Source organism: Ricinus communis, chromosome 1, assembly GCF_019578655.1.
Source record: "Ricinus communis isolate WT05 ecotype wild-type chromosome 1, ASM1957865v1, whole genome shotgun sequence".
NCBI classification, from domain to species: Eukaryota; Viridiplantae; Streptophyta; class Magnoliopsida; order Malpighiales; family Euphorbiaceae; genus Ricinus; species Ricinus communis.
The window spans coordinates 3,252,514-3,507,470 of record NC_063256.1 but is presented as its reverse complement, the minus strand read 5'-3'; the positions used below and the strand labels follow the sequence as shown (position 1 = coordinate 3,507,470).

The 254,957-nt window shown below is 33.7% G+C and overlaps 46 protein-coding genes, 3 non-coding genes and 1 pseudogene across 98 annotated transcripts; 27 read left to right on the top strand and 23 right to left on the bottom strand.

Annotated features, from left to right (window-relative positions):
- Positions 1–2,352: 2,352 nt before the first annotated feature.
- Positions 2,353–7,508, bottom strand: LOC8264733 (beta-glucosidase 40). Of its 2 annotated transcripts, none has more exons than XM_025160127.2 (13): positions 6,730–7,508; positions 5,170–5,236; positions 4,862–4,920; positions 4,697–4,772; positions 4,452–4,523; positions 4,211–4,298; positions 3,870–4,125; positions 3,660–3,775; positions 3,339–3,562; positions 3,226–3,257; positions 3,081–3,114; positions 2,773–2,881; positions 2,353–2,676 (listed from the first exon to the last, which is right to left on the bottom strand). In XM_025160127.2, the coding sequence occupies exons 1-13, from the start codon at positions 6,865–6,867 to the stop codon at positions 2,502–2,504; spliced, it is 1,446 nt and encodes a 481-aa protein (XP_025015895.1). In that variant the 5' UTR covers positions 6,868–7,508; the 3' UTR covers positions 2,353–2,501. The 2 variants fall into 2 exon arrangements, with proteins under 2 accessions (XP_025015895.1, XP_002512097.1); XM_002512051.4 differs by having other exon boundaries at positions 3,012–3,114; positions 6,730–7,501.
- Positions 7,509–11,058: 3,550 nt separating this feature from the next.
- On the top strand, positions 11,059–15,081 carry LOC8264732 (COBW domain-containing protein 1). 4 transcript variants are annotated; one of them, XM_015728913.3, is made up of 9 exons: positions 11,059–11,270; positions 11,373–11,590; positions 11,703–11,817; positions 12,392–12,481; positions 12,816–12,986; positions 13,079–13,198; positions 14,077–14,187; positions 14,479–14,560; positions 14,678–15,081. In XM_015728913.3, exons 1-9 carry the CDS (start codon positions 11,145–11,147, stop codon positions 14,737–14,739), a joined length of 1,095 nt encoding a protein of 364 aa, XP_015584399.1. In that variant the 5' UTR covers positions 11,059–11,144; the 3' UTR covers positions 14,740–15,081. The 4 variants fall into 4 exon arrangements, with proteins under 4 accessions (XP_015584399.1, XP_015584396.1, XP_048227881.1 ...); XM_015728910.3 differs by having other exon boundaries at positions 11,700–11,817; XM_048371924.1 differs by lacking the exon at positions 12,392–12,481.
- A 478-nt stretch (positions 15,082–15,559) lies between these two features.
- On the top strand, positions 15,560–17,445 carry LOC8264731 (protein KTI12 homolog). Its single transcript, XM_002512049.4, has 2 exons — positions 15,560–15,956; positions 16,356–17,445. The coding sequence occupies exon 2, from the start codon at positions 16,406–16,408 to the stop codon at positions 17,312–17,314; it is 909 nt and encodes a 302-aa protein (XP_002512095.1). The 5' UTR covers positions 15,560–15,956; positions 16,356–16,405; the 3' UTR covers positions 17,315–17,445.
- Positions 17,446–18,914: 1,469 nt separating this feature from the next.
- Positions 18,915–26,253, top strand: LOC8289165 (probable methyltransferase PMT5). Of its 2 annotated transcripts, none has more exons than XM_015729060.3 (10): positions 18,915–19,369; positions 19,765–20,693; positions 20,825–20,960; positions 21,154–21,394; positions 22,788–23,013; positions 23,183–23,343; positions 23,689–23,992; positions 24,599–24,731; positions 25,073–25,278; positions 25,942–26,253. In XM_015729060.3, the coding sequence occupies exons 2-9, from the start codon at positions 20,182–20,184 to the stop codon at positions 25,220–25,222; spliced, it is 1,863 nt and encodes a 620-aa protein (XP_015584546.2). In that variant the 5' UTR covers positions 18,915–19,369; positions 19,765–20,181; the 3' UTR covers positions 25,223–25,278; positions 25,942–26,253. The 2 variants fall into 2 exon arrangements, with proteins under 2 accessions (XP_015584546.2, XP_048234857.1); XM_048378900.1 differs by lacking the exon at positions 18,915–19,369 and adding an exon at positions 19,381–19,650.
- An 854-nt stretch (positions 26,254–27,107) lies between these two features.
- Positions 27,108–28,886, bottom strand: LOC107262427 (putative pentatricopeptide repeat-containing protein At1g26500). The gene has a single exon (XM_015728211.3). The coding sequence runs from the start codon at positions 28,717–28,719 to the stop codon at positions 27,199–27,201; it is 1,521 nt and encodes a 506-aa protein (XP_015583697.2). The 5' UTR covers positions 28,720–28,886; the 3' UTR covers positions 27,108–27,198.
- TRNAA-UGC lies at positions 28,811–28,883 on the bottom strand. The gene has a single exon. It is a non-coding gene; the product is annotated as a tRNA-Ala (tRNA).
- Positions 28,887–30,582: 1,696 nt separating the features above from the next.
- LOC8264729 (14-3-3-like protein GF14 iota) lies at positions 30,583–33,704 on the top strand. Its single transcript, XM_002512047.4, has 7 exons — positions 30,583–30,842; positions 31,524–31,830; positions 32,249–32,336; positions 32,562–32,671; positions 32,765–32,913; positions 33,256–33,305; positions 33,386–33,704. The coding sequence occupies exons 1-7, from the start codon at positions 30,770–30,772 to the stop codon at positions 33,395–33,397; spliced, it is 789 nt and encodes a 262-aa protein (XP_002512093.1). The 5' UTR covers positions 30,583–30,769; the 3' UTR covers positions 33,398–33,704.
- A 2,230-nt stretch (positions 33,705–35,934) lies between these two features.
- LOC8264728 lies at positions 35,935–38,007 on the bottom strand. 2 transcript variants are annotated; one of them, XM_002512046.3, is made up of 5 exons: positions 37,755–38,007; positions 37,555–37,627; positions 37,006–37,057; positions 36,845–36,914; positions 35,935–36,322 (listed from the first exon to the last, which is right to left on the bottom strand). In XM_002512046.3, the coding sequence occupies exons 1-5, from the start codon at positions 37,863–37,865 to the stop codon at positions 36,239–36,241; spliced, it is 390 nt and encodes a 129-aa protein (XP_002512092.1). In that variant the 5' UTR covers positions 37,866–38,007; the 3' UTR covers positions 35,935–36,238. The 2 variants fall into 2 exon arrangements, with proteins under 2 accessions (XP_002512092.1, XP_025015696.2); XM_025159928.2 differs by lacking the exon at positions 35,935–36,322 and adding an exon at positions 36,329–36,583.
- Positions 38,008–38,717: 710 nt separating this feature from the next.
- Positions 38,718–44,257, top strand: LOC8264727 (triose phosphate/phosphate translocator, chloroplastic). Its single transcript, XM_002512045.4, is given in 13 exon segments — positions 38,718–39,397; positions 39,502–39,576; positions 39,852–39,917; positions 40,035–40,113; positions 40,207–40,265; positions 40,267–40,316; positions 41,160–41,255; positions 41,442–41,554; positions 42,141–42,218; positions 42,320–42,436; positions 42,926–43,025; positions 43,399–43,499; positions 43,941–44,257. Coding segments are annotated over 13 exon segments (1,212 nt in total). The 5' UTR covers positions 38,718–39,146; the 3' UTR covers positions 43,968–44,257.
- Positions 44,258–44,445: 188 nt separating this feature from the next.
- On the bottom strand, positions 44,446–48,548 carry LOC8264726 (pentatricopeptide repeat-containing protein At1g26460, mitochondrial). The gene is made up of 7 exons (XM_002512044.4): positions 47,806–48,548; positions 47,466–47,688; positions 46,885–47,367; positions 46,065–46,271; positions 45,406–45,543; positions 45,104–45,292; positions 44,446–44,883 (listed from the first exon to the last, which is right to left on the bottom strand). The coding sequence occupies exons 1-6, from the start codon at positions 48,423–48,425 to the stop codon at positions 45,104–45,106; spliced, it is 1,860 nt and encodes a 619-aa protein (XP_002512090.2). The 5' UTR covers positions 48,426–48,548; the 3' UTR covers positions 44,446–44,883.
- Positions 48,549–53,969: 5,421 nt separating this feature from the next.
- Positions 53,970–56,346, top strand: LOC8264725 (PLASMODESMATA CALLOSE-BINDING PROTEIN 3). Its single transcript, XM_002512043.4, has 4 exons — positions 53,970–54,287; positions 54,537–54,779; positions 54,894–54,930; positions 55,703–56,346. Exons 1-4 carry the CDS (start codon positions 54,236–54,238, stop codon positions 55,965–55,967), a joined length of 597 nt encoding a protein of 198 aa, XP_002512089.2. The 5' UTR covers positions 53,970–54,235; the 3' UTR covers positions 55,968–56,346.
- Positions 56,347–57,127: 781 nt separating this feature from the next.
- On the bottom strand, positions 57,128–61,525 carry LOC8264723 (uncharacterized hydrolase YugF). The gene is made up of 10 exons (XM_002512041.4): positions 61,204–61,525; positions 61,028–61,128; positions 60,877–60,974; positions 60,736–60,785; positions 60,272–60,367; positions 60,090–60,179; positions 59,286–59,378; positions 59,012–59,107; positions 58,476–58,541; positions 57,128–58,343 (listed from the first exon to the last, which is right to left on the bottom strand). The coding sequence occupies exons 1-10, from the start codon at positions 61,375–61,377 to the stop codon at positions 58,185–58,187; spliced, it is 1,023 nt and encodes a 340-aa protein (XP_002512087.1). The 5' UTR covers positions 61,378–61,525; the 3' UTR covers positions 57,128–58,184.
- Positions 61,526–64,186: 2,661 nt separating this feature from the next.
- LOC8264722 (erlin-2-B) lies at positions 64,187–68,542 on the top strand. The gene is made up of 9 exons (XM_002512040.4): positions 64,187–64,478; positions 64,723–64,843; positions 64,933–65,000; positions 65,087–65,146; positions 65,242–65,400; positions 65,855–66,001; positions 67,608–67,822; positions 67,937–68,045; positions 68,134–68,542. The coding sequence occupies exons 1-9, from the start codon at positions 64,353–64,355 to the stop codon at positions 68,224–68,226; spliced, it is 1,098 nt and encodes a 365-aa protein (XP_002512086.2). The 5' UTR covers positions 64,187–64,352; the 3' UTR covers positions 68,227–68,542.
- Positions 68,543–69,540: 998 nt separating this feature from the next.
- Positions 69,541–72,568, top strand: LOC8264721 (ureide permease 1). 7 transcript variants are annotated; one of them, XM_025160129.2, is made up of 8 exons: positions 69,541–69,666; positions 69,771–69,999; positions 70,341–70,649; positions 70,799–70,937; positions 71,010–71,168; positions 71,500–71,597; positions 71,765–72,139; positions 72,240–72,568. In XM_025160129.2, the coding sequence occupies exons 2-8, from the start codon at positions 69,997–69,999 to the stop codon at positions 72,390–72,392; spliced, it is 1,236 nt and encodes a 411-aa protein (XP_025015897.2). In that variant the 5' UTR covers positions 69,541–69,666; positions 69,771–69,996; the 3' UTR covers positions 72,393–72,568. The 7 variants fall into 7 exon arrangements, with proteins under 7 accessions (XP_025015897.2, XP_048226401.1, XP_025015898.2 ...); XM_048370444.1 differs by having other exon boundaries at positions 69,542–69,666; positions 69,771–69,890; XM_025160130.2 differs by having other exon boundaries at positions 69,550–69,666; positions 69,804–69,999.
- A 371-nt stretch (positions 72,569–72,939) lies between these two features.
- LOC125369598 (transcription elongation factor SPT6 homolog) lies at positions 72,940–73,946 on the bottom strand. The gene is made up of 3 exons (XM_048372475.1): positions 73,890–73,946; positions 73,405–73,423; positions 72,940–73,304 (listed from the first exon to the last, which is right to left on the bottom strand). The coding sequence occupies exons 1-3, from the start codon at positions 73,944–73,946 to the stop codon at positions 72,940–72,942; spliced, it is 441 nt and encodes a 146-aa protein (XP_048228432.1).
- Positions 73,947–75,232: 1,286 nt separating this feature from the next.
- Positions 75,233–79,276, bottom strand: LOC8264719 (membrin-11). 5 transcript variants are annotated; one of them, XM_048375801.1, is made up of 6 exons: positions 79,051–79,276; positions 77,966–78,021; positions 76,541–76,816; positions 76,334–76,454; positions 76,106–76,255; positions 75,233–75,540 (listed from the first exon to the last, which is right to left on the bottom strand). In XM_048375801.1, the coding sequence occupies exons 3-6, from the start codon at positions 76,792–76,794 to the stop codon at positions 75,379–75,381; spliced, it is 687 nt and encodes a 228-aa protein (XP_048231758.1). In that variant the 5' UTR covers positions 76,795–76,816; positions 77,966–78,021; positions 79,051–79,276; the 3' UTR covers positions 75,233–75,378. The 5 variants fall into 5 exon arrangements, with proteins under 5 accessions (XP_048231758.1, XP_048231756.1, XP_048231749.1 ...); XM_048375799.1 differs by having other exon boundaries at positions 79,077–79,276; XM_048375792.1 differs by having other exon boundaries at positions 76,541–76,813; positions 79,051–79,275.
- Positions 79,277–80,565: 1,289 nt separating this feature from the next.
- Positions 80,566–84,200, top strand: LOC8264717 (ureide permease 1). 4 transcript variants are annotated; one of them, XM_025160102.2, is made up of 8 exons: positions 80,566–81,089; positions 81,700–81,994; positions 82,146–82,284; positions 82,370–82,544; positions 82,766–82,809; positions 82,923–83,020; positions 83,131–83,505; positions 83,696–84,200. In XM_025160102.2, the coding sequence occupies exons 2-8, from the start codon at positions 81,758–81,760 to the stop codon at positions 83,726–83,728; spliced, it is 1,101 nt and encodes a 366-aa protein (XP_025015870.1). In that variant the 5' UTR covers positions 80,566–81,089; positions 81,700–81,757; the 3' UTR covers positions 83,729–84,200. The 4 variants fall into 4 exon arrangements, with proteins under 4 accessions (XP_025015870.1, XP_002512081.1, XP_048231739.1 ...); XM_002512035.4 differs by having other exon boundaries at positions 80,576–81,089; positions 83,713–84,200; XM_048375782.1 differs by lacking the exon at positions 81,700–81,994 and having other exon boundaries at positions 80,578–81,089; positions 83,713–84,200.
- Positions 84,201–84,881: 681 nt separating this feature from the next.
- LOC8289166 (protein root UVB sensitive 3) lies at positions 84,882–89,010 on the bottom strand. Of its 2 annotated transcripts, XM_002512034.4 has the most exons (15): positions 88,749–89,010; positions 88,610–88,667; positions 88,446–88,505; positions 88,313–88,351; positions 88,128–88,190; positions 87,917–87,973; positions 87,641–87,704; positions 87,375–87,458; positions 87,058–87,140; positions 86,840–86,969; positions 86,293–86,385; positions 86,062–86,200; positions 85,804–85,841; positions 85,523–85,710; positions 84,882–85,341 (listed from the first exon to the last, which is right to left on the bottom strand). In XM_002512034.4, exons 1-15 carry the CDS (start codon positions 88,853–88,855, stop codon positions 85,243–85,245), a joined length of 1,302 nt encoding a protein of 433 aa, XP_002512080.2. In that variant the 5' UTR covers positions 88,856–89,010; the 3' UTR covers positions 84,882–85,242. The 2 variants fall into 2 exon arrangements, with proteins under 2 accessions (XP_002512080.2, XP_025015187.1); XM_025159419.2 differs by lacking the exons at positions 84,882–85,341; positions 85,523–85,710; positions 85,804–85,841 and having other exon boundaries at positions 86,079–86,183.
- Positions 89,011–89,013: 3 nt separating this feature from the next.
- On the bottom strand, positions 89,014–89,087 carry TRNAN-GUU. The gene has a single exon. It is a non-coding gene; the product is annotated as a tRNA-Asn (tRNA).
- Positions 89,027–91,396, top strand: LOC8264715 (pentatricopeptide repeat-containing protein At1g69290). The gene has a single exon (XM_002512033.4). The coding sequence runs from the start codon at positions 89,191–89,193 to the stop codon at positions 91,141–91,143; it is 1,953 nt and encodes a 650-aa protein (XP_002512079.2). The 5' UTR covers positions 89,027–89,190; the 3' UTR covers positions 91,144–91,396.
- A 792-nt stretch (positions 91,397–92,188) lies between these two features.
- Positions 92,189–93,874, top strand: LOC8264714 (wall-associated receptor kinase-like 1). 2 transcript variants are annotated; one of them, XM_015729002.3, is made up of 3 exons: positions 92,189–93,094; positions 93,215–93,271; positions 93,557–93,874. In XM_015729002.3, exons 1-3 carry the CDS (start codon positions 92,281–92,283, stop codon positions 93,589–93,591), a joined length of 906 nt encoding a protein of 301 aa, XP_015584488.1. In that variant the 5' UTR covers positions 92,189–92,280; the 3' UTR covers positions 93,592–93,874. The 2 variants fall into 2 exon arrangements, with proteins under 2 accessions (XP_015584488.1, XP_048226445.1); XM_048370488.1 differs by lacking the exon at positions 93,215–93,271.
- A 376-nt stretch (positions 93,875–94,250) lies between these two features.
- On the top strand, positions 94,251–99,649 carry LOC8264713 (probable inactive purple acid phosphatase 1). Of its 4 annotated transcripts, none has more exons than XM_015729054.3 (13): positions 94,251–94,420; positions 94,866–95,057; positions 95,310–95,401; positions 95,551–95,623; positions 95,714–95,836; positions 95,935–96,027; positions 96,296–96,425; positions 96,842–96,923; positions 97,371–97,503; positions 97,873–98,078; positions 98,163–98,288; positions 98,763–99,072; positions 99,206–99,649. In XM_015729054.3, exons 2-13 carry the CDS (start codon positions 94,884–94,886, stop codon positions 99,509–99,511), a joined length of 1,848 nt encoding a protein of 615 aa, XP_015584540.1. In that variant the 5' UTR covers positions 94,251–94,420; positions 94,866–94,883; the 3' UTR covers positions 99,512–99,649. The 4 variants fall into 4 exon arrangements, with proteins under 4 accessions (XP_015584540.1, XP_025015747.1, XP_015584539.1 ...); XM_025159979.2 differs by having other exon boundaries at positions 94,251–94,623; positions 94,872–95,057; XM_015729053.2 differs by having other exon boundaries at positions 94,251–94,623.
- A 769-nt stretch (positions 99,650–100,418) lies between these two features.
- LOC8264712 lies at positions 100,419–100,928 on the top strand (the record flags this gene model as incomplete). Its single annotated transcript, XM_002512030.2, has 1 exon — positions 100,419–100,928. A coding segment is annotated over one exon (510 nt), but the record flags the coding sequence as incomplete, so codon positions are not given.
- Positions 100,929–101,277: 349 nt separating this feature from the next.
- Positions 101,278–103,104, top strand: LOC8264711. Of its 2 annotated transcripts, none has more exons than XM_015728566.3 (3): positions 101,278–102,186; positions 102,336–102,703; positions 102,797–103,104. In XM_015728566.3, exons 1-3 carry the CDS (start codon positions 101,589–101,591, stop codon positions 103,034–103,036), a joined length of 1,206 nt encoding a protein of 401 aa, XP_015584052.2. In that variant the 5' UTR covers positions 101,278–101,588; the 3' UTR covers positions 103,037–103,104. The 2 variants fall into 2 exon arrangements, with proteins under 2 accessions (XP_015584052.2, XP_002512075.2); XM_002512029.4 differs by having other exon boundaries at positions 101,284–102,186; positions 102,294–102,703.
- Positions 103,105–103,192: 88 nt separating this feature from the next.
- LOC125370859 lies at positions 103,193–105,572 on the bottom strand (annotated as a pseudogene).
- Positions 105,573–105,791: 219 nt separating this feature from the next.
- On the top strand, positions 105,792–108,291 carry LOC112537242 (putative F-box protein At2g02030). 2 transcript variants are annotated; one of them, XM_048379270.1, is made up of 2 exons: positions 105,792–106,085; positions 107,989–108,291. In XM_048379270.1, the coding sequence occupies exons 1-2, from the start codon at positions 105,877–105,879 to the stop codon at positions 108,050–108,052; spliced, it is 273 nt and encodes a 90-aa protein (XP_048235227.1). In that variant the 5' UTR covers positions 105,792–105,876; the 3' UTR covers positions 108,053–108,291. The 2 variants fall into 2 exon arrangements, with proteins under 2 accessions (XP_048235227.1, XP_048235221.1); XM_048379264.1 differs by lacking the exon at positions 105,792–106,085 and adding an exon at positions 106,197–107,016 and having other exon boundaries at positions 107,989–108,073.
- A 711-nt stretch (positions 108,292–109,002) lies between these two features.
- Positions 109,003–111,010, bottom strand: LOC125369082 (DEAD-box ATP-dependent RNA helicase 35-like). The gene has a single exon (XM_048370496.1). It carries the CDS (start codon positions 110,713–110,715, stop codon positions 109,153–109,155), a length of 1,563 nt encoding a protein of 520 aa, XP_048226453.1. The 5' UTR covers positions 110,716–111,010; the 3' UTR covers positions 109,003–109,152.
- Positions 111,011–111,921: 911 nt separating this feature from the next.
- LOC8264709 (magnesium transporter MRS2-5) lies at positions 111,922–116,382 on the bottom strand. Of its 3 annotated transcripts, none has more exons than XM_015729051.3 (7): positions 115,577–116,382; positions 114,874–115,478; positions 114,295–114,365; positions 113,359–113,487; positions 112,926–113,270; positions 112,564–112,611; positions 111,922–112,444 (listed from the first exon to the last, which is right to left on the bottom strand). In XM_015729051.3, exons 2-7 carry the CDS (start codon positions 115,310–115,312, stop codon positions 112,214–112,216), a joined length of 1,263 nt encoding a protein of 420 aa, XP_015584537.1. In that variant the 5' UTR covers positions 115,313–115,478; positions 115,577–116,382; the 3' UTR covers positions 111,922–112,213. The 3 variants fall into 3 exon arrangements, with proteins under 3 accessions (XP_015584537.1, XP_015584536.1, XP_048234073.1); XM_015729050.3 differs by having other exon boundaries at positions 116,036–116,382; XM_048378116.1 differs by having other exon boundaries at positions 116,106–116,382.
- A 980-nt stretch (positions 116,383–117,362) lies between these two features.
- Positions 117,363–120,277, top strand: LOC8264708. 3 transcript variants are annotated; one of them, XM_015729047.3, is made up of 3 exons: positions 117,363–117,618; positions 117,740–118,784; positions 119,602–120,277. In XM_015729047.3, exons 2-3 carry the CDS (start codon positions 117,745–117,747, stop codon positions 119,981–119,983), a joined length of 1,422 nt encoding a protein of 473 aa, XP_015584533.2. In that variant the 5' UTR covers positions 117,363–117,618; positions 117,740–117,744; the 3' UTR covers positions 119,984–120,277. The 3 variants fall into 3 exon arrangements, with proteins under 3 accessions (XP_015584533.2, XP_015584532.2, XP_015584534.2); XM_015729046.3 differs by having other exon boundaries at positions 117,363–117,626; XM_015729048.3 differs by having other exon boundaries at positions 117,363–117,635.
- A 651-nt stretch (positions 120,278–120,928) lies between these two features.
- Positions 120,929–124,688, top strand: LOC8264707 (LRR receptor-like serine/threonine-protein kinase RPK2). The gene is made up of 2 exons (XM_015729055.3): positions 120,929–123,285; positions 123,361–124,688. Exons 1-2 carry the CDS (start codon positions 121,179–121,181, stop codon positions 124,479–124,481), a joined length of 3,228 nt encoding a protein of 1,075 aa, XP_015584541.2. The 5' UTR covers positions 120,929–121,178; the 3' UTR covers positions 124,482–124,688.
- Positions 124,689–126,446: 1,758 nt separating this feature from the next.
- LOC8264706 (ninja-family protein AFP2) lies at positions 126,447–130,488 on the bottom strand. Of its 2 annotated transcripts, none has more exons than XM_015729080.3 (2): positions 129,449–130,488; positions 126,447–127,030 (listed from the first exon to the last, which is right to left on the bottom strand). In XM_015729080.3, exons 1-2 carry the CDS (start codon positions 130,086–130,088, stop codon positions 126,618–126,620), a joined length of 1,053 nt encoding a protein of 350 aa, XP_015584566.1. In that variant the 5' UTR covers positions 130,089–130,488; the 3' UTR covers positions 126,447–126,617. The 2 variants fall into 2 exon arrangements, with proteins under 2 accessions (XP_015584566.1, XP_002512070.1); XM_002512024.4 differs by having other exon boundaries at positions 129,434–130,483.
- A 4,310-nt stretch (positions 130,489–134,798) lies between these two features.
- LOC8289180 (nuclear transport factor 2) lies at positions 134,799–138,903 on the bottom strand. Its single transcript, XM_015729092.3, has 9 exons — positions 138,661–138,903; positions 137,644–137,837; positions 136,921–137,215; positions 136,572–136,846; positions 136,336–136,492; positions 136,113–136,234; positions 135,954–136,019; positions 135,473–135,524; positions 134,799–135,273 (listed from the first exon to the last, which is right to left on the bottom strand). The coding sequence occupies exons 2-9, from the start codon at positions 137,833–137,835 to the stop codon at positions 135,011–135,013; spliced, it is 1,422 nt and encodes a 473-aa protein (XP_015584578.2). The 5' UTR covers positions 137,836–137,837; positions 138,661–138,903; the 3' UTR covers positions 134,799–135,010.
- Positions 138,904–141,028: 2,125 nt separating this feature from the next.
- TRNAT-CGU lies at positions 141,029–141,100 on the bottom strand. The gene has a single exon. It is a non-coding gene; the product is annotated as a tRNA-Thr (tRNA).
- A 73-nt stretch (positions 141,101–141,173) lies between these two features.
- On the top strand, positions 141,174–147,034 carry LOC8264704 (asparagine synthetase domain-containing protein 1). 4 transcript variants are annotated; one of them, XM_048371041.1, is made up of 13 exons: positions 141,189–141,671; positions 141,763–141,953; positions 142,037–142,172; positions 142,629–142,838; positions 143,059–143,156; positions 143,622–143,736; positions 144,372–144,477; positions 144,957–145,050; positions 145,427–145,623; positions 145,876–145,975; positions 146,055–146,171; positions 146,350–146,406; positions 146,626–147,034. In XM_048371041.1, exons 1-13 carry the CDS (start codon positions 141,338–141,340, stop codon positions 146,725–146,727), a joined length of 1,857 nt encoding a protein of 618 aa, XP_048226998.1. In that variant the 5' UTR covers positions 141,189–141,337; the 3' UTR covers positions 146,728–147,034. The 4 variants fall into 4 exon arrangements, 1 of the variants encoding a protein (XP_048226998.1); XR_007214816.1 differs by lacking the exon at positions 146,626–147,034 and having other exon boundaries at positions 141,180–141,671; positions 146,052–146,171; positions 146,350–146,371; XR_007214827.1 differs by lacking the exons at positions 146,350–146,406; positions 146,626–147,034 and having other exon boundaries at positions 141,174–141,671; positions 145,427–145,637; positions 146,052–146,170.
- A 221-nt stretch (positions 147,035–147,255) lies between these two features.
- Positions 147,256–154,464, top strand: LOC8264703 (pre-mRNA-splicing factor ATP-dependent RNA helicase DEAH10). Of its 2 annotated transcripts, none has more exons than XM_015729087.3 (12): positions 147,256–147,778; positions 147,876–148,003; positions 148,124–148,340; positions 148,782–149,199; positions 149,490–149,693; positions 150,330–150,490; positions 150,984–151,169; positions 151,836–152,067; positions 152,587–152,801; positions 152,976–153,110; positions 153,285–153,476; positions 153,827–154,464. In XM_015729087.3, the coding sequence occupies exons 1-11, from the start codon at positions 147,711–147,713 to the stop codon at positions 153,466–153,468; spliced, it is 2,148 nt and encodes a 715-aa protein (XP_015584573.1). In that variant the 5' UTR covers positions 147,256–147,710; the 3' UTR covers positions 153,469–153,476; positions 153,827–154,464. The 2 variants fall into 2 exon arrangements, with proteins under 2 accessions (XP_015584573.1, XP_015584572.1); XM_015729086.3 differs by having other exon boundaries at positions 147,257–147,778; positions 153,824–154,464.
- Positions 154,465–155,143: 679 nt separating this feature from the next.
- On the top strand, positions 155,144–158,499 carry LOC8264702 (putative methylesterase 11, chloroplastic). The gene is made up of 5 exons (XM_002512020.3): positions 155,144–156,143; positions 156,764–157,000; positions 157,162–157,305; positions 157,742–157,879; positions 158,004–158,499. Exons 1-5 carry the CDS (start codon positions 155,754–155,756, stop codon positions 158,286–158,288), a joined length of 1,194 nt encoding a protein of 397 aa, XP_002512066.1. The 5' UTR covers positions 155,144–155,753; the 3' UTR covers positions 158,289–158,499.
- A 3,313-nt stretch (positions 158,500–161,812) lies between these two features.
- Positions 161,813–164,202, top strand: LOC8264701 (protein SPIRAL1-like 1). 2 transcript variants are annotated; one of them, XM_002512019.4, is made up of 3 exons: positions 161,813–161,975; positions 162,735–162,998; positions 163,864–164,202. In XM_002512019.4, the coding sequence occupies exons 2-3, from the start codon at positions 162,738–162,740 to the stop codon at positions 163,942–163,944; spliced, it is 342 nt and encodes a 113-aa protein (XP_002512065.2). In that variant the 5' UTR covers positions 161,813–161,975; positions 162,735–162,737; the 3' UTR covers positions 163,945–164,202. The 2 variants fall into 2 exon arrangements, with proteins under 2 accessions (XP_002512065.2, XP_048234804.1); XM_048378847.1 differs by lacking the exon at positions 161,813–161,975 and adding an exon at positions 162,015–162,037.
- Positions 164,203–164,854: 652 nt separating this feature from the next.
- LOC107262687 (ubiquinone biosynthesis protein COQ4 homolog, mitochondrial) lies at positions 164,855–167,467 on the bottom strand. Of its 3 annotated transcripts, none has more exons than XM_048378831.1 (3): positions 167,139–167,467; positions 166,503–166,708; positions 164,855–165,495 (listed from the first exon to the last, which is right to left on the bottom strand). In XM_048378831.1, the coding sequence occupies exons 1-3, from the start codon at positions 167,203–167,205 to the stop codon at positions 164,989–164,991; spliced, it is 780 nt and encodes a 259-aa protein (XP_048234788.1). In that variant the 5' UTR covers positions 167,206–167,467; the 3' UTR covers positions 164,855–164,988. The 3 variants fall into 3 exon arrangements, with proteins under 3 accessions (XP_048234788.1, XP_048234797.1, XP_048234793.1); XM_048378840.1 differs by lacking the exon at positions 167,139–167,467 and adding an exon at positions 166,962–167,092; XM_048378836.1 differs by lacking the exon at positions 167,139–167,467 and adding an exon at positions 166,844–166,981.
- Positions 167,468–167,820: 353 nt separating this feature from the next.
- On the top strand, positions 167,821–178,560 carry LOC8264699 (serine/threonine-protein kinase 4). Its single transcript, XM_048378820.1, has 18 exons — positions 167,821–167,835; positions 168,141–168,229; positions 168,310–168,426; positions 168,583–168,690; positions 169,076–169,166; positions 170,078–170,130; positions 170,969–171,031; positions 172,488–172,532; positions 173,121–173,156; positions 174,223–174,278; positions 174,399–174,480; positions 175,194–175,316; positions 175,414–175,528; positions 176,653–176,806; positions 177,002–177,224; positions 177,706–177,900; positions 177,977–178,062; positions 178,151–178,560. Exons 3-18 carry the CDS (start codon positions 168,355–168,357, stop codon positions 178,248–178,250), a joined length of 1,602 nt encoding a protein of 533 aa, XP_048234777.1. The 5' UTR covers positions 167,821–167,835; positions 168,141–168,229; positions 168,310–168,354; the 3' UTR covers positions 178,251–178,560.
- A 284-nt stretch (positions 178,561–178,844) lies between these two features.
- Positions 178,845–187,166, top strand: LOC107262383. Of its 2 annotated transcripts, none has more exons than XM_048378824.1 (6): positions 178,845–179,241; positions 179,333–179,397; positions 179,500–179,675; positions 179,980–180,088; positions 180,187–180,465; positions 186,914–187,166. In XM_048378824.1, the coding sequence occupies exons 1-6, from the start codon at positions 178,974–178,976 to the stop codon at positions 186,983–186,985; spliced, it is 969 nt and encodes a 322-aa protein (XP_048234781.1). In that variant the 5' UTR covers positions 178,845–178,973; the 3' UTR covers positions 186,986–187,166. The 2 variants fall into 2 exon arrangements, with proteins under 2 accessions (XP_048234781.1, XP_015583332.2); XM_015727846.3 differs by lacking the exon at positions 186,914–187,166 and adding an exon at positions 185,779–185,844 and having other exon boundaries at positions 178,846–179,241.
- Positions 187,167–190,663: 3,497 nt separating this feature from the next.
- LOC8264698 (probable 6-phosphogluconolactonase 1) lies at positions 190,664–194,840 on the top strand. 2 transcript variants are annotated; one of them, XM_015728811.3, is made up of 4 exons: positions 190,664–190,814; positions 191,709–191,882; positions 191,980–192,115; positions 193,875–194,840. In XM_015728811.3, exons 1-4 carry the CDS (start codon positions 190,699–190,701, stop codon positions 194,364–194,366), a joined length of 918 nt encoding a protein of 305 aa, XP_015584297.3. In that variant the 5' UTR covers positions 190,664–190,698; the 3' UTR covers positions 194,367–194,840. The 2 variants fall into 2 exon arrangements, with proteins under 2 accessions (XP_015584297.3, XP_002512062.2); XM_002512016.4 differs by lacking the exon at positions 190,664–190,814 and adding an exon at positions 190,896–191,031.
- Positions 194,841–195,690: 850 nt separating this feature from the next.
- On the bottom strand, positions 195,691–199,841 carry LOC8264697 (fructokinase-like 2, chloroplastic). The gene is made up of 5 exons (XM_015728808.3): positions 199,496–199,841; positions 198,872–199,206; positions 197,970–198,613; positions 197,035–197,506; positions 195,691–196,113 (listed from the first exon to the last, which is right to left on the bottom strand). The coding sequence occupies exons 1-5, from the start codon at positions 199,534–199,536 to the stop codon at positions 195,878–195,880; spliced, it is 1,728 nt and encodes a 575-aa protein (XP_015584294.1). The 5' UTR covers positions 199,537–199,841; the 3' UTR covers positions 195,691–195,877.
- Positions 199,842–200,413: 572 nt separating this feature from the next.
- Positions 200,414–202,851, bottom strand: LOC8264696 (peptidyl-prolyl cis-trans isomerase E). The gene is made up of 2 exons (XM_002512014.4): positions 202,454–202,851; positions 200,414–200,860 (listed from the first exon to the last, which is right to left on the bottom strand). Exons 1-2 carry the CDS (start codon positions 202,764–202,766, stop codon positions 200,643–200,645), a joined length of 531 nt encoding a protein of 176 aa, XP_002512060.1. The 5' UTR covers positions 202,767–202,851; the 3' UTR covers positions 200,414–200,642.
- Positions 202,852–203,060: 209 nt separating this feature from the next.
- LOC8264695 (cytochrome b5) lies at positions 203,061–206,324 on the bottom strand. The gene is made up of 3 exons (XM_002512013.3): positions 205,958–206,324; positions 203,714–203,780; positions 203,061–203,607 (listed from the first exon to the last, which is right to left on the bottom strand). The coding sequence occupies exons 1-3, from the start codon at positions 206,042–206,044 to the stop codon at positions 203,357–203,359; spliced, it is 405 nt and encodes a 134-aa protein (XP_002512059.2). The 5' UTR covers positions 206,045–206,324; the 3' UTR covers positions 203,061–203,356.
- Positions 206,325–207,000: 676 nt separating this feature from the next.
- LOC8264612 (PI-PLC X domain-containing protein At5g67130) lies at positions 207,001–209,465 on the top strand. Its single transcript, XM_048370489.1, has 7 exons — positions 207,001–207,232; positions 207,329–207,451; positions 208,082–208,219; positions 208,328–208,426; positions 208,514–208,817; positions 208,914–209,134; positions 209,262–209,465. Exons 1-7 carry the CDS (start codon positions 207,137–207,139, stop codon positions 209,463–209,465), a joined length of 1,185 nt encoding a protein of 394 aa, XP_048226446.1. The 5' UTR covers positions 207,001–207,136.
- Positions 209,466–212,397: 2,932 nt separating this feature from the next.
- On the top strand, positions 212,398–215,058 carry LOC8264611 (probable UDP-arabinopyranose mutase 1). Its single transcript, XM_002512011.3, has 4 exons — positions 212,398–212,786; positions 213,675–213,925; positions 214,027–214,195; positions 214,486–215,058. The coding sequence occupies exons 1-4, from the start codon at positions 212,460–212,462 to the stop codon at positions 214,828–214,830; spliced, it is 1,092 nt and encodes a 363-aa protein (XP_002512057.1). The 5' UTR covers positions 212,398–212,459; the 3' UTR covers positions 214,831–215,058.
- A 511-nt stretch (positions 215,059–215,569) lies between these two features.
- Positions 215,570–227,783, bottom strand: LOC8264610. Of its 4 annotated transcripts, XR_007216673.1 has the most exons (15): positions 227,441–227,782; positions 226,321–226,428; positions 226,100–226,234; positions 224,800–225,375; positions 224,326–224,584; positions 223,393–224,157; positions 222,209–223,083; positions 222,004–222,089; positions 221,695–221,913; positions 220,992–221,120; positions 219,851–220,207; positions 219,316–219,431; positions 216,534–216,602; positions 216,360–216,456; positions 215,570–216,098 (listed from the first exon to the last, which is right to left on the bottom strand). XR_007216673.1 is itself a non-coding variant. In XM_048376869.1 (14 exons), exons 1-14 carry the CDS (start codon positions 227,762–227,764, stop codon positions 216,416–216,418), a joined length of 4,032 nt encoding a protein of 1,343 aa, XP_048232826.1. In that variant the 5' UTR covers positions 227,765–227,783; the 3' UTR covers positions 216,198–216,415. The 4 variants fall into 4 exon arrangements, 3 of the variants coding, with proteins under 3 accessions (XP_048232826.1, XP_048232815.1, XP_048232822.1); XM_048376869.1 differs by lacking the exon at positions 215,570–216,098 and having other exon boundaries at positions 216,198–216,456; positions 222,004–222,062; positions 227,441–227,783; XM_048376858.1 differs by lacking the exon at positions 215,570–216,098 and having other exon boundaries at positions 216,198–216,456.
- A 4,293-nt stretch (positions 227,784–232,076) lies between these two features.
- On the top strand, positions 232,077–234,277 carry LOC8264609 (protein CRABS CLAW). 2 transcript variants are annotated; one of them, XM_048379962.1, is made up of 7 exons: positions 232,077–232,540; positions 232,919–233,047; positions 233,286–233,382; positions 233,475–233,523; positions 233,652–233,727; positions 233,854–233,913; positions 234,028–234,277. In XM_048379962.1, exons 1-7 carry the CDS (start codon positions 232,448–232,450, stop codon positions 234,058–234,060), a joined length of 537 nt encoding a protein of 178 aa, XP_048235919.1. In that variant the 5' UTR covers positions 232,077–232,447; the 3' UTR covers positions 234,061–234,277. The 2 variants fall into 2 exon arrangements, with proteins under 2 accessions (XP_048235919.1, XP_048235923.1); XM_048379966.1 differs by having other exon boundaries at positions 232,080–232,540; positions 234,047–234,277.
- A 2,730-nt stretch (positions 234,278–237,007) lies between these two features.
- On the bottom strand, positions 237,008–242,476 carry LOC8264608 (squamosa promoter-binding-like protein 6). Of its 6 annotated transcripts, none has more exons than XM_015729065.3 (5): positions 242,048–242,476; positions 240,325–240,996; positions 239,659–239,795; positions 237,885–238,646; positions 237,008–237,520 (listed from the first exon to the last, which is right to left on the bottom strand). In XM_015729065.3, exons 2-4 carry the CDS (start codon positions 240,975–240,977, stop codon positions 237,895–237,897), a joined length of 1,542 nt encoding a protein of 513 aa, XP_015584551.2. In that variant the 5' UTR covers positions 240,978–240,996; positions 242,048–242,476; the 3' UTR covers positions 237,008–237,520; positions 237,885–237,894. The 6 variants fall into 6 exon arrangements, with proteins under 6 accessions (XP_015584551.2, XP_015584550.2, XP_002512054.2 ...); XM_015729064.3 differs by lacking the exon at positions 242,048–242,476 and adding an exon at positions 241,826–242,021; XM_002512008.4 differs by lacking the exon at positions 242,048–242,476 and adding an exon at positions 241,826–242,018 and having other exon boundaries at positions 237,885–238,643.
- Positions 242,477–250,208: 7,732 nt separating this feature from the next.
- Positions 250,209–251,617, bottom strand: LOC8264607 (protein BIG GRAIN 1-like E). Its single transcript, XM_002512007.4, has one exon. It carries the CDS (start codon positions 251,446–251,448, stop codon positions 250,474–250,476), a length of 975 nt encoding a protein of 324 aa, XP_002512053.2. The 5' UTR covers positions 251,449–251,617; the 3' UTR covers positions 250,209–250,473.
- Between the last annotated feature and the right edge of the window lie 3,340 nt (positions 251,618–254,957).

Sequence of the window (254,957 nt, the reverse complement as noted above, 5' to 3'; positions counted from 1 at the left end):
TATTTAACTTTCAATGTGTATGTTTTCATCGAATAATGGATTAATGATATTTTTATATTTAAATTCATCAAAATTATGTAAATTTCTATATATGGTTAAACTTGTAGAAATAATTCTGATAAAGATTTTTAGAGAGAATATGATAATTGGAAATCATCGAAGTCATGTATATGATTTTCTGTTATTTTAGAAAGTTTAATAAGTCAAAAAGAAGATTCATAGTATGAGACAAAAGAAACATGGCCAAATTTATTCAATTTGTTTATTGTAATATAGTAATTTTGGTTGATTCAAAATTTAAATTGCTTTGCTTCAATAAAAATAAATGAGTTTACAAAAATTAATAATAATAATAATAATAAAATAATGACCACGGTGATAATAATAATAATAATAATATGAACTTTTGCAAAACCAATACATACAGCAACAATCCAATTCTATATAATAAAAAGAAACACATACAGCAACAATCATGAAGTGGCAAATGATGTATTTAAAAGACGGAAAAAAGGTAAAAAGTGGCATGTGTTCGCTTCTAACTAGTATACAAATAAATAATCAACAATTATGAATTTGAGTCAATTCCCGTTCTGTTAACAAATAAAACAATAAATTTAATATAACATTTAAATTAAAAGTATAAATTTTAAATTTGAATTTTCTTTTATGCATTAAATAAATTATCATTTTTCATAATAAAAATAAAATATTAGTTATTTTAATATTTATCATCTCAACCTTTCAATTTTTAATTAATAAATTTAAAACATTTATATATATAGCTCCCAAGTTTTATGGTTTTAATTTAAGTAAAGTAGAAGTTGAAAGAACTTTAGCTGAATAAATTAATAAGAATATCTTGGTAAATGGGAGGATTATTTAATAACCCATTTCAAGTTTTCAGTTGGGCGAGGTGCTTTCCTTGCTTTGTATTGAATTAAACAAGCACATGCATCCTCCATCCATGGTTAATTATTGTTAGGTTAAATTAAGAAATGCTTGAATCAGAATGATGGTGGCATTTGGCATAAAGAAGAAACGTTTTTATATTATATATTGAGAACATTCGAATATGGAGAATAAATGAACATGTAAGACACTACTAATTAATTCCTTTATTCATTATAAGGTCAATTAATATTAAATGGAAAGGTGGCAAAAAAAATTAAAAAACGAGCATAAATTAATTAGGTGAAGGGACCCACTTGAGATCTAAAGCCATTGCTGCTGCTGCTGCAGTTGTTGGGTTTGGTGATTCAAGAATCAAGAGTAGTGATTACGTTATGTGAAAATATGGATCTTCTCTTTTCTTTTCTTTTCTTTTTCTAGAAGTAGCAGCAACAGAAACACTATGGTTAGTGATTGCTGTGACCACATCTGATTCAAGCACAACGTATTTTTTGCTGTAACCTTCCTTGTAATATGCCATAGAGGTGTCTTGAATCAGAAGTCTTCTCTATCTCCTTCCTGTTACAGTGGATATGGTAACCAAACAAATTTTACTAAGTATTTTACCTGATTTTTCTGGAGATCAAATGAGTCTATTCTATCCCATCTGCTGGGCCAATTTGAACTTTTAAGATTTCTGAAGTTCTCTCTATTTGTGAACAAGCAATAATTCAGTTCCACCAGGTCTGAAACGCATGCATTTTGTTTTTTTGAATCCCTTATTAATAATATTTAGTATTAGTATTTCAATATTTGGGTTTTGATCATTAAATGTAGAAGGAGCTTGTGGCTATAAAGATCTTATGCAACAAGGATATTGCCTAAAAACACCAGCCTTGAGCACAGCTCTTTTCCATGAATGGCTAAGGGGCGGTGCCCGCTATGGACAATGCCACAAGCCCACAACTCCACCAGATGGTGCGAGAACAGCAACATCAATGCCCCTGTTACAAGCCTGATCACAACTGATGCAACCCTCCTCCGAAGTTCGTAATTAGAAAAAAATTTCAGTATAGAGCTGGCAGTGTGCCTGTCAAACGTGGCCTTAGTCCATTGCATTAAGCAAGGAGGCATTAAGTTGAAATCAAGGGTAATCCTTATTGGATACTTGTTTTTGGTATACAATGTTGGAAAACTGGTGAGAGAGGAGATTCATGTTAAGATCAAGGGTTCAAGAACAGATGACCCGAAATTGGAGCAAAACCTAGCAAAGTCCAAAGACACTATTAGCAGGGCAAAATAAGCTAGTCATTTCAAGTGAGTACTAGTGTTGGTATAAAATGGTGCACTCTGATGATGCAGCACCTTCTAATTGACAACTTGGTGATTTCTTTGACGGCAAGCAATTTCATTTATTTAGATTGGTAATGAGGGTTCCTGCTCGTGTTAATCATGAGGATATAAGCTAATCATCGTGTGCATATTTGAATTTAATATAATAATATGATTTTTCTGTGCCACAGTCAACGTTTTTAATTCCGACCTATGTAAATAAAATATATTTAAATTATTCATCTGCATATCTGTGTGCTTGGCTACTTTGTCAACATTTAAGAAGATGTTAAGAAATTCTTGAACCATTTTACAGAATCTTTAGGGTATCTCTTGAGCTTGTCCTTGTAATCCACAAAGTAGAGACCAAATCTTGAAGTATATCCAGCTGCCCACTCCCAATTATCCAGTAAAGACCATACAAAATACCCTTTAACATTGCATCCATCTTCTCTGCAATAGCCAAAAGAAAGTAATATGAGATGCAATGGTGGTTGCTTCAACATATCTAGTAGAATGCATGTGCATTAGTGAAAAATCTAGTCCTACTTGATAGAAGCTAGCAAGTTAGTTAGATAGTCATTGTGATATTTGATCCTTTTCTCATCCTTTAAAGCATCTTTAACTGGCTTAAGGAGGTCATTGGGGTCATCCATCCCTGCAAAGACCAGAAGTAAAAGAAAGAGGAGCTAGTAATTAGAGATTATCAATTGCAGATTAATGGGATCATTAGTGTTTAAGGTGAAAGCTAATAAAGATATTCTACTTCATGGGTTTTAAAGGAATACCATTTTCTGTTATAACGATTGGAATGTTTCCATACTTATTCTTGATGTAATTCATTAAGCTTCTCATACCTTCAGGAACTATGTACAACCACACAGAGTTTGCCTGCAATTTCAGCCAAGTGAACCTTTTTAGTAGTCAGTAAGAACTAAACTTTTTGCAGTCCAAGTGTTAAGAATCTACACAAGACTAGCTCAACTTCGATGAGTTACATACCCTGTCTCCAATAGGTTTCAGACCTTTAAATGCTGTAAAGAAGAACACGCTAAGTTATCCAATAAAGTACACAAACGAAAATGAAAAATCTTTGGCTTCTCAGTTAATCTTACGAAGAGTTGTGGCGCCAGAGTCTGCTAGGGAATCATTAAGGATTTTGTTAATTGGGCCACCTGAACTTTCTGATGCATAATATGTAGTATAGTGATTAATTCCCACAAAATCCAAAGACCCTTTAACAAGGGCAACCTCTGGTTTGGAAAACTTTGGCAGTCGATCTCCAACTCTACTTCTTATTGAACTTGGATAATCCCCAAATATCAACGGTTCAATGAACCTGAAGATAAAACAGAAGAAAAGGAAACAATAACTCACAAGTATATTTCTTCAGCAAATACTACTTTCTCACGACATGCCAGAATGACAATACTTACCAGCCTAGCTGAAAGTCTTGTGCTCTTTGAGTTGCCTCTATGTCTTTTGTTGAGTTGCTTGCCGGAATAAACCACATAACATCGAGTGATATACCAACGGATCCCCTTTGTGTTGCCTGAAAAACTCTTGTGTTAGGATCAATTGGTGTTGTTAATTACATAAGCAATTAGTCCTTTTCAACACAATGTATAAAATAAAATAAAAATTACCTTGTATTTTTTCCTGTAAATATCTACCACAGTTCCATGAGTAAGTAGTACATTGTGAGCAACAATGTAAGGCTCGGTTGCAGAGTTTCCAGCCGTGCAGAGGAGGTGGAGAAGGATGGAGCATCGTCCTGGAGCCTGGAGACCAACATCGTATCCTTGAATGGTAAATGTATGAGGCTCGTTGAAAGTGATCCAGTGCTTCACTCTATCACCAAATTCTCTAAAGCAAGTCTCAGCGAATATCGCAAAATCCTTTCTGTAAATGACTCGGGTCATTCCAACAGAAACATAAAAAGATAAATTGATACAAAAATGTTGATAAGATTAGGAAGTCTTTTTACATGATCTGGGGGCTGAGCCATCCTTTGTATCTATCATCCAGGGCTTGAGGAAGGTCCCAATGATATAAGGTGACATAAGGCTCAATTCCTGCATATATCGTTTCCAGTAAGTATTTATTTTTCTGCATAAGCACGGATCTAAGCATAGGCAATTTCTAGCTGCTATGAACTTGTTTTCTTTATTAGCTATTAATTGTTATGAACGGGCAGCAGATTCTGATAGTTTGAACAAAAAGGGTACCTGCAGCAAGTAAAGCATTGATGAGATTGTTATAATGATCAACTCCTGGCTGATTTATCGCGCCGGTGCCATCTGAAGAGAAACATAAAACGTTATGCTTCTGTGATGCAAGATTATTTATGACTCGCAACTCAAAAATCAAAGAACAAGTAATTGGTTTGTGGTAGGTCAGCTCTACATGACTGGAACTCTTGTCACTATTTGATGTCACTTGGTAGGACTATTACTATTTGCGACGAACTTACTAGGATAAATTCGAGGCCAGGAAATTGAAAATCTGTAGGCATCCATGCCCATATCCTTCATAAGCTGAATATCCTCCTGTTTGCATGAATCACAGAGTCAAGTACTTCTGAGTGTAGCTTTGCTCAAGTATTCATAATTTAAGGAACTGGCAAAAGAAAACATACAGCAAACCGGTGGTATTGATCGACTGCCACATCAGCATTACTGAAATCCAGTATCTTGCCTGCAGGACAATGTAACTTGATCATGTAATCATATATGAAAATGTCGAGTTCACCATTTATCTAATTACCATATGAATGATAGAAAGGCATAAACAAAGTCAAATATGTTTAAAATGGATTAGTCATTGCACAAATTACAAATTGACTGACGGCCATTTAGAAGATACACTATAGAGAAGAAGGCATTATTAATTGTGTCTTGTAACAGTTCGCAAATTTGAATCAACAAGTTAACGAAGAATTTATACCGAAGGAATGTGAGAATGTGTCCCAAACACTTGGTCCTCTTCCATCCTCTTTCACTGCTCCTTCATACTGCAGTCAAAGTTATTTTATGAACAAAATAAATCATTAAAAGGAAAAAGGCGCTGTTCACAGTCTAATATTTGATAGAGTGATTCTATATAATTCACCAAACATTTGTCACAATTTTTATTTATTTAATATCACATATAGTATTTTTATAAAACTATCTGTTAATTTTAAAATATTATTATTAGACATAAATTTAGTATTATGATCAGAAATTATAATCGGACCGTACAAAAAACAAAAGTAATAAAGACGATGAGAATCTTCCAGCATTTAATTTTATCAGAATTGCTGTTACTGTCGACTTATTAATTTCTATTTAGGAGAAGACTCAGACTCTTGAGTCAATAAGGCATCATAATTAGTGAAAATGTGCGGTGCCAGCACGCAAGCACTGTATGAACATGCATTAAAGAAAAAGTAAAAAGTCTATTCTTTTTTCCTTCTAGTGCTGCCTGTCTCTATTTTAGAAATTTCCAAATGGCCACCACCACCACTAACCCACCATGCACTTTCATCATTATAAACATTTCTCAAGTCAAACTCAGAGTAAACGAAAGCAAACAGAAAAATTCTGTTGCATTTTTATTTTGGTAACTGGGTACGTGGGTAGGATATTAAAAGTCTTACATGCATTCTTATATTTCATCATTAATCCATTGAAGTTTATTTAATTCTGAATCGTTTCTGTTAAGATTTATATGCACACACTATATGCATAAATTTAAATTATAAATGGGATGAACTTTTATGAAATTCTAGACTCGCTTAAGTGGTCTAAATCTGTCCATCTTGCTATATTTTTAATGGTTAGAGACTGTTCAAAGTGGTGAACCCGAAATGACAGGATCAAAATTTGAACGCACCATAGTTTGTTGACAAAGTTGCTAATCAAAAGGGTGAAGATAATTATTTTCTTTAGCTTATATGACAAACATGGTACTTGTATACACACTTAAAAATTGGAAAAATAAAATGTACATATGTAGAGAAACAAAACTTTAGAAGTGTATAGCTCGTGCAAAAATATTCAATATATATTATGACAATCTTTAGGACGTCAGTTTGTTGTTGGTAATTGTGTTTGTGTTTGTGTGCAGTCCATTAATCATAAACGATAAGGAGAGCACTGAAAGGCAAGACTTTAAGATCACGTGAAAATGGTAACCCCTTAAAAGGGGAAGTCTTGAGCATGAGCATGTACGACAAACCATCAAGGCCAACTTGTAACTTGTTAGCCAATCAGCACAAACATTGAATAACAGATTTATCATCACACATATCATTGGCCTCGATTGCCTTTTCTCTTTTTTTTTTTTTTTTTTTATGTGTTAAAAGATTAAAATTATCACAAACAAGAATCATAAGATATGGCACTGGGCTAGTAACTCAGTAGTCCAGTGCAGATTAAACATGACATTTTTGCAGATCAGAAGATGCTTTTGTTTGTTTTGCTGGTACTACGTCAATAATGGAGAAATTACAGTAAAACTAACCTGAAAAGCAGAAGAAGCAGTTCCGAAGACAAAACCTTTAGGAAAACTTGCTCTGTTAATCTGTTGTGACAAGCATGACTGGATCTCAAGAACCAACACTATCACTAGTATCACCAAAGCCTCATTGCCTCTTCTCATCTTGTCCTATATCTATCTCTCTATACAGAGAATTACTCGGTTGCAGAGAGCAAATAGAGAAATTGGCTGCTTTTAAATCAGCAATTTGACAAAGACAGATTTGAATTTTCCAAGGAGAAAAAAGAGCACCTGATTGGGATATATCAAGAATAATAGAAAACTGTGTAGGAACTTGTAGGGTAAGACTGGTTTTGATTTATATGGAGAGCGACTAATTGTTAACTATATCATTATATTGATATGTAATGTGAAATGGGTTGTTACAAAATGATGATGGGTGGTGGCAGGAAGTGGCTGAAGACGGTGGTGGTGGTGGGATTGGGTTGGGTTGGGGGAGTGGATGCTGTTAGCCAATGAAACTCAAAAGTCTCTAGGTTCACACAGGGTTTGATACACAAAACGTTTTATGAGGGCCTCTTCTTATATGGAGATTAGATTGGGTTCAGATTTTGAGGTTGCTTTTCTTGTGCCATTACCAAAATTCTTTCTTTTTGTAAAATGCTGAGTTGTTGTGGGATTTTCCAATTGTGAGTTGTGTTTTTCTCCGGTTACTTGGCTTCTTCGATTGACGTAGTACTTACTGCTCTTTCATTGGCCGGCGACTTTTCTTTTCTTAAATTCTTGCCGGTTTATCCCACTCGCCATTACAGAACGTGGTATTGTTCCAAATTTCCTATGCAGCGAGGTAGTGTTGGGAATTGTTGCGAACCTTTTAGTTTTTTTCTTTTTATATATATTTTTAATTAAATATACGATGAAATGAAATTCCATTAAATGATAATAAAAATAAAATATAAAATGAGAGAATAATTCTAAAGTACATTTACGAAGGATCAATTGAGCAATTTTTACATAATTTATGAATCTAAGTTAAATTATTGATTTTAAAAGATAATTATAGTTAATACCTATAAATTTTAGAAAATTTATCAAGCTTAATAAAATTTTAAGATTTTAAAATTATTTATAAAAGATGAAATATTTTTAAATTAACCATAAATGAAAGACTGTTAAAACATTTTTATATTCTAACACTATCATGCTAAATAGATCTATTCACTGATTTTAAATAATTACAGGGTCATCAAAGTAAGCTTAAAATATTTAAACTTAAATATAGATTTTAAAACCTAGCATGTGTAAAATATATAAAATTAATATATTTTCAATCACAAGTCAAGTTTGAATAAAAAAAATTAAATTTGAGTAACCAAATTGAATTATAATTGGATATTAAACCATTCTCAGTCTAGTTTTTTAATATATATATTTTAAGATTTAATATTTCAAACTTATTTTCACCTTAAAAGATAAATATTTAATTTGTATTGCTAATTTATTATATATAAACAACCCACCTAATATAATTAGAATATATCGATATTGCTATAATTATGAGTTTTTTATATTTATAATGGAGGATTTATTATCTTTTTGTTGTGCTAGGTAAGTTGTTAAATAAGCAATTACTTTATATGCATGTACATTGTATTCTATAAAATTATATATTTATTTCATTTATAGTTGTAAACTTATATTTTTCTTATGATATCTTATAAATATATATTTTTGTGAATTTTAAAATATTGTACCTAAAATAAATTTTTAATAATTTTATGTATTTATTAAATAAAAATTATAAATTTTAAATTAAACTTATATAAAATATTTTAATATGTAATTTTTATATAAAATCATATACTAAAAAATGTTTATATAAATTTCTCTTAAAAGAAAGTTTTCTATGCAAATTAACCTAGAATTTTATAAGTTTTGTTCAATAAATATATAAAGATATTAGAAAGTTATTGTAAGTATGACTCTCTAGAATTTACCAATTATTTTATATACACAATTCTGATTTAATACTTCTCACCATTAAAAATAAAATAAAAAATTGCTTATTAAATTTATAGATTGTGAATATTGAATCAAACATAATCACAAAGAAAATTAAATCATCAATGTGTTGATTTTATATTTAACTTAAACAATGAAATCTTATAAAATTTATGAAGTCTATATTTAATGGATTTAAATGAAGTCTAAAATAATTAGGTGTCATTTTATATTTTAAATAATTTAAACATACATTGTTATTTGATCAACATATTGTAAAGTTTACTATGTTATAGTTTTTGAAAAAGAACATTATTAAAAGTTAAGAGATATAAATACTTCATCCTATAATAAAATTCATAGAATAAACTTAAATGGGCTCAAATTTGTTTGTAATAATTACTTTATCAAATACATATCACAAAAGGGTCTTTACAATGGGAAAAAAGAAAAGAAAAGAAAATAAAAAAGAGCGCGTGGGTCTTTGCGCTTAAGGTTTGAGGGGTATACACACAACAGTGGCTCTGGCCCACCAAAAGCCTCCAGCGTCCTTACTTTAAGGGTCCATCTATACAGCGTCGTCTTACATACTGTTATACCATAGCCAATCATGGAAATTTCTTGGCAATGTTTTCTTTTCTTTTCCCTCTTGATTTTTTTTTTTTTTTTATTTTAATAAAAGACCTGTTATAAAGTCGCTCTATATCTGTCCAGTCATGGTAATTTAGTTCTTGGAAGAAAGAAAGAAAAAATCTCTTTTTCACGGTGCAATTCGTAAGTAAAGATGGTTTTCAAGCTTTAGACAATTTTTAAGTTCATTTTCAAAAGGGTCGAGTTAAAATGTCATTTCTGGTGGCGATTCTTGCGAAAACTGGGGGCATGTGGATGATTTTCTTGTGATACAGTAGCGATTAAATGAACAAGAAAACAATGATAAACTTGGCATATCCTGATAACAAAATAAATATATACATCTTCATGTCGCCACTTCATTTCTAGTTGACTTATGGCTGATCCATTTTCATTTCATCTCGTTATTTCTATTTTCTGCATTTAAATATTACCATCCACATACATATACACATTTATCTACAGTATAACGATATAACATCATAAATTTATTTATAAATAATGCGATACTTGTATCTATTTAAAAAAAAAAATTAATTATAACTAGAATCAACATAAGATATACATTTCTAATTAGATTAAATACGAAAGTGCAAAGTTCATTTTTATTTTTGACTTGGAATCATATAAGATATTAATTATAAGCACAAGTATTAATAATCAATGTGTTTGATTAGGTGTGAATGTGGAATTATTGTGCAAAGAAAAAAGAAAGAGAAAAGGGTTTGCATATAAATAAATACGAAGAAAAATATTAACTTCATTGTCAGCCAAAAAGTCATTATCGTTCTGCATGTGTTGTTTTTAACGATCTATGTCAATATTTGTCATCAATTTCTAGTATGCAGTCGTAGTTTTTGATTCCTTTTTCTCTTGATTATATATATATATATATATTTAATTTCATGTCTAAAAAAGAAGGCAAGTAACTATTATCTATTAATAATTATTATTATTATCCAAAAAGAACGGTATAAAGACATCTAATAGTTTATTATTCCTTTACTTGGTGTGAACGAAATAATACTTTCTTAATCATGGAACCTAACAGCTATATACATCTTTAAATTTAGGGTTTCCTAATAATAAAGAAGTAAGTAAAGCAAATCCAGTTTATCTCGTATATAAAATTGAGAAATAGTCAGGGTTTGTTCTTCTTCTTGTGTTTGTGTTTGCACTAATTGATTATATTTTATTACTGAAAAAGCAAAATTTAGAACATATCTTCACAAGCAAAATATTGGCTAAACTTGCACGTAAAAGTTAGGAAACAAGACAAGACAAGAAAGGAGGGCAGCTCATCCATTGATTAAAGTATTTCTAAGTGATAAGTGCAGTTGGAATTATGGTCACGTGGATAAACAATTTATCAAAAGCAAATGGATTACTAATAAGAAAATATAAATCTTTTGGACAGAAAAAATATGAACCTGGATCCAAGAGGAAAACACGATGACGTCAATACGACACCGTTCTATAAAAATAAAATATTTGAAATTAAATTCAAATGTAAAAGCTGAAAACATTATATTTTTTTATTGAAATAATATTTTCTAATCCAAAAATTTAATTATTTTATTTTGTAATTTAAAGATTTAATTAAAATTTTATAATAAAAATTTAATTATTTTGTGTTATTTAATTTAAAAATTTAATTGTTTCGATTTCGAATTTAAGAATTTAACTGAAGTGTTGAGGTTATCCTTAACTTATTTTTAAATATTAAATATTTAGAAACTTCAAAGTTATACTGTAATAGGGTGCACTGGTAGCTGCTGCGCAAATTAGAAGGAAGATACTAGTTGAAAATGGAGAATGAAGAGGACCCACCAGTCGCAGTTGAAATCGCATCCGAGTCAGAACGACCCCCGACGGATGACGTCTCGGTTGGCGTTACCGTTATCACTGGATATCTCGGTGCTGGCAAATCCACTGTAAAAACCCCTACTCAACGCTTATTTGATTTAAATGGATAGCGTTTTGATTTTGTGCCCTAGTTGCCAACTCATAGTTGGGTTTTTTGTTTTATGTTATAGCTTGTTAACCATATCTTGAATTCACAACACGGAAAGAGAATTGCTGTGATATTGAATGAGTTCGGTGAAGAGATAGGAGTAGAGAGAGCAATGATAAATGAAGGAGAAGGAGGTGCTCTTGTTGAAGAATGGGTTGAGCTAGCAAATGGGTGTATTTGTTGCACTGTTAAACATAGTTTGGTTCAAGCACTTGAGCAACTTGTACAAATGAAGGAAAGGTGTGTGCTTATTGTTGTCTTTCTTTCTTCTTTTTTTTCAAAAAACAAAACTTTTAGAGCCAATTTAAATGTCAGATAGTGATATATGAATTACTTGTCTTGTTTTTAGTAGACTTGATCATATTATAATTGAGACCACTGGATTAGCGAATCCTGCTCCTCTTGCATCTGTTCTTTGGTTGGATGATCAGCTGGAATCAACTGTCAAGCTTGATTCTATAGTCACTGTAAGTCCTGTTATTGCTTGTTTTGATTTTTCTTTTCCAGCTTTCCAGTTACGCAAATTGTTGAGCAGAAGTAATTTTTATTGTATTTTAATCTAAAACTAAGACTTGATAAGATGGAATACAAGATATGAAAGCTTGAGATTATAGTGTGCAGTCTACAAATTACTACTACATCATGTCTTTCACTTTGCTTTTATTCTTCTTCCATCTTTGGTGGCAATCTGTTAATTGGAATTTCAATAACAAGTATATGGTGAACATTTTCAGTTAATCTGGATGCTTATGTTGTGTTTGTTTCTTTGAAAGAACATTGAGAAAAAATGCGACTGCGAAAATGGGAGAGAAGTAAATTAAAATGCTAAAGTTTTCCTCTCATTCTCTCCACAAACCAACAGCAGCACTATTGTTATGTTGGGTCTTACAGGATACCTTGTATCAGGATGAGGTGTCAACATCCATCTTAATGTCTTCTTTGCCCATAAACTATGAAACTTGGAGTTGTTTTGTATTATAATAAGTTACTATTATTTTTTCCCCATTCATGCCTATCTTTAGCAAGTTTCTGCTCACACAGGTTGTAGATGCCAAAAATCTTCCTTTCCAGCTCAACAACCATCGCAGCTCAACTTCATTCCCTGAAGCATTTCTTCAAATTGCATTTGCGGTAATTCCTTCATGACTAAGTGATATGGATGGCGGAATTAGTTATAAGAAAATTTATTTTCCTGAGAGTTCTGAAGTTTAACCCTTTACAGAAACCTTTAGAACATAAAGTAGTTTCATAACCGAGGCTTAGCTGAGTTTGGTGAGTTTAGTCTGTTTGTATATATATGTATCTATGTATTTATGCTTTATATAATCCAATATAGTTTATAATCATACTTTTTACCAAAAAATTGTTTGCTTCCTTTTCCATTTGATGTTTTTCATATTGGATAATGTGAACACTAGCCTTTCCATGGACTTATTATTTTGTTTTTTTTTTTTTTTTCATGTAGGATGTTGTCATTCTTAACAAAGTTGATTTGGTTTCTTCAGAGGGTCCTGAGGCCTTGGAGGAATTGGAGAAGGAAATACATAACATTAACTCCCTTGCCAATATCATTCATTCTGTTCGGTGTCATGTTGACTTGTCAAAGATATTAAACTGCCAAGCATATGATGCTACTGTAAGTTGCGGAAGACATCACAAATTTAGCATCACTATATCTTTTAGAATTATTTGAATGGATCTTGAGGTTCTCCGTTCTTGGCTTTTTAGCATCACTCTCATTTGGAAACATTGTTGGAAGAAAGCAAGTCACTATCTACAAGGGATATTCATGATGGTGGTGTGCGAACTGTTTGCATTTGTGAGTCACAGCAGGTTGATCTTGATAAGGTAGTCATTGGATTTGAATGATTGTCATTATACTCAATCTTCTTAATGGTTTTGCTACTAATGGTCTTCCAATGTGGAAATGTGTTTTAATTCATCTCACACATATGATTTCAGACTTATTTGATTGTCTAGCACCAGTTGTTCAGCTGGTGTTCTTTTCCTTTCTTTATCTACCTTTCCATTCTCCATTGGGCCAATATTTTCATATTTACGATCATGAATCTGACAAGTCTTAAAATCTTATGTTGGTTTTTCTTTCTGCTAAAGTATGGCAATATAGTAAATCTTGAAACAAGATTTGCATGACTGAACCTTATGCTTTTGCAGTTACTTGATTTAACAATGCAAATGCCTTTTGTTTTCTTTCTTTCTTTCATTTCTTTCCATTTTGTCTTAAAAGAACATCAGGGTGAAACTTGATTTTGGCTGATACAAGTTGTTGAATTCTGTATATTTTTGTATTTTTCAATCCCTTTCTTTTTGGAGTTGCCTGCATGGTTCCTGGACATGCAAGTATTCCTAAAGTTCAACAGTTCTATCATAAATACCAATTGCTGATCTTTTCTGTAAAATCTTGAAATTGGTATCAACACAAGAAAGCAGTTGAATTTGAATATATGTAAATTGCTATTTACTTGCACGGCCGATATTCTGGAGGCTCGGTGGGAGAGACAAAATTTGTTGTCACCAGAAGTTGTGCGATCAACATTCAAAGTGTTCAGGGTCAATTATCTGATGAGATAACCCTGACAACCACATTAATACTTAACATATGGCTCTGTAATTCAATATCATGGTTATGTTCCTTTTGTTAATTTCCATTATTTTGTTGAATGCCTTTCCTTTTTTGATAATTCATGATATTTCAATTATCACAGGTTCGTTTATGGCTTGAGGAGATCTTATGGGATAAGAAAGATGACATGGATGTTTATCGTTGCAAAGGGGTTTTAAAGGTGCAGAACTCTGATGAACTACATACTCTGCAGGTAATATTTGAAACAGAATTTTCAGCAGGTTTTTTTATTATCATGAGAAACTTACTAATGTGATGTTAGGGCATCAGATAAATAGAGGTTTTGGATTTGCCATTCTACTTTAATGCTTTCTTTGTCATTTTCTATCGGGACCTTCAAATTTTAAGCACTAAATCAGTAATAACAGCATGAATTTGGTAGTCTACTAGTAGGAAATTAATTGTGTGCATTAGGAAAAGATTAAACATTTTGATGGTTATATGTTCACATCTGCAAATAATCTGTTATCAAATATTCCGGCAGGCTGTCAGGGAGATATATGATATTGTCCCAGCTCGGAAATGGAAAGGATCCGAAAATCCAATGAACAAGATAGTTTTTATTGGTAATGTTCTTCTTACACAACTTTATAGTTATACTGGGTGAAATTGTTTAATAAACTAGTTAGAAAGTAGTTGTTTGTTTATTTATGTGTTGCTTACCTTCTGTAAATATTTTGCAGGACATAATCTGAATGAGAATGTTCTTATTGATTCCTTTAGAGGTTGTGCAGTAACAACTTAGATTTTGCCATCTTTGAAAAGACTGTTGCGGAACTAGATTACAAGGTTTGTGCAGATCAAAATCTTAGAGCTGCATTGATTTTAGAAATACTTTACCCGTTTAAGCTAGAACTTTCTCCATTAGATGACTTCTACAGTATACAGTGGGGCTTCGAGAATATGATGGGAACACTCCAAACCTTTGGTGCAACTTGATTTGTAAACCTTTTTTTTATTACGAAACAAAAATTTCAACTCAATTAGGAATTATTAATCCCTTAAGTTGGTCATTATCTTCTTATGAACGATACCTTATATACACTAGTGCTTGACTGATGTATGTACTTTCTCTTTTTCTTTTTAACCCTAATTCTATCTCATGCAAAGATTAAACAATAATTAATTTCTTTTATATTTTTAAGTACATTTTATTTTAGTGCTACCATCATGCGGTAGGTCATTGTAATGTGTTTGGTATAAATAAAATTTTATAAAACTTATTTTAAAATTCAATGAATATCGCTCGAACCTTTTTAAGGCCAAGTTATTGTATGAAATAAAACCTGCGACTGCGTTCCTCAATTATATTTTAAAATTCAATAGTTATCAATTATAAACAGAATAAGAAAAAGAGAAATTGATAGGGAAAGAAATGTATTTAATTAAAATGAAGAATAAGTAAAAAAAAAAAAAGAAAACGAAATTATATGATTATTGCCATTATTTTTATTTATAATGCATATTTTTATCTTTAAAAAAGTATTTATGACTGAAAAACCAGAATTGTCCATCTCCCAAGTAAGAATCAAACTTGAGACTCCTCGCGACTTCATCATTCTCAAAAAGAAGACAAGACGCACTCGAAATTTTGCTTCCTTTAACCTGAGTGAAACTGGGTTGGGCCGAACAAGGCCTATGGAAACCGGATCATAGAAGCAGGTAACTTTCTTTTTAGAAAAAAAAAAAAAAAAACTAAAGAAGAAGAAGATCGGTGGTGGCAACCCTAGACCAGAATTTCTTCATTGCTTTTCCAGCAGCTTTGTCTGTAATTTGTTAACAACTTGGACTCCGCATCTTTCATATTTTTCTGTCTTTCCTCTCCCTCTTTTTCCCTTTCTTTTTTCTCTGCCTTTTTCGTAATTGACACGGTCCTTTCACATATTGCGCATTGAGCAGAATACAATTGCTCTCTCACATTAAAAGCTTAAGCTTAGGCATCACTCACGACTGCTCTATCAAGTAAGTAATTATTGGATAAACAGATTTTACCTTACAATTTGTTTAATCCTCTTCCTTTATTATTAGGGTTTATTTGCTTCTTGTTAAATGTTGCCGTAATAAACATCTGCATCGAATTTGTTTCATTTTTTATCCAAGTGTCCTATTGTATTGAAAGGACTAAGATTTTAGATGGATATGATATCGATAGATTTCAAAGAAGAAAAAAATAAACGTAAAACGTGATGTAAATAAGGAAATGATTGTTTCATTATTAAGATTCTCAGTTAGTTTGCTGATTGACTTGTAGCAAAATGTGAAATCATAGATATTTGGATAGGAGTAGATAATGTAAAAACTTACAGTTTCAGTAGAGTTCAAGAATCCTTGTTAATGCAGTTTTCTCATGTTTGAAATCAGTAAACAGTCTTTTGGAAGGAGAGAATCTCTGTGCTTTAGCACAATACAAAATGGCTTTGGTTGTAATCTGTGGCCAACCCTGCAGTGGGAAGTCTTTGGCTGCAGTTTGCTTAGCCAAAGCACTCAAAGAATCAGACTCTAAATTAACCACTAGGATCATTGATGAAGCTTCATTCCATCTTGATCGTAACCAAAGTTATGCCAATATGCCTGCCGAGAAAAACTTAAGAGGAGTACTGAGATCTGAAGTTGATAGATCTGTATCGAGAGACAGTATAATCATAGTTGATTCTTTGAATAGCATCAAGGGGTATAGGTATGAGCTTTGGTGTTTGGCTCGTGCTGCAGGAATAAGATATTGTGTGCTATTCTGTGATGTGCAAGAAACTCAATGTCGAAAATGGAATGAACAGCGCAGAGAGAAGGAAGAGGGCGCATATGACGATGCTATATTCGAAGACTTGGTGAGAAGGTTTGAGAGGCCGGATAAAAGAAATCGATGGGATTCCCCATTGTTTGAATTACGGCCTTCTGAAGATGGAATTGAGAAATGTTCTGCTGCGATTTTAGATGCTGTTTCATACCTGACAAAAACAGTAGACTCCAAAACTCGGGACGTCAGGATTTTACAGCCAACCATTGCTACACAAAATACACGTTTTTCAGAGGCAAATTCTCTGTATGAGTTGGACAGGGCAACCCAAGAGGTGATCAATGTCATTGTGGAAGCACAGTCCCAGGCAGTTGGAGGCCCACTAAATGTTATTTCTCTTGGTCAGGATTTACCGACTCTCAGCACTTCAAGATCAGTTGGGTTGCCAGAGCTCCGAAGACTCCGGCGAACTTTCATTAAGTTGACAGGCCAAACAAGCTTAAGTGGACGACCCCCACCTTCAGATGCAGACAGTGCAAAGAGGATGTTTGTGGATTACTTGAATAGGGAATTAGGTACTGCTTAAAAGAGAAGTGATATTGTACTATATGTTTGTTACTGCCTGCTAGCATTTTTGGAGGAATCTCTAAAATATTCAATTTTTAAGATATTGTGCTAACTGACATGAATAAAAGGACTTGCATTTTGTGTGATTTATCACCGTGTTTTATCTAATCAACATGGTATTTATGGAAGCCGAGCTCATGGCAAACTATTTGCCTTGTTTCTTTTGAGCCATTTTGAGCTTGTAACATGTGGTAGGTCTTGAATTTTTCACCACGGCTGGCCCCCTTTTCAATAAATGTTTTCAGTTGCAAAGTCGTAATCCTGTCCGAGCCAAGTTGTCGACTGCTTCAAAAAAATTAAAAAAAAAAACTTTAGATTTCATTCATGAATTTCGAGAGAGATGCAATTGTATTTGTTATCTCTTTTTGCTGTTGGTCACTCTTATATGAACAGATCATGATTTGGAAGAGTTAGTTATGGCAGTTGTTTTTGCTCATAAAGCAATTGGTACCAATTGCTTGCTTCTGAAATAATTAAACTAATCACTCATAATAGTTCCTGAATTGGTGGTGATAATAATATATTAACTAGTAACCTGTACGCATTGGCTTGACTAGCTGTCCTGAAAAGTGTCCGAGAGTACAGGGGTGACAATTGGGTGGGGCCTGAAGTTGCTGGTAACAGGTTTGTTATTCATGTGCTGCCGTTGGGCCAGCTATTACTCTGTTGTGTTCAACAAAATCTTCATCTTCATTCTTCTGCAAAATCCTCAAGAGTTTTTCACGCTAATTCAACCACTTATTTTTGAATAGTTACTCAGGATCTGCTTGTCAAATATTTCACTTAGCTTCACTTTACATGCTGTAACTTGTAACTCTACATCTTGAAGCCCTGAAGGGTTATGCTCTTATGCATCAGCTCGCAATTGTCGTGCATCATTTTATAATTCTCAATTGTCAAAGCATACAATTCAATCCTGAAATTATCAAATATCTATAAACGACTCATTGAATTGAAATCTAACTAAATATTAAACATCTGTAAATTTCAATCTATTGCAGTTGATATGTCATTTCAGTATCATATAATATATTAATTAGTGCTGGAAGAGCCAAATCTGAAGTAAACAGATCCGCTGCCAATTACCACTACTTGGCTACAAAAATCAAACCAAACCAATTGACATAAATTAAGGGCAAAACCACACCAACCGCATTAAAATAAAAAAGAAGGTTGTGGGTCAAATTTAATGGTTTGTAGCTATCCTCCGGAGTAGCGTAGTGGAACAAGTTTGGCAATAAAATAAGCAAACGACTTCAAATAAAACATAGAAGTTATGATGTGACACACTTTTGACAGGTTCATACATGGGGGCAATCTCCAATTGGCACCACCATTTAAAAAAGCCTCCGCTCATTAAAAACCCAATTATCAAATAATCTCCATGTGCATACCATAATCAAACACGTTTGTTAATTATAGAATCAACTCTTAACATTAAAACACTCCTCATCTCCTCTTTTTAGGAAAAAAAAAGAAGAAGAAGAGAGATTAAATCAAAAGAAATAGGCATTCGACATATCATTTGAAAAACTAAAACAATATTTAAACGTCATTCAGCACTGTGTATGCATGTTTGTTTGTTTGTTTGTTTGTATATTAAATAAAAAAAGTAGCAGAGCGTAGGCGTATGTATTTGATAAAGCAAACAAAAAGTATAAAAAGGGCAAAATATTCTCTGCATTAATTAAATTGAGCTGATTATTATTATTATTGTGAGACTCAGTTTTTCAGGAAAAAAAAAAAGAAGAAGAGAAGAACAGAGAGGATTAATGATGTGGGGCTGTGTAAATGTAGGAGGCTTTAGATCTGATATATTATTATCAGCTCTATAGCCTAAGCAGTTATCGGCAACTGCACGCACACTCACATCTTAAAAGACTAAAAGAACAAACAATATACCCCGATATAGTTGGACACTCACCTAAAATAGTTTCTCTCTCCCTCTCCTTTCCTTTCACCTTTTCTCTTACTCCACCTTTGAATCTCTACCAAAAAACAAAAACAAAAACTGGTAATCTTTTTTACCTCCAAAAACCCTAATCTCTTTCCTTTTCTGTTCTCGGAATGTGCGTTCGTGTATTTTGTTAGCATAATGTCTCTGTTTCTTGTAATGCTTTTGATCTGATCTCTGTTTCGAGATCTGGTGTAGTGATGGAAATAGACGGTTATTTGCATTTGATTTCCTGTCATTCTCTCTTTTTCTCTTTCCTTGTTGTTTGTAATGCGGGCTGATGAAGTAAAAAGGAAAAGGAGAATTTGGAATTCTCATTGCAGTTGCATTTTTCTTTTTCAGTTAGTAAATTGCCAAACAGACCGTTACAGACTTCAAAATTTTTGTCATATTGATTCTGTATTTTTCTTTTTCTTTTTTGGTTCTTTTGACCTTTTTTTTTTGTCTGTTTGCAGGTTGATCTGATTGGTGACTTACTGGAGACTGCTGGTTTGGCTTAGCTTTTACTCAATTGTGTTCAATTATTTGTTTTATAAGACAGTGAAGCCTAATTGGCAATTACAATTCCCTAATATTGTTGAATTGTGTGGATCTTTATTCTCGTTTCGTCACAAGGATTTAAATTCAGGTGCTGTTACGTACCGAACCTGAGTTGAGATCTCGGGGGTTTCGGATGATGCAAGTGTGTTTGTCAGTAACGATCTTGCGGTGAAAGATCTCCAGGAGATTTGTTTTCAATGTTTGTAGGAATTGTCCGGATTCATGGTAACATATATAGAAGTTTATATGTTATGATAGGTTATGGTTTTCGCAGTTCTTGGAGATTTGAGTTAACATCAGTTATTTAGCGGATTCTGAAACTCAATTTGGATATGAGAAGCCCTTGGTTCAATAAACTCTCTCTCATTTTGGGCCCTAGACCACCCTTTAGTTGGTTGCTGTTGTGTCTTATTTGTCTGCTTGCAGTAATTGCGATCTTAGGATCCACTTCTTCTAGTGCATTTGATTCTGCGACTAACACTCCGGTGCCTGATATTTATTCAAATTATAGAAGATTAAAGGAGCAAGCTGCGGTTGATTATTTGGAGCTTAGAACTCTCTCACTGGGAGCTACTCGTCAGAAAGAGTTGGGACTTTGTGGCAGAGAAATAGAACATTATGTGCCTTGTTACAATGTTTCAGCAAATTTATTGGCTGGGTTTAAAGATGGAGAGGAGTTTGATCGGCATTGTGAAATGTCAAGACCAACATACCGGTGTTTGGTTCGCCCTCCAAAGGACTATAAAATCCCCTTAAGGTGGCCAGCCGGTAGAGATGTGATATGGAGTGGAAATGTGAAGCTTACCAAAGACCAATTTCTTTCATCCGGAAGCATGACCAAAAGGTGATTCTGTTATTTCTTTTAAATGTGATCTCAGTCAGTATTGAGCTGCTCTTTTCAAGTTATAAGTTGTTTAATATCTTGTTTTATTTTTCCTTTTGGTGGGTTTTTCCTTTTGGATGAAAAACGTATAGGTTGATGTTACTGGAGGAGAATCAAATTGCTTTTCACTCGGAGGATGGACTGATCTTTGATGGTGTCAAAGATTATTCTCGCCAGATTGCAGAGATGATAGGTTTAGGAAGTGACTCTGAATTCGTTCAAGCTGGTGTAAGTCTTCTTGGCATTTAATGTTTACAATTCTTGTTCTCTCACAGTATAATTTGGTGTGTTCTATAATCTCATGGTAAAGTTAATGACCACAATAACCAAAATGTGATATGGAATTCCTTTTTACCTTTTTAAATGGAAATACGCGTTATATTACTGCCTGTTTAAAGTTTTCATTCACTTTTGGTTACAGGTCCAAACAGTACTAGATATTGGTTGTGGCTTTGGTAGCTTTGGAGCTCATTTAGTGTCTCTGAACTTAATGGCTGTTTGTATTGCTGCTTATGAGGCAACTGGCAGCCAAGTTCAACTGGCCCTTGAGAGAGGTCTGCCAGCAATGATTGGCAATTTCAAATCTCGACAGCTTCCTTATCCATCATTGTCGTTTGACATGGTTCATTGTGCTCAGTGTGGTATTATTTGGGATGAAAAAGGTACTTCTAGGGCCCTTTTGATTGACCTTTTATCTGCTAGTTATTAGACGGGTAGAATTTTGTTTGATGCAAAAGTATTAAAAACCTAGGCTGTAGTTTGATTTCTGCTTTGTTGATTTCTATTGCTTTTTAGGTAATTGTTTTTTTGTTTATCTCTTACTTCTGTATTATTATTATTTAAGATGTTGGTTCCTTTGAGTTTACTGAGATATTGCATAATGTTCATTGGAAAGTGACATCTGTATGGAATTTCTTAATACTTCTGACTTCTACTTGAGTTTAGTCTTGCATTTCTCTTTAAACCTCCTGAACAAAACTGCTAGGTAATAAGAATGTAGAAAATTGAAATTGATTTAGCCTTTGTCTATTATGAATTTTAATAATGCTAGAAATGGATGAGACAATAAATTTTGTCCTTTTGTGGGAGTGTGTAATTGGCATAGTTTCAGTAAGAGTGTTCAAGCCTGATAATAATAATACTAGAGGAAGTGTATAATGTGCATTGTATACTGATCTATCATATACATGTATATTTCGGAGGGCAAGACTTGCCTTTCTTTTATTTTCGAACTATTCCTTGACTTTGATAAATTGAAGTGTCACATTGTCAATGTATGTCCTAATATCCTTGCCAACTTGGGTGCTTAAACATATGGTAAAGAGCTAAGGTAACTATAACTAACCACAAATTTGAGTGTCCGTGCTGTGAAATTGTATCTGTACTAGGTATTATTATGTTCTTATACTTCCAAAATATATCTTCAAAATGACGTTTGAATTTCAGTACTATATGTTGCCTTTTGGGCTCTCTTAGACACACCGTGCATGTTTATCAAATGTGAGGACATGCTTTCTTGTTGCATTAAGGAATCTGCTGTAAGAAAATGTTTTGCACAGCTTTTCTGACACATATTTTGAACAATGCATAACATAAAAATGCTTGCATCACCTAAACCAATTAGTGAATGGTAGAAATGGCAAAAGGGAAACTTGATGGTTACTTATAAATGTAGCCATGATATAGACTATCCTACTTCTTAAGGAATTGTCATGTCGAGAATGTGTATTATTCTTACCTCACATTTTATATGCTTCCTATGAAGCCTTTCTTCCCCTTCTCAGATAATATATGAGAGAAAGTAAATAATGAAAGATAAAACTCAAAGGAAAAAGGTAAAAGTAAATTATGCATGTCTAAGCCAATTGAATTGCTAAATAGTATTCAAAGTATGTGCAAAATAACCATGAAGATTTAATGCAGTATAGAAGACTGTCATTTGGAGATATTTCTTTTATATTTTTTTCAGTTTTCTAATTTGGTAAATGGAAGGGTAACACTTGGTTTCTTGAAAATTACATGGCTTGACTTTCTAACATTAGTTTGATAATGCAGATGGTATGTTCCTCATTGAAGTTGATCGGGTGCTCAAGCCTGGAGGTTACTTTGTTTTGACTTCACCAATGAGAAAACCACATGGAAGCTCATTGAACATGAAGAAGAGGAGCACAGTGGAGCTAATAGAAGATTTAACTGAAAAAATATGCTGGAGTCTTCTAGCTCAGCAGGATGAGACTTTCATCTGGCAGAAAACTGTGGATATCCACTGCTACAAATCTCGGTGCGGATGTTAATCATAATGGGTCTTTCCTAAATTGTCTAAATTTATGAGGCAGCTTTCAACTTTATCTAAAAGGCTTGAATTTATAGAGCTTCCATTTCTTCGAGTTATAAATATGCAGGCAAAAATCATACTAATGTTCTCTCTCTCTCTTCCTTCTTTACTGTAGTAAGCTGGATGCGCCAGCTCTTTGCAATGAGGGGCATGACACTCCAATATATTATCAACCCCTTGTCACATGTATTAGTGGGACCACCAGCAAACGCTGGATCCCCATTCAGAACAAGTCCTCAGGTTTCCAGTTGAGTCCAGATGAGCTTCAAGTTCATGGCAAGTATTGTTTCAAAATACACTTATCTCATCTTTATTGTATGTACAAATTATCTCTTTTATTTGTTTATTTTCTTCCAGTGCAACTTCTTGTCCTTTATTTCATTGCATTAATGAGATTGAAAAAGTTTACCCAGTTACTGTTCCTACTATAGTGGCATAGGGTAGTGAATTTAGAGAAAGTTCTATTTTTGAGGCTGGAAATGTGCTTTCTCTAGACTTGAACACACTCTATAGTCTTGTACTTGCAAGCCTACATTTACATGATATCTTCAGCTTATTTTTTTTAAATAAAGGTACTTTATGTAGCTGTTCTTGGTTGTTGATTCAGTTTTAGCCTTGCAGGTGTTCAGCCTGAAGATTTCTTTGAAGACTTGCAAGTTTGGAGATCAGCTCTAAGAAACTATTGGTCTTTGCTTACACCCTTAATTTTCTCTGACCATCCTAAGAGGCCAGGGGATGAAGATCCATTACCTCCTTATAACATGATACGGAACGTGATGGACATGAATGCTCATTATGGGGGTCTAAATACAGCATTTCTGGAGGAAAGGAAATCAGTGTGGGTGATGAATGTTGTACCTGTTCGGGCTCATAATACACTTCCTCTCATTCTTGACCGAGGTTTTGCTGGTGTTTTGCATGATTGGTATGTTGTCATTTGGCATTTAGAAACTTGATTTAGCTTAAAATGATCTATAAAATTTGTCATCACCACTATCCTAGATATCTCGAAACCTGACTTTATAATTTGCATGCTTATCACTTTGACTCCTCAATAAGACTCGGGCACTTTCACAAATCAAATATTTTGTTATAACTGGTCTATCTATTTGGTGTCGATCTTTATAGATGTGTTAGAAGCTTTGTTGCCTAATCAAGCAATATCATTATTTATGAATCTGAAACCAAGACCTCAAGAAAGATACAATATTAAACATCAGATTGTTGTATGTAATCTGTATAGGGTTTTTAAAACTTTACCTTAGTAAAATTTCTGAAGTCTTTGGACCTTATAATTTCCTTTTACATTGGAGTTTCAAATCAAAGATTTGTGAACTTGTATGATGACTTGTGAGATTAATCAAGCTTTCAATTGTCAGCTTCTGGCCTAGGATCGATCTCTGGTCATATTTTCTTTTTCTCCAAAATTTTATTTGTGCTCCTGTTTTGAGGAACAAGTTACTCTATTGTATTTTTGGGAAATATATTCTCTGCTAAAGTTGCTGAAATAATGTTATTTTATCTGTTGCAGGTGTGAGCCCTTCCCCACATACCCTCGAACCTATGACATGCTTCATGCAAACGGGCTTCTTTCGCATCTCAGTTCAGAGAGGTGCAGCATGATGGACCTACTATTAGAAATGGATCGGATACTGCGACCTGAGGTACTTCTTATTATTTTTCTGGTATTTTCTCATTGCCTATGCTTGAACGATTTGTACAGTCTCCTATAAGGAGCACTCTTTTCTACTTAGTGACTGTCCCTCACATCTTCGAGTTGCTTATGCTCCAATTGTATATCCTACATTCTCTGGCGCTCTTTTATTTTTCTAGATCAATGATTACTTAATTTTCTTACCTATTTAAAATCAAGAAAGTGGTCTTTTTGTTGTGAATTGTTGCCATTGCTCACTTTGTATTCAGCAGTGATCACCTTTCTTCTTTCATGACCCTACAGTAAATTACTTCCTATTCAGCTTGTTCACATAAATAGACTGTTTGGCAGGGATGGGTTGTTCTTTCTGATAAATTGGGAGCTATCGAGATGGCACGGGCCTTTGCTACACAGATACACTGGGAAGCAAGAGTGATCGACTTACAGAATGGTAGTGACCAGCGGCTACTTGTTTGTCAGAAACCTTTTGTGAAAAAATGATTCTTTAGCATCGGGGGTTTTCACCACCATGGAAGTATACAATCTTTTTAGCTCCGGTAAGTCCTAAATATCTGTCTGGGAATTCTAAAAGTTTAACCTTTTGGTAAGGATTTGTTATTTAATATTCTTGTAAGGATGCAGTGAAAGTAATAAATTATTTTTCTTTAATTGCAAGTCTTAGTTAAGTTGAGCAATAATTATAGTTTGCATTTCTCAGCAATAATTGTAGTTTGCATTTGTTTTTTTGACCTCCTCCTAGTAATCAGCACTTACTTTTCTTAAGATGTATTGGATACTTTTCTTTTACTATTTGTTGGTTAAGTTGCTTATCTGTTATTTTCTGCTATTGACACCATGGAAGCACCTAAAGCAGTTTTAGCTGCAGTGTAATGTTTCATGGAATGTTGAACATGGGTTGCATGCGGGGAACTGAACTTATGACACCCGAGTTTGTGCTGCATATAGGAAACAATTCAGTAGTCACACATATGACATGACATAAACTTGAGTTGTTCAATGACTTAAAACCTCTAACTTGAGTAGGAATAGCCGCCAATCAGCAGTCAAGATTCTAACAAAAAACCAATTTCTATAGGTGCTATGAGATTTATTTGTGACATTTGATGAATGCTTTATTGAATACTAGCTTATGTTCTGGAAATTTCATAACAAAAAGATAGCTGTATCTTGAAGTTGACGAGTGTGCTTGTTATTGCCAGGGTATGATCTTTCTGATAGCATCACCATGTGACTTGTGTTCCACAACTAAACCCAGGGAAAGCAAAAACTGTAGAGTAAAAGGGAGGCTGGCCGCAGAAGTAGCCTTGGCAGCATGCAATTTTTTTGTCAAAGCATTTGTAGTAATTCATTCATCATTTTTTCTTTTTGCAAATTCTTTGACCGGTAATCTCTTTCTCTTATCTGTTTCTTTTTTCTTTTTTATATATCAGACACTGTCTCTGTACTGGACAATTACTGTTTTCAAGAGACAACTGACAGGCCACGAAATGATAGTTATACATTATATTCTCTGTCGGGTTGTACTTGAAATTCTAAACTTGCATTTCTTTTGGTGAGAGGCTGGAAGTGAAAGGCTGTAATCAATTTTGTTGTTTTAGCTGTACTTGTGCGAAAATCAGGTCTAAGGTTTTCTAGTAAATGTGTTTATAAAGAGTGAAATCTGAAATATGCTGCTGGAGAGAAGTCTCAAAAACATGAATAGATTTGAAATCTTATATGTTTTGTTTATGTTTCTATTTGATTTCCTTCTCATCTTTTGGAGGAGATTTGCATTCTCAGTTTTTTCTCTTCTACATCCATAGTTGTTTCCGCATGGGAAAGCAATGAAAGCTAAAGGTAAGATCTCTCTCTCATATAGTGAGTGAAGGTCAGGATTTTGATCTTTCACTCTACAGTTACAGAATTACTACTTCAGATCGAACAATAAATTTTGTACTTGTAGAATATATAACTTTAGGAGTATATGTTTGGTTGGGAGGTTAAAGAAGGCCAATCATTAAGAGGTTAAGACTTAATTTTTAAAGGTTTAATTGTTAAAGGAGTTACTTCCTCATAGTTTATTTTTCTTAATTCCTGAAAATAAAAGAAAAGAATGTAAATTTTGTATTTCAATATTAATTGTTTTAAATTATTTTTAATTTATTAATGAATGATTTTTTTCATTTCTTTTTTCTAAGAGTATTTATATTAATTATATTTAAGCACAATATATTAATTATTACTCATTTTATATTATCATATAAGGTTATTATACTTGTAATTATTAAATTTTTTATTTTTGCTTCTGTAACTATTAATTTATTTTTACACTCCATTCTAGACGCATTTCTATAACAGAAAGGAAATTAAAAAGAAAAAAAGAAACTGAAAATAAACTTTGAGCACAAAAAGGAGGATTTATCATAATGATGCATATTTTTTACTTTTGCCATTTTTAGTATGGCTCGTTTTATATTCTATGCCTTTCTCTCTAAACTGATAGTTTCAACTGTTCTGTTTCTCCTCCTCTCTCTAGTAGCCATCTTCTCTCCATATCTCTCTAATATATCCGCCAAATCCATCATCCCAGCCTCCCTCAATTTCTTCCCAATAGTTTCAAACAGAACAACACCTTCCTCACTTGAATAATAATGCAAAAACTTGTTGTAATCGAATCTAGGCACCTCAAGTCCTCCTTTCAGTGTCCTCTCCACATACTTGGTGGCTTCTAATGACTTTCCAGCCTTCACCAAACCTCCAATGAATATCGTATCAAAATTCACAAGTGGGTTTTTCCCTTTCCTTCCCCTCTTCCCTAAATGGCCTTGCAGTAGCATAATGTATGTATGCATTGTAGGTTCACACCCTTTTTTTATCATCTCTCTAAACACTTGTGTAGCTTCACTTGCTTTTCTCAACCTTAGTAGTCCTCTAATCATCCCATGGTACACATCAATACCTGGCTTCTCAATCTTTTCCACAACTTCATAAGCTTCATTAATCTTCCCTCTTGCTAATAGCCCATAAACTAGCGACCCCAACGTCACATTATCAGCTTCAATCCCTCTCTCACGCATTTCATCGAACATCATCTTTGCTTGAGCAATCTTACCTCTTTTGCACATCCAATCAATTACAAGCCTATAAGTAGAAAGCCCCAAATCATCCATTTTCTGTACTCTCATAGTTTGAAACAATTTCATAGCTTCATTATACTCATTTCTCTTAAATAGAGTTTCAATCATTTTCTCGAACACATCAATCCCTGGCTCCAGACCCTCATCAACCATCAAATTCCACATCTTTGAAGCCTCGATCACATCACCTGCATCACAAAATCCTCTAACCAACCACCCATAAGTAAACCCAGTAGGCCTGATCCACTCTTTCAATTTCAAAACAACAAACTTTGCCTCTTCAACAAGCTCACATCTACACAAACTCTCCACTACTTTGTTTAACCTCTCCACACTATACTCACACCCAAATCCATTCATTAAGTGAAAAAACTCTACACATTTTTTTAACTCCCTAGCCGAAGCTAATGTTTTTAAACCAATGATAAAAGTCCTATCATTAACAAAACCAAGTTTGCCCATTTCTTGAATTGTATCCCAGAAAAGGTCAATGTTTCTTGATTTCCCAATAACGTCCAACATTTTATTGAGGGAAACGGAGGTGTGGATGAAATCCGGATGAGTTGTTTGATGCAAGTACTGAAAGAAACGGTGGACGGGACGCCAGGAGTACGGGAATCTGTTGCAGACTTGGAGGAAGAATTCATGGTTGATATGAATGTTCAAAGAGGAGAGTTTAGAATGGAGTTTGGAGTCTGGTGAGTTTTGTTGTTGGTAAAGGATTGTGCAGACTTTGAGAAGGTGGTCTGGGTTAACTGGAGATGGTGGAGGTGGTTGTGGGTGGTCTGATTTGGTGGCTAAGTAACGAAGGTGATGGTGGTTGATTAGTTTTGTGAGCAAGAAACGTCGGCTTAACAACATTAAAAATTTTGAGAGACAGCCAGCAAGGAGTAGTTAGAAGATAACTGATAATTGCCAAACTTGAAAGGTTCTGAAGGATACAAAATAAAAATGGAGATGCAGGGGATCGAACCCTGTACCTCTCGCATGCAAAGCGAGCGCTCTACCATTTGAGCTACATCCCCGATTGACGACATTTTTCATCTTGTAATTGCTTATATATTGTTCGAAAAGAGAATAGAGTTCCATATTTTCTTACCATTCAAAATAAAACTATACATGCTATTACCATAACAGTTTTCAGAACTATAGATTCTCTGGTGTAGGATGAAATTATGTTATTTCTTGTTATTTTCCTCATATTATCATCATTTTTGTTTAGTATCATATAACCTTGAATTTAAGTATATATATATTAGTGATTCTAATTTACTTTTATTTAAATGATAAAAGAAAGAATTAACAATTATTTACCTCTCAAATAATAGAAAAAATACTAAACTAGTTTGGGTTTGTAGTTTTTTTTTGTAATATTAAAGTTTCATCGAATATTCATGTTATTAATTATTATCCTTTTCATTAAAAGTAAATGTAGTTAAATAGTTAATTAATAGAAAGAATTATAGATTAATCATTAAACTTATCAAATAAAGTAAGATTATATTTCTTTATCAATTTAATCTTAATAAATTTAAATATATTAAACACACGCATAGTGCAAGCAATATTAAATTGCTCTATAATTTAATTTTAGGTTAGTAAAATTAAATAAATATCTCTAATTAAACATATAATTTATTTTTGTTAGATGTTAAAGTTAAATAGATTCAAATCAAATTTTATTTTAATTGAATAAAAAATAAATTTTAAACAAATTTAATATTTAATATTTTAAGAATCAAATAATAGTATTTCTTTAATCAATTCAGTTATTTAATTGTATTATTTTTTAAAGAAGGATCACTAATTAAGGTTATTGATTTCATTCTCTTCCAACCTGAATGTCTCGTTTTATTAAAAAAAAATAGAACAAAATATCTCTTGTTTTGTATCGGTAAAAATTTCAGCTATTTCATATCAGAACAATCGAGATTGGAATGAAATGGTCATTCCGATTGAAATTAATAAAATAAGTCGAGACGAGGTAATTTTATAAGAAAAAATTATATCATTGGATTGAATTAAGTAGTTCAATAACATTTAATCTTAACTCAATAGAATTCTTTATTTCTCTATTAATAAAAATGAATTAAATTTAAGATTTCAGAACTAAGAATCTAAAATCCTGTATAATAATCTATTTACTTTATCTATCAACTCATATTGTGCTCTACAGTTTAATCATGCATTCTTTTAACTAATTAATTAAAATATTTTTATAATTTAATTTGTATACTTAATAATAATAACTCAAGACTTATATAATTTCATTTTCATGGCTTTATATAATAAGATACTATTTTATGTCTTAGTAAATTGTATTATAAAAAAAATTTTATTATTGTATCTTAATGTTGTATTTTAATAGTTAAAAATTAAAATATTTGTATATATATTTATATAAAATTTAAAATAGTCTAAAACAGAACGCCGAGTTACCGAAATATTTCATACGGTTTAAAAAAATAAATAAATTATGTAACACATGCTAACCTAAATAAAGAGTAATTAACGGAAAAAGGAAAAAAAAGAAAAGAAAAAAGAGCAGTTAAAATTACCGCCGCGTGTAACAGAAGGGAAGGAAGGGCGGAAGGGTAGTTAATAATTAGGAAAAGGAAAAAGGAAAAGCGCGCAAATTCCTGAATGAACGAAGCAACTAACGGTCTAGATCGGGTCATCCTTCCCCCTCGCCTCATTTTCTATTCTTTTTAACACCCCGAACCACACTTATCCACCATCCTCTCCCTTTTCTTCGCTTCTTCTCCCTTCTCTTTCTCTCTCTCTCCCTCAATCTCTTTCTTCTGCATCTTTTCTTTTTTTATTTTTTCCCGTTTCTTCAATCCTCTTACTTCCTTTTCCCAATTGTCTCAGCAGTTATTATACTTTTTTCTCATCTCTCTCAAATTACACAATGTCGACTGAGAAAGAGAGAGAGACTCATGTTTACTTGGCCAAGCTCGCTGAACAGGCCGAGCGCTATGACGGTACCTATTTCCTCTTTCTTTCATTCTTTCATTTCATTCATTTTTTTTGCGGATGATAATGACACAAAAGTACATTACATGCATGATTTCTTTTAATTTTGTTGTATGATTGCCATATAGATTCAATTCACTTGAATTCTTTCATTTCTTTTCTTTTTGGTTTCAGAACACTTCGATTAAGAAAATATTGCGGTTATTTTCCTTTTTTATTTAAAATGCATCCGGGATGTTTGTATATGATTGATTAATAGAGCTGATTCTTCAATGTCAATTCAGTTGCTCTTCATTTTTAAGACAATTATCATAAGAAACGTTCGTATCTCAAATACAATCACCGGAGAGATAGGTCAGGTCATTAATAGACTCGAGGATAAGTAACTGGACTTATTCAATCCCGCATCATGAATGCTTTGTATCTATATTTATATTATGCAGACATTTGCTTTTTCTAATTTAAATTTAGGTGATATTAAATTGGTGTATTTTCGGTCTCATGTATCAAAGAGAATCATTCTGCATTTACTTGTGAATCATGAATTGTTGTTGTTGTTCTTAAAGATTATTTCTTAATTTATTCAGAAGTACAAGTAATGCACAGGATCATACACATTGTCTTTCTTAGTTAACAAGAAAAAAGAAAACATTACTCGTTGAATGATGAATTGATGATGGATGAAACAGAAATGGTTGAGTGCATGAAAAAAGTTGCAAAACTTGATTGTGAGCTGACTGTGGAGGAGAGGAACCTCCTTTCCGTGGGTTACAAAAATGTGATTGGTGCTAGGCGAGCTTCTTGGCGCATTATGTCTTCAATTGAACAAAAGGAAGAGACTAAAGGAAATGAGAACAATGTGAAACTAATTAAGGGTTACCGCAATAAGGTAGAGGAGGAACTCTCTAACATTTGCAATGACATTCTCTCCATCATAGACAAGCATCTGATCCCTTCTTCCTCTTCTGGAGAAGCCACTGTTTTCTACTACAAGATGTGAGTCATTTTGATCTTTTAAAAATTTACATTTGTTTTTCTTCTTTATCATTTTTACTGATTACTTCTATCTTTAATATGAGTACTAGTTAATCTTCTCTTCTGCAAAACTTGCGATAAAAAGGGGGGTAGAATACTCGCCGAATCAGCCTAGCCTCCTGCTTAATCAATCAGTTTCTGAATGCTACAATTATTCAAATTGCATTTCTTTCATGAGCTTTAAGGAATTAACTAGTACTTGTACCATGCGAAAAAGGGGTACAATACTTTGTGTCCTGCTTAATTAATAGGTTTAAGAGCCACTATTTTTATCGGTACATACTCAGAAGATAATTGTTCAAATTACATTTCTTTTCTGGACTTTATCTTTAAGGTTCTCCTTGCTTACAATTTTGTGCCGTTGCATGTATGAATTCAGGAAAGGTGACTACTATCGTTATCTAGCTGAGTTCAAGGCTGACCAGGACAGGAAGGAAGCAGCTGAGCAGTCACTCAAGGGTTATGAGGTATGTTTCTTCGATTTTTTTTTGGCATAAATACATTCTGTCAATTGATTCTACATGAAAAATTATTATATTGGACAAGCACATGCCCTGAACCTCTTAAAACACAGTGGGCTGTGAGAGGACCGATGGATATGCTAGTCCTTTACAATAAGTGCTCATTGTACATGTAGCGTCATCTATTTTTATATATCATTGAAATTTCCTCTTATTGTCATCCCTGTTTAGGCTGCTTCTGCCACTGCAAACACTGATCTGCCTTCTACTCACCCAATTCGGCTTGGGCTTGCCCTTAACTTCTCAGTTTTCTATTATGAGATCATGAATTCTCCTGAGAGGTTTGTAGGTTTTCCTTGGTTCACCCTGTCCAAAGTTATAGTTGGATAATTTGTTGCACTAACATCAACGATACTTGCTGTAAAAAATTGCAGGGCTTGCCATTTGGCGAAACAGGCTTTTGATGAGGCTATTGCAGAGTTGGACACCTTGAGTGAGGAATCATACAAGGACAGCACCCTGATTATGCAGTTGTTGAGAGATAATCTCACTCTCTGGACTTCTGACTTACCTGAAGATGGAGGTACATTATATACACTCAGTAAAGAGCTCCACATTGTATGGCTATGAGAAAAGAATAAAAGTATTCACTTTAAAATCAAGATCGTGCCAATAAAGAACATGATTCACTGACATATATGCTGGTGAATCAGATCTGCTGCCATAGTGGTGATTTATCTTTAAGGATGCTTGTACAATTTCTCATATTTTGGCAGCAAGAAGGGATGAGTCATGAATTTCTCACTTATTTTGGCATACCATCAAGATTTCTTTCTTTTGTTTTTCCATCCAGTTTCAGTTAATTCATATGTTTCATAGAAGTATCTTTTCTTAGCTTTATCTCATAGAAATTGCATCCGTGTAGGTGAAGATAATTTTAAAGGTGAAGAATCAAAGCCACCTGCAGAAGGGGAGGTGAGTTCTTTTACGGTTCTGCTTGAATGATTGATAGTAGTCTTGCAATAGTGTCATTAAAATGTCCAGTCTGTCTGCAGAGCCAGCATTAAAGCAAATGGAGAATGCTGCACATGAGAAGGGGAGGCTAGAGTACTTTGGAGACAGTGGCATCTTTTTTATTAGCTTTACTTGTGAGCGATTCGATTGGATTGGATTGAAGAAAGTAGGCACTCACTGCATGATGCTATTTTCATTTTGGGATCTATTATAGCCTGATGATCAGTTGATCTTTGCCTTTTTCTTTTTCTTCTTTAATTTCTTCCCCTGTCTTTTTGGTTCTTTTCCTAATTTTTCCTTTGCTTTTCCTTGCTTTACTTTTAATAACTATTATTCCATATATAAAACCTTTTACCGAAATGATGGATGATTTTCGTTGTGCTATGTAGCATAGCTTAGGACTTTGCTACTGTTTTTCTATCTTAATCCTTTTTGCTGGTTTTCTTTTTTCTTCAAAAACTGCAACAAGCAATGATATATTATGCGCTTGAAAGCTAGACTTTATGTAATAACTACATCGTCATTTCTTTATATGATATTGCAATTAAAGAGTGTAATAGGTTTAAACTTTTTCATAACTAAATTTGGTCTTTCTTTTTTACATTAGAAGGAGAAGGAGAAGGAGAGGTGAGACTTGAACTGCAACTATCAATACTTAAATTTTGATCTCATTAATACTATATATATGCTTTTGAGACTATTAGTTAAATCTATGCTTAGATTGGATACAATTAGCCAACCGCAAGACCCCATCTTATGAGTTATAACATTGACATGTGGTTTCACCATTGAAACAGGAGTTTTACAATCATTTCGAATTAAAATCTGACTTCAATTGGAAATTTTGAAAACTATTTGGTGGATAGAAGTGGAATATATATTAAATTTCTCTCCCCAACTTTTGATAAAAAGACAGCTCAAAAAAATTGCATCGCTTTAATGGAAGCTCTAAAACATAATTATTAAAAAGATCATATTTAATTTCCAACAATATCTTATATAATATTACTTTCTAATATGCATTTTGTTATTGTTGTAATCAGGATTCAATTAAATTAAATGAGTAAAAGCATTGATTTCATCGATTAAGGATGAATAAAATAAAATTTAATATATTTCACTTAAAATTCTATGTATCATTTTTTTTTTCTTTTTAATCCATAAGAAATTTAATGGGTCATAAGTTATACAACATGAAATAGCTACTTTTTAGCACTCATATAAAAACTTAGTGCCCAGATAAGGATTTAAATTCTAAAACTTCTACCTCTAAAACACAAACACCTGTTTGAGCTAAATATCAAATATCACATATATTATTTTTTAGTGTTTTAAAATTAAAACCAAAATAAAATAAACTAATATCATGAAAAATTAAAATAGTGTTAAAGTTATTTGAAATGTTAAATAAAATTCTTTTTTTTTTTTTAAAGATGAATACATATAAAACTCAAAATATTATATTTATTGGTCATAATCTACCTTCAAAAACATTTGAGCTTGACGTTCACTTGTTAAAGAATTTTTCTAAGTGATAATACCGATCAAAATAATGTCTAACTAGCTACCTCAATTTTCTTCTTATCTTTTATAAACATATGATGAAGTGGAAAAAAGTAAATACCAAGACTTTCCGAAATGTAAATAACGTAAGCACTAAAAGTTAATACTTATTTACATTCATAGACTTAATACGAAGATAAAGGCATATTTTACCTTATCATAGTCTCAAATTTGAATCCCCTTTCCTTTATTTGTTACTAAAATATTTAATTCCCATATACAATTTTAGAAAATACATTGTATAATTCATCTTAGTTTCCACATAACTTCAAAATGATAAGTATTGCTAATATTGTTTAAAAAGAACTACTTATCAATTAAAACTAAAATTTTATATTTTTTAATAATTTTATCTAATTATTTTAAAATTTTAAAATAGATACTGATACTTTTAATTTATTTTTAAAAATATTTTTCGATGACAATTTTTAAAATTTTATAGTAAAAAAAATGATATAAAAAATCGACTATGCTTACTAAATGAATAATAATTATAAATCAGTAAAAATATTTTACTCTATACTTACTAATATTGACACTAAAAGTTTATTTTAGACTTAGTCACTAAAAATCTCACATATATGCATCCTTTCACACATTTTACATCTAAACGCAATCAAATTTTTATTGACTTGCTAATTTTCGTATTATCAAGCAGAATTAATTTGCCATCTTATTTTTTTCATTATAAAATTTAAAATCGTTATTGAAAGATATTTTTAAAAATAAATTGAAAGCATAGGCATTTGTTTTAAAATTTTAAAATAATTAGATAAAATTATTAAAAAGTATAAAATTCAGAATTTAATTAATAATTAGACATTTTAAAAAAATAAATATCCTAAAAATTAGTAGATGCAACAAACCCACAAGAGATTTATAGAGCAAGTGCCTAACACACTGGCTGACTCCTGCAAAACGATAGGAGAAAAATAGAAAAAAAAAAAAAAGAATTCCCAGAATTGATAGACTAAAATAGCAATAATTAAAGGGAATTCTTTTTCCTCTTCATCAGCCGGCCAGAATATAAGTTAATGATCCAAAACTTAGAAGGCAGTAGCACTTTATGAATACAATGTTGTTGCTTCAAATTAGCTTGCTGTAAGCGCCATAGCTAATCTCTACTTGTATTTACAAATTTATCTTCTCAAATAAAGAAAGTCGAAGTCATATGACATTTGACAAAGACAATCAAGGGGCTATAACTAGAACAAAAATTTTTGAGATTCTGAGCAATATGTACCTCCTCTAAAGTTTCGCTGTTTTTCCTTTTGTTAACATTTTAAGAACACGACCGGGACCAACTAAGCCTAGAAATGAATTGCTAGTTATTACTCTTCCTTGACAAAATAGCTTTGAGGCAAGGAGAAATCTTCTTCATGACCGAGAATTTCTATCTCTTCATCATCTGGTTTCTGAAAGTAAAAGTGCCACCATATTAGCAACATACTCTATAAATGCTTTCATACATGAAAACAGAACTTATATTCATAAGCTATGGTAGGATATGGACAGTCACTCAGATACCCTGTAAACACTCATAGATAAAAACAGAGATGATACTAAGAAATCTAGGGCGGATTGCGGACAGTTATGTTAGTGTTTCAACAGAAGCTATTGTTTGGCACAATTGCAGATGTCTTGGGCCTGCGATCACCAACAAGCGTGTTCAAATCCTGAGAACAACCAATTCATATAGAAATGCTGAATGGTGAGACTTCTCAAATTCTCTCTTCCAAGAGTATTCTAGTAAAATTACATTTCAATAGTTACAAGTGTATCTATGGACAACATGTTTGTCCATTTGATTGCCATCAAATGATTCCTGATATTCGGTTTTTCATCAATAGCATTTAGTACATGCATAATGGAAGACGTACTTTTCGTTGATATAGAAAATGAAAATGTATAGGAAAAGCACATAAATTGTTGAATACCAGCATTTCTATGTTGTAGAAACGATCCAGCAATTGCAGGACTTCCTCTGGAGAGAAGTGTCGATCAAAGCTGTGATGGAGTCATCAAAATATGAATAGTATGTAATAAAAACTTGAAAGCTGAGCCAAAATGGAAAGGAAACAGAGATAGGCAAAACAACCTTTTACGGAGAAATTCCATTAGACCAAAAAGAACAAAGTGTCGATGCATGCCTGCATGGATAGAATTTGTTGAGTGATTATCTGAATTTCAAAAGAGACAGATCAAGCAGACCTTAAACAATATCTAATAATTCTAGAAAACTAAATCTAGAGAAATAAGAATGAACCAAACCATCCAGAAACAGCAAAGGAAAGCTACAAGGTGTTAGACCAGACCTCAGGACTAAATGTTGACCCATTAACCACATTGATTCACTCAACAGAAACACCATAGAGCACTTTTGATTTTACATATAGACAACTACCTTAGTATCTCAACTGATAAACCAAAATCAATCCTCTCACATCGCAATTAATCAATAATTCAGGTGCACTAATTGATAGTATGAAACAATTATTGATCACTCTTACTTAGAAGAGTTAATTCTTGTTTTCTTTGTCCTTGAAATAACCTAAGCCATGAAATTCAAACAGCAACAGTAATAATAACAATATTATGCATCCAAAGTAAATAAGAGAATTAAAAAGAGGAATATGAAAAGACCAGCCTCGAAGTTTAACAGGAGGATAAATTTCAAGAGCTTCTAATAGTCTAAGCTCCAATTCAACCTGTGATTGCTCCTAAAAGAAATTCACCAAACAAACAAAAGGGCACGGAAATTATTAAATCCAGCAAGCAAACATAATATATGCAAAATAAAATTTATATAACATGGAGAGGGAGAGAGAGAGAGAGAGAGAGACCAACCTTAGGGAGAGAGGAAGCAGAGGAAGGAGGAGCTTTACATGGAGAATGTACGGACATTCCGTCTTGTTCCTCTTCTCTCTCCTTGCCATTAACGCCTCCTCCTCCTTCCATCTTCTTTTCGATTGCAAAATTTTGAATTAGTTTGTATCAAATGTCAAATTGTAACTGGATTTCCAATTTTGGAATTTGATTTCTGTATTTGTCTCTTTGCTAGGGGTTTAGCATTTGATCCTAAAGGCACTTGAGCTGAGCTGAAGTTGTTTGTTTCTATTCTTTGGGCCTATTGGACTGGGCCAGTTTATAATATGCCCATTTATGTTGTGAGACTATGGATTTTCATGTGGGCTCAGGAACTCAGCATTATCTTGGCCCGCAAAGTATTGAAACAATATATTTATTTAGTTCAACGTGTTGGGTTGACTGAGTAGAGCCGTCGGATAGCAAATAGCAATAGCGAGCATCATGATGTGCTGTTCTGTGCTGCCAAAATGGATACGAAAAGCTGACGGGAATTGCGACTATATGCCCATCCGCACCATACAATACGTATGCCATCATGCGGCAGACTACAGTTCCTTTTCTTTATTATTAATTATCGATTCTTTCAATGATTAAATTGTTCAGCAATCATATAAAGTAAAAGTTCCTTTTTTATCGTTCATTTCAACTGTCAGTCAATCTTGAGCTAGTTTCCCTGTTTAAGTCACCAACGTATAAACATATGGCCAATACAAAAATTATATGCATGCCAACATGTTATACTATAAACACTAAATTAAATTAAATAAAAGGGTCACTTTTATATGTACGGACATTTTTCTAAGGTAAATCTAGAAAGTCCACTCCTAGACTCCCGGTAAAAGTAGATATCAGATTTCCAATTAATTGCTTCAGTATCTTAGATGGGAGAAAGAATCCTAATGTAATTACTCTCAAACTCTTTTGCCAAAAAAAGAAAAGAAAAGAAACTTAAGAGAACATTTACCAGGCAGCAATATATCGTCGTTGACGCTATAAGTGATAGATTTACGTACCAATATTAATGGGTAAGGACGAGAAGTTTAGAAATATCATATCACACGACATTTTTAAATGCGTAAGATTTTTTTATTTTTAAAATAATTAAAAATGTCATAAAATAAAAATAAAAATAAATAAAATAATTGCACAAAGAGACACAAACAAGCGGAGAAATTTTAGAGGGAAATCAAAGACAAAAGAATCGAAAACTCCTCTTCTTAACTGTCTTTCTTCTTCCCTTTTTCTCTCATTATTATTATCATTACTATTATTCAGTCTCATCACCTAATCTTCTGTTTCCTCTTTTTTTCTTTTTTTTTTTACTTTTATTCAAATAAAAGCTCTCATTCTTGAGTTAATTCGGCTGTTACAATGGCTTCTATCGCAACCTCTCCTCGATTCTCTTCACTCTACTTGTCGCCTACTAAAATCTCACCATCTCACGTTTCACTCAAAACCCGATCGCCACAACTCGCCGCCCGCTTGTTGCCGGATATTCCGAAACTTCAAATTCAATTCTCCAGTGAACCATCGATCCTTGCCGGTTGGATTACTCAACCGATCAAACGGCGACGTCCTATTGACTTTCCTTTAGTTAACGCTGCAGCTGCTGATGCTGAGGGGTCTGAATCGGACTCACATTGTCTTTTAATTATTTATTATTATTTAACTTAATTATTTTACTAACCTTTTCTTATTATTATCATTCTTGTGTTTGCGAGTTCAGACACGTGGAACCTGCAGCTAAAAGCTTTGGCGAGAGATTTCCTGCTTTGGTTACAGGTTTTTTCTTCTTTATGTGGTAAGCAAGCTATCACCATATCATACATACATTTTAGCTATTTTCTTTTTAAATTTTTTATGCTATTCAACCTCTAAATTGGAAAGATGATACTTGCTAGAATTCACTTCTTTAGACAACAAAAAGAAATTGCATTTCAAGGACATTTTGAAAGAAATGAAATCATGCCACAAGTGACACGATTTTGCAAGTGATTTATTTTATTCCAATCGAAGCGAACAAGAATGTCTGGTCCAAAGCCTATTAATTGCTTTTTGAATAATTTATATATGCAGGTATTTCTTGAATGTCATCTTCAACATACTCAACAAGAAGGTGTATAATTATTTCCCCTATCCATAGTATGTGGTTCTTGCTCGTGGATGTCATGTTATATTTGCATTTTTAATCGCACAAAAGCATGACCATTGAAGTGTATTATTTTGTCTAAAGATTGGAAGGTTGTTATTGCTTTGCAGTTTTGTTTCGGTCATCCATCTCCTCGTTGGAGTAGTATATTGTCTTACTTCTTGGGGTTTTGGTCTACCAAAACGTGCAGTATGTTACAGTTGCTTCACTTGTCATCTTTTTTTTTTCCTCTTTTTCTTTTACAAGTTTGGTAACTAATAGCATGATTTCCTTTCTAATTAGCCTATTGATAGGGACCTGCTGGTGCTGTTGACCCCAGTTGCATGCTGTCATGCCCTTGGACAATGTATCATTTGCAGCTGTTGCTGTATCTTTCACACACACCATTAAAGGTATTGATAATTGGAACGATACATTTGAGAAGTTATTTTAAACTAGTGAAAAGCTGTGGTCATATGTGATTCTTACAGATTAAGAGGGTTTCCCAGTTCTGTTGCTAGTTGCACTCATGGAGACACACACATTCAAGTACGCACTTCAATGTGTTCTCAGTTGTAACAAACTTGGATGTCCGAGGACTAGGGTTATTGATTCTAGTTGTTTCTTGGATTTTCCTACATTTCTCCAAAGTGAATTACTTATGCTTATTATCCTTCAGGTGGAGTATGGATTTCACAGAAATCATAGTTGTGTGTTTAGCTCTTGTACTTAGAAATGCCACTAAAAATGTCTCAAGGATCCAAGAGTGTGTAGATGAGATGGTAAAGGTCTCTTCTACCTTAATTAAGGTCTCAAGTTAGCTCTAGAGTCTTGCCCGGCACGCTCTAGATTAACTCTAGATACATGTAGAGTTAATCTAAAGTTATGGATCATATGGAAATCATAGCTACAGAAGCATCTATTCAAAGAAAGCATATCTGTGTCTAGCTTTTGTACTTATAAATGCCATTGAAAATGTCTTAATGGATAAGTATCTTATTTATTGATACTCAAACATATGTAAACTAATATAACTTCAAACTTTTTAAGCGCTTTGAGTATGTTTTTTGGGTGATAAGAGCATTTATGCATATCTTTTTTTCTTTTTTTTTTCAAATTCACCAATTATAATATCAATTCGTTTTTCATGTGTTTCTTGGATCATGTGGTTAATCTATGAATAAAGTTGGAAGACATTTAAAGTTTTCAAATGAATTATACTTCCTGATTATTTTCCTGATGTTCTTTATCTACAGCTCTAGAGCCATTCTTCAGTGCTGCTGCTTCTCAGTTTGTGCTGGGTCACCAAATTCCATTGTCCTTATGGCTGTCACTGGCTCCAGTAGTTATTGGTAATTCATAGGACCCAAAGTATACGCTGCTTCATTCAGACTCTATTGCAAGGAAACAAAATCCTATTTCTGAACCTAAAATACTCAAAAAGTATATGGAATATACACCAGTTTCTCAATTCTGATCTGCATATGATATGAAGTCCTCTAGTGCTATTGGCTGAGATTTCCTGAGTTTTCTGTTAGGTGTATCAATGGCATCATTGACTGAACTTTCCTTCAACTGGACTGGGTTCATTAGTGCAATGATTTCAAACATCGCATTTACCTACAGAAGCATCTATTCAAAGAAAGCAATGGTAAGATTATCCAGGGAGAATGATGTTTGTCATGTATTTAATTCTTTCGTCTGTGATTGTATTTCACCACCCTCATGTCAATACATGATGCATTCAGATTTTCAGAAAACATATGAAAAGCATCCTTTGGAGACGGGCTAAATTTAGTCAAATAATAGTACAGGATTTTTAAAAGTCATAAAATTTATATGACTTTGTTCCTCACAAGTTTGAAGAGTCAATTGAATGTTGTTCTGTTGAGGTTATTGTGATTCCCTGGCTCTTTACAGAGTATGCCACTATTCTTGGATGATAAAAACAACAGAAATTTGAAGAGTTTGATTGAATCCTTTTCCATTGCTTTCACACATGAAAACACAATCCTCTTTTCTCCGTTGTCCAAACAGCCCCTGAACATATACTGCAAAGCAGGCAATGTAAATGACATCAACTATAAGATGTGGAATTCTTCTTTCAATTTCAAATGAAGATCTTTTAGCTCTTCGGTAGCAATCATTTAACTTTTTGTTGGACTATCAAATTTGGATATGCTGTAGTTGTACAATAGGTTTTCTGTAGTCTTTAATTTTCCTTCAAATTTTAACAGACTGGCATGGACAGCACAAATGTGTATGCTTACATTTCAATAATAGCCCTCTTGTTTTGCATCCCACCAGCAGTACTGGTAAGTAACTTTTCACAAAAACCAACTGAAAGTTTTACATTTTTATTGGCTTATTTTTCGTGATAACGTTTAACTGCGTGTTCATCTGAGTTGACTTTCAGATTGAGGGTCCTAAGCTGATGCAATATGGTTTCAGAGATGCAATCTCCAAAGTGGGATTATTCAAGTTCGTGTCGGACCTGTTTTGGATTGGAATGTTTTATCATCTTTATAATCAGGTATTGAAACTTATAGTTCTCCTTGTAGCTGAACATAGGAAAAGGAAAAGGAAAAGGTAGTCTTCTGATTATCTCATTATCCATTTTCTTCTTTCTGAAAAAGCTAAGCAACTGCAGGCTAATTCTGCCACTTAGCTGATTTACATATACATGTCATATTCTCCTGTGTTCTTTCTTAGTGATTTATTCATGATCGAGGTTCTATAATACCTTCAGAAGTTGCTTTATCAGCAAAGAGATTAGCATTGGTGGAATTGTATCTGTGATAATTGCAAAATCTTATAACTACGGAAAATATTTTGCAGACATGACAGGTTTTTTTCAGTTGGTATATGATTGAGGCACCATTTGGATCCAACTTATGAAGTTGGCATGTAGAAATACGAATCGCATGTGTCCTATGTCTTTAATATACAGATTTGCATGCGCTCCCTTTACTCCATCCCACTCTTTGTTTTATATTGAGTAACTTTGAGCTTCAAAATTCAGGTTGCCACTAATACTTTGGAACGAGTTGCACCACTTACACATGCTGTTGGAAATGTGTTAAAACGAGTTTTTGTCATTGGGTTCTCCATTGTGGTATTTGGTAACTACTTATCTCTCACGTTACTTACTTACAAATCTGAACAATCATGTTTCTGATGTGAAAAATGTGCTTAGCATCAGGAGGTTTATCCTAATGGAGGTGGGGCATGCGTTTGCTATTTTAGAGCAGTTTACCTAGTTAATGGTTCATTGAACTGTTGCTTTTCCTACAATCATAATGTTGATATAAATTTGTGAAGCGGAACTTAGACCAGACTATGACCCACCACTCCACTCTCAAAAACAAGGACCAATTCTATTCTGATTCTTTTGTATACTTGACTAGAAAGCCATTCTCATTGGATATGATGGTGTATTCTAAACAGTTCTAGCAATCATATTCTCCTATCTTGATATGATTGCAAAATTTGCAGGCAATAGAATCTCCACTCAAACTGCGATTGGTACAGCTATAGCCATAGCAGGTGTTGCCATGTACTCCCTCATAAAGGCTAACATGGAAGAGCAAAAACGGGTGAGATAATTTTAGCCATTTTGCATTTTCTCCTTTTCCAGTGACTTCTTCCATGAATTAATTTATGGAGAATTTTTTTGCTTTCACGGTTAAGTTTCTAGAGTAGTGATTAAAAATGTAGTGTACTCTACATAGTAGCAGAATGTTTAGAGATGTATGCCTTCGAATCTACCACACTGGGCATTGTTATTTTTGCTTTCTTGAGCAATGCATATATAGAATTTAGTCAAAGATCTATGGAATGTTAGCCTTGCTTTTCAGTTTAAGACAACAGGGAGGTGACTAACCTTAGTTTTTATATTAGGAGTTAGTATGATCACTAGAGTCCTGGCCCTATCTTGGTAGCCCTTGAGTTGCAAAAGTTACAGGACCTGTTGCGTCACAAGGACCAAGTTTCGGTTATTTTGCGTCGTGCTTATGAATTTTCCTTACCATTTTCAGAAGGCTGCTATAGCTCCTGCATCATGAGGAAATGCACCGTTTGGATTTATCGACCATGTGGAGGAAAAATGGATATCTCTGCATGGAATTTTATCAACTCATTTAGATGTTCAAATTCAAGGAGAAGAAATTTTTGGATGGAGGAGCTTAAAGAATAAGATCCAACTCTCAAATTTAGCAACATCATGCTGATAACTAACCTTTTCCTTATTCGGAACCAGAGCTCTTAGAAATTGTGGACAGAATAAGAATAAGGCCCAACTCTCAAATTTGGTTGTAAAACATAAGCTGATAAGTGAATATCTATCGTTTCTTAATCTGGAACTGTTGCATCAGAGAGAAAATTTATTCTTTCTCGCTGCAGTAAGAATACTTGCAATTGTTTGAACGAGTTACAGCTCCAGCCTTTTCTTTGGAAGGACAAAAGGAAATATTTATTTTGTTTTGGCAGTCATACAACAGGTCGAATAAAAATCACAATTTAGAATTAATAATTGAGACATGGTTCAGAGAAACTAACAAATATCCAAAACAAATTCCTTGGAAACCAAAATTAATTTCCATATAACATTTACAGGGAGCAGAAATATTCCACATGAGAAGGAGAGTAAGAGTGAGTGAGAGTGAGAGTCGACACATCTAAGCCACCTAACAGAAAATTTCTACCCTAATAAAATAACCAAGATTGTCCTACATTTATTTGTCACTATCAGAATTTGTTTCTGATCAACATTTAATACCCTTACAGTTTTCATCAAAACAATTTTTATGTGAAAGAAACATATGGCTACAGGAGGTCATGATCCTGCGACTCATGCTGCAAAAATCCAAAATTGGGTACAGCCAAGTAATTACAAGCATGAATGGCTTTTCTGTTCTAGAATGGAGCACAGTAATATGTGAATTGCCCAAACTGAGATTGCCAAGAAGAACGGTAAGCGACCTGCAAGTAGTCAAAAATGAAGAAATATCAGAAATTCATGTCCAGGGGCAACAAACTTTTTAATTAGATAGATTCCTTTATCATAAACAAAATGGGAGCAAACTTATTTTGCTTGAATTATGCTCAAAGGAAATAGACATCCAGCAATAGGTCAGCAACCAAGAAATTGTTATTTGTATTCTGTACAGATGCAAGACCCAATTACATTCGTCAGTTTTACCTATACTGCATAATCAGTGCTGTACTCAAGATTGAACAGTATTTCCCTGCGATTCTCTGTACCCATTCGAATTTTACAATTTTTAGCCACCGAGCCCACACGATCATCACTGTCATAGTCCATCTCACGGACACAGCGCCTTCTAACCTTCTTCAATGTCTCCTTTGAGGGGGTAAATCCCGCAGACATCTGTCCAACAGATTCATGATGTAACATTTATTCCAGAACAGAGCCACTGAAATTACCAGAAGAATCAATAACTACCCCATGGGCACAACAAAAAGAAGAAAGGATCAAATTACCATCTCCTCAATCACAGAGAGAGCAGTTTTCACATCTCGGTTGATGAGATGAGCATCAACAAGCAATAAATACGTTGTAGCATTGGGTTTGATCCCCAGGCTTACCAAGTGTTCAAACACCCTTGCGGCCTCAAATGTCTGTGGCAAGAAAAGCAAAGATGACTTTAACCATAAAACAAATTTAGCATATCAAACACAGTTTACTCTGCTTGGGTAAATTTTTCTCAGTGAGATGATGTCCTAAACAAGCTCATGAGTTCACATGCATGTTGAGTGATGCATACAAATAACAACCTTGACTGAACATTAAGCGATTGCAACATATTGCCAAAAACGGTACATGGGATAAAAAAACTGCAGAATTGTGTTGTCCCCTCAAATCAGTTTCACAATGAAACTTAGTCATAAGATTTCAGCAAGACTGACAATAAAATTTTACTTCTTCCCATTTTTCAATGATTGACACATTGACAATTTCCTACCAGTTGTGTAAAATTGCCCATTGCAGGCAGAGCTAAAGGGATATCATATGCAAAAGTTCATGAAGGCCACATAAATGTGCAGTGATGCAGAAGTAGGACGCGGGGGGTGTTGGGGGAAGTGAGAGAGAGAGAGAGAGAGAGAGAGAGAGAGAGAACAAGAGAACTGAAAATTTCTACCTTCTTGAGCCTTCCAAAGGCATAGATTAGAGCATTGTACGAATGAATATTTGGGGTCAACTCAAAAGAAGACCCAATTGCCTCAAAAGTTTGGTAGGCCCGGTCAATGTCCCATATATTTGCACAACCTAAAATTATACAATTAAGAGCAGCAACAGACTTGTACGGTCGCTCTGCACGACTCAGATTTTCCAGCTGAAAGTATACCTGACAGAGATTTAGCAGTGACCATGAGCCACAGGGAGCATATAAAAAGTGATTAAAACAAAAAGAATAAATCCTAGAACCAAGCTAAAGAATGAGTCTTTGGTTAAAGCAAACAATCTGCTTTTGAAGTGTTTTTGGAGTCAAGGAATGCATTAGCAATAAGCATTGTGCAAGCAGACTGAAGAGCAAGTAATTTAATAGTCTGATATGACTAGGAAAGAGCCTTGATCAACATTTCATTGGAAATCAGTGCCTTAACAGGCACACTTTTTTAAAAGATGAAGAACGTCAGAAAAGTCAAAATATTTTGTATAAGAGCTCAATATGGTGTGAATGCCCTAATAATTTGATAAAGTCTAGGTATTGGATATCATATTGCAAAGGATCTAGTAGATTGGTGATTTGTTCTCCTTTCTTCCAATCTTCAGCTCTCAACTTATACAATGAATCTAAAGAATTTTAACCTTTTACCATCCATATACAGTTATTCAAGAGACAATGTACAAGTTTAAAAAAATGAAATAATTTGCAGAATTCAAAACACTAAATGTATCACAGCATGATCACAGGCACTTCGAATGTTGTATATTTACTTCCGAATATAGAAAAATACCGTATCCAAAGTCTCAAAACCCTTCTTGGAGCATGCCACAACCAATGGATTTAAAGAAGTAAATGGAGAGAACAGTTCTTCTTCTGCTTCTTTTTCAGAACTGTCATAAGCGGACTCATATTCGCGCAGAGTGGTAAAAGCCTTCTGTAGGTTCCCCAATGATGCACAAGCATATATTCTCCCAAGATAAGATTCCGGACTAGGAGCCTTCTTATCACGTAATGAACGGCGGAGAATTGCCCATGATGCATCCAAGAGAGTAGAGCTGTAGGTCCTGCCAGCAGTTCCCAGCGCCGACACAACCAGTCCTTCATCTACAGAAAGTAGAATAGCAGGCCTGGCATTCTCACCCCGTGCAATCCATTTCGCCATAAATTCTAGTGCGTAATAAGCTAACTTGCTATTATCCTCTTGCATTGCAACTTCAGCAATATAATAGCACATGTTCCAAGTTGGAGAGAGAGCTTTGTTCTGATCCACTTTCTGATATCATCGCAAATGAAAACAATGTCACATATGCAAATTAAACACACACCACTCCGAATGATTTAAAAATTAGTCAAAATCAATAAAGTAACTACCTTGCATTTCTCAATAATTGACACCAATGTATCCAGTCTACCTTTGTTAACACAACTCTTCACACATTCAGTAAATACTCTCATTGATAACGTATGCCCATTCTTCAGAGTCTTATCAATATATTTCAAAGCAGCATCAATTTGATTCGTTGAAAACAACATACCGATAACCAAATCATAAGACTCATCATCAGGCTGAGATTCATTCCCTGTCAGCTCCATCCTGACCTCAAAAATAAAAGTTACAACTTTACCGCATAAACCCAATAAAAGTTTCATTTTTTTTTAAATAAAAATCCTTGGTGGGTGAATAAAATAAACTAAGAAGAAAAATTCAAACCTTTGAAGCAACTTCTCAGCGGCTGCAGTTTCTCTAGCTTGAAACATGGCTTTAAGAACCAAGTTAAAGGAAGCTGTATTAGGCAAAACAGCATAGTCCTCCATTTGAGCAAGTAAATCAAGCAAATCAACGGCAGTAGCATTCGTCATTAAATTAGCCCTTAAATAATGATTAAACAAATTAACATCAGGTTTGTTAGGTTTCCCATTCTGATCAAGCGATCTTATCCAAAACTCAAACAACTGCTTCATATCAGACCAACGCTGAGACGTCATCCAATCGGCAAACAGGTTTAATAAAGAATTCAAGTCCAGGGTTTGTGACATTGATTGGAATCGAGCTGTTGGTGGCTGGTGGAGAATACCGAATGGGATTAATGCATCAGGATTTTGCATTAGGGTAGGGTTACGCCAATTTTCATGGTACAGTGGGCTGCCGGAGGCTGGATTTGGAGGGAGAGGAGTGACGGTGGTGGGATTGGGATCCGAGTGGGTTGGATAGGTGGCGAGTTCTGGTTCTTGAGAGAGGAAAGTAAAGGTGGAGATGGATTTGATTGGGTTGTGATTGAGGGTTTTTATTAGAGCTTTTGTTCGTGTGAGGATTGCTATCTGAGACGCCATTGATGAGCTTCACTGGAGTGAGCTTCTTCTCTGATTTCTAGGGTTTATGCTTCGTGGATCATGTTTGATTCAGGGAGGAAATGGTAATTTTTTGAAGTGATGATGGGTATTATCCGAAAATGCGCAAGAATTTTGTGAAGCAACGGGGCTGGATTTTTCTTTCCCAAATCATAATGGTTCGGAACTGAGTGTTCATGGGCCCAAGTAGGAATCAGGATACATTGGTATGGGCTGGGTGGTAGGCCCAAATATCATTCCACTGAATGGTTAATATAATTTATATTTATCTTTTTGAAAAATGCTAACAGTAATTTCTAATAGTGGCAGTCTCCTAATAGCAATCAATAACCCCTGCAAATTTCATTCAAAAACCCCATTTCCATGCGTTCGACGGGGCCTCTCATAAAGTATTTGGCAGATAATGCAAGAAGTTTTGAGAAATTAGAGAAAGAAAAAGGTGTCAAATTTATGTCGCTGTAATAAAAGAATAGAACACCAGGGTTTTTCTTTCATCCGATTTTAGCAAATTAAATTACTTAAAAATCAGGTCTTAAGTTCCAAGTTATACAATGTACATCTTCATGATCCTACTGCGGCATTGTCACAACTCACAAGCTATTTGTATATCCTTTTGGTGTTTTGGGTCGATCGTCAGGTTCCACATGGTAAGCGCATCAACGAATTGATGAAGTTTCAAGTCCTGACGGAAAAGCAGAGAATATTCTATTGCTTGTTCGTTTTTTCATATGTTTAGAATCCAGATTTCTTCGCTGTCAATGTCTACCAAACATGAACCGATTTTCCAAATTAAGGTTGGACAAGCATCACATCTGTATTCATCAACCGCATTCTTGCAGGAAGATTGCAAACTGCAGCGTTATGAATGGCAGAAATTAATTAATGGTAAAAGAAAGAAGATAGGGGTGTGGCAGAACTGTTGTGCGAGGACCCGAAATGAGTACTTAATAAAATGAGCCTCAAGAATAACTAATTAAAAGAAGAAGAAAAGAAAAACATAAAGACTCAATCGCATATCTAAATAAAACATTCTTATGATGATTTCTTAGCATTCGAACTATTTTACCATCTTAAAAATTCCTAAAAATGATTAATATTTAAATCTCTCTTAAAAATTTTAAAATAGTATTTTGTCATTCATACAAATTCTGTAATTAGATTAATCATATATATATATATATTAAAAAAAGTTATTTTCTAAATAAAAAATAAATTTAAAAGAAAAAGAAAATGAAAAATTGGAAAGCTCTGAGTAAGTGGTCCAATTATTCTCTTTTTGGACGATTAGGAATTTCGGAACAGCAATCAAAGACTTTAAAGACTTTGTATGAAAAAAAAAAGTGAAGTAAAAGCAACCACAGAATTTCAAAGAATACATCCAATTGGTCTTCCTTTTTGGCCTCCCACCAAACTTTTGTTATTGTTTTTGCATGAACTCTATGCATATTTATTCCCAATAATAAAAATAGTTATAAAAAAGTAAGTAATATTTAGATTAAAAATCATTGATACAGGCACTCGACTGTAACTATGATCCATTAATTTCCATCTAAAGAATGTAGTTACTGAGATGTTGTCATATAGAAACAAAATATATTATCATTTAAATTTGAGGCAGAGAACATCTTAAGGTTAATTATATATCCACATACACACGACTTTTGATTTTAATAATTGTAATGTGTCACCTTGCTCTTCCCTTCTTTTACAAGCAAAAATAATGCTGTTTTTTAACCCTCTATTAACGGTAATATAGATACAGTTTCTGACATGAATGCATGGAATAACTCCAATTCTATGATTTTCTTAATTAATTACTGTTTGTAATGTCATCTGTAAACAATAATTTCGTACTGGAGCTTTACAGTGAGTTTATTTTCCATCGCAGGAGCAGCAATTTCATATAGCTCGACAGTCTGTGATTCGTAGAAACCCTCCTCTCTGATCTGCAGAATTTCAACTTAATTCTTTTTCAAAAGTTTCAGGCTGAGTTTCATTAATTCAAATGCAGATTCATCTGAAAGGATCGAAAAATAAAATTCTGGTAGTTCTTTTTTATACTATTTCTGATGTTAATATGACTCTAGACTTGTACGATCACAAACAATAATAAACTGCAGAACCTTGAAAAGGTTATCCAGCATAATCCATTATATGAATAAGGTCAATCTTGCCTTTGACATCGTCATCCATTGGATTGGATGCTTTCTGTTGAATATTCTTCCTTTTTTCTTTTTTCTTTTAAAGAAAAAAAGAACTTGCAGATCGGAAGACTTGAAGAATTAAAATTGTTATTATCTTAAATCATGCTTCCAAAACGATCGACTTTCTAGTTCATCATTCAGCAATTTTAGTCTCAGATAATTAAGCAGATAAAAGAACACTCACTGGCACACATTGTTAGATCTATCTGCTGCAAAACTAAAAGTAGAAACTCTTGGTCATCTCTAATGTTGTGTTGTTCTTCAAATTTTACGGAGCAGATAGGATGCAAACCATAAAATTCAAGAAAGATGACTATAAACTTAGCGAGGGTCCTTCTTGCCTTGTAGGCGAGATGCATAGAAGTTTGCTGTTCACATCACCATTGGCCCAAAAGAAAAAACTTATGGCATTCCACTAGAAAAGCAACCCACAATGACTGGCTGATGACCACTGGCTAGGAATTAGGTTAACGGCTTTCGTGTCCATATATATATGTATGGATATGTAGGCAGGCATATTGAAGGTGGACCAATTTACTCTCACAAGTTTTGAGAGTCGTATTATTAACAATAGATGTGGGAAATTTTAACTTCTGATTTAGTTGAGATTTGAATCTTAAAATCTTTTCAACTATTATTAGTGTTAGTCGTCAATTAGTATGTTAGCTTAATAGAAGTTGAAAAAATAATCATGAAAGATTTCGTTAAACTACTATGCGATTTAATTGTATTTTCATCTTAGAATAATATTTTTTTACTTTAGTATTTAGTGGACCGTTAATAAATAATATCAAATTACACAATATCATGGTAACGTGGCAATGAAAAGAACATTAGTGATTACATGCGACGTCAAAATTCTTAATGGTGTTGTACAATTTGATCGTTATTTACTAACATTCATATTTATAAGATATCAAATAAATAAAAAGTAAATTATAGATTTTAAAAGTGAAAATATAATTAAACCATGACATAATTTAGTAAAATTTTTCCAAAAATAAAATTAACCATCGGTATTGGAGAGGAGGCTTGAAGTTGAACTTATCATTCTAGACATGGTTCTGAAAAGTTAGAGATTTAAACTTACCACTTTAAAATTGGTTTAATAATCTATGACCGAAGGACCACATTCCAAAATGCTAATGTGAATCCTCCAATGGGATGAGTTTAGGTTTAGAATGAATGATTTTTCTTTAAGTAACATATGAATTGAAAACGTGCAGTAAATATTTGAGCAAATCTGAGGCTAATGGGTTGGTATATTTTTTTTGCAGCCATAGCCTCAATAAATCAAAATAATGAAACTGTTAAAAGAAATCACATCTCAAAATTAATATATTACACACAAATGCTATCTTTGAGCAAGTAAACTTAGACCCGGAACTTCTTCCGAGTCAGACGCCAGGTGTTTTAGCCTACCTGCAAAACTACTTGCCATTTCTTTTTTTTAACTGAACTTGATAAGAATGTTTTCATGAAATCATTCCTGCTGGGGTTTTAATACGAATATGTTTAATATTATTTGGAGCATACATGTACACTTTACTTGCACTGAATTGGCTGGCATCGTGGTTAGAATTGTATATCTCTTAGCTTCTTCTATAAATAGATGCTTTCTTATTGCTTCCTAAAAGCCAAATCTTGTGCAATTATTAGTGAACAAAGCCAACCCATAACCAATTTAAATACCTAAAAGGTATACCAATTATACACTTTGTTCTTTGTTCTATAGGGTTGGATACGAACGCATTAGGGTTGGACGGAGAATATATGAACTTGACTAATTACTTTTTCCCTTTACGAAGTTATCGATTTTTGACAGACCCTCGAGGAAATAAAAATTACTTTTTTCTTTTTTGCATAATTGGTACATTGAATTTTATTTATTTTGGGCCAATAAGGGTTCATTGAATGCTTCTTCCTTTTCTGCACTTAATCTCTTTTCTCCTTTTTTGGCTTAGTCTCAAGAAATCTACTTTGATGGTTAGAATTAGCGATTAATTGAAGGCAAGTTTGCAAATAGTTCTCTTGACATAATGCTGCATCCTCTATCATATTGGGACTACACTGATAATACATTCCTGATATAATTAATTTGATATCATATACAAATTCCAATATTTTTAGATTTATTCTAGGAATTTTTCTTAATGTATAAATTTTAATAGCCAATTTTCACTCATTATAGAGATGATAAATAATGGATGGCGGATGAAAAGATTTCAACTTTTCTTGTTTGTTTGTCAAATATAAGTATTTATCAGCGTTGAAGAACAAAGATAGAAACAAAATTACACCGACCAACAGTCAACGACCGAAGATCAAGGCCTCAGAAATCTTGTCATCACAGGCCTAAAAAGTAAGAAAATGAGCAACCTTTCTTCCCTAAGAAAGAAATGTCGCTTCTACCTTTCTCAGAAAGGAAAAAAACGTTGACATAGAACTTAGAGGATCAATAGAGTAGCTATAAGACAGTTATCTTTCAAATGTATATAACAGAACATATTTCATATAGAAATCTCAAAATATACACCTGTATAGTTCATCACAAATTAATAAAGCAGCTTATTATATTTCTACGACCAGACTATTTCAGAAAGGATATAAATGGGCTGATTACTTATTTTTTTACTTCTAAACAGTTTCATATATACTGGATATCTACAAAGCTAAATTACTGTATGCAAACTACAATAATATTACAATGATGAAAACAATAATTAGATGTTATATTATCTTAATGACTTTGAATTCAATTGCAAAGTGAAAAGCCTAAAACCATTCAATTTTGAGCGTCAAAGAATCTCAATATGTTTATTTCATGCGATTATTGAGTCAAAAATTTCTGCTCTAAAGTCAATTAAGGGCATGGGCTAGAAAAACATTGAACAAGTGGCCTACATTACTTGAATACTCAACTTTCTCAGAAAGGTATGGTATGTTTGGCAACACGGAAAAGAAAAATCAATGAAAAAACTTCTCTTCACTTGGGTTCCCATCATCTGTAAAACATGGGGCATGTACGTAAAAGACCAAAGCAAGAAAAGAGACAATTCTTGCTGCAATGGAAGCTTGTGGTGACAGCATAGGATTAAAGAAAGGATGAAGGAAGTAGGACCCTCAAACCCATTACCACCCTTAACCAGGTTGGGTTATTAAGTGGTTAAGTTTTGACCACGGGCATGAGTTTATGACCGTTGTGTTGAGAAACAAAACGTACAATAACAGTCGGATACGTGACACCACAAACCAAAAAAATAAAAATAATAAACACAAAAATTAGAGTTTGTGTGTTATTATTAATATATGCATATATTTATTACAATTCCCAATAGGAACACACTGTTCAATTACTTTACTTTATATATATAGTGTAAAATACACATAAAGTTATGCTATACCATCAGATACAGACACCTCCACCAGACTCAGTACCCACCGTCACTCTCTTCTCATATTATTGTCTCCAGACATCTCCATTCTCCAGACGAACCCACTTCGACTCTCTCTCTCTTTCTCTCTCTTTGAGCCATACCCTCTTATTAAAAAGTTCACTCATCTTTTGCCTCACAACCTTGGATTATCATGGCTGTTTTAGTGTGTTTAGTGCTTTTCTTAGCACTTACTGGCCATTCAAGTAAGCTATAAACATCGGTTATAATTATTTTGTTCTTTAATTCACTTGTTTTGCATTATAACTTTGCTTTCTTGAGATGGGTTCATCTTCCTTTTCATTTTGGTTTTTCTCCTATATTATGATATAGCTGCGAGAAAGATTTTTTTTTTTAGGTTCTTCATTTCAATTGTTAAAGATGGGCTCTTTTAGGGAAGGAGCATTTGGGTTTGTATTCAGTTTGTTGATTTCTTTTTCAATTTTGTACTCCAGGTGCTCTTTACTGCATATGTAAGGATGGGGTAGGTGATACCCAATTACAAAAGGCTTTAGATTATGCTTGTGGAGCTGGAGCGGATTGTACTCCAATCCTCCAAAATGGTGCTTGTTACCAACCGAACACTGTAAAAGATCACTGCAGTTACGCTGTGAATAGCTATTATCAAAGAAAGGGTCAAGTTGCTGGAAGTTGTGATTTTTCATCAACTGCTACTACTAGTACTAGTCCCCCTTCAAGTAAGTCTTCATATGTATCTATTAACAGCCCCATCATTTATCTGTGTATTGTTTTTTCTGGAGTACTGACTTTCTCTCTTTCCTCTTCTTTTTCTTTTCCTTTGAATTTTGCAGCTGCAACTTCTACCTGTGTCTATCCTGCTTCTTCAAGGTATGCCCTTTTTTCCTCTCTCTCTTTCTCTATCCTTTTTCTTTCCTTTGGAAAATAAAAAAGATTTTTGATTTCTTGTGCTGGCAATTTCAAAGAAATCACTTTCCCATCTGAAAGATTTTTCCCTGGGTGTGTGAAGAGAGAATCTAGGTTAAAGCTTGGATCACATTTCCTTTAAAAAAAGCTTTGTGATTGTCAACAAAGTTAAAAATTTTGGTGATGGGGAATATAAAAATCTGATGAAAACACTGTGAATCTGATTCCTCTATATGTTTTCTGTTACTTTCTTCCCCACGAACACCAATTATTGTTTGTTTCCTTCAGTTCGTCAAAATTATTGAGCCCAGATAGGTATTCTTGCACAAGCAGTGTCAGCTGTTATATATAATATGGATTGGTAATTAATAGCATTAGCTTAAGAGTACTCTTATTAGACAGCGGTTAAGAAAAAGTAGATCTAACATGTTTTACTTGATATATCTAGCATTACTACATCTTTCTTTATAGGTCAGGGGCATGCATCTTCCTTACAGCTGTGAGCTGTCATGATGTTGATATTGCATTAGTTGTTTGTCCTCTTTCTTGTTCACTTTTTAAAGATTCCTGATCTCAGCTTGACATCTGTTTTCCACATTCTCATATTTTTGATTCCACATGTCCCAATTTTTTTGTTACTTGCGTTTGTAAATGCATGATATTGTTTTTGTTCCCATTTGCTTTCATGATCAAAGACTTGCTTATTTTACTTGTTTGATTGAACTTCCCCCAACAGCACTGCTGGGACTAGCACAACTCCAACTACAGGCGCAACCCCAGGCACAAGCACAGGAACAGGCACTGGCACTGGCACCGGCACCGGCACCGGCACTGGCACTGGCACTACAGCAGGTGTAACTCCAACTCCATTTGTAGGGTTGGGGCCAACCGGAAGTGGAACTGGCCTTGACAATAATGGTGTGACTTCCATTGCAGGCACCACCAAATTGTTCTTTGCTTCTCTGACTTCAGGCCTAATATTCTTGCTGCTGTGGGTTTGAAAGAAGAGATGGGGAAAGGGAGAAAAAAATGTCAAATTGGGGTTTGATGTGCGGATGAGATTTTGCCGTGGTTGGATGGGTAGACATGTAATTTTTCACAGTGGGATTGTGTAGGGGATCATCTAGAGGCAAACCCCACTAGGGTTTTTCTTTTTCTTTACTTTTGTTTCTTTCTTTCTTCTCTCCTATGAGAAAAAGAAGGTGTGGGAATGGATTCCCTATTCCCTATTGAGTGGTGATATGACCTTTTGCTGTTGGGACAGAACCCCTCATCTCTTCTTCTTTTCAGATTCTTTTTTCTTTCTGTTCACTTTGTATATTTAGAGAGGTAGCAGTATTTTTTTTCTTCTTTTTAATCTAATGGGACAATTGGTACTCATCTCCTCTAGTTCAATTAACACTTGCTATTATATGTGGTTTTATGTATCATTTTGCATAATAGTTGACATAAAGTATTTGCCATTTTAACAATTGAAGGGGCCTCCTCATTTTTGTTGATTTTTCTTTTCTTCTGGTTAGGTTCTTAAATTTTCTGTCTTCTTTTGCAACAAAATCTTCATCCATATCTGGGGCATGAGGAAGACAAATTTGGGGTTGAATGGCTAGAAAATTCTGAAGGAGTTGTTTTTCTTTTCGCCTATTTCTTTTTGTTGCAAAACCTTGTTCCTTTAATGGACCAGCTATTCTTAAACCAGAGTGTTGAGGAATAATTTAGCTGGACGTGCATGGCCCGCATGATTTTCTTTTAACAAATTAATAAGTAGGATGCGAATCAAGGTAACGTTCATTATATAAATAGGTATAGAATGACTAGTTAAATAATTATTTTTATGACCATATTATTATTTTAATCAATTTATTTTTATATTATGAATATATAATTAATAATTATATTACCATTTATATGAGTTGTTACATTTATTATTTTTATTTTTATACTAATTAGTTACTATTATTATTCATATGACTTGTGACACTAATTTTCATAAAAACTTTGAATGCAAATTTCAGCTCAAGAGAATTTCAGCTCAAGAGATGCCGACTGCTGAACGACCTACCAATTAAGGAGGCAAATTGGCAGTGACGTCTGAAATTGTTTAGCTCTTTGATAATGATTTGTGATTTCAGTTTCATGATAAAAAAAATTGATGCAGCTCAGGTAGAAATTTAAATGTCAAATTTATCAATCTTCAGGTTTAGGAGAGTCGTTGGACCATCAGACAAGGAACCTTACACAAATTAAACAAGAGACTGCTCTGCAACACTGCATAATGGCATACTTCTCTCTCTCTCTCTCTCTCTCTCTCTTCCATATATTTTATCAGTCACTCCTTTGGTATCTTCATCCATATCATGATATTCCTCACGTCGACAGGTGATTGCTCCAAGACATGCAGCACCAACGCATACTGACATCCCATACTATCCAGCACACCTGTTACTCTCTCTGTAGATATGACGAACATGCATGCACCTGCCAGTCCCTTAGCATGGCCTCTTAATATCCCCCGCCATCTTCCAGCTACTGTTCCTCACATTAATCTCACCCAGAAACCATCCTTGCCACACTCAGATTATTCACCTCCAAGATGATCCTCCTCCTCCACCCCAATGTTAGCTCCATTCACCCGAATCATTCCTCACCAGTCCCACAGCAGCTGCCCCTCGCCCATCATCTCTAACTGATCCATCTGTATTGATCGTGTGCCAGCTATATGGGGGGCTTGTCCCAACCAATCAACTTCTCACTCTTCATGTGTCTGACCCCTGTATACTGCATTCCAGACACGTAGGCCTGATTGAATCAAAGATGAATTTTCCTGTTGTGTACCGAATTCATCTAGTTGTCAACAAAAAGTCATTTGTTAATCAAAGAAATTACAAGGAAAGAAAATTTAATATCAGCCGGTTAGTTCTTCAAATTAAAATTAAAACGATTCATTTGGTATGCATGCAAAGTTCTTTCCAACTCTTTGAAGAAATAAGGGGCTACCTGACTTGTAATTCAAAGGACTCAACCACCATAAGCATACATTACAATTAGATTAAACTTGTCAGAACTAAATTTCTCATCTTGGATAACATTATGAAGAAAAACATTACTCCAGTTCTATAGCTTCCCAATTTCCAACAATCACATCAAGGTTGTACTAAATGATGACTAGTGTACAAATAAGCAAACAAATAAAATCAGGCAAAGCAAAATGTAGAATTTCATTAGCGAGCAGCAGCAGCACTTTGAGCCTCTTTACGGCTATCTTCTCTGACAAACTCCATGATCAATTTGGCTAAATCATAAGGCTTTTCAACATGAGGAAGATGGCCACAATCTGGTATCTGACGTATGATTGAATTAGAAAGTTCACAGTGCAATCTCTGCACCATATAGTTTTAAAGAGCCAAATGAGTTCATAATTTCAGGTTGCCAAAGACTAATTTTTATTGAAATATATGGAAATTTTACACCAGCATTCTGGCGTTCTCAAAGAAATTGAGAAAAGTACTAACCACTCCTAATTTGTAGCTAACAATCTGGTCATCTTCACCCCAAATTATAAGGGTCCTCTTTTTGACCTGCAGATTAAAACATAAGCTGCATTCAGGAAATATGTGAGAGAAAGGGTGAGGGGTGCCGGGAGGGGATAGGTGCTTGCGAAATTTTACTCAGTTGAGGAAAAAATACAAAAGAAACTACTTAAAACATTGAATGACGCAAACTTGACACCAATGATTATCTTTCTGCCTACTATCCCTATTTATATATAACATGCTCTTACAAAAAGCAATCAAATTAGTTGCTCTCAAACACATTGAAAGAGAGAGTAGCAGAAGTTTTCTCGAACTATAAGTACAAGAAATCTTGTCACATGATCCATTCAAGAAATCTGTTAAAAGTCAGCACTACCATAGGCCAAGCATGAAGCATGCAAATAAATAAGCAATATATATGCAACATAAAATCATATAATAGGATTATTAACACTTCATGAAGTTTGAAGGAAGTCAGAAAATTTACTGATGACAAACTAAGATTTTGCAGGTACCTTCTCTATCTGAGAACTGACATTATAACCACCACTCATCATAAAATTTACTGTTGCATCTTCCCACCAAGGATATAGACAATGTAGGCGGCCCACCTGCAAATGATCACAGGAATAAGGGAAAAGTTAGGTCCAAATTCATCCTAGGGAACTCTAAATGACCCTGGATTGGAAATTGACATAGAAAATAACAAGTGACATATCTTTAGTTACTTTTTTTCCGAAGTCTTTTATATGAGAAGAAACAATTCTGTTTATGAGAAGAAACACTTACATTAATCCAGTCTATGCCCGTACTCAATGATGTACCACTGAAGCACAGAAAATGAGCGTATAACCGCAAGGGCACACTCTTTAATAAATAAACCTGCAAAAAAAGAACAGGGCTAATAGTTGATGCAATACTCTACAATATAATTCCTTAAAAAGCTAAAGAATTAACAAAAAGAAATAAGAAGGGAGTTGAGACATTGGGGAGATAAGCAAGGAGATATTTGTTGAGTTTTGAGGGAGGGATGGGGAAGCTTTCCTCAAAACAAAAAGGCACATAATCATGTATATCACACATTACGTGCATGTATGCGTACTATATAGTATCTTAATTCCCAAATTAAGGATTCTTGTAAAGCCAGCACTGGTTTAACTTTGATATGAGAGCTACACAAGTAGGCTCTAATAATGTTATTTTAGGATGTGAAAAAATGAAGAACCAAAAACTCTGTTTGATAATTTTAACCCTGACTGAGTGCTAGGGCCAGGAACATAGATTAGGAATCCATGATACATCTTTTAGTGCCTCGAAACATGCAGGTCATGAGATGTAACAACACAAATGAGGCAATAAGGTCGCCATTTTCATGCCAACAAAGACCACAAGCATTTACAACCACTAGCACCACCAGTAATTTCAACTTTAAGGATGCAAAGACCGAGACAACCCGAGAAGACTTAGTTTCAGGCAATCTAGTAGAATGCTGGCGTAGACAGGCTTACATGGAACTGAATGGATGGAATAAATACCACATGCAGAAAAGAATTATAGGGGATTCAAGACTTTGTTGTGTGATTAAAGCCTTACCCCAGCATATGCTAATAGTCTAGGTAACTTAGCTAGGCCTCCCGTGCCTTCTGCATACACACTCGCATCAATCAAAACCAGCTTCTCCACCTGAAAACATGCATTGCTTTTATCTATCTTCTAAAAATATTTGTGCTCTTTCAAATTGATACGCATATGCTCCATTAAAAATAAATACTCACAGCTTCCGGATGGTTGACAGCAAAGTCAATTGCAATAGCAGCACCAAGGCTCGGTCCAACTAAGATAATTGGCTTACTTATGTGCGACCTCCAAAACTGTAATTGGCATGGGATGGCCCAAAATCAATCTTAGAGTACCGTTGAACAACTGAACACAATCACTAAATTGTTCAAATACTAGCTTGAACACCACCCACAAAAGAGACAAAACGGATCATTTATGGCCAAATGACAGAGTTTACTAAATCAAAAACTAAACAAAGGAGCAGTAAACATTTTTATTTTTCATTGATGACATAGTAAATTTGGCAGCATAAAAGCTATCACTGTAGCAGCTGCAAAGTTATGTTACGAGCCTTGGCATAAAATTGAAGTTAAAAAATCCAGATAAACAGGCAAGAATAGAGGGCAATTTCTATCAGAAATCACAGTCAGACTCGAGATTACAAGACAATAGGAAGTACCTGATACAAGTGCTTGCGCTTAGATGCAACATCGCATGGCGGCAGTGTTTCTGGCAATCATTGAGGGAAAAAAAGAACTCAAAAATTGCAAGAAAGGGATGGTTAGTATTTGACCACATTCAAAGGCATGCAAAAACAAACCTAAATCAGAGAAACCCGAACCAAGAATGTCAATAGCCCAAGTCTCGGCCCCAGACTCCTCAAGAAGTGGTAACGTGTATCTCCACTCTAAACACGAACTGAATTAAAATTTATAACACATGCCAAAATCATCGAGCACATAATCAATTACCTGTCAAAACCGTGAAGAAGAACAACTGGACTTGTCTTGCTTTGTGTTAAAGGCTTCACACAACTCGTCATGATGCAACTCTCTTTCTTGGAGAAGTTTACCTGCACTTTCAGAATGACTGCAGTTTTGTTAAAGAGACATACACAGTAACATAAACAGAATCGCGAGAGAATTACATGCACAGGAAGCCTTTCGATTCTTGTAGCCAACTTTCTTGCAAACGGGTCTTTGATATCCTCTACTTCTTTGGGCAAAAACGAAGGGAAATTGTTCGCAAGAACCGTGAAAGGGCTTCGAGCACTGCCTTTTCGCGACATTAACAGTGCAGAATTAGCTGTGAGAGTGAACATCTTTTGTCACCAGCAGCAGTTCTGCAGAGGAAGGCTCTGTTTGGAGTGTGATATATGGAAGTTGTGATTTGTGAAGCAGAGAGCCCCTGTATTGATAATACAGGGATGGCAGGTCGGCTATTTTCGGGTTCGGTTATAATTTTTTAAATTCCCAACAAATTCGAGTTTTGTATTTACGGATAGTAAGTATCTATCTAATATTTATGTTTTATTTATATTGATATTTATTTAATGTTTTCAGTTTTGTTACATTTGCTCCTTACTTTTCCTATTCAAACAGTATAACTTCACACCAACTTCTCGACCCACAAACGTTAAATGACGTGTTATTTTTCCCCAAATTGTAACATTATAACCATCTGCATTTTTTCTTTTCAAATTTCTAATCTTTTCCAAATTAAAAACCCTTGCAGAAAAAGTTCGAAGGAAATGCAAATTGATTACCGATCATGGCACCTTCATCATCAACAAGCCATTCAGTCGAGAAATGAAAATAAGAAGAAAAGAAGTGACATGGAATTTAAATATCTTGACCGTCCAAGAATATGTGAATATCTAAGAATATGAAAAGCTCCGACATGGATTTCCTAGATTGTAATAAAGAAATTAAGGTCGTTGGTTCATATCCTAATTATAAGATAAAGGAAGACAGAAAATTTTGCCCCTATTTTAGTTGGATGAGATTACTGGCGATAGATTGCGGTGGACTTTTTTCTGCAATGCAAGATGGAGAATGCCAACATCGTTAATTACTAGCTAGAGCCGAAAAAGGGGTAAATAGTTTATTGGTATTAAAATCTCGGTCCATATTTTTAATTGAAACCAATATTTTATTTTAATATCAAAATTTTTATTTTTATTCCAGCCAACAGTATTTTTATTAAAAATTTATTTAATTTTTTAATAATATAAAATGAAGCTCCACATTAGCATTTCATTCACTGTTTAAGTCACATTTAATCTTGGATAAATTGCATTGATGCTGAAATTTTGCAATTTATATTCAAATAGTACTAATTTTTTAATATATATTTTTTTTAGTACTACACCTATTATTTTTATTTCAACTGATGGTACCTATTGAGATTTTGATAATTTTTTTTATAGATGTGTTAATTAGTATCATATGTCCAGATGAACTTTTGACTGCCACATCAATAAAGATTTACCAAAATTTCAGTAGGTACTTGTATTACTAAAAGTGTAAGGCAATAATAATGTAATTCATTTTAAATATAAGCTTAAAATATAGTATTTAAGGGTTATATTAACATTAGTTAAGGTAAGTATTTATACGAGAAGTGCTATTTATTTTCATATCTGGCGTAGTTCTAAATATCAGTAGGAATGTAGGTTTCGATTTCTCAGGAGTAGTGTTTGTGGTTTTGTGGAATAGTGGTTCATCTATATATCGAGTATGTTAGTGGTTTTGGCAGACTGTCGAGTATTAATGAGTTTTTAACTCATATAGGAATTTATCTTTGAGTGAATCTCCATTAGGTATCATCAATTAAAACATAAATGATGAGTGTGGTATTAAAAAAATAAATTAAAATATTGATACTATTTAGATATAAATGACAAATTCTTAGTGTCAATAGGCTAATTTATCTAAAATCAAGTGTGACGTAGAAGGTGAGTGAAAGGCTGATATGGAGCTTCATTTTTCACATGATAAAAAATTTGATTGAATTTCCAATAGGTACCGTCGCATGTAATAAAAAATTATTAAATCAAAATAAATATTAACATTAATTGAAAATATAAGCCAAAATTTTGATACCAACGACACGCCAAAAAGTTATTAAAAGTTTAATGTTGAAAATACATATATATAGTTTATGCCATAAATATAAAAATTACTATATAATTTGACTGATGATAATTTTAATTATATATTATTTAGATAAATTAATATATATAATTTTAAATTAAGATAAAATCTCACTTAAAAGTTTCAATTTAAAGATTCAGTTATTTTTACTCCAATCACCCATTTTTTTATCAATATGAGTTTAGAATAATTTATAATTTATTATTTAACTGTCAAGTCGATATAATTGGATGAGTGATTTCTTTAATGATGATTTAATGGTCAATAATACAATTACATAGTTAAGGTATATTAATTCAATCAAAATTTAAACTAAATAATATAGACCACCAAAATTGATTTTCTCCTTGTAGGACCTAAGTGGTGTTTAATGCGAATGCCTCAAATATAATTTTCAAATTTTGCTTTAAAATGATTGAAAAGAAAAGAAAAGAAAAAAGTTAATCCCAATTTCCATATTTTTTTCTAAAACAAATTCTAATTTTTAGATTAATTTTTTTTTATCCTTAATTATTTTAAGAAAAAATATAAAAATCTATCTAATACTTTCATTCATCGACAACAATCTTATGATTTACTATGTAACAAACAATCATCCAATGATTTATTTCAAAAAATAAAAATGTTATTATTATTTTAATTTAATTTTTAGAATTTTGCACATCTTATAAATTTTTCATGGCACTTTTAATAGCATTAAATTAAATCAATTACTATCATTAATATTTTATAATGTATTCCTCCAACTAAATTCAATTTTGATTATAGTAAGTGTTTTTAAGTAATTTGATATTAGCTAATTATTTTGAGTTTAACATAAATAAATAAAAATATGTAACCTTATAATTTGTAATAAAATTAAAAGATTTTTTTTATAAATAATAAATATTGATCGTATTTATAAATTTTTGATGCATACAATTTATAAAATTGTTTATTATTAACATTCATGTTATATGTTTTTTTATTCTTTTAATCAAAAGGGAAATTCATTAAGCAGAGAGAGCAGATCACACTCTCATGTCAGTGTCGAAGGATGACAGTTATCCCAATTTCCATATTCCTTTCTTGGTATAGCAGCCAAAGGTCATAGTAGAAAAAATAATAGAGGAAATCAAAATCACCGCTGAAAGCCTTTCCCATGGATCAACAACAAGAACGACACCGTGCAGCTGCAGCAGCAGCAGCAGGCGCTCCACGGCCTCCTAGTGGCGATTTCTCTCCCATTCTCACCGTTTTCTTGGCCTTCATCGGCATCATCTCCATTGTACACTCTCTTTATCTCTCTATCTACGTTTATTACTTAAATGGATTTTGATAATTTTTTTTCCCCTTGTGCCATTGCGATTAATATACACTCGACTTAAATGCTATTTAGCAATTGACTGATTGCATTTTTTGAAGTTATAAACACTATATCTAGGTTGGTAAAGGCTGGTTAGTTCAGTTCTTAGAGTATGCTGAATTCTGGAATATCAATTTCTAATATTGTATGCTAACATTTTATACAGATAGTGATTCCATCATCTGCAAATATTAAAAATAGCTTATCCATATTGCACCAAGTCCCAGAAGGTCATGTCGGGGTGTATTGGAGAGGAGGTGCCCTTCTAGACACAATTACAAGTCCAGGTCTGTATGTGTTACCATTGTTTTCTTATAAATTTGTTTTTATGGTTTATATTGTTATTGTGACTGTTATAATTCGCTTATGTAATCAGGTTTTCATCTTAAAATGCCTCTGCTAACCCACTATGAGCCTGTTCAAGTGACACTTCAGACAGATCAAGTAAACTTTCATTTCCAATTTATGTAGATCAAGGGCTTTGTATTACAATGATGATTATTGAATCGTTCCTGTGGCTTAATATGCAGGTCAGAGATATTCCATGTGGTACCAAAGGAGGTGTCATGATTAACTTTGAGAAGATAGAGGTAAGGACATAGGATGTTGCTCTTACTAGGTGCCATAAGGCAGCCTTAAGGCTTGATATTTTGAATTATGGTCATTAACTTAAGTGATAACTCAGGTTGTTAACCGGCTTCGTAAGGAATATGTATATGAGACACTGCTTAACTATGGGGTGGATTATGACAACACATGGATTTACGACAAGATTCATCACGAAATCAATCAGTTCTGCAGCTCCCATAGTCTCCAACAAGTCTACATTGATGTGTTTGACCAGGTGCAAATGAATGCCTTTAAGGCCTTATGGTAGTGATTAGTATCAGACTTTATGCTCTGTTGTCTTCTATTCTTGTGGTATAACATGCAATGAAATATATTAGTTATTTTCTTTATATTCTTTTTCAACAACATACATTTTGGACAAGACACATACCTTTGGGTACTTTTTGTTTCCTGAAGCAGCAACAGATAAGAAGCTACTCACTGTCTACTAGCTCCAATGGTGCATCCATGTACTCGGGCTCTTGATATAGGAAAACAATATGAAAATTAGGGACTTAATTCTTAATTATTCTACATCATTCGGCAGAGATAGAATTCATATGTCTGTGCTAACTGCAAATCATCATAGTTTAGTGAACTGTGTATTACATTCAAAATTTTATAAGGCATCTTCTTCTCTAATCTCCTTTTATTAATATTGAGTAAATCATGAATTCCAAAATTTTCAGATAGATGAAAAGATGAAAGATGCTCTTCAGGGTGATTGCACACGTTATGCTCCTGGAATCGAAATTATAAGTGTGCGTGTCACAAAGCCTACCATTCCGGAGAGCATAAGAAGGAATTTTGAGCAGATGGAAGAAGAACGCACTAAGGTATGACATGCTATTCTCCAATTTTGATCAGCAAAAGCTTTTTTCTTTTACTTTTCCACCATGGAATTTAGTTTGACAAACAAATGAGGATCAAGTTGGTTACTAGAACATGTTAAGATCTCATCCAAGGTTACGGTGAAACAGATGGTTGACTCTTTCTCCCTTCTCTCTCTTTGAGATTTCATTTATATGTTACATGTTGGAAGGTTAAAGGTTTCTAATGAAATATCGTGGTTTTAATAATATTGCAAAAACCCTATTCGAGTAGGCAACTTGAGTGCTATGACATGATCATCATTGGGAAAAGGTACAAATATGCTCCTCACGTATAGGCCCTTAATAAATATTTAGCGCAAATAAGTATATCTTTTTAACTTTAGCTGTATATAAGCCCTTCATTAAATGGTGATTTCATTCCAAGCTAACGTCCGTTGAAGCTGCTGAAGTGGCAAATTACGTGGAACCAATGAAGCCATTCCCTCTTAGTTTCGTTCGTAAAAACAGATCATATAACCCTTGAGGATTATTATAACTAGAAGAAGGGTTAAGAAAATCATGAAAAAGAAGCATGTTTAAAGAAGAAGTAGCATTTACACTCTCCTTTGTGTTGCAGACCTTGAAGTCACCAACATGAGGATTACTAAGAGATGACCAGTTTGAAGAATTAGTGTTAAAATGGCGAGAAGGAAGATCTCTAATGGATGGTTGGGATTATTTAGAGAAATTAAATGGAGGGAGAAAATGGTGATCAATTGTCGAGTGAGGATCAGAAGAAGGGTAAAAAAAATTTGTGCGACCGCGCATGGCTCTAGCTGCACACTCATAAGCACAAGCAGCTTTCTCTGCTTTGTCAAAAGTGCCAAGCCAACGCCTTTCTTTAGACTGAGGATCTCTTATTTCAGCTGCATAACATTCTCATGGTCTTCTACGTACTCCATGGTACCTCATTTGTGTTCTTTTGGTTTTCGGTGAGGGGTTCATGTAGGATTATGGATTCTTGGAGTTGGGCCATTCCATTTAGTCTTCCAAGTGTTCATTAGAGAATTTGTACAGCTGACACTACTACAAGAAAGAAAAAAAGAAACGGGTTTCTAGAAAAAGAAATGAAAACAAGAAAATCAAGAAGTAAGGTCTTAACTAAAGATTAAAGAGACAAAGGAAGGAAATGGGTTTTCTTGAATTCAAGAATGAGTCTTGGAATTGTTCAGTTAAAGGCACGCAGTTGTAATGGTATTTATAGGTCAGCCTGTAATATAGTAACCTAATTAAAGTTTGTGGGGACACTGGAAAGGGATTAGTTTAGTCAAAAGGAACAAATAGTCAAAGGACATCGACTAAGGGATGCTGGGCGTTAGCTTGAAATAAAATCACCCTTTAATTAAGGGCATGTACAGCTAAAAGTTAGAAAAACGTGTATATAAAAATTGATTAGGGGCTTATGTGCTCTACAAACATTAGGGCGTATTTGCACCTTTTCCCATAATCATTCAATTATGCCCCCGAGTTTGTCTGCTACAAAAGATTGATTTTGAATGTCTATGGCCAGGCACACATATAAATACATGACAGCCTTTGATACCTTTAGCTGTACGTTACTACACTGCAGGTCTTGATTGCTATCGAGAGACAGAAAGTGGTTGAGAAAGAGGCAGAGACAATGAAGAAGATGGCTATCAGTGAAGCTGAGAAGAACGCCAATGTGAGTAAGATCCTTATGGAACAGAAATTGATGGAGAAAGACAGTGCCAGAAGGGAGCAAGAAATTGAAAATCAAATGTATATGTCTCATGAAAAGAGTCTGGCAGATGCTGCTTTTTACCGGTGAATCCAAATCTCCTGTTTCTCTTTCTTGCATTCATAATTTTAACTTGTCCTAGTGAGGATTTAATAAATGATTGAAAAGGTGAAAAGTTCATGCTTTCTGTCCATTTTCAGTGTGATGAAAGAAGCTGAAGCCAACAAGTTAAAGCTCACTCCTGAATTTCTTGAACTGAAATTTATTGAAGCTATAGCTGATAATACAAAAATTTTCTTTGGGGACAAGGTGCTGATCTCTATTCCTTTCAAACTCCCAAAACAATAAAGGAATTTTCAAAATTTCATTTAAATTAATGGGCATGTTTCCTTTTCAGGTACCCAATATGGTTCTTGACCAGAGGCTGCTTGGGAATTTCCTGCATGGGGTGTCCAGAGATACGGTTAGAGAAGGGAACACGGAAGAGTGAACGAACAAGGAAGAAATAGGATGCTTAGTTTAATTGACATCCTTTTGCCGTTACAAAAAAGAAAATGAAATTAGTAACTGCCTTTTGAGTTAATGTCCTTTCGAGTGATCACCTTTGTGCTTTAGTGGTCGCTATTGATGGTTGCCACTAATACACTAACCAGTCACAAATGAATATGATATCAGTCAAGAGAACAGAAAGAAAGAAAAGTAAAAAAGTCTTGTTTTTTTCTTAGACCAAACATTTTTTGGTTTCATGAGAATGAATTAAACATAGTAAACAAGTGAAAAGCGTTTGTCCAAAGCTTTTGAATTTTGATTGTGGCTTGAGATGATGATGGCTGATGCTGTTGCCGTGGCAGTATATTATTATCTGTTCAAAGTTCTCAATGAATTTGGCTTTTCTCATTGAGCTTAGATTAAGCTCTGTTTGCTTGCTGATTGTGAATGCCAATGAAAATATTTGGCCGTTACTTTTAAGCGGAGAGTAGCTTTTTTTTTTTTAAAGAAAAAAATAAAAAATTCTAGCTAACCGTTGAAAGGACCCTATAGACAAGCCAAAGCCGAAAAGATCTGTTATTAATGTATGTCTGTAATTGAAGCATGCATGGCCATATGCAACAAATCAAAAGTGGATTCGTCGAATCCAAGAGAATCCTCTATTATTCATCGTCTATCCATCAAAGTGGATTCAGGAATCTCATGAGAATCCTCTACCATTCAAATCTATCAATTATAAAATTCAATACCATCATTCTTAAATAGGAGTCACCTCACATTTCAATGGTTAAGAATATAAAAAATTAAATGATTGAAATTTTATTAAAAATTTAAAAAATTTTAGTAGTTATTTATTATATAATAAATCTTAATCATTAATTTTGAATCTAATAGTTAAAATTATACAAATATATGAATTTTTTTTTTAAGTTAACTATGATATGGTTTGAATTCGAATAAAATAATCAAATAATAAATAAATAAATTATACATAAATAGGTAAGATAATAACTGCTTGAGACTATACTACTAAATCAACCTCATTAGCTTCGAATTCAACATATCTCTCGCATCTCAAATCGCTTTTGATTAATAATTATAATGGTAGAATACTTCTTTATAATATTTCTATTCCTTCTCAAAATTCTTAATGTTTTCTTGACAAAGTTTGTTGGTCCAAATGAAATACAAAGAATTATTTTCCTCATACTTTTAACTCCATTTTTTATAAGCACTGCCCAAATGAAATAAGGCAAAGAAATTCCTTTTACTCCTGATTTTTCCTTCATTTATTTTGCCTTGTCATTTTTCTATGAATTTTATTTTATTTCCATACACTTTCTTCTCAGCCAAACAAATTGTTTTCGACAGATATATTAGCTAATTAAGACAAATCTTGGGTCCCTCCTTCGTTCATGTTTACAGGTCTTTGATAGAAGAGGTAACTTAACTGACTTCCTTGCTGCCTTTACTCTGTTCTTGTCTTCCTATAAATGTCTATATCATGAAGATTGTCAGTAACTCAATTTTACATTCTTCTTTGAGTCTGAATTTTTGTGATATTTTATGACTTAAAAGGGATCTTGCAATTCGTCATGTGTGGCCTACGGGGGTGTCCCTACTTCAATACGAGATTCCTTATCAATCATTCTTGCTGTTTCTTGGGTAGGTGATCTCTCTCTTTCTATCTACACATCATCCCTCTGCTATGGCGAGTGATTAATGTTGAAGATCACCTGTTGTCTTGCTTTCTTGAAAGTTGAAACTTAATATGGTATGCTTTTCTTTTTATGTGTTTGACTTTTCTTGATTCTTTATTTGTTCTTTGTTCTGTTGTGTTCTTTCAGCTGTATATTTCTGCTTCCTTATCCTCTCTGTAATATTCTTTAGTATGAATTTACTATTTTTTCTTCTGCCTATACTTTGGATGCTCTTGTATGATTTCTTTAATACACCTTGGAGAAGTTTAATGCTTTATTTTCGATGGTCTCTTAAATATCAGATTTTTGGTTTCGGACAATTCCATTACCTTCTTTCTGGAATTTTGCTTATTGTTTGGCTTCGCAGAAGTATCCATGAAGTATGAGCAACTGAAACTGCTTTTTGCATTTGCAGGACTTTGCAGGAATACCTTCACTGATTGCTTTACCAACAGAGCGAGTTAACTCTAGTGGTTTGGAAATGTATTTAGTTGAAAGCAAAGGAGGAGCCATAGCATGTATGCTGCTTTCTTTGTTCTGCTTAGGCACATGGCCTGCTATTTTTACTCTCCTAGAAAGGCGAGGTCGTCTTCCTCAACATACTTACCTTGATTATTCAATCACAAATCTCCTAGCTGCTCTATTTTTTGCTCTAACATTTGGTGAGATAGGCAAGAGCACACCAGAAGCGCCCAATTTCACCGACCAACTTTCTCAGTTGAGGGTATGTTGAGCCAATTAGTTTTTCTTGTTGCTTTTTAGCTTCTGCATTGCCTGTTAATTACAAAATGCACTTTCTTCATGCGTCTTGTTTGCTAATGGCATAAAACCACTTATGGGCTGAAATTGAACATTCTAGGGTGATTTTTGCAGGAAAACTGGCCTTCAGTCATGTTTGCAATGGCTGGTGGTCTGGTGCTTAGCGTTGGAAATCTATGCACACAGTATGCTTTGGCTTTTGTTGGTTTATCAGTGACTGAAGTGATCACCGCTAGCACGACTGTTGTAATAGGTTCGTCTTTGCCCACAAGGGGAAATGATTTTATCCATTCAAGTTTATAGCTTGTGACATGATAGAATCTAGATTTGGTTACAACAGGCACAACCTTGAATTACTTCTTAGATGACAAGATAAACAAGGCTGAGATTCTATTTCCAGGTGTTGGTTGCTTCTTGATTGCAGTCTGCCTTGCATCAGCTGTTCATTCATCCAATGCAGCTGATAATAGTGCAAAGCTTGGAGGTTTGTCTACTGGTTACAACCTTGGAATAGAGTATGCCTTTTCTAATTTGCTCCTTACTCTCCTATGAAATTAGTATTACATATAGAATACCTTTTACCCTGTTTTACATTTTGTCAAAAGTTCTCCTACTAAGCTAATACTTCTGAGATCCACATCTGTTTATCTGCTGCCACCAAGACTAACATTTTGCCAGGGTTACAGATACTACCACAATTAAAGCTTCTTCAAACAATGTTATGCATCATTTGGGAGTTCATGCATCATAATCCTTGTTTGCCTCACTTCATTAGTAAAATATGGCCCTTCTTTCCTTTTCTCCATTTTCTACAGAAAGAAAGGATTTGGAGAATGGAAACGTCCCTTCAGGAAAGGCAAAGTTTGGAACAGCAGACTTCCTTGTAGAGCTTGAGAAAAGAAGAGCTATTAAGGTTGGTGCTTCCACCTTCCAATTTATGGTATTAACTTGAGAAACTTGTGTTATAGCCCATTCGCTTTCCTAAATGCTTTTCTGTTAATTTGGCGCAAGGCTATATGATCTCATGGCTATAGCAGTAACAACCTTGCAACTAAATAAGTTTTGGGTCTCTCCTGGCAGGTATTGGGGAAGAGCACTTTAGTTGGACTAATCATAGCCGTCATTGCTGGTGTATGTTTCTCTGTGTTCTCACCAGCTTTTAACTTGGCAACAAATGACCAATGGCACACCTTGAAGAATGGAGTTGCTAAGTTGGTTGTCTACACTGCATTTTTCTGGTTCTCAATCTCTTGCTTTGTACTAGCCATCTTTCTCAATGTTGCCTTCCTTTACTACCCTGTGCTGAATTTACCAAGATCATCATTAAGGACTTATATTAAGGATTGGAATGGCAGAGGATGGGCCTTTTTGGCTGGTCTCCTCTGTGGGATCGGAAACGGTCTACAATTTATGGGTGGTGAAGCTGCGGGATATGCAGCGGCAGATGCTGTTCAGGTTAGTTCTAGTACACATTTACATAAATTAATAATGATGCTGTTTACTTTAGTCAAGTAGCTTACAATTGCCTTCCGGTTTCACCGCTTGGCGATTTCAGGCATTACCACTTGTTTCAACGTTTTGGGGGATATTTTTATTTGGAGAGTTCCAGAGGTCATCAAGACGAACATATATATTATTAGTTAGCATGCTGTTCATGTTTATTATAGCTGTGGCAGTTCTCATGGCATCAGCAGGTCATCGAAAATGAGAGCATTCTATCAAAGCAGTTCCATTGCGGACCGGATGGTGTAACGCCAAAGTCTCTTAAAATTGCAAATGCATTAGGTTTTCAACTTCTTCTATTTCTTAGGATGTTTGGTACATTTTTGGTCCCCAGATTTCGTTGGTTCCATTTAATACTTAACAAACTTTTTTCTTCTCAAACTGAATCACCCATCGTTTTTTTTTCCTTTCATCTTTTAGGCACCATGATCTATTCTTATAAACTCTCCTTTCATTTCATCAGTCTGATATGCGCCTAAAGAAAGGGTTTTGAAAGAGAACCAGAAATACAAGGGGTTGCATTGGAGAAAAAGAAAGGCTTTCCCCCAATAGAAAAGAGTGCACACGCACCATACCAAAAATTCTAATAACATGGCATTTACATCGGACACCAAGCTACCAAGGCCAAGAGAACAGATCGTGTTTTTCATCTTTCACCAGATCCCTAGAGCTACAATCACTAATTATAATCCATCAGTAGCCAGCTTCCGATCAATAACAATAAAGAATTATCTGAGTGATGCGGTATCACTTCACCAACCACCCACCATTACTTTGCGACTCTTAAAGCCGCTACCCCATCCAGACTTCTCATTGTAAGACCGACCACCAGTCCCATGCCCCCAATTGCTGCCACTGGCAACCCCATCGCCACTGCCATTTCCGCCACTTCCCCACCCAGCAGGAAAAGCTTGCCTGCCAGGAGAATTCTGGACTTTTGCACCTGGGAAACTGCCCCAATCGGAATTGCTATCCTTGGCAACTGAATCCCATTTGGAATTGCTATTTCCCCCGCTGCTACTGTAAGAGCCTGGACCATGTCCTTGACCACCATATGGCCTTGGTAATCCACTTTGATGACCCTCTGCATTACTACCACTTCTATAATCGTTCCGGCCTGTTAAACAGAAGATTGATGAAGTTCCAAACTAGATGCATAAATTAACAATTAACCCATAAGCTTAGTGGCCTAGTTGCATACATGTGTGTGAAATTACAGTGGACTATAGCAGATACCTAGGACCAATATGCCAGAAGATAAGCAAGGAGAAATTCTTGTGTAAAAAGAAATGAGGAGAAGGATAGAGTAAATAAGAAAGAAAAGATAATAGCTGTTCAGTGTTAAATATCTGTTTATGTTGAGAAAAAAAAAAAGAAGCTACGATAGTTGCAGCTTCTCCTAAACTTGGTGATCAAATAGAAGAATGCAGTAAAATAGTAACATGGATAGACGACTTTAACTATAACAATTTGAACATCTATGTTTAATGTTGGAAACTGATAAATCTTAGCTGTAATGCTGCGAGAAACTTTGTCATGGCTATGTACAAAATATTAATGGCTTGTCCTGAATTTGAGAGACTTTCAACAAATTAGGCATTTAACAAAATCCCCTTTAGACTTGAGACATGCCCAATCTCTTACTCTCTCTTTAGTATGTTTATATAATAAAATAGGCAAGATTATGGATGAGCCCCTGTACTTTGAACCAAAGTTCAATTACAAGCCCATTGTTTAAAGTGTCTCCTTTAGGCTTCATCGCTTGAAAACTGCTCAGTTGAATCCAAATTTCTAACACGTTAATATTTCCATTAGTGGTAGGCTCACTTCAAATGACACCTGATCTTACTTCTTTTTTTAATTTTAAAAGAAAAATGAATTTGGTTTTAATTGAATCGTTTTGTAAACGATGAGGGCCTAAGTGAGACTTTAAACGATGAGTTTAAAAATATTTTTAAAATGCTTAAATTGTAGAAGAAAATAAAACAAGTAATTCACAATGTATCATATTATACTGATTATTAGTTTAATTATATAAGATCTATCGAAATTTAAATTTAAATAAATTTTTTTTCCAATTATAGTTCCAAATTTGTACATTGGGATCAATCTGAATAGGAGTGAAATCTGACATGGCACTGCAAATTACGACCAAACTCTCAATGCTTCATTTTATCAAGATGGTTATAGACTGCGAGTATAAGTAAACTTCCAATTCCAGAATAAATCTTGCATTCTGTTACACATCCATTCAATGACAGAGTAATGATTTTTAATTAATATTTTCTAATTTATGGTACCATTGAGTGACTTTATAACGTGGGCAGATAACCTTTTATTATTTTTAAAAATAAATTATTATAAATTAAATGATATCTCTCTATAAAAAATAGGCTAATTTTTTTTATTGATAATATTTTATTATAAAATTTTAATAAAAGAATACATATAACTTCAAAATAATTTTATAAAAAATTTATTATTATTGATATTAAATACTAAGCAAATAAAATAATATTATTAAGTACATTATCATTATATTAAATATTGATAAAATAAAATAATAATATCTAATGTTTATTAAAATTAAATATAATTAAAAAGAAAATTAGATATCCAAATTAAGTTAGTCACTGTACAATATTACTATTTTGCCATATATCCATTATACTCTTTTTATTTGATTATATCTTTAATAACTATTAGATTTAAAATTATAAAAGAATATAAAACTGAAGAAAATACAAATTAAACATCTAACTGATTCAGATCAATTCGATATAAGTTATTAAATTTGCTAATATAATTATTCTTTAACTACACTTATAGTAATCTACACATATTCTTAAGAGGGGCAACTTTTTTTTTTTTTCTCTTTTAAAAGAAACTAACAGTTGACTGTTAAAAAGTATGAAAGAAGAGAAGAGAAGAGAGTTGTAGCATAAGATAATAAATCCGGAATCAAGCCAGACAAATCAAGTTAACAGAGAAAGATATCTCCATGCCGCTCACTCATACACAAATCAAGTCATGACAGAACTCAACTGGAACACGGAAACCTGTTATGAATCCATTTTATATAATCTCACATCCATTGTACAAAAGATTCATTTGTTTGGAAATGGAAAAGGAAGTTGTATGTATAGATATATATATGTGCATTGAAATGAAATGAAAACACGAAGAACACTTCAACGACTCCAACTCACGAGGAAATACACGAGGGCAAGTGTTATGAGCATTCCCACGTATTTGATCCACCTATCAACACGGTTCCGCCTCTCAATAAGCCTCAACACAGAGTTGGAGAGCCCCACTGTGTTGAGAACATCCAGAGCTTTACGTTGTGCATTCTGTACCAAGATACAAAATTAGTCAACAGTTATTCCTTCTCTGCCCATCAGAAGAACAGTGAAGTGAATGCATCAATAACCATCATCATGTTTTATCTTCAAATCTAAAGATCGAGATCTGTTTCTAGTTTTTTTTAAGCTTGCTGACTATTCTAATTTGTCGCTAGTCATCCACACAAACCCACGAACATTTAGACGTGACAACAGTGACAGTGGAAAGAAAAAAGTTATAACCACTGGGATGTTGCTCAAGATCTTTTTCTCTGTTATGCTTCAAGGGACAACCTTAGTATGGTGCTTGAGACAAACTTAAGAGAACAATCTTGCTCGTTAACCCATATGCTTCACACAAATTATATATATAGCATCCAAACCTAAAACATATTTTTAACTACACAAAAAGCATTTCAAACTGGTATACATATACAGAATCAGAAAAAAAAAAAATCCAGGTGCCTGGATTATTGTGCACAGATTATATGCAAATGAAATTCTATTTAGTCAATTCTCCTGTCGCTAGAATTAAATTCATGAAGTCATGGCAAAAATCCAAATGGATTACTACCTTCAAGCGTTGTCTTTGTTCGGAATATTTAGAAAGAATAGCAGATCCTGTAGATAAAGATTCTTCCAACATTCTTTTAGAATTATGAACCGACTGCATTGCTTGTGCTTCCTCATCAAATATTCTCAATACATGAGCTGATTCCCCATTCTAAGAACCACAATATCAAAATATTATTTTATACACTTTAACACAAACATTAAACAAAAAATATAAACAAGAACTCACAGCTCTACCAAGCAATTCAGCTCTCTCCTGAGCTTCTCTCGTTCGCCTTTGATTCCTCAAAAAGTATCTATCCAAACTTTGTTTCAACGATTCAGCCTCTTCTGCTACTTGTTCTACTTTTCTGTTCAATCAAATAAAACAAAGATACTTATTGATATAGGGTTCCAACTTTCTGGATCTTAACAAATGTGTTTTTTCTTCTTTTACCTTTTCCAAAGATCGCGCTGTGGCTTAGCGGCAATAGAACGCCAAAGACGATCCATCTGAGCACAAAGCGACTGAATCTGAGAGATATCTTTTTTAACTGCAAAAGAAAGCTCAGGCGAGTCTAAACCTCCGTTTGATGTTGAATTCTCTAGCCTCTCTAACTTCTCGATTCCATCTCTAGCTCTCAGTAGAGCCTTTTTCGAGCTCTGGAATATTTCTGATAATGTCCCTCCTCCTTCTATCGCCATTGCCATCCTTCGATTTTATTTTTACCTGCTGTCACCGGAGCTTTGATAAGGAGCGTAAATTTGAAAGAAATTAAGCAATTTGGGATTTTTTTTAGTTTTCCAAACGTGTTGTTTTACATATCAGTTGTCCAAAAAGCCGGAACCTCAACAACAAAAACTTAATTTATGCATGTGATTTAAGCATCAAAATGTGGAACAGATAGGTAATGAAAAAAATTGGCAATAAGTAATGTTTAAAATTTCAATGATATCAATTCTTTTATGTCACCAAATTTTCTTTATTATTATTATTTTTTTTTAAAGACTTAATCCTAACATCCACTCCTAAGTTTTTTCTTTTTCTTTTTTAATTACAAAAACTTCATACATTTATGTCACAAATTGAAGTGTTAAATTGCATTCCTCTTTCAATTGTTATTTTATATTTTTATAAGTCTTATTAGTTTGCTATAATACTTTTATCATTTTTACCAAATTTTTTAATTCATGTTAAATCAAACCTAAACCAACATAAGGCATTCATTTCATCTAGAAGACTGAATAGCTTAATTACATGGTTGTAGAATTAATAGTTGGCGATCATTGTTAAAACATGCAAATTGATCATTATATAGAATATTCTCATGAGCATCATGAAAAATGCAAATATGGCTCATTAATTAAGCACAACACAGTGGCTTAATGCCTTAATCACATGGTTGTAGAATTAACATATAATTGGTGAGTATGAAAATCATGCATTTTTCTTATTTTCTAAACTAAACCAAGGAACTAGACAAGAATCCAAACATAAAACTGCAATAACTGAAGTCCAAATCTGCAATATTGCTCTATAGAATTAAAGTTGCTTCCAATTCGTTCAGTCTTTTTAGTATGAAATGAATTTAACTAGTGATAATTTCAACGAATAACCTTTCAGTATGCTAGAATGTAGCGAATGGAAAAAGATTGACATTACTAGGTCTAAACTTAGGGAAGTTTGTTAATAATTATCCTCAAATCGCAAAAACAACAATTCATCTGAACACACACATTTTAATATGTAAGCTGCAAGTTTTACCCGTCAAATGAGTACAAAATGGTAGATAATTTCAAATGTACATATTACACAAAAAAATAAATCTAGGAGCACGGAAGTATAAAATATTTCAGTGGTACAATTTGAAATAATACTGACCCTGATATTGCTTATAATTGGCTGAGCATTTGGAATTGGTGACTGCAAATTATACTCTGCAAGAAGAGGAAAAAAAAATTTTGACATGATTGTTGATCTTTCTTGTGCATCATAAGAGAGCAAAAACAAGGATCTCAAAGTTCAATTTGGTATGTCTAACAGGAAGTAGGAAAATAAATCGAACTGTAAAGAGGATATATTAGCAGTTAAATTTATAGGAATAATAGTGCCATCATGATATCAAATATTCAGTTGGTCGATCAAAATCTTGCTCTGCTGTATCTTCTTTGTTTGGTAAGTCCCAAATTATGAATGCTAAATTCTGATTTGGAAAAACTAAGTTGGACAATGATTTTATCAAATATTTCAAAATCATTTCCATTTCCTTTTCTTTTTCTAGTCATGCAATTTTCATAAACTGTCTTAAGCTAAAAGATCCATCACAGAGAAAAAGATGGACAAATCATTATTGGTCAAATTTGTAATTAGAGAAAGATTCTTGCAAATACGTTAAACCATCCCCTCAGGTTCATATATTGACCAAATCATATTTGTTTGTGATACTAAACAACATTTGTATATACTCAAGCCTATCAGTGCCATTTCTTAGAGCCTTTCTTTATTCACAACAAAAAGAAAGGAAGAGCAAAATCATGGAAGAAGAAACACTTGAGATCAGAACACCTCTTAGTAAGGCAGAAAGATTAGTAGGATGGTTCCGTGAATATCAACAGGACTAAAAGATTATTAGGATTTTCTTTTCAAATTCTCATTCTACTGTGAAAGTATTTTTTTGGATTTTATAGAATAAAGAGACCACCGTGTCCTGCAAGCCCAGTTGGATAAAATCAGTTTTCCATGCAATGGAAGTCTTAAAAAAAAATACCTAATTTTAGTTACAACTTCACAATCTTTACTAAACAAACCTAAATCGGTTTCAGTTATTAAAAAATAAATTAAAAAAGAAAACCCTAGAACTAGAACAGTAAAAATTATCAATAGAATCAATCCTAAGAAAAACAAGGGAAATCAATGTCACCACTACTTGAGAGATATGTAAATCGACACAACCACAAGGGAAATACCCAGAGAGAGAGAGAGAGAGAGCGACCTGCAGCAACGAACAATGGCTGAGCTGTCAACGGCGAGGGATTCGCAATTACTGTCAATGACGGGGCTGGAGTAAAAAAAAGAAAGAAAAAGAAAATAGTTCTAAACTCAGGGAAGAAAAAAACCGAACCAAGAAACCAAGAAAAGAAAATAGTTCTAAGCTAGGTTTAACAGAAAAGGAAAAGAAAAAAAGAAAAAAGAAAAAAGGAAAACAGGGGCGCTCTCTCAATTTAACGAAATGTAAAAGGGCAAAGGTGCAATTTTACCCCTAAAGTTTGGTGGGAGGAATGGATTAGCACTTAAATAATTTTTTGGTGCAATTAAACTCTTAAATCGTTAAAAGCTGCAATTTGAGCCCCTGCATATATAACGGAAATTTTAACAGCATTATTCGACGCTGACATGGCTAGTGGTGGGTCCATTAAACTGAAATATACAGCTGTCATTATTTTTTATTAATTAAAAAGACTACTTTTCTGGTTATACATCTACAGACGATGTTGTTCCTCACTTTCTAATGCATCTGCAGATTGGAAGGGAAGATCTTGCAATTTTGTAAAGACTCGAACTCCAACGCAGATTGCAAGGCATGCTCAGAAGTATTTTCTTCGTCATAGTAATCTTAATCGTCGTCGTAGATCCAGCCTCTTTGATATCACCACTGATACGGTAGCGGCATTTTCAATGGAAGAAGAGCAAGCTCATCGCATCTACAGACTCATAATCAACCTTTTTTCTTTTTGCTATTGAAGGATGTGGCCCCATATTCATACCCAAATCCTTCCATCTCTGTTATTGTTCCAAGTTATGATGCATGGTTACTTTGCTTGGAATAAATTCATAATCAATCTTCGTCTTTGTATATAGGAAATTAGGAGTCTAATTGCATCTAAAAATAGTTTCGGAGCCAATACATTCCTTGCATTAGAGGTTAAGAGCAAAACTGCACCTTTTTCTAGTGCAAAATGGTTGGTAATTTTTTGAAAGAATTTTTACCACTTGTTATTATTAAATCATTGGTAATTTGCCAACAATTAAGTAATGCATCATCGCAAAATGATCAATCATTTAGTCTGTAACTTTTTGAAAGAATTGACATCACTTTCATTGCTAAATCGTTGGCAATTTTGTCATTTAGCGACGATATTCCTTTTACCGGTAAATTTTCAATTTCTTTTCTCAAGTGAAGAAAGGTGAGCTTGTATTCTAAACAAATAATAAACAAGCAATTGATAATGTATTGCACCATATTGATTTTAATTATAAGATTTATTAAACTTAGGGTATTTTTTTAAAATTTTCTTTTTCAAATATAGTTGCAAATTTATAGATTAGAATCAATTTGAATACGAGGCAAAACTGACGTGGCACGAAAATTGCAAGTATACTTCCAATTCGAAAATGCTATCTTTGTCCACAAAAATACAAAATTTTGCATCTTTTGTTTATGGTTTGTAAAGCTTTCTTTCTTTTAGTATTTAGATAGAAGATCCGATCCGGATTCTATAATATCAAGGATTCATTGAATATTGTATTGTGCTAAAAGAGTGGAGCAGATTCCTTGCATACCGGTGCCAGTTTGAAAAGAAAAACAAATCCGGTGGAAGTAAAACATGCCAACTAGCAATATCAATATTAAGTGAAGTTGACTAAGAGAATACAGACAAGCCAATAGGAGCTCATAAACAATCAGCATGGACCGATATCATCACAAAGCATTAAAGATTTAATCTTTATATCAGGAATCAGATCAATTAACGAAGAACCCATTTCACCCTTCCTTAATAGAACACTACCTACCGCTGCCTTTCTCTCATTTCCTTGTTTTGCGTAGCTTTCTTTTGCTAAAAAGGACTCATCTTTCTGTCGCTTAATTTCTGTCATGTTTACGTATTAAAGTTCCAAACTTTGTGGAAGATAGACTGCTTTTGTGATTCTGATTCTGATTCTGATTCTGATTCTGACGTGTGGTCTACTGACACCAGCCGTATAGTTTTTTTCTTCACTGGTATTGGTATGTTTCTCTTTCTGAAATAATTTGTGTCAGCTCAATATTGTTGATCTGATTTACACTTGTTTTTTTTTTTTTTATATTTTCTTTGGAGGTGTTAGAAGCCATTTTTGTTTGGTTCATGATTAATTTTGATATCTCTTTTTTTCATGTTTCGTATGAGATTTTCTTGCCTAATTTGAAAAGTCGCTTGATCAATCAAGTACTTAGTTATATCCATCTTTGTGCATGCATACGGTGTGGGCTGAATGCGTGTTGTTCTCGACTGATGTGATTTGACACGTCTATAAGCAAGAAAACAGTGACTTACAGAACAGTATAAGTATTGGTGGACTTCTGAGTTCTGACAAATGCAATGGTCTCCTTTTCATTAGGACCCTTTTGAGTTGCTTGATTTGCTTAAAGAAATCCTCGATTGAAAAATCAGTCATTGGGAATTTCTTCTATTTTTGATACAAGGTGATTATATCGAGTATTTGGTTGATGAGAAAATGGATGAAAGGGAAGAAAAATGCAGTTGTAAAATAGAAAACTAATGGAGAGAGAGAGAGAGAGAGAGTGCACAATAAAATGTAATCCAGGATTGTCATCTATATACATATCAATTTTGCAGGATATTTTCTGGTACATAAATTACTGTACGAGGCTGAGAAGGTTATCTGTCTCTGAAGATGTATATGATAGAGAGCAAAGGTGGAGCCATAATATGCATGCTACTTTCTCTATTTTTCTTGGGTACATGGCCTGCTATTATGACTCTGTTAGAAAGACGAGGTCGCCTTCCTCAGCATACTTATCTTGATTATTCCATCACCAATCTCTTAGCTGCTGTGATTATAGCCTTAACATTTGGTGAGATTGGCAACAGTACACCTGAATCACCAAACTTTCTAACTCAAATTTCTCAGGCAAGCTTTTGTTTTTTTCAGATTGTTGTATAAACTAATCAAGAAAGTTTGATGCCTTAATTCAAGATCATATAGTGCTAACCTGAGCATATATAGATGGGATAGTTTTGCAGCAAAGTCCTGTTTGAATGTTCTAGGTTGATTGATGCAGGATAATTGGCCTTCTATTATGTTTGCAATGGCTGGTGGAATTGTTCTCAGCATTGGAAATCTCTCCACACAGTATGCATGGGCCTTTGTTGGTTTGTCAGTGGTGGAAGTCATTACTTCTAGCATAACTGTTGTTTTAGGTCTGCGCGTTGGATGAATTTGGATACTCTATATGTGCAGCTTTTAGGATTAGATTTTTCACCCTGCTCCTATTCTCTGTGACAGGAACAACCATGAATTATTTCTTGGATGACAGAATTAATAGGGCTGAGATTCTTTTCCCTGGGGTTGGCTGCTTCTTGATTGCTGTTTGTCTTGGTTCAGCTGTTCATTCATCTAATGCAGCTGATAATAAAGCAAAACTCAAGAATTTTTCAAGTGATTACAAGCTTAGAACAGTGTATGCATCCTTTTTCCTCAATATATAGGCATGAAGGACTCTTTTATCTCTTCCATGTCCACTTGTTTTTTTCTTCTTTTTAAATTTCAACCGAAATTAATTTATCTGAGATTCCTATGTGGGAAAAATAATTGTGCTTTTTTTTGCTTAACATTGCTTAGATCTTTATAGACGAAACTTCCATAGCATTGCTTTTATGGTATTTATTAACCTTTTACCAGGGATACAGGTTCTTCCATAACCAAAGAAGAATCTACAAGCAATGGTATGGAGTTTGATGGGACCTTACTACCATTTCTGATAATTCATTCTTTTGAGTAAACATGACCTGTCATTTTTGCTTCTCGTTTTTCTTTCCCCTATTACTGTTATTGACAGGATCAAAGGATCCAGAGACTGGAAATGTTCCTGCAGGGAAGGCAAAAGCTGGAACTGCAGCTTTCCTCGTAGAGCTTGAGAGCAAAAGATCAATCAAGGTTTTTGGCACAACTTGTTATTATTCCTGTCAATGCAGCGTTAAAATATTCGATAAGTAGCAATTTTCATGCCTGGTGTGTAAGTGTAAATAGAATTCGGTCTGTCGCAGGTGTTTGGGAAGAGCACTCTGATTGGACTGGCTATAACTTTCTTCGCTGGTGTTTGCTTCTCGCTCTTCTCACCTGCTTTCAACATAGCAACAAACGATCAATGGCACACCTTAAAGAAAGGGGTCCCTAAATTGGTTGTCTATACCGCATTTTTCTGGTTCTCAGTGTCTTGTTTTATACTGGCCATCATCTTGAACATCATTTTCCTTTACCGGCCAGTACTGAACTTACCCAAATCAACACTGAAGGCTTATGTTAATGACGGGAATGGCAGAGGCTGGGCCTTTCTGGCTGGATTCCTATGTGGGTTTGGCAATGGTCTTCAGTTTATGGGAGGTCAAGCTGCAGGATATGCGGCAGCAGACGCTGTTCAGGTTAGCCTCATTCATACCAGAACAAGCAAGCAATGAATAATAATAATAATAATAATAATAATAAAAATAAACTATAGATCAACCTTAACATTGAGAACATCCAGCTTGCAGATTGCTAAGTGCTCATCTTGGAAACTGATGTGAGCTTAAAATTCTTGTTATTACCAAATGAAATATACTATTTTGACAGGGCATTACTAATTTCAGGCACTCCCACTCGTGAGCACATTTTGGGGAATAGTAATCTTCAAAGAATACAGAAAATCATCAAGAAAAACATATGTTCTGCTAATAAGCATGTTGTCCATGTTTATTGTGGCTGTTGGGGTTCTTATGGCATCTTCGGGGCATCGAAAATGAGTAATTTTTCATCAACTTGGTTTATACATAAACTTTAGAAATGGTGGATAAGGCAGAACCTGAAAGAGCAAGAAAATGCTGAAACCAGCCTGTTGGTTCAAGACAAATGTTATAATACACATTGTTTTTTTCTGAACGGTCGTTCGTTCCCAATATTTACCAGAGTCAGAGATCCTGTAAAATCTATTGGTCTGTAAATAATAATAAGAAAGTGGAAGTGGTGGATAATGATACAATCGTGTCCGTAGAACACCTTGGAATTTTTCCTTTCTTTCTTTTTTTCTTTATTCAACTTTAAAGTTGAAATGCAATATCACTGCTTTTCTTTCCTCCAACTTATCGTGTGAAGATTGCATCTCAGGTTTATTACATTAGTTTATGCTTAGGCCCAACACAATCCAACACCACAAAACACGATTCCTGAATAAATGTCTTATATTTTTCAACTTTTTTTATAAATCTATCGGCTGAAACATAAAAATTATTCTAATATGTACACTTATTCTTTACGCTTAGACATAAAACTGATGGTGTATAATTTTATTTTTATTCTATTAATAATATTATAATAAATAAATATATTTTTTTAATTAAATAGTAATTTAATCTAAAAAATAGCATATAATTAATTCACTAACTAATAAGTTACTTTTCTAATTAAATAAAAAATTTATTCCTAAAATATTAATTAATTTATATAACTATAATTAATCTATTGACCTTTCTTATTTTATAACAATACTATTATCAAATATATCTTTTATTCAATTATTATAACTATATAAATTTAATTTAGTATTAGTCAAACTATATATATATGGTTCTACAAGGTACAATCTGAACTCTTCATATCAAATACGATACCTTTTTGTACGATAATTACTGCACGAATTAAAATAAAGTCTTTAAATAAAGATACTTGATATGAAGAACTCATACTTATGAAAATTAATTAAACATTACAATGAATCCCCATCTCAAGCAAGAAAAGAAACATAAAATTGGAGAGAAGGGAATGGACATCTCAATGGAAATCTTTATACTGCAATAACTTTCAAAAATCAAGATCAAATACAAATGTAATGATTCAGTGTTTAGGCATTGAATCGAAGTCTCCTAAATACAAGAACAAACTTAAAAGAAGTCGTCAACTTTCAGCTCGTAGAATGTAAGTTTTTCTCCTTTTCCTTTTCCCCTTTGTAGCTTAGATATCAATAATATGACAAAAAGAAATTTATATAAATCTGTGAACTGCTAGAGATCACATACAAATTCCAATTGCTAAAAGTATAATCAGGCTTTCCATGAATAACTTACTGTGAATCCTTTTCAACATGATCCAATGATAAAAATGACAATAAGGATACATAAGATTACCTAGTCAACCTTATCATCTGAAGGCCCATATATCCAGTTTGCCCTCCAAATGATTGATTGGGAAAGAAGGCGCTCCGTTTTCCAACCTGATGAACTTAACTGCCAGATTTTGTAAAGATAAAACGAGGAAAATAACAAAATGCTTATCAGTTGAACTGAAAATTGATTTATGGCAAGACAAGGTTGCACCAAAATCATTCAGGTGCCATAGAGGATGTCGACAAATAAGTACAAAGAAAAAAGATAAACAAACTATTGAAGAAAAACATTAAATGGATACCTTTCCAAGGAAAAGTTCGTAATGTTTATCCATCCATGATTGGCTCTCCAAATACGTAGAATTATTTTCTTCCATAAGTTTTGCCATAACCAGAGCATGTATAAATGATTGCAAGACATCTGAAGTTGTCGAATTTTTGTGGATTAGAATATTGATGGTTCCCTTCCTCTCCATGAGCAAGTATTTTGCTGAATAGACATAAAGAGATAACTAAATTAAGTTATAACCTTCTGCTTGACAATTCAGTTGCTAACTGGTAAAAAGAGTGGCTAGAACTCAACCTTTCTTGTGAGATCCAGCAGAATGCAACAGCTCCATCCTGTTTAAGAATATTCTCAAAATGTCAGCTTCTAGAGAAGAATAAAATTGAATACAAAAAAAAAAAAAAAAAACCCTGGTAAACCAGTTTCTCTTAATGAAAAATATTTTCATCAAGTTAGAAGTAAACAAGAAAAAGAAGAGAGAAAACGGGTAGATAATAAAATAGAAGAGGAACCGTTAGTTGAAAACTTTATCAGTCAAATGAATTTGGAGCTCACAATTCCTGGTGATCAAGTGAAGAGACTCTAACACCTAAGCACATGCGCGAATGCAGTAACTTTACATGCTTGGTCCTCCAAAAATTGGTCCATCTGGGTAAAATATGTTCCATCCCAGAGACCTGTTCAGGGGAGAGAACTGGCAACAAGTTCAGATGTTGACATTCATATCAGAGTACTGAGATCAACACTCTAAGACAGAAATAAAGCCCATGTGCTAATCAAATTCACCTTGGCCTGTCTCCATGAAATGCTGCAAAAGAATGGAGCTCCTTTGCATATTTAAGGATGTAAGCACAAGGCACCTAACAGCCCTGTAATTCGCTGCACATAACAAATAACAAATCCACATTCAGAATCCAATGTAAAACAAACTGGATACTTCGCAATTTGGCATCCAAATAATGTAATTAAGGATAAGAGGGGAAAAAATGCACATAAATCTTGGTAATCTGAGTGGCACTATTTGTTTTTCTTTTAAATACATGGATAAAATTTTTCAATCTACTGATGAATTAGGTAATTGCTCTGAACACCATGAATTAAGTTCTTGTCATCTCATTCAGTGCAGATCTCATATATTTGTGCACCAAAACTATGATCTAATACCTTGGCCAGGAAACAGAGTTGATTATTTCTGAAAAACCTCATATGAAACTTTACATATCATGGACCTATGCACCTAATTGTAAGGGAACCTGGTAGGTGGACTACAGGGTCTTCAGTTTGAAATAATATCTAAATGAACAACCACAGCAGCAAAAATTGGTCAAATTACCATACATATGGAACATAGTGAGAGAAAGGAATGAAAACCAGATAGCCAAGGGGTGTCCAATTGTTATGCGAGCAAGGAGCATCCCCAATGCCATGCCAGTCATTGTTGCCACTGTTTCTTGACTTCCTTCCTATTATTACACTAGAAACAAGTTAACAGTCATACTAGAGAAACAAAGAAAATTCTTAAAAGTTGACATCCCACTAATTTACTGGTACCTTAGCAGATATATCTGCTGCATTACTCTGGAGGGCAAAATGCTGTGTCAAAGCAGCTCTAGTTGCACCACTGGCAACACCAGCTATTTACAGAAAAGAACTTAGTTGACCAAATGATGGTCAAAAAACATAATTTCTTTAAATTTTAGGTTTTGCTTGTAACTATGCAATAAGTTAGACCTGAACATGTTTTCTGAAATGTATATATAAGATAAACAAACATCTAGTATCTAGACAATAATTGTCAATCTATTGGCAGCTTTCTGTAGATTATAAATGTCCCAGTGAAAATATCTAAGATATATGTAGAAACTTACTGAATGATCTTGATAAGCTCCCTAAGCAAACTACAACCACAAATGCAGAAGGAAACAAAGGAGAAACAAGGTCCATCAACATTCCTGCAACCAATATGTGCAAGCTTTATTGTGATTTGAAAAGTGTGTAAAATAAAAATAATAGCACACAATGAGTGCCTGGCTAAAAATAGATTGCTAGAAACCAATTTGATACTGGTTTGTGTGTGTTAGAATGAAACTTTAGTATTCATTGTTAAAAGAGGGAGAGAGGGATAATGGCACACCAAGATCATTCATAAGATCGGCAACCAAACGCCACATTTTGGCATTGCTATCGAGATCTGAGCCCTGAGAAGCACAGAATTACTCCATTCAACAATTTAACAGATGAGACTGAGCAAGTCAAGATCTTAAACAGCAATTCTGAAATAAAAGTTGAAGCCAGTGCCGTCCCTTTCAAGCAAGTGCTGGAATTAAAATAATTTAAGCAAACCCTACAGGAATACAACAGAGAGGGAGAGAGTGCGTATACAACAGAAACAAGCATGTAAAATACAGACCTGGTAAAACGTGAACAGTATGCCTCCAAGCATTCCAGTTAAATCTCTCAAAAACCACTGCAAGAGTCGTTTCAGGGTAGAAAAAGCCACTAGTTATTAACAGCTATCACAAGCCCTAATTCAACTTAACAAAAGCCCTTAACAAGTTTCAACTGAGATTTTTTTCTTAAAAAAGAAAGTTTGCTAGGTGCAGCAGCAAGTAATTAAATACCTGAAAGGTGGCGCCAATGACAGTTGCTGATTTCTCTCCAACCCCAATTGCACTTAAGAGAGCCTTCAATTTAAAAATAATAACTTAAAAGGCAAAGAAAGAAGAAAAAATAAAATTTATAAACACACTATGATCAAATACAAACTTGAAAGGTGACCAATATCAGAACTCAGTCATTCACTCACTTGTGTAGAAAGCATGGTCCTAATGTAAGTAGAAAGTCCCTGATATAAGAAAACCAAGCAACAATAATCACTTTTGCCCAAAAAATAGCATCAGAATGAAGATCAATAATATTCTTTTTTCATTTAAATTTACCTGCAGCAAATCCCATACTTGAAAAGGTACATAATCTGGAGTTACACTGCTTGGAAATCCCTGCATTTTAATTCGTAAACTTCTCGTAAAGAGCCGTTGTTATTTTAGGTTGTATGAAGAAATCAACCATAAAACTTGGACAAAATACAAATAAAAAGGCATGCCTCAGGTACAAATGCTTGAAGGACGCGTCTCCAAACATGATCAAAACGGCCACCAGATCTGCGTATCATTCGATTGATTTCAATTCCATAAAACTAAATGGAAGAGGAGGTATTGCATTAGAAAAGAAGAGAGAAACACCTTTGGATAGAGAGAGAAAGAGAAGATGAAGATGAAAATGTAATAGTAGCAGTCTTAGAGAATCTAGTTGAAGATGACCCATTCCATTCCTCTATTATTACTCCCATGTCCACGCCTCTCTCTCTGAGCTTCACTCTTTTGACTTCTCTGCTTTGCTCTGTTTCTCTTCAGTCCTGCTTTTTCTTATTCTCTCTCCCCATTTTTAAAACGACTTCGTTTTCATGCTTAAGAAGAAGAAAATGAAACCAAAAGAAATTGAAAGCGCCGCTAGAAGGAGGGCTTGAACCTCCGACCTTGTGGTTAACAGCCACACGCTCTAACCAACTGAGCTATTCCAGCTTGTTGCTTCTTTTTTATTTGAAAAATTAATATCAAGAAGGAATCAGTGGGTATTTAACATAAAACAAACACACAGGTAGAACCTGCATCGATCTATCAAACAATGTGGAGAAGAAAAGCAATCAACTTTCTTCCAAACAGAACTTTCTCAACTTCAACCTTGTACTCCTTTCTCCAACCCACAATTTTTACACTCAAAAAACCTACTACAGATCCTACCAATACCACACCACCACCGACTCTACAGAGCTTAAACCTAGACCACGTAGCCACTTTAGAATCCACTATCCACAACTCTCTCCTCACCAATGACACTGATCAAGCATGGAAATCATTCAAGTTCCTCACTTCAAACTCTTCTTATTTCCCTTCAAAATCCCTCGCTAATTCTCTCATTACCCATCTATCTTCTCTTCAAGACACTCTTAATCTCAAAAGAGCGTTTGCTTCTGTTATTTTCTTTATGGAGAAAAACCCGCAAAGTTTAGATTTTGAAACTGTTCAATCTGTTCTCGAATCAATGAAGTTTGCTAATAGTGCTGCTCCTGCTTTTGCTTTAGTTAAATGCATGTTCAAACATAGGTATTTTATGCCTTTTCATTTGTGGGGTGGTTTGATTGGTCATATTAGTAAAAAGAATGGAATGTTTGTTGCCTTTCTGAAGGTGTTTGAAGAAAGCTATAGGATTGCTGTTGACGAGAAACTGGATTTTATGAAACCTGATTTGGGTGCTTGTAATTTGGCTTTAGAGTGTTGTTGTGAAGAAATTGAGTCTGTTAGTGATGCTGATAATGTTATTGAGATTATGTCTGTTTTGGGTATTAAGCCTGATGAGATGAGTTTTGGGTTTCTTGCTTATTTGTATGCATTGAAAGGGCTTCAAGATAGGATAGTTGAGTTAAAGAGTTTAATGGAAGGGTTCAGTGTTTTGAATAAAAGGTTGTTTTATAGTAATTTGATTAGGGGGTATGTAAAGTCGGGAAATTTGGAGTCTGTTTCTGCAACTATTATATGTAGTTTGAGGGAAGAAGATGAGAAAAACTATAATTTCAATGAGGAAACTTATTGTGAAGTCGTTAAAGGGTTTCTCAAAGATGGGAGCCTCAAGGGTTTAGCAAATTTGATAATTGAAGCTCGGAAGTTAGAACCAGATTCTATTGAAATTGATAAATCAATCAGCTTTGGTGTGATTAATGCTTGTGTTAATCTTGGATTATCTGATAAGGCGCACAGCATTCTTGATGAAATGGATGCTAAAGGTGGTTCTGTTGGGTTTGGGGTCTATGTTCCAATCTTGAAGGCATATTGCAAAGAAGGTAGGACAGCTGAAGCTACGCAACTGGTCATGGAGATCAGCAATTTAGGGCTTCAGCTAGATGCTGGAAGCTATGATGCTCTAATAGAAGCATCAATGACCAGCCAAGATTTTCAGTCTGCTTTTACTTTGTTTAGGGACATGAGAGAGTCGAGAAGCCCTGACTTGAAGGGGAGCTATTTAACCATAATGACAGGATTGATGGAGAATCACCGACCTGAATTAATGGCTGCATTTTTGGATGAAGTAGTTGAGGACCCCAGAATTGAGGTAAAAACTCATGACTGGAATTCAATTATTCATGCCTTTTGTAAAGCTGGGAGGCTGGAAGATGCAAAGAGGACTTTTAGAAGAATGATTTTCTTGCAGTTTGAACCAAATGATCAAACCTATTTGTCCTTAATTAATGGGTATGTGACCGCGGAGAAATATTTCAGTGTTTTAATGCTCTGGAGTGAGATTAAGCGACGCGTTTCAAATGATAAAGAGAAAAGTTTTAAATTTGATCAAAATTTGGTTGATGCTTTCCTGTATGCACTGGTTAAAGGGGGTTTCTTTGACGCGGTGATGCAAGTTGTTGAGAAGTCTCAAGAGATGAAGATTTTTGTTGATAAGTGGAAGTACAAGCAAGCATTTATGGAGACCCATAAGAAGCTCAAAGTGTCAAAGTTGAGAAAGAGGAACTTCCGGAAAATGGAAGCACTTATTGCTTTTAAGAATTGGGCTGGTCTAAATGCATGAACTTACAGAATGCCAGGAATCTCTGCTTAGCTGTTTGTTAAGCCTTTGCTCTATACACTGCTATGCTGCTTAGGATCACAATGAAGTGCTTGCTTTCAATCCTTAAGCTTGTTCAAATGTTCGACTATCATTAAACTTTTGCACTTTGCTCACTTGGCTTATGATATTTATCTGAGCGTATACATAGCTCAACCCTGCCTCATTCCCGAAATTAACACAAGTTGGAATCTACTTCAAAGTTCCTTTTGAATTACATGTATACATTCAAAATAGACTGCAAAGTTTAGAACCTTTGGGGAGTTAGATCATTTCTTAAATTTAGCTGTTTGAGTGAATGACATGTGCTTTCTTTAAGGACTGAGGATTCTCCTTAACAATATGCTGGTTTGGACAATCTTGTTAACAAAAAGCATTGGTGCACTATGAGGATTGGTCTTTGCTTATCATCATGGCATCATCAAAGCAACGGGGTACGAAAGGATATTTGGCAAAATGAAGCTCTTATTCGTTTGGGATAGCGACTGGTGATTGTTAGCTCTGTTAGTCAGCCGTTCATTATGCAGGTTTCAAAAATGCCAGCCGCACGAAATGAGGCTAGAATCAGAGATAGTGATTGTTTCAAGAAAAAGAAGTAAATGTCATCCTGGCTTTTATTGTGCAACCTGGGAGAAATTTTAATCATGACATGTCTCTAAGCTAGAGCTAAATGTGCTAATGCTGGAGAAACCAGATGAAGTTCACTTGTAGAGTATGAATTTCCTTCTATCAATTTGTGAACTTTTTTCATCGGCTGCTGAATCTTAGTTGCTCTGACGGCAATCTTCAAGCGAGTCATTTTCTATCAGTAGAAGCCTCCATTTTCATTCATATGAGTTGATAGTTACTATATTATTTACACTATTCACCTTATGAGCCTGTTTTTCTTTCCTTCACTGCTTCCTGGGTCCACAACTGGAAAATGCATATTGCTTTTTAGCTAGAAGCCAATTAAATAACAGGCTCTTCTTTTTAGGAAAAAGATGCACCGAAAATAGCTCTATATATTCTTTGGTAAATATTGACTGCTCAAACATTAGTCTCTATTTTAGTTTGCTCTGTGTTTCAAGTTCAATTTTTGATTCTTCCAAAATATCGCCAATGTCATCTGCCTCAGATGCATGGATCTTCTTCTACATTCCTCTCTTCCTCTCATTACTTTTCTCTATATCTACCGCCGTTCATCCTATCTCACAAAATGGTACCTGTTATGACACTTGTGGCACAATACCTGTGAAGTTTCCTTTTGGTACTGGCTTCGGATGTGGGCATCCTGAATTTGCTAGATATGTTAGATGTAATTCTGGCGCACTAGAATTCTCAACTGGTACTGGCATTTACACTATTTCCTCCATCGATTATCCAAGCAACACTTTAATTGTTGAGGATCCTCTCATGTCAACTTGCAGTTCAATGCAGAACTCTGGAAGCTTTAGCTTGGATCGGGCTAGTCCATTTACTTTGACAGGAGACAATATCTTTGTTTTGCTGGGATGCTCTACCACATCTCCTGTATTTGATCCAAATGAAGATTTATGTGATAGAGGGTCGGTTACTCGTGTTTGTAGAGGATTATATTCTTGCAAGGGAGTTTCAGGCATTGGGTTACCCCAAAATGCACCGATAGCTACTTGTTGTGTTTATGAGTCACCGATTCAACTTGCAGGCTACACATTGGATCTTCCCAAGCTCCAATGCTCTTCGTATACGTCAGTATACAGCTTTGGTGGCAATGAGGGAGATCCAATGAAATGGAAATTTGGGATTTCTCTACAATATAATGGTTCATATTATAGTAACATATGCAAGGATTGTGAAACCAGCGGGGGCTTGTGTGGCTTTGCAGGTTTGGATCAGTCATTTGCTTGCATATGCAGGAATGGGAAGAATACCTCCACCAGTTGCTTTGGACAAGGTTAGTTCACTTCACTGTGCACAGCATTCCTTAGTGTAATACAGCCAAGCATGTGGGATGTTCTTTTTTTTTTCTTTGGTCTTAAATTGTTAGTGTGATGTACGGTCTTTGATTGATTAGGGTATGCCTGGAGCGGGACAAGGGGGTCAAAAATTCAAATCAACTTCAGGTTTGCAGGTGCAATGCCTTGTCTTTTGTCAAACTCTACTTTTGATGCGGATTACTTTTTACACCGAAAGTCTTCTCATGCTCGAGATTTTTATCTTTGATATTTGACTGATTTAGTGCTTTCAATACCTTTTCCTGTTCCCTCAATTATGGCAAAACTGATATTTGACTGATAGTGTTATCTTCCTATTTTCACAGACCCCCTCCCCCCTTTTCACACATGTATAATTACACGTCAATACCTTTCATTTGTTTTATCTCATTTGTTTTCAAATCTTTTGCATTGGATTGTAGGGATTTTCTTTCTGTGGCTGGTGCTTTCTATTTGAAGCAGTAATGACTGAGGATGCCTTCAAAAGTGTATGGACAAGAATTGCAAATGGAAATTCTTAAGGAGTTCAACTGTTAGGAAAAGCTTCTTGAATTTTGGCTGAAAGTGGACCGCTGTATATCTCTGTTGATATCAAGTAGATTCACGGGACAATATTCTTAAGGAGTTTCCTGATTTTGTATTTAGCTTGGTTGCAGTTGTTTTCTGTCTTGTTCAAGAATTGAAATAAGGAATATGTTGTGTATGGCATCTAACTTATATCCTAATCTTTTATTTTATTATTTATTATTTATTATTTATTAATAGTTTTTGAAACAATATCTTAATCTTTGAGTGGCGATAGCTGTGACCATTATGGCATGAGTCCCGTCTCTTACTCTTTTGCTGTTTTGCCTTGAAGAGTGGGAACTGAGCAAACAATATAGAATTGGTCTTAAGATATATCCGATAACAATCCACTCTCTAAACTCTTCATATAATATATACAATATTTGTGATCCATTACATATGTACCTAATATGCTATGAAAACTAAAGGCAAAAATCTTTACACATTCTCCCATTAATTAAAAATCACATGAAAATCTAAAAAGATATATATATTTGATGGAAAAAGAATATATATATATATATGATATATGCACATAACAATCACTATCCCTTTCCCGGAAAAGCAAAAGAAAAAGCAATGTATAACATCCCTTAGAAAATATAATGGAAAGAATGAATTGTTTATTTACTAGTGGCCGCCTCGAACCATGTGCCCAAAGAGTTCATAATCATAACTCTCCGGCAAATAGTTGACTTCTCCACCCTCATCGGACAATGGTTAGCATCTTCAGAAGAAGATTCTTATAGTTTAATGCCATCTTTTGACTCAAATATCCAACTTCCTTATTCACTCCTTCCCCTATAAAAATCTTTCATCTTTTGCTCTTACTGCAAACGTATGATCACAAACCACTGCGACTAGTTTCCTTCTTTTCTTTTTTGTTGAATCTTTTGTTTAATTCCCGGTTCACTTACTGCTGGTCAGTACTTGTTTTCTATTCTTTTCTTTTTCATTGTATTTTTGTATTGTTTCTTGCTGTACTTTTGAAAGCGTTTCTTTTGAACTGTGGATTATACTAAATGACAAAACCCTGCTAAAGATAATTGTGTTTGTTGGCTGATTTTAAGGTAATATTCACTTGGAATGTTTAAATTTCAGTTGGTTTATAGATTGGCCAAGTTCTCTATCAATTGGATTAAAATTCTTTTTCATTGATTTCAGTTATAGATATTTGGTGGGATGGTAGGATTAAGATTTATCTTATCTGCAATTGCGTTGCTTCTTGCTATTCTTCTTCAAGAAGCAAGATCACAAGGAGGTCAACCTTTCTCAAGAATTGCTTTTCATAAGACCACATTTTCTCTTAATGGCAACGCTTATGTTAAAGCTTCTCCTTCAATTCTTGGAATAAGAGTAAGTCTCTCACACCATTTTTTTCAGTTCTTCCTTTCATTATTCATAGCTCAAATATCAAACTATAAAGGCAAGTGACAGTTTTTAGTTTGATTACAATTCGGGTTTTAAGTTATGCATCTGTGAATGAATGAATTGTGATTTTTGCACACGTTTGGTTTTCAGTAGGAGTGAAATAATGAACAGCATCTGATGCTCTTTAAGAGATTAAGATTCATTACGTAATTTGCATAGTTTCTTTCACTATCTTAGGGACAAAATTCAGAGTGGATAACAGTGGAGTATACTTCTACAAATCCATCTATTGCTGATTGGATTGGAGTATTTTCTCCAGCCAATTTCAGGTATATAGATTCCTTTGCATGTGGTCATATTCTGGGATGATTGATATACTAATGTTTTGGAATTTATTTTCTTAATCAGTCTAATTAGAAAATCTCTCTCTCTCTCTCTCTCTCTCTCTCTCTCTCTCTCTTCTGAACTACGTTTTCAGTGCTTCCAGTTGCAACCCAGAAAGCTCAAGCTCAAAAGTTGCTCCTCCATTTCTGTGTTCTGCACCCGTCAAGGTTCGTCTGTATTGCTTTTCCATGACCCTTTTTCTCCTTAGCTGCCTTGAGGTGGAGTGAAACATACAAATAAACTTTCAATTCTTGCAGTTTCAGTATGCAAACTACAGTAGCCCAGGATACAAAGATACGGGAAAAGGGTCATTGAGGCTTCGGTTAATTAACCAGAGATCAGACTTCTCCTTTGCTTTGTTTTCTGGAGGTTTGGGAAATGTATGCCCATGATTATTTCTGTTCCATGGTTATCATTTTAAGATACCTTTGTGTAATTTACTGGTGTTTGATCAATTGCTTTTGTTCTTGTATAATAGCCAAAGCTGGTGGCAGTCTCAAATATAGTGGCTTTTGCAAATCCAAACGCACCAGTTTACCCCCGCTTAGCACAAGGAAAGATATGGAATGAGGTAAAGGCAATTTCTTCTTTTTGCCATCGTGAAGTTTGTATGTGATGCACCAAAAGAATATGGAAGGTTCCTTTGCTGCAGTTGAGAAATACTGAAGCATAGAACTCTCTAGGTTCATTTCTTTTTTTAACATATAATGCACCTACTGCTGATGAACTGTATCTTCTTTTTCAACCGAAAACCTTCAGTTAGTTTTTGACTTGCTAGTTTATGTTGGATCTATCATAATTTCTTAAGGAGATAATACGCTTCCAATCTTCATATTCAGATGACTGTTACATGGACAAGTGGATATGGAATCAACGAAGCAGAACCTTTTGTTGAATGGGGTCCAAAAGGAGGAGATCTTAAGCGTTCCCCAGCTGGAACACTGACATTTACTCCTAACAGCATGTGCGGTGGGTGCCTATTTTACATTAGGTCAACTATGCATAGTAAACTAGGACTTGATTGGGACTTGGTTGACCTTGAAATGAAAACTTATCTTGGCTATGGACCTCTATGCAATTGAGTGAAGAGTACATCACCTAGAACCTCAGCATTTAGAAATGCTACATTATTCCTTTTATCAAAGAACATACATGAATAATTGAAAGAAAGACTTCATAAGACTTAAGTTCATCATATAAATTTGGCTAGTTCCTAACCTTAGCAATAAGTGGTTGATGAACTTGTAATATGTTGATTCTATAGTAACTTGATTCTTCTTTAAGTTTGTTTAAATTAAATTTTCCATTTTATTGGCATCCCCCCCAAATTTTTTTCTCTTGTTTCCACAGGTATCTGACTGTGTTTTGTCAATACTATTGTATAGGTTCCCCAGCGAGGACAGTGGGGTGGCGTGATCCTGGATTCATACATACTAGCTTCTTGAAGGAGTTATGGCCCAATGTTCTGTATGTAACCTTTCATTTTAGCTTATCATCCATGTTGATGCTATGAACAATAGTGAAACACAAGTCCAAAAATCAGAAAATTTATATCAAATGCATAGCTGTTAAAGGCGTGCCCTAGTGATGAGAGAGGGAGGGAAGGAGGGGGTTATGATTTATTCAAGGTATCAGATTGAGAGATAGTTGTATTGTTCATTTTGAAATAATTGCTGCAATTTTAGAAGTCATAGGCTAGGAAGGGGGGCATGAGATATCCCAAGTTGAATTGATTATACACTAATAAGAAAATGAAATTTATAATAACTATCCTCCTCAGCTGGAGATCCCATGAATGTTATAAATGCGGTTCACCTGCCAAGATAAATCATGATCTATAAGATTGGCACCATGTTAAAGATTCATTATTGGCCATTTCATTTTAAATGCCACTTGCTGATTCTATTTATGCAGGTATAAATATAAGCTTGGACATAAATTGCTCAATGGTACATATATCTGGAGCCAAGATTACCAGTTTAGAGCATCTCCATATCCCGGTCAAAGTTCTCTACAACGTGTAGTCATTTTTGGTGACATGGGAAAGGTTTGTCAAACATAAAATGATGCACAGATCCTTTATCAGGGACTCGGACAACATTTGCATACTGATGGCTTGTCTATTGGATGCATTGATCCATCAACTATGTGGTGATGAATAGAAACAGATTTGGCTTTCTGTTTTTGACTCATCTCATAATTCTACAATTATATTCTGATTTATAAAGAAATATATTATTATTAAATTTTAAGTGTATAATAATTTTCTAGAATTTTGCTTCAAAGACTTTCTGTTCTATGTCAATGTCATTGTATATCTGAAAGTAGTTTAGGTTTCATTTTGTAGTTTTGGATTGTTAAGCTATTCACAGGCGTAGAGACAGTTCTTATGAGCACTTTGATATTCTCGTTGCAGGATGAAATTGATGGTTCCAACGAATATAACAATTTTCAGCATGGTTCCCTTAACACTACCAAGCAGCTTATACAAGACTTGAAAAACATTGATATAGTCTTCCACATTGGAGATATATGTTATGCAAATGGATACATTTCACAGTGGGACCAGTTTACTTCACAGGTTGAGCCAATTGCATCAACTGTTCCTTACATGATAGCAAGGTGTGTTTTAATTCACTGTGCTGTTTGAGCATGATTCAGTCATCAACTCCATCTCATGTGGCCACTGGTGCTATGTCTTTTCAGCGGTAACCATGAACGTGACTGGCCAGGAACAGGATCTTTTTATGGGAACACGGATTCTGGAGGAGAATGTGGTGTACCGGCTCAGACAATGTTCTATGTACCTACTGAGAACAGGGATAACTTCTGGTATGGGAATTTGTAGATAGCAACCTCTTACATATAATTTACTTCTAATACAATGTGATGGTTTTCAATTATAATTTTGAATGGTGAGAACATCTGATTTCGTTTTTTAAGCCTCTGATTTCCATGGGTTTTCATTATATTCTATTACTTTTAATAACCGAAATTGTTTGTGAACAGCATTCTTTTGTTTGGAATACATTCTTTCCATGTATCATTAGTTATGTGAGTTCAGCTAAAATGATTGAACCTGTTGTTTGATCATAAACATGAAGAGAAGTTTCTGCTTTGTCCTCTCGGAAAATCTTTCTTTTTTCTTTTTTGAGTGCTTTGGACATTTTGCATATTCTACTTTATGTACAAGAAGATGAAAATGATCAGTGTGCTCCGCGCTGTGCTAAGCCAGATTGAATTTGATATGTTGTTTATAGAGATGCTTGGAAACTGAAACTGAACATCATAATTTTCTTTCATCAGGTACTCTACTGATTATGGGATGTTCAGATTCTGCATAGCCGACACGGAACATGATTGGAGGGAAGGAACAGAACAATATAAATTCATCGAGCATTGCCTTGCTTCTGTGGATAGACAGAAACAGCCATGGCTGGTTTTTCTTGCTCATCGGGTGCTAGGTTATTCTTCAGCTAGCTGGTATGCTGATGAAGGATCATTTGAGGAACCAATGGGAAGAGAGAGCCTTCAGAAACTCTGGCAGAAATACAAGGTTGATATAGCCATATATGGCCATGTGCATAATTATGAGAGAACATGCCCCATTTACCAGGTATGCAAACAGACGTTCTTCAGTTCAAAAATCAGGTTCCTAATTTGTGTAAACTGAACCTACAACTCAGAGTTACATTTGACACTGTCTCTGCTTTTGACTGATATTTGTGTATTCTTGTTTACTGCTACAGAATATATGCACCAATCAGGAGAAACATAGTTATAAGGGTGCTTTGAACGGAACAATACATGTGGTAGCAGGTGGGGGAGGAGCAAGCCTCGCAGACTTTACCACCATTAATACGACATGGAGTTACTTCAAGGACCATGACTACGGATTTGTGAAACTTACAGCATTTGACCACTCTAATCTTTTGTTCGAGTACAAGAAGAGCAGGGATGGCAAGGTGTACGATTCCTTCAAAATATCCAGGGATTACAGAGACATCTTGGCCTGCACGGTTGACAGTTGTCCAAGTACAACATTGGCATCTTGAATTTCACTCTGTTGCTGATGAAGAAAATTGATGAATGCCTGTTGTGAATCAACATATTGCAGCATCAGCAAAGTTGCATGATCATGTACTGACCGGTTAAAAATGTGAATAAATAATAGTTCTTTTTTCCTTTTCTGAGCTTTGTTTCCTTCTCTTTTCTTTGTCATGGTTTTATTTGTTTATGTATTTAATTTACTATTCCTAATAGGCAAGTTTTGGTGTCCTTTGGGCAATGTTTAATTTACTATTCCTAATCAGACTTAGACTATATAGTGAACCGGAATCAGTCGGATTTAGTGTTTAAAATCAAATCTGGTAAACTGGATTTGATCATTAGACTGGTTAATTTGATCTATAATGTAATTTATAATTCTAAATTTCTTTATTTTCTTAAAAATAAGAAAATTACTATATTAGTATTTTAATTACTAACAAAATTAATAATTGTAATCAGTTTACTTAATGTCAGAATGGAAAAGTCTTGCAAGGTTATACGAGTAACCTTGATATCCTGAAGACTATTCTTATACAATAGGCGTGCCAAAACAGCAAACATATGAATTTGCAACTGCAGTGGACAAGCAATATCTATTTTTCTGTGACACCATGTACCTGATATACTCAGTGAAGGCTTTTTACGGTCAATTTGAAAATCAATTCTTCTTTATTCATTAATTTTCGCAATTCAATGCCGAATCTTTTTCTAATTTATCAGATGCTTTCTTGGATCATATCTTCCATTGATGTCCTAAGATTATAAGCTATACAACCAAGTAAGGATTGTGCATGCTACAATTCATTAGCCACAAAAACTATCCTAGAAATGCTTTATGTATTTTTTTTGCATCTTCATCTTCAAATTTTAAAGGGAAAAATGGTTTATGCTTCTTCTTCTTGTTGCCTTGTTCTTCATTTTATACTCATCTTCCTCTTCCCTAACCCTGTCATAAGTGATAAGCAAACCCAGGAGTGGATTAATTATATTTGTCACCAAATGGAAGAATTTGGATTTTGCAACCAAACCTTCCATGAAAACTTGAAAAATCCATCAGCAGATTATGTTGGTCTGACCCAGACCACAATAGAGCAAGCTACAGTCAATGCAACCAGCACATGTGCTTTCATTCTGCAACTTCTTAAGAATGCAACAGATGAAGGACTGGAAAATGCTCTTAATGTGTGTGAAAATGGTTATAGCATAGTGGTACAGTCTTTCCAGGATGCTTCTAAATATTTTAACCAAAAAGATTACAGGAGTATGATTCAGTCTGAAAGGATAACACCTAGGGCCCAAGGCAGCAGTTCAACTAGTTTTAGCATTCCCTCATTTCCTGTTAACCCTCTGGTTGATAGAAACAGGCAAATGAGGATCATCACTGCCATGGCTCTGGTTACAGGATCTCAGCCTGATGTTTGATATATTTAGCAACCATTCACATCCTTTGTTAGTTTAACCATCAACTTGGCCTTCTTACTTGTTTTACAAGAAATGTTCGATTTTACTGCTTTTATTAGAATCTTTTTCTTTTCTTTTATTTCGTTTATATGTCAAATATCATCTCTTCAGTGAAGGCTGCAAAAACTAGGAGTAAAACCAACTGGCACTCAAGACTAGTTCTCATGATTTCTTAAGATCCATTAAATAAAGATAAGACAATTAATTCTTTCTGTGTCAATAATCACTTGTTTCTAGCATCTCTGCAATGGGGATTAAAAAAATTCAATAAACATCTTTGTGTTTGGGGATTGATGGTTACTAAGATTCCAATGAAAAAACAAAAACTGATTTTTTTTTTTCTTTTGGATAAAAGATAACAATTTTAAGTGGTTTGGAATTGAAGAAGAGACAAATACTGCCAAACCAGGCCTTTTCAGATTTTTGTCATCAATACAAAGAATTGTATGCACTCTATGCACACTTCTCAAAGCTCTAAAGTTTTTTTTTTTTTTTCAAAAACCATTCTTTTCTTTTTTCTTTCTCCTGATGGATTTTCGCTTGACCTTGTATTCAATTGTGTCGAGTACAGGATGCAGCCATCTTTGTTCTGTTTCTTTCTTAGTTAAGTGAAGAAAGATTATGGATTTATGGATAGTTGCTGCAGCTGCTGGTGCTGGATATGCAGCTAAAGCTAATTACTTGAAAAATTCAACAAGAATAACAGAACGCTCCTTGAAAACATGTTCTTGTGAGGTTCATGACCACTCCCAACCTCGGAACTTGTTGCAGCAAATTCGCGACAGAACTTGCCCTTTATGCAGATTAGAAGACATTAAAATAGCAGCAAGTAGTTCTGGTGGTACTAATTATGGTGAAACTCAGATAAAAAACTATGGGATCTGTAAAAGGAATGAGCTTCTTGATTTATCTAGTGAAACAGTGCCTGAATCTTCAACAGAAGAAGTGGGTTCTTATCAAAGATTACCAAAAAGCAGTCAATTAAAGAAAAGGTCTAATGGCTATCTCCTGAAACCTCTTAATGTTTCAGAAAGTTGGCTCACTGCTGAATTGTATACAGAGGATAGTAGATTAGAAGATTATGTATATACTTCACTTTCATCACCAGGTACATACATGGAGAGGGCTTTGACAATTGGGAGTTTAATAGCCAGAAGGAGTCAGGATTTCAGAAAAGAGATGGAATTAGAAGCACAAACTGGACCGTGTAATTCACAAGGTTGTTTTCTTTCTGCACATGTTCTGATGAAATAAATTGCTTGCTAGTCCTTTTTATTTTGTTGATTTGGTTACAGATTTGTGTATAATTTTACATGTTTCAATCAGGGTTTTCCAACAATGATTTGCCTTTTTTCTTCGTGGGAATAGCTACTGGAATGATGTTAATCGTTGCTTATAGTAAAAGAGAAGCAGACAATTTAAATGAACTATTGAAGAAGAATGAGAACTTGGTTCATGATTTATATGAGGAACTGGAAATGAAAGATCATTTAACTCTGAAAGAGCTCGCTAATGACAATGTCAATGAGCCCTCCCTCTATGGGACACCAACTGCATTTCCCACGAAACAGGATTTGAAGAATTCTACGAAATTTGAAGGCGAAGAAGTATATGAGGTGAAAGGAAATAACTCTGAAGCAATGAGTAAAATTGAGGCAGAGCTTGAAGCTGAACTAGAAAGGTTGGAATTGACCATGAAGTCATCTACCTTGGGGAGAAATTTTGATTATATTCAGGTAACTTTTATTATCAGAAGACTTACCAATGATCTGTTCATGAAAATCACTATGCATTGCCGGATTTTAACTTGAAGAAAGATGTCCTTTCAGGGAGGTTTTGGCGTAGATAAGGTTGATGGGCAAGTTGACACTTTAGTGGATTCAGACGATGAAGCAAGCAGAAGCTCACCTGATCACCCACAAACTGGAATGTTTGCTGTATCACCTCAGGAGCTGAGCTTGCATCTTCATGGGGTGATTCAAGCAAGGTTGACAGCTCGGATCATAGAACTTGAAGCAGCACTTGAAAATAGCCAGAAAAGGCTGCATTTCTTGCAGTCTGATTTGTAATTTAATCCATTGGAGAGGCTTGTACAGTTTGAAATGATTAGTAAATGCATTCTTTAGATTAGCAGGCAGTTCTCTATAGTGTAATTATTCATGCCCTTAGTGATGCACAAAACTCAACTGCTGATTTAATATCTGTTCAGAAGTGGATGAAACTCGAAGTTTTCTTTAAAATAAAAACTCTCAAATCTGTCACTCTCACTCTTCAATCTTTCAAGATTCATTTTCATTTAAAAATAAAAGATATAAAAAAGTATCAAATGATGATGTATGGCAACTTTACTAAACTAACTCATCCCAGTTAAAAGAAAGAATAAGAAAACCAAGAAAAGAGATAGAAGAAAGAAGAAAAGCAGAAAGTCATAATCACAGTTGTTATAAGGTGATTTTTTCTTCTGATAAAATAAAGATCTAAATATTATACATGGGCAACTATTCACCAATGCAGGCCAAAACAAACACATTCCCATATCACATCTCTGCCATATACCCGACAGAACCGAAACAATTCCTCCCGTAGTTGGAAAATTGCTGTGATCTCTGACTCTCCAACTTGGAGCAGCTGCTGATGCGGTGTCCAAGCCCACCACGACTGCACCCTCGATGCTCATGTGCATTATCAATTGTCTCTCCTTCTCTTAAGTTGACCAAAATAGATGGTAAATTCTGTTTTGCTTCTAGCAAGAGATGCTTCAGATCAAGAAGGGTTCTCTCACTCTGGCTCTTGTTTATAAAAGCAGTTGCTCTACCTTTCTTGCTACATCTTCCTGTTCGTCCAATCCTATGGACATAGTTTTCCACTTCTGCTGGCATATCATAGTTAATCACATGCTGGATATCAAGAAAATCTAAACCTTTTGAGGCAACATCAGTTGCAATCAACACATCTTTTTTACCAGCTTTAAAGGAAGATACTGCATGTTCTCTTTCTTCTTGGTCCATGCCTCCATGAATAGCCACAGTATCAACACCCTCGCTGAGAAGATTCAAATGAATGTCATCTACATCAGCCTTGTCCTTGCAGAATATCATAACAGGGGGTTGGGTCTTCTTCAAGCAATGGAGAATGTAACTTTTCTTTCTCTCTTGCTTCACATACTTAACCCTCTGCACAACATTGATGTTTGCTGCTCCTGGTCTTCCCACATTAATAATAACAGGCTTCACTAAAGCACTAATAGCAAAGTTCTGAACTTGGGTGGGCATAGTAGCAGAGAACAAAAGAGTTTGCCTCTGAGCTTTAAAATAACTGACTTCCCTGATGTCTTCCTCAAACCCTAAATCCACTAATCTGTCAGCCTCATCTAATGTCAAATACCTGCAATTATCAAGATTCATTCTCTTGTTTGCAAGAATATCTTTTAACCTTCCAGGAGTTGCAACTACGATATGCACACCCTTCTTCACAACTTACAATTGTGACTTGACATCCACTACACCAATGCAGAGTAATGACCTCAACTCAGGATAACCAGCTTCTCTCATGCTAATTGAAAATTCTTGAACTAGATGATAAGTCCGAGTGGCAAGTTCTCTTGAGGGGCAGATAATTAAACCAAAAGGGCCCTCTCCTGAGGCAATGGGCATCATAATCTCCTCCTGGAGAGCGATCATAATCAAGGGAAGCACAACAACAAGAGTCTTACCAGAGCCTGTGGAGACAACCCCAATCATATCTCTCCCCGACAAGATAACAGGAAGACCTTGCATCTGAATCGGGGTAGGCTGTGATATTCCTTTAACTTTCAGTTTCTGTAAAATAGGCTCAGTAAACTTCATATCCTCAAAATTGATTAATGGGGAAGGAATATCTTGGCCATCAACAATTACATGACACTGTTCTGGAATAGAATCTTGTTTCTCTTTGGAAATTCTCCTATAGGGAAGTGGAGGTTTCCATCCGGTAAACAATGTATCTGTAAATATAATTCCTTGGCCAACTCACTCACTGACATTAGTTTTCTCCTGCGAGACAGCTGCTCTAAAATCTCTTCTTCTTCTTCTTCTTGATAACTCCGCTTAGCCATGTTAAAACAACCACCAAAGGCAACCGGTCTACAATCAAGACTATACTAATAAACTAATTATGATTCCTTTATACAGAGGGGGAAGTTCCAGTTTTGCTTGCCTCAAAGTTTTACCCTAAAAGAAAAAGAGTTTTCAGTATAAACTAATTATAGATTTAAAGTTTTTTTCTTAAATAAAATTAATAATGGGACTGTCGTGCTAGTTTTCTTTAAAAAAATATTTTTTTTCCTCCATACGCTAATGAGGATATGATTATTGAAGATTACACTAAATCATTTTTATATTATTATTTATTTTTGACAAGTAATTCATTAACATGATTAAAAATGAAATATACTAAAGTAAAATATGATTACAGTTCTTCAAAATTCTCAAATTTTATTTCTTCTCCTTTTTACTCTTCAATTTTTTAATTTTTATTTTCATTTAAAGATAAAAGACACAAGATTTTCATTGAAACTGTTGAATTATTGTATAGATGTGTTTACTTATAGTGCATTTGATTTCTAAATCAAAGGATGTGTCAATGTTAATTTTGTTTTTTCAATTGTTTCTAACGGCATACGGTAATAGGATATTTGATAGAAAGAGCTTTTAATAACATAATTACAAAACAAAGACTATTTTGTGTAATTATTAAGACTGAAGTCCTCAATAGTGTAATATGGCAAAGCTTAAGGACACAAAAATAATTACCCCATAAAAATAAAAATAGAAATCAAACGTTCTTCTCCACTTTCGCGCCATTAGAAAACCCAAGATCAATCAATTGGAAACGCCATTGTAAAATCCAAAATCAATCAATCAAATCGGAAATGAGCGAATACCTCACCGGAGAACTTTTGATTTCGATTCTTATAAGAGTTCCTGTCTCATCTCTCGTCAGATTCACTGAAGTTTGCAAAGAATGGCGAGAACTGATCAAAAGCGCCTATTTCATATCTGTTCACCTCGATTATGTTCTCTCAAATAGCTCTCCAGTTGCCTTCTTGAAGCATCACTCAGCATCTCCCAAGCTTGACAGGTTCTTTATTAATTTTGAACCAGATTCTGCAGTAAACTTTACTTTTCGTTTCCAAAATTACGATGCAGATTTTCAATCGCCTGATGTGATAGGGTGTGTGCATGGTTTAATTTGCTTGACTGACTTCAAAAGATCATTGAATTTTGTCTGGAATCCTATTCTTAGAAAGTTTATTCAATTCCAAGATCAAGAATCTTCTCGGGGTCAAATTAACTTGACTCGCGACCTTGGGTTTGGATATGATTGTAAAAGGAAAGACTATAAAATTGTTAGAATTTCCATTATTAAAAATATTGAAAGTATATTCCCTGAGACAAAAGCTTCTGTGTATGCAATAAAAGAGAGATTTTGGAGAGATTTGAACTCTGATGATATATTGAATCATTGTTGTTTAAAGAAAGGGGCTGTATTTTGTGAGAGATTAGCCCTACTGCATTGGATTGCATCTAGTGGTTGGAAGAAATTCATTATTTGTTTTGATTTGATAAGAGAGAATTTTGGTAAAATGAGATTGCCTGAGTGTTTAGAGGAGGTTTCAGTTTTAGTTGGGTATCTTTTTCTTGGTGAGATTTGCGGATCGTTGGCAGTGATTCACGCGAAACAAAAGGAATATAAAGTTTTTGAAGGGATCGATGTTTGGGTGGGGAAAGATTGCGGTTGGAATAAAGTGTATGTTGTGGGTGATGCTATAACTGGTACGTTAGGTTCATTGATTGGTTTAAGTGGAAGTGGAAGTGGATTGTTGTTGGCTATAGGTTGCAAGGAATCAGATGAACGTGAATTGGTTCAATTTGACTTGAAGAGTAACAGGACCAAGAAGCTTGGAATTACAAGTGCAATGGGAGCCATTTATGCTGGATCTTATATTGATAGCTTACTGCTCTTCAATGATGATAGTGGAGCAATTTCTTTTCAAGAAATTGAACCAAAGGTCACATACTTTCTATTGTCCTTGTTTTCTTGTTTTGGTTGGGATTTAATGCTTAAAGGAGTAGTGTATTTAAGTCATATTTTTGTGACCTGTCTGATTGAGATAATGGATGTGGTTAATCAATCCATTGTTTCTACTTTTCTAAAATCTTTAATAATCTGGGTCTAGATATGCACACTCCTAATCTATGACTTAGAGAATACCTTTCTTACATTTAAGTCTAAATATAGAAGAGAATAATGCTGAAGTGTTAACACCCAATCAGCCGTATATGCATGTGAGACCATCACTATTTGCATTAGATTTGGTGCCACTCTTTTTTATAGCTATCACCTTATGAGGAATTTTATCGGTGATGCAATTTGTTGATCAGATGACATAATGGTCCAAAAAATGCAAGATGCTAGATTCATGCAGCTCCATGTCAGAATTTGAGACTCTTCTTAGATCCTTTGGAGCAATATTCGATCTATCAATATACTTTTTATTTATAGTTTGTTTCTCTCCATGTACGAAGAAGTTAGTCAATGGTAGCTATTAACATGTGATGTTCCTGAAATCTATTACTTGCCTAAGTCAATGTATAGGATACTATGAAGCTTTTGTTCATAGTCTCTCACATATACCAATGAAATAGACGTGGAAATGTGACTTCGAGAGAAAAGTTCTATACTAAGATGTTCATCCTCTTTGTTTTCTCTTGCTTTGTTTGGTCATTTTCTATACTAAGTTTTATCTGTTCACTTTCCATTGTTAATGGTCTGGAAACTAAGACTGCATACGCTGTGGACTATTGAGCTTCTCTTTGTTTATCTCTGCTTCCCATGCAAATGCAAATGCAAGTGGAAAAGGAATTGGTTTTGCTATATTTCTCCAAAGTACTTGCTAATTAAAACATCACCTCTGCCTTGAACATTTTTTTCCTGAAGATTGATGGTTTTGCTTTCTGATATGGCATCTAATGTTGTGCAGGAACTTTAAAAAGGAGAGACATTGTTGTAAATTTGTGCAGCGTAAATGTTATAGCCACAGATAAAAGAGAATTTGAAGACTGGAGGGTGTATAGTTAGTATGAACTTGTTACAGTGATATTCTTGTGTAAGTACAAAATACAGTAACTTGTATTCTGGATTCATCTTTGAGGTTACAGATTTTGGAACAGGTTGAGAAGTGGATTTGTGTCTGTTCTTTCCTCTCCAATTAAAATAGCTCAGATTTTTCTGATCTTTTTTCCTTAATTTTCTCATGTTGCAATTCTTTGACAATTCTGAAATTCTGACATGTATATATTATCTCAGTATTAATTCTCTTGATGTGAATTTTCCATGATTTGAAAAAGTTAACATAACCTTTTGTAAAGTTTTCCATATTGGATGCTCATTTAATATTTTACCTAGCAATTTTATATTTCAAGCTGGCTCAGACTCTTTAAACAGTACTTTTTAGCATTCTTCAAGGAGTGAGCAGTCAAGTAGACTTCAAAAAATAAAATGCTCATTCCATGGAACTCAAATGTTACACTGAAGAAAGTGAAATACCTTTCAAAAACAACTCTGGAATGGATTCCAACAAGACACATATAAAAATTAGATGCCCTACAACTTTGTGCGGGCGGACCAGGATGACAGAATTTTGAAGTCATAATCTTGAACTGTACATTTAAATATCTGAAGCATAGTAAAAGGTCTGAGTTTCCCAATTTACTTGTTTAAATCTTTTACCTGCTTTTTCTTTATTTGGCAAACCTTGTCAATTGTGTCTAGCTTCATATTTGAATTGTATGTTCTCCAATGCTTACTCATATTCTAAGTACTATAGGTCAAATTAGGAAAGAAATATTAATCTTCCTTCTGTTTCAAATGTTTTTGTATGGCGACTTTACTAAATTAACTAATTCCAGTTAAAGGAAAGAATAAGAAAACCAAGAAACAAGATAGAAGAAAGAAGAAAAGAAGAAAGTCATAATCACAGTTGTCATCAGGCGTAATACTTGCTATATCATGAAATAAAACTTGGTTGATATAAATAGTACTTTGTTACATGTAAAGGATTTTTCTTCTGATAAAAATTAAAGATCTAAATATTATACATGGGCAACTATTCCCCAATGCAGGCCAAAACAAACACATTCCCATATCACATCTCTGCCATATACCCGCCAGAACCGAAATAATTCCTCCTGTAGTTGGAAAATTGCTGTGATCTCTGACTCTCCAACTTGGAGCAGTTGCTGATGCGGTGTCCAAGCCCACCGCAATAACTGCACCCTCGATGCTCAGGTGCATTACCAATTGTCTCTCCTTCTCTTAAGTTCACCAAAATAGATGGTAAATTCTGTTTTGCTTCTAGCAAGAGATGCTTCAGATCAAGAAGGGTTCTCTCACTCTGGCTCTTGTTTATAAAAGCAGTTGCTCTACCTTTCTTGCTACATCTTCCTGTTCGTCCAATCCTATGGACATAGTTTTCCACTTCTGCTGGCATATCATAGTTAATCACATGCTGAATATCAGCAAAATCTAAACCTTTTGAGGCAACATCAGTTGCAATCAACACATCTTTTTTACCAGCTTTAAAGGAAGATACTGCATGTTCTCTTTCTTCTTGGTCCATGCCTCCATGAATAGCCACAGCATCAACACCCTCGCTGAGAAGATTCAAATGAATGTCATCTACATCAGCCTTGTCCTTGCAGAATATAATAACAGGGGGTTGGGTCTTCTTCAAGCAATGGAGAATATAACTTTTCTTTCTCTCTTGCTTCACATACTTAACCCTCTGCACAACATTGATGTTTGCTGCTCCTGGTCTTCCCACATTAACAATAACAGGCTTCACTAAAGCACTAATAGCAAAGTTCTGAACTTGGGTGGGCATAGTAGCAGAGAACAAAAGGGTTTGCCTCTGAGCTTTAAAATAACTGAGTACTTCCCTGATGTCTTCCTCAAACCCTAAATCCACTAATCTGTCAGCCTCATCTAATGTCAAATACCTGCAATTATCAAGATTCATTCTCTTGTTTGCAAGAATATCTTTTAACCTCCCAGGAGTTGCAACTACGATATGCACACCCTTCTTCACAACTTCCAATTGTGACTTGACATGCACTCCACCAATGCAGAGTAATGACCTCAACTCAGGATAACCAGCTTCTCTCATGCTAATTGAAAATTCTTGAACTAGATGATAAGTCTGAGTGGCAAGTTCTCTTGAGGGGCAGATAATTAAACCAAAAGGGCCCTCTCCTGAGGCAATGGTCATCATAATTTCCTCCTGGAGAGCGATCATAATCAAGGGAAGCACAAAAACAAGAGTCTTACCAGAGCCTGTAGAGGCAACCCCAATCATATCTCTCCCCGACAAGATAACAGGAAGACCTTGCATCTGAATCGGGGTAGGCTGTGATATTCCTTTAACTTTCAGTTTCTGTAAAATAGGCTCAGTAAACTTCATATCCTCAAAACTGATCAATGGGGAAGGAATATCTTGGCCATCAACAATTACATGACACTCTTCTCGAATAGCATCTTGTTTCTCTTTGGAAATTCTCCTATAGGGAAGTGGAGGTTTCCATCCGGTAAACAATGTATCTGTAAATATAATTCCCTTGGCCAACTCACTCACTGACATTAGTTTTCTCCTGCGAGACAGCTGCTCTAAAATCTCTTCTTCTTCTTCTTGCTGATAACTCTGCTTAGCCATGTTAAAACGACCACCAAAGGCAACCGATCTACAATCAAGACTCTACTAATAAACTAATAAACTAATTATGATCCCTTCCCTGCAAGATCCAATTTCGCTTGCCTCTCAAGTTTACCCTAAAAGATCTGTCTTTTCACTATAAAATAAGAGCTGCGAGATTATGGAGTAATCCCATAGTAAATAGGATACAAGAATCCTAGATATAATTGGAGTAAAACACAAGTAATAAGATTATACTTAATATACAAATATTTTGTGGGATAATTACTATTAAGCCCAATGTAATTTCATATTATATTAGTTATTTTTTAATATTTAAAATTATTATTTTATTTTATAATTTTATACTAAAAATCAACAATTATTAATTAAATTTGATTTATAGTATTTATTTCTTTATTTCTCATATAATACATAAATTTTTTCTTATAATTTATTTATTTTTTAATAAAACTAACTATTACTTCTTTAATTTAAAATCAAGACAGTTAAACTATTAAATTGATAAAAATTATGATTAAATATTAAATTTGTCTAAAATTATTTTTTACCAAATCAAGGTAAATGTTTATTTTTAATAAAAATCAATTTTAATATTCGTATAAAAATTATATTAATTTTTAGTATAATTTAATTCTATTAAAATTTAAAAAAAATTAAAATATTTATAGTTAGTAAAATATTAAAAATTCATATAATTCACTTTAGATTATTAAAATAAAATAAATATTATTTTTATAATTAATTTTATAAAAAGTTTTAAAAAAATATATTTTTTTTTACCAATTTTAGTTTTTTTAATTATATTAACTTTCAAAATGCAAGAAAATCTTAATGCATCAAATAAAATAAAAGCAATTTACCTATTACACCATAAATGAAAGGCCAAAGACAAAACTTAATTAATGCTTGTTTAACATATACTTCTACCAGGATAACTTTTTTACTATAAAATTATAAAATTGAAGAATAAAAAAATATTTTTTCTAAATGTTAAAAGATCAAGGTATATAGCAATTATCCCATATTTTGTACATAAGATTAGTAATTATTGGTATATAACTATTAATATTTTTTTTAAGCATTATAATCAATTAAGATGGAGGATTCAACAACCAACCAAGTCCAACCTTAAAGTTAAAGTTCAAACCAATCATGCAAATAGAACAATTTCTCAAATATATTTTCACAAATGAAGCAAAAAAATAATAATAATAATAAATCCTCAGCCTTTTGCATTTTTTTTGAATAACTTTAATCTAGAATATAACATTGACAACAATATTTATACAATGCAATGAGTTAGAAGAAAAGTACATGAAAAATGAAAATTATGGATGTGATTATACCATAGCAACAGCAATGAGCTGCAGATACCCAAAGTTGTCTAAGAATCAAAGGGAATTGGACCTCATAGTTCTGCTTCCCAATGCAATGAGTCCACTCCAGTGGATAAAAAGGAGAATAGCATTCTTCACTGAGCAGTTTGCAATAAACTCTACAATGGAAAAACCTTCTTGTGCTTAAAGTAAGACAAGAAAGACAAATACAGTAACCCGCATAAAATACCAGTTACGATTAGAACCCAATTAAATGTAGATGGCTGGTCAAAAATCGAGTCTTCAAAATTCATTCCAAATATTCCTGTAACAACAGCAAATATTGTTGCCACAAAAGTTGCTGCAGTAAGAAGCAACTCAAATTGAATCAGCTGGTTCTGGACATTTCCCTGTTCGTATAGAAGAATAATATTTGGTTTAATTTATTTTTCTAATGAAAAATTATGAAAATAAATTTTAAGAAAAAAAAAAAAAAAAACCATAAGTTTTAGAGTTATTAACCACTTACCAGTTTAATGTTGATTAAATCTTCAGTATCATCGATATATTCTTTGAGCTGCATCATTAATTCGGAAAGTGAATATAATACATTAACAAATGTCCTTAAACCAATTCCAAAATACTAAGCAACCGCCGACCTACACAAGGATTTTATAACTATCTTTAGCACCCACAAAATTCTATGCAGCCTAGGATGATTCTGCATTTCAATTTTCCTAGAGAAAGAAGGAAATCCTATATCAAAGTTAAGTGGGTTGAAAAATCAGCAACATCTTTTCATTCAGCTGACTCATTGTAAGAGTCATGATTGCAGATGGCCTAATGAATGTATACAGGACCAAATGCAAATTATGCAGGAAAAGATCTTACCGAGAACAACTTGCTGAGGGTGTTGTCAATGAAAACAAAATATGCCTCCAGCAACATTTCAAGTTGATCAACATTTTCATAATTAGTGGAAGAGCTTGTCAAGCTTCCATGTTTGCTTGAAGTAACAACGGTGCTAAAGGTTCTCTGCAATTTCTGGACTCCACTAATTGATCTCACAGGCGAAACAGGTGCAGATTTTGAAACCACTTTGGTCTCACCTGGGATATTATTTTGAAAATATAAGTCATCAAGTGCATAAGCTTCTGCCTTCTGTTTCTTCTCTGTCAGATACATCTCAGCCATGTCGCCATCGTCCTCCATGAGATGTTCTATCTCATCATGAACCTATAATTTCAATCTAGAATATGTAGAGGCAGCAAAGTAGCAGCAGACGGGAGAAAAGAGGAAGACGAATTAGTAAAGTTACTTGTACCTTCTGAACTCGCTGGGTCAATGCAAGGAGGTGGCCTTTGAGTCTACGAACACGTTCCAGATTCAGAGTATTAATAGAAGAAGCTAGTTCATCCAGCACTGGATAAATCTCAATTTCCAGTTCTTTCACCTGCCAAAGTCAAAACTGAAGCGTATAAGCATTTTAGCCAAAACCTTTAGTGTGTCAACCTATTAGTTAATAATCATTGTTTCTAATATGTGGTGAATCCCAAATTTTTAGAACTTTTGCATGAAAGCCCTACCCTCAGGTCTCAATCCCCTGTGCATGTGCATTTGGCGGGCCAGATAAGGACCTTTTTTCCCAGGATACATATAAAATAGCTAAAATCACTATGTAATTCAGCTTACTCTCACCTCTACTCGGACAACATTTCTGGAACACAGGTTTAACCAAGTTCGCCGATCAACCACATATCAGAAGGGGCAACTATGAAAGCCAAATACCAAGTTTGAAGTACTGAAAACTAGTTTACTTTTTCAACTACCCCAAGCTATCTTTTACTCTTACTTTTGATGTAAGACAACATGGTCATTGTAGTAAAGATTATAAAAAAAAGCAATTGACTCAACTCGACTTCACCTCAATCTCCAACTGATTATTCGAAACTATTTGGGGCTGGCTAAATCATCCAATGAAATGTTTTCATCAAATTTCAATTTGACAAGAAAATCCCCACCTTTAGAAGATTTTCTATTAGGAAATTTTATAAATGGAAAAAACCAGATTTATGAACTGCACATGGATCATATCCCCAGGACATCCGCTTATAATTTTGAGTAACTGAAGTTTTCAGTTGCTGGAAATTAAACACAAATGTGAGAAGTGTGTGAGAGAGAGAGAGAGAGAGAAGAAAAGAAAAAGAAAGCAGGGATGAAACAGTTTTCTAGTCATCTAGTGATGCAAATTATAGCGTACCTGAGCATCAAGAAACATGCAAGTTAACTCCAAAGCCAATTCCAGCGCTCTAAATTCAAATGGCAAGTCCTCTGAATTAAATCACCAGCATTGATTAGCAAGGCATGCGGGAATTGAGTTTTGACATATGTCGACATATCAAAACCAATCAAAATTAAGAGTACCAGAAATTAGCACCTAACGTTTTAGGAAAAATTATAAAACTATTACAAGACTCTAACTTACCTTAAAGTATTATTCAGCAACAGGAGATTTTAAAAAAGTACCCTAAGATTAATTTCCCTTTAAATTGCTATTTGACACTAATTTGTAATACACATACGCTAAATCTACCAAGAAAGTGTTACAAAAGGGCTTCTCTGCTTTCTGCTAATATCAATGGAAAGAACCAGAAAAAATAAGAAAAAAGAAAATTCCTTGAACAAACTAATTTCAGCTTTACATATAGCAATATCAATTTCAACTTCAATTATGATATATAGTATTGTTTTGCATTCTATTTCCTAAATAACAAGGAAACAGATGGAAAGTTCAAGGCCATTCAAATCAATATAATATATAGATTAGATGTAATTTTACCAGATTGATCTTTGTTTGTCTGAAGACGTTTGCAGAATTCTGACTCAAATTGAATGACACATCCATCCAAGGATTTCATCAAGATAACCTCCTCGGCTGTGATTATACATCTAATTTGTTCAAGACTCACCACAATAGCCTTCTCCCTTCCTAAGATTGTAGAAGGATAAATGAAAAGTGGGTCCAAAAGCCGAAGATCCCTAGCAGGCAAGGAACAATGTCTCATAATAGTAGCCTTATCAAGCTCCAATATCTCTAAGTCACCATTCTGATCAATTTTTATCCAAGAACGGCTTCCATGTCCATGACCTCTCTTCTTCAAGCCTGGCAAGCCAGTCCCATGATTACCATAACCATCTGAATTTAGCCTTCTGGCATTATGAAAAAATGCAGAATCTGGAAGATCAGAAGGTAGACGTCGACCTCTTGATTCTTCCATAGGACTTCGATTTCTCCTTGTTTAGATGACAAGCCAGTTCACAGAGGGGTAATGGACCAGAATTCATTAATGATTTTGACTCTAAGTCAGTCATTAAATACATTTGATAGAATAGCTAATTATCACCAATGTTATACATGTTCTTCATGCATCTCTGAGTTGAAACCTGAAGAGAGGACACAAAAGGAAAAAGTAATTAAAAGCATATCGCTTTTAATGAAGAAATTAAGTAAAGAATAAACCCCAATAAAGACTACTCCGTACATATCTAAGAACTGGGCCAGAAATAGCAAAGGAATGAAACCTTGACAGATCTTAACCTAGGTACCAAGAACGCCCAGATTTTAACTTGAGTAATTCATGTGAATGGAGATATAAACAAGACCTGATTAGTCATGAGTATTTCTCTAAAAGAAATCCAAGAATCAGACCCGCACCAATGAGTTATATATCTTGACATAATCATTCAAGCCTAAATCAAAGTTTACTAACAAGTGCAATTTCAACATTTAAACACCCAATAACCAATTCCTTCTGACCAAGTACTGAACTACTAAACACCGTCAAGAACTCACTGCTCCATTTACCACTTTAATTTCAATAAAAACTGAAAATTATCCAAAAAAGAAAAAAGAAAGAACCCACGATTCTACTGTTCATATACAGATTAATAAAAGAAGCACAAGAAAGCAGTAACCGAAGAAGAAGAAGAAAGAATGTCACTTTAATAGCAGATATTAGAGGCATAAAGCTCCATTATTGAAACTTGAGAGACGGAGAGAAATGTTCTCACTGCCAAAATGAAGAAGAAAGAGACCACCCTAACAATTAGAAAGAGAAAAACAATAAGTTTTTAACAGCAACCGCTTTTGCCTCTCAAAAGAGATGTTTTCAATTTACAGTAAAGTTTAGCTTTAGTTTCTATCCAGAATCCATCCATCACTAATTGCCTTAATTTGATCATGGCTAATAATCGACAAATCTTTTGGTGGGCCTTTCTGTCTGTCTTCCGTTCGTTAAAGCTCATAGCCCTCTCCAACCAAGCCTTCCTATTTTCCTTGCGGTCAAATTTATAGGCGAAACTGATATCGAGTCCGTTCCGGTAATTTTTGCGTTTACTTTCAAATGATGAATGTAGTTTTTACTTTTTCTTTTCTATATTATGACACACAGTTTCTATTTTTTCAATATTGATAATACCTTTGATATATTATTATTTTCACTATTAGCAATGTCCTTTTAACATTACTTGCTATAGTTTTCTCAGTTTTCTTTTTCAAATCTATCATTTTGATATTTATTGATTGTTATGATTTTCTTATTGTAGTTTTTATCATTTTGATATTTATTGATTGTTATGATTTTCTTATTGTAGTTTTTACTCTCTTTTTTTTTTTAATTTTAACAATATAATAGCGCTATTTTAATATTGGCGTCGATTGTTATAAAATACTTAATTCAGTTTTTATTGTTTTAATATTAACAATATAATTTGATATTGATTGGTGTAATTTATTTCTTTTATTCTATACTAATTAACTGCTTTTAGATTTAAATTTTTTTAATTATGTCGTTTTTATATATTTATTATAATTTTTTTTATTTTATTCTTATATAAGAATGTATAATAAAATTTAATAATATCTGTAAAAAATAATTTAGTCTTATTTAATTATTTTATTCTTATATAATTAAATATATTATTTTTTTATAATTTAGTCTACTAATGAGATGCAATTATTTTAAAAGTGAAAGATCAAAATAAACTTAAAAAAAAGAGATCCTCTTTATAAAACTGAGCACAATGGCAAGAGAAGCTTTAATTAATTTACATTAACAATACTCCAAATATAGAAACCAAAGCAGCCTCACAGAGGGTAATTACAGATGGCGCCAAATCTTAAATAGTTTTGTTTTTGAGAGAACAAATACTAAATAGTTAGTTACGATTCACAGACCTCAAATAGTTGCTAAATCTTCGTTGTAAGATTTCATTTTCTTTCCCCTCTCAATATGCAATAAAATTTTCATAATCATGTAAAAAGGAAAATAGAAAACCAAAAATAATTCATGGGAGAGAAACCAACCGAAATTTAGTTTCTCAAAATCAAATTCCTGTAATTTAGAGCAGCTGATTGCTTCTGTTTATTCTGTTGCTTAACCATTAAAATATTATCTTTGATTTGTAACGTCTCGTTCCGTGTATACAAGCAAAGATTATTACACCAAAAGAATCATCTATTGATCGCCGGTACCTTTCCGGCGATCAAATTTCATGCCTGTCGAGAACATCTAGCTGCACAGAAGTATATAAGTTAATTACGTCTGTGGCATTATGATCTCTTTTTTCTTTTTGGGGATTTTATTTTTAATAATACGATTGCATCAGAAATGTCAAAATCTGAACTGGGTTGCTTTCATTTTCAGGTTAGATGGGACAGGGACGCGGGAATGGAACGAGAAAGAATATAAAACATGGTTTTCATCCTGAAACTAAAGAAAACTTCAAGACAAATAGGCAGCAAGAATTATTAAATTCACAGGTTGTTGTTATTAATGGAAAGCATTCCAAGAAATCACCATCAAGACCGGATTCCCATGTTGATCAAGAAGGGGATGTTATCTTCAAATCTCTAAATTTACCTAGATCATCATTGTCCATAAACTTACCTTCATACTCTCATTTATCTTTGTCTATAAGGTTACCTCCTGTCTCACATTCGTCTTTGTCCTTGGAAATACCTTCTGCTCATTCTGATTCTGATTCTGATTCTGTATTCCCATCTTCGTCTTCGTCTTCATCAAATACACCACCACCAATTAAAGACGATGTAAATTGTGTTTTGCATGGCAAGAAAGATTTAAAGAAGGTATCTCAAGACCAGATATTAACGTCCCCAGTTCTTGATTTTGTGCAAGAATCCTACCCCTTGGACCTAAATTCAATAGCTAATTATTCCCCTCCGACTCATCAAGTTATGGATCGATCAGGAGGAGGAGGAGGGCATGATCCTTCTAGGATTCCATTGACTATATTTGAGAGGATACCTAGTTCACCAGTTGATTGGAGTGCTGCTTCTAATGACTCATTGTTTAGCCTTCAGTTAGGAAGAAACAACAGTAATAGTTTCTCTAGAGATGGAATTTCGTCAGTGGATGAGTTGAGCAAGTCTGGAGATGTAGAAGTTGCATCTGCTCCACCTCCTCCCATTTCTATGTCAGAGATATATAATTGGTCTCCCGTCCCTTCAGAGGAAAATAGCCAGTTCTCCATCGATATAGACAGGGTGGAGGCATTTGGAGTGGCTGATGATGTAGAAAAAGTTGCAACTCGAAAAGTTTCAGCAAGAGAAGCCGATGAAGATATGAAAAAGGAACAGAAGATGGATTCAGATGCATCATCAAAATCTACTGCCAATTACAGAACTTCACATCGGAATGGAGACAGCTCTCGATCTTTTGCGTTTCCAATGTAAGTTGTTGCTATTTTCAATCTGTTAAAGCTTAATTACATGATATATTATATAGTGCTGCACATCGCAACAAAATTTATATCATCTCAGAGCATGATTTCTTTTAGTAAGCACTTATTAAATTGAAGAATAAGTATTTAACTTGCAGTTTTGTTTGCTTTGAACACGTTATAGTCTCATATTCAACTTTCATAGTTTTAATAAATGAATTCTTCTAACACTTTATTATTTTCCAATCCACTATTGTAAATGTTCATCTTGAACGTATCCATCTCTGGTATGCACATTATATTGTGCGGATATTGTGTGACTCCTAGTTGACAGATATTACTAGACTTTTCAATCCATCATGTATACTGCCTATTAAAGAGTTTACCGTAAACGTTTAGTTTGAACGTATCCATCTCTGGCATGCACGTTCCAAGCACAATTAACGTGCAGACATTTGTATATGAATATGATTCCTAGTTGACAGAATTGACTGGACTGGGGTGTGCATCTAATTTGTGCAGCTGTAAACATGTCTATATATATATATATATATATACCCTTTCGTAGTCTGTTTGCAGAAAGAAGAAATACGCATGATCATGGTGCTGCTGTTCTAATTGTAGTCGGCGTTATGCTGTTCTGCATGGCTACTCTAATTTGCAGTTGGGCGCTCCGCTAACTGTAGCCAAACAAGAATATTTTGGTGCGGCTGTTATAGTCCTACCACCATGCATGTGACCCTGTCGAACTTTTTTCCAGTAAAACTATGATTCAAATTTTGTTGCAGAACATAGCGCTTGAATTTAACTTGTTCGAATTGCGCAGTTTGGCAGATGGGGAAAGAACCAATGGACCACAAACAAATGCTGAGAAGCAGCATATGCTGCAACTACTAAATGAACAGCATGCCAAAGCAAGTGTAAAATCACCACAAGCTCCCAAAGCAAGTACAAAATCAGCATCAAGTAGCTGGTATTGTTGCTGTTCACTTAGCTTGGGCGGTTGTTTCTGGTGTTGCCCCTGTCGTTGTTCCTCGTGTTGCCCATCTAAATGCTGCTACCCATCAAATTGTATTTCATGTAGCTCTTCTTCTTGTCACAAATGCAGCAGCAGCAGCTGGCCTTCATGTCACCTATGCAGTTGTTGCTCTTGTAACGCATGTAGTCGTTTATCGTGTCATCCATGGAGTTGCTCTTGTTTCCGTTGATATTCCTTTTCATCTTCGTCGTTGTTGGCTACACTAATCTAATCCTGCTTGGTTCTACAAATTCCTGCCCAACTTGTCCCTCAAGCTTCTTATAACTATGTCAAAATTGGGACAGTAACACAGAATCGACAGCGATTTTGAGCACTTGAAGACCTGATGTAATGCAGGGCGTAATTTGTTCTTTGATCCTTGCAAGCTATATCAATCAAAAAAGAAAATTATTTTCTCTCTCAGCAGTGATGTAGTTGTGTAGACTATTCTTTTTCAAGCACAGTCCAAATTACTTTTCGTTTCCTTTTATTAATATTTGTGTGATTATGATGATAAATATAGCATACAAAGAAAAGCTCATTTTTGTTGAAATAAGCCACAAACTGAGGCTCCCTTAAAAGGTCTGTTTTTGGGTAAGATTTTTCGTCCAGCGTCACTTACCTTTAATTCTCATCATTAGATTGTAAGTGACTTGCAAACAATTTTCTCATTTTGTTTTTAAAGAATTAGCAAAACAGCAAATGAAAATGATAGCAAAATTCTTATAATTTAATAGCTCATTTCAAATTTTGAATTCTAATTTCGAGTTTGCCAAATGTGCTTGATTATTTTCTGAGACTCGAATAATATATAATTAAAGTTAGCATTAAATTTAACTCAACAGACAAGATCAATTTAGTCCCTGAATTCAAAACAGGGGACGAATTTTGGATTGTTTTGTTTAAAATGGTGGTTTTTCTTTTTCCTTAGATTGATCACACGACATAAACTGAAGGACCAAGTTATCCATTTGACCAGGAAGCATAAAGAGACCCGCACTCTGCTGTGGTCTGACAAGGAAGCTGCCGTGTATTGACGAAGTGATGCATTAATTGACCGGTAGATGGACCCCACTTTCTCACTGGCTATAACAAAGTCGACCCGGGCCCCACCTCCCTAGACTTGTACGAAAAATTAAAAACTCTTTTTGGTCAGTTCTTGCTAGACTTGCAACGAAAAGAAAATTAAAGATCTTCTTTTTCTTTTCTTTCATTATTATAATTTGTTTTCACCTACTGCAATTGCTAAGCCTGAGGGTGCAAAACGATCCCTTTTAACCTTAACAGCAGCAATAACAAGAAGTAATAATCATCGAAGATTAAGAAAGAAAGAAAGAATAGGGAAAACAGGGTGTTTCATTCTATAACAATTTCTTGAAGAAGAAATGAAAAGAAATCATCTTGCGGAGGTTGTTTTCTTGTTTCTATTCTGTTTTTGGTCTTTGGCTTATGGGGCAGTGTTGTTTCCTGACAAACAGGTGCTGCTTGAATTCAAGTCCTTTGTTTCTGATCCTCATGGGATTCTGTCCACCTGGAATTCTACCAATTCTGATCACTGTTCGTGGTCTGGTGTCTCATGCAACTCTAAATCTAGAGTTGTCTCTCTCAGAATTAGTGGTGGTGATGGATATGAAGGTAATTCCCGCGCTCTTTCTTGTTCAAAGTCCTTAAAGTTTCCATTTCGTAGATTTGGGATTAGAAGAAGTTGTGTTAATCTTGTTGCTAAACTAGAAGGGAAGTTAACTCCGTTGATTGGGAAACTCAGTGAACTTAGAGTTCTGTCTCTGCCTTTTAATGAATTTAGTGGTGAAATTCCTTTAGAGATATGGGGGTTAGAGAATTTAGAAGTGCTTGACCTTGAAGGCAACTTGTTCACTGGTGAATTGCCTCATGGATTTGTTGGGCTGAGAAAATTGGAAGTGTTGAATCTTGGGTTTAATAGACTTAATGGTGAGATTCCTATTGCTTTATCAAAATGTATGGATTTAAAGATTTTGAATTTATCTGGTAACAAGCTGAAGGGATCACTTCCAAGTTTTGTTGGTAGTTTTTCCAAGCTGAGAGGACTTTATTTAGCTAATAATGAGCTGATTGGGATTGTTCCTGCTGTCTTGGGAAATAAATGCCGGTATCTTGAGCATCTTGATCTGTCTGGAAATTTCCTTATTGGTGAGATTCCTGGTACTTTAGGAAATTGTTGGCGGTTGAAGACACTTTTGTTGTTTTCGAATAGTTTGAATGGTGAGATTCCTCGTGAACTTGGTCAGCTTAGAAGACTTGAGGTTCTTGACATTTCAAGAAATTTCATTGGTGGTGTGATCCCTACGGAGCTTGGTAATTGTGTTGAATTGTCAGTTCTTGTCCTTTCAAACCTTTTCGATACGTGGCTTAATGAGAGAACTGTGAGTGAAGAGGTACCAGTTCGGTTGCCAGCTGTTTCTAATGAAGGGTATAACCGTTTCCAAGGATCTATTCCTGTGGAAATTACAACCCTTCCAAAGCTGACAGTCTTTTGGGCACCAATGGTAACTTTCGGAGGGAAACTTCCAAGTAATTGGGGTGACTGTAAGAGCTTGGAGATGGTGAATTTAGCTCAGAATGGTTTTAATGGAGAAATAAATGGACTTTTTGAGAAATGCAGGAAGCTTAATTTCCTTGATTTGAGTTCAAACAGGCTAAGTGGGGAGCTCGACAAGGAGCTTCCGGTTCCTTGCATGACCCACTTCGATGTTAGTCAGAACCTCATGTCTGGCTTCATCCCCAGATTTAATTGCAGTGCTTGCCAAAGTGTAACCTCATTGCATTCAGGTCTTGGCCATGTCAATGTTTACAAGTCATTTTTTAGGTACAGAACACGTTTTGCCCCAAATTTGCCATTTTCTGTTTCTAATTTGGCAATGATTTACAACTTTGGTCAAAACAATTTCACCGGTCCAATTCGTTGGCTGCCAGTTGTAACACAGAGAATGGTGAAGCGGACTGATTATGCTTTTCTTGCCGGTGGAAACAAGTTTACTGGATCATTTCCAAAAAGCTTATTTGGGAAGTGTGATAAATTGCGAGGAATGATTATTAATGTTAGCAACAACCAAATATCTGGTCCTATTCCACAGAATATTGGTTCCATGTGCAGATCTCTTAGATTTTTCGATGCCTCTGATAATCAAATTTCAGGGTCAGTACCCCAAAGTCTTGGGCTTTTGAAATATCTTGTTGCCCTTAACTTGAGTGGAAACAAAATGCATGGTCAAGTCCCAGCTAGTCTCTCTCGGTTAAAGTACTTAAAGCACATCTCCTTGGGTGGTAACAACCTGTCTGGTGTCTTTCCTTCTAGTTTTGAACAATTGGATCCCCTTGAAGTTTCAAAACTAAATGCAAATTCTCTCCCTGCAAAACTCTCAGAGCACAATTCCTCTGGATTCTCTACCATGAGATCATTGTCCTCAATTAATGTGTCCTCAAATGATTTGTCAGAGTCAGTTATCTTGAATGGTACAGTTATGAATTGTAGTAATGCCCTTGGAAATCCGTCTTTTAGCTCTTGTAATATGTTCTCCCTCTCTGCAGCATCTCCAGGTACAGCAAAAAGCGACGGGGATCAACCAAGTAATCTAAATTCTCAGACGGAGACAAAGACTGGGAATAGTGGTTTTAAGCCAGTTGAGATTGCATCTATAGTATCAGCATCAGCTGTTGTTTCTGTGCTTCTTGCTCTGGTCGTTCTTTTCTTCTATACAAGAAATTGGGGCCCAAATGCCCGGGTTGAGGTTTCTGAACCAAAGGAAGTTAAAGTTTTTGCCAATATTGGGGTTCCTTTATTATATGAGAATATTGTAGAAGCCACGGGAAACTTCAACGCAAGCAACTGCATTGGAAATGGAGGTTTTGGTGCCACTTACAAGGCAGAAATTTCTCCAGGAATACTAGTGGCTATAAAGAAGCTCGCTGTTGGAAGGTTCCAGGGTGTTCAACAATTCCATAATGAGATAAAGGCTCTGGGAAGGGTGAGACACCCTAACCTCGTAACTTTGATAGGGTATCATGCCAGTGATGCAGAAATGTTTCTCATATATAATTATCTGCCAGGGGGTAATTTGGAAGATTTTATTAAGGAAAGATCAGCAAGTGCTGTTACCTGGAAGGTCCTTCACAAGATTGCTTTAGATATAGCCTCAGCACTTGCCTGTCTTCATTATCAATGTGCTCCTAGAGTTCTACACCGCGATGTCAAGCCTAGTAACATATTGTTAGATAACGACTTGAATGCCTATTTATCTGACTTTGGATTGTCTAGGCTCTTGGGCACTTCTGAAACCCATGCAACAACTGGTGTGGCCGGAACATTCGGATATGTCGCACCAGAATATGCTATGACCTGTCGTTTATCTGAGAAAGCTGATGTTTACAGCTACGGTGTGGTTTTACTCGAGCTGATATCAGATAAGAAGGCCTTGGATCCTTCATTTTCTTCACATGAAAATGGTTTCAATATTGTTTCTTGGGCCTGCATGCTTTTGCGGAACGGCCAAGCAAAGGACGTCTTCACTGCTGGGCTATGGGATACAGGTCCCCATGACGACCTGGTGGAAATGCTGCACTTGGCTGTGAGATGTACAGTTGAAACCCTCTCAACCAGGCCTAACATGAAGCAAGTTGTCCAAAAGTTGAAGCAAATTCGACCTTCCTGATGTTAGCAAGACAATCAAACTTGTGAATGTGTACATTTGAGACTAGAAGCCAGGACATGAATAGAGAAAAATACAATCTTGTAATTTGTACATTTGCTGCAAATCCCATGTCAGGTATCCATTTTATAAGGTGTTAATGCTGTTACATATTCAAATAGCCATTTATCACCCTGCATTAGTTTGAAAGAAATTGTCTTTTTCAGAGCATAGCATTTCTATTTAGTAATTCCTGCATCCTGGAATGTGACAAATTGTTTGTTGCTCTGAAACATCATCCTAGTCCTAGGACAAGCAATAAGTAGGCAAGTCAATAAAAATGTATACTGTCTTTAGGAAATTATCAGATTCTGGAGATGCTATAGTAAATCAGCAACGCTTCTGCCTTTCCCTTTTATGAACATGCTTAAAGGGCTTCTTGTTTTAGAAAGCAGAGATTTTGTGATATCTTCACCCCTTTTATGTTAAGTAGTTGGTCCGGAAGGGGATGAGCAATCAATTCGATGTCATATGACATTGGTGTCGTGTGTACTTAAGCTATTAGATTTATTAAATTTAATTATAACCGTTGGATAAAAATTTATTAATAAAATAACGGATTACTTTTTTTACTGATTACAAGTAATATAAATAAAATTTCAGTAATATTTATATTCTATTTCATCGATTATATATTAAAGGTAAAAATTTTATAATATTTATGTTCATGTGATACCAAATAATAACTCGTCGGAAAAATCATTAAGAGCTTATTTCTATATTTACTTTATTTTATGAAAATGAAAACACGTGGGATCCACCCAATACTAGTTACTTATTCTAATTTCTTACAAATATTTCAACAAATCTATTGCCAAAAGTCAATTTGGCTTACTTTGAATAGGACAATGAAAAAGGTATATATCTCCAAATGAAAATGCATTCTTCTTTTTTGACATTCATAGAAGTCAAAAAGAATTAGAGATATCCCATGCAAGTGATATTAAAAATTAGAATTAACAAGTCTTGTTTAATAATGTACCTTGACTTACCAATACTTTTCATTTTTCAGATATCCCATGTCCCATGCTGAGTTTTTTAAGTTCAACTCTCTCGTCTATCACCCACTAATTTTTTGAAAAAAAAAGAAAAAGAACCAAAAACATATGTAATGTAAACCAGCATTATGTTTAAGAAGAGAGACTAGAGAGGGGAAAGAAAAGAAATAAATAAAGTTATCCAATATTAAAAGCATAATTGACCCTTGCTGTCCGAATTTTTGGACCCGAAAATGGTCTTTATATAGAAGTAATGACAGGTTTAAAAGATCATTGATACTTGACAATATTAAAGTTAAAAAGCGAGTCAATAGCATTATTATGAGGATTTAACTTCGTCAAACAAGTTATGGAAAACTCAAAGATTTTTGGGTTCACGTCCACCATCAATGAGCATTGGAACTCTTTGTAAGGTAGGGCTGACAAAAGATAAATCTGAGTAGCTGAGTCCGTTTATAAGAAATTAAAGAACAATAAAACCAAGGCAGAAGAAAGAAGGGTATGGGTGACCTAAGCCTTACATTTGCAGCCCAGACAATCCACCAGAAGAGGTTACTGAATGGAATGACCTGCTTAGAGTAAACATGACCGAGAATAATAAAGCAAATATGCAAGAGCCAAGAGGAATGATTTGGCCTGCTACGGTTACACTGCCAATACTTCTTCAGATACCTTTCGTGTTTCAGCTTCATCAAATTGATTTCATATCAAAGAAACCATCAACCTGCTGCACAAACACTTGCTGAACAAAATGCAGTTGTGCAAATGTCATCGCTGCTTATCTGCAAGGACACAAGCTAGCCTTGGTATGTCCATCCCAACAATTACATGCCTTGGTCTTCCCTCTCTGTGTTACACAAGCTGCTTCATTCAAGCAACTGATGGGAAATCTATTATAAGAGCTTCTAAAAGATCTAGTAGAAACCTCTTATAAAACAGGAAAAATAGTTACTTTTATACTGAATTCCCTTTCAAGAACTTCAACAAAGAGATAAATAAATAAAATTAAAATTAAAACCTATCTTCTAAAAATTCTCTCTCATCTTTCTTTTCCTATTGCACATCCCCTACTTTTCTTTTCAGGGGTGACATGAATACCGCATTACAAAATACTACCAGATGTATTTACGACTATATGCCTAAGAGGGTGATCAACATCACGGCCCCCTGCGTGCTTGACAAACTCTGCTGGGGAGAGAAAACTCCCATGGCATACACACATTATCCTCACTTCTTCACCCTTACCATACTTGTAAAGGATGCCTTCTACTTTTCTTCCATTAGGACCATCTCCTATTGTGAAGACACAAGGCATATCTTCCATAGGATTCATCCCAATTTCCCTCCCTCTAATTTCTGCAGATTCAAGCTTCCTGGATGGGTTCTCCATGCTGGATGTTCTGTTTATATTTTCATTTGTCTTTGACCTTGAAGAACCAACTGCTTCTTGATTGATTCGGTCTTGCAAGGATTGATTACTAGCAGGGCTTCTTGCTTCACCGCCACTGCTTGTTCCTGTGTTGAATGTAAGACATCATGAGAAGATAGTCTGCTATCATTTCTCCATGTTTTACCTTCTCTTGAAGTAGATTCAAAAAATACAATAATAATACATTTAAGTTTGCAGAGATAGCCAACATGAGAAGTCCCATAGGATCAAATAGTAGACTCTATCAACTATAAATATCATCAATTAATTAAATTAAAAACCTTGTGCAATCCAGGAGACTAAATTTGTGAAGTTAAAAGCAAAGACAGTCAGACACAGCAGCTGAGTCCAAAATAAATCAGTAAGCTAAGGCACAGTTCTCCTTTTGCTCAGGTGATATTGAGGTCACTGAAAAGCAAATGATTAACTTGAGGTAATAATAGCCCAGTTAATATAGAAGCATGCTCAAGGAAGGACGACTTCTAACAGGCAAAATAAGGATACTTATTTCATGCAAGTAAACTAAAACATAGTGATCTATGCCTTTCTATTTTCAAAATGATTAACTACTCTTCTAAGAAAAATTTATGCCACAGAAGACAGTAGCACAATATTGAGCAAAATTAGCCTTGACAACTCAGCACTTCCAAACACATCAAAGAGAAAAATGTAGTTCCTATCAAAGAAGGAGAGAGAGAGAGAGAGAGAAGAGAGAGAGAGAAAGAGAGACAGACAGACAGACAGATGTAACAGAAATGAAAAATGAGATGTAATACTAAATAGACTAGTGAAGATTGTGATCGCTCAAGAAGTTCAACATACTCCCAAGTTATCATCTAGTACATAAAATAAATTAACTATAAGAGACAGAATCCTCGGCAAGGTTATTTTGCTTAATGCAACAGTCACAGGTATTTATCTTATGTGATCTCAGGTAGACAGTCTACAGCCAGACAAAACTAGCAAGCACCAACTTCCTTGTTTGATCTCAACCAGGCTCCTTGAGTCAGTTGGAGAAATGAACATGGGCCTTATATAGAAAGGGGAACCTACAGCTACATTCTCATAAAACATAGCACAACATGGCATCCTTATGGCTTCAGCTTCACCAGCACTGCGAGAGGACAAGTGCTGGCACTTAAGTCCTTTGTCACTGCCTCTTTCAGATAATCCTCATATATGCTCTTGGTCATTCAGCTAAGCAAGATGCTTCATTTATCAGACTAATGCTCCACGCTGAGATAACTATTGCTAAATTAATTGTCTGATTGTCCCTTCAAGAGTCAGATTCCACCCTCCGTATATGCTATTACTTTGCTCCATAACTATGCAGGTTTGCCCCAGCACATCTTGGCAATTAATAGCCTCATTAGAAACCAATGAAGAAAGAAAACAACACATCCACATAGAGGGTGCGATGATGACAAGAAGGCACATTTGTGGTGTCTAAGCAATAGAGCCTCTTGGTAAATGTGCATCAGTATAGAATGTTGTCTCCCCTAGACTAATTAGTCGTTAGTCGCATCAATAAGAGCAAAAATGATTTTTCAGATCAGCGCATATCAATTTACAAGAGCCTATTGCCATGGCATTGAACCCCCCAAACCAACCTCCCCTCCCTGCCCAACACCACCTCCACCTCTCTTCTTTTTTCCCTCTCCTATACTCTAGTAGAACATCATGGGGCCAAATTGGGAATTATAATAACAATGCAACATGGACTGAAATAGTAACTCACAATGCATAATCCAATTGTTGAAACAAAATGAAATAGCAAATAAATCAAGTTGGTCAAACATTAATGACACTGAAATTGTTTTGGCACTTATTTGATCCCCCAAAATGATAAACCCAAATAATCAATCAAGTAAAAAGATTGAGTGATATGTTATAGCTGCTCAATTCCCATCAATGGCAACAACCATTATTAGCTTCTTCAACTAGTATGCTACCTTTTCTCTTTGGGTTACATAATATGCTACCTCATTACCTCACAGTTCCTAGTTCTGGACAAACATGATAGCTCTCTTCTCTAGAGAAAGCAAAATAAACTTCCACTTAACAAAACCAAAAGCCGCTACTTAAATTAAAAGAGTAAGACGAACTTATTAGAAACTACTTAGCAAAACTTAAAGCAACTACCTAAATTAAAAGAGTAAGACGAATTTATTAGAAACAAACAAACATCAAAATTTAGTAACCTCCCCAACTCTTCAAGCAACCAAAGTTCAGTTGATAACATTCCCAAAACTCTCTTAACCAACAGTATGTTATTAACAACTGATCGAAAGGGGAACTATTCCCCAACTAAAACACAAAACACAATTCACACCTAACTAAATTAATTAATAAACATCCACATAAAAAATCTACTGCACAACAAAACCAAAAATCAAAATGGTCCATTTCAATTCAAAAAATATATAATAATTGGACACAAATAATAAAAAATAGAAAAATGTAAAAGAATGAAATAAAATAGTTAGAACCTTGAACAGGCTTACTCTCCATTTCTGAAATCCCAGAAGAGCTACCACCTTGAGACTCAACAGACCCTTGTGAACCCTGCTGTTGTCCTATTAATCCTTGCAAAGTATTACCTCTATTAACATTCCTGCTCCATGTTGGTGCAACCCAATTCCCTCTGTTCGCATTCAATCCCTTTCTCTCATCTTCCAAACTCAACTCTCCTCTATTCAAATTCAAATTCTTTTGCTTTTCACTTCTCCTTCTCTTAGCTTCCATTCTCCTCAAAGTCTGCATTTCTTTTCTCTTCCTCCATTCCTCTTCTGTCTCTGTAGGCAAAGAAGATGTCCTGATAAGTAGAGGATAAGATACTGCAGGCTGTGTATTGAATGCATCATGGTCTCTCACTAGTGGTATTGACCCAGCTATTGATGATGATCTTGTTAGTTTCTTTGAAGTCTTGTCAACTCCAAATCTTCCTCCTAATGATAACCCAAGATTTAGCTCAATCTCTTCTGTATTATCTTCTTCTCCTTCACTAGTTTTTAATTGTTGACTGTCATTTGACATAAATCTTTGTAACAGATCTCTTGGGTATTTGTTTATTTCTAAAGAAAGACTCTCCATTGTTCTACTACTGCTGCTGCTTCTATTTCTTTTTTCATCTTCTTTTCCCATGTTTTATTTTAGAGCCCAGAGAGAGAGAGAATTAGAAAGAGAAGTGTTTAAGTTGAAAAAGAAACATGGAGAAGAAGAAGAAGAAGTGCTTGATCTGACATATTAGATAAAGAAAAACAACCCATGTGTCAATACCAAAAAGAAGACTTGATCTTTTTTGGTTTTCTTTTGGTTACACCAAAAAGAAGACTTGATTTTTATCGTCTTGTTTAAAGAATCTTTAGGGTGTTATCTGCAACAAAAGCGTTACAAATTGAAAACCTACCAACAAGGCTATAACAGAACGTTTCTGTAATTTGTTTTATATTAATTATCGTTGTTTTTACTAATACCTTTTGTTGCTATTTAATCTTAAACACAGAAATAATTTTATTAATGTGATTGAATTTTGCACAAAGAGGAACTCAAAAAAAAAAAAAATCGTTTGTTGCAGAAAAATAAAGAAAATAGAGAAAATCATGAGGAAGGAAGAAAATGAAGTAATACGTCTGGATTATCTATCAGAGAGAGAAAGAAAACCAGAAAGAAGAGAAAAAAGAAGAAGAACGGAGGATTGGTTTGGTTTGGTTTACAGAGAGAAGAACAAACCCAAAAACAAAAGAATAATAATATTTATCGAGAGACGAAAATACCCTTCACGTTAGACAAGAGAAGAACATGAGAGAGAGCCAAGTGGCGATCATGAGAGGCGGCAGAACGACACGTGGGTACGACTGACACAAAACCTTTTCTATTTTCCTAATATTTTTATTCAAATAAAATAGATAAAAATAATTTGTATTCTGGTTTTGTCCTTTTGGAGTCTGTGTTAGGAACGACAAGTTGCGTCTTCCGAGTGGACGCGTGTCAAAAGAAAAAGAAAAGTAAAACAACGAAAGGTGGCCAGGTGTCGTTCAGTTTCGGCGCCTGAGAATCGGACACGTGGGGTTTTACATTATTAATTCGGCGATGATACGACGTGGACTTTGGTTAGTAACTTTGTGTTTTAACAGGATTGGTTTCTTTATCTTTGTCTCCTTAAATTAGATGTCAATCGGGTTACAAGTAATTGCAGCATATCTACAAACACAACACATTTGATTGGTACTGCTTCTTCCACTCGTAATTCCACTTTTCTCCTTTTCTTTTTCCTTTCTTTCTAACTCAGCCACTGAACCTGTGGACTTTTAAATCGTTCAGTTTTTTAACTTTTCAATTTTTATTTTATTCAATTAATAAATTTTTATTTTTATTTAAATAATATACACATATTTTATTAAGAAACTCCTTTATTTTATTAAACTTTTACATTTCTATTTTTATTTTAATTATTAAATTTTCAATAAAAATAACTAAATTAATCAATAAAAATTAAAAAATTTACTAAAATAAAACTTATAAATGCATTCTGCCTATTTTATAATAATTGTCTTCATTCCCAGGAGATTTGAATGATATCAATTATTGTTTTTTTTATTATTTATAAATAATTAACGGGTCTTGAATTGTATAATAAAATATTATTAGACATTTGATAAACCCTTTACAATAATAATTACAAGAAAATTTTAATATTTTCATAGTAAATCGGTATTATCGCTCAATATTCATTAAGTTTATTTGATTTCTAAATTATAAAAATTAAATATCATTTATCTTCTAAAAAAACGCATAATATGCAATTAAATAAAGTTTTACATATTTATCTAAAAGATAAAAGTTTAATTATTTAAATTTTAAATCTTAACCTTTTTAAGTTTTATCTAATTTTTTAAATAAGTAAAACTTTTAGTTTTAAACAACGGAGATGAAGAGAAAAGAAAAAACTATTATTTGATGCATTCCATTTAGTCTAAAGATAAATAATTTTATGCTTAATCATTTTAATTATATTTTTAATTATGTCAAATTATATTTGATTCATATATATAAAAATTATTATTTGTAGTGCTTAAATCTTAAATTTGAGAATAAATTTTAATTTATAAGTTGAATTAAATGTTAGAAAAAATAAAATAAAATAAAATAAAAAATCCAAAGATTAAGTTTAAATAAGTAATTAAGCTTAAATTCTTAAAATGAAATTGGCCTTTTATATACAAGTGTGAAAGTTACGTCATTTTATAAAACTTGCGGAGGATCAAAAAAAAAAAAAAGAATAAATTATTCTTATGTTTGGAGATTTCTCTCGAGGAGGAAAGAGTATAAATAATAAAAAATTATTTTTTTATCTGAATGGGAGGAAAATAAAAAGCAATTTATTTTTATTTTCTAATATTATTATATTTATATTTTATGTTATTTTTTTAAAATGGAGAAAATTTCTGTTATTTTATTAGTATTTATTTAGTTATGTATTTTTCGTTGTTATTTTCTGCGAATTGGGAGAAAGGGTTAGTCAACAAGGAGAGAGTAATCAAAATCGGCGAGGAAAATGGCGTGACGCACGTGGTCCAGACAAGACCCATAAGAGTGGGGTCCACAAAGACCAACTTGCACTTTTTAAAGAGAAAACGAGAAATTCATTTGATAAAAAAAAAGGAAAAATTTGAAAAACAAGTAGGTGTAAGGAACGAAGGGACTGGTGCGGATGCAAGTGCCACGTCTTGAAAATGTGTAGAGAAGTACACGTGGCGAAGTGGGTGAGGGCGACCACTGGTAATCGCATTATGGGAATATGGGATTGCCAATCAGTCGAAATTGACCTTTCGATGTCTCTTTTGGTCATTTTGATGACGTTCGTAGAGTTTCTTTTTTGTGCAGTTTTGACAGACGGACATGCTCTCCTTTCTTTTTCTTATTATTATTATTATTTTCTTTTTATAGCCTAGACTTTGAAATTAAATTACTACATATTAAATTAAAACAATGGTCAGTTGATAATATTTGAAAGACAAATTAGAGATTTAATAATAAGATCGAATTCTTGAGGGAGTCGGGTCAGTTTCATTTAACATTTAAAAGATTTTTATTGATAAAAATTGAGAAATATTTATTTGATAATCTGAGAGACTACTATATTGTACATATGGATTCAGCACGTGTTCTTCAAGTATTACTTTTCCGAGTACATTTGGCAAAATCTCATTGGTTTGTTCTTTTTAGGCTAGGTTAGGTTTGCTTTAGTCTCTATGCTTTTATTACATTATCCTAAAAATAAAAATAAATCTAAATTGACTACGTAGAAAGGGCACAGAAGTGTTATTACTTAACAACAACTAATTATTCTTGTTTATATTTCTCATGGAAAAAGTCGGTCCACCAATATTTTTAATGAGCACTATTTTGATGTAGATAATTAATATTCGATAAGCATAACTGATTAGAAATGTTTCGAAGGAAAGCCACCTGTATGGATAATCATGGCACTTTTTTAATTTTGGCGACAGTCATAATTATTAGTCAGACAGGGATGCAGCAAAGGGGTTTTCTTATAATGGGCCAATAACAAAAGCTTTTTAAGTTTTCAAGTTTTGTAAGAGTACATGGGACGGATAGAGTCCATGGATACCGTAATTTTATTTCCCACGTCAGGGTTGTGGGTTGGGGAAAAGGAATCTCCGACACATCTGGATTCGCCACGTGTTTGTTTAGATTAAAAGGCCAAAAGGACAACCAGAGTCATGTCAGACTATGCTTTTGAATACGGCAAAAGGATTTCTGCCTTTTGCCTTAGGTGGCAGACACTCTCCTTTTGCTATTTTAATAATCATCATCCACATTATTGACTCTTTTTCTTTTTTCCTCTAAATTCTTTTCATTTCAGTTCTGTTTCTTTGTTGAATATTGAATACAAGATAAAAGAGATCGAAAGACTTGCTTGGTATTTTCTTCTATAGATATTATGAATAAAATTTAAAAATTAGTACGATTCTTATTTCTGAATAAATGTCTATTTCCTGATGGATACAATTTTTTAATCTAAAAAAAAAAAGACATTATTTAGCTAATTATATATTGCTACTAAATACTTAAATAAAAAGATACATCAAACGTACGATAAATTACCAATAATATCATAATTTAATTTGCATAAACTAATATTTTTATCATATTTAGTTATTATCTTATTTCAATAAATATTTAATATGACAATAAACTCTTATACAAACCACATTCACATTATACGTGTTTTTTTTACTACTATTCCATATGGTGTGATTTAATAAAATATCTCAAGAGAAATTCTATATAAACTAACTAAGACTGTATGTATAGATATATTCAAATTATCACAAGGAGCAAGTTAAAACTATATATATATTATTTTCTGTGATTTTGTTCACTTATATACTCTCAACAAAAAACTCACTTATAATTTTAACTAATGTGAATAATTAAAAATTAATATATGTATTCACAGAAAATTAAATCAGTATTTTATATAAATAATATAATCCTTTAATTAGACATTAGTTATATTTCTAATATTAATTTAGATGAAAATAATTTAACATATTAATCAGTAAAATAACATAATTTATAATTTTATGATATTATTATAAATTATATCTTTCACTGAGTTGTTATTATACATATTCAGTTTAATATTAGTTAAATGTTATATATATATATCAAAATAACAGCACAAACGTCTAGTTATTACTATAATAATATCAGCTGTCAGCAACAAAGAAGACCATCTATCTAGAATACAAACGCCCAACCTATATTTTCGAGTGCAGAGTGGAGGGTGTGCATTTGTGGATAAATCAGAATTTAAACCAGAAGTACCCCAAAAAATCCTGATAAAAATAAATATGTTTCTTATGCTTGACAGTGCAAGTCTTTTAAAAATAACTCTATCAATTAAACTGAAAATGAAATTTTTTTTAAAAAAAGCCGCAATCTGTTACCTAAATATTATTCTATCTAAACTTGAATTCAAACAAAAAAAGAAAGAAAGAAAAGAAGGAAACAAAATTCCAGGAGAAAGCAGCAGTCTAGTTTTTCCCACCTTCAGCTTGGGCTTGACCTTCGCCTTGTCCTGGTCCTTGCCGAGGAGCTCTGCCTCCTCCATTCTGATAAACTTTCTGGTTACCTTCTCCATTGCGTCTGGAAGTACCACGAGATTGACCTGATAATCCATCCTGATTATCAAACTCGTTTCTCCCATAGCCACGTCCTCCACTGTTTCCCCGATTCCTATAATTGTCTCCTCGGGAACCAGTCTTTCTAGGTGGGGGTTTGCTGCCCTCCGTATTGGCTACATAAGGTAAGGCTTATGTCAACTCAGGAGATGTAAAAATTAAAACGAGCTTCAAAAAACCTTTTTGGGTCTTAATGTAACAAAACTTTATTTCGATTTAGATGCAACTTTGCGTTTGTGTGTGCGGGGGCAGGTTAATGTATATGTGTCTGAAAGGGAGAGAGAGAGAGGAAAAGGAGAAAAATGTTTGACTTGCCTTTCTTTTCCTCTATATGAGCTTGCCGGCCACCAATCTCAATAGATGAAACCTGAACCACGCCCACAAAGGGAACAAATTGAATAAAGCTCTCTACTATAAAATATTGAGCCAACATCTCAAAACAAGTCCACATCTGTTTCTTTCTTTCTTTCTAAGCATATATTTTTTATAAAAGAAATAGAACAAAACAATTTGGGTTTTCTCAAGTTTTACAGACAATACAGGTCATGTGACTAGCAAATGAACTGTCATCTTCAATTACTCATTTAGCACTCAAACTGCAGCGATCACTTGCACATAGTTGGGGAAAAAATTAACATCTGACCTTATGCATGGAAAAAAAAGTAACAACACCCATATAAACATACCATGAGGGAGGACAAGAGAAAAATATCGATGACGGAAAGACCAGGTTTGTAACCGGAGAAAAGAAAATATAGGTATAAGCTCTGCAAATAATAAGGAAAAGTAACTATACCTCAAGGGCACTCTGCATAGAGTTTGCAGACTCGAATTCCACAAATCCAAAACAGTTCTTTTCTTGCTGTTGCAGGGAGTTCCATATAAACATATAAATCTAAACCAAAAATACAAACAGTTGAAAAGAAGCCCATACACGATTAAATCAGATACACACCTTATAGCTTCTGACTTGAACTCCATTAGGTTTGATGGGCCCAAATTTCTCAAAGGTCTCTTTCAACTGTTCAACAGTTGCATTCATCGGCAAATTGGCAACAAATATGGAGTAACCCTTAACTGCAACGTATAAATTGACAAATATTTCAGCAAAAAGTATGGCAAGGCTATGCCAACAAGGCATAAACTCAGAAATATGCAACAAAATAAAAATAAGAAACCTTGACTGTTGTTCTTATCCAAAAATTTATTGTTAGCTGGAGGAGGCAAAACTTCAGGTGCCACAGTTGCAACTACAGGTGCCTGGAACTGTTTGACAGGTTTGGCAGGTAAAACTCTTTGTTGGAATGGCTGCTTTTTATAATTCAATGCATTTGCCTGAGCAATAACAATATAAGAGATTAATACCATTCATAAATGGCAATGACATTTATATGAAACATGTTAGTGAACTCACTACTGATGCATAAGACTTCTTTGGAGCATCCTCCTGGACAGTAGAAGCAACCACATCAGAAACTGGGAGAGCATCACTTTGTTCTGTACCAGCTGAAACTGGGTTACCATCACTTTGAGTTGTACCGACTGAATGAATTGATACAGCTTCTTCATCAACGGTAGAAATATTTCCATTGTCCAAAGGATGGCTAGATTCCTCTGCTTGAACAGTATCCTCCTCCAAAGATGCGATTACATTATCATGCACAGAGTTATCAGAGACCAAAGTTGGCTCTGCAACAGCAAAATAAGCGTTTCTGACCACAGTGACAACAAAAATCAGCAAAGCAAAACACACATAAACCTACCAGAATCTGGTGTCTCCGGCGCAGTTGGTGTTGTGTCATCACCATCATTAATATTGATGGATGCTACTTCTTCTTCACCCACATACCTAAGAACATCATTCAATACGTAATACGAATGACCTTGTGGTTCCAAAAAGAATACTTGTGCAAATTTTCTTCGGATATTGTCCTTCCCAGTAAAGAAACCGGTGACCAAAACGATCACCCCATCCCCAAAAGACTCTTGAGCATCAGTTGTCAATATCTCAACCACATAATTCTTATAGTCCACAGAGAGAATCATTTTGTCAATGCCCTGCTCCAAGAAAAAAGAAAATTCCAATTTCAGTATATACTGCCCGAAGTTCTCAAAATTGCAATGCTAAATCAGACAGAAATATATAAAGCATCAGCAATAAAATAAAAATTTGTATTGCCCACAAGTACGAGACAGCTTCAGGGCTCAGTCGCCAAGCAAAACTGATATTAGGAACAGAAACAACTGGTCACAAAAAATAATATGACAAGCTTGTAAATGGAACACAGTACATTAGATAAAACACAGATTACCTAGAATATGATAAACCAGGCTTCCCAGAAACAAACAGTGTCTGTTCAGATGTGTTATTGTTATACATGTGCAACCAATTTCAGTAAAATAATGGCCTTATTGCCCATGGAATATAATATTCAACACTATGTACAGCATTATGATGTAGGTAATTACTCTTTTATAGAACTTACATCCAAAGTCGATACAGATGACATGAGACCATCAGAATCTGGCCTACTGATCACACTAGAATTCTGATAAAACTTGTGAACATTCTCTGGGGATTTAGACAGCATATTATAGTACTGCTCCACAAAGGCATTACCCACCACTTGTGCAGGGGGGCGGGGAGTGGAGGTAGATTCTTCTGCTTGGGTTGCCATCTCTGCCAAAACACGTTTATATTACATTGTTAGATGCTAAAGAGAACTTCAACTGAAAAACAACACAAACAAAAAGCAATAATGAAAGTATAACAAGCTGAACATAAATAAAAATAAATATACAATTCAGTAATACCAATAGAAGAACACAAGGTCGATGCAAATAAAGAGTACATCTCTAATAAATAATTTGAGACCCCAGTCCATAGATTGTTCCCACGTTATTCCAGCCTTAAACCCTATGGCTTTTCTCTTCACAATGATGGTAATTAAACATGATCCATATGATGAACATAAAGGAAACAAACATATGTTGTAGCAAAATCAATAGGTATTATCATTAAAAAAAGTCAAATTATTAGCTCAAAAAATCAAACTATTATCTGTTTAAAACAAGAGCTTAGTAAGAGAAAATTGTTGATCACTGCTTAATAAAAAGCAGGATTTTAAATACATTGAGTATTTTCAAAATAAAACCTAACGCTAATGCTAATTTCATCACAAAATTAAAGTCAAAGGCCAAGGAAAAGAATAAACAGTTTATTCAAAGCCAAAAGGACTTGTCTACAAAAGTTAACAGACAGACAAAATCTTCACTAAAAAAAATTCAAACTTCATCGACAAAAGCTTAAAATACAGAAAAGGGAAACAGATCTAAATAGCAAAATAATAGGAAAAGAAAAACAAGAAATAATAACAGGAACAACAATTACATAATCAATGCAAAACCCAAATAAGAAAATACGACAACAAACCAATACCTTACAGATTCAAACAACAAATCTACATCAAACCAAACAAAATAATATACACCCAAGTACTAACCTTTGCAAGCGTAAACAAAATCTCGCCAATTCAATTGGCGAGAAAGAAATAAAAGAGAGGAAAAAGAGAAGAAGACAGAGACAGCCGCAAAAAGGAGGTTAGAGATCGAAAAGGAGTGATTTTGATTTTATATGTATTTATGTAAAAAAAATATAATCAAAAATCCTATAAAAGAAAAATAAAAGGAGAGAGAGTTTTGGGGTTTTTGCAATTCCGACTCTCTAGAATTTTTATTTTACTGAAAGATTAGAGCTTTATAATTTGTATGCAGAGTAGAGAAAGATGAAAAAAGTGGGTCCATTAATATGGTAGCACGTGAGATTATTCTGTGTCTGATAAAATAATTTAACGGATTTGATTTATTTTGATTTGTGTAGATCTACGGTGGTGATTTGCACTAATTAAGTTGGCGAGACAGCTATGCTTTTACCGACGTCTAATGAGAGTAGACCCTAATAGACCGGCTCGAATTGCGAACCAAACCGTAATCACACTAGTCAAATTTGAAAATGTTCCTCGTTAATAATTTTGGTTCATGAATTGGTTTGAATTTTTAAAAGGGAAAAGCCGATTGAGGTTTAATTCTCTGCTGAATTTGAATTGGTTCTTAATTTGAACTATAGACTTATTACTATTTTAATAATATTAATTTTATATTTTAATCTAATAATATAAAATATTAAAATTTACAACTGAGTTATTTAAATTTTAAATAATTTTATTTAATCATATGATTCGCATAAAATAATCTCTCTAAATTAAATTATAATTAATAACTTATGATTTACGATAAATGTTAAGGAAAATATATAATGAACAAAATAGAAAGTGTAGCTGAATTTAAATGTTTATTTAAAAGTATAATTTCTTTTAAATGATAATTTTATAATTTCTTACATTAATTTTTTTTTTATATTATTTAAACAGGAGTTGAACTGAGGCTCAATCGTAACGATGTTTACGGTTTAATCTGCAAAATAAATCGCAAAAACTACAGTTAATAAGAAAATCAACTTTTTAACCAACTCTGAATGAAAATGAAATCATTAAATATAATACACTTTAAATCTAATAAATAATTTATACAGTGTTTAGTTGAAATTTATAAAAATTATTTATTAAACTAAAATTTATATGCTATAAATAAAATAAAAATTAATTTACTATTTTATATAATTAAAATTGTGTATAAATATCTTAAAGTCAACAAAAAAAATTATTTTTACTGTATAAACTTTATTTTTAACATTATGTGATTATTCTTTTATTTTAAATATAATAAGATTATTTTTCAGTTGTGTTACAAAAAGAATAAAAGAAAAAAGTAAAATATTTAACACCATATATTTTAAAAGAATTAAAAAATATGAATTTATTTTTATTTTTTTATTACAGATGGGAGAAATACCAAAAAAAGAATTTGACCAACGCAAGCCTTGCAAGAAAACAGCTAAGATATTTTCTCAATGCGTGATTGGCAAGCCAATCAATATCTTCTTAATAGGCAACGAATACAATTGTATTTATAAATTTGTTATTATTGTTTTTAATGTATATGTGTTTAAGTTTTTTTGAAATTTCTTTTAAATGTTAATTAAATATATTTTATTGAATTTGAAGAAAATGAAAAAATAATAATAGCTATGTTAAAAGTTTGCAGTTACTGCGGAAGTAAAAGGAAAAATTACTTAGAGACCACACTCGAAGTCATTAATGTTCAATAATACTAAAATTACTTAGAGACCGCCAGCAAAATAGACTTTAAAATATTGCTTAAATAGTTTCTTTTTTTGTCATCTACCAGTGTTTAATTCGCCACTTTTGACTTCACCATGAAGCCTCCAGCTCTTAGGTAATCCTCATTTATTAAATGCTCAAATATTTCTCTCCTTTTATTATATCCTGCAGAAAAAATATAAATACAAACAAAATACATTAAGAAATAATATAATTAATAAACAAATAAATTTTTTAGAATTGCTTTTTCTTTTATTTCAATATCATTATTTAGTAATAAAATATATTTTATTATTCAAAACTCCCCAGCACACTCGAAGTCATTAGTGTCAAATAAAAGATTTTTTGCCATTAGGACTCTATTAATATGAAAATCATACATCACCAAAATAAAACTTTAGAATACTGGCTTAATAGTTTCTCTCTTTTATCTTTGTGAATTCATCATAAAGCTGTGAGCCCTTTTGTGGTGGTGCCAAAAAATGTTATAAATAAGAAAAAGTTTCATAATTTTTATAGTTTAATCTATTCCAGTATTTAAAATAATATTTAAACCCATTATAGACAAGAAAATAAAATTTACGGCATAAGTAAAGCTCAGGCTCCAAAAACATATTTGAAGCAAAGCTAAAGCTCCCAGCGAGGATCGAACTCGCGACCTTTCGCTTACGAAGCGAACGCACTACCACTATGCTATGGAAGCGGACATTTGCCTCCTTTCAAACTTATCTATTAGTAAGCAAGGGCATAAGGTAAAGAGTATTGATTCAAGGCAAGGCTAAGGCTAGAGCAGTCTCATAACAGCAGGCAAAGCAGTAGAAATAGGATAGGAAAAGCAAAAAGACCTTCATTAGTTTTAAACCTTAGAAGATTTATCGTTTAGCCCCTACAGGTTTTAGCATTGCAAAACCCTAACAAGGAGAACAAGAAAAAGGACGATATGTGTGGAATCGCCTTGATAATATCTGGCATTCGCATTGCATTAGCATCACCAGATCCTAAGGTCGAGCCAGTAAGCAGTTCAAATATTGTAATTTCTATAAATGACCTTAAATTAGCTCTCCAGAGACGAGGTCCTGATAGCTTAGGTAGCAAAAAGCTCATAATTTCTGCTAAAGACCAAGAATTATTCTCTGTGATCAAGGAAGAGGATCATAATTCTGCAAATGAAGAACCTTGCTTGCATTTTGTTGGCGCTACATTGCAGCTTAGAGGATTATACCCCGTAACTCAGCCCTTTCTAGATTCTTCTAAGAATATACTTATTTATAATGGTAAAGAAGATTCCTTTTTGACTTAGTGATTGTGTTTTAGATATGTTTTGATGTTATTTATGATTTAGTCTTTTCATTGTTTTAACTAAAGGTGAAATATTTGGAGGAATTCATGTCGGAAGTGATAGTAATGATGGTGAAATGCTTATGAGAACTTTGGGAAGTTGCTGCTCATGCAGTTCTTGTGAACATATTTGCTTTAGTAGTCGAAATGACAAGAATTATTCTGTTTTAGATGTTCTTTCAGCAATCAAGGGACCATGGGCTGTTATTTATTGGCAGGTAAATGATATGTGGTATTAGTGGTCCCTTCTTTTTTCTCCTGTTGTTAGCTGAAGTGTTTCGTTTGATTGTATCACGTGCAGGATAGTTCAAAAACCTTATGGTTTGGTAGAGATGCGCTTGGTAGGCGGAGCCTACTTGTTCATTGGCCAACTGTGAAGGTCCCGCGATTTCTGCTGTCTTCTGTATCGCCATTTTCTTATGTTGATGGAAGTTCTGGTATATAATGCTTGGTAGAGCTTTTCTTGTCTTTGTTCTCTTGTTTCGTATTTGTTGTTTGCTGGGATGGCTAAGAATATTGTTTGCGTTATCTGGAATGAAATTCTCAATTACCAGAGCAATCATCAGGTCTAAGACATTGTTTGGTTGTATTCAATTTTTGATTACTTTTCTCTATTTCTCTTATTTTTATAACATTTTTTTTTTAATACCTTCATTGCTTCATTTCTTTTGCATATGTAAATCACTAGATTGCATTGCACTAAGATGATAAGAATTGCACTTGAATATGTAATATGAGTTATTCCCATTTCAAATCTGGGTGATGGTCTCAATGTTTTGATATTTATGTTAGCTACACGACTTGGAAACCTTGGGCTATGCATTATCTGCTATAAATGTAAACTACACTATTCTGGCTACAATGTTCTAATAGATGACTTCAACTTACTGCAGATCTAGAAGTTGAAGAGAGCACCAAACCCAATTTCTGGGAGGAGCTTCCTTGTGGGGTATATAGTTTATCAGTAGCCACTTCGACAGTGAATGGGTGTCTTGCTGGTGAAGTCAAAAAACATGAATGGGCTAGTAGCACACTAACGGAACTAATTAAGTGGGAGAGAGTTTCTGTTGAACCTAAACCACAAGACTTAAATTTTTCATGTGGTAAGGGTCTATAGATAGAGCATAATTCATGTATTCAGCTTCTTCAGATGCAATGCCTTTTAATTTAGTTTGTAGTACAGCATGGTGCATAAAAGCCAAAGGCATGAAAATTTTTAACTTCAATCTCTAAATTCTTCATTTGACCAGTGAACATGGTTTCAAAAATCTATTTGATGGCTTTATGTTATCATTGAATTGTAAATTTTCTTCTACTTTGTAGGGCCTGATCAAACCTCAATTTTAGTGCCAGCTCAGAATGTGTTAGGTGCTCTAAGAAAATCAGTAATGCTTCGAACATCATTGCATGCAATTTTTCAGGTCTGGATTTTAATTGGATTGAATTACAGTTCTTTCTAATGCAAATATTCTATCCTTGTTAGTTTTAGAATTATATTTTCTTTTATCAACAAATTATTCAACGGAGATTAGAGTTATCATATTTTATTGAATTTTAGTGGTCTATCCTTGCATCTTTCCTTTTCTTTGGGTTAGGCTGTGGGGGGGGGGGAGCAGGGGGCTGCAAACTGAAAAGAAATGAGTAATGTATGATAAGTTGATAACTTATATCATTATTATTTAAAATGAAATACATTGATAAAATATAGTTTGAAATAAAGTTATATTATGCTAGTAGGACGTGCTCCCTCTCCCTTTCAATTGCCTGATTAACACGGGCAGAAAACTAAATTTTGTTTCTGGTTCATGTAACTATCTTCTTTTTGCATTTGTATTAACTGGTCTCTTCTTCAATTCAATGAAACTCATCTAGAGATGAATCCATAGGCAGGAACATCTGATAGCGGAAAAGAGGAACAAGTTCCAGTAGCAGTCCTGTTTTCTGGTGGATTGGATTCTATGATCCTTGCAGCATTATTGGACGAGTGCCTGGATCCCAGCTGTAAATGTTCATATGAATTGTATTATATTCCTAATTTCCTATTATATTTGTTTCAATCTCTTGAAGTCGTGTCAGAGTTTTGTTTAAGCTGTATTTTCTGCTGCAGCTCATAGCATGTAGAAATCATGATACTTTGCATTTAAATCTCGTCATTATCACGGTTGGTCCTTTTGTTTCAAGTAGGCTATTTTGCTGTTTCCACTATCAATTTAACGCACTTAGCCTCCTATTTTCTATGTTATCTGATTTCCATGCCAACAATGATCTTTCAAATGGCTGCCACTGGCACACCTTTATTTCATGATTTTTACCACTGCTGTTATTCTTGGTTCTGCCATCTCATTTCACATGGAATATATGGACTCATTTCTTGTTATATTGGTCTGTGGAGGTGGGATAAAGTGCTTTTGAGTTTTGAATGGTCCACGAAAAGTAGAAAACGGAAAACACGGTGCTAGAAATGATAGTCATCCGAGTTAAAAATATAGGCACTAACTGTATCTTCAACTTTTTCTTGCTTTATGTTCTTTTTAGGTCCTTTATCGAAGTTGTCTTGAAAGCAAAGGCAACAGTCAATAAGTAGTATGGTTGAATTGTTTGCATAGCTAATTCTCGATTTAATTTTCTTTCGGCAGTTGGAATTGACTTGCTTAATGTGAGCTTTGATGGGGAGTTTGCTCCTGATAGAATCTCTGGCCAAGCAGGAGTAGAGGAACTCCGAAGAATTGCGCCAATGAGAAGGTGCAAAGTTAAATGATTTTGTGGATCTGATTTTTCATGTCCTGGTCCTGTGTGAAATTAGCTAAATTTATGTGAGTGCTATTGGGATATTTCGAAATGCACATAGTGCAGTTGTAGGAAGGCATATGTGCAATACTGGAGAATAATTAACCAGCGCATTCTAATAAGAGATGCAGTTGGATTGGAAAGTATAAAAGCTACAAGTGAGTTGAGGAGATCAACAAAAAAAGGTCTACATCCTGGTTTCTGATAAACTGGGGAGACAATGAGCTCTTTATCCGGGACGAGACTGAGACTTTGAGCTGCCACTGTTTCGTCTATGACAATTTCCAGTTGGGTTTGAGTCCATTTCTTACTGACGACTGAACCCGAGTCTTTTCAGTCAGTTTGTTGGCACATTCTTTTATTTGAGTATGTCTGATTGATTTTCCTTTTCTGGTTTCCCTTTAACAAAATACAGCTTTGATTGGGGAATGCAGGTGGAAGCTTGTAGAGATTGATGCTGATTTATCAAAGTTAACTTTGGAAATGAAGCGTGTTATGTCCCTCATTAACCCAGCTAATACCTATATGGTAAATAGTTTCTTTCTGTAAATAGAGTTTATTGTATATGTCTGTTGAGAGGGTGCTCTGCAGCATTTGTGAAAGCATATAACTTGCTAATTATAAAGTTATTCACTGAAATAAGCTGTTTTGGGATTTTAAGCATCTTATGGTATGCATGACAAACATCTGGATATCATTTTACCTTGGTGGTTCTTTTATGGCCATTTTACAAACATACGTCTGGGTGTAAATAACATAATAACAATATAACATCAGCATATATTTTTCTTCTTTTACAAAAAAAAATTAAAAAAGAAGGTTGTCAACATTTTCTAGTAATGCATTTGTTGGGTGGTGCACTTCCATTGCTTGAAATAAGTAATTTATGGACCTATTGTTGCAGGACTTGAATATAGGAATTGCTCTATGGTTGGCTGCAAGTGGTTATGGTTGGGTTTCTCAAGGAACTAGCAATAGCAATGGTAAGAGTCATCAACGTTATAGGCACAAGTCCAAGGCAAGGATTGTCCTGGTTGGCTCTGGTGCTGATGAGCAGTGTGCTGGTTATGGACGGCATAGAACAAAATATAGATGTGGAAGGTGGTGGTTTAAATGTGTGGATTAATTTCTTTCTCATGATTTTCTAATAGCTTATGCTTTATACCTGCTTATGAAGTACAAGTTAGTTTCTTTTGCATCGTCCTCAAGTTGAAATGTTCTATAATCTCTTCTATAACTTTGAATGTATGTCTTTATTCTAATTTTCGCAACATACAGAATATCACGGTTGCAATTGTTTATCAATTTTCATGGAATTGCATATGAAACAGTTTAATATATGATGTTCTCCAGTTGGCTTGGGCTCCATGAGGAAATGAAGTTGGACATGCAGAGGATATGGAAACGAAACATGGGTAGAGATGATAGATGCATTGCTGATAATGGGAAGGAGGTAATGCTGGTAATCTGGACAATTATTGTTTATTGTATACTTCCCTATTGCACACTGACCATCTAGTTGCTTTTAGTAGGCTAGATTTCCTTTCTTGGATGAAGATGTTATCAGGACTCTTCTTGATATTCCTTTGTGGGAGGTTGCCAACCTTAATCAACCAAGTGGAACCGGTGATAAGAAGATCCTGAGAGAGGTCAGTTCCGAATTCTTTTTTATTGTGCACTCCCGTCTGATATAGGATGTGATTGGTATGCCTCCATACTATTTGGTAGCTGTCGTGTATTAATGCTGAAGTTTACGAATTACAAAAAAAAAAAAAAGGCATCCTAAAAGACAAAATTTTAACTGTTCGTGTATTAACTATCTTGAAGGTCGCAAGAATGCTTGGTTTACATGAGGCAGCAGTTCTTCCTAAAAGAGCAATTCAGGTTTGTGGTATTTCAGTTTGAGTTTGTTTTGCAAGCTTTGATCTAGGGTATGGTCCATTCTACATTAGGTTTTCCGAAAGGCAGAGATTTCTTTTAAATAGTTTATAACCGCCGCTGGTGCCAAAATCAGGAAAACCCTGTTTCTGATTCCATATTTTCTTACTATATATTAAGAAAAGGAAAAGAAAAAAAACTTAGCTTTTGCTTCCTATTTTGCAGTTTGGCTCTAGAATTGCAAGGGAATCCAATAGGAAGAATTTCGGAAGTAATCGGGCGGCAAACCAGGCATCTGCCGGAAGTGTAGTAGTAAACATGCCATAAATTGCCGTCTCCAAGGGATCCTACAACTGTGGCCAGCGTGTCTGGTTTTAGAACAATGGTGTCCCAGTTCCTGACAATGGCGGTGCAAGAGCAAGGCAGCATGATCTTCTTTGAGTAGCTTTCTGTTAAGCGGCCGGTAGCGAGAAGCTGAGTTGGTGGGTGGTGATGATGGGCTAGCACTTTTGTAATAGGAATGAATTATTTCACTTTGAAATTAGATGTGTTGATACAATGATTTAAATCACAAGTTTATAATGCACAGGAACTGGTGACAGAAAATAATGTAATGGGTGATTTTCTTTTTAAATTGGCTGCCATAAATTATATGATAAATACAGTAAAAACAGCTAAAATAAACAAAGTCCAAAATACAACAAAGCGAAGCCCATTTTGATACCGGAAGTGTCTTTCCACTTATTATGAAAAATCAACTTGATTTCAAGTAATTACCAAGTCCTAATTGGCAGTATTGGTTTCGTAGTTATATAGTTCCTATACCAAAAACTAATTTACCCTGTACGACGCCAACAAACTCGATTTCAATAGTTCCCAATTCTATTTTTGAAATTACAAGTCCTCAATTTTCACTTTAGAACTTACTTCCTGATTTTCTTTCTTCCTTCTTTATATTTAATTTTTTATTTATTTATTTTAGTAAACTTAATTGACACTCATGTGATATCCGATTTAGTTTTTCCTTTTAATTAAAACCGACCCGGTTATTAATCAGTTTTCACTTACTACCAAAAATTAAAATCATTAGTCTTTTTATTTCTTTTTTTTCAAATTTTAAAATTCTACATTTAACCGACCAATTCGGTTAAATTTTCCGGTCGGGTTGTTCCCGGTTCAGTCAGTCAAACAAAAGCCGTGCATTGTGTGCTGATTGGAGCAGGGTTTTAATTTATTTTGAAGTTTTTGACCGTCTCTCGTTGTCTCCCTCGCTCGCCTCTAAGCTTGTGTGTAGGACTAGGAGGAGATAGATGCCTTCAATGGCCGAGAAGACTCCTCCTTCCCTTAAACCTCACTCCAATGCTGATTCTCTTGCTAGGTCACCTTTTCCAACCCTACCTTTTTGGCTTCTGTTTTTCTTTTTCTTCCAAAGTCTTACTTAAAATTAATGTTATGTTGCTTTATTTCAAATGCAGGAGAGAAAGAATTAGAATGCAGAGAGAATCTCTACCAATTGCTTCAGTTAGGGAACGACTTGTCGAAGAAGTTAAATCACACGATATTCTAATTATCGTTGGTGAAACCGGAAGTGGCAAAACTACTCGTAAGTTTTTTTCGCTATTGTCTTTTACTTGTTCTTTTCTTCTTCTTCTTCTTCTTCTTCTTCTTCTTTTTATAATTTGATTAGGGTTTTACAATTTTTTTTTTTTGGGATACCTGCCAGAATTACCTCAGTTTCTATTGAACGCTGGATTCTGTCGCGACGGAAAAGTAATTGCTATAACTCAACCGAGGCGTGTTGCTGCTGTCACTGTGGCTAAACGTGTTGCAGAAGAATGTGGTGTTGAATTAGGTCAAAAAGTTGGTTACTCTATTAGATTTGATGATGCAACTTCTACTTCTACTAAAATTAAGTACATGACTGATGGATTGCTTCTTAGGTATTACTATACTTATAGGAAATTCAATGTTATAATTTAATGTTTTAATAACTTATTATTTTTCATTTAGAGCTTTAAATTGTGTGTTTACTGTTTTGTATATTGGGTTAATTACAATCACTAGTCCTGAGTTTTGCAACGAATAGGCACTTTTGTTTGTCAGTTAAGCTACACTCAATGTGTTCCCTTATGAAGAGTAAAAAAGACACCAAAATGCTAATGTAAAACAGAAGGACTAAAGTGTTGTCATTTATAACAGTAGGGGGTGGGGAGCAAAAGTGGCTATTAAGGTAAACCTCAGTGGTGTCTATAATTAACCTTTTTACTTAAACTTATTTACATTATTTTTCTTTAATATATATATTTTTTAATTTGCCTCTTTTAGACTGTCATGAATCTTTTATCAGGTGTGATCTGATGTGAGCTTTGATAAACTTGCAGGGAAGCTTTATTGGATCCTTACCTCTCTCGATATTCTGTCATCATTATTGATGAAGCTCATGAAAGAACTGTCCACACTGATGTGTTACTAGGCTTGCTTAAAAATGTACAATATGCAAGGTCAAAATCTGTTAGTAACCAAAAAACTATTGATGATGGTAGGGTAAGTAATGGCTCATTGAAGGAGAACGAAACTGATACCCGAGGCATTAATTCTCTTAAGCAATGCCAAGGTAGAAAATTACCTCCATTGAAGTTAATCATCATGTCTGCTAGCTTGGATGCACGTGTATTTTCTGAGTACTTTGGTGGTGCCAGAGCTGTTCATATTGAAGGGCGCCTACATCAAGTTGATATACTCTATACAGTTCATCCTGAAAAAGATTACCTCGATGCAGCCTTGATGACTCTATTCCAGGTTGTTATTGTCTTCTCAGCTTAATCAAACAATATGATTACCAAATTTCGATTGATGTTTTGGATCTTTTAACTTGATTTTTCCTATTATTTGCTGTAACGCCTGCTACTCAATTATGTTCCTCGCTTTTTATGCTCAAGTACGCTTTAATCAATTTAGCAGAAAATGGAATCAATCTTTTTCCTTAATTTTCTTATGAGATACCTTTACCTTCGCTCCTTAGATTAATATAATAAACCTTAAAGTTTTTAATTTGAATTCTTATTTTTCTTTTACCATGATTTATTTAGATTCACTTGGAAGAGGCCCCCGGTGACGTACTTGTATTTCTGACTGGGCAAGAAGAGATCGAATCAGTTGAAAGACTTGTGCAGGAGAAACTTCAACAGTTACCTGAAGCCAAACGGAAGTTATTAACAGTTCCCATATTTTCATCTCTTCCATCAGAGCAGCAAATGCGAGTTTTCATGCCAACTCCACCTGGCCATCGTAAGGTAGCTTAATGATGCATGTGAGTTAGCCTCTATTTAGTGTATGAACTGGATGGTCATCAGATTTATTTATGGTTGGTGATATAATATCTGGTTTGGGATTAAGGCTTGGATGGGTTGAGTTGTTTTCTTGGCATAATACATGTTTCATCAAAGAGATATGCGTTTGCTGTCTTGTGAATTGTGAGGATGGTATGTACAATTTCCTGATAGTAGAGAAATTGACTTATGTGCCATGGATGTTTTAAGCCATCAAATCATAACTTTCCCTGTTTGCTGTATAGCTCTGTTGGATCCAGATTTTCTATTTTACTTCATCATTGCATGAGCCATACCTTCAAATTGCAGACACATGCACTTATAAAATTATACAAGTTTGAGCATGACTTCTGGAGAAGAAAAGGATGAAGTGTAGGAATATCAGCAGGTCTTATTTCAAGATAGATGTTGCTTGTATATCCATATATCTATCTATCTGTAGAGTACACATATAGACAAATAAACATGGATCCGTGATACATGCATATATTCGTGGTTGTGTTTGGTTTTTTTATACAGTTAATACTCATAGCATGTGACACGCACTATTTTGCTATAATTTAATATTTTGTGTTGTTATCATTCAATTAACTATATTAGGTAATATTGGCAACAAATATTGCTGAGACATCAGTTACAATACCTGGAATCAAGTATGTTATAGATCCTGGATTAGTAAAAGCTCGTTCCTATGATCCAGTCAAAGGAATGGAATCACTTGTAGTAGTTCCAACATCAAAGGCTCAGGCTCTTCAAAGGAGGTATGCCTGCTGAACCATGCCTGGGGGCATTAATGATATATAAAAGATTTGGATGATCCTTAATTGCTGGTAGTAAATTTATATTCGCTGTTGTATGGTAGAGTTCTACAATTCACAAACACATTTTGTCCCAATTGAATTGTTTTTTGATAGGAGTGGTTGCTAGAAATGTCTGACTTACAGCCTAATTATTTTGAATTATGAATGCTGTTCATACTCTGTTTTAATTATCGTCATGAGTCTTTTGGCCCTGTGTAATTGGATATACATCTTTATTTTCCTCCCTCTCTATGTGAATTTAGGTGGTTGGAGGCATAAGCTAGTTGAGTTAATTAGATATGGTTCAATTTGCTTTTAATTATGTAGTTATTTGCAAAAACTTTGACTTTATCTTGTTCTTGTCCTCTTCTAATATCCTAATGCTGTTATGGTTGGAAAATTACTTGCTAAGCTTTTAAACGAAAGTTGGCTGAATGACAAACTCTTGCTGCAGTGGACGTGCAGGGCGTGAAGGACCTGGGAAGTGCTTTCGTCTCTATCCAGAGAGGGAATTTGAGAAACTTGAGGATTCAACAAAGCCAGAGATCAAGCGGTGCAACCTCTCAAATGTCATCTTGCAGCTGAAGGCTCTAGGTGTTGATGATATTATTGGGTTTGATTTCATAGAGAAACCATCTAGGTAAAATCTTAGATGATTTTTTCATGTTTCAATTGGTTTTCAGTTACGCCCTCTTTGCATTTATGTGAATCTTTGTAGCATATGATTATATTATGAGCTATCGTATCACATGATTATACATGAGCTATCATCTTTTAGCATTAACCTCAACTTATTCTTGGTTTGGCTGGTTACTTGTTTTCTGTACTAGGGCCATGTCTTTTGCTATAAGAAATGATTTATCCATCTTTCACTTTACCTCTATTATTATTCCTAAGGCTTTAGAATATTGTTACTCTACAGCTCCTCTTTGTCCTTATTATGCCTCCAAGTATAGATAAAAATGTGTCAGCAACTATATGGGAATTTTATTAAGTTGAATTGTGTATGCTGATTGCCTTATTTGTACTGTAAGCTTAATCGAAATTACTAACAATTGGTTTAAGTTTGGCTGGTTGGGATTTTGGCATACACAGTAATAGCAGAAAATGATAAATCCGGATTGATTTGCCTCTAGTAATTGGCTGATACATATTTGGTTTATCTAGCTTGTAATTTAGGCAATGTTTTGCACTGTTTTGACTTTTGAGGAACTTTTAATCTTGTATGATTGTTAGAAATACATGTTGATCCTATTATCACTGAATGTATCCTCTAATCTGTCATACAATATCACTTTCTGAACAGGGCAGCTATCATCAAATCGTTGGAACATTTATTTCTGCTGGGTGCTCTGACAGATGAATGTAAGCTGTCTGATCCTGTTGGGCATCAAATGGCTCGGCTTCCCTTGGATCCTATTTATTCCAAAGCCCTCATCCTAGCTAGTCAGTTCAACTGCTTGGAAGAAATGCTAATAACTGTTGCAATGCTCTCAGTGGAATCTATCTTTTATGCCCCTCGTGAGAAGTCAGAAGAGGTTTGCATGCATAAATTGCTTTTCTTACTCTGTTCCTGGGAAAAAAATAATGCATCAAATTTTAATCTTCATGGGTAGAAACAATGTTATGCTATTCCGTATGCTATGCGGCAATGTCGTTGGTATTTTTTCCTGGCTCTACTTATTTGACCTATTAGATTTGACAAGTAAAAATGGTTAAGAATTGGTAACATCATGTGAAAAGATAGCATGAGAGACTGAAGACTGGGGATTCAATCAGTTGGTCTATATAGTTTCTACGACTTGGTAGCTTGGATTATTAATTGAGAACTTTTGATATTAATTTGTGTATATCGATTCTGCTTGGTGCATAACTGCAGTGCTGTATCTATCTGGATCCTATAAGATAGAGGCCTATTCTGGCTTCATATTCTTGTTAACATTGCTTATTTAATGCCTCAGATTTGTGTTTCCTGATTGTTGTGCAACGATTATTATTACCCCATCCCACTTAATACTTTTGGCTACTAAACACTATTTTGTATTCCTGCTGGCCAGTCAAGAACAGCAATGAAGTGCTTTTCAAGTCCAGATGGAGACCACCTTACGTTGATTAGTGTATATCGAGCAGCAGATGAGCTTTTGGAAAAAAGAAAGATGGAACTCAATAATGAAAAGAATTTCAAAGGGAAAGGTGAAAAAATTCTGAGAAAATGGTGCAAGGAAAATTTCATTAATGGTCGTTCCCTAAGGCATGCTCGTGACATTCACAGGTGTGGAGCATTTACCCCTTGTATTTTCTCCTCCTTTTTTCCCCTTTTCTTCTTTGTCCTTTCTTTTCCCCTTAGATCTTTTTTAACATGGCTTCTGTGTTTTATAAGATCTTTAAAGTTTATCTTTTCTTGTCTCTGTACTTGGTATTCTTGAATTCATGTGGTCCTTTGCAGTCAAATTCGTGGACATGTTGAACAAATGGGTCTTCGTGTTTCTTCTTGTGGAGACGACATGCTTCAGTTCCGCAGATGCCTTGCTGCTTCCTTTTTCCTTAATGCAGCTTTGAAGCAGCCTGATGGGACATACAGGTACTTAATTTACATCCTGTGAGCTGTGAAATTCAGGTACTTACCTGTTTATATTCTTTTAACAAGGGCTGTAACTAGTCAGTCACCATAGCCGACTTTCTGTGTCTATCCTCCCTTGTTATGCATTTTTATCTTTCCATTTCTCCATGATGAGTCAGTTGCTACTAAATGCAGGGCGTTGGCAAGTGGTCAGACAGTGCAGATTCATCCTTTTTCCGTGTTGTTTCGTTCAAAGGCTGAGTGCGTAATTTTCAATGAATTAGTCCAGACTTCTAAGAAGTACATCCGAAACATAACTAGAATTGACTATTTGTGGTTAACTGAACTTGCTCCGCACTATTACGCTATGCAGAGTTAAATTATCTGGTATGCATTCTGACAGCTGATATGTAATTATTATTTCACTTTTATGGTCTTTTATGCAAATGCTCTTCTTGGACTCATTTTATGAGCTTTATGACCATCACTGCTGGACCAGTCAACTCTAATGCTTGTCCAAAAAGACCAGAATTATGTGTTGGGCATGCCCCCTTTTCTTTTCCTTTCAGTTTTTATAGGTTGGGTCAGAAATAGAAATCTAACTGTTGCAGTTGCTATGAATCTTTGGTTGAAACCCTTCTCGGTGTGTAGTTTTAATGTGACTTCCAAGCCCTGGCATGTATTTGTGGCCTGATCTCCTTTTCTTCTTTTTTTTTTCCTTCATCTATAAATAGCAGGAGGATGATCTCTATTGTTCATAATTGAAAGGAAGTGTTAACAATGCAACCAGCGTACTGGATCTTATCATATGCATCATCTTTTCCACCCATTTGGATACTTGTAGATGAATGGAGTTGCTTTGGAGTACTGCAAGTCTCTTTTTGGCCGTTTGCTGTTTGAAGCTTTGTACTCTTGGGGATCTTCATTGTCATGCGTAATTGGCTCATTAATACGAGATTCCTGCTCCAAATTTGCTTTCACTAAGTTATTAATTTATATGTTAGAACAAGCCTGGCTGTTTAAAATAGGAATTTCTGGATTTAACCATATATTAGAGTGGAGGATGCAATCCTACACTTGATCTGGATTTTTTTTGGGTGGGGGGAGCCTTGGGGGATACAGTTTTGACTCCCACTTAAGCATCCGGATTTGGTGGTTTTCTTTTTCTTTTTCTTTTCTTTTTCTTTTTCGCCATCCTTTCTTCCCCCCTGTATAATTTATAGAATTGTGCTCTTAGGAACATTGCAGTTGTTGCTAACTGGTGCTGGTGATTCTGTAGTATCTTGTAATGTAACTTATTTATTTGGCTTTTGTGGTTTAGTACCTCAATTTTAATGAAGTAAAAAATTCCATGTTACATGGAACTTCAAGATTATTATTAATCTTAAAGCAAAATCTTACCATGTGTGGAGTATTACTCTTATCTGCAAAGTCTAGAGAGTGGAGGCTGTAACTTTTCTTGGCAAGTTTTCTGTTATTATTTTTCTAGCAGCACATCCTGTTTCTCCAATCCTAGGCAAAAGGCACACCAACTTTGTGAGTCAAATATGAGTTGTTTCTGTAAGGACCCGGACATCTCAAGTTTCCTCCAACATCACATATATAATACATTTGTAGCCAACGCATGATCTGAGGTACGAAATTGTCATATTCATGAGTGATTACGGTGTTATAAATTGTCCAGATATCAAATCTTACATGATCGACCCTCCAAATAAATCTGTAAATATTAATCATTACAGGGAAAAAGGCCAAAGGAACTTGAACAAATTGCAATGCTTGGAATGCTGAAAAGTCAGAATGTCACACTTTGCTAATCGGCCTGAGATAAATCTGAAATTGTCTAAGATGTCTCTATCATAGCAACATCTTTACAATACAGTTTGATAATGATTTATAGTCGCCATCTTGGCCTATTCTTCTGTCCATTTTCCCAAGTTACATTCAAAAACGTTTCTAATTAAAGGCCAAATATCTATTCAACATTGCTTTACTCATTCAACATCCTTCTTTTTTTTTTTTCTTTTTTTTTTCTGTTCCTTATTTTTTTGGGGTCAAACTAATGTATTCTTTAGCACATCCCATGAGCCAGCCTTCTTTTCTTTTAGAGTTTGCAGTCTCTAAAATTGAGGCCCCATTTGATGGATTAAATAAAATCCTCATTTGTCTTACTTCCTACCATTTTATTCCCACTTATATTATAGCACCAATCCAAATTGATTAGCTTCTTATCATCGGCTAGAAGCATCAGTCGCCATCTTTATTGCATTATAATATATTGACTGAATTATATCTTGGCTAGCAATAAGAGACTTGGTCTAAGATTCTCCTTTAGTATTTGTGGAGAATCAAAGCTACTTAAGTATTTCTTAGGCAATTCTTGAATGTATAAACTAATGTGAAGGTTTTTTCTTGAAAGTGCACTTGAAATCTGACCCGAACCATTAAATATTTCTAAAAAAGATATGATATTTCCATGTATCTAGTTGGATTCTGTAAGCTGTAACATTCACCGTTTTCTCACCAGCAAGAACCCTTACAAGAAGCAACGTGATTTCAACTATATAACTCTGTCTTCCATATCTACAGCCATTCTTGCTCATATATACACAACATCAGTACCTATTACATCTCTGTTATAAGCTTCTTGTCCATGCAAAGCAAATGGGAAATTCATTAGTATGTATGTCAACAGAGAATAAAGCGAGAAAGAAAGCCTCTAAACATCCTCCTCCACACCCTTCTTCTTCACCTTCTTTAGTTCCATCTTCGAGTGGAAGAGATGGCGTAACATCGTCTTCTTCCAAAAAAGAGATAAATAAAGATTTGGAACTCGATGAGGAATTAGCAGAACAAGCAATTGCTGCAGCTATGTTATTTCGTCATCATCAAAGAAATGGCACTCTTCCATTTCCAAGATCAACTTCTGTTGTATATCCTTCTCAAGGGTCAAACAAGAAGCAGCTGCAGCAGCCGGGTTTTACAAAGAGTTCCAGTTCTAGGCAACGTTCTCTTGCTGATCCTTTGCTAAGACCAAGTCAGCTTGTTAGCCAGGTTTGCTTTGGTTTCTTTTATTACAAACAAGAGATAGGGAAAAGTATAAATATGATTCTTGATTTCCTTTATTTCTATAGATAGTTTGGTCATTTTGATGGTAGTTTGCAAATCATATAAGATTACAGAAATTCTGAATATGCTTTCAGGAATATTGGAGAGGTTGCTTGGTCAAATACTGTGTTCTCAAATGAACTTGGATAAGACTTATTTGCAAAATATATAGGTTGTCTACATTTTTAAGCAAGCATGGGAACGTGTAAAAGCATTTTATATTGAAAGTCATAAAGTCAGATCCTCGTTTGATTTTCTTTTTTTTTTTTTTCTTTTTTGAGAAATCACGTTTTACATTTTAATTTGATGGATCATTTGTCGGGTCGTTCCAGAATTTGAAAAACATGAATTCCAAATATCAAAGTGTATTTAATCAGGTTTCAAAAACAAAACAAAAGATTTTTTAATTATTAATTTCACTTAACAATATACAGTAATGAGTTATTACACCAATCATTTTTCTTAACAGAATCATATACTATAGAGCAGCAATGTTAATCTCTTACTCCTTCAGTCACTTTCTCTTATTGTAAACTCACTAGCTTCTGTTGTTTCCAATTCCCTAGGATCTAAAGATTGATGATCTTGAAACCAAACATTTAATCCTTGTTCATGGAGGAGGTTTTGGTGCTTGGTGCTGGTACAAAGTCATAGCACTCTTAGAGGAAAGTGGGTTGAAAGTTGATGCAATTGACTTGACAGGATCTGGCACTCATTCATCTGATACAAACACCATTAAAAGTCTCTCCCAATATGTAAAACCACTTGTTAACATTATTGACAACCTTAGAGAGGGAGAAAAGGTTTGTGACTTTATTATCACAATGTTAGCTCATGTATGATCTGGAATTTAAAATTTCTTAACTACTTGGTTTATCTAAAGCATGACAAATTAATCAAGCAGCAGGTAAACTTATTTGAGATGAATTAATTATTGATAGATTTTTCTTGTGTTGAAATGCAGGTTATCTTGGTAGGACATGATATTGGTGGAGCTTGTGTATCATATGTGATGGAGTTGTTTCCATCTAAAATTGCTAAATCTATTTTCATTGCTGCAACAATGTTGTCCAATGGGCAAAGTGCCTTTGATATATTATCCCAACAGGTATTCTACTAATATTTTATGGATTCTACAGCCCCCCATTCACTGTGGTAATGGATGATTGGGAACTTGATTGGATTTCTCATTTCCTTGTTTAGCAAAAGCACTCCTTCACATGGCCAATTGCTAAATAATTCAATGTAATTGCAAAAGTTCAATATGTGGATCATATTGTCTCTTCCATTTCCATTTGGGACCTATTTAAGTGTTGATTGATGCACTAAAATATTGACAAGTTTGGTTTTATTGTCCCTGTCTTCAAGTTGTCATTCTTCACCACATCGTGCACTTAAAACCCAACTGCTTGCATTTCTTCCTTGAACAGACTAATCAAATAATACAACCAATTTCAAATTAATAGACATAACAACACAAATTGAGATTTTTAGTGTCAGGGGGTTAATTTTTTTTCTTATTTCGCAATAATATACAATCTCAGACAGACTCCACTGATCTGCTACTGCTACGACAAGCTCAAGTATTTCTGTATGGCAATGGAAAGAATAACCCTCCAACTGCTATTGATCTTGACAAGGCACTCCTGAAAGATTTATTGTTTAACCAAAGTTCACCTAAGGTATGTTCCAAATATTAACTAAATTTTCCAACATAGCATAATGTTTCTTAATTGAGGGTTTACTAATTATGATAAATTAAAAGGGCTAACTTTTTATTTATGTATTTCAATGTATGCACAACAGGACATAGCATTGGCATCAGTATCAATGAGACCCATTCCATTTGCACCAATTCTAGAGAAAGTCTCTCTTTCTACCAAGAATTATGGTTCGATTCCACGATTTTATATCAAAACTCAGGAAGATTGTGCAGTACCTGTCTCTCTACAGGACACCATGATCAAATCCAATCCTCCACAGCAAGTTTTTCAGATTAAGGGTTCTGATCATGCACCTTTTTTCTCAAAGCCTCAGGCTCTGCATAGGATCCTATTAGAGACTTTGCAAATTCCCAAATTGCAAGCTTGAATTCTCCTGCACCATTATTATGTCTGCTTGGGTAAATACACCCCCCTTGGTCCCAATTTTTGCACTAATTCTCAAGATGGTACCTTACTTTTAATTTGTTTATTTTTAGTACCAAACTTCACTTTTAGTTTAGAAAAACATATTATATATAACTTTATTGATGTTGCAGCCGATGAGGAAATAATCTTAGAATACACGTCCCATTAGCTCACACTTCAGATACCATATTATAGGGTATCATTTGAAAATTATGGCAAAATTTGGATATTATTTTAGAAAGAATTCATATTTACTTCAAATTTTTTGACCGTCCGTCCATCGGTAGAATTTTATTATAATTGCTTAATATTTTTAGTCTGAAATTTAAATTTAACTTTAGATATCAAAAGGAAAAAAATTAATTAGAAAATACCATTTAAATATTTAATACTAAATTTTCTTAGTACCAAGGAGGCTATTTATCCACAACAGCTAGAGAGGCTCTTCTATTTTATGATGAGCAGGCGCAATGTTTTGGCATGAAACATATATATGTTCAAATTCAAAGTTAAACCAACATTGGCATGTGGTTGCATGTCCCAGTAATGGTTCCCCATGTGGAATTTTGATGTATACTCCAACTTCTGGCATCTTTCTGTCACTAAGAACCTTTATTGTATAAGACATATATATGTGTGTGTGTGTGCTTGGTAGAAAGCAAGAGATCCATACTGTCACATTATTAGTGTAGACAATAAAGTAGTCCAAAACTGAACAGGAATAATACATATGTCTTGATATTAATTCCAAATTAAAATTTCTAATATTTCACATTCATGAATTGCTAGATGTTGTTAGTGATACACTTTTATCCCACATTGAAAAGGATCATAGAAATGCAAACACCATAACATAGAAGAATTTCTCTGATGGGTATTTGGGCTAAAATTCCAAATTTTTAATGCCATCTTATAAAGAACTGATAGTGCTAAAGAACACCAAACGACAAATTAGGGAACCAAACCTACCAAGAATGAAAAAACTTCCTACCTAAGTGTGGGCAAACGATATATGGTTTATACACCAAAACAATAATACTAATTAATCATTTGGGTTTGGCAACCTGACAGCAAATTAATAGGCCTAATTTTGCATGGAAATGCCATTAATTGAGTTTCTATAGTTTTGGAGTGTTTGTACCGTCCATGGCATACACACATTTCCAATTGTTCTTTTTATTTATATGGCACACAAGAAGTTGAATTAGAAAGTCTTCCTTATAAGAGCAGCCTGTGCTTTATGGGTTAGTGACAATGACTTTGTTATTACTTTCTGCAGACCACATGTGATCTTGAATAACCTCTTTGCACGTAAAAGAGTACATTCCATTTGCATCAAAATAGAGAAACATAGATGTGCATTGAAGCTCAAGTTACCATAAAAAGGAAAACAATTCTTTTTCTTTTTCTTCTTTTTGTTTATATATATATATATATATATATATATATATATATATAAAGACTTCGGCTTTTTCTTCTTTTGTTTTTATAAAAAGGAAAAAAAGAAAAAAATTTCTTAAAATTAAGAGAATTAATTTAAGAAAGGAAAAATAATATATATATCTATAACCAATTAACGAGTGATCTGATTGATATTTTTATTATAAAATTTACAAAAATTTCGAACCCTAAACCTTTTTCACCATTTTTATTTATTGTAAGATTTTAAATTTTTTTTTAATATACAGGTTGGAGCCTATAAGGCCTTCAATTAAAGGAAAAAAACTCTATGGATTGCTTGCTTCCTCATGATGCATGTGAGATGCCGAGTCATCTGTCCCACATGATGCATGTTAAATTTGCTTTAAAAAAAATTAATGGAATTTAAAAAAAATATATTATATGTCTGTTCGAAATTATTTTTAATTGTTGAAAAAATAAATTTTAATTTTTTTATTTAATATATTAATTTTTAATTTTTTATAAAATAATCCTAAAATTAAAAAAATTAATATTAAGATTGAAAACTTTTAATCTCAATGCCACCAATGTATTAGTATGGAAAATGGGATAAAAGTGAATGGAAAGAGTAATATAATCCACTATAAAATTTTATTGGATTTCAAGTGAAAATCAATGAAGCAAAACAGTTAATTAATTGACTATATTTAGATAAACTATTTACTTTTTCTTTTAATTGTTAAAAATCTATTAAAAACTCTATAATTATGGAGTTTCAAAATTTATGAACTTTTACATTTATATATAGCTAATGTCTTTTTTTTTTCTTTTAATTTTAAATGTGATTTTTTTAAAATTTATTTCAATTATAGCATGGGGTCAAATTTCGATCAAAATCTCAAAGTAAACGCAGATACGATACTATAATTTAGTAGCTTATGAGTTTATCTATTTTAAAAGAAAATTGTACTTTAACTTTATAGATTAATTTTTAAACTAATAAAAATTGTAAATTCATAAGATATATTATTACTATAACATTTTATTGAATTATTATTATTATATATTAGATCTAAATTACTATATATAAGTATTTTTAGAAAAATTAAAAAATATTACAAACTAAAAATATTTATAAGTAAAGTATAATATTCAAATTTAAGAGAGATTTACAGTTAAACTCAATTTATTAATTTTATTTATTTAAATTTTTAAAAAATTATAAATAAATTTAATTTAATATGTTATTTGTAAACTAATTACAAATATGATAGACTAGATCTATTTAGAAAAGTTTTAAATAAAAAAATAAAAAAAAATTATGATTAAAACTAGTCGTATACCTATATGCCGACGTTATTATTATCTCAATTATAAAATTAAGTTAATAAATATAATTTAATAATTTTTTGATATTTGATATTAATCTATAATATTTTAAGAAGATAATAGCAAATTAACTATATTTAGATATTTTTTTAATTTTTTAAAATTTTAAATTTCTATTAGAAATAATATAAAAATTATTTTAAAAATATTAATTAATTAATTTTAGTATTATATAAATTAATATTTTCTATATAATTGATATTATTATTTTTTAAAATAAAAATTTATAATATATAATTAAAAAATTAATTTATTATTAAATCTAGTATTAGAAATTCTAAAATATATTTTTTGAATTAAAATTATTTTTAATTAAGAAATTAATGTATTAATTCATATAATGTTAAAATATAATTAATATTTTTTAAAATAAAATTAATATTATTATCTAATAATGAAATTATTTATTAATTAATATAATATTATAATATAATTAGCATTTTATTTTTTAGAATTAAAATTCGTGTTTAATTAGAAACATAACAAAATTAAATATAAGTATAAATTATATGTATATTAAATAAAAATTTTATTTGTTAAAAATTAAATATATATATTAAAAATTATATATATATATAGTAATTTCTTTTTGAAAAGGCAATAAACTGAAAAAGAAAAGGAAAAGTTGAAAGTTGAGAGTTTTATTTTTCTTTTAAGAAAAAGGATTTACTTGTTACGTTATTAAGGCACATTTAAAAGAAAAAAGAAAAGAAAAAGAAATTCCCTTGTCTATATAACGTATGCATTTCGCTTTCAGACTGTGTGAGCTCAGTGACTGCAGCTACTACTGACTGCTCCTTTTCTCTGTTTGGTTCCTTTGTGTTTAAATTCCAGATCTGATTTCTCAATTCTCGCTAAGGTAAACCCGATTTTCTTTGTGCTTTCAGATTCATTCCACTTCTCATCTTTGCTTTCTACTAGGTTGTTTATTTTTTCTATATTTTAAATAGTTTTTTTTTCTCTTTTCTTTTTTTAAAGATTTGTAAAGCAATCGAAATGAGGTAGATCCAGCCATTTTTAGTTTATTTAGAAATAGAATCGTTGATTTTCTGCTGTTCATTTTTGTTGGGTTTTCTTTTCTTGGTTTAAGATAATTGTTTCTTGGCTTATTTATAAATTTTTTAGTGTATCTGCAGTCAATTATGTAAACCATTCTTATTAATGATGGGATATATTAGTTTCGCAATCCTAGAAGTGAGATCTTACATAGAAGTGAAATTGGAATAGAATATGGTTTCAATTTAGCAGAGATTTTTTCTTTTACTTGATGCATAATGGCCGGGGTGCTAGAAATATAAATGTTGGAGTAACAGGGAAACTGGATTCTAGCATCAAATTGCAGATGCAACATGCTGTACTTGTTTATTTGAGCAAAGAAGCTTGTGCAGTGTCTCACTATGTAATTTGTTAGTGATTGCATTGTTTTTAAGGTTTTTGATCTTCCTCGTTCGCCTTTTGTGTGATACGGGCAGCGATTGGTATTATTTTTTGAGAGTTATATGAAAATAAATTAAACTAAATTTGTCTGGTCTGCTTTTTCTTGATTCGCATCATTGTTCTGATGATTTACTTTCATCGTCTGCGCTGGGTACATGGTTTGAATTTCTTGAAATTTCAGAGCATGGGTCGTGGAGTTAGCAGTGGTGGTGGACAAAGTTCATTGGGCTATCTGTTTGGAGATGGAGAGGCTCCAAAACCTGCCAGGAAAAATGCCCAACCTGCTCCAAATGACGCCCAGGTGGTAAATGACCTGCCACCCTCCAAACCTGCTGTGGCTTCTCAGCCAGTAGATATCAGCAAGCAGGTTCCTGCTGGTATTAATAGTACTTCTACAAACAACTATATGCGTGCTGATGGTCAGAACACTGGAAACTTTCTCACGGTATGATTCTTAAAAGTTCTTCTTTTTCTTTTGGAATTCTTTAAAATGATTTGCAGTTGGCATTACTTCCATAAGCTGTTTCTGATGTCATGCATATTTCTCAGGTTCATGATCTTTCATTGTTTCTTTTAGATTAAGCAACCTGTGTTTCTGTTCTTTTTTTTTTTTTTGGAATGATGGGAACTGCCTGGCTTGAGGATTGTCAAGCATAAATACATTCAAAAGCAGTGTCTCTGTAATTTGGTTCATACAATATTGTTGGTCTTGAAGGGCCTTGTTGGTTATAGGACTTTTTTTCTGGGATAAGTAGAGCATTCAGTTTTGTATTGTCAAGCATAAATACATTCAAAAGCAGTGTCTCTGTAATTTGGTTCATACAATATTGTTGGTCTTGAAGGGCCTTGTTGGTTATAGGACTTTTTTTCTGGGATAAGTAGAGCATTCAGTTTTGTACAGGAGAGAACTTCTGCATTAAATTTCCAGACTTATCTAAGTAAACATTTGCTTTGGTGCTTGCCATTGCAGCTTCCATACCTATTAATCTGTGTTTCAGAGTTAGAATCCTCATATAGCGGTTTTATGATAGCACTTGCTTAGATGTAGGGTAGTGTTTTGGATGATGACCGTTTTTCTCTCTGTCTCTCTCTAAAATGGATTCCATTTCAGAAATTGTAGTTTATAAAGGCATAGGCCCGCAGCTGGATAAACCTGTGACCTCATTATAAGATGAGTCAAACGCATGTGCTGGAATTTAATATTTTCGTTCATCAGTTTCATGCTCAGTTATATTTCATCGAACACAAACTAAATTGTTTTTCCTCAAAGTTGTCATTAAGTTGCCTAAAAACTTTCTTGATGGGTTCAGGATCGACCTTCAACCAAGGTTCATGCTGCTCCTGGTGGTGGATCTTCTCTTGGATACCTCTTTGGTGGTGGTAGTAACTGAGATATACACTAAATCTTTTCATGCTGGATGTATTGTTTGTTGATTCTTGTGGAAACCTATAGTTTGGATGAAGCATGGTTTCATCTTAAATATAAATCAAAGCAAACTTGCTGGATCATGTGATGTAATGTAATATATAGATGGTGGTGCTGTTTGGATTATTCCATCAAATATCAGTGGATTTTATATGTCATAAACTTCTGTTACAAAAGCTCAGTCGATATCTTTCTTATATATAGTTCTGAATTCTGATTTAAATTGTATTCTTAGCAATATTATGCTTTTGAAAAGAGAATTTTGCCCTTTGCAATAGATTCTTTATGCAATAGATTCTTTATCATACATTTGCCAAGGATCCAGAAGGTAACATGGACAAGAAGTTGACAGCAGAAAGAGCATAAATATATACACACATGATCAATAATTTTGAAATGTAATAACAATTAAAAATGTCAATAATTTTGGCAGATAATGAAATTTATAATTATTGTATAATTAATTTAATAATTAATAAGTTATTGTTTTAATTTTAACGCCCCAATTATTATAACTAGTACTTACATAAAGGGAGGGCACTTCAGTTGTAGAAAGATACAATCTCCTTGTGGCAATTGCGGACTAGACACTTGCGAACCAGACCCGGTGAGAGATTTTTAAGATTTAGATTCACAAAACCTAGGATCAACCTTTCTTTGTCATGCCCTGTTATCGAGACCTTTTCATTGTATGAAAATGCATATTCAAGTTAGAAACCAAATGAAAGGTTAAGCTACAGAAAGCAAAGTTTCTTCAGCATGTAGTAAGTAGGGTTCTTATCAGATTGAAAAACTATTGACACCCGGGTTTCCAACCAGTTACATTATGCAGTTATATTATGTAGTTATGTATATGAGTATAATAATATGGGATGTATGCCAATGAAGATACTTGTTTGATGTTTGCAAATAGAACTGTCTGTACATATTTCAAACAGAATAACATAGTAAGGTAAATCCTCAAAATGAGGCACAACCTCCCTTCAGCCAGCCAATAGACTACTGCTAATCAAGCTGCATTTTGTTTAGGAACAGCAGGAGCAGGAATAATGCCCAATTTCCTTCGGACATCATCTAAATCCTCATGGAAGTGCTTCTCATAATATACACACATAAGATCTGTGCACTGCATTCCAGCTCGAACTGCCCATGGGAAATAATGCTGTAAGAACAATTTTCTCTGCTTCTCGTTAAATCTTGTTGTGCCTCCTACCACAGACATTATACACATAGGAAGGTACATTTGCTCAAACTCTATCACCTTCAGGGCTGACTCACCAATTAGGTTGGTGGGGAGGTCGAATAAGGTGTGCCAGAAATCATGCACTTCACGAGCCCGCATGGTTACAAATGCCAATTCATCTGTGTCCATGAAGCGCACTGGTGGACGGTCATCCGGGGAAAAGTTCCTGGATCCCATGAATCTAGCGTAGGCAGCACCAAATGTGTTAGCTGGTAAATCCCATGCATGTCCTACATTTGCAGATACAACACGTGGTCTGTCCAAGAGTACCGCCTGTCAAAAGGATAAATTTAGCGGTCTTACTGATTGAAGTGTATATGATTTGCTTTCATAGATCTGCAGAAACATATGTTCGTGCTAATTTCATTTATCGGAAGAAATTGGTTTCTAAGTTTCTAAAAAGCGTAGCACAAAAAAGCTCCTCTTCAATATAAACCCATCAAATATCTTGCAGAACATCTAATACCTAATTAAGCAGTCAAAAAATCTCTGGTATTAATATAAGTATCTATACAACTAATCCAGACTTCTAGGTGCTTCATCAATTCAATCTTTCCAAGAAATTCACATGGAAAACTCTAAATGATGTGCAGCATACGTTTAATCAATCAGACCTGCCAGTATTCACTCAAAATCCAATTACCCATTGGAACTATTGTTATTGATCACGTAAAACAACAATGGTCTACAAAAGGATGAGCAATTGCCTATAAAAAAAGAGAAACATTAAAACATAGCAATTTGAAGGAGGTGAAAAGGGGAACATATACATGCATACAAAGCTTGATAATTACCAGAGAATGAAAGCAAGATAATAATTTTCATTTGAAAATGTTGACGCAATACCACTTCTTCAATAACTAGAAGTGATGTGAATTCACTGGCAGTTTATCATTTGAAGCTTTTTAACCAAAACTCTCCAAGAGATAAAAGACATATAGTTTAGTAACTTCAAACTACTACTAGCATTCCACTGCCAATTACATTTCTAATTACAATATCTAGATAAGTTCAACATATTCTGATTTCTTGAGATATAAATACAGAATTATGTTTCAAGAATCTCAATTTCTGGACAATGAGCAACAAACTTGACAGTTATACAAGAGTTTTTGAAAGGATTTTTTTTTTTTTTTTATTCGTAATTCCTAATTCTGTCAAGACAGCCATAATCCCAAATGTAACACAATTCTCATAACAAAAACTTTATCTAAGAACATAGATAGCTATAAGAAACAAGAAGAGATAAAAGAAGAAATCTAAAGAAAGAAAAAACTAACTTTGCCTTCAGGGGAACTTTTCATTCTCTGAAGAACCCTCTCAAAGGCAGGTTTCCCAGTTGTTTCTCCAAGAGCTGCTATCAAATCTGCTCTTCTTGGGTCTAGCAATGCACCCAGTGCTGAACCCACTGCAACTACTGCTTGTTGCCACCTGTTTAGCCTGATTCTTGCACCTCCCTCTATCATTTCACCTAATCTCCAATTTACTATTCATAAACAACCAAATTAAATACTGGAAACCCAAAGTAGCAGACCAGTAAAATAACAACCATATATAAAATACAATTTATCAATATCGAAGATACAAAAAGAAACAGAAATAATGAAAAATGAATTAATACTTTGAAAGAAAAGTAATTGAAGATGAGAACGTTTCAATATAATTGTTAAACGAGGACATTAGCGAAGAAGATTTTGTTCATGGCGGTCATATCAAAAAGAAGAATGAGGAATGGCAACCTTGGTAGGCAAAACATTTCAAGTCTTTTGATGGGTTTGCTAGCCCATTAAGCCCATTGAGATGTAGCGTTGCGTTTCCTTCTTTCTTTCTTTTTCTTAAAAAATAAAATAAAACATTTTGTTGGGTTAATTACTGGCAACGGTCAGAGTCTTAAGTATAACAGCAAAATGGATTACCCGCCGTCCGGTCGCCGGACCATTCGCGCCAGAAAAACCCCAAAGAAATCAGACATATACTCCACATTCGTAATTCACGATTCAAGTCCCGAACCCGAATCCGATACCAAACCTCAACAACTCGACGATGACAGCAACAGCGATATGTACGCTACAATGCTCTATAAAGGAGGATCTGGAAACGACAACAAGAAGGATCAAAACGACGACGAAGATGACGAAGACTCTCTCCCTCCTCTCCTCAAACGGCTTCCAAAAGACTTCGGAGGCGGAGATTCTCTAGACGACGACGTAGAAGACGGCGATTTCGGGACTATGATTGTGAAAAGCGGACGGGGTCGGCCTCCGATACAAACAGCGTCGTCTTTTGTGAGAAAACCTAATTATAATTATAATTATAATAGTGGAGCGAGTGATAATGGAGAGGATAGTGAAGGTGAAGAAGGGGAAGGGTTTGGTACATTCGTAGTGAAGACGAGTGTGAGAGGGCGGGGGGATAGTGGATCGACGATGGGGAGAGCGGTAGCGAGTATGCAGGCGGTTGGGGAGTTAGGGTTTGGGAAACAGAGGAACAGTGGATCTTCTCCTCCGTCTTTTCAGGGAGGAGAGCTGCATAGTAAAATGTCTTCCAGTTCAATTCCTGAGAGTCTTACTAGAGAAGATCCTACTACCAAGTATGAATTGCTTAACGAACTTGGTATGTGTTTTTTGAGCTTAATTTTATTATATGCTTGTTATTTAGTAACTTGTTTAGTTAGTTTTTTTAGTATTTAAAGTTTAATTAGACTGGAATTGTTGGATGCATGCATGGTTAAAGAAAGGCTGAATGTATCATGTATTCTTAGTTGAGCGTTTGGAGTAAGAGTTTGCTCTCAATGCAGCTTCGATTTTAACTTAATAAATTGATAGAATCGATGGGATTTTCATATGTTATTCATTCTATTTCTCATGTGTCCTTTTCACAAGTTCTCTTGAATTTGGCTTTATTTGTTGGGGTTTTAGGGAAGGGGTCATATGGGGCTGTTTACAAGGCAAGGGATCTAAGAACTTCAGAGCTTGTTGCCATCAAAGTGATATCATTAACAGAAGGGGTGAGTGTGCTTTGTTGTTCTTATAAAGTAAACCTCCTAAACTATTTGCCTCGATTACCGGAATTGAATTATGCCGCTAGTTGTTTTAGGAGGAAGGGTATGAAGAAATTCGAGGTGAAATTGAGATGTTGCAACAGTGCAGCCATCCAAATGTTGTTCGATATTTGGGAAGCTATCAAGGTGAAGAGTACCTTTGGGTATGAACTTATACTAAACCAGATCTAGTTCTAAGTAATTTTATTTTATTTATTTTTACTCCATATATGGTAATTTTATTTTTATATATGCGCAAGCACACACTCTCACGCTTTTTGAGTCTGGAGTTTGGGAGACCAGTTTCTTGATTTTTGCAGATAGTTATGGAGTACTGTGGCGGTGGAAGTGTTGCTGACTTGATGAATGTTACAGAAGAGCCTTTGGAGGAGTATCAAATAGCATATATATGTAGAGAAGCACTGAAGGTATTGTTGATTTGATTTGATTGGAAGAAAAAAATTATTGAGAGCTGTACATAGTAACTATGCTAGAAATATATGGGGGGTATAAGTTTGTCTTTAGCAACAGTTTCATGAAGGATAACTGGCTTTATCCTGTCTGTTTTGCTTTAATAGTGGTTAAACAACTTGTTTCAGCTTTCATTTACTGGATGCGTTTTTTTGAGATTATGTGGTCAGATGCATTTATTTATGCATGGTTTCATGCATGTGTCAGAGGAAAGTAATTTTCATTTAAGCTGACTCAAGTTCTTGAATTAATATGGGTTGATTGTCATTTTGTTCGACTGTTTTCTTCTCTTACATATGCTATTGGATTTAGTTTTCTCCTTTTTCTTGAAATTCTTTGCAGGGCCTTGCTTATTTGCATTCAATTTTCAAGGTCCATAGAGATATTAAGGGTGGTAATATTTTGTTAACTGAACAGGGAGAAGTCAAGTTGGGTGAGTATCTTTTCATCATAAAATTAAAATGTAAATAACCAAGTCAGTTTTTAATTGTAAGAAAGAAAAGATTAATGCTTGTAATGGTTAAATCCTATTACTTTTGTACATGGTGATACTGATAATTATGCCACACATCAAAAGCTGTAATGGCAGTACATTGATTGCTCTTGGTTTTTGCTACTACCAATATCTGCAATTTTTTCCTTGCATGTGATGCTTGTTCAGCCATTATTCTTGATTTATATGAGGTAAACAAGTACAAAAGATGGCCTTTTTCCTCGTAATATTGCTTTATGCTTTTTAGGAGCCAATTAGCGGAAATATTTAAAAGAAAAAAGAAAGAAGATTTACTTTCTTACTGGTTGATTTTAGAAAGGTAATTAAATCTTTTGTAAAGTATGTCTTAATCTAATAAATAAGATTTAAATTTTTGCAGCCCAAACAGATTTTCTAGGACTTATGTTGACTGACAGGTTTCAGTTTAACCCAACTTTTGCCCATCTTTGTTGATGGTGCAAAGAGATAATCTATGGAATTAGTATCTGCATGACACGATTCCATGTGTGAGGCTTGTAAGAAATTGCAAAAATTGATAAATAATGTGTGGTCTGGTAGTTCACATGTTGACCAAGAGGCCTGTTATTTGGTTTAGTAGGATCTAGAATGCGCTAAAAGCCGAAAGCTACAATATCATGCATGTTTGGTTTAGAACCTGCAGTGTATCTGCAGTTTAATATTTGACTGTCAAGGTCAACTTGGCCCCTTGAGCTATATCTTGTATTAATATAATCAATTTTTAATTTGACTTTGCATTACTTCTTATCCTTTTCCTTTTGCTTGACATTGTGGTTTTTAGCCTGTGGCAACGGATTTAGGATTTTGTTCTTACTTTAAAACATTGTGAGCAGGTGATTTTGGGGTTGCTGCGCAGCTTACAAGGACCATGTCAAAGCGCAATACGGTATTTTATTTGCGAAAAAGCATGCATTATCAATGGGATAAATTGTTATATGGGCCAGCTTGCTAGCATTTTACCTCAATATTTATTTAGGTGATTCAGTGTCTACAATATCACCTATGCCTAGCAAAAAGCTAAGTGGGAAAGACAAATTGGCTTGCTGCATTTTAAGTCAAGCTGTTTTTCTTTCTTAAATCTGTATTTGCATGAACAGCTATTCAACTTTCTTCTCTTTTTTTCTTTGTTTAAATTCCTTAGTGCTTTAACTTTTAAACTTCATGAATCAAGATATTGTGAACTTGGCTTGGACCCCCTTCTACTTTTAGTGGATTTTATTTTTTAAAAGGAAAATATATAGGGATGTACACATAGCAGAATTCTGGATAATAGTACTGATTAAACAGGATATTCTTAAAAAATTTATGGGTACGGGATTTGCATTTTCACAAATCACCAGTTAATTACAATCACCTTTTTCTTAAAATAGAAGGCTATTGCATGCAAAGGAAGTCTTCTGTGAATGCCGTAACTTTGGAGCAACTTACTGGGACTATATTCTGCTACCAGATCCTACTTTACAGGAATTTTTTTGTGTTCATCCTTCATGTCCTTATCTGTCCAATGATCTTCATTCTGCTAATCTGATGCTAAACATTTTGTGGATGATTGCTCCTCTGCATTCCAATATTTTGTTATGATGCTTCTCCTGCTTACTATTTCTGAATCACTAAGTTCATTGTATAAAATTGTTGTATAAATGCTTGGTTATATGCGGTTGGGCATAAGCTATCATGCTTTACTTGGAAGTACCTTCTCTAAAAATATTTTATCTGAATTGCAGTTCATTGGCACTCCACATTGGATGGCTCCAGAAGTAATTCAGGAAAGCCGTTATGATGGAAAGGTATTATGTCTTTTGAATGTTTTGATTTGATTCTCTGACTTTTTCCCACATCCTTGCCTCTTCCATTGTCCTTTGCGGTAATGTGGGTGTTTACATGTTTTTTGTGTTGCTCATCATTCATCCTTGAGTATTTCCTGAGCACATTAATATATGGAACATCAAAAAGAAATGTACGTCCTGATTCATTTATCGAAGCAGTTGTTAAACTTAGTGCAAGTTTGGACCAATACAAGCCCATAGTTGCTCATGGGCTATGCAAAAGAAAAAGCTGGAAAGTGCATGTTATATTCCTAGTGATGGCTTCAAAACTTGGGAGTGCAGATACCTATGAGGGCGACGGACTTTGTTAGTAATTCTAATTAAGCAATGTGATTTTTTGCTATGTACTCAAGGACATGGTAAAGCCTTGTTACCATGTTTCAAAGTTATCTTTCTGATATGAATAATTTTTTAAGATGCTACAAAACCAAGGAAAACGATTAGCATGTTCAAGAAAATGAGCATCTAAAAATGTTATGATGGACTAGGAATACACATTCAACAATCCTATGTAATTAAACTTCATTGTCTGAAACACTAATATGCTAGAACCAAAAGATTATATTGGGGTAAGACATGCTTCATTTATGGATAAGCATGAAGGAGTTTTGTTACCACCTGGCAGGTTCACTAAGGATAACAGAGGATGATCTTCCTAATGGTTTCTTCTATTTTCTGTGGGTTATATATAGAGGACGGGTTTCGTATTTGGATAATTGTCTCTGAATTCCTGATTTATCTACTAGGTCAGTCTGGTTGGCTTTTTGTGCCTAGTTTTGGTGTAGCAACTATATTTCAATAAATCCACATTTTTCAAGGGTTTCATAACTGGATGCTGATACTGCTGGCTGGTGTCCTTCTAGGCCATACCCAATCATAGGGTTAATATTTCTACACCTGCTGGCACCTGGAGTTCTACAATAGACCTGAGAAAGTTGGGCCCATAAAGAACTTCTCTTGAACAGAGCTTGTGTCCGGTCGAGACTAGGGTTGTGAATGGGCTAGGCAGCATGAAAGTAAGGGTTTGGCCATAAGTTCTAGGTCTTGATGGCCATGAAATATTTAATACATTATGTGTTTTTACTGGTAGATGTGTGTTTGCAACTCTACTTTTAATTCTCTAAAACATGAGAAACAAAAACTTGTGGCCTAGCCAAGGATTTTAAGACTAGAATTTAGTCTCAGCTCATACCCACAATACTTGGGCCTGATCATGTGGTTGATAAAGCAAAATCTCTTAACACAATTGATTTTTCATTTTAAAATATTAAAAATTGATTTTTGATTTAAAATTTTGGCTTATATTGCATGGTTTTGATTATTTGGTTTCTTAGAAGCAGCAATATTCTTGAAAACAATTGTTGTAATCAAGACGCGCTTGCTACCTGTTTATTATCTTTTAGTGTTTTCCTTTCAGGTGGATGTTTGGGCTCTTGGTGTTTCTGCAATTGAAATGGCTGAGGTATATTCATTTGCTGCATAAGTCGCAATATTGTCAACTTTATTTAATATCATAGCAATCTGCTTATGTGAGTTTTTGTTTGGGTAGAAATCAGTATTCTGCATAAGTCTCTTATTATATTTCTAGAATTGCATGAGGCAGCAGAAATAGGGTCCACAACAGTTACGCAACAGTCAAAACTTATTGGAAGGTGCATCTGTACAAGTGGTGATGAATTGTGATTGAACTTAATCCATTGATACACAATTGATAAACACAAGCCTTCATTATGATGGGGATTCAAATCTTATAGGACACGAGCAGAATCCATTATTATTATAGATGTTATAAATTCAGCTACTGCTAAGTGCTAAATTTGTAAGGTGAAAGTGGAATTATTACCTTGATTGAAGGAAAAAGAGTAACTGTTTTAAGAGTTGTAATGGTGAAAGGAAATGACTCTTCTGATTGGGGTTACGATACAAAGTAACAGGCTGTTCTTGTGTTGGATGGCTAATATTCTGATTGTTGAAATTGATTGTTCCTGACAATTTATCAATATTTATCCAGTTTTAATATTCTTTTTTTTTTTTTTTAATCTTTCTTCAGGGACTTCCTCCAAGATCAACAGTGCATCCTATGAGGGTGAGAGCATAATATTGAAATCTTTGTATTCTTATATCTCTGCTTGACACTGTTTTTTAATTGGCTATTTTCTCCCCCTTTTTCATGGTAATTATTTCATTGTTATCCATGTCGAGTATTTAGTGGTTTGCTTGATTTAGAGATGTACGTCGCAACTAAAGAAGTGTAGGACATAATCAGAGTAAATTTTTTGTTAATATTGATTGTCCTGATTTGGATGCTAAAGTTTAATGTTGGGCTCTAAATCTACTGAACTTGTGGCAGAGCATATATGTGATATATGCTTTATTTCTAGTTCTGACATGTAGATATTTAGCCATTCTGCGAAACCAGTGATTTCTTAAGAGAAATATTTGGGAAGGCTTCACGTTTCCATAATCATCAGCTGGGATTATGAGTGTGAAGGTTTGATTCTCCCAGCTCTTTCTCAAATCAAGAATTGTGGATTTTTTTTTCCAGCTCAAATAAAGTTGTTAACATGCAATTTACTTCTTATTGGTTCTGAGTTCTATCCATGTATACCTGCATTCTGTTTGGACCTTCACCTACGAGGACCTGCATTCTTATGCTTGGAGTGCTGACATCACATTTTACTTGATGAGAAATGGATGTGGATTCTTAGTCTGAAATTTTTGGGAAGTTAGTATCTCCTGAGGGTAAGCAAAGGATCTGTGGTGTGGTAGAGGTTATTTGCAGGTCTCAGGAAGTGGAATTAATTCATAAATTTGTCCAGTAGTTAAAATCTGATATTTCATTTGCTGCGTTTACATGAGATTTTTCCTCTTATGCATAACTTTTATATTGGTTCTGCAACTAATGGCTCCAGGCGATGTTTTAACTAATGAGGTGTTAAATGCTAAAAATGTTTGGAACCTTCCTGTTCCCTGAGTGAAAAATATGCATTAGTGAAATTGAAAATCTTTCTGTTCTCATGTTAGTCTATCTGTACCTAATTCTGGTGCATCTTTTGGGCTTTTCTGCTTCATGAACCCAACTGCCGTACTTTTATGTTTGTCAAGTTAAGAATCATATTGAAGTTTGTCTGAAATACATATTGACTTCATAGGTTTTATTCATGATTTCTATTGAGCCAGCTCCAATGCTTGAGGATAAAGAAAAATGGTAAGTTTTAAATTGTTCGTACCCACTATCAGTTTATAGCAAATTGATTTTAGTAGTTATGCTATTTCTTCGTTATTACAGCATACACTGGTGTTAAAAGCTAGTTTGTTTATTTGGCAGGTCTCTTGTATTTCATGATTTTGTTGCAAAGTGCCTTACAAAAGAACCTCGTTCACGTCCAACTGCATCTGAGATGCTGAAGGTGTGGAGAGATAATTACAAATATAAACGTGAAAACTTTACATTTTTATTATCTTCTGAGTAGGGGTGAGCAAAAGTGAGCGGATACCAGAAAACTGAACCAAACTAACCAGTTTGGTTCGGTCATTTCTCATATTTGATTGGGTTCGTTTTAAAAATTTCAAAACAAAAATAATTTCGGTTTAATTTGATTTTGAGCAAAAAATTTCAGTACAAACTGAACCAATGTTTTATATTTATTATTAAATTATAGTTAATGTTATGAAATTTAATAATTTACTAATAAATAAAATATTTTTTGTTATGTATGTAAAATATGATTTTTTACTGAAATGAGTATTTTAAATAATATAGAATTATAAAATTTAACTTAAAAATTAAAACAATGAATTAAACACCTAAATTGAAACCAAATTCGGATCTTAATCTCGATTGGGTTCAATTTCATCTTTAGGGGTTCAGTAGTTCGGCTTTTGCCAAACCAACTGTTTCCTCATCCCAACTTGAGTAGCTCTTACATTTGACATTATTTTAATTCATTACTGGCTCATATATTTTCTATGTTTGTTAACTGGTTTGATTTAGTTTGTCCAAATTTCTATCAAATAGATTGGAATTTTTTAAAAGCGAAATGTTGCTTAATCTTTTATATTCAAATCAAAAAATAATATTTTTATCATGGTTAACTTGATGTTTTCCTTACTTGGAACTCAGCACAAGTTTATTGAAAAATGCAAATACGGAGCCTCAGCAATGTTGCAAAAGATTGACAAAGCAAGGCAAATTAGGGCCTCAATGGCTTTGGAGGCACAAAATGTTGTTCCAGTTGAATCTGAAGTAAGTCCATAGTCAAGTTCCATTCATTCAGTTATTGTGGCTTCTTTCCATCCGACTCTTTTTCAGAAATCATAAATCATTTTTTACTTTGAAACAGACACCAGAGGCCCCAAAACTCAACGAGTATTATGGAGATACTGTTCCATCAAAGAGACCTCAGACAGCTGATGAAATACCCAAATCTGAAGTTGTTATGGACCTGGCTGGAGAAGGTACGGTTTTCCTTCTTGTCTCTTACTTCTTATGTCTTTGCTGAAAGCTTTTGAGGAGGAAATTTTTTTTTATTCAACTCAAGTTGCATCAAGTTAAGAGAGGTTTTTTTGTCTATTTTTCTTTTGAAATTATGCATTATGTGGAAAAGAAAAGGAGCCTTTTCTGTTTTCCTTTCGAAGTTATGCATTCAAGTACAAGTGCATTTTGGTGCCCATTTCGGGTGTATCTGCTGATTGATTACACTGGCTGAAAAACTAACGTTAAGCTGAAATGCCACCACAAACCACTCAACACCCTGCCAAAAAGAAAGGTTGTTAATAAGGAGCTTTGACATACTTTAAGTCATCAGCACAGGAGCTCAAGACCTGAATCCATTTAGCATAAAACACACATTGCCCGACAAACTAATTTTCATCTGAAGTTCCCCTGAATGGAATCCAACAGCTGAAAGGGCTTAGCACAAAAGGCAAGGATGGAATGAGGAGTTCCTATTCCCCATATTGTAAGAGTATAAAAACCAGGGTATGCATTATCCAGTCAAAACTGAACCAAACAAATGAAATTACACCATGTAATCAACATATGCATTTACATTTATATACCTGCCCGTCCATGCATTCTGAAATAAACCGTCGAAAACGAAAAATAAAACAGTAACAATGGATTTTTACTTGGCAGTTTGTTTTAAACATCTAATATATGATCATTGAACTAAACATTATTGTTCTTTGGAACCTAAAGCTTCCTGTGAGTTTAGTGGCATATTATTTTATAATATACTATATTCCCTCCAAAGCTGGTGAGAATCTTCATGGCAGCTTCTTATGATCCTGAACTTCTTGATGTTTGATCTAATAATTCAAGATTTAATGTATGAATTGAAAAGATTACCTGGAGATATTTTACTTAGGGTTAATTAATTCAAGTCATGGGCAGGAAAATATTAATTGTTTATTGGAAAATGAAGATTTATGTAACATATAGGAGATAATGGGGGTTTACTTATTTCTGGCCAGTGTAGATAACAAAGATTACTCCGCTTGCACATATCTTTTGATACACAGTAGTTTTAGGATAAGATGTTTGCTATAGTCTCCCACTTATTGATGATCTGTGTGTCCAGTGGACTTTGGAACGGTAGTGATTCATGGAGGGGAGGAGACAGACAAGGAAGCCGTGCAGAATGCGCTTGATAGTGCTAGAGATCCTTCGCAGGTTCTAAGACATTTTGAAAGTCCTTCAGTTACTGCGACAGGAGGCAAATCAATTGACTCGCGGTATTTTATTCACCATTTGCTATTGCTGTTTGTATATGCATGAAGAAATTAAGAAAATGATGGAGATCTTATATTTGTAGAGGATTTTTTTCATTATACAGGATTATACCCAGTGATTTTTTTTATTTTTTTTTTCATAATTGTAGTCCAGGCTCAAAACTTTTATTTGATAATTTGTTTTGTTAATTCTATTAGGGTGGATAATGCAAGCGTTGTTGCTGCAAACAAAATTTTGATTGGAGAATCGCATCCTCTATTGCAGAATATAAGGACATTGCCTCCAGTACCTGGTTCTCCTTTGCAAAATCTCAAGAAGGGTAGCACACTTCAGTCACCGGTTGGAAGAAGTGGGGTTGTGGGTACTTCCACTTTGAAGAATGAAACTGTCAGCAAAAAAGCTTTTGCATTACAAGACAAGGTCTCTTTCATCCTGAATTATTCTGTTCACTAGATAATAGATGAGTATGTCTGTGTCAATTCTTTTATTCACCAGTTAATAGACGACAAGCTTTTGCGTTGAAAGGCAAAAGTCTCTTTTGTTTTATCTGTTGTCTGATGTTTTTCAATTTGCTCTGAAATCAAGCATGATCAGTTTTAAAGTCATGATCATTTGAGAGGAATTGTTAGTTTAGAAGTACCAAAATTTGAGAGCTTTTTATTAAAATTTGGTATTCCTGTGTGAGGTTTAATTGGAATATAGGATTTCCTCCTTTTGAGCTAGGAAAAGCTAATTGTCTTTTTTTTTTTTTCCTCATCTTCTCTCCCTGTCTCGCACGCACGCACACACGGAAGAACTGGACAATCAGCTTATCATCATCTAGTCTGCTAGTTTTTCTTTGGATTTGTTTCTTTTGTTTGGGATAATTGTGGCTGCTTACATTGAACTCATTGTTTTGCAGCTTTGGTCCATTTATGCAGCTGGTAATACAGTACCTATTCCATTCTTGAAGGCAACAGATATATCCCCAATTGCTCTCTTATCAGACAATGTTCTTGGAGGCATGCAACGGGATAATAGTGAGGCAGGGGAAGTGCTGCAAGAGCTTTTTAGTGGTGATGGGCCATCTAGAAAGGGTCGGCGGTTACAAAATGAGGTACCTGTATCTCTCTCTCTCCCTGTCTCATATGCTTAAGTGTTGGCGTCTTATGGGTTCATTTGATGTGCTGCAGATGCCTCTTCCTGCAAGTGTCTACAAAAGACTAACTTCAAGTTCTACACTACTGAATCTGGCACAGGCTTTGGCGTACCACAGAACGTAATACTTCCTCTGATTTTTCTAATTATATCTTTTTTTGATGTTAATATAATATTTTTATATATATTTTTGTTGGGGTTTATTGCAGATGTTATGAGGAGATGCCACTCCAAGAGTTGCAAGCAACGCAAGAGCAACAGACCATTCAAAATCTCTCTGATACGCTTCGAACTATCCTCCGCTTGTAAATAGTGGCATGCTAAGAGAGAGACTCGCTGAATACTTCTATTTTTGTTTTGTATTCAGAAAATGCAAAACTGTTGGGTCTCAAAATAGCATTTTTCTCTTCATTTATTTATTCTTCTCTTTTTACTAGGTTACAACTCGTAATCTCATAGTGCTGGAGTAGAGACTCCTGCAATACTTTTGGGCCAAAGCTCATTGGTTAACTAATTTCCTGTATATAATAATAGCTTTTTATTTATTTATTGGGCAAAGCAAATCTGTACTCACATTTTGTTTAGATGTAATGCCAATTTTGAGGGTGTTTGACAATGACACAGTAGTTGTCATTTCTCAATAACTACATCAATTTTGGTAGTTGTTCAATTCTCATAGCTATATCAATGTGTTGTGTAATATTACCAATGTATTCTGAACAGGATTGTTACTGTTTACTGTTTCCATTTACTGATCGACTTTAAAAATAATTTAATTACAAAATTATAATTTATAATAATAATATAATTGTATTTTTATTGGTTGGTTTTTAATTATATTTTATTAATTTACTAATTTTTTTTTATTAATGTTAATCCAGCCATTAAGCTAATCACTTGGGGTTAATGAGATTCACTCTCTCCCTCCCCTTTTCCAACTTGTAAATTTTCCTTTCCGCGCCCTCTCAAGTGCACCGCAGATACAAACATAGCTGGCAACACCGCCACCGCGTGGCAAAACCAAGGAAAACGATGGTCGGTGATCGGATTATTCTTCGTCTACTACGTAAATGCACTTCCCGCATCTCTCTTTTCTCTTCTTCAACTTTTGGCTTGAGCAGACGAGGCAAACGTGTTGCTGATACAAGCTTTCAATTTCACAACCATCCTTGTCGTTTACTTAGCTTCTCTCCGAAACAACCTTCCTCCACTTCCATATATCATTCTCCTTCTTTAACTTCTCGGCTCTTTAGAACAAGCTCAAACGAAAGTAACCATCGAGAAAATGGCAGCGAAAAATGTAATTGCTATTTTAGGTGTTTTGGTAAAAGTCCTTAACATATGCTGCTCAAGTGTTTGATAAAAGTTGTTATTACGTTTGAGTGCTGCAGATGAAACAAGTGAAGAGGAAGAAACAGATGGGTGGGAAGAAGAAGAAGAGGAGGTGGAGCCCAAGGTGTGGGGTTTCTGAATTTACCGTTTTCGTAAAAATTGAGTTTGATTTTGAATATCAATTTTTTGGGTTGACAGTGCTTATTCAATTGTCTGAAAATGATAGGCTGGTGATGGTGGGGATGGAGGTGGAATTGTTTTGCAAGGTGTCCCATGGGGAGAACGTGCTCTCTCTATTGCACGTGAAGTATTGTTGCAATCTGGTGATGGCATTGAGCTCTATGCTTTCAAGACTACTCCTCGTGGATATGTTTATGTTAGACTAGACAAACTGTCTAATGAGTAAGCTTCTCTTTTCATGTTAGGGGTGCGTTTGGTTGCCGGAATCAATCAAATGTTACACTCATGTGTTTGGTTTGTAAATGGAAGTGTTTTAGAATTAGTTACAATTTAAATACGTCTAGTAGACTAGTGTTTTCTTCTTGGTCATGGTTGTTGGCAATTTGTTAAAATTTTAATATATTCAATGAAGCAAAATAGTATATTTGATGTTAGAGGCAAAGCAAGACTTCTTTCTTAGACTCATATATGGATAGTTGGTTTCTACATACATGCAAAATTTCATAGTGATAGTCTCTTTGATCAGATATGGCTGTCCCAGCATGGAGGAGCTTGAAAGCTACTGTCAAGAATATAAAAAACGGTTGGAGGAAGTTGGAGCACTTGGAGAAATACCTGAGGATTTGGCTCTTGAGGTAATTGGTGGCTGGCTCTTCTTCCTTGCTATAGCTTAAGAAATTTCTGATCATCACGTTATTAACTCGTTGAGATACCATTGTTCCTGACTTGAAAGGTATCATCTCCTGGTGCTGAGAGGATACTGAAGGTGCCAGATGATTTATGGCGTTTCAAAGACATGCCCATGAGAGTATGCTATGTAGAAGGCCTAGAGTCTAAAGGCCCAGAAAAGGATGGAGTCTTCTATCTGGAGTCCATGGAAAAAGAATCAGACATCTGTATCTGGAAGTTGGCAGATGTGAAGGAAAACAGGGACCCTGAAAGCAAAGGTAGACCTTTAAGCCGTAAAAGCAGAGATTGGAGATTGAAATTGCCATATGAAGTGCACAGACAGGTAACCTTGTATCTTGAAATTTGAAATTTGAAATATCAGTTATTACAATGTGTCATCTGTGTTGAAAGTTTAATTACGATATATAATTTGCAATGGTAATAGAGGTATAACTTTGCAGCTTATAAACATTTGCTTGTGCTTGCTTGTAAATTCTACTTGAAACATGTGTTGTGGTCTAGCCGAGTAGGTTGCTTGTATCATGCTTGTCATTGCTTTCTAATGCATGCTCTAGGACCTATCAGTTGTCCTGGTGCATCTTTTCAAATGACTCGCCGTGTTTATTTAACATAAGGACGAGCTGCATAATTTATTTTTTCTCTCTCCAACCCTGGCCTTGTTCTCAGAATTTCTCCTTAGTAATTGAGTTTCTGACTAAATTCCCTGTTTTCTATGGTGATAAGGATGTAGAGTCTTTGTTAGACACTTGCATTGTCAAACTCAGTTCTTTGATCTAATGAAATGTTTGACCTGTAAATTTGAACCATTAAGTTTGATCCTCTTGTTTCCTGCTCCACATTACGTCATCACGTGGTAGAACTGATCAACCAGCGAAAAACATATTTAGCCAGGTAGCTGTTTCACTGAAATTTGGTTCCTGTATGCAATTTATAAGTTGGTTTAGCAGTACTTCACAGAACCTATTATTCCGAGGCATTTTCTCAAGATATTAGTTCAGAATTTTTACCATAAAACTTAAAAGATTACATGACTAATGGCGTGTTTAGCTTTGAAAAGGAGTGGAACATATAATGGTTGAATGAAGACTCTGAACCCAGAAACACCTCAGTCAGTTATGTCTGGCAGGTCAGTACTAAGACAAGCCTGTAAGTGCCATGAATTGGGTTGAATGTGTTGGCCCAATGAGATATGTTATGAGTTGAATAGATGAGGAGATTGAGATATCAGAGTATAGGGCCCATAGGCTATAAAGAAGATGTAATTTACATGGATACTTCCTAGAAACATGTTACAATACAGTGGGCATGATTATAACTACTAGGTTGCAATTTCTTTTCAGCTGTTTTAAAGTTTTGTAATTCAAACTATGTCAAATTTACTTTTCTTTAGAAAAAACAAAAAATCCAACGTTTCTACTAAGTATAACTCTTCTTTTTTATTTTTTACAAGTAATTACGCAAAAAAAAAAAAAAAAAAAAAAAAAGCAACCCTAACCCTTTTTTATCGGTTTATTTAAAAGTGATTTTAGTAGCTCCAAATTCTACCCTCTTTTAAGTGATCGATCAAATGTCCAATTTTTCTCTCATTGGTGCAAAACTAGTATTGATTTTTGTTCTTGTTATGTAGCTCTACTGTTCTAATAAACATATTCACTATTTTCAACAAAGACGAATAATGCTAAACAGATTCTGTATCAATAAAATAATAAAAAAAAATTGCAAGGATTTAGAAGGTCTATGTATAAGAGTCAGTCGAATGAATGCCTAAAATAGTTATGTCGTTATCCATATAAAAAAAGGAAAAACAAAATAGGATGACAATAGAACTAACTTATTAATGGCGTTATCAGGTGATACTTAGTTTTGACTTTTGAGCCAAATGTAAGCTAAGCCTGTGTAGTCAGCAATTGCCCTTGACTTGGTTTTCCCAGATAGAGAGACACTTATGAACTATCAATTAATTGCTCTCATAATTAGTTAGTTTTATCTTCTTCTTTTCTTAATCTAATTCAAACTGTATGTCATAATTAAAATTATTTTTATATATGATTATTTCTTTAAAAAAAAAAAATTATATTTGCTTAAATAAATCAAAATCTATTAAATTTATTATAAATTACCAAATGAACCTTATTTTACAAATAGCTTTTACAAGCTTTTGATAGTAATTTATAGCATGCGTTTCTCCTCTCTTTTATATTTGGAAAACATGTATTTTTATTTTTTAATCATAAAAGTTCTGATAACCTATAAAAATATATAAAAAAGCAAAAGGGTTTTCAAGTTTTACTTTTTAAAGAGCGTTCCATTTTGTTGTTATACTTTAAACATTGATAACTAAAAGCATAGTAAAAAAGATTTTCTTTTGTGAAAAATGTAAATTTCTTATAATTAAATTAATTTCTCCATACAAAACCTGCTAGTTTCCATGAAAGCTGCTTAGCTTGTATTATCACATAAAGAAGAAAAAAGAAATGAATAGCATTTTCGTAATGTCTCTGTAAATGCCCAAAATGAATAGCGTTGTAGTTGTGAATCTTAAATTAAGGAAAATCCTGCAAGTGTTGAAAATTATTATAACGAGTGGCTATATTACTTGTGTAGTATTTTGTTATTTTAATTTAATTTTGACATGTGAATGCCTTTCTCATTATTATTCTTCTCCCTGCTCGTATCGTTTTCTATGGGCTCAGGCTACTTGTTTTCATTGATAATTTTATAACTGCATTAAAAATTGAATAAATAAATAAATAATATTATTTGTGATTTCATTTTATATTAATTTTACCAAGGGAACAAAAATTTCTGACAAGACGAATATAATCGATATTGTTTTGTCTTTGTCAAATAAAGGCACTTCCTTTTCTTGGGTTTTCGGTTCATGCGTCTATTCTATTTATTTATGTTTTTATTATTTAATTTTACCATTTTAAAAAATAAAATTCTCGTTTATGTAGTACAAATATTCAGAAAAATATAAAATTTATGTCATTTTATCAGATTTCAAAAAAAGAAATCATGAAAAGAGAATAAACCCTTGAATATTATAGGAATATCCATGGAAAAAATTTCATTAGAAATTAGATCTTTGAAGGAATATGATCGGAAAACTGAAAATGAGAGGAAGAAGAAATATCATCATGTATATATACGAATTTAAATTTAGAAAGATCTTCACTTTTGCTTTTTTACTTAAAAGGCTATAGCTTTTTTAGAGTATTTCATTAGTAAGATTTATAAAAAAATTACTTAAGAAATGATTCAATTGTTATTATTATATTAAAAGAATATAATAATTAATTAGGAGCATATTGAAGTGAAATTGAATGATATTACGGATTTTAAAATTTAAAAAAAAAAAAAATACATATCCTTAAGTTAACGTATAGCTATAAAAGAAAATTAAAAGTCTTTCTCCAGTGAATAAACTCTAATTTGGTAATAATATCAAAATTATTTTAGCTCATTTTGATAGAGTTTAATTAATATAAAATATAATTAAAGAATGATACATAAAAGTTAAAGATAGGGCATAAAATGGCATGTCAGGAAAACAGAATATGCCCATTTTGGGCAGGTCATAGAAGCAACATTGGAAGATGATAGGGTGAATTACTATATACCCCATGAGGTTTTGCTTATTATAACTGATAAGTCCTATAGTTTTTTCTTTATTATAATTAAAGACTTTTCAGTTTCACCTTCTATTATATTAGTTTTTGTTGTTAGTCAATGTACTAAAAGTATAATTTATTATAAGTTTATAATTAATTAATTAAAAGTATTTTTTACTTGCTTACTAAATAATTACTATTTTTTAATTAAGCATAATTATTTTTTTGGATAAAGTTTAAAAATTACTATGTAATTTAATGTTTTTATACTTGATAAATAAATTTTTTTATATTAAAAGATTTATTTAATTATTTGTAATTTGTGGACATAAGAATAAACTATTCTAATAGCATAAGTTTTCACTAATTTGAATAAGAATGTAATATCACCGAGTTTGATATTTGATTTGTTAAACTTGTTAATTAATGAAATTATTTGATTAAACTAACTAAGACCACTGACTAACGAGACATCGAATTGTGAAGGGTGTGCGATTGTAATATAAAAAAGTATAGGCAGCTATGGGTAAGATATGCCAAAGTTCAGGTATCACCCCATATAGATAAGTGGACCACTCACAGACAAGTGGATTTTTCAATCTTATATCAACTGATTTAGACATTTTCTTTTTGGCACTAATTGACAAGCACAAAATTAGGTTAACCCAACTTCATTGGTGGAGAAAGGATTATAGTGCATCAAAAGAGTCCCTTTCTAGTGTACAAATTTGTATATATTTTTGTCTACTGTAACAATGAAGCTTGTTAACATCAATTGGACAGTAACACACTGACAACATACTCTTAAGAGCCAAAAAAAAAAAAAAAAAAAAAAAAGATGAAGAAAACAAATTACTAGAGGATCAACTTTAGAGAGTGGATGTCAGAGAGAGAAGAAATAGGATGATTGGAATATGGTACCTTTGCTTATTAAATTTAAATAACATGAATTTCTAGTTAAATTAAAATGACTTCCTAACAAAAACATGAAGTTTTGATCAATTAAACATAGAGCAAACCCATTTACTAATAAGATTAGCAACATATCCAATGAAAATATGTGTATACTTTTTACAGTGTTTATAGGTTAATTTATTGTATCATAAAGAAGAGAGAAATCAAAAAGAAAAATAAGTATTGCTAGTTCTGAAACTGTCAAGAATACAAAGAATGGTATAAGTCTATTGGGTTTATAAATAGGCAATCAAGCAGTCAATTTCAATAATTATAAATCATCAACAAGACGATCAAATGCTATATAAACCTAAACCATTAAATTCTCGATACCAATTTGAGAAGATGATGAACAATAAAGGCCCACCATTGATACTGACATGACCTTCAAATTGAAACCTTGTGGCCTAAATGCCATCCGTGGCCAGATGATACTCTGTGCATCACTTAATTAAAATGAGTGACAGAAAAATAGAAGTTCTTTATATTAATATAATCGCATTATATCAAATCAAAATTCATTACGTATGCAATAGACACACACACAAATACAACCACTTAATGTATGTGTTGCAAATTATTTGTGCCAAGAGGACCATTCAAATCTTGCTTAGATATTAATGCTTGGACCGGAGATTCCATGAAGAAAAAGTAAAATGTTCAGTTGGGTACAAGAATCATTATACAGGGATGTAAAGTTGACAAGGCTAATTTAAACGAAATATTTATATTATTACAAATGAGTTTAACAAAAAAGAAAAAAAAATAGATATTTTGGAAAAAAAAATAGTAATAAGAATTATTCATCGTTAAATACCTAAATTATAAGTTAATATTTACTAAAGTTGATTAAGCGGTATATATCAAATGAAATCATTTTCACAATGGGAATTAGGTTGAAATAAAATAAAAAATCTGAATCAAAACCAATTTTAAATACTTAGGGAAAGAAGTAAAATAAAATAATAATAATAAACATGTAAAGAATCTTAGGAATTAAATGTGTATATATATATATATATATATATATGTGAGTTGTGCAATTCTTGTTTCGCCATTGGCTGCAGGTTGGAGTGTTGGTGGGGAGACTATTATTCCTTAATGTGGTCCTGTCTTAGCTCAATGATGTCCTAACTAATTATATGTTCCTATGCATAAGTAATAATTGTGAGACATTATTTGACTCCTTTACTTTTCTTGCGGATTAAAATATGAGAATATGAGAATTAATTACATTCATTTTTAGCATTTGCTCCCTTAATTTTAAAACTTAAAATTAATATATTCTTTTAGGACTTTGTTTGGTTAAAATTTATAAACTTTATGGAATTCATTTATAAATTCAATGTTTATTTGTTTTGAATGAAGTGAAAATTAATTCATAATCTTACATATTCAAATTCGTATGAAATTATTTATACAATTAAACTAAATTCTAAGAAAATAGGTAAAATTTTCATATAAATTTCATATTAGTTTATTAACATATTTTATTGCATTAAAATATTTCCTTCAACTTTATTATTATTATTTTTATATATATATTTTTAAATAAAATAAATATTTTAATAAACTTCAAAAATAGCATAAAAGTGAATCGCATTACAATATCTAATTACTATGCAAATCCAAATTCTTACCAAATCTTAATATTTAACCCAATCATAATATAATTTCAGCATTTAGTCTCATGCAATGGCATATAGGTTTTGAGATGAGATGAATATTTTATTCTATATAATTTAACAAATTGAATAGAGATACAAAGCAACCAATAATTGTACACATCATGCTATCCATATATCCCTAATGCCTAAAATGCATAGCATGACTCAGCAACATATCTGAATTGCTTCAACATAAATACAAGTTATTTCGTGAGAGATGGGCAACCATCTTATTGTCACAGAAAATTAACCACTATTTATATTAATTTAATTTGCATTAGGGACTAAACAATGTGCATTTACAAGTTCCAAGATTGACTTTGAGGACAATAATTTTTAACCCCTTTGCCCTTTTATATATATAAAGAAATAAATAAAAACATATAGCTAGCTACTATTGTTGACAATTGCTAACCACAATTTGGTATTATTATATAAGTGAAGCAATGAGCCTGTTGTAATAATGCCAGAGGAATGTATAAATTAAGCATGCAGAAGAAGGTGATACACTTATGATAATTTATTTGTTTTGTAGGAACCAGTCTACCTTGGCAATCAAAACCCCATTCAACCAAAACTTCTATCAAGGCCAGGATTAAGATTTTAAAAAGGAAAATCACTTGTTGAATCTTTTTTCAGAAAAAGTTGAATAAGTGAAGTTTCCTTCAGATTCAGTAGAAGCCATCTTGTAAGAAAAAAAGAAAAAGAAATTATTATTATATATTTTTCATTTATTTTCAAACAGTTTTAAGTCTTTTCGAATATAAATTTAAAAAAATAATTTTTTTTATTTATGAGAGGACTAAGGACGGAATATGGACTACACAATAAGAATAGTCATTTTTCTACATTCGCTGTAACTCTAAAAACTCATTTAATAAAGAAGGAAATGATTCGAAATCGAAATCTTTCACTTCTAAAATCAATTAGATTAGATATCAAATGTGTATTATTTAAGTAATTAAGTTTATGTTAATAATAATTCCTTTTATTAAAAAATAAAAATAAAAAAAGATATTAAAGATGGATCATGAAAATAATTTTACCAACAGTATTAGTTGACACGCAAAATCTGATGCCATATTGATATTCCAAGTTAGCTACGAGCAGATCAAATTGATGTGAAAAAGCATAAAGTCTAATCTGAAACTTAAGTTTGAGAAGTAGGTTTCTTTTTATAGAGATGTGATGAAGTTAGATCCCCAGACGCTAGTGCTAATTTTCAACTTTGTATAAAATTCAATATCAGTCTCTTAATTATTGCTTTCAGCCATTAATTTGATTGATTAAGAATGCTCTATTGGCTTGCTTATGTAATCTGAAAGGACTTGTTGGCAAGCTTGGAAAACCATGTTATTTTGACAGGATTTAACATATTTTTCTATTCCACAGAAGTCAGTGTTCAGTGATAAATATAAAATAATTTTAACATATATTTTTATTGAGTGCATAAAATCTACACATTATGCTCCTTTATCTTATCTTTTTTCTTTTTTGAAGAGGTGTTTTCTAATCAATGGCCACTTCTACTAGAGAGGGGAAAAAATTGCAAGCAACAGTATTCACATTAACATAATATGAAACAATATGTCATTGGATAGTGGATCAAAAGTCACCATCTTCAGTTCATTAAAAGCTAAATGTGTCCCACTTCTCACCTAAATTTTCATTGCTCCCTATGTTTGAAAAACTATTTTATCCCCTTTTTTTTTTTTTTTTTTTTTGCTTCAGCTAATCATTTCATGCTTCAACAAACCTTTTCTTCCTCTTACGAAAATGATTTCATACCATTTTATTTTCACCCAAATGCATTACTAACTACTGCTTTGAGAGGACCTGTGGCAACAGTCTCTCCATTACATAAAAGATTCCTCATCTTCCAACCAAAAAGATATATAAAATGAAAACCTTAAGGAAAGATGGCAACAACCCAAAAAGAAAAATAATAAAAGGAAAAGAAGAAGAAGAAAAGGAATGTGGCTGAAGATAGAATTTAAAATGCTTCAGTTTAGTGTGCTTTGGCTACTAGAGATGAGACGAAATCAAGGAATATTGGATGTCCAGATTTTTAAATGTCGAGAGAGCCACTAAAACATGTGATAGATTCCTAATAAAATGATTATATGGATAAGTGTAAGCCAGAAAATATTAGCATAATTTTGTGGACACAATAATTTAGCTACCATAAGATAAAGCATTTAATTTTCAGTTAGCACTCAGATTTCAAAACATGTTGGGGTGTTAGGAAGCATTAAGGCTTTGCTAGATCTGGATTAAGAATCAAATAAACAAGGTACAAGAGAAATCATAGTGATATAGAGATCCATAATTCACAGTTACTACTCAATGTGCACACTTGCAATGTACATGGTTTCTTAATTATATATTAAATAATTTTTTAATTACAAGTAAACGGAAAAAAACTTAAACTTAAAACTTTGGTCGGATTTAAATATATAATATTATCAAGTTAAATATGTGATTACATCTTGTACATAAAAGATTTCATCCAATTTTTTGTCATGATCAACTAATGCAGGTGAACCAGCTAAGAAAAAGTTTTTAATTATTCCTTCTCTTTTTATTTTTTGATGAAAAATTTTCCTGAAAAGGTTGCCCATGAGTTAAGAAAAGGTATTGGCAAAGCAAAGGTGGGAGAATGGGAAAAAATGAACAGGGTTAACAGTATATTTTCCTTTCCACAAGTGATTGTGAAAAAGAAAAGTGGTAAAAGGTTGAGAAGTAGCTCTCAAAGAACTAGTTGAACAAGGGAAGTGGGATTTGGGAGCATGATGAGAAGTATTTGTTTTATTGGTTGAAGTTTTGAAGGAAAGAGAGGGGGAGGAGGACACATAGATAAATATATGTCAGCCCTAAGGCATGGTTACATGGCCTCTCTTGCTTCTCCCCAGAAGGAGTAAACAATGTTAAGCCCACATCAAAATGTCAGGCTTTTGATAATGTTAGATTCCTGAAACTGGGGTATCAACTCTTCATTTGTCATGATGTGGGGTCTTTTAATTTGTTTTGGAGTCTCTCTGTGTAAACAACTTTTTCACTTCTATCCCTTCCTGTCTCTCTCTCCTTCAACCTCAACAATTTCTTGATATTGATATCATGAGATTCCAAACCTTCTGTTGATATATTCAACATTATTCTTTTTCTTTTCTATGGTGGTGGAGGTTGGAGAAAACCATAGAAAATGATGGCTGACATGATTTCCCGAATACAAACACCATGAAAGATGACACACTGTTTGTTTTTCTCAAATAAAGAATACCTCCAAAGATCAAAATGGCATAAACCACTTTCAATCTATGATCATCATTTAAACATAAAAACAAGCATTCAATGAATACTCCAACTAAATAATTATTATTATTATAACAAATATACTTTAGTAAGCACTTCTGAGCTCTGGTACATGCATATTAATATAACAATTTGTTGAATTAAATGAAATAAAATAAAATAAAAAACTTGAAAGTATTAGCAAACTAATGATTGCTTCTATGTAAAGAATTTTAAAATAGCATAACAAGTATCAAAAAATGGTTAGAGCCGTCCATGAGAAAATCAATGGTTCCCCTAAAATACAACATATCAAGATCCAATGAGAAGAATTACATATTATATAACATACTTGATAGTGGAGGAATATTTTTATTTATATATAAGGGGATCAAGATTCAAGAATGTGATATGGGTAAAGTGTGAGACCACAGATATATATATATATAAGAAAGTGTAAATTAGCTGGTTTTGGGGAGACAAGTAGAAAGAAAATTAAAACAAGGCAAAGAAAAGGAAAAGAGCTAACAAATGGGCAAGAACAAAAGTTAACTAGAGAGTGAAAGATACTATGACATTAATTATTAAATTATAAAATTATAAAAAAAATAAAAGAAAATGGAGAACCCAACAATAGCCCATAGAATCTGTAAAAGAAATTGATCGAGGAGAAAAAGGATTATTTTATTAGGTTCAATATAAGACAAAAATCATAATTGGTACATATGTCAGCTTTTGATTTGGACAGGTGTTTGATCTTGGTTATAGGGCTACGTTGCTTTCTTCCATCCTCTGTCCCTTTTTTCTTTTCTTTTTCTATTTCCTTTATATTCCAAAAATAAAAGAAAAAGAATTAATTAATTGAATCAAATAACACCCAATTTTATTTTTTTCTTAAAAAATTCTTGATATATACATGGGAGCAACAACATTAGCCCAAAACGGCAACACTCTAATGACATTACATTATATGTAATCTTCTTGTTTGTAGCAGAGGATCTAGCCTTTCTTGCTTCAGAGATTATTAATATGTTTTGGGTAAAAAAAGAATTTGTAGCTCTATCCAAATTTCATCTGTTGACTCAGAGAGAGAGGGAGAGTGTGTGTTTTGTCACGATCATTGGGTGCACGTGGAAGCCCAGAAGGTAAAAAAATAAAAACTCTTTCTTTTCTCTTAACTTGTTGTGTGTGTATATCTATAATCAAATAATAATGTTAATAATTCATGTTTCATATTATATAAATATAATTTCGTGTTTGTGTTGATACCCACCTTCCATTTTCGTCAGTTTTTTCTTTCTTTCTTTTTCTGCTTCTCTCTGCCAAACTTTCTTCTTCTTCTTCTTCTTCTTCTTCTTCTTTGTAAGTGTATTCTTTCTTTATCTCGTTCTCTTCTTTGAGCTTCTTGTCTGTATTCTTCTATTTCTCACACACGCACATATATATATTTATTCTTTAGATTGCATGTACTCTTTCTTTGTATATTTCTTATTTAAAGTTCCTGTTCTTATACTTTTCACAAAGTATAAATCTTTATAGGTGATTGTGGTTCTTTGATTTGGTGTTCCAATGGGCATGGTTTCTTCGGTAGTTTATGTGATCTGGCCATGTTACCTTTTTTTTTTGGTTGAATTCATCTCTTTTTATTTGTTTACTTTAATTTTGGTATTCATCGTTTTAATTATGATGATCGCCGCCAGTTGCTTTTTTTTTTTTTGGAGAAGTGAGACGATCTTCAGTTACTTGAATTGCTATTTATTTGGACTCATTGTGCACAGTGATTTATTTGCTGCCTATCCCCCAAGAAGAAATTTATATCTTTACCTTTTGCTTTTCTATTTATCATATCTGATAGAATTGAATTATTAAAATTTTGAGTCATGAATGTTGCAAGGGGATAATAATCTCAGTTCTTGATGTATCTTTGCTTAAATCAATGCCCTTAAAATTTGATGCTTGGTGGTTGTTTGATGTTCTCTCTCTTCTTTTTTTTCTTTCTTGTACTTTACTAATGGAGATGTTGAACCTTTCAATGGAAGGATGGCTCTTTCTGAGGTTCATAAAGATAGAGGAGAGTTGAGGATTCATGAATGTTTGGATGAGCTTGGCACTGATTTGGCAGACTATATTGCAGAACTATCTGAGGCATCTGTGAAAGAGAGGGGTGTTTTTGCCATTGCCTTATCTGGTGGTTCTCTAATTGGCTTAATGGGGTATCAATCGTTTCCTTTTTCGTTTTCTTTGTTTTCGATTCTGTCGATAATTTTTGTGATGCTGGTGTCTTTGTTTAAACTTTCTATTGGGCAATAGGAAACTTTGCGAAGCTCCATATAACAAGACAGTGGACTGGGCTAAGTGGTACATTTTTTGGGCGGATGAGCGTGTTGTGGCAAAAAACCATACTGATAGCAATTATAAGCTGGCAAAGGAAGGCATTTTATCCAAGGTTTGTCTTCATTTTAATAATTATATGAATATGTCAAGAAGTTATATTGTTTTGCTTTCCTTTCTGCATTTTCCTGAGAAACTGTTTGTTAATATAAGCTGATGCACTAGTTTCACCTTCAGGTCATTGTTAGTCTAAAACTGGTCTAGATCCCATCTTGTTTATAGATTTTCCTCATTTAAGTGGCTAATTTTCATTCATGATATGCCGGGTGTCTCATGAGACGAACGTTTCGTCAGTTTCACAATCCCCAAATATGCAATTCAATACCTGTGAAGCATCTATTAAAGCTGATTGTGCAGTTCCAATTCGCACAAGCATTTGCCAGTTCTAGTCTGTTTTCTTTTTTACTATGGGGGAAATCTTGCTCAATACCGGCTTTCTTAACTTCATTGAAAATGCATATTTTTGTTTCAACACATTTCCCATCAATTTCAAGTTCAATAGATTTCACTGCTGAAGAAGAGGTTTGCTAAGGACTTGAACCTTTTTTGGTAGGGTAGGCTATTCCCCAGCATATTTATTGTTACTTCTGTCTGCCATTTGCTACAGTGTCTGTTTTTATTATAACATTGAAGTAACTGTACAATTGATGCGGCCCTTCCCCCTTGCAGAAGCTAGTTTAAGGATATAATATTTTTCTTTGCTTTCTGCGTTTATATATATATTCTCTTGCTTTGCCCTCTTTAACTGCACCTCTGTTTATTTAACCTTCTGTTCTAATACTCACAATCCCAAATGGCCCTAATGTCCACTGTTTATGATCGGCTGAACAAAATTGTGAATCATTTTTCTGTGCCAGTTAAGTTATGGAATTACCTCCCAGCCCAAAGCGAGAAACAATATGAACTCACTGTATATCTCATCAATTTTTTATTCTTTTTGGATATAGCTTAAGGTTCTAATCTTTGTCATCAGAAGAAAATGAGGTGAGGTTTTGCACACTTAGACAAGGTAATATAATTCTTCTGCTACCCACAACTGGTAACTCCAAATTCCCAACCTATATATCTTGATTATAAGAAATACAAGAAGTTTAGAAATGTATAGCCTTGATTGCACTGGCATATTGGTCATCAGTTCTGCTTTCCTTTCCTTGGTGGGAGAACTGGTTAGTAAAATGTCTTAATTAGATTTAAACATAAATAAGAGTTCCAGGGATATGGTAATTGAACATCCTCTTTAATATGGATGGAATATACACCTCCATATTGTGCATATTTCATTTGGATGCTGCATCTTTCCTATGTTCAATAGATGTATTTGTCTCTTACGAATTTGCTACATAAGATTTAACTTCGGAGTACGAGCAATGGAGCATGCCTCCTTTCTAAAAATACAGCCATTTGTAACCAATGAGGGAACAGGAAAATTTAATTTGTATACATTGTATAAATTGATCTTCTTTGGTAGCCAGTCTCTGATCATCCATATGCAGCTCATCCTCTGAGGTGTAGACTATGATTGATAGCATGACATGGCATCTGGACTCGTTAAGAAGTTCATGTAAAAATATAACATTTGAAAACATGTAGAAGAGAAGAAGGAAATAGGAAAAAAAAAGTTGGGGCTTGTTCCATATCTAATGATTTCAGAACATGATATCTTTTCAAACGTAGTAGTTCTAGTTCAGCATTTGTTTTCCATTCAGAAGATTAAAGTGAAAATGATGAATCAGTTGAACTGGTTTTGTGCTCTTCTTATTTTGTCATTCAATTGCATCTGAAGTCTTGTCGTTGTGTGCATGTCATGTTGGCAGGTGCCTATTGTACCCAGTCATGTGCATTCTATAAATGATTCAGTATCGGCAGAGGAGGCTGCAAATGAGTATGAGTTTGTTATTCGACAGTTAGTGAAAACACGAACTATCAATGTTTCTGATATTAGCGACTGTCCCAAGTTTGACCTCATCCTTCTTGGAATGGGCCCTGATGGTCATGTTGCTTCATTGTTTCCTAACCACTCTGTGCTTGATGCGAACGATGAATGGGTAACTTATATTACTGATTCCCCGAAGCCCCCACCTGAGAGAATCACATTTACTTTGCCTGTCATCAATTCTGCATCAAATGTGGCAGTGATTGTGGCAGGTGAGAGCAAAGCAGAGGCGGTACACTTGGCAATTGATGATGTGGGACCTGATTGCCCAACACTTCCTGCTCGAATGGTTCACCCAACAAAAGGGAAGTTGGTCTGGTTTTTGGACAAGCCAGCTGCCTCAAAACTTGATGGTTCTCAATTTTCTGAATAGGGTCAACATCTCACTGCCAATGTGTATGTTTGTATGTAGCAGAGGGACTCGGACACCCACGAATCCTTTTCTATTCCACCGTTCCTACTTTTTTCTCCCTTTCGTTTTGGGTTAAAATCTCCAAAAATCTCCATTTTGGCTTTTTGATCCTCTCTTCTCTGAGGAGTTGGAGAAGTGTGATTATCCTTTTTGTACGAAGAATAAAGTTGGGGGCCTCAATGCAAAAGCCTTTTTCTGGTTTTGGTTTCCTTAGGATTGCTTTGAAGGTGGGATGGATAGTAGTCTAATGGAGCAGCAGCCCATTGGAATGCGGAAAGAGGCATTTTTCTTTGTTCTGTAGTGAGATGAAAGTTTCACGGTATGCAGGGAAACAGCTTCATACAATTCCTTTTTATCAGAATATACAAAAAGTTTCAAACAGTTCTTTTTATCAGAATGTAATATCATGCTGATGCTGCAGCCTCATTCAAGACATTCACATGGCATGCATGTTATTATTTCAGTTTGATGCATTTATGGAAGGTAATAGCCCGTCACTGCTGCTCGTGCGGTAAGTTTATTCAGGTTAATATTTAGAGGCTGAGAGCTAGAATAAACAGTGGTTCCAACTCCCTAAAGGAAAATGATAGTAAAGTTGGAATAACTTATTCACGTCCTGTGGAACTTAATAATTAGAGGCATGTGAGGGCGCTAATCATTCATATGATTTTTAACAAAAAATAAAAATAAAAATAAATACAGAAAAGCAGAACTTGACATCACTGTCCATTGAAATCCAGATTAGCTTCTTTACCTACTCTCTCAATTATCTGGAAAATATATAAATGGGCAACATCTTTGAGAAAGTGACTTAAGTCGGGACTGGAGGGTTGCATACTTTTTGCACATTTAATACTAACTACTTACTATACTTCATCTCTAACATAAATTTCTTTCTATGTGGGCCATGAAAATAACTCTACAACAGGATGCCCCTGTTATAGGAAAACTGATAATTTGACAGCAAATTTTACCTAGTCACTTCTTCATACCTCATCAAGCTCCACTAGAAGCAACTCATAGACTCCAGTCAAGGATGATGAATACAGTAGATCTAGTCTGCTTCACTATTTAAAGCACTGCAAGATTTTGGGTACTCATGGCTCTATAACATGCACCTTTGACAACATAAGCGCTCCAGTTATAATATTGCCTCTCATTGCCTTTTGAGATTATGTTTGGGATTGAAGAAAATCTACTTAGCTGCTTCCTGAGAACTTGCACTGGAATAAATAATTGGTCACCAATTCGGCTGAAGAAATTTAAAAAAAAAAAAAAAGAATACTTTGCAAAGGAATTCATGACTTTTTGTGACTATTAGATGCCGATACAATACAAAATTGATGTTACATCTAGTAAAACTCGAAGCCTACACAATTTTACTTTATAGGGGAAAGAAAATACCTGGCCTTTCAGAGGCATCTAACATACAAATCTATGTAAATCAGCCTGATCAAAAAATTAAACTCACGTTACTGGCTCCATGTATGGTATTCCAGTGTGCGGTATTCCTTCTCTGTTATTGACCTGATGCCATTTGGATCAGGTTCCACTTCATCTTCCATGTCTTCTTTTGGAGGAAAGCCACGCATCCGTCCAAGCAGCCATTGATCTATTACTCCACAGTCAATTGCATACTTGATTGTTTTCTCCAAGTATCCTTTATCAGCAATGAGGTGCGGCTGAACCGATAACATTCTCATGATAGCTGAAAGCATGACATAATATAGAGGTTAGCAGAAGTGAGATTCTCTGGAAGAACATTAATCAAATCCATCTAGATACCAACACTTTAGGGCTTGTTTACTTGTAGAGGATTTTATTCCATTTTCATTTTCTAACTTTTAAGGAAAATGAAAACTTTTTTATTTTCATAGAAAATTTGTAAAACTTGTTTATTTTGTTAAAAAAGAATTTCTTTTCTATTTAGGTAATATTTTAAGTATAAAGGATAGATTTGGAATAAATGAAGTAAAAATTCATTGTTTTCATTCGATACAAGTGACTTCTTATATAAAGAAAAATATAGAAAACATGTTAAACTTGTTTTCAAAAATTTAGTTATAATTTTGAAAACATGAAAAACTATTTTCCATTTTCATTTTAGAAAAATAGCATAAGTAAAGACAAAATTCTATTTTCTGTTTTTATTTGAAATTTCTTTAAAAAAACTGATATAGTTTTCTATAAGTAAATAGGTCCCTAGAGTTTCATGCTTAAGGAAATCACTGGATGCCATGTGAATATAGCCAATATAGAACTGGAGTATCAGATCACATTCTCCCAACTAAATAATAGACACATTCACCTATTTTGCTATCTAATCGGCAACCTGATAGACTGGGATATGATTGTCACTACAGACTACATCAATTTAATAAATAAACTAGAGAAAACACATTCCTATGCTTATTGATGATTCATGCGGAAGCTATCACACTCTTGACAGCTCGACTCCATCGAGCACATGATTTTCTTGCAAGGCAGAGAAGGGCACTCTCAAGGTGAAGAGTGCAGAGCAAAAATTGCTCCAGTTTGTACATATAACAGCTTCATAAGTGACCTAATCTTGGCAATTTAGGGGGGAGATTATTTTATCAATACATATGCAGTGGCATGATACTATTACCTGCAACAATGCCATCCCCAGAAGCTGACATATCACATGTGAAAGGAGTGATGGCTGGATCCTCCATTCCATGTACAGATCCGTTAAATTCCTCAGTGTAGTAGTGTATCTTAGAAGTCCCATTTGTCACAAACAAAACCTTAAGATTTTCATGCCAAAGTGGTGCAACCACTTCTGGTCCATAATGGACAAACTTAGAACTTGCATTATCTTTGGTGTCGAATTCTTCAGTGGGCTCGATCCCACATAGAAACTCAAGCTCTTGCTTGGTTACCTCAATAATGTTTGCATGATTCCAAACTTCTTGGATGAACAATTTGGTTTCTTCACTGGAATGCCAGAGCGGCAATGGCAAGTTTACATCATAGAAAATAACCCCTCCCAATTTCTTCGATATCCTGATTGCCCGCATTGTAGCTGATCGCATATTTCGATCAATTAGAGAATGTGTGTTGAAGTAGAGCATTTTTGCCTACATAAAAATGTTGAATGGACTGAGAAATAAAAATAGCACGTCAAGTAGCAAAAGCATAGACTCAGTCCACAAAACCAGAAATGCAGCAGCATGTATTTCATAATTTTATTGATTTTATAGTCCATTATTTCCAGTAAGTTGCAAATTCAAAAGAAGATTAAATTGAAACTCTGTGTTTGAGCAATAATCAAGATGCAAGAGCCATACTATTGAATGACCAACCCTTAGAAACTTAATAAAACAGAATCAGAAGCAAAAAAAATCACATCATCCAATACAATGATCCCGTTAATTGAGAAGAGATATTAGACACTAGAGAAGCAAAGAGTGGCACAATATGAAATATAAATAGTACTGCTTACTTGTGTATGCATAGTGAAAAAGAGGAAAGAGATTAATGAAACTAGCCAAATTTTAAGAATTAAGAAAATTATAAATCGCAAAGGCTAAAAGCTCATACCTCCTTCAGCACATCAATATTTATTTCAGATTTAGATAGAGAATCCTCAGCACAGGGTCTAGCACAAGTTGTTCTCAAGCGACCTCTCTTAGCAATCTTCATGTGTGATGCTGCTGTGGCCCTTTTACTATCAGTCTGAACTGATCGTGTTTGTACATTGTTAACATTCATATAGTATAGCATAGACTGACCATACTCATCATCTCCTAGTTTTCCCATGAAAGCAACCTTACCACCTAAGTTTGCAAGAGCGATTGCAACACTCCCTGCAGATCCTCCAGGTGCCCTTACAAATTTTTCCGGTGCCCAATATGCATCCTTCATTCTTTCATGGATTTCATAATTTAAAAGTCTGTTAGCTGGCCTTCCAGATGGCACAAAAGCATGTTGTGCAGCTCCAAAGCAGCAAACAAGAGGAGGCCAACCATATGTACAGCTAACATCCTCTCCATCATCTTTTTCCAGTTCTTGCTCTCCATCACTCTCATTCTCTACAGGTGGAAGAAATGCAGACTCCTCACTATCACTAACTTCAGATTCACTACCTTGATACTCCACATCTTCATCCATCTTCTTAGTCTTCCTCCTCTTCCTAACTTTCTTCTCAGTTTTCTCTTCCTCCACCGTACCAATAGCTGAGGTAGCTACAGTTGACAAAACAATTAAATTTAAGACTCGAAAGAAACATTAAAGTCAAGAATGTGAAGGCTAACCCGGTGTACAAGGAGCTACCTGGCCAGTGCTGGGGTAGGGGGGGTCGGGCGCATATACATGCAGCCTACCTTGCTTTTTGTGCAAAGAGACAGTTTCCAAGTCTCAAAGGGGCGACTTGTACTTTACTAGTCGCACCAAGGCTCGCCCTTAAGATTATGAACATAAATGCATAAAATTAAAAGAGATACCTTTTCGTCGAGTCCTTCTTGGGGTTTGCTTAGAATCTTCGCTCACTGGGGACACAGAATTTTCTCCATTCTCAGCATCAAAATTCATTACCAATTCAGAATTATCCTCCGGTTTATCAGATGCTTTCTTCCTAGTTCGAGATGTAGCTCGTTTAGTTTTCCTAGTAGTCGTCTTTTTTAAGACAACACCATTTTCATTAGGTTCCTCCTCTCCAGGTAATGTCTCAGAAATTTTCTTCCTAGAGATAGCTGCAAGACCCCATTTATTTTGCAATCTAAAAGCTTGAAGTTGAACAAAGTTCACTGTCTGGTAATTTGGGCAAGTAGAATGCCCCCTGATAATAAAAAAGATTCAAAAAGTTAAAAATCAAAACTTTAACTAATGAATTGATTAGGGAACTAAAACTATCATGATAATTTTTAGTATTCTCCATTAAACAAAGTACAAAGATTTCAAGAACCCTGTAATCGAGCACATTAATCATGCTGGCATATATATAAACATACCAATCAAACAGCAGTTATAGAAAAGCGAAAATATAAAATTCAGCAAGCATAAATTCAGCAGCGAAAAGGAATGAAGCAAATAGTAAAAGAGAAGAGGAATGAAGGGAAAGAGAGAACCTGGGTAAGGAGAGGAAATGAGTGAAAGATAGAGAAGCCATTAACAGAGGTTACTGACAAGTAAGAGTAGAAATTCTTGAATTATTGCTCTATAAGGAAATATATAAAAATAAAAATAAAAAAAGCAAATATAATGGTTTTTGCCCTTTGTTGGGGTTCAGCCGTTTAGTATTGTTAGGCGGGAGAGGATAATATTATATTGATACTTTTGGCACTCCACAGCATCGCGCTTTGTGCCTTTGCAAACAAATTACAACAATGTGTTTTTACAATAAGGTTTTCTGCTATTCGGTTTTGGGAGATTTGCAGAAATTCTTAAGGAAATTCTGAAGAGTGAGTTCAGTCGATTTAATTTGAAAATAAATTGAGCTAAATTAGAATTCTTTTAAATATGAATGAACCAAATCTAATACTAAATTTCGTATATTTTATATAAATTTAAAATCAGACTGAATTAAATAAAAAATTAAACTAGAAAACACAACTCATTACTTTAAAAAGTTAAGATTTTATACTATATTTGGAATCTCTTTATTAATAAATAAAACAATTCGATTCCAAACTTAAAACTGAAGGAAACCGAAATAATTTGAGTGTTCAAAGAAAAAAACTAAACAAATCAAATTCATAAAGGAAAGGACGCGTATACATATATGCTGAACATAACGTAATTATTAGTTAGATGCGGGGCGGGGTTTTCTATATTTAGAATTTTGGTCACCTGTACCTGTTAGATTGGTTGTAATCCGAACATACAAAATTAAGCTGAAATGAAAAGAGAGAAACCTATCAACCCAACCAAATATTAGCATTATCAAATCAAAAAACACACACCGGAAAGGATGAAAATGAAAACAGAGAACAACAATTGGACATCAGTTGCCCAGCTGCTCCACCAGATAGCACAAGGCGTATATGTAGACTAATAGGTGATTGATATTACAAAATCGATGTGTACATCAACCCAAAATGGAATCAACAAAACCAGTTGCAGGAAACCCTAATGGTTTAACCATATGATGTTAGTACTTGATGCCCTCACAAGGTCATTGTATTAGCATTTCAGACAACTTCGACATAAAATACGCATTCAGTGAAAATGTAAACATTGTTTTTGTCAAATGCTCTTGTACTGTGATTCCCATTTCTAAGAGCCATTCTGCTTCGAAACTTCTGCTTCAGCCCTTGCCATTGGATCATCCTTTACCTCCATTTCGTCTTCCTTCTCCCCTTCTCGCTCTTGTGCCATTTTCTTTCTATGCAACTCTTCTGCAGCTTGCATCGTAGCCTTGTTCTCTGCCTGAATTCGCTCCATTTCTTCCTGGTGCCGTTGCCTTTCAAACCATGTATCAGCATCCTTCCAAACTGAAAATTTTAAGGACAAAGTCAGTTCAGAGACCCGAACTTGCAAACACCAATAAATATTCATTATGAGCACAACTCCCAACTCATAATTACTACTAATTTCACAGCCCTAGAACATACATATACTTCTTAACCGAAATTAATTAAAAAAGAAAACTAGACTCTGCATCAATAAAGACACTCATATCTTTTCCACCAACTTAAGCAGGGTTATTAAATAATATGTATCAGCCTTTACATAATGGAGATTAAAGGAGGCGATACGATATGGAGGTGGTACACATGGGGGACTCAGAAGTAGCTGGTGTATCAGCTCTGTAAGGCTTGCGATAGGCGATATGGCAATACGAACAACACATCAGTCTGTGAAATCATCGATGTTAAGAAGTTCTCTTTTTTCTTTTTGCTCATTATTTTTCAAAAAAATTCACGATGGCAGCAGATGATACAGTCTAATACTGTTGGACCAATTCCAAAATCAATTTCCCAATACCTTATTTAAAAGCCTGGCTTAAAGGGAAATCAGAAACTGAAATCCTTCAACCGCTGCCCCCTATATTTCCTACCTCAAAACTCTAATGCTCTGAACTGAAGTTAATGAACATCAACCAGTGGCAACAAAGCAAAGCACATCTGGAAATGCCCTTGAAAATAAACAAATAAATGAATGACCAAGAGAAAAACACATCAAGATAGAACATAAATAACCATGCAAATCCATTGCATCTAAACCACAAGGGGTACACACATAAAACATGTATAGTTACCACAAATTTATGAACCTTACTGAAGTATTGTGTAGATTATGAAGTATGGACAAGTGAAAGGGCCAATCCAGAAACAATATCCAGGACATATGCATGGTAATTCATGTAATCATGGTATTCATATAATCACCTTCCTCCTACATAGATATCCAAGACAACAAGAGCAGATATTCCTCTAAGATAGTACAAGTCCTCAACCTCTAGAAACAAAACCCAATTTCTCCTCTATATTAATAATTGAAACTTTCTTTAGTAATACATCAAGCAATTGATTAATTGTCTATGGATCTACAACAGGAAAGGCCACACATGTTGTCGTGCAAGTCAGCAAGTATTGAAAAGCAAGGAAAAACTAGTGCAATTATAGTTGATATTGTTTAAATTCTTATATACACCTTCCTCGAATCAATGAAGTTAAAATCTTCTTTCAGAATAACATTTAAACACAGTACAGGAATCAAGAATCTTATACCAAGCCCCTAGTTAGTTTATATTTAGTTTATATTAAAAGAAGATAAGTTGAGTGCACCAAAATTATCCATATAATTTACCAACCAACTCGCCACGATGATTCCTCCGTTCTAAAGGATACAAATTTATATTCCCAGTTAACTGCAAACAATCATTCCTAAAACCCTAAACCTTAAATTGTCACATCAAAGACTAAAACCAAACTCGACCAACAACCAAACACATAAAAACCTGAACTTTAACAAAAACCACCAATTAAAAACTCATAAACAAAAACGCAATTTAATCAGTCAAAAAGGCAAAAATAGAGTTAAATTAGGTTTAATAGAAAAAGAGAAAAGAGGAGATGACTTACTAGGCTGGGCGGCCCAACCCTGTTCGCCACCCTTAATTTTCTCAGGAAGAGCGTAATTAACGGTAAGGACACGGCCGTAAAGTTCGGCACCGTCCATATTATCCATGGCAGCGGCGGCGTCTTCTTTTTCGAGGAAAGTAACGAAGCCGAAAGCACGGTGTTTTTGGGTGGCTTGATCAAGTGGAGTTTTCACATCCTTAATGTCTCCGAAAGGGATAAAAGCTGCATGCAGGATCGCTTCGTTTACTTCATCTGCTAATCCTCCGACGTAAAGTGTGTTTTTTTGTACTTGCTGCAGTAACTGCTGTGCCATTCTAAATCAAATATTGTCTCTGTTTCTTCTTCTTCTTCAGCCTTTATTTGGAATGAGTAGTGGGCTGGGTTTTCAATTAGTGCGGCTGTCCATAACATTAATCATCATCATCTAGTGATTAATGGTATTTTATGAATTATTGATTTATAACTGTTATTTATTTATTTATACTAGGATATTAAAATAAATTAAAATGCGAATCTCATATCTTTAATTGAAAAAGAAATACATTATCCATTGAGTATATGATAATTCCAGTAAATGAACAAACATTCATCACTTAAATACCTCAAGAAAACAAGGTACCATGATATTCAGAAAGCAGCAAACGCCACTGTATCCAATCAACCACCCAGTCTTTTTGTGGGTATTGGCAAAGTTTCACTCCTGCTATAATGTAAATAACAACTTACACTTCATCTTCCAGTTCTTTTAAAATAACTTCCAATGACCGAAAAATGGAAATTATAAATAATGACAGGTCACTTCCAATCAAATTGTTAATCATTATCCCTAATTATTCAAAATTGTGACAACACTTCTGTTTTCTCTCAGAAGCCAAGACCAAGATGGAAAGTTTTGAAATTGCTCTACTTCTTCCGCAAGTACAAGAAGCCAACCATCACAGAGAGGCCAGCAATGGCTACAGGAACTGTCCAATATTGCTTCGTCAAGTCCTTGAGCTTCAGCGCGTGAGCAGCTGGTTGTTTCTTGGTAGAAATTTCAAGTTCTGGGATTGCTGGAGCAGATGCATCAAGCTCACCAATGCAAAAGGAATTTAAAAGTTCCCTTGCATCTTCGCTGTGACCAGCATCTTCAAAATCATCGGTTGCATCTTTCGCTTCAATGAGGTACAAGCACCAGTTAGATTTATCTTCACAGTTTACTTCTTTTTCATAATAACTTTTACTAATACAGTTTATGGTCACACGAGAAAATATAAGTACCAGTTGCAGCAATGACAACGTCATCCCCGCCTGGATGCTCATCCAAATATGAACTCACATCATATACCTGATATTAACAAAAGAAATAAAAAGATAAATAATAATAATAATAACGTTTTATGTAAAACAGCATTATAACAAGATAAGAATATCACCATGGGTCGGTCCAAAAACGAAATATAACACCATGGGTTAAGACATGTGATAGCATTTCCTAGTTAAGTCCAGTAAAGCACACCATAAAATGAAAAAGATATTTATCAACTCAAGAAATGTCAAATTCTTTAAAGATATGAAGCAATGACTAAACCTATACCCAACTAAAATGATCCACAGAAAGGCAACTGAGAACACGGAACTATATTGATTAGAAACACCTAAAATATGTTTAGTTAAGCATTTATTATAAATATACGCAATAACCATTTAATTCATCATATGGAGACTAGAGAGCTGAATAAATTTTATAGGATCCCACTAATGATGAACAATCACGCAGAGCCAGAAGCTAGCTTCTTTCTTGTTGCCACAGAGAAAAGCATATACAAAATGATTCATCACAAGATACTGATCTCATAAAGAATTTAACCCAAAGATTGGCAGTAGAGAGTGAATGGTACCATATAACCAAATGCACGTGCATACACCCATCAGCAGCTATTTGCAATTGCTAGTCCTATATCACTTGCTAAAACATTTTGTCACTGCAAGCATTCTTTTAAAAAGCCAAGTTATAGTTCTTTAGATAAGTATAATAAGGCAAATCCTTCATCGAGGTATTCAGACATATTTTAACTACTTAACATAATCTATTTATTCACATAACATACCAGATGATTCCGCAGAAGTTTATACAACAACATGGCAATGTTTAAATTTCCATTATTAGAGAATGCTTTTTCAAACTCTAAATCAACAAACACCAGGGCCAAGTTCGCAACAGCAAGCAATCAACCAATAAAAATGAGTAGACTCTGAGTAGACAAGAATAACAATTTTTATTATAAGAAAACACTAAGTATAGTTTATAAAGGTAGATGAAGTTCTGTCATGTGCATCCCACTACAGTAGAACAGTGTCCGTATGGACAACATATAAATCTTCTGAATGATATACGAGATGGTTTATGGAGGCCAAGTGTGAATAATTAATCGGACAAAGAATTGAAAGGCCTAGAAGCCTATTTAAGTGACAGACCCAACCATTTCAGGTAATTGAAAATGTCATAATCTTGAATAGCACAGACATGAGAATATCAATATCCCATTATATGACCAAGTTCACACATGTTATTTGGGCTACCCATACACACAGGCCATGAAGTTACAGGATGCACTATGTTTTCATTGAGCATAGAAACTGTTGGAAAAAGCTTTGGTACATGGCCTCATGAATAGGCAAGTAAGTACTCACAAAGTTGTTACAGATGAGGTTGTTCTTTGTAGTTATCTTAGTGGCGCAGGTTGATATAGGAACTTTATATTTTATCAAACAGAACATACTCTGTACTCCAATAACATTTCAAAGTGTGCCACCAATAAAACCCAAAATGTCTTGACTTTTGCAAGCGTTTTAACTCAGATTACATAACAAAAATATTTAAACTAAAGCTGGTGCAGCTCAAGCACTGCCATTTTGCAATCCAGATGGATGTAAGTGCAGTTGAGAAATTTCCGTACGCATGTAGAAAATATTTACTTTCACTTGTATTGGTTCTGAAAACAGTTTCAAAGAGAAAATAGACTTTCTCCTCCTTTCACTAATAAACAGCTGGTAGCCAAGAAAATAAAAAGGACTAATCAATCCCATGGGAATCAGACATTATGGACCTCAAGCAAACACATCTTCTCTACCATAAGATGTTAAATTTATCCACCAGCTCTAAAAAGCAGGCTTGTTCTATTGCCTTAATTATGAGTATACATATAAAACACAATTTCCAAGTGTGCAAATTTAATTTAAGATTAGTATCTTAAGAGAATACTTGGCAACACATCAACTAGAGTTCGAAAGCAGATGAATCAACAATTATACAGCTTATGCAATACTTCCAGAGGCAACTGGTCCTATGAGCTAAGCTAAATCAAAACCAGAATCAGAAAATTTAACAGCAATCCAGAACTGAAATAAGACTTTTGCACAAAACCCAATAAAGAGATGGTTCAAAAAAATCATAAAGCACATAAATTTACAAAAATCATAGCCATGGATTATATTTAAAAAAAGAAAGAAAAAAAACAGTACCTTTCCATCAATGACAATCCAGCAATCCTCTTTGGTGTTGTGCTGAGCGACTTCTGACATTGAAAAGAGCTTTGTAAGAGTAGGCATACTGGATATATTATTACTGGTCCTCGACCCTCTTTTTTGCTTGCTTGAAACAGAGGCAAATCAGGAGGAAGAGAGTTAGATACGTTGTATGCCTATCTTTCTTCAAAATCTGGGGGCTTTTTTTCTGTTAAATAGTCCTTGGATTTTTTTTGGCTTGTAAGACGGAGATTTTGGGAGTGTTACTAGGTTACTGCCGGGCGCTCCAAGATGATTTGTAATCGCGATATGTTAGAGACCGCAGAAAGATAAAAGAGGAAGAGAGAGACTCCCAATTTTCCTTAAAAAAAAAAAATTATATATATATATATATATATATATTTAAAAATGATAAATCTAAATAATTAATTTAAAATTTCTATTTAAAATGCTAAGTTACTGAAGTTCTTTTTTGTAGAATGACTTTTATCCCTGACAAACCAAAAAATTATTTATTTGATTTTCATGTTCTTAATATATTCTTAAACTATTATTGATATTTACTTGATTGGAAAATTTTAAAATTAATATTATACTATTATAATAATTATCATTGTTACAGTTATCAAATATATTTAATGGTGATATTCTATGCTACAATAAAAGAAAAGGTGAAATTAAAAAAAATAAATTGTTTTTTCTTCTTGAAATTTTTTTGTTATAAAGATCTGATCTGCTGTGATTTCTCTTGCCATGGTCAAATTCTTGAACTTTCCAACAAAGGCACAAGTTAGGTTGATCTTTTCAGTAAAGTAGATACAAATGGAAATGATCTACCAAGGAAAATCTGAAATGATTTCCAATCTTCTAATTAAGGACTGTTCAAAATGTGAAGTGTATGATATGAGTTGCCCTAATAAATCACCCAAAACAAAAGTATCACAATTCATGGCATTTCTTTTTTGTGTGTGTCTGTAATGGTAATGTTTTTCCATTTTTATATAATGTCCTAATGGCAATGTTTTTTCCTTTCCCCCCTGAAAGGCAATGTTAAGTGTCACAAATCATGGCATTTTGCATGACAGTGCATTTACATTGCGTCTCTCCTTTATAATTTCAAACACTGAAAACAAGTGAAAGACATATCTCTTCTTCTTCTTGTAGTTGTTATGAATTATGGCTTATCTTCCTAATGGTGCATTTTTTGTCATCGCGTCAGTTTTTCTCAATCTCATTGCCACTGCTTTTACATGCTCCAGTGGCCAGTGCAAGGTCTAAATGATATACACTAGTCTCCTTCCTTTATTTCAATAATTCTTTTTTCTTTTTCAAGATTATTAATCTTTCATAGTTCTTACCCCATTGTAGCTCCAAGAAGAATGCTCCTCTGATGCAGATTGTGAGGCTGGATTGTTCTGTTTGTCTTGTTCTTTACAATTTGATGGCTCAAGATGTGTAAGATCGGCCATTACAGACCAGTTCAGGCTTCTGGTAATAATTCTATTTGGTGTTGTTAATTCTTGATCGGTGCAGTTACAATTGCATTTGAATATCTAATCAGAATCAGGATTGTTTGCCTGCCACTGTATGAGACGGCTACTATATAGTGACCACCCATTACTATGATAGAATATGAAATGTCAAAATTATTTTTTCTCTCTTTGTTTTTGTTTCCTTTTCTATAAAATCTTGGAAGGATATCTCATGTTTAAATCTCTATTGCTGTTTTTCATCACTTCAAAATGAAATTTTTGAAATTTCATAATGTTTTAATTGTATTAATTCTTTTTATTAAACTAATCCATCTTGCATGAGAACTGAAATGAAAAATGGGACATGATAATAATATAATATAAGAATATGAAATCTTTTTAAGTAGTACGAAAGAATATTGGAAAAATATTATAATGAAATATAATATACATATATATATATATATATATATATATATATATATATATATATGTTTAATTTGTAAACATCAAATTTATAATCAAATGTCATTCTAATATTTCTTGGCTATTTATTGATTATACCAATTTTTCCTTTTATAACTGTTTAGGGTTGAGGTTGATAGTCCTATAACACAAATTATATACTTATTTTGTGGAATGACAACAGAACAATTCTCTACCTCTCAACAAATATGCATTTTTGACAACTCACAACTCATTTGCCATCGAAGGAGAGCGCCGCCGTACTCCAATTCCTAGACTTACCTTTACAAATCAAGAAGACAGTGTCACAGAACAATTGAATGTAAGGCAATGTATATATTTAGGAAGCCTACCTTAGTACTCATGTTTATATATGTATTGCTGCTTTTTCTTTTCCTTGTTTAACGAAAAAAGATATATTCATTTGCAGCATGGAGTTCGAGCCTTAATGCTTGACACATATGATTTTGATGGAGATGTATGGTTGTGCCATTCATTTAAGGGAAAATGTCAGGACTTTACAGCATTTGTAAGTGACCCATATTGCCACTCTATTAACTTGATGTAAAATAATAACCCTTTTTGTGTGCGTAAGCTTACTGAATTAACTTTGCAGGAACCTGCTTTAGACACTCTGAAGGAAGTAGAAGCATTTCTTTCAGCAAATCCGTCAGAAATTGTGACATTGATCTTAGAAGACTATGTTGAAGCACCAAATGAATTAACAACAGTTTTCACTAATTCAGGCTTAATGAAGTATTGGTTTCCAGTGTCAAAAATGCCTCAGAATGGCCAAGATTGGCCACCAGTAAAGGACATGATCGCCAATAATCAAAGGCTCATCGTGTTCACTTCCAAAAGATCCAAGCAAGAAACTGAAGGAATAGCTTATCAATGGAACTTCATGGTAGAAAATCAATGTGAGCAGCTATAAGAATTCTCCTTTATAAATACTAATTAATTACATATAATTTTTTGTCAACTAATTGGTGTCAGTGTTATATAATTCCTTCCAGATGGGAATGATGGGCTGAAGAATGATTGTACTAACAGAGGCGAATCAGCACCACTTAATGACAAAACTAAATCTTTAGTTTTAGTAAATCATTTTGGATCAGTTCCACTCAAGGAGATTGCTTGCTATGAGAATTCTGGAAGCCTTATTAATAGCCTTCGCACATGTTATGGTGCAGCTGGTAACAGATGGGCTAATTTTGTTGCTGTTGATTATTACAAGGTATGAAATTACTTAACAGAACTCCTGCATGAAACTTATTTCTCCTAGCATACAATTTCCTGGATGTTGCTACTTCACTTAGTTTGAGTACAACTAAGTAACGTTACCGTTGATGCTGATGATGCAGAGGAGTGATGGAGGTGGAGCATTTCAAGCTGTAGACACACTGAATGGGGAGCTCTCCTGTGGCTGCACTGATGTACATGCATGCATGGTAAGATGCCTTTCTTCCAAGTTCAATACTTCCCGCCATTTTAATCTATACACATCCACATTCAAACCCTTCTTCTTTTTCTTTTTTTCTTTTTCTTGCAGGTCGGATCATCGTTAACGTGCACTCCTTGAGGAAGAAAGTAACCACTTGTGAATTGGAATCTTAAGTTTAAGTAGCTATGGAATATTTAAAATTCGGAATGGTTTATAAATTGGTGAAATATTTGAACTTGTTTTAACATAAATTTCAATAGCCAACTTCATAACATACAAAGTAGGTTGAGATGTCTGCTCCTTCCATACTACTTAGTTAATGGCTACATTTTAGTGTTCCTAAAATCTCGTCACGTCCTTTTTCATTCTCACCATTGTGCAAGAGTTATGAGAAAAAAAAAGTTTAAATATATATTTTAATTTGAATGAAATTTTAAATTCCAGTGAATAAAAAATAAAATATTATGAATTTTAGGAATAGAAACAGAAGAGAGAAAAAGAAAAGGAGAAAGATGCATGTGACGGTGAGCACTAATCACGTTCAAGAAGAATAAGAATCATTAATGGAATGTAATGTAACTTCATGTCTTAGTTGGTAGCGATGAACATGAAAGCTACATGCTTTTGTTTATTAATCATCTTCCTTCTCTTCTCTTCTCTTTTTTCTTTTTGCTGCCTGTAACGAACCCACGTTCTAAGCACCTTTCCCCTCTGCATTGCCAACTTTTTTATTTCTGGTCTCCGTTAATTCTCACACACTCTGATCACCTTCACTCCTTTATTTTATTTTTTTCTCTTTTTTAATTTGCTATACGTGCACAGTTTCTATTGCTTTCCTATCCTTTTTCCTTTTCTGGGATTTGTTAATTGTCTGGTATATAGCTGTTGAGAAATAGATTAATGCAACAGGATAAGCAATTGGCAGCATTTTCGCAAGGCAAACATGATTTTCTTAAAGGGGCTAAAATCAAAATGCAAAATATAAGAAAGTTAGAAGAAGCCATGACCAAGTTGCCATTACTCTGTACAGTCAAAGAATCCATATACCTTAATTTGGAAATATAGTATCAACAGTTTATCTATTTATTTTATTGTGCATTGAGTTCTCCTTAAATATTAATCTTCTTTTAAACTTAATATTTGCAAGTATTTGATTTTTCTTTTTTTTAGAAGTATAGCCTATCTTAAAAATTTATGTTTTTGAGGTGAACTGATTTTCCAATTTATTATCTGAATTTCTATCATTGAAAGTTTTATTGAATTTTTTTAATTATTAATTAAATATTTGAGAACAAAATAAAATAAATTAAAATTTATATTTTTATTCAGGCTTTAAGTTTAATAACTACTTACATGCATTTATGTGTTAAAATATTACATAAATAGTAAACCACTAAGGAATGATAATTTTGAGAATAGCAATCCTTTTAGCTAGTTTTGTACTTTTAGATTATAGTGAAATAATTTTAAATTCTACTATACAAAGTTTTAGAGTTTGATATATTAATTATTATATTTTAAGTGTAAGATAAAATGAGACTATTTATTTACATTTTAAATTTAATTGCCATTTATATATAAAGATGTGTTAGAAATATAAAAGTATCATTTTTGAATAAAAAATATTAAGGAATGGCAATTTCTTTTGTATACTTTTAGATTATTGCATTGGGTCTTATCAATAATTAAATGTAATCAGCATAAGAAGAAAATTAAAAAAAAAACAAAGTTAATTAAAAGAACAAAAGGAAATAATTTATCACCTTGTAACTATTTTAGTTTCCTTTTCTATGAACAAGTTCACTAATTCATACAAGAAAATAAGCTAGCAATTTACTCGTTAATTAATTTGCCTTTATATTATCCAGACTAAAGTTTTCAAAAATAAACCAAATCAGCAATGTAATTATGTTAGCAAATGAAGAATTAAGTCAGAAATACTATTAAAAAAAAAGCCATGAATTGAAAGTTAATATTAGATGGATAAACTGAAGGTTATTCTCCAAGCATCTCCTAAATGGATTGAGGGCAATCATGCGTCACCTTGCAATTATATTCTTAATTAATTATGCCATTTTTGACAAACAATTAATTAAGGTCGCAATGTTCACAATGTTTTGTAAAAGGTAGACCTTAAATACAAAAATTACAAATAATAACATTATATATTTTATTCTAATTTTATATATTAGAATTATATTCTAATTTAATTATATATATTAGATTTTAATTTATATATATATTAGATATTAGAATTATATCTTTAAAAATTTTATGTAATTATATATTAGATTTTAATTTAATATTATATAGGATTAAATGATAAGAATTTCTTATATCTTAATTAAAGTTTTGAATTTCAATCTTAGATATATAATTATATTGAAAATCTTGTGATAGTATTTTAGTAGGGAAAGAATTTTTATTAACAAGATAAGCTTTTCAAGATTTTTATTGATAGAAGGAAAGGAAATGTAACTAATATCAATACCATGGTTGCAAAAACATACCATTATTCTTCTTTCTCAACAAAAAGAACTTACCCATTATAAAACAATAATAAATAAATAAATATCTAATATTCCTAAATTCTATCCTATCTTTTTTTTTTCTTTTTACCAACCAATCAAATATGTATCTCAATTTTATGTAAAACACACTGACGCTATCAAACTAAATCTGAAAAAGAAAAATCTAACATCTTATAGCAAACATTCAATTCAAAGTAATTGTTTACAAGGCATACAAAAACAAAAACATAATGTTAATCATATAAAAAAATAAAAATGTTCATCTCCAGAAGTCTATTTAACCCTACTTTAGTTATTGTATTTAGTAAATGATCAATTAATCCACCACAATAAATCACATTAAACACTATACTTATTATACGATGTCAATGTCAAAGCTATGAATTACAAATGCTCTTTCAAATGTGTGTTAATTAAAAGAGAAAAAAACTAACTTTAAGGGACCTAATGTTATTTTACATGATTTATTATTTTATTTTCAAAAATACCCTTGAAAACCTCTATATATCAATTGAAGCAGCCATAGACAAGCCATCACTTTCCTAGCTCAATCAAACCCATCTCTCGCTCTTTCTTGTTTCTTGACAATGGCAGGATCCTCTGCAATCAAACCCACCCCCCTTTTGAAAGATGAGTTAGATATAGTGATACCCACAATCAGAAATCTTGATTTCTTGGAGATGTGGAGGCCTTTCTTTGAGCAGTATCACTTGATCATTGTTCAGGATGGTGACCCATCAAAGACTATCAAGGTTCCTGAAGGTTTTGATTATGAACTCTATAACAGGAATGATATTAACAGGATTTTGGGTCCTAAGGCTTCTTGCATTTCTTTCAAGGACTCTGCTTGTAGGTGTTTTGGTTACATGGTCTCTAAGAAGAAGTATATCTATACTATTGATGATGATTGCTTTGTAAGTTCTATTCTTTTTTATGTAATCTTTGTAGGTGTTTTAGCTTTTGGGTTTTGATTTGTTGATTTTTATGTAATCTTTGAACTGAATTTTTGTTTTTGAAATCTTCTTGTTGTGATTGACCGATTTTGCTAGTTTATGTTCCTCTCTGGGTTTTTGCATGTTTAAAGCTCTGGACTTTGATTACTTAACTTTGATTTACTTTTTCACGAGGGACGAGAAATTTTGGATCTTTGAATTCTGGGTTTTAGTGGCTTGATTTAAAAAAGAATTATAATTTGTTCCTGATGGAACTTTTTTCGATTTGAAAAACTGGATCCTGATGTGATGTTTTTGTCATTTTCTGTTCTTGCTGTTAGTGGTACTTTCAGGTTTGGTGGTAGTGTTACTCTTGTGCTTGATACCACTGCTTCTGCTAGTCGATTATGATTCTACAATTCTATTGCTTCTTTGAAATAATGCAGCTTCGATTTCTGAACCCATAGAATGTCCAACTGGGATCTATATATAGAATATCCACTGTCCAAGTTCTTTTCATAGTTAAAGATCTGGTACAGAGGTCCTCTATAGACAAAACTGCTGAGTTCTTATATCCATGAATAGAATCTCGGCTAGTGTCTCCTACACATTGCATGGTAGAGGATCCGACAACAAAGTGGCATCTCAGAAAGCCAGTGCTTTTGTCTCCTATGAGCTCTTGGCTCGCTATGATGCTTACACTAGTATCACCACTTGTTAGTTGTTACATGTCTAAGTCATCAGAACAGCATGCTTTGTCCGATGAGAATATTTGAATGATGTAGGCCAATGGCAACGATGTACTGGCGCGTTTGTTGCTGTATTTGAGATAATCTTATAATTTTGCTTGTCTTCTATATTAATTTGCAGGTGGCCAAAGACCCATCAGGGCAAGAGATTAATGCACTTGAGCAGCACATCAAAAACCTTCTGACTCCATCAACTCCTCTTTTCTTCAATACCCTTTATGATCCATACAGAGAAGGAGCGGACTTTGTTCGTGGATATCCTTTCAGTCTCCGAGAGGGTGTTCCAACTGTTGTTTCTCATGGCCTCTGGCTTAACATTCCTGATTATGATGCTCCCACCCAGCTTGTGAAGCCTCTTGAGAGAAATACAAGGTATCTAGATCTCAACTTGAACTTAATTATCAAATTCATTCAATGATTATTAAATTACTGGATATGTTCACTCATCTTTCTTGATTTGATTTTCACTTTAGGTATGTTGATGCGGTTATGACAGTACCCAAAGGAACTTTGTTCCCAATGTGTGGCATGAACTTGGCATTTAACCGTGAATTGATTGGACCTGCAATGTACTTCGGTCTCATGGGTGATGGTCAGCCAGTTGGTCGCTATGACGATATGTGGGCTGGCTGGTGCATGAAGGTATATTTTCTATTTGAATTGTTCCATCTCTGTTTCTGATGTGTACTCATGGTTTTATCAGAGTCTAAACTTCAAATGTGTTTTTCTAATTTTTCTTAGAAGAGTAGAGTATGAATTTTCAAATTTTGAATTAAACAATGATCTATTTAGAATAGTGTCTTCACTATAGAGACTGGAGTTAAATCCTAAACCCTCGTTTTGAAAAATTGGCTAGCATGATTCATGAATCAAAACATAATTTTGCATTTTTTTAACTCACATGACATTTGCTGAATTACCAAACATTACAGGTGATATGCGACCACATGTGGTGGGGAGTTAAGACTGGTCTGCCATACATATGGCACAGCAAAGCAAGTAACCCATTTGTCAACCTTAAAAAGGAGTATAAAGGAATATTTTGGCAAGAAGAGCTAATCCCATTCTTCCAAGCTGTAGTCCTTCCAAAGGAGTGCACTTCTGTTCAACAATGCTATGTGGAACTCGCCAAGCAAGTGAAGGAGAAGCTTGGGAAGACAGATCCGTACTTCATCAAATTAGCAGATGCCATGGTCACTTGGATTGAAGCTTGGGATGAGCTTAACTTGGAAGGTAAGCCTGTGGAAGCAAAACAACCCAACGGCACTGCCAAGTAGAGGATTCTGAAACCTGTTATTTTAGCCTGTCCTTTTTAGTACCGAATTTGTTAGTTGCCTAGTTATTTATAGTAGATTTATTATTTATATTTTTATCACTGATTTATTATTATGATTATTATTGAGAGGTTTTGTAGTATCCTGTAATTTGTTATACAGTATCTGATATTGACCTTAGACAGTGAGGTATGAGATTTGCAATTCAAATCAGGCTCGACTTCATGGGTATGCGAAATGATTGAGATTAGTTTGAAACGTCTGGTTGGGGGACTTGTCTGTTTCCTTTCATATGCTTACTTATGAGATCGTTCAGATGTACCGAGTTTCAAATTTGAATTTTGAAAATTAAGCTTTTCAACCTCACGAAAATGCAAATATAAAGTAGGGTGTATGCATTGTCAAGAAACTTTTGAACCACACCAACACAACCCTTTTTTTTTTAAAAAAAAGAAAATTTCTTGGGTTGGTGCTGGCTGTTTTGTCTGCTACTATGATTCCGATCTTGTTTGAATTTTCACTTTAAAGGCTTCCGATCAATATAAACCTAAATTGACAACCCGTATCTACATCCAAAACCACCAGAGCAGAGTAATCCTATGTTTCCTTGACAAAGAAAAAAAACGAATGTGAAGAAACAAAAGAAAAGGAAAAGAAAAGAAAGAGTTTCCTTGTGGTTTAGCTTGAACTTCAGTTGTACACTGCTATATAACTGCCAGAGGTTTGCAAAAATGAGACTCTCCTATGCGTCACCTTTCATCATCTAATAATTTCAGCATAAGATTCTTAGAATGCGGGATAAATTTCAAATGAAATCTCTGATTTTTTTTTGAAGTGTATTTCCCGTTCTAATCTTCATTAAGTTGAATTCTCATTATATAAATTGATAAAGGGAATACAATAGAAAGCACACCCGAGATACAAGAAATTCACCCAACAGCAACCATTCAATGTATCGAATTTCAGTTAAAAAGAAAAGAAAAAGAAAAACATATCGAATTTAGACTTGAATGCATTATTCTACTTTGATGCCTTAAAGTGTCTCTGCATTTGCACAGCCACCTATATGGCAAATTGTTTATCTAAATTCTGAATCCCTTTGTGACTGCAGCATCATTTTGTATACAAAAGTAGATCTTCAACAGATTTTGGGCATCCCACCCGAATCTGACAATAAAAATGCTGTGCCACGTATGACGGTAGCATTTGCTTTTCGGATATTCACTTTGCATAGATAAATGATAAATCCCAACCATAACGATGTCCTTTGCCTGACCCACCAAAGATTTAGCACGTTAATTAATGGCAATTCATCGCCAGCAAAGACATGCAACTTTGCAAGTATACAACTTCCAGCCATGGAGGAGAAATAGTTAAAACTTGCACGATAGATTTCGCCTTAAAATTTCATTCATCTGCCCACATCATTTTACATGTATTCTTTTTGTTATGTATTTCATTACAATTGAATGAAATTATATCTCTTATGGGTTTTTCAGGCCAAAAGCGAACACAAAAAGGAAAATACTTACATTTATGACCAAAGTAATGGGACGTTTTATAGGGATCTAGCCCACAGATCACTCTCTCAGCAGTTGGCAAACCAGAAAATGAAGAGGATCAGGGACGCTGACGATTAGTTTCACAATCTCAGTTATTTCCAAAACTGCAGACTCATTGAGGGCACAGATAAACCAATAACTGACCTTTATCATCCGCTATTGCCAAGACCCCTGAGCCTGAATCGTCAGTAGCAATGCACGACGCACTTCCACCTGAAAGCAGATGGGAAAACAGTTCAACATAAGATATAACAATCAGCAACCAATACATTCCTTGAGATTTGAAACCTAGGATTCAAAGTCTGTGTGATTCTTGTTAGAGATCCCACCTATAAAAATCACAAATAATTTACAAAAAGTAAAGTTGTAAGCAAATAGCTAGTTCTAATCATTTTTAGTATGAATTGGACTCAAGCTCAATTCTCTTAGTTGAGCTCTGTATTTTATTCATTTAACTTCGACCTTAAATCAATTCAAATCTATATCTATATATATATTAATTTCTGAAACTTAAAATTTTTTTGATATATAAATATTTAGTTTTTGATACATAAAATTTTTATTTTTATATGTGTATTTATTTTAATACATATAATTCAAATTTATATGTAATTTTTTAGTTTTTTTTATTAATTTATTAATTAATAAGTTACATTTCTAATTCAACGGTGATTCTAATTTTAAAAAATAACATATTAATAATAAATTAATTTCTTAATTGGATAATGATTAGTTTTTTAATTAGATAATAATTATTTTTAAAAAATATATTAATTATATTTTAAAATTATATTAACTAATAAATTAGTTTTCAAATTAGATTACAATTATAATTATAGAAAATATTATTTTTAAATATTGTATTCACTAATGAATTAATAATTTTAATTATATAATAATTTTTAATTTTAAAAAATAGTAAAATCAATTATATTTAAAGCATTAATTTATATAATATTAGAATTAACTAAAAATATTTTTAAAATAATTTTATATTATTAAATTAATAGAATTTTTAAAAAATTAAAAAAATTTAAGAATAGTTAATTTGTTGTTATTTTTTAAAATATTATAAATTAATATTAAATATTAAAAAATTTATTAAATTATATCTATAAACTTAATTTATAATCGGAAATAATAATAACGGTACGTCCGATGCGAATAAACAACTAGTATATATTAATTTCGAGAACTTATACTTAATTTTTGATACATAAATTTTTACTTTAACATATGTACTTACTTTTAACACATAAAATTCAAACTTATATATAATTTTATAATTTTTTTATTATAAGTTACATTTAATTAAACATTGACTCTAATCCTAAAAAATAATATATTAATTATTTTTTAATATTATATTAACTAATAAATAGTTTACTAATCAGATAATGATACTAATTCTATCCTAAAAAATAATTTATTAATTTACTTTAATATTATATTAACTAATAAATTAATTTTATAATTAAATAATAATTCTAATTTAAAAAATAACATCTTAAATTATATTAATAACAAGTTAAGGTTTTAATTATATAATAAATTCTTAATCCTAAGAAATAGTAATATCAATTTGATATGATAATTTAAATAATATTAAAATTAATTAATAAATAATTTATATTATTATATTAATAAAATTTTAAAATTTAAAAAAAATTAAAAATAATTATTTATTATTATCTTTTAAAATTTAAAAATTAATATTAAATGTTAAAATTTTATTAAATTACATCTATCAATTTAATTTTATAATCAAAACAATAATAACAAACAACTAATTTCTTATAATTTTTCCACCCAGAATGTCTTGATTCCGGATGCAGTGTCGTAAGAGGTATTGATGCATTTGTTGAATGCAAATATCATGAATACCTGAATTTAAAAGATACAGCTATCATTGGGCAAGACCAGCGAGCGCATCCAAACTTTCAAGTGTAAATTGTTTACTAAATAAAAATCAGTGCCATGGTCGAGTTCTGCCAGACCATCTCATTGATCTAATTTTACAAATACCAGCATAAAGCTAAATATTATGTAAAGGATTCTTTTTCATATCAATGCCATTACATCAGGCTTAAACGAAATTATCCACCTATCACATGTCAATATGCACGAGCATGCATATATGTATGTGTGTATTAAGGAATTTTATGATAGACCCTCTTTTGATTGCATAACCTAACTCATAATTTCACTAGATGAAAACAGATCATTGTTTTAAGGATTTTGAGGCTAACTTAACCTACAAATAATGGAACTAATTCCGGAATTCTATATGCATGCGAATTAAGAAGAAGAGACTAATAACTATGGTAGCTTCAAATGGTCTATCATCTAGTTTGTCGTCTTCTGCAGTATCAGTTCATTATAATTTCCACTAGCATTCAAAATATTGCATTAATAAGAGCTCTTAGATTAACAATAAAAATTGCCAACTAATGAACTGTGGAGGATGATCTGACTGCCTAACACTAAAAATTGCAACTAGTGAATTGTGGAAGATGATCTGACTGCTTCCACTATTTCCTAAAGATATCTTCCATGCCTTCATAATTTCTGCATCAAGAAAATTCAAACAAAGCCCACGCGTTGTCTTTCTGGATCTAGTTTCTATAGGGAAATTCCAATAAATTAATGAGATGAATTTTTTTTTATAATAGTTATAATAGAAAAAAATGAATATATGGAGCTCTACTAGAACGAAGAAGCTACTCTTCGTAACAAGTGGGCAAGGGCATACAATACAACAGTTTTGTTGTCAAACCAGAAGGAAAAAAAGGGAATGCATATGATGAGTGAAAAGGATGCACATGCAAGAAGGATTATGCAGGACCTCTTTGAATTTTCTTATGGATACATGCTCAATTTAGTATCATAGAATATAGAATTCTGAATTGCCAAAACTAGAGCATACCTTTAAATTTATGCAGAGTCCCGAGTTTTTTTCCTGTCAAAAGTTCCCACATATATACAAGTCCGTCAAGTGTGCCAATGATTCCATGGCCAGCTGACGTACCGATAGCAGCAGCCCTGCATAATGATTTCCAAATTCAAACTTGTGGCACCTTTAATCTAAGTCCCAAAACATGAAAGAGAAGTTCACCATAAGTAAATAACATCCACTTCTTTTAGTACGGATAGCTTTTAGCAGAACTGCAATCTGAATGATGCTTTACATAAGAGGAATTTCATTTCTTACAGCTTATCAAATTAACTGAGTAATGCAGCTCTATCTATAATTTGGTCCATAACTAAGGAGCATTTAGAGCTTTGATGGACACTAATGCATTTCCACATGCTCTCTACAAATAATTAAGAAGTTGATAAAATAAAATAAAACAGCTTACAAGTTTATAAATAAAACAGAAATTAATAGCAAAATAAAGAGAATTTTGCGATGTTTAGACAAACAACACATTTCGAACTTCAGAAAACGAAATTTCAAGCACCTTGGATCCAATGCACTTCCCAATATCAGTGAATTTTTCATCAGTAGCGCTAGCCTCCAGTATCCAACTGGATTTATCTGGGAATGACTTGAACCATAGTCATGTAGAGCATCAGAGTCAGGGGCAGTTGAGACAAGAAACCAGATGGCGATATCTTCGTGAGGAAGGGAATGGTTTATGCTGTGCCCTGAAAACATTTTTGTTGCATCCATGAGTCTATTAACGTGTGCTTCCACATTAGAGTAACTGAGACCATGAACTTCTCTTTGCCAATGAAACAAACTGATTGGAGAGAATTGATGAACTGAATTGCTTGGAGAAGAGAATTTAGAAACAAATATACGTTTTGAGATATCCCTGAAAAACAAAGAAAGAGAAAAGAAAAAAAAAAACAAAACTAGCAATCAGCTACTAATGAAATTCAATAGAAACACAAAAATTGGTGTCCTTCCAATCTTCCCTCTGAAATAATTGGGTTTAAGAACCTAGATAAAAATTATAAAACTAACAAGGGAAATCGACATGGAAGTGATATGTTCAGACTTGAGGCTAAACACTGGGATGGGAGAACAGGACCAAAAAGGCAAATGAAAAAGTAGAAATTGAATTGAGAGCTGGTCCCCCCCTCCACCTCTAATGCATATACCCCAGAAGCTAATAAATTTCCTTTTCAGCTTCTATAAGTTTCCAGGCCACAAAAAGCTACAGAAGTTTAATAACCACTTCTGGCATTTTGAATTTTGCTCTTTCATTTCTTAGTCTTTGGTAGGTATTCTTTTTTCAAATAAATAATGTCCCACTGTCTAGTTTCAGTTTCTACCAGGACTAAAACTTCAATACAAAATCTATGATATCAATCCTTCAGATGATGGAGGGGCCTGCAGCAGGTAATAATTGGAAGATAGAATCTATGACAGGAGGAAATGCAACAGAGAACATATTCTGAATTAACGTAGATAATTACTGAAGAAATTAGCAAGGGACAGAAGCTCAAGCAAACAGCATAAATTATAATTCAGTTAGTAGCAGTATAATTAAATCATTTATCAATTGCAATGGTCAGCAATTAGACTTAGACATCCATCAGTTGCCAAGCAATGGCTTCCAATTGACAAAATAAGCTATCCCGTAAGAAGCATACCATAGAGTAAATTCTCCAAAGCCATCATGCCCAATAACTAGAGAAGTGCATTTTGGAATTCTCTTCAACTCCATTATGCATGGGTATGTGTAATCATTAGACTGTATGGTGAATTCTTCTGTTGGTGCGCTGCGAAAAATGAAACAAAAATTATGTAGTCTGAAAAAGGAAAAAGATAATAAAATCAGAAGAACATGATCAATTGGAGTAAAATCGTACAGTTATAAACCTTTACTCATCAGCAGCTAACCTCTCAATAAATGATGATTGCATAAACATTCATAAAAAAAAAAAAACTTATCCACAAGTTCTAAAACCAGTTACAATGAAATATATGATGAGTTCAAGATAGAAGAGGACTTGACATTGAAATACTAGTGGTCATGACCACTGCTTCATTAAATGAAACTCAGTATTTGAAAAAAAAATGGAAAATATCAGTAGAAGTTATATGTTTATGGGTTAGAAGAAACAAGCAAAACCTCGCATTAATAGAAGTGAATTATGCTGCAATATAATATGAATACATAAAGGAGATTGAGCAAATAAGTCAGCAAGGAATTGGATTATGATATGACATAACTGCAATAAGAAAAGAAAATATAGCATGAAATTTTGGATTACCAATAATACAAACAAGGATATCACAGTGCCTCAAAGAATATAAGTAAAGCTATACTGAGATTGTCCTTATAAGTTATACCTCCATACTGAGTTCATGGTCCAGAGATGAAGTCTGCTATTCTCTCCAGCAGCAACAAGATGATCAGGTTCACACACCAATATACATTGCAAACTGTCATTTGTTTTCAATTTGACCAGAACTGAAACATATCCAGCTTTCACTTGTACAATTTTCACTCCATTGCTCCCAAAGCAGTCTGATGCACATGCTGAGCACAAACATTCTAGTCTTCCTTCTCTGGAAACATTTACCGCATGTTACTAACTAGAAATTTTCTCTTGGTACATGAGTTAATTTATCTGTAATATAAGCCGCAGAAGTAATCACCTGCAACAGGGTGCTCTAGTGCTGCCCAGTAAAACAAGACACTGCCCATCTGGGGTGAGCTGCAAACCAGATCTTTCAAATGATATCTAGTAAGGAGAATACGGGAGATTAAATTTTGACAATAAGTGGAAGCATGCCAGTTGAAGGTAGCATAAAAAAAAATGATAAGGGATATGTTTCATAAAGAATGTGCATGATATCTTACTTCTCTACCAAAGATGCCAGTTGAAGACGGCCAGGTTACTGATGTGTGACCAATAAAGCATGGGCATCCTATTCTTGGTCCTTCAATTGCTAGCTTGTAAAGAAACAGAGTTCTATCCTTCTCTACCAAAAGACCGCATAGAACACAAATGTAGATTTCATTCCCTTTTCGTCTCACCAACAGAGACAAAACAGGCATGGGGTGGAAATAGCATCCCAGAAATTCAACAATGCCGTCTAGCTCATTGGTAAGCTCCGAATTCCACTGTCTCATTATTTCTGAATTACCTTCCTGGGCACTGGATGTCTTATCGAACCCTTTTCCTTCCTCCTGAGATCCAAGACCGTTAATATCTAGAGTATTCTTAAGCCCCACCAGCCTCTCTTCAAAATGCAGGGGTTTTTCTACATCTGACATGGAAGGAACAACAATATTTGAGGTATCATGGCCTTCTAAAGCACAGATATTTGCTTGGGTAACTGATGTAATATGTACCGGGCTTTCTAATGCAGGATTGGAATTTACAGCAGTTTTGTCAGTGGGCAAAACATGGAGGTTCCTTCCAACCCTAGCATCTTCATAAAAGACCTCATTTTTATCATTGAAGGGCTCTGAGTCTAGCAAAGTTCCTGTAGTTTCTAGGATACAAACGTCTGAAAGTCTTCTGCACCCTAGACTTTTTAAAAGCCGAGGATTATGCTTTCTTGCTGTAGGTTCTGCATTTAGGACTTTTCTTCTGGTGTATACCTTTTCTGGGACTTGGCTACTGGATATATTGCTGATTTCAGATGCTCCATCCTTAACAAGAGTGTTCGTCCTTGATAATTGCAATGAACTCCCCAAGGCTTCTACACTAGCAGCACTTGCACCTAGACCTAAAAATACTTATTTGGCTTAGTTTTGTCATCCAAATGATCTGAAAGAATAATTTTATGGAGTTTTATATCTTTCAAACTAACTACGATAAAGTTTTGTGAATTTCACTGATTTACAGATCTGAAATCTGTGTCAAATAGAAGGGAGATAACGGGCATCCCATATAAGCTGTTAATAAAGAAAAAATAAATAGATTCAATAGCTTTATTTTATGGAATAAATGGAAGTTGAGATGATCAGTTTCACTTTTGGACATTCTCTCTAACAAATAGATAAAGATTTACAGGAAATGAGCAGATGAGCATTACCTTTATCACAATCAGGCACAATTTTTTCCTCAGAATTGATCTCAGCACCTGATGAGTCTTCATCCAGATTTTTGCAAAAGAACTGATTTACATGAGTGGAAACTTTCTTGCTGGCAGGCATGCAACCTAAGTTAGATTCAGATACAAAGAGATCACCATCCAGGGGCATCTTACTCTCACCCAGTTGCCCTTCATCATGATATAAAATATATCTAGTCTCAACAAACTGTTCGTCACCATTCAGACAAAAAGCATCTTCACCAAAACTAAGATGAGCAGCTTCCACATTGTTGGAGGGAAATACTTCTCGGTTCATTACATGATCTTGACACTGGTCACCATCAAACTTGTCCAGAATAATAGAATTGGTATGTCCACAACTTCGTACAACCGAGTGATCTACATTAGGTGATTGAGCCTTCATAAAGGAGCCAGTTCCATTACTTTCTTCATAAGGTTTACATATAGAAGGAAAATTCTTTGAGGAGCTGATGGTTTTCTTTTTCTTCCTTGAGGTTTTTTTGAGCAGAGGAACAGCTTGGGGAAGCAGAACTGTCATCATTGACTTGGCTATATCTTGACCAACAGAATCAAAATCACTTTTTTCAGAACCGACATTTGAATTAGATGTGCCTGCTTCTTCTTCTTCAAGACACGATGTATTCACCAAATGTTCAGAAACAACCAAATCAGTAACCATTAACACTTCTTTGACTCCACAAGTAATTTTATCAGAGGTAATTGGAGCAGAATTTTTTGTATCATCTGCATGAAAATAGTGTCAAGCGCAGAAGAAAGAAGTTGATGACAACATATTATTAAAATCGTAACTCTTTTCCTTTTGGTTTTGAACAGTCTAAAAGTTTAAATGAGAGCTAAGGAAATCACATTTGGCCAACTTAGCAGAAAAGAAGGGGACGGGTTAAGGAAAACCTTGCAAGAAATCTAAGGTATCAGGAGCACAAAGATTAACATCATGGACACTTTGAGATTCTTCTGGACATGGGTCATCCACTGCTTTGAATTCCAATGATGCTGGAAAATTCAGCCCTTGCAATTCAGTATCAGGAACACAAAGATCAACATCATTAACCATTTGAGATTTTTCTAAACAAGGTGCGTCAACAGCTTTCAATTTTGGTGATGCTGCAAAATTTGATTCTTTCACTTCAGTATCTTGCAACCTATCAAGCTGTGAGACATTATGAATATTTTTCCTAGTAAAGCAATTGACAGTAGATACATGAACTTTGCTGAAAACTGAGAAAAACAATAATTTGGTTGAAAAGAATAATTAAGATCACACATGTAGGAAGATTAAAAGAAACTCAATCCACAAGATGTGAGCACGTCTATAGTTTCTCTTAACACAGAAAAGCTCAGAATGAATACAAGAGAAGTACTTACAGGTTTTTCTTCTAAGCAGGAGTTGCTGACTGCAGTGTTGGATTCATTATTTTCAGAACCAGCAAGCTTGCTCTCTTCATAGGAAGATACAGCTTTCTCCATAAGATGATTAGGGTAGTGAACAGATTCCAAAAGCAAATCATCTTTGGCTGAAGATTGAGCATTTTCTTTTCCAGTTGCAGAATTTAATTGCAGTCCTGCTGGCACTGCTCCTGGAAGCATGCAAGAGTCATGCATTTCATTAAAACTAAATGTAGAGGAAGGCAAAGAAGTTCTTTGCTTATGACTCCCATGTGATGAATCTCCAGCACAAAGTCTCTTAAGACCATCAATTCTAGATGGCTTCGGATTTATTAATTCACACCTCTTGCTTCTTTTCCCTGTAACATGTGATCTTGCCAAATGTGATAACAGATCAGAAGATGTGCTTGGATCTTGGTATTGATTACTGGGTTCTATATTGGAAGCTCCATTGCAGAAAATGGAAGCTAACAGGCTCTGTTCTGCTATTCCATTGACATTTGCCACCAGCTCCCGAAGTAACCTTTGGACTAACGGATTTCTAAACCCAAAGAACTGCACATTTCAGACATGAAAACAGAAAATCTTTGTATCAGCACGATGAAATGGTCCTTTTAGGTGTGTTACACTTCTGGAACTGGCTGTTTGGAAATAAACACAGAACATTAATGAAATGATCATCCTGCTTGGAAGCAGTGCTAGCAGTTGGAGTGCAATGATAATCTAAAGAAGCATGGATAGCCAAGCACATCGGTTACTTCAATTTTTCCCTTTACCATCAGTTACAGTGTTCTGTGTCAGATACAAATTGGACATTTAACAAACATGGTTACAATAAAACATACATACATGTCCAACCCTTGTATCTGACTCCTAGAAACATAGGCAAGGATGATCAAGAAGCTGTAGTAAGTAATTAAAAGTTTAACAAAGAATAACTATCAAGAGCCATCCAGCAAAAGAATATCCATTAGTAGAACACCAGAAGTGCAGCCCTCAAAATGTTACTTAGAAGCAATTTGCAACATAACTTGGCAGGAAAACATTCAAAGAAATGTAACAAACTCAAGTATCAGGAAAAAAAGCACGGATAAGTATCAGCAGCTTATAGAATTAATAAAACCTTAGAGATCTCCTCTAGCATGAGATTTTACCAATATAAGTTGAAACTAGAAAGAGGCCGAGTCCTAAACTTCTGATATATGTATTATCTGATGAAATTCCATTCTTATTTGTATGAAATGCAACTTTAAACAAATTATTGTTTGTCAAGATGTACCTCTATGCCATCTATCTTGCAAGAATATCTTTTTCCATGCCAGATCTTCATGCGTGAGCAACCTTTCTTCTGAAATTTCTCCCATGCAATATCTGGCGTTTGCCCAGAACAGGAATGTCCACCAGCAGAAGTAATCTGCAAATAATGGGCATACATCTTTTAGTTGTGCAAAAAAAAAAAACATTGAACTAAATCTGAAGGGTCCCAGTCTAGGTGCAAACCAGAAATAATGGTCCTTTAGGACCTTCCTGAATTTCCATCTTATAAGTGCTTCCATGATAAGCTCGACGAGCTTGATATCCAACAGGATAAGGATAGCGATCTTTACCCTACAAGATCACGAGCTCAGTCAACATAAAAGCATGATGCAGGCTCAAGTCAAGTCATTTGCAACGTTCCGGAGCTGCCAAGTAACTTTTTACTTCTTGTACTAGTTAACTATTCTTGTACATAAAACCATTGCAGCTTTGGTCACAATATTCATTCAGCCATCATAGGATATTAGCAACCATATTTCATGTATATTTCAACGATTGAGACATTGAATACTTGCATAGGAAATTAGCAGCCTTTGAATTTAAGTTTACATTTCTTTGGCCTTGTTGAATTTACAAGAGTTCAATTGAATTGAATTCTTGCATAACTGTGTTATCTTGAAAGTTGAGTTGGATTCGTGCAACTATTGGCTTTCCAAACACAAGATTTGACTAAATAGAATTCAGTTCAATTGAATTCTTGCACTTTTTAGACTTTCGAATACACTCTTTAAGACCCCCTGCTTTTTATGGAACAAAATCGTGTGCTTTGTTGCATGATTTCAATTTTTTTTTAAATGTCTTTAAATACATTCTTTAAGTTTATGGTCATGCCATTTGTTGCATGATTTCAATTCTTTCAAAATGCCTTTAAGAAGAAAAAGTAGAAAGAATTGGATTCTAGCAACTATCACATCTCCAAACATAAAAAGCACTGACTAAATAAGAATTCAATTGAATCCTTGCATTTTGTAGAGTTTCTAAACAGTATATAAGAGTTTAGGCTTTGTAATATGAGGTTTAAATGTTAGTAGAATTTTTACCAATTCTGATAATGCGCTGAGTAAGGTTATATCCTGCTATTATCGAGTTTTAATTGTAAAACTATATCAGATATAAAATTCTATGAAGCCTGCCAAATTATAACATGAATTCACAAAATATACTTAGATTTATAAACAAAAAAAAGGTATCAGCAATAGCAACGAACAAATAATACACGTCGATTCGTCATAAGAATTGAAGAATATAATCAATCACAGACAGCGCATGAATTTTAATAATAACAAAATGAGGAATAACAAACCCTAGAAGAACTCCAGTACTTCTTATCCCAGATTCCAGTGTATAGAGATCCGATTGAAACTATTTCAAGTCCGTTTGATTTCTCTTCTTCTTCCTCCTCTTCTTTAGATTTCGCCATAGGAAACAAAAGTCGAGCCCTGTATCTCCAAAGTAGTTGTAGCAGTAGAAGGAAGGGACGGTGATTGATCGAATCTCTCGCGGATACGAGAGAGAAGTGGCGGGAGCGGAAACTAAATGTTTTAACAATTTCCCTCCAGCTGTAGTAGATGCAGAAAACATTTGAAAACATAGGGGTAAAGTTGTCAACGACAATGAAGTATGACATTGAAAAAGCAATTTTATTTCTAGAACAAGTAACAAAAAAATTGTTTTTGATATTAATACTATTTAAAAATTACTAGAATTAAAATTAGATCAATTATAAAACACTTTTTTATTCAAAAAAATTCACAAATCACTCTTCTCTTTCAATTATTTTTATTTTAAATTTTTGCTGCATTAAAATAGTATATATAAAAATAAGAAATATTTTAAAATTTCAAAGGAAATAAAAAAAAATTAGTTAATTAAAATATATATCCTATATATTTAATTTATTAAACATAAAAAAAATTAAAATCTATGATACAAATTTTGTTCACGGACATACTTAAATTTAAAAATAATTCTATATTAAGAGATTTATAATGAATTATTAATATTTAATGGAATCAAATCCAAAGATACATACCTATAAATTAGTGTTAAATGATGTCAAATAAATTTTTTACTATTCAAATTCAATTATATAGATTAAATTTTTCTATATTATATTTTTATTGATTTCAATTAACTTTTCTTATTCAATTATTGCAAATAAATGTCATAACCTACTGTAATTATATCATAATAGGACTTCATCTAGTATTTTTTTAAAATGGTTTATGATGTGTCTTTTTTAGTGCTTGCACCGTTTCTATAGTAAAGGTAAGTTCACCACGAAGTCGACCTCTCAAGAAATTATAATGTCACTTATTATAAAGACTAATTATCAACACAAAAAAATAAAAGTAAATCTAAACACTCTAAATTATTATGTTAAGAGACTAATATTCGTAAAATAAAGTAACTAAACAATAAATAAATATGTAATGCAAATGCAAATACTTATGATCTAAAATTATATGCTAAAAATAGTATTTAGTCTAGCCATTTACTTAGTAATCTCCTGATTTTACTTTAAGCCTAGATCTAATGAATGAGACGGTGATGTGCCGTTTTCTCTAAATCACTCAAGCTAATTATGCAACCTAGGTTTCTTATACCAACATATATTAAAGTAAAAATGATATTTTTAATACTTTTAACCTAAAGATTTTCATAACAAATATTACTACTAAATTAATATAATGGTCAACCAATAATAATAAATGAAACTAATAAATATATAAAAGTAAAAAAATTATTCATTAAATAAATAAATAACAAGATTCATACAAAAGTAAAATATAAACTGAACACAACTAGCTTAGCATATTTAACCAATGATCATGGTATTAAATAGAAAGATATAAAATAATAAAGTAAAAACTCCATCTAGATCGAGAATTTATTCAAGTAGGAAGAAAATATGTCTTCACTCTCCACTTTTTGAAAAGCTTATCAGATTCTAAAAAAAGTAATAAAAATTAAACTAAAGTGTTTATGAAAAATTATAGAAAATTATGAAAATTTAGAATTGAAACATTAAGATTAAACATAATCAATTTTAATAACTTAATATTGTTTTTTGTTGAAATCATAGCTTAATATTGTTCAGCATCAAATTTTCAAGCTTTTGATTTTCGTTGTTGAGTCATTGAAATTTTGTTTTATTTTATTTTTCTCCCTTTCATCAATGATTAATGTGTAACAAAATATATAAGGGTTGTACAATATCATGTGGACGTAGCTAACTTCCCAACTAATACCGTTGCGTTTCTCTATTAGCTTAGGGGCTTGGGTTCCAAACTTTTGAAGATTTCCACGGCATATTTGCATCAAAATATAATAAATAATAAATAAAATCCGTTATTAAGCTTCTGAAAGTTTCTATCTTATTTTATTTAACCATTAAATTTTTAATTTATTTTATTAAACTTTTAATACATATTACATGAGATTTTTATTTATTTTATTGAGTCCTTATACTTTTAATTTTATTTTGATTAATGAGCATTAAATCCTTAATACAATCAAAAAATAAAATATAAAAAACCAATGAAATAAAATCAAAATTAAAATACTCAATAAAATAAAACTAAAGAATTTAATAGGCTAAAAATGCATTTTGCCCAAAAATAGTATAAGAATATGCTCTTAACTATAAAGTTTAATGGCAATAACGTAATTTTATAAGATATATATTAATAAAAATTTAATTTTATAATTTTATTTTTAAGAGAGAGAAATAAATGTGATTCTTGAGTTACGAATTAGGAAAGAAGGCTTGAAGCCATCATCAAACTGAGCTGTTAAAAGAAAAGTTTTCACAATTTATGAAAAAGATCGAAATAGCTGCTTCAATTAAGATCTCTTTTCCTAAGACCTAAATGATGTTTCTGACTCGATTTGTGGGTAGTGTTTGGAAGTGAAGGAAATTTGGGTAATAATAATAATGTAGCTCTTCTTCATTGCAAATCAAATTGCCCATTTAGCTTCAGAAATTCACCCACCACTCTTGTTCATTTTGTCTCAACTTTTCTTTTTCTTTCTTTCTTTCTAAAATCTCTATTTGTTCTGTATTTTTTTTATCTTAAAAGACAATATATATAGTGTATTTTATATATAATAAATATACGTTATAGATATATTCTCTCCCTTTTATCCCACATGCACAACTATTAACAAGCTGGTTTCTCCTCTTATAATATGATCTAATGATATGGTAAAGAAAAAAAAAACTTTGGATAAATCTAATTTTAGATTATTCTTTTTTTTTTTAATTTAAAGATGGCATCATTAGGATAAGAGTATATAGGGTTGAGTAAGTTCTTTATTTATACATCAAAAAAATAATTAATATCTAATTAACTAAAACTAATTTAAGGCCTAAATATATCAACATCATGGAGTTGAAAGTAACAAATTGAAAAGAAAAATAAAGAAACTCGTAAATCCTATATTGCAAGAACCCACCAAAGGAAAGCAGACCCAATACAGTATGAGATGCTAAGAAACAGGATATGATTTGTGTTCAAGAAAGTTAAGTAAACTACTTTCAAAATAAAGAGACAGAGGGTAAAAAGAGAGATGAAGAGATGGAGAAGTCTAATCAGAATTTCCAAAAGGGTCAAGAAACAGGGTAGCAATGGCTCCAATGATTGTGTTCAAATCCGTTAATGAACAGAACTATATGGTACTGTGACTATGGGGGGGAGTCTTTCTTTCAGCAGGTAATATTGTAAAGATTCAAACCCAAAGCTAACACACTTTTATAGGAATCTCGTTGCAACATATATGATTCCGTTCTCAACATTAGCAGAAATTATAAACAAACATTGCTGAGACTTGAGATTATGTTAAATGTATAGAAGTGAAACATTAAGTTAAATTAATTTATGCTGCTATTTTATAAATTGAATTTATTAAAAAAATTTATTAAGTTACTATAATAAATATTTTTGAATTTTTAGGTTCATTCTTGATTAGATCTTTCACACGGAAGTGGAAGGAAGGAGCGGGGGTTGAGATAAACACAAAAAGGATTCGCATCTCATGCATGGTTAATGGTTTAATAAGTAGAAGAAATAAAAATATAAAAAGCAAGAAACCTACCTATACATCGGACTAAGGAGAGACCTTGAGGGTAATAGAGTACCTAGGGAAAGTCGATTTATACAAGCAGAGAAAGGTGTGGATACCAAGCGTTACTATAGCTTTGATACTATGTTTAGAAATTCAGGAATCGTCCCATCACAACAAGACACAGAACCCCATCTTCCTTTCTTTTCTTTTCTTTCTTCTTCTAAATCCATTCATTCATGATTCATCCACTAGTATACATGTCAATGTTTTGACAATGACCTTAGCTTGTCTCTCATGTCTATTTCAATTTTCCTTCTTTAGCATTGCACCCACAAAAGACGGAATGCATGGACAGGTTGCCCTCTCTTCACTATCTTTTCACTTCATCTTCCTCCTTGCTGATAATTTTTTGGCCTCACCCTCCACAACTTTCTTTCAACTATCTTGTCATCTGAAAGCCTTTTTATATCTTTCTACATCTTATGTTTGTGCCAATAATGACGCCGATGCTCAACTCTTCTTAGTATATACAAGGCCTTATTTTTGTTTATGTAGACTGTTAGAATTAGAAACAAGATTTCATATGATTAGATGTATCAATGGAATTTAGATTCATTCATTTTCTTAGACACCATCTAATGTTTAAGTCAACTACAAGAAGAAGTATCCCATGTCTCTTGTCTAATTGAGTTAACTAAATTTGTATGTATATATTATATCTGGGGTTCAAACTTCCAACTCTAATTAATTACTTCAAAAAGGCAAATAAAACTCATTTCAGTTACTAGTATGCAGTCTTCCAATTTGGAGACTCATCACTGCATGATATTCTTAATTAGGCACAAGTCTTTGTGAAAAATCATCATCATATATATTATATATATATATATATGCTTGATAACAAGATTAGATGCATGAAAGAAAGCAAGGTGCAAATCCAGATTTGAGAGTTGTGTCAATTAAGAGAATATCACGAGAATTTGGTTGGTATCTGTTTAGCTACAGTGTCTAAGTATCCGTGCCCAGCTGCAAATACTTATAAGAAGCTGCTCTTTCTGCCAAAATTTCTTTTTTCTTTTTCTAAAAAAGAAAAAAAAGAAAAGCCTATCACTAGTATTAGTAACACAAGATTTTCTTGTTGACACTGATCTGCTCCCATTATTCAAGCACTTCCTTTCCTCTCACAAAACCCTACACTACGCTTCTCTTGTTCTATCTTCTTTCTTCTCCTTTTTCTTTGAGAATGAACCTGGAGGAAAAGGTGACCATGGACTTAGTTCCACCATCTGAGCATCTCTGCTATGTCCGTTGCAACTTCTGCAACACTGTTCTTGCGGTAATTTTTCACATGCTAGCAAGAATGTATAAATGATTAGATACTTGTTTCCTACATACAAACCAAAATACATATATGGCAGTTTACTTCATGTTCTCTCATGTATGTATCTATCCCTAGCTATCATATTATAAGCTATGGTATATATATTCTAACCCTATTATAGAATTTGCTATATGATACATGAGTTCGCATGCTATACTCCCACCTATAGATTTCTTCCATAATTAGCTTTGAAGACTAGTTATAATCTTTAGCAAATCCTTTTTTTTTTTTTTTCAAAAAAGAAAATCGCTTGAGTTTGTATGATGAAAGTGAGAGATAAGTAGAATATTATTTATTTTGTGTATTCTTTTCGATTGTTGGGTTGTTTTATAGGTTGGAATTCCATGCAAGAGATTGCTGGATACAGTGACAGTGAAATGTGGTCATTGTAGTAACCTATCTTTTCTCAGCACCAGACCTCCACTCCAAGGTCAATGCCTTGATCATCAATTGACTCTTCAGGTATTTATGCCTCTACCTTAACATTAACGCAACAGATTCAGTCATCTAAAGAGGAGAGGGACAAAAAGAAGCCATTAGTGTTTAGGGCTTCTCTTCATTCCCCTTTTCTTCTCCAGAGAATTTGAACTCGAATACGTTCGATCGACTAGCCTTGAACTTCTTAGTATCTTCAAAGGAAATATATGAAAGTTTTCCTGTAGTTACTAAAGAAAGGTTGTGTTGTTGGACATATAAGCAGAGTTTCTTCAGCGATCTCAAAAAGGGTCAGTCTTCATCGTCCTCTTCATCCACATCAAGTGAACCATTGTCACCGAAAGCACCTTTTGTAGTCAAGCGTAAGAAACCCCCCCAACTTAAATCACCATTAATAGATTCATTGTAATGTTTCTGGATAAACGTACTAACGTTGGATTTCTTGACATTGCAGCACCTGAGAAGAAACACCGACTTCCATCTGCTTACAATCGATTTATGAAGTAATAAAAAGAAGATATAATTTCATCGATCAATCATATAGCTTTCTTTTTTAAATAAAAGAAAATTGATACATTTTTCACATTTATGTATATATTTAACTAATTAAATCCATTTACTTGAATTTTAGGGAGGAGATACAGCGCATCAAGGCTGCAAATCCTGAGATACCGCATCGAGAAGCATTCAGCACTGCAGCAAAAAATGTGACCATTTTCTCTTCTTATTCATCCAGAGTTTATGATATCATATTATATATAATTAATGAGCTCTAAATTTTTCTAATTTTTGTGGGTCATTGTAATTAATCTATTCTTTGTTCTTGGATATAGTGGGCTAGGTACATTCCGAACTCTACAGCTGGATCAGTTTCTGGTAGCAGCTGCAACACTGTTAGTAAAAGTTCCCTCCCTCTACATATATTTCTTGATATCAATAAATCCTGGGGGTTCATTTCTGGACTCAGTTGATCGATTATTTTTCTTTTAGGACTAATTCTGTTTTAGGGTTATTACATTTTTGCAGGATTAATGAAGTGACAATGGCGTTGAGAGGCCTTGGAGACTGGATAGTCGATGAAATTAAGAGCGGTTGAGAATGTAAAATAGTTCCTTATTTGAATTTGATTAGCTTCTCTATATCTTAAAAACCTTATCAATTATCTTGTCATTTCATCCCTTACTTGCTGGTGTATCCTTTTATTTTATGGAACTACTTCTGCATGAGAATTTTAATTATAATTTTAAATCAAGCTTAGTCATATGTGTGTGGTTTTCAGCCCTAAAAGTTTCTCTAATCACCATCCAATGGTGAATATATCTTCAGTTCTTACCTCTGTTATATATCTTTTGATAATTAAATTCAAATTAACACTATAAGCATACAATCTAGCAATCATATATTCAAACTATAAATGTATTTCCCAGCTATAATACTCAAAAGTGATTTTGTTTCCTTTATTATCTAAGGTATGTTTTTATGTTTGTTCTGTATTAACTTCTTATTTAAATATTTATAAACCTGTTAGAAATTTAGATTTTTTTGATAATAAATTTTATTTAAATAAAATAAAATAAAAGAAACGGTGAAACTGATAATTAAGTTGCATTTTTATTTTTAAAGGTTTTGTTAGATGAGAAATGGAGGAACAACAAAAGAAATAAGTAAAAAAAGAAAAAGTAAATAGATAAACATTTAATTCAATTAAGTATTTTGTAGGTATTAAACAATTCAATGGTTGAATGTAAACAATTTAGCTAAAGACAATTTTTTACAAGAAAATAAGTAAATCACTTTTTTTTCTTATTAAATATATTTTCACTCATATCTATTTCTAATATGGTCAGCAATGTGGAAGATTACTTTATTTAATTATTATAAGTTATTGTTAATGGGTCAAAAATAATTTTGATATTATGTAATCCACATACTAATTAGCGTCCCGTTTGAATTTAGAATTGACAAAAGCTTTTTTCTTTTAAAAAAATAATCTTTTTGAATTTTAAAATTTATTTTTAAAGAAAATGTAGGTAAAGTATTACTTTTTAAAATAAATTGATCGAGATTTAGTTTGAAATAAATTTTTGAATTTTTTTTTATTAAATAAAGAGATTTAAAACTATTTTGTTAATACTTGACAGGATCGAATCTCACCAATTTCATGAAGCATTAAGACACCAACTTTATAAAAGAAAGAAAAAATATTTTGAGCATTAAGGCAGTCCTTCTCATATTCCAGTATAATGACTCGATCGTCAATGTCATGGATCACTTTAAAAACGAGAAGGACAAAGAAAAAGAACAACAAGAAATAGAAATCTTTAGGGGCAATAAGAAAAGAGAGAGGGAAAAAGAAAAGTTAAAAGCACTTATTTCCTGAAATATTATTTTTGGACTTAAATGAAATTTAATTGTCAAAAATATTAACGTGTCTCTTTTTTTCAAAATAATAAAATTTGTTAAATCCTATTATTATTATTATTATTTTAAAAAAATTATAATTTTGGGGGAGCAGTGATTATCGAGAACCATGTAATGCTTTTGGATTTGGTTCGAAATTATGGATCAAAAGCATATTTATGACACTAGACAACTAACTCATAACTGAAATTGGAGTTCAACCCTTTAAGCACAACACTACAAAGGGGAGGGTAACTGGAGCAGCTCATCTTAATCTTTCATGCAAATAGAATTACGTTTGAAAACATCTTCCAGTTTATCCATAGTTTTCCAATTTCATAACCATTCACTACCACTGCATATTGTTATTGTTAAATTATTGATAATATAACTTATATATATGTTTTCAATTTCAACTCGAGCAAGAATCTAAGTATAGTCCTTCACAAACTGGGCTCTGAGAGAAGTGTGCCGTATCAAATAGAGATGGATCTTCCGAAGAAGGCTATTTCTTGTATAAATCGAATGGAAAACAAATTACAAAATAAATAAATAAAATAATAGGCTTAAAGTAAAAAGGTCAAGACTTAGCCCAACATATTATGAAATAAAAGAACCCAGTATAATTTATGGAAGTTTCTATATGATAGCAATTTCTAAATCTCAGAAAGGCAGCTTTGTGAAACCCTAAATTCATGACCCATATAACAACGAGGCGAAGGGGTGCCAAATTAATATATTTCAGGGCAGGGAACAAGACTATTGTTATTGATGCATACTCGAACAAAAAGCTTCAGATCATTTGGGTCCAACTGCTATGCATCACTCATTGCATCATAACCCACCAAAGACACTCATCTGCTTTGGCAGAAGCAGAATTTATCATTCACTTTCAAAAACATTTTCCATTCTATCAGGTGGAAATTGAACCAGAAGATATCACTAGAGGATCAAGAAAAAAAATAAAATAATAATAAAATTTTTAGCATAATAATTAAAAAACTGAGCAGTTATCGAGTGCCATTAACATGCGTCATTGGTGACATAAAAGGATTATCTCTAGGCCTAAAAGGGCACAAGGTGAGCATAAGAATTTCAATGCACATGCACTTACCAAGAATTTAATAATGTAATAATCATATAATTAATCGCATAAAAGATATGTTGAATAGAAAGGTCTATCTTGCTTTTAAGCCAAGTTGCAAATCCTTGTAATATAATAAACTAGAATTGATGGCTTAATTCATTCCGACTTTTGAAAATTGTGGGTCTTTTACAACTCACTCTCCACACAGGAGACAATACTAAGATGTTCAGAAATTAAATAAAATAAAAAAGAGACTTTTGATGAGTGGATGAAGTGGGCTACTCTCCTTTTTGCTTCAAAGGGAAAGGCAAGGAGGACCAAATTATACTAAAGATAGAAAAGAACTCCCTTTTACAAAACATTCATTATATCTTGGAGCTTGACTGGATCAAGACTCCCAAGTCTATGGGATAATTTATATATAATGAAACAAGAATTATGTGCCATCCACCAACTGTCAGGAGGAAGAATATTTAAGCAAAAAGAAAAAGAAATCTATGTTTAGTTGATCAAGCATTAGCTCTATCAAATAAAATATTGACATGCCTATAAAGAAATCAATATCAAATTGGTGACAAACAAGCTAGAGATAAAAGAAATTTAGGTGGCCTTGCCATTTTTGCCTCTTGGTTCCCATCCCTTCAAAACGTGTGCCCCTTCAGAAAGTGGGATGCAAGACAGGATCTGCTATAGATAAAAGGATAAAATTAAAAGTTCTCTTCTGATGATTCGCTGAGTTGTGTAATTCAGTAATTGAAATCCTTAAAACCAGTTGGGGCAGAGTAGTGTTATCTAAAGCTAGAAAATAGTATCAAACACACACGACCGTACTAGGGTGTTTCAAAAATTCCTAATTAATTTCTGTTATATATACCAAGCAGTAAAGGAATGTTCTAGAAACTCTGTATCTTAAGTTTCTCCTTATCTGAAGTCTACCAGCACTCTGTCTATTGCAGCAACGAAGTTAGTTTACATTTCTGATGCAGGTCAACTTCAATTTACTCCCTCAGAGCCTGCATCAACATTGAGATTTGGCATTATTCCTCAGTAGAGATTTCTACAGATCATTTCTTGATCTAGAAAAATTTAAGTACATTGAGAGTTAAAAGAGAGACGACCAACATGCAGGTCAGTTGGTAATTTTTTCATATTGTATAAGATTTATCTTTATCTTAACTATGTTAACTATGTTAACATCATTTGCGGTTTTCGTCCAAAATCCATAGCTATGACTACAAATAAAGCATCTTCAAAGCCAATATAGTCAATAACTTAGTAAAGCAAAGAAATCACGTTTGATCAATTAAGGAAGATGGAAATTTTCCAAAATTCTGGATAAAAAATTAGCAAGAGACTGCGCGTGCTTATCTTACACACCTTGCTCCTTTTATGCCCCATAGGTGGCAAGGAAACTTGAACACTCCTCTAATTCATGCTTCACTTGCATGGAGTTTCTCTGTTGTTCCACCCTATGAAGATGTGATGACAGTTGAAGCAAATCCACCGTAGTTCCATTTTCAGCAGAAATGCAAAACTTGTCACTCACAAAGTCTGGCCCTTGATTTTGAAGATACTCATCTGATTCAATTTGGCCGTCAGTAGCATGACCAGCACAAGAGCCCATCAAGGGCCCCATATGATTAGTTTTAAGGGAACTCATTCCAGATGATTGGAAGATATCTCCAACATACTTCTCTGAAGATCCCAAGGAAGATTTGTCAGAAAAACCCAGAATGTGATGGGACCGACCGACTTGACTGATCAAGGGCCTAGCCATTATAATTCCTGCTGAATGGCTCAAGTCCTGTGATTCGGCTGACAGAAGAGAGAGAGCACAACTGGAATGCGACACCCCAGCCAACTCATGAATATTTGATGATGCACTAAAAACAGTGAAGTCTTCACTTGCTGGTGGAGAGATTCCAGAAGTGTTTTGGATCCCATTGCCATGTAGATGGAGAAAGGATTTCTGAAGTAACTGGCTGTTTGTACCATAACACGATTTCTCCTCCAATTTAACAGGTCTACAGCAGTTGGCCTGTTCATATATCTCTGGGTAAAGAATACCACCAGGTCGCATATTTGGGAAAAGAAAAGATGCTCTCTTTGGCAAGGAAGTCCCCAAAAATTTGGTTCCTGCTGAATCCATATACATCAGAAATGTAATTGAAGTATATGTTCAACAAAATAAATTTGAAAGCACTGCAAAGATAGGAACTCATATTTTTTCAAGGAGAAGATCAGTTTAACTTCATCATCATGTATGGATCCCATAGATGCATAATGAGAATTCTGTTACAGAAGCATGACGCAACTTCATGATTGAAGGAATTCCAACACCCAGAAGCACAAATCCTGTTAGCTTATATAAGATTCAGCCCTATATTTCTTTTTCAACTCCCAAATTATTGCATATTAAATCTGAATTTGTTGAACTATCTGTAAACTTGTGAAATCAAAACTAGTAGTCATTAAACAGGCATGTCAGTTAGCAACCCCAGCAAAAGTTTAATAAATATTCAACCTAATCTGAGTATGTCAGATGTTGAAGGTTCATACGGTGCCAGTCAAAAAGAATATTTACACCAAGGGGTAAAAAAAGGTTTGACCTAAACAAAACTATCATCCAGGTCTATCATTGTCATGTAGTGCAAGCCAAACTGAGTCGAAAAATTGGAAAATTTGACTGAACATAAGCAAGAGCTTGAAATCTGTCTGTGTGAGTAAAATATGCATCAAGAAAATACCAACTCTTTAGAATCCTCTTTGTAGAAAGAAAAAATGACAAAAATTCAAGGCATTAGATAAGATCATATATTAGCAACTACATATATACACACACATACATATAAGATGTCGGTCATCCTAAAGTAGAATTACATTCAACATAAAAGAGCCTGATAATATTCCAAGGACCATAGCCCTTTAAGAACCAAAATATTTACTGAGATAATAAAACCTCACAGATGGTGACTTGCTACTAGATCAGTAAAATAGGTTTAGAAAAGTCCACTGAAAAGGATGATTCTTTTACTCCTTTCCAGCACTCCTTTTTCCTTGGAAGCAGGGGAGCTTATATCTGTTCATGTAGCTTCTATATAAATATGAGTTACAATTCATAAGCAGATCGAAGAGTATGAATTATTGATACCTTGATATGCCTGCAGTAACTTGTGTGGCCTACCAGAGAGAGCACCAAATTGAGGCTTCCTTCTACGTTCATTGTGGCCTGCTAGACGTTTACGACAACTACGCTTACCATCATCGAACTCAACCAACAAATGAAACCTGATTACACAAATCAAAAGAAAGAAAAGGCATAGGCAAATAGTTCTTAGGCAAAGGATTCACAGACTTAAGTATTATAATATCAGTTAAAATGGCCATACAATTGCATGGCGCATTAAAGAATTGAAGCTACCTAATGAACTAAAATTCAGGCCACTGTAATTCTAATTCTAAATATTCTCATCCTACATTCACTTTTATTCTATTTTGTTCCTTAATATCTTCTCCAATACAAACCAGAGCAGCAGCAGGCATAATCACACAGAATCTTTAAAGCAAGTTATTCCATTTTTCTTCCTTGATTTTCTTTTTTCCTCAAACAGGAACAGCTGTAGACTGATAGTCATACAGAATCTTTAAAGGTTAGTAGTTTACTAACGCCATTAAAAGCCAACCATCCAACACGCAATGTATGGATAAATATAGTATTGAACAACTAAGAACAACTAAGAACCGAGATAAGCATCATGGTTTAAACAAAAATGAAAAGGAAAGAAAGGATCCAGAAAAACAAAGGAAAGAAGCTAACCTGCTACACTGCTGACAAAATCTTTGCTCAACACCATTAACGATAACTTTAGGAGTCTTTGAGTGAACTTCACAAACTTTATGCCTCTTATGGTAATCCTTCAAGGAGCTGAGATCCTTGTTACAACCATAGACCTGACAGAATGGAGTCTGAGTGCGTGAATTCATTGTTCTAGCTCTCTTTGCCTGAAATGTTGGTGTTACAGAAGATACCACTGATCTTTCTTTCAAGAACTTACTATTATCTACATCTTTGCCATCACCGAGTCTCCCTAGCTTCAAATCAATTAGAGATGATGAATCATGACTGTTAGCTTCCATGACGGAATTTGAATGATTAGACCCAGATTCCAGAGATGAATTTGAAGCAATCATACAACTAGGAGAACTTAATTCTATTTTGTTACTACTAGCATCAAAATTAACTTCACCACTACTACCGAGAATCCCAAATCCTGTGTTACTGGTTCCATAAAATTGCTTTTTGTGCATTTCAGAAAAGCCCAAATCTATAAACTCCATGTTTTCAACAGATTCACCATCCCATCCTGTCAATGTTTTTCTACTTCTCCCAAATGAATCAGTAGATACATCTATTTCATCTGAAAAAAACAAGCTTTTTCCTTCAGCAGTAGTAAAGCGCCAAGAATCCATAAAACAGAAGTGTAATTACCTGACACAATCCACAAATACAAACACTTTAGCACATACCCAAAAAAAAATATATATTCACTTTTTAATTTCCTTAAAAGTTGAAGAGATAGCAAATGCACATAGTAATTCGAAATTAACCTCAATAAAATAATAACAAAGGAGGAATTTAAACATTTGATAATAACCCAATTCAATACAAAATACAAAAACCTCGCCTCTGCTACTAGTAGATACACAAAACTTTAACTAAAATCCTTTATCGCAATTTAACATATTTATGAATATCTTACAAGAATGCTTATTTCTTTTATTGTTTCTGTAAACAATCTATTCTTTTGAAGAACAGTAGAAACTTTGTTTAAAAAAAAAGGTTAATACAGTAGGTAATGAGTTGTATTTGTACCCATTTTACTTCCGTATACAAAATAGTAAACAGAGGACAGACTATCAATCACAAATAGTGTCAAAAAAAAATCCAGCAAAGACTCTGAATATTATGCTTAATACTAAATCTAATACTAACCCAGATAAAAGAACAACAAATTTCAACAACTTCCACACTTAAAATACCAAAAAACCAAAAAAGAACCCAACAAAAACTGAGACGTATGCTTTCAGAAAACATAAAATAAAAACAAAAATAAAACACCCATTTCAAGAGCTTAGAAAATAATGAAATCATCATTGTTTCTTCGAAATTTTTTACAACAGGAAATGGATTGCAGTCAGATTTCAAAAGTTTCTGTGTCTTTCCACAGTTCATCCCAAAAAAAAAACACAAGAGCAAGGAAAAAGAAAAGCAACACAGTAGCTTCCTTTTATTATTATTATTATTATTTTAAACTTACCAGAGAAGATATTAGAGAGAAAGAGAGAGTGAGAGGTGATATGGGTATTAGTAATTTTTGTTTTCAGGTGTGTATTGTAGAGAGAATGAGGAGAAGTTTAAGCAGGAACAAGAAAAGAGCACTATACTACAAGAACAGTGTGATGAGTCAACATTAACACATCATAACACACTCTCCATCTCAAAAGCATGTCCAGGTCTTTTGTAGCTTTTGAGACTTTACCGTAATGCCCGAATTGTCCTTCCTCTTTTTATCTTATTCCCCATTTTCCATTCCCTCTGACAAACAAGCGCCCACTGCACTAAATGCCCTCGACCAGTACTCTTTTATTTTTCTTGCTCTTCTTGAATAGTGATTTGAATTGGAGGTGTATCTTGTGTTTCTTGATTTTTATTTTACTTCGTGTTGTATGTCTAGTCTGGTAAATGCCCAAAAGTTATGGTATCTTGGGTTCTTTAATAGGATCAAAAGTAGTGTTTTTCCCACTTGTTTGTTACTATTTTCTTCTTTCTTTCTTCCAGACCGCAAGGGTTGTAATTATTGGAATTGGGATTGTTTCAATTGGTCATCTTTAAAGCTCTTCATTTTCCTTTTCTTTTTTTTACCTTATTTTCGTCCCTTGTACGAAACATGTTAGAGAAGAAGAATAATTAGAGGAGTAGAAGAATAATCATGGGTTACGTTATCCTATGACCAAAATAACAATAATAGTTGTGTTAAAGAATTTCTCATTTGTCATTGGCCCATATTGAATGTTTTTATTGCTTTTCGGGCCCAATTTATCAACTATTATTCTTCGCCTTTGTTCCTCATATATTCTGCTGCGTTGCCCATTACTCTTGCTTCCATTAATATATATATATTAATTTTTAAAAATTTTAAATTTTTTGATATGTATATTTAAAATTTATATTTGTAAAATATAAAATTTAAATTTATATATAATTTTATAGTTTTTTCTATTAATTTATAGATTAATAAGTTATATTCTTAATTAAACATCAATCTAGTTTTATAATCGAAATAAGAATAAAAATCTTATAAGACAAATGATGAGTAAATGACTAGTTTATGTTAATTTGGTTCCAAATAGTGTATAGAGAAATAATTTAATGAGAGTGGAGAATAAGCACCGTAATAGATATAAAAATATCTAGATAAAAAATAGTTTTTAGTAGGTTTTTGTGAAATAATATTTAAGATATGAGATTGTATCTCATATTAAAATAAAATAAATAATTGAAATCGGCCAGATGAAGTATGAAAATATTAAATTAAAAAATTAGTAAATAGTTTCTAAAAATAATTTTAAATTTATCAAAAAGATAAAATAGTGATGTCCGTAAAAAATAAAATATATAATTTTGTAGATAATATTAATCTAAATCCTTACGGGAATAAATAAAATAAAAAATAAGTCTAACTCTACTTATATAAATATATTTATTTTAATTTATTGGAATCACATTTTAAAAATAAACAAAATTAAATTACAACATAGAATGATGAGCATATTTGCTTATAAGAGGGCCCATCAGGAGGCTGATTTTACTTGAAAAAGGTGTTAGTCAAAAAAGTTCAGCTAATTATAGATTAAAATTTAATCTTCAATTTCAATAAACACTGAATGGCTACAAAGCTTGTTAAGGTCAATAACCCTTTATGATGTTATTATAGTAAGGTTAAGAATGTGAATTGTCAAGAGAAATGGAACTTTTCTTTGTAATTTATGGACTTCAAATCTTGAAAATTGCATTAAAAAATCAAATAATTTCATGCTATTTCTTTTTGTTTTTATTGTTTAGTTTTTAAAACAGAAAATATTAATATTTTAGTAAAAATATAAATTTTTCACAACCTAAGAAATATAGATAAATATTTAGAATTTAATGGGAAAACTAAAAAATATAACAAATAAACCTAATATTTTGCATGGGTGGGGATAATGGAGAAAAAAATAGAAGAAAAGTTAATTATAATTATATTCAACTATTAAAATAGTGGAAAAGAGGAAAAGAAATGATTTTTCTCTTTTGTTTTATACATATAAAGATTAAAATTAATTACATTTTAATTTGGGAGTAAAAAGGTCTGTTTCCTTCGCTCCCATGCACAGTGTAAAGCCTGTTTGCAGAAATGATGGAGTTGGTGGGAATGGGATGGAAGTCCAAAAGTTAACTTAATTACTAATAATAGTCATTTTTCTATTTTTACACAAGCAGTGACTATTTTTATTAACTTGATGGGCAAAGCCAATGTGTGTGATCAAGCAAAGAAGAGCAAAAGAAAAAGTCCTAAAGGGGCAGAAGCAGAGAAAACAATGGCAGAGAGAATCAGATAAAATCAAGAAAAGAGGCATGACAAGACCCCTGAATGCCACTTGTACATAATGGCGAGCATACACCTGTCCCAAACTCAATAATGGAAAGCTCAATTTATATAGGGTGAGAGAGTGACACAGCTGTCTGCATCTTCTGCTGACAGACACCACCACCACCAGCAACAACTGCCACTTTTGCTTTTAGGAAAGAAGGACCACTGCCGCCATCAGTGCCAAGCTAAATGCCAACCATTCCTTACTCCTCAGTCCTTTCCCTTCTATGTCCTATTTCCTCAACTGCCCCTCTCATTTGGGTTACTGAATAGATTAGAAGCCTTCCCTTTCAAATTTTGCCCTTTCTCTTCTATCATTTAACGAGTTCTTGCATTGTTCACATGCTTAACATGTTTTTTTTTTTTTTTGTATGTTGTTCTAGCAACAGTTTGATGAATGGGTATTCTTCAATATATTGGTCATTATATGCTGAGAAATTAAATTGAGTCTCAATATCAGGCAAATTACTACATTCAAAGAGCCCACTTATTGTAAATAGACAAGTTTTGAGTCTGATATAGTTAACGTCAATATAATATCACAACAATTTACCTTTGGAAACAACCAATTTTAATTCTATATAGGGAAGGTAGAGTTTTTTTTTTTTTTTTTTTAAATTCATGGAGAAAGTAATTATCCTTTTACACTTTCGAGAGTATATATATTTATTTTTTAAAATTAGACTTTAAATATAAATTTAGAGTTTGTTTGTAATACTTTGAGAATTACTAATGAGAAAAATACAATTTTAAAAATACTTACTGGAGTTAATTAAAATTTATTTTTAAACAGAATCCTATATATAATATATACATTTAGATATAAAAAGCTCCAAAACAAAGTTTCAAAACTACGTTTTCTAACCACGTCTAAAGCAATTCCAAACAGAGATTTACTCTATGAGGGGAAAAAGAAAAAGGAGAAAATGAAAAAAGGAAGATGATAATGATGGGAAAGAGTGGAACGAGAAGGTAAACAAATGGCAAGCAAGCAAGAGATGGAGAGGATTGGTCCTGACAGAGTATCTCCCCATGCTCTTAATGTGTGCATGCACTGTTAAAATAAGGGCCAATTCCCTCCCCCACCAATAAGGTGCACTTGTCCCTATCACCATTCACTACTCACTACCATTTCTAGCAATCTATCAAATTGTGTTTTTGCTTTATGGAAAACGACCCACCCACCACCACCACCACCACCACCACCACTTCTTCTTCTTCTTCTTCTTCTTCTTCTTCAAATATCAACGCCAGCTGCCATTTACCCACCCACATTTGGGTTTGCTGGGGGCTAACTTTCTTTCTTTTTTTCTTTTTGGGTCTGTATTGGCCCAATTCAGTGATTGAGTAATGAGGAGTAATGACAAACAGCCATTCTGTTTAGAGGAGGTTACTATCAGACAATGTAGATAGTACAACATTAAGGGAAGTGATAATAAATTCCCAATCAAGTCACAGAATTTTATGGCTGCCATTACTTTTCCCTTAACATGCAACGGGCAGGCAGAACCCTATTGGGAGGCAACACTACGTGGCAATGAAAGTGGGTGTGAGGGGTAATTTGTACTTATTTATAATAAATATTTTTTGTTATCTTCTCATCTCCACAGCATGGAATATGAAGCCATAAATATATATGGTACCACAGTCAAATATAATAAAGAAAAGAAGATCTAAAATTTTCCCAATATATCCAAACATCTGTTTGAGGCGGCTGAAGTTATTTCTCTTTTTTTTTTTTTCTTAAGTTAAGAGAAATTAAAATAAAAATATTTAAATAAATTCATTCGAGAGAGTAGTTGAGTTTCTTTTTCTAATTTTTAATAATAATTATTATTATTACTAATTAGTTTATTACTGTATACATCAAAAAAATCCAAATCTTTTACCATGATTAAACTAGGAGCAACTCAGTGTCATAGTAGCAGTGACCCAATTCGAAAGCAATTAAAATATGAACAAATGAAATAGGATAAACCATAGCCATGATACACGAAATTGAACTGTAGAGAAAGTGAGACCACTCTATACTATTATGATATCTCTAGCTGCAATCGAAGACTTGAGGCTGCCTACCTAAGCAGTGACAGATCAGTTGATCATGACATTAAAATAAAAAATAAAAAAACATTTTATTATTGTATGATTATGGGTCAAAAAGTGACCCTTAAATCTTATGTTTTGCTGCTGTTACACAACATTATTGTTTTTCAGTCTATGGAAATGGGTCCTTACTGGGCATAATCAAAGCAGGCTTAGTATTTCCCTATTCAATACATTAATTTCTTCTTTTATAAAAAAAGTTATTCTCAATAAATTGATTAGACTGATGCCTTAAACAAATTTTATATTTCTGCATGTTTCTGAATTTGATTACGAGGATTTCATCTCATAATGGTCCAGTTGTAATAATTAAATGAAAAAATATATGCACCCATTAATAGCCAATATGTTATTATATAAATTTTATTTGATACCAATAAATAGTTTGACATAGAGATTAGAATCTTTATTTTCTTTCTGAAAATCAATATCATATCATATAAAAGTAGCTCCAAATATTTGATTAATTTTAATAAATATATATTAATTATAGATGTAATTAGAATTCTGCAAAAATTAACTAAAATGATCAAATCCTATTGGTAGGATTTAACCCAATAAAAGAAACGATTTTAACATTGTTTTAATAATTTTTCTAGTTTTTAAATCTAATTACATCAAACATTTTGGTTTAATTATGATTTAAACATACCAAATCAAATACTGCTTAAATGTAGTTTTTTTTACATGGTGGAGGAGATCATTATGCAAAATTACATTACCATTATGATATTTTAATTTAATTTTAAGTATAATTTTAATATTATTTTGTCCATTTATGACATTTTTCTTTTATAAAATAATTTAGTACAATGAAAATGTGACATGTAGATAGAGTGAATGCATTTTCTTTTATATTTTATTAAGTAGATAACTATAAATAACTTAACCTCTATGATACATAAGTTATGTACTTTATTCATAAGCTATGTATTTGCTTAATTATCGTCTTCACAATGAATATAAAAGAACATCTGTCCTTTTCTAGAAGTGTTTTTCTTTGCTAATATTTAAAGTTGTAAAATGAATACCAATTTGAGCCCAACATCTCTAGCTATCCAAAACAAGATACCCCTGGCCTGCTCCTCATGCGATTTGAGGACTGCTACTATGGGATGCCAAAAATTTGCAGCCCAATAAAGTAATATAAATATTGTATGCAGTTATGTCACAATTTTTTTATCGTCGCTAATGGGTATAATACCATTGAAACTGTAGCAGCAGAAGACAGCAAAAGAAGTGGCTTTTCTGAGGCAAGTAACTGTACTCTCAAGATGTTGAATGTTTAATGTGGTACTTGTTTAGGACAATACATACAAGTACTAATTCTAATTAACTTGCTCGTTAGACAATGTGCTCCAGTTACTAAGTGCCTTGTGATAGTCCCCTTCGTCACGGTTAGGAGGAGTTATATTTACAGAAATTTTCTCTAATTTATGTCGTTTAATTGCACTAATAATAGATCATGGATGGTTCAGAAGATATGATAGGAGTGTCTACAGGGAAAGGAATTACTTAACTGATGGACTGGCTGAGAATCTGTAAATTTTCAATACTGGGATGTTTTGCCTTATAGCAATATGTCTTCTAATGCAATACTGGCCAATGTTTCTACGCGTACCTGCTTTTGCTCGTCATGCACATAAAGCTAAGGAATGATCATGCAAGGCCATTTCCGACAACATTTGAAATGTTATGATGCAAACTCTGTTTTTTTTTTTTTTTTTTTTGACATTCTGTTTGAAATTTTTGCAGTTGGAATTTTCTTTGCAGGAACTGTACATATAATGCTGCAAGGTGATTTCCAGCCTCCTTAATATATATAGCGTGCAGGACTGGTCCCCAAGCTTTTGCCATATATCAACGTATGGGTATGAATGCTTGACTATGACCTAAACTTCTGTGTTGCACGATGAATATTTAATGTTAGTTTATGTTTTAACTATACGCTAATTTGATTATAATAATGAATATGGTCTATTATCCTTCTAGACACTGCAAAATACATTTTTACTGAAATCTGTATTGCAGAACCTGGTTACAAAGTTATGAGTACTGGCTGTTATAAATTATTTCTTCACAAAATCCGTTCTCTCTCCATGGCATAGTCATCTTTAATTATGCTAGATTTTGTCCTTTACCCAGCTAACAAACATTTGATCATTTTTTTTGTGTAATGAAATTGAAACCCATTGGTATACGTGTCTTATAGTCCCACTGCACCATATCATCTTGGACAAAAAGGTTTCCGCTCGTATTGATCTTGTTTGACACACATGCCAAGACTTAGGGCCATATATATTCATTTATAATCTTTAATGAAGCAATGGGATTTTTATTTTCCAGCTTTTGAAAAGGATGACAGATTTGATTGTCCACAAGAAAAAGCTTTTCACGTGTCTATGTGTATGTATGTATGTATGTGTGTTTATCAAATTTGTAATGACATCTCCTTTAGAAAGAAGAGCATGTTTGGGCCCTCCACCCACTTGTTACATGACCCCTTTTATGGCCTATGCATCATTTACTTGTGTCATGCCTTCTTATGAGCCTTTTTGGTGCTTCGTGCATCATTCGTTCTAAAGCCTAGTCTCACTGTTCATCATCACTCCATTGCTCCAAACTTTAAGCTTTTATACATAACATATTCAGGTTTGTGCTCACGTGCGCACTGAGTCCCAGTCTCTATATTTGGCAGTTTATATTACATGCGGTTTAGTTTTAATCTGGTAGGCAATCCATCACTCCGTGTGTTGTTACTGTTGTAGGGCGTAGATAGAGACCTTTCCTTTTCCAAGGCCTTGGGTCTTTTGTCCCAAAAATTTCGCAAATGGGTAATTATTATAGTTACTCTTGAAACATAACTAAGTAAATTAGGGCTCAGAATTAGTTGGGGAACAGACTCATTATACGCAGAAATACTGGACATAGCAGATGGTGGCTTTCTGCAAGCTCAAACTACATTTTATTTATTTATGTTTTTCTCTTTTTATAAGGGTATTATGGGAAATGTTCAGGCCATGCATGCCATTTGTTTAAGAAATGTTCAGGTGTACATGATTCTATCAGCACATAGCATTTGCTTTCCCTTTTGCACTATAATCAATGTATTGCTTCAAAAGGTGGGATTAATTTAAACAAAAATTAGTGTTGTAATCTTGAATGGGCCTAACAATGTTTTATGTCTTGATTCTGTCACTAATGCTGCATAAAATGGAATTGCATCTCCATGACTTTCTAAGTTGATCATGTGATTAGACAGAAATTAATACATTACCTTATTATATCATTAGTTGGGTTTTGCTAATAAAAAGTGCAATATTGGTAGATATTGTTTCCATGCAGCACTACTTTTGATACTTCTGTATCTCCAAAATCAACTATCATTTTGTTCCTATCTCCTTCCTGTTTAAATCCTTAAGTTTCACAAAACTCGTCATCCCATTTTCAATCTTCCACTAGGAAATTGTAGACTGTAGAACTCTTTAATTTAATGACATTTGTTAAGCTTTATGCAAGTTGTGGGAAATGAAAAACTCTTTTTAAGGTTTTGTGCAAATACTGTTACGCTCATATTATACATGCAAGGTATGACTTCCATGAATGTCTAGTTTCCTAGTACTTCTTTATTCTTCTGTTTTTCTTTGTTCTTTCCTTTTTTTCTTAAAATGCATCTGTGTTTTTCCAAAGGGTATAGGAAAAGGAGAGGGGTTAACAAGGATTTGCTCTGCCCTTGCACAAATCACAGAGACAGGAGATTACTGTAGAATCTATTATTGCTCTCCTTGTCCAAAGTCAAAAGATTAAAAGTTATAGTCCACATGGGTTGATAATGCTTTGGTTTTTCTTTTCTTTTATCAATTTAGTGGAAAATCACTAATCATGCCACAATCTAAGCAAGACAATATATCCAATTGTAAACTTCTAATGTTTTTGCAATCCAGCCTCATGAGGAATAAAAAGAAGAGAAAAAAGTAAATAAAGAAAGAAAGAAAAGAAAGACAAAGAAACATTACACACTGTACATACAGAGAAACAGAATGGAATGCAGATAGCCATAGGGAAAAACAAATTGCAAAATCTAGGACATCAATATTCTTCTCCACATCTTCTAATGGTAATAACAAAACAACAAAGAACCCATCGACAAAGGGGAAAAAATGTACATTCTTTCAGAGAGTGCCATTGGAAATTGGTGCTCCCTTTTTGATGCTATCCATATTTGTTGTCTCATACACAGGCAGACCACTTGAATAGATGCCTAAGTCATAGTTTTGCAACTCAAATAAATCAGAACTTGAATCACTGTCAGCTCCATCATCTACCTCATTGAACTTTCTAAATCCTTTCTCTTCCGATGGATACTGATCAACCCAAATCCTGTCTTTCTTTAAATATCGATGATTGCCAAGGTTCTTGGTTTTCTCAGATAATGCGTCACTGATTTTAAATTTCTCATCCAACCAAGATAAGTCTGTCTTCTTTTTCTCGTCCAATACCTCATTCTGTAAGCCTGTGGACTTCACATTCCCATTTTGCATCGACAATGAAATTACTTGTTTGTGATCCGAGTAGCTTCTGAGGTCCTTGTAGCTCTTTGTAGGAGTGTTTGCATATGGAGGGGGTGTTCTAAAACCAGAACTTGAAGAAGAATATAAAGATTTGGTATCAGCAGTACTTGTGCTTCTGAAATGACTGATACTGCTCCTCCTTTTCCTTCTTCCACCAGGACTTTCATCATCATCTTTCGTTGACTGTGTAGCGGATTTTGATTTCTTCTTTTTGGAGCTTGTTTGATTGAAAAGAGAATTCAAAAAACTAGCTAGTCTACCTCCTGGTGAGCTTGGTTGCTTGTATTTCTTTTCTTTCAATATTTGCTTTTCTACTGTATGATGATGACTATGAGTCTGCTGGGGCAGTGGATTTCTCATTGGGACGTCTAAGCTCATTCTTCCTCCTCTCCAAGGATGTCTATAATCATCTCTCAGGATTTTCTGTGTATATGTTCCACCATTATATCCTGCTGCTTCATTATATCCTGAGAAATACCTTGCTGCCTCAAACACATCAAGCTCATCAGAATCATTTCTGCGATGTAACGATTTCTTGTAAAGTTTCGATGTATCTGGGAGTCCTGTAATGGACATGTTTGAAACTTACAAGTTTCTGTTTCTGAGGTGTGGAAGTTATGGCACAAGTGTGAAAGGTAATTAAGGGCGATATTGTTGTAGTTGTGAGATTGTAGAGAGAATGGTTTTTGAAATGATTGAGAGTGGTGGGAAGGTTGGCTTTTATAAAAATAATCAATTGTTATTGCACTGTCTATGATATTATATGATGAAGAGTGTTTCTTTATTTATTTATTTGGATAGACCCACAAATTGATGTGAATTTTGTGCTTTATGGTTAATAGAAGAGAAGTGGGGTACAAGGAAAACATGCTTTTATCCTTCTCATACTGTGAAAACCAGAAGTTTTTGTTGGGGATGGTGGGGGGCAATAGGTGCTGTGTTTCCTTGGATTCTTAGTGCTGTAGTCTGTATTAGTGGGATTGGCTTTTGAGTATGGTTGTTGGTTATGACTTATGAGTCCATGGACATGTTCTACAAGTTTAGTGTCTGCTTAAATATGAATTTTATTATTATTGGAGCTGAAGAATTTGGTGGATTAGATCCTACCCTTCTTTTGAGAGCTTGGAAGTCACTCTTTAATTATTTGCAATTTAAATATAATTACTACTTATGTGCTGTAAGATCGTTTCTCCTTCTTAATCTGTAACATGTCTTGACAAGCATAAATCAGCTTCATGGCCCCCAGCAGCAACATCTACTTGCCTCCTTTTCTTTTTTAAGGTGCTTTGCGTTCGAGTCTTTTGATAGCACAAACAAGTTATAAGGGTTTACAGGTCGAACGGATGCTAACCCATTGGCTCTTAGAGTTTTTTTGGATATTAGTGCTTGGCCTATATGTGGGGAAAAACATTATTTCTCTTTCATTATTTTCTTCCTTTGTTTTAGGTGTTGCAAATTCGAGTGCCATTTCTTTCTTTTCTTTTTAATAGGTTTTTCTAACAATGTCCTTGTCAGTAGACCTCAGTGCTTGTTTTAAAAGGTTAAATGAATAAGAAAGAAAAGAAAAGAAAGAAGCATTGTGAAAACTGAAGTTGGAAGTAATCTCAGAATCACATTACTTCTGTAGCTTGTAGGAATCGAGTGAATCTGAACACAGAGTTAAATAATCATTGATATAATTACCCTCCAGCCGAATTGAGTGAATCCACAACTTTAATATTCAGAACCAAGCTTAACACTCAACTTAATTTTAGAATCACATCCTTAGCAAGATTTAGAGCAGCAAAGTACATATATTTTCACTGTTGCTTTTCATTTTAACTCACTCAGTAGTTTTCTCTGTTTGCCAGCTCCAATATGCTTAACCTCAGTCTCCAAGGGGACACCCTAATGGTAAAAAAGCTTGGAATTTCTTAAGATCTCACTTCCTTTTTTTTTGTTTTTGGCCACAACTAATTAAGATCTCACTTTGAAATCCTGCTGGACAGGGTGAGAGGATTTATGAAAGGAAAAGGGTGGGTACGTATAGCTGTGTATCCAAAGAAATACAGACACGTATGCTCAACCTGTTATTATTTTCAATAGAAAATACATATACTCGACCTTCTATTATTTGGTGGTAAACTGTATTTAAGAACAAAAATACTGATTTAATTGGAAACCCATTTAATTATTGGAAAGACATTAATAATTGGTTTGCTTCATGCTGGGCTAACATATAGTAAAGATGCAACGAACCAAATATTTCTGTCATACCACATGTATATTTGACATATATATATATATATATATATATATTTATCTGTGATTCCTCCATGCTCAATCTCTGTCATGGGTACTTCTAGATATACCTGAACATTTTTATAGAATAGGGAAACAAGAAATAAAATAAAATAATCTTACTATTAAGTCCCACCACCAATAAATAGAAAAAGAAAGATTGTTGCTGAACCAACTTTTTAGTGCAAGGAGGTTACACATACATGTACATTACTTGTAAACAGCCTTTCCTTTTAGTATTATTATTATTATTATTATTTTTTTTTTTTGTGATGCAGGCTAAACTTGAACTACATTTGATCTGTTATTGCATGTGTGGTTGTTAACACACGTGTGCGCCGACGGCGAACCCGGAGTGCACACGCGACGGGTATAGATGTCATAAATTCTGATCACTGAGATGTATCATCCTATAAGGACTGCTAGGGCAAACTTGAGTTAAATGATGATGACAGTTCTATTATGATCATAAGGTCTGGTCAATTTCAGGAATCTTAACTTATTAGGGGGGGGGGGGGGGAAATAGTATGGTCCCTTCTTAATCTTTGTAATCAACATTCAGCCATAAACCACCACCGCCACCGCCACGATTGGTATCAATAAAGTCTATCCTCGTGATAGTGTCTCTTTACTGTCTTCTTCCCGTAACATAATCTGTAGCAACTCTATATTTTCAAAGTCCTGGTGATACTGATAGCAAAGGCTTTCAAAAGTCACACATACCCTTCTGAAATTTGAGGTTGACATATTGTTTTACTCTTAGCCTAAATAGCTTGGGGGTACTCCTACTACTCCCTGCTCGCCCCTACCTACTTAGGGTTTTCTAATTTTTCTTACTGTTCACATGGGCCATTGGCCTTATTAGGCCCTCTGGACCAAAACCCTAAACTACAAGAACTTTTAATTTTCATGCTTTCGTCTTGCACCCGAACTCTTGTTGATGTATACGTTAGTGTAGTACGAAATGAAAAGGAAAACCTTGCAATTCTTTTCATTCATATAGTAGATGGTTGTATACTTTGGATCGATAGTGACTAACAGGGAGAATATTTTCTCCAATTATATATAAACATGAAAAAAATATTATTGTTTTAAAGAAATGGAGAACAGAATACATATAACAGAGCAAACATTAATGGGTATTTATACTTTTCCTTTATGCAGTACCAGCGTAGAAAGAGAAGAGTGAAGATTATTATTAAATTAGTTGTTAGAAGCTAATATTAATTACGAACCACAACAAATCATAAGAAAAAAGGAGCAAAACCCATTTTAACAAGGATGTGCAACGTGCCTGAAATCTGAGGTCCATGAAGGACCTACCCCAGAGAAAGGAAGATAAGCCAGATTGGAGTGTGTCCACATGCATTAGGCCACTTGTTAGTATCAGTATATGAATGGCAACGACAAATAAAAAGTTGTCGCTACTCCCACCCCTTCTCCATATCCCTTGTATCCGATTTTTGTGTATTATAATAATCTTAGATTGATACATGTTTGATGTTTAGTTGCTTTCTTTTGTTATCCACCATGCGTTCTAAAAGTTACCTTCCATGGCCATCCTTCTTTCAGCAGTCCTATCTCTTCCTCTCCCTATTATGTTAAAAGGCCTTTGCTTATTGCCCTGCCCTCTTCTCTTTCTCTCTTGAAACCTATGAATAGGTAATGAAACAAAACTTGGCCTGTTTGTGGACTTCTCACAGAGATAAGAAAAACTATAACATCCTGAGTGAATCTCAGCAGATGTCTTTGCTTAAATAATGCTGCTCCTGATACACACTGTACCTGATAATATAAGCTAGTTT

Coding starts and splice junctions, on each gene's coding strand:
- LOC8264610 (XM_048376858.1), bottom strand. CDS start 227,764: ATGTCATACTTCATTGTCGTTGACAACTTTACCCCTATGTTTTCAAAT. Junction 221,121..221,694: donor ACCATGAACTCAGTATGGAG/GTATAACTTATA, acceptor CATTTTTCGCAG/CGCACCAACAGAAGAATTCA. Junction 216,457..216,533: donor GGCAATAGCGGATGATAAAG/GTCAGTTATTGG, acceptor ACTAATCGTCAG/CGTCCCTGATCCTCTTCATT.
- LOC8264698 (XM_015728811.3), top strand. CDS start 190,699: ATGTTTTGGGTAAAAAAAGAATTTGTAGCTCTATCCAAATTTCATCTG. Junction 191,883..191,979: donor TCTCTAATTGGCTTAATGGG/GTATCAATCGTT, acceptor ATTGGGCAATAG/GAAACTTTGCGAAGCTCCAT. Junction 192,116..193,874: donor AGGAAGGCATTTTATCCAAG/GTTTGTCTTCAT, acceptor TCATGTTGGCAG/GTGCCTATTGTACCCAGTCA.
- LOC8264721 (XM_025160129.2), top strand. Junction 70,938..71,009: donor TAGCACGACTGTTGTAATAG/GTTCGTCTTTGC, acceptor GATAGAATCTAG/ATTTGGTTACAACAGGCACA. Junction 71,598..71,764: donor AGAAAAGAAGAGCTATTAAG/GTTGGTGCTTCC, acceptor CTCTCCTGGCAG/GTATTGGGGAAGAGCACTTT.
- LOC8264717 (XM_002512035.4), top strand. CDS start 81,758: ATGTATATGATAGAGAGCAAAGGTGGAGCCATAATATGCATGCTACTT. Junction 82,810..82,922: donor AGAAGAATCTACAAGCAATG/GTATGGAGTTTG, acceptor TGTTATTGACAG/GATCAAAGGATCCAGAGACT. Junction 83,021..83,130: donor AGAGCAAAAGATCAATCAAG/GTTTTTGGCACA, acceptor GGTCTGTCGCAG/GTGTTTGGGAAGAGCACTCT.
- LOC8264722 (XM_002512040.4), top strand. CDS start 64,353: ATGGATCAACAACAAGAACGACACCGTGCAGCTGCAGCAGCAGCAGCA. Junction 67,823..67,936: donor GCAGATGCTGCTTTTTACCG/GTGAATCCAAAT, acceptor GTCCATTTTCAG/TGTGATGAAAGAAGCTGAAG. Junction 68,046..68,133: donor AAATTTTCTTTGGGGACAAG/GTGCTGATCTCT, acceptor TTTCCTTTTCAG/GTACCCAATATGGTTCTTGA.
- LOC8264696 (XM_002512014.4), bottom strand. CDS start 202,766: ATGGCACAGCAGTTACTGCAGCAAGTACAAAAAAACACACTTTACGTC. Junction 200,861..202,453: donor GGGTTGGGCCGCCCAGCCTA/GTAAGTCATCTC, acceptor TAAAATTTTCAG/TTTGGAAGGATGCTGATACA.
- LOC8264733 (XM_002512051.4), bottom strand. CDS start 6,867: ATGAGAAGAGGCAATGAGGCTTTGGTGATACTAGTGATAGTGTTGGTT. Junction 3,258..3,338: donor CTCTGGCGCCACAACTCTTC/GTAAGATTAACT, acceptor TCTTCTTTACAG/CATTTAAAGGTCTGAAACCT. Junction 2,882..3,011: donor AATCGTTATAACAGAAAATG/GTATTCCTTTAA, acceptor TGGTCTTTGCAG/GGATGGATGACCCCAATGAC.
- LOC8289180 (XM_015729092.3), bottom strand. CDS start 137,835: ATGGCAACCCAAGCAGAAGAATCTACCTCCACTCCCCGCCCCCCTGCA. Junction 137,216..137,643: donor CATCTGTATCGACTTTGGAT/GTAAGTTCTATA, acceptor TTCTTGGAGCAG/GGCATTGACAAAATGATTCT. Junction 136,020..136,112: donor TTCAAGTCAGAAGCTATAAG/GTGTGTATCTGA, acceptor TCCCTGCAACAG/CAAGAAAAGAACTGTTTTGG.
- LOC8264725 (XM_002512043.4), top strand. CDS start 54,236: ATGGCTGTTTTAGTGTGTTTAGTGCTTTTCTTAGCACTTACTGGCCAT. Junction 54,288..54,536: donor AGCACTTACTGGCCATTCAA/GTAAGCTATAAA, acceptor TTTGTACTCCAG/GTGCTCTTTACTGCATATGT. Junction 54,780..54,893: donor TAGTACTAGTCCCCCTTCAA/GTAAGTCTTCAT, acceptor TGAATTTTGCAG/CTGCAACTTCTACCTGTGTC.
- LOC8264715 (XM_002512033.4), top strand. CDS start 89,191: ATGTGGAGAAGAAAAGCAATCAACTTTCTTCCAAACAGAACTTTCTCA.
- LOC8264699 (XM_048378820.1), top strand. CDS start 168,355: ATGTTGCAACAGTGCAGCCATCCAAATGTTGTTCGATATTTGGGAAGC. Junction 171,032..172,487: donor AAAGCCGTTATGATGGAAAG/GTATTATGTCTT, acceptor TTTTCCTTTCAG/GTGGATGTTTGGGCTCTTGG. Junction 174,279..174,398: donor CTTGAGGATAAAGAAAAATG/GTAAGTTTTAAA, acceptor TTTATTTGGCAG/GTCTCTTGTATTTCATGATT.
- LOC8264707 (XM_015729055.3), top strand. CDS start 121,179: ATGAAAAGAAATCATCTTGCGGAGGTTGTTTTCTTGTTTCTATTCTGT. Junction 123,286..123,360: donor AGAGTCAGTTATCTTGAATG/GTACAGTTATGA, acceptor CCCTCTCTGCAG/CATCTCCAGGTACAGCAAAA.
- LOC8264704 (XM_048371041.1), top strand. CDS start 141,338: ATGTGTGGAATCGCCTTGATAATATCTGGCATTCGCATTGCATTAGCA. Junction 143,157..143,621: donor CATTGCATGCAATTTTTCAG/GTCTGGATTTTA, acceptor ATGAATCCATAG/GCAGGAACATCTGATAGCGG. Junction 143,737..144,371: donor CGAGTGCCTGGATCCCAGCT/GTAAATGTTCAT, acceptor TTCTTTCGGCAG/TTGGAATTGACTTGCTTAAT.
- LOC8264729 (XM_002512047.4), top strand. CDS start 30,770: ATGTCGACTGAGAAAGAGAGAGAGACTCATGTTTACTTGGCCAAGCTC. Junction 30,843..31,523: donor ACAGGCCGAGCGCTATGACG/GTACCTATTTCC, acceptor TGGATGAAACAG/AAATGGTTGAGTGCATGAAA. Junction 32,672..32,764: donor ATCATGAATTCTCCTGAGAG/GTTTGTAGGTTT, acceptor AAAAAATTGCAG/GGCTTGCCATTTGGCGAAAC.
- LOC8289165 (XM_015729060.3), top strand. CDS start 20,182: ATGAGAAGCCCTTGGTTCAATAAACTCTCTCTCATTTTGGGCCCTAGA. Junction 21,395..22,787: donor TATTATTTGGGATGAAAAAG/GTACTTCTAGGG, acceptor TTGATAATGCAG/ATGGTATGTTCCTCATTGAA. Junction 23,993..24,598: donor GCTGGTGTTTTGCATGATTG/GTATGTTGTCAT, acceptor TATCTGTTGCAG/GTGTGAGCCCTTCCCCACAT.
- LOC8264612 (XM_048370489.1), top strand. CDS start 207,137: ATGGCTTATCTTCCTAATGGTGCATTTTTTGTCATCGCGTCAGTTTTT. Junction 208,427..208,513: donor GTCAGGACTTTACAGCATTT/GTAAGTGACCCA, acceptor TTAACTTTGCAG/GAACCTGCTTTAGACACTCT. Junction 209,135..209,261: donor TTGCTGTTGATTATTACAAG/GTATGAAATTAC, acceptor CTGATGATGCAG/AGGAGTGATGGAGGTGGAGC.
- LOC125369598 (XM_048372475.1), bottom strand. CDS start 73,946: ATGAAGCCTAAAGGAGACACTTTAAACAATGGGCTTGTAATTGAACTT.
- LOC8264703 (XM_015729087.3), top strand. CDS start 147,711: ATGCCTTCAATGGCCGAGAAGACTCCTCCTTCCCTTAAACCTCACTCC. Junction 151,170..151,835: donor TTCATAGAGAAACCATCTAG/GTAAAATCTTAG, acceptor CTTTCTGAACAG/GGCAGCTATCATCAAATCGT. Junction 153,111..153,284: donor CAGCCTGATGGGACATACAG/GTACTTAATTTA, acceptor TACTAAATGCAG/GGCGTTGGCAAGTGGTCAGA.
- LOC8264728 (XM_002512046.3), bottom strand. CDS start 37,865: ATGGAAGGAGGAGGAGGCGTTAATGGCAAGGAGAGAGAAGAGGAACAA. Junction 37,628..37,754: donor CTGCTTCCTCTCTCCCTAAG/GTTGGTCTCTCT, acceptor AATTTCTTTTAG/GAGCAATCACAGGTTGAATT. Junction 37,058..37,554: donor TCCTCCTGTTAAACTTCGAG/GCTGGTCTTTTC, acceptor CTATCCATGCAG/GCATGCATCGACACTTTGTT.
- LOC8264608 (XM_015729065.3), bottom strand. CDS start 240,977: ATGGATTCTTGGCGCTTTACTACTGCTGAAGGAAAAAGCTTGTTTTTT. Junction 239,796..240,324: donor TTTTGTCAGCAGTGTAGCAG/GTTAGCTTCTTT, acceptor TTGTGTAATCAG/GTTTCATTTGTTGGTTGAGT. Junction 238,647..239,658: donor GTTACTGCAGGCATATCAAG/GTATCAATAATT, acceptor ATATGGATTCAG/CAGGAACCAAATTTTTGGGG.
- LOC125369082 (XM_048370496.1), bottom strand. CDS start 110,715: ATGGCTAAGCAGAGTTATCAGCAAGAAGAAGAAGAAGAGATTTTAGAG.
- LOC8264695 (XM_002512013.3), bottom strand. CDS start 206,044: ATGCCTACTCTTACAAAGCTCTTTTCAATGTCAGAAGTCGCTCAGCAC. Junction 203,781..205,957: donor GGATTGTCATTGATGGAAAG/GTACTGTTTTTT, acceptor TGTTAATATCAG/GTATATGATGTGAGTTCATA. Junction 203,608..203,713: donor CGTTGTCATTGCTGCAACTG/GTACTTATATTT, acceptor ACCTCATTGAAG/CGAAAGATGCAACCGATGAT.
- LOC8264723 (XM_002512041.4), bottom strand. CDS start 61,377: ATGTTCACTCTCACAGCTAATTCTGCACTGTTAATGTCGCGAAAAGGC. Junction 60,786..60,876: donor TTCGGGTTTCTCTGATTTAG/GTTTGTTTTTGC, acceptor AATGATTGCCAG/AAACACTGCCGCCATGCGAT. Junction 60,180..60,271: donor CTGTCAACCATCCGGAAGCT/GTGAGTATTTAT, acceptor GCATGTTTTCAG/GTGGAGAAGCTGGTTTTGAT.
- LOC8264719 (XM_048375801.1), bottom strand. CDS start 76,794: ATGGCAATGGCGATAGAAGGAGGAGGGACATTATCAGAAATATTCCAG. Junction 76,455..76,540: donor CAGCGCGATCTTTGGAAAAG/GTAAAAGAAGAA, acceptor TTGATTGAACAG/AAAAGTAGAACAAGTAGCAG. Junction 76,256..76,333: donor CTGAATTGCTTGGTAGAGCT/GTGAGTTCTTGT, acceptor TGTGGTTCTTAG/AATGGGGAATCAGCTCATGT.
- LOC107262383 (XM_048378824.1), top strand. CDS start 178,974: ATGGTCGGTGATCGGATTATTCTTCGTCTACTACGTAAATGCACTTCC. Junction 179,242..179,332: donor AGAAAATGGCAGCGAAAAAT/GTAATTGCTATT, acceptor TGAGTGCTGCAG/ATGAAACAAGTGAAGAGGAA. Junction 180,466..186,913: donor CATATGAAGTGCACAGACAG/GTAACCTTGTAT, acceptor TTTGTTTTGTAG/GAACCAGTCTACCTTGGCAA.
- LOC8264702 (XM_002512020.3), top strand. CDS start 155,754: ATGGGAAATTCATTAGTATGTATGTCAACAGAGAATAAAGCGAGAAAG. Junction 156,144..156,763: donor CAAGTCAGCTTGTTAGCCAG/GTTTGCTTTGGT, acceptor CCAATTCCCTAG/GATCTAAAGATTGATGATCT. Junction 157,306..157,741: donor TTGATATATTATCCCAACAG/GTATTCTACTAA, acceptor ATACAATCTCAG/ACAGACTCCACTGATCTGCT.
- LOC8264711 (XM_002512029.4), top strand. CDS start 101,589: ATGGATTTATGGATAGTTGCTGCAGCTGCTGGTGCTGGATATGCAGCT. Junction 102,187..102,293: donor TGGACCGTGTAATTCACAAG/GTTGTTTTCTTT, acceptor TGTTTCAATCAG/GGTTTTCCAACAATGATTTG. Junction 102,704..102,796: donor GAAATTTTGATTATATTCAG/GTAACTTTTATT, acceptor ATGTCCTTTCAG/GGAGGTTTTGGCGTAGATAA.
- LOC8264611 (XM_002512011.3), top strand. CDS start 212,460: ATGGCAGGATCCTCTGCAATCAAACCCACCCCCCTTTTGAAAGATGAG. Junction 212,787..213,674: donor CTATTGATGATGATTGCTTT/GTAAGTTCTATT, acceptor ATTAATTTGCAG/GTGGCCAAAGACCCATCAGG. Junction 213,926..214,026: donor CCTCTTGAGAGAAATACAAG/GTATCTAGATCT, acceptor TTTTCACTTTAG/GTATGTTGATGCGGTTATGA.
- LOC8264732 (XM_015728910.3), top strand. CDS start 11,145: ATGGAGAATGAAGAGGACCCACCAGTCGCAGTTGAAATCGCATCCGAG. Junction 12,482..12,815: donor TTCTTCAAATTGCATTTGCG/GTAATTCCTTCA, acceptor TTTTTCATGTAG/GATGTTGTCATTCTTAACAA. Junction 13,199..14,076: donor AGCAGGTTGATCTTGATAAG/GTAGTCATTGGA, acceptor CAATTATCACAG/GTTCGTTTATGGCTTGAGGA.
- LOC8264714 (XM_015729002.3), top strand. CDS start 92,281: ATGTCATCTGCCTCAGATGCATGGATCTTCTTCTACATTCCTCTCTTC. Junction 93,095..93,214: donor CACCAGTTGCTTTGGACAAG/GTTAGTTCACTT, acceptor TTGATTGATTAG/GGTATGCCTGGAGCGGGACA. Junction 93,272..93,556: donor AATCAACTTCAGGTTTGCAG/GTGCAATGCCTT, acceptor ATTGGATTGTAG/GGATTTTCTTTCTGTGGCTG.
- LOC8264708 (XM_015729047.3), top strand. CDS start 117,745: ATGGGACAGGGACGCGGGAATGGAACGAGAAAGAATATAAAACATGGT. Junction 118,785..119,601: donor CGATCTTTTGCGTTTCCAAT/GTAAGTTGTTGC, acceptor CGAATTGCGCAG/TTTGGCAGATGGGGAAAGAA.
- LOC8264607 (XM_002512007.4), bottom strand. CDS start 251,448: ATGTCCATTACAGGACTCCCAGATACATCGAAACTTTACAAGAAATCG.
- LOC8264706 (XM_002512024.4), bottom strand. CDS start 130,088: ATGGGAAAAGAAGATGAAAAAAGAAATAGAAGCAGCAGCAGTAGTAGA. Junction 127,031..129,433: donor GGAGAGTAAGCCTGTTCAAG/GTTCTAACTATT, acceptor CATTCAACACAG/GAACAAGCAGTGGCGGTGAA.
- LOC8264609 (XM_048379962.1), top strand. CDS start 232,448: ATGAACCTGGAGGAAAAGGTGACCATGGACTTAGTTCCACCATCTGAG. Junction 233,383..233,474: donor AGCACCTTTTGTAGTCAAGC/GTAAGAAACCCC, acceptor TTGACATTGCAG/CACCTGAGAAGAAACACCGA. Junction 233,524..233,651: donor GCTTACAATCGATTTATGAA/GTAATAAAAAGA, acceptor CTTGAATTTTAG/GGAGGAGATACAGCGCATCA.
- LOC107262687 (XM_048378831.1), bottom strand. CDS start 167,205: ATGTGGAGTATATGTCTGATTTCTTTGGGGTTTTTCTGGCGCGAATGG. Junction 166,709..167,138: donor GTCCGGCGACCGGACGGCGG/GTAATCCATTTT, acceptor GTTTATGAATAG/TAAATTGGAGATTAGGTGAA. Junction 165,496..166,502: donor AAAGTTCCCCTGAAGGCAAA/GTTAGTTTTTTC, acceptor TCCTTTTGACAG/GCGGTACTCTTGGACAGACC.
- LOC8264697 (XM_015728808.3), bottom strand. CDS start 199,536: ATGGCTTCTCTATCTTTCACTCATTTCCTCTCCTTACCCAG. Junction 198,614..198,871: donor AAGAAGGACTCGACGAAAAG/GTATCTCTTTTA, acceptor TGTCAACTGTAG/CTACCTCAGCTATTGGTACG. Junction 196,114..197,034: donor TGGGGATGGCATTGTTGCAG/GTAATAGTATCA, acceptor TCATGCTTTCAG/CTATCATGAGAATGTTATCG.
- LOC8264709 (XM_015729051.3), bottom strand. CDS start 115,312: ATGGAAGAATCAAGAGGTCGACGTCTACCTTCTGATCTTCCAGATTCT. Junction 113,488..114,294: donor GCATGTTTCTTGATGCTCAG/GTACGCTATAAT, acceptor TGACTTTGGCAG/GTGAAAGAACTGGAAATTGA. Junction 113,271..113,358: donor TGACCCAGCGAGTTCAGAAG/GTACAAGTAACT, acceptor TTGAAATTATAG/GTTCATGATGAGATAGAACA.
- LOC8264713 (XM_015729054.3), top strand. CDS start 94,884: ATGGTAGGATTAAGATTTATCTTATCTGCAATTGCGTTGCTTCTTGCT. Junction 95,402..95,550: donor TTTTCTCCAGCCAATTTCAG/GTATATAGATTC, acceptor CTACGTTTTCAG/TGCTTCCAGTTGCAACCCAG. Junction 95,837..95,934: donor TTTCTGGAGGTTTGGGAAAT/GTATGCCCATGA, acceptor CTTGTATAATAG/CCAAAGCTGGTGGCAGTCTC.
- LOC8264701 (XM_002512019.4), top strand. CDS start 162,738: ATGGGTCGTGGAGTTAGCAGTGGTGGTGGACAAAGTTCATTGGGCTAT. Junction 162,999..163,863: donor ACACTGGAAACTTTCTCACG/GTATGATTCTTA, acceptor TGATGGGTTCAG/GATCGACCTTCAACCAAGGT.
- LOC112537242 (XM_048379264.1), top strand. CDS start 106,591: ATGAGATTGCCTGAGTGTTTAGAGGAGGTTTCAGTTTTAGTTGGGTAT.
- LOC8264726 (XM_002512044.4), bottom strand. CDS start 48,425: ATGGCGTCTCAGATAGCAATCCTCACACGAACAAAAGCTCTAATAAAA. Junction 46,272..46,884: donor GTTTTGAGACTTTGGATACG/GTATTTTTCTAT, acceptor AATCTCTGTCAG/GTATACTTTCAGCTGGAAAA. Junction 45,544..46,064: donor CCTTTGGAAGGCTCAAGAAG/GTAGAAATTTTC, acceptor TTCTTGCCACAG/ACATTTGAGGCCGCAAGGGT.
- LOC8264731 (XM_002512049.4), top strand. CDS start 16,406: ATGGCTTTGGTTGTAATCTGTGGCCAACCCTGCAGTGGGAAGTCTTTG.
- LOC8289166 (XM_002512034.4), bottom strand. CDS start 88,855: ATGGGAGTAATAATAGAGGAATGGAATGGGTCATCTTCAACTAGATTC. Junction 88,506..88,609: donor TTCAAGCATTTGTACCTGAG/GCATGCCTTTTT, acceptor ATTAAAATGCAG/GGATTTCCAAGCAGTGTAAC. Junction 87,141..87,374: donor GAGCTTATCAAGATCATTCA/GTAAGTTTCTAC, acceptor TTCTGTAAATAG/CTGGTGTTGCCAGTGGTGCA.
- LOC107262427 (XM_015728211.3), bottom strand. CDS start 28,719: ATGTTGTTAAGCCGACGTTTCTTGCTCACAAAACTAATCAACCACCAT.